The sequence below is a fragment of the Amblyomma mixtum genome, chromosome 3, assembly GCF_055824585.1.
Source record: "Amblyomma mixtum isolate Tamu chromosome 3, ASM5582458v1, whole genome shotgun sequence".
Taxonomy (NCBI): Eukaryota; Metazoa; Arthropoda; class Arachnida; order Ixodida; family Ixodidae; genus Amblyomma; species Amblyomma mixtum.
The window spans coordinates 347,619,067-347,907,424 of record NC_143014.1 but is presented as its reverse complement, the minus strand read 5'-3'; the positions used below and the strand labels follow the sequence as shown (position 1 = coordinate 347,907,424).

Here is a 288,358-nt window from a genome sequence, read left to right as displayed (position 1 = left end):
CGTGCCATACCCTTAACGTGGAACCTAAGTGTCCTCAAATTTTTTTTCATTCGCAGCCATGTTCTCGGTGTGAAAGCTTGCAAGAAGAACTGGCTTCAGTTAAACGAAGAAATGAGGAGCTGGAGGCTGCCCATGGTATGTCATATCATCATGTTGCTGTTAAGGGCTGTGATAATGTTTATTGGTGTGCCTTGAGTTCAACCTGATGGTATAACAGGCTTCATAACTCATCTTTAATATACCTACTGTTAAAACGTCGTATGCTTTTTCGTGATATGCCACTTTGTTGAAGCTTATTCTCAGTTTCCTATGCTTTGAAATGGCTATTGTCTTGCTGATCACTTGCATGTAATTGTCTAATGTACAGCTGCTACTATAAGCAAGTTATAAATCAACTCTTTTAGCAGGCGCACTCACAAAAATTATAATCATGCGGCTCATTCACGCCATTCTTTAGTAGAGCACCATGGTAGATGGCCACACTAGAAAACAGCTGGCAAAATGTGGAGTTATGATGTCACTTCAGTTCTTTATATTTTGGTGAACTGCTCTTTCAGAATCTAAAAAAAACTGAAAAAAATTGTCGATGACTTGAAAAGCATTGACACAAGCTCCACAGTGCGGCCGTACCCCCAGGTAAGTTCTTCCCCTTACAAGCTATTACATCTTCTGGATGGGAACAGGGTTTTACCATACACACTTGTGTAAAGGCTGCTTTCCCGAACTTGACAGCCGATAATTAAAAAAATAAACTTTGGAAAGAGAAATATCTTTCCACTTGTGTATGGTTTTCCTCACGTGGCACGTTCCATGGGGCAATACCGGACGTCAACAGCTGCCTGCAACAAGTGGTATGACTGTGCCGACAATATATTTCATTTAGGCTCCACCTAGAATTGCTGTTAGGTGAAGGCTTTGCCACCATGCAGCAGTATCTCTGTGCTTTTGAACTTGTCTTGCGTAATATGTGTTGGCCCCAGGAAAGATAAAAATGCAAGCATGACTTTTACATCTGACACGAAGGCCAGGGTGAAGTGCACCCAATCTAGCAGAAGTGTCTCCTACAGTGGCATGCTTGCTATCGGTGCATTAGGCAGTGGTGGTCTGTTAGCATGCCACTCACTCGATGTCTCTTTTCCTGGCGTGCTTCACATCAGTGCCATTGTGAGAGGTGCTTTCAAGCTTTATTTTATTTATTTATTTAAATAAATAAATAAATAAAGACCTTTCACAGTGGCTTTGATGAGAAGCACGTCAGGAGGAGAGACACCGAGTGAGTGACATGCTAACAGACCACCATTGCCTAATGCACCGATAGCAAGCATGCCACAGTAAGAGACAGCTAGCTGCCCCTTTGGCAGTGAAGCAAGTGGGTATCCGTTCCAGGTGAGAGCCACCTTGCATTGGTGGGTGTGGGTTACATGCGCGAAGTGTAGCTTCAAACCGTCACCCAAACCACTGCAGTCACTCCAATATAACTAGCATGGATATTAAGAATTGTTGGGCATACTGAACTGCTCCTAGATATTTTGAATATACACAGGCAATTTTACTTCATAGTATATCGAGTGCAGTTTGCCATAAAACTGATGTATCGAACTGTCAAGCACCAAGCTGTTCCCGCATGGGCGACAGGTGGCAGGCTTTGCCTTGCTAAACGAGTAACTGGCGGTGCCGGTGCGGCAAGCAGCACGGTTCACACTTGCACTTTTTAACAGCACCACAAAAGCTTAGTGGCAGGAACTGTGCGCAGCCAGGCGGTCAGCACCATTTTGCGGCTCTCGTACCCATGTATAGTGTCCCAGAACTAGCAGCATGGAATTTTGTTGCCTTCCAGTAGCCATTCTATCTTTACGTCAGCTATCATGGCATTGGCAAAAACTACGATAGTTTTCATTCTGTTGTTTAATTTTTCACACGACACTGCTGTAATGTGGGGTTGCCACACTAACTGGCGTTTGGCATGGTTTGAGACAGTGCTAGAGCTTCGGGATAGGTCTCTCCCAGTTGCCATCCTCTCACTGATGCATTGCACTTCTCCTGCACAAGCTTTAGCGAAATTTTACATTTAGGATATTTAAAGTATTTAATGATTTTTTATCTGTTTGTACATTGCGGTTCGATTGTATTATGGCCCAAAGAAATCTCATTGCTTTTCACACGTGGCGTAGCTTACATTGCATTGATGGGAAGCTAAACAAAGGTTCTACACTATACTGCTTGTCAGAGAATGCCGTTGTAATGAATGTTTTGTATTGTATTGTTTTGTTGTATTAGCCTAAGATAAGTACCAGCCTTGCTATACCGGGTTCTCAATCTTTAGCCTCTGGGAACCCCAAGCAGCTTTTAAAATGTGCTGAGCGACTCGTGTGTTTTGATGTCTATCCCTTCCTGCCTTATCAAAAAAAATAATAATCCCGGGAACCCAATTTGAAAGCCTCTACTTTGTACTAATGCTTTGTCTTGAAAACAGTGACTTTTCTTGCTGACTTTCTTGTGCAGTTTTTGCAGCCCTGCTCCTAGAAATTCTTCCCACAAGCCATACTTGCAATGCATTGCACTTTAGCTTTTAATTTACCTAAAAGAAAAATGTTTGCCTTGTGTCGGCACTTCTGATTTACAGCAGCTAGGCGGTAGCCAGCTTTTTTCAATAGTGCTAAACAGTTGAGGCAACTCGCACCCAGTTAGTGCATTTATACGCGAATGCATCACTTGTGCGAGATTTTTCGATTAAAGGACATCTGGATTATAGGACAGTTTCGCGAGGACCGCCCACTGAAAGTCTTAAAATAGAGTTTCTACTGCATGCAACTACTGAAAGCATTTGTGGTCACCTTCTGGCTGACATGAACGTGATCCTTTTGATACGGGGCCCTAGAAGTCACGTTGACTAGGAAAGCTAGTTTTGTGAGGGGGGGGGGGTGTAATAGGAGGAATAGGGAGTATTCAGTGATGTCTAGTGGCCGCCATTTTGTTTTACATGAAGCATGAGCAAAGGCAGTGTGGCGTGCTTGACTGTGTAGTAGAGAGTTTGATGGAGATCCGTCTGGTCAGGCATGGCAATGAAATGAAGTAGCAGTCACTGACCATAGTCAAAAAGAGGGAAAGAAGTTTCGACGCCCGTACGGCTTTCTTATGCACAATGAGCAGGATGAGAGCGGTGGTGAATTTATAAGCGAAGAATGTGACGTAACGATAGGGCATAGGTGCTTGGCATGGAGTTGGCATTCTTGTTTAGTCGCTTGCATCGTCTGGATGAATGGCGATTCCAGCAGAAGGCACGTCCTCCGGTTCGCTTCTTTCCATCAATCTGATGGCCAGTGTTGTGTGCATGGCCCGCATGCCTGTCGGCAAGCTACGGAATCAAAAATGAACGTAAAAGACCGACTACCAAATGAACAGTTTCCAGGAGTCATTTACAAGATACCATGCCTGAACTGTAATCATGCTTACATCGGTGAGACAGGAAAGTTCTCAAGACTTGCAAAGGAGCATCAACGTGATATGACGAACCACAACCATGCCACAAATGCGCTCACGGGCCATGCACATGACACTGGCCACCAGATTGACTGGAGCAGTGACTCTATCTTATCCAAAGAAAGGAACCTGGTGATGTGCCTTCTGCTGGAATCTCCATTCATCCAGGCGATGCAAGCGACTTTAAACAAAAACGCTGGCCCTATGCCAAGCATCTATGCCCGATTGTTACATCATATTCTTTGGTTATAAATCCGCCACCACTGTTGTTCTGCTCAATGTGAACAGAACTTTTTTCCTTCTTTTGGACTATGGTCAGTGACTGCTGCTTCATTTTATGCTGAACTGTCTTATTGCCACCTACAGCCTGCATTTCTAAACCTATGTGCTATACAAAATGGCAGCCATGATGTTACATGAATACTTCCTGATAGCTTTTTGTCACTTATTCATGTGGGTGAAAAGCCTTCATAAAGTTCCATATTTTCTTCTATATAAGATGTTTCAGCAAACTCTTTCAAAAATTCCCAAAAATAGTCTTTTTGGGGTAAAAATATGGCTTTTGCGGCATAGTATTACCAGTGTTGACGAACACCAGACGTCTTAAGCCGAACTGCTACTTTTAACTACTTTTTAATATTTTAACTAGTACAGTTAGGCACCTAGTTGCAATTGGAGATTTGTAGCTGGTCGTTAATAATAGCCATATCAGTTTCTAGAATTTTAAAAGCTCTATTATCCTTGGTGCTGTGGCTAAAAAAAATTTGGCTTTTTCGGCTAGTTACTTGTTCTGGAGGGGTTGATTTGTCTGTATGCTTTTGATGTATTTTCGCCAAATGCAGCCACAATTTTGTCAAGCTAAAGCAGTGAGGGTAATCACATTTTCGAAATTCTAATAACTGATAAGACTATTACTAACAGCCGGCTACATATCTCTAATTGCAACCAGTCACCTATCCATGATAGTTAAGAGGTTATCAGAAATTGGTTAGCCAGCTTACTACTTATAAAAATACAGAGCCTTTCCGGTGTCCACCGACACTGGTGATATTATGCAGCAAAAGCCATATTTTTATCCTAAAATGCCTATTTTCACAATCTTCCCTGAAACGCCTGGCATAGCAAATGTAACTTGCGTGCATCAGCTTGCATTTTGTAGATTGCCTTTTCATGGCATTAAGCCGTGTTATATATATATATTTCATTGCCAGGTGGACATTGGGGGCGGTGTTTTGGTTGAGGAAACCGCCCTTGAAAGATTGCGGGGCAGCTGCCCAGGAGCCCCTGCAAAGTTCGCGCGAGGGCTGATGCGGCAGCTCTTCACCGTGGAGGAGCTCAAAGGGAAGTCCCTTTTTGGGAAGAAGTCCAATGCACATCCTGAGGCATCCTTGAGGGAGGCCTTGGACCCCGTGAAAGTGGGCGCCGTCATTGGTATGTCATTTCTTTTTTGCTGTCCAAATTCACCACTTGATCATTTATTAGAACTGCTTTTCTTTCGTATCCTCTTCCGTGCACATATGTGAAAAGTCAGCAACATGCATTTTACTGCACATATCTGAGCTTGGGTATGCTTGTATGTGGGCTGACCTTAACTCCCTTCTTTTGAACGTCTGGAAATTAAAGGGGTTGCTGTATACCAGATGTCCCAGCTAAGCGTAACCAAGTTTTTATCGCATTGATTGCATTGGCATCAGTCGCGTTGTGTATTCATGCTATGCAGCCATCAAAAGTGAGTCATGCATTGAATCAATGGCAGAGCTATGATTTTTCAGAGTGCCCCTCAAAACCATGCATGCCAATTAGCTATTGCCATCTCTTGATGGCTGAAAGAAACTGGCTTCGGTAGTGGATCACTGGCAGGTTGTGCCGCACCCAAGAAATTTTGACGATGGCCTACGGGAGACTATCCATAGTCTGTTTTCTTGTTTTCTGCACAAAATGACAAAGGCGACGGCATAGCGTGGCTGGGCCAAATGTGAATTTGGTGCACTAGCACTTCAGTTTTCATTTTCATTCCTGTTCAGGGCTCAGCTTTGCAAAGATCTGTGAACTCAGATTCAAGCTGTTCCTGAAGGGTATGACCTGATAGCGTTAAGGGGAATATCCAAATATATGGAATTGGTTGTTCTCTACTTCTCATTCATACTGTTGGGAGTCCTCGTAGCACTCCTGGCGCAGTGGTCCAGCAGTTGAGCAATGCACCACTGACCTGCGATCTCAGGTGCTACAACTGTTGGGGCTTGCGATACACAGCTTGCTCTTCTCAAGCAACTTGTCGCGATCAGTCATTAATTGAACAGACACCTCCCACGGTGACAATGGTGAAAGCTGCAACTGGGGCTCTAGTGGTAGTGCACTCAAAAACACATGTAAGAGCGTACTTCAAGTCCAGCTGCAACATGGAGTAGACTCCCAAGGACAAAACTGCATTGATCAGCATAACAGAACTGGCTGAAGTGTCAGGTTGTCTTACAGCATATAAGCGCTAAAGTACACCAGTAATGTAATAAACATAAATAAGCATGAACTAATAATTTATTACTGTAATAAATTGTATATTCTTGAAAGTTTGTAATTCATTACTTTTGCTAAATGGCAAGTTCTGGGTATTTCATTTTTTTTAGTATTCGGTACTTTTTTCCAAAAACAAGTAACCAGAGGTACTACTTGGGCAACCTGAACTTGATGGCAAATGCTGGTGCTAGCAGGGGATCTTTCCTTCATGGAACTGGGTGCGGAGAAGCATTGCGCGCAATTCTTCCTGGGCCACGAGCGAGTGATAGTTGTCTCTGGCGGTGCTCATCCTGGAAAATATCACGTGACTGCTCTGTAGGGGCTCCTGGTCCTGTCGGATGGCACCGTTATTTGCCTTCTACTACACCGAGCTTGGCGGCTTCCATGCAGAGCATGAAGGCAGAGATATCATATAGCTCACGAGAGTGTATAAAGCAAGGATTCTATTGAAACCAGCACTACTGCTAGAGTTGTGTATTACTACATTAGCTTTGAAAAACAGCTTTTAAAAATTGAAAAGTGCATGACAACATGTCAAGCAAGCCGCTCTAGTTCATTCTGGTCCAAGTATATTAGCATAATTACAATAAAATTTTGAAGGAAAATAACGCAGTAGTAATAGTTTACCTCTGGGGCTTTAATAGACCACTGAAATAAGTTGCATTCTGTAATGTGTGCAAGACTGGCCATGACTCATAGGGACTAGGACTGAAGATTGCTGCTGCAGTCAGCCCATTAAACACTGAGTGTCCCAGGAAACTGCAGCAAGAGTGCCAGTTGCCACTGGGCCCATTTGGTAAATGTTTGGGATGAAAAGTACTGAAGGGGTCAAGATAGCGCTATCTTCTGCTTGTGTTTTCATATCTTGTGCTATATACAGGGTGTTGAAAGTTAGACTTTACTGATTTTTTTAAGACATGCGAATCGCTGTACGATAATGCCACTTTTGCTCCGTTGTAATGCGGCCTGGCGGACACAAATTGGGGTAATAATTGTCTGCATAAATTCACTAATTAGCTAAAAATCATTAACTTTTTATTGCCTGAAGTTAGCCTGCATATTTATATTGAGAACTTGGAGGCATTTGCTTTTCAGGGCTATTCCATTTGGTACAATTTTAGTAACACGCCTGTGCCCTGAGATACCCATGTCTAAAATTTCATCCCAGTTCATCTAATTTCGCATGCGAGACTGCAGCTCTCGGTATGAAGCACCTCTCTCGTGTGACGCAGCTTTTGCATATGGCAGTCTGCCTTGCAAGAGCGACCGGCGATGCGGGACTTTTCGTGATTCATTGGTTTCGCGCGCCAAGAAGGAAAACGCTGCTGAGAACGAAAAGTCATCTGCGTCGCCGCTCACTCCACACTCTTGCAAGGCAGAGTGCCATACGCAACAGCTGCATCACACGAGGGAGGTGCCTCACGCCGAGGTCTCGCATGCGTAATTAGATGAACTGGGACGAAATTTTAGACATGCTTATCTCAGGGCACAGGCGTGTTACTAAAATTGTACCAATTGGAATAGCCCTGAAAAGCAAATGCCTCCAAGTTCTCAATATAAATATGCAGGCTAACTTCAGGCAATAAAAATTAATCAATGATTTTTAGCTAATTACTGAATTTATGCAGACAATTATTACCCCAATTTGTGTCCAGCAGGCAGCATTACCACGGAGCAAAAACGGCATTATCGTACAGCGATTCGCAAAAAAATCAGTAAAGTCTTAACTTTCAACACCCTGTATAATTATGAGACTAGGCCCCTTAGCACTGTAAAGCATGGGAACAGAAAAGGACATTATCAGGCATTGCCACTTTTTCACTCCCCCCCCCCCTCCAAAAATACAGGAAAGGAAAGATCAGTTCGGATAGTCAAGGTTTTTTCTCATTGCTGTGGTGAAAAAACACGGGCTCCAATGGCCTTTATTCATTTCCACCTTGTCCATTGTCCGGGCAGTGAGCTTCCATATTAACGAGGCATAAATATGATGCAAAAATTTGGTCTCCAGAAGAACTGTCCCTAATTACAGTTGTCCATATTAACAGGGGTCATATTACTTGTGCACGACTGTGCTCAGTTGCATACATCAGGTGCAACGCTCTTAAATCTCGCACTCTTGTTTGCGCTGCCAATATCCACGATAAAAAAGTAGTATATTCCTTGTGGTGTGCAAAAAAAAAAATAAATGTCTTGCCTGCAGGCTTCCTGCACGATACGTCTGTCATGAGCTTGAATAAATGCGCCCTTGTTGCTGACAACCTGTCGCACTCTGTGCAAAGTCTCTCTATGCACTCGCAGACTGTGCACTCGGTCACAGAGCAAGGATGGAGTAACACACCTCCCTGTATTTTTTTTTCCTGCAGACTACTACTGTACATTTCAGTGTTGCACCTGATGTATGAAATGGAGTATAATTCCTATGCGTCGTATCCTACGGGGAGACTGGCCTTAAATTTCCTTGGGTGCAGGATGATTCACCATTAGGCTACCTGTGAGGCCAGCTTCTCTGAGCCTCCAAATGATGACACCAGCAACACGATGTGCATGCTCTATCCCAAACCACCTCTACCCCAAAGCTTCATTGCATGATTCAGGATTCATGGCCACAGAGCTTGCATACAAGACCTTACCACCTGGTGACTCACGACGCAGTGTTAAAGTCAGATGCATCCACATTTTAATGCGAGAAAATGTCGGAAAAGGTTGTCCGGTGTCGATGTTAGCCACCATTTGAAGCTTCACAGCCAAAGACGCCGCTCAAGGTCATGTGACCTTGTGATGTCATCACAATCTGACTGCCAGATTGTGAGCAAACTGACTTCCATGGCAGGTGGAAGTTAAATTTGTTCTTAGTCGGGAGAGGTTGCTTGGAAAGAGCAACCACACCGGTGACAGCACCTGCCATTGGAGGGCACTGGTGCATCACCTAACCGCTGCACCATTACACCAGGAGTGTTGTGAAGGCTCCCAAGGAGATATGAATGTAGAATCAAGAATGCCCAATTCCACATATGGGGGCATTAACCCACCGCAATCACACCATACCCTTAAGGCGGAGCTCAAGTGTACCCTCCAATTTCTTTGTGCATGTTATTCCAATTTGTGATTATCTTTAAGTTTACATCACAAGAAAAGTCACAACAACGGACTCTTTTCTTGCTGCAGAAACTGTGTGGTAGTCAAGACTGTGGGTGGAACTTCACTGCAGATTTAAGTTCTGTCCGACCAGAGTGGCTAACTTTAAGCTCATTGTGTTAAAATTTGTTAGTTATGATGGTGGCAATTAAAACTGTCAAGAGTGTGTGAGCTTTATGTCAAATTACTGATCTACTTGCGTGCTTCTTTGTGCAGGCTTCACTGTCCGGGAATTTAAGGCGGACCCTATCCGCCTAAAGAGCAGCCTGTCCTCCCTGCTCTCTCGGGAAATTAAATAATGAATAAAGTAAGAGGTGCATGAAAAACCTTCTTGTATTTTTGCATGTTTTGCAGCACATATCACATTCACTCACTTTCCCAATCAAGTCTTTGAGACTTCAGTCTATAAACTGTTGTAAAGGAGCTAACGAGTATTTCTACCTACTTCTCCATGTTCCCCTAAGAATGCACTGGTCAATTATAGAGGTTCCGTAACTACACTGTAGGCTGTATTGAGATCTACTGGATCTCCTGAGGGAGTTGCAAAAGACATTCATTAAAGTATTTCTGTAGCAGTGCGTTCTTTGTGTTCCTAAAGAATGCGGTGGTGAATGAATTATTGAAACTCATTCGGTAATACTTATAGAGGTTCAATAACTACACTGTAGGCTCTATTGAGGAAAGCTTAAAGAACTTTTATTGGGTCTCCTTAGAGAGTTGCAAAAGACACTTTAATTAAAGTGTTTCTATAGCATCACCTCATCGCGTTTCTATAACACTACGGTGGCCAGTTAGTTATTGAAACTCACTCGGTAGTACTTATAGACGTTCTGATGTAGAGGTTCAATACCTACACTGTAAGCTCTATTGAGGGAAGCTTAAAGAACTTCTACAGACAGTTGCAAAAAACACTCATTAAAATATTTCTATTGAAACACCATACCCAAATTCTATACAGATTCAAAAGCAGCACGTTACAGTGAGACGAGTGCACTCTAAAGGATTACTAAACAGACTCGTCAAGGAGTTTCTAAAGCAAGTCATTAAAATGTTTCTTTTAAAGGACATTACCCGTGTTCCTATAACAATGCGGTGGCCAATTAGTTATAGAAATACAGTACCCAAATTCTATACAGATTCAAAAGCAGCACGCTACAATGAAACGAGTGCACTCTAAAGGATTACTAAACAGACTCCTCAAGGAGTTTCTAAAGCAAGTCATTAAAGTGTTTCTTTTAAACGACATTACCCGTGTTCCTATAACAATGCGGTGGCCAATTAGTTATAGAAACACAGTACCCAAATTCTATACAGATTCAAAAGCAGCACGCTACAATGAAACGAGTGCACTCAAAAGGATTTCTAAACAGACTCCTCAAGGAGTTTCTAAAGCAAGTCATTAAAGTGTTTCTTTTAAAGGACGTTAGCCGTGTTCCTATAACAATGCGGTGGCCAATTAGTTATTGAAACTATGGACAAAAATTCCATACAGATCTAAAAGAAACACATTACATTCTAATGAGTAAATTTTAAAGATTTTCTAAACAATCACACAAGCAATTTTTGTAAGGGTATGTTTACGAGGCAGTGTTTGTGAAGTCCCTTACTACATCGTCCTTGGCCTTTGTGTGCTGAGAAATTAACTGACTTGATGGGAACCCAAAATGACGGTGTGACAGCTGTGCCTAATACCCGTGCCACACGGGCTGATTTAATGCCATTAGATGTGCACTAGAGAGTATTCTGAGCACGTCTTTTCGGCACGGGAACTCTATCTCCACGCTCCAACCCTTTCTTAGAAAATTTGAATGAATGTCTTCTGCGGCCCATTCCCGTCCCAGATGTCGCCTTTCTTTTTTTCTGAACTCACCTCCGAAAGAGGAAGGAGGCAGCCAACGCGTGGAGTGGAAATAGTGGGAAAATAGGCAAAGGATTGAAAATAAAGTATGAGATGGATTGAAATGTGTTTTGATGAGTGATAATCGAACAAAAAGTTTGATTGACCTGGAATAATTAGTTAATTAATCAGAAGCAAAGGTCTTTGGACGGTCGAATAGGCTTGACGGGGATACAGTAGGTGGACGGGAAACCAGCAATGGCGCCGAAATTGAAAAACCAAAACGCGTGATCGAGATGAAACGGGTGTAATCAAAATGAATGTGATTAATTAAGGTTACTAATTTAAAAAATGTAAAACAAAGTGATTGCAATCGATAACCCCAATCAATGAGGATGATTAATCGATAACAATTGCTACAAATTAAATAGCTAATTAATGTGCTAGTGAAGGCTAATGCGATGGTACTTAAGAGCAAATAGGGGCAAGAGTATCACAAAGATAGGCAAAGGGAGACAACGAGGGCCGTTGAAGCGTCAGTGCTCTCGCATTCTCCCGATGTGGGCTGCAGCAATGATCTCTAACGTTTTTTATTTAGAGGACAACAACTTTTTTTACTTCATATTTGAACAGCATTTCAAAGATATTTGCTCGTTAGTATGTTTACATTCAGGAGAAACTTCTGACCACCTTGCAAGCGTTATCGTCGCTTTCTATAGTGCATGTTTAGCACCAACTCCGGAAATAATAGCACTGACAAACTTAGGCTTTAAACATTTACTGCTTTTCTTGCGTGGAGCGGGCATAGGCCGCAGCTTCCGCAAAAAAGCAGCTCGTTCTTCAAAGGGCGCAAGGCACAAACAGAATTTAGGGCTTAGTGGTATCCCGCGATTATGCACTGCAGCATCTTCACGAATTTGTGCGGTATTAATACGAAAACCGCTACTTGTGGATGACACATAGCGCGTGCACGCACTAGCTTCTAATATTCTGTCTCATTCGGAAAGGCAAATGTCTTCGGCGGCACTGTATCTCAGAAACCGCGCTCTAAACAAAATTGGCAGTGGTTTAACTCTTCTAAATCTAGTTAGACAGTCACGCGGCCTTACGTCACAGCCACGCCTCCGGGGCTCCTCCAGCTGAAGGACCAGCTGCAACACCCGATGACCGTGGAGACACATGGCTTAGTGAAGCTGTCGCTCCAAAAAACACACATAAAGCGCGATTATCCTGCACCGTCTTCTCTTCGGCGGACGCGGTTGTTGCGACGCGCGTCTGTTCTTTCACTCTTTCCCCTCGCATCTTTCAACTCTCCCCTATCTGCACGTGGCAGCGGTTGTGGCTAAGCTCGAGCCAGTCGGCTGGCCCGTGGAATTTCCTTTTCATCCTTCTCTGAGTCGCAACGACAACAAGCCAGCTATCGTTTTTACGTACAGTGCTTCTATTTTGTATTACATCTGATGTAGATGGTGTTCAGATTTCGACTTTAAGGACTTTCATAAACGAAACTAAGTGCAGCGCATGAAAGCTATTTATTACACATTTTATGTGATCAGGCACAGAAAAAGTGAGAACAACTTCAGTCAACCTAACAATTAAATACAAATAATTTTAGTGCTTTCTACCCATCAGAGCTAGTGTGCACGTGTTTACTGGAAACTGAGGCGGTCGCACTGCTAGGCTGCTTCCCCTGACAGAATAATACGGGCGTGTTCCAGAGATACTCCCCACTGGAGTGTCAACTTAATCCAATTTATGACGCCTTGAAGGCAGTGAAGGTTGACGAGAAGCTCTCTATAGTGCAATGAAAAACATCGCTTCCATTTCGTTGGCCTAAAGTCGAAGGGAAACCGTTATCTACTTCCCCGGTCGCTGAGCGCCGTTAGCAGAAGAAACACTATATATGTTCAACCACACCGTCTCCGCATTTTATGTATGATTACGCGGATTCAGTTGAAATTTTCAAGCCTGATTTCTGTGGATGCGCGGGTATTGAAGAATTCTACAAAAACTAATGGTGTAGCAATGCAACCGCGTCTAAGTTTCCAGTACAAACATGCACGTTACGCGCAATGTCTTCGAATTTTCTTCATTAATTCATTCAGTTATTCCCTAACTCAGTGTCTCCTTAATCGAATAACTTCTGTGTAGAAGCAGCTTTCATGTACTGCTCATCGTCTCTTCTTTAAAAAATGCTGCAAGTCGAATTTTAGCACGCTTTACAGTGATGACCATGAGCGAACTCACGGGCAGTTAGCAGTTTCTTAAAGGGCCACTGACCAGGGTCCGGACATTTTTGAAAAACAAGCCCACTGCATAGATGAGGCATCGAAGATAACCTCTGCAAAATATTAGAGCCATGCGCGCCCCGAAAAGCAGCGAAAATTCAAATCAAAGCCCGTTCGTTCTTTCCTTCCTTCAAAAACGGGCCCGGCCCACTACTCTGCACCCCGCTGACGTCAAGGGGGGCTACTTTCGCTAAAGGCACTCCATTGGTGCATCGTTCTGACTGACGGGAGAAGGTTGGGCGTAGCCTTGGCGTCGCGTCGTCTGGACAAGGCTTTCCGCAGCGCCTTCTGTTCTGGCTCATGCCTACAAACCCGCATGAAGGAACAAAAAAAAAAAAAAACTGCGGAGGGAGCGTGCGGCGACAGCCTTGAACCCTAGCCATAAAAAGTAAAAAAATAGTAAAACTGAGGGAGTTGGTTCGCCCCCCCCCCCCCCCGTGATCACGTCACGAGACGCTCTGCGTGCGCGCTCCCTTCTCAGTTTCTTTTCTTCTATGCGAGCCCCCCAAAACAAGGTTTTAATTAGTAGTGCAGCAGAGCCTTTCCCTCGCTCGCCCACATGACCGCTCCGCACACACACCCCTTATCTTTCGTGCATCTTGCGTACGCCTTGACTCCAATGAATGACATATGCTTTGGAGCGGAGAAAAGACACAAACACACAGAACACAAACACGCATGGAGAAAAGCAAACGGGCGATTGCCGGGTCCGCGCTTCGCCGTGTGTTTCGAACACAACCGACTTCCGCCCCTCCGCTCGTGAAACGGTGGGGAGGCCTAAAAGAAAATGAAAAGGTGGCTCGTTAACTGGGAATGACAAACAGATGTATGAAAGGATGCGCTCGCTAACAAGTCTAGGTGGTCGAGCCGATCGCGCCTCTCGATCGTTCAGTGTGCGGAGAAAATGCAAAAACCAAGAAAAGAATTCTATTGAAGGCGGGGCCATGACGTCGCCCTGTGACGCACTCCACAGACACCACGCCTCCGGCTTACACCGGAGAACGAAGGGGTGATTTTGCCTTGCCGAGCCTACTCGACGAGGAGCGGGAGAGAAGAATTTCGAGGAGGGAATGGAAGGAGAGGAGGCTCGCTCAAAGAGAGGTAGAGAGTGTCTGCTGCGCTGGGGTGGGCACAGGCCCTTTAAAGGCACTGTCGGAGACGGAGGGGGCCCTTGGGTTGTCTGACTCCTTCAGCCCCGCAGGTCCCAGCTCCGAAGGACGGTGTCGAACTCCGTTAAGGAGGAAACAGTACAGTAGGTGTGTTTGTACATATTTACAGTCGAGATAGGAGTGTCTCGGTAACAAAGCAACATCCCGTTAAATACCCTTCGTGTTCCCCAGATCCCTGGCTGGGAAAGAAGTTCGGGGAATGATGTCCAATCAGGTGGGAAGTTGTGTAGGCCGGTGGTTCCCCCTACGGCAGTGGGCGGCGCTGATGATCCGGTACTCCGGCTCAGTCCAGTATTATTGGCGTCTTGTAATCTTCCGTAGCCGATGAGTCACTTGCACGAGAAAAAAAAACGACACAAAATATACTTGAATAAGGCTGGCACCAAAGCTATTATAGGCATTTTTAAGCAAATCTTGTCCAGTGTTATCCAACATGGCTGCCCCGCGTTTGGTCCACCTCGAGATGATGGCCGAGAACCGGTAGCGCCGTGAACGTGAAATTACCGTCAGGATGAACCGTTTGGTCACGTTCAGCGAGGAGCAGCTGTAGCGGCCTTTACACGTAGGTTGAGATGGCATAGCTTATCTCGCCGAGCTACCTGGCTCCGAGATCGAGCACCCGAACCGTCGGATATGCGTTCGCAGCACCTAGCTGCTAGTCATGCTGGCTGTGGCATTTTTTGCCTCCGGCTGGTTTTCGGTGACAGCCGGAGATAAGATCGGAGCCCACGAATCAGCGATAAGCCGCACAGTACTGTTGCGACCCGAGTAGCATGGCCGGGGACCGGTGATGGCACGAGAAGGATGGGAGAATGGGTTCGGAGGAAGGTAACGAAAAACTTTATACAGTTATTTACATTATTTACACAGGGTGACTCAGAATGACTCTCAGTAGAAGGGAACTTCTTCGCTAGCAGCAGGCTTTTCTCGGCCACCTCACAGCCGAGTTAAATAGGGTACGGATTCCCCAGATCCCTGGCTGGGGAATAAAGTTCGAAGAGCACTGTCCAATCGGATGGACCGAAGGGGACGCTGGTGTTACCACCCACTGCAGGGGCGGTGCGGGCTCTTCCTCTCTCTCGCAGCTGGGTCGATGGGAAGGGGGAGATGCTGACTAATCAAGCCGAGCAGGTGAATGAACGTGCTTCCCCGCCGGATGTCCAGAACACGAGTCGGGACACAGCCGTCTTCAATTAACAGCCAGCGTGACTGGCGCCGCCACGTCGCTTTCGCTTCCGCTGTGGTTGCCGCTGACAATGCCTCCTGCCTTCGCCGCTGCTGCCGCGGGCCCCTCCGCTCAAGGAGGTCCGCTGCACTAATCCACTTAGGTTCGGAGGGGGGGGGGGGGGGGGGGGCATCCCCAGCACCCCACTGCACCACCGCCGTCGCGAGGTTGTCGGCCTCGTCGATTGTTCACGGTTGCTGCTTGATCGGGCCCACGTGGCCAGAAGTACGGTCACGACAGTACCACGGCCGCTAGATACAAAGCGCAAAGCGAGGTGCGGCCCGCCACGTCGCACAGAAACGGCGTCTTGGGCCTAGTTCTCCGTGCGCCCGCCGCGGCGCCACTGCTCGGGGACAACTGCTCGCAGGGAAAGGCCGCGCCAGCTGCGTCGGTACGCCCGTTGCTCACTGTTTGAGGCGTAAACAGTGCACTTTCTAGTTGCTCATTAAAGACTGCATTTTTAAGTAGTCATTGAAAACGCCGATTATGTCACAATCACCGCAGCAGGTAGGAAGTGTATGCCTGAACGCAGTCCACAACGGCCGCCTATACGATGCACGACCGGGCGAGCGGCTGTACCTCAGGATGTTGCGTTAATGCGCCTGAAGCTTTCGATCTTCTTTTAAGGCGTAAGCCTTTTATGGCTCATGACTCGCCAGCGTGTCCGTCCGTCCATGCGTCCGCGGCAGCTGTCATTAATGGTTACTTGAAAAGTCAGTAACGATAGTTAATGGTGTAGTAGTAGATGTACGAACAGTAATGATGACTAGTTAATGATACCCACTAAACGCGCACACTGCGCATGCACAGTGCCCCATGCGCAATCCTCAGGTGGTTTAACAACGGCGCATGTACACTGACGTCAAAAGTTTGCACAATGGTCGTATCACCCAGAGCTCTCTCAGGTGCTCTCTGAACGTTGATCGAGGAAGGACGCAGCCCGCGCGCGCTCCAATGTCGCTACGCCCGCTACGAAACGCGCTCGCGATGCCGTACGGAAACGTTCAAGAGTCTCCAAACGATCTTCAACAGTTGCCAAGCAGAGGACAGCGACAGAGGCGGTTAAAGGCTTTCGCCTCTTCGCACTTTAGATAGTCAAAGTGCTCCCTGATTTTTATTCACTCCTCGCTACCCCATGTAGACGGTGAATGAGACGGACACGCACAGCTGGTCACACGCAGTAAATTTCCGCTTCGTGTCACGTCAAATTTTGGCTCTTATATACACAAGTTATTGCAATTTATAAAAAACAAAAAAACGATCATTATAGCTGAAGTTGTGGAACTTCATAAGCCCGCCTGCAGCCGAGAAAACCACAAAGTACTTGACACTTTTATTGCATGGTCATACAAGAAAGGAAGGAACCATTCACAGACGAAGAACCTTCCTTGACCTTACTTTTTGTAGACATTCTCTGTAAAATGCAAGGAACATGCCAGAGACCTGTCGCTTGGCGCCCACTTGTTCCTTTCCCTGACAGTCCTTGGCGAGCGAGAGAGAGATTTCGACTCTTTAATGAAATACAGAGAATTTAGCCGGCGTTAAAAAATCGCTGGCATGCTACTCTGCGTAGGGAGGGGAATTTGGGAGATAAATATAGAAGGAGAGCAGCGTGGAAGAGGTAAAAAAACGAAGATAAAATACGGCCATGAAATGGATACTAAGGATGCAATGGCGAGTATTGATGTATGGATTGATAGAGTGCATAGTCCGACAAATGGGCTGACGAAGTTCACAGCCTGAAGAATGCATGAAGGTAACGTGCAAGTGAATTTAAAGCTTATCGAGATGTCCAATGTTTTTTAAATATGTAAATAGAAAGTTCATTGCAAGTCTCTGTTGCCTGAAGCAGGCTAAGGGACCTAAAACTTTGTCCATTGTTAGGGGCACTGGGCAGAGCTTCTGTATGCAATGTTTATAGTACGCACGCTCGTTAGCATACGCAGGGCACTCAAGCAGGATATGTTCCACAGTTTCTATCGAGGCACATATTTTCAGCCACGCTTCTCGACGCTGTAGTTCAGAGGGAAACTCATGATATCTCACAGTTGGCTGTTTTCTGGAGTTTGTGACGGACAGTGGCACACAGTAGATGCGCGGCATCGTGCCCCATACACGTCCCTGACCTCCACACACGCATGCACGAAAAGCCCAAAGCGTGCACGGCAAACACGAGGCAAACATTCATTCACGCGCACACGAAAAGTCCAAATCCAGCACCGCAGACGCGAGGCAAACGTGCTCACTCACGCGCACAGCAGAAAATCCAAAGAAAGCACTGCAGACATGAGGAACGTCAGTAGTAGTAGTAGTGGTTTTTATTTTGCATTGAATATGGGAGGCAAACGCGGTCTTGCACGACGCAAACGCGCTCGAACAAGACGAGGCAAGGAGCGCTTCGGGAGTCCACTCCCGGGACCTGTCCGCGAACAGTGGCGCCCCCACCGAAAACAGCGGCCGCGACTGTAAACTCCGCCAGGACATGCTCACCCATTGTCGGCGGCGCGACGTGGCTGGCCGCACCTCGCTTTGCGCTTTGTATCTAGCGGCCGTGACAGTACTCTGAGTTGCTCTCGTCTGCGTCCGCCGCAGCAGTGATTGGATCCGGTAAGTCACTTGACCTGCGTCTTTCCACCGCTGGTTGTATGTTTTTATCGCCGATTAATTCCCTTCGCTAGGCGGGTTCTCGCGAGCATTGTTCGCACGTACTTGTTTTGCATGTACCGGAGTGCAAGTGAATAGGTTGCATGTGGCCTGAAGGTATCGCTCACCGTCAGTAATGTTTCTAGTCTTGCGCGCTGTTTCCTATTTCGTTCTCTCGAATAGACGCCACGCGTGTCTTTCTGATGATTAGCGTGAGATTAACACATGTACAAACGGTTTGAATACAGAGGAAGCGCGTGCCCGCTCCGCTCCACGAAGCGCCGCGGCTGACAGCCAGATAGAATAGAATAAATGCGCAATAAGCACGGCCAGCGGCTCTTCGTGCGCATGCGTCTGATGCCGCCCATTTTCGCCGTCTGTCAGCGGCAGCGGTGCTCGAAGCGCCGTGGTCACGCGCTCCGTTTGCCTTTAAGCATGAAATAGCCTGTGCATGTGCCTCCTTTAATATGTGATTGTGCGAGTGTGTGCAAGCGCGGGTGTGACATCGGCGTCGAACTAAAGATGGCTACCCTGGTTTTCTTCCTACCTAGCCGTCGCCTAGCGAGCTGCTAGAAGTCAAGGGCGGCTTTTACGCTGTCGCCGGGTTTCCGCGCCTCGCGAGTGCAAACAACGGCACGTTTGTGCGGAAAACGCTCCCGAAAGGCATGGAGAAGCCTACGTCACCCGTTGCTTCTATCGTTCGAGAAAGATGGTGGCTGACAACCGTTGCCGCATCATCGATGTCGCACGGTAACCGCGCGGCAATGACGGATCGGAGATGCTGGCGCACAGTAGCGCGTCCCTTCGCATCGACAGTGGTGTCTGGGGCGGTGCGCTGCTCGAGGACACGGACTACGCATGCAAGCCCTCGCTGATGACGCCGTTCCGGAGTACGCACATGACCGGGAAAAGAAGAGGCAGGACAGCGCTGCACACGGCACAACGAAGACGGTCGTGGAGGGGCAAGTCTTGACGCTCCGGTCGAAAGGAAGCACAGGTGAGCGTAGTTGGTTTCGCACTACAGCATACGCCGTGTCAACACGTGAGCAATTCATCAAAACATCAGGCGCACACAACTCTCAGTATGAGGCTTAGCTCTCGTGCCAGGGTGTCAATACTCGTTAAGTCCACCATGGAGAAACCAATGCGTGTGCATTATTGGTCTTTTTTTTTGTTTACATTCTCATTGTGGTGAGCAAATATAGGAGCATTAAAAGAGACTAAATGAACGTATTCGTTAGCCCGCAGACTACTGAGGTGCGATTATGAGCCGCCCTCAATTTTCGTCTCAATTTTTGAGACTGTGACGTCAAAATGACGACACTGCGAGACGCTGACAGCAGAATCAACCAATTAGCAGCGAGGTTGTGGGGGCTAGTAGCAGGGCTCCGGAGGGGGGGGGGGGGGGGGGGGTCGAACCGATTCACTCAGTTTTACTGTTTTTTACTTTTTATGGCTAGGGTTCAAGGCTGTCGCCGTACGCTCCCTTCGCGGTTGTTCTTTTTTTTTGTTGTTGTTCCTTCATGCGGGTTTGTAGGCATGTGCCAAAACAGAAGGCGCTGCGGAAAGCGTTGTGCAGACGAGGCGACGCCAAGGCTACGCCCAACCTTCTCCCCTCAGTCAGAACGATGCACCAATGGAATGCATTTAGCGAGAGTAACTCCCATGACGTCAAAGGGGTTCAGAGTAGTGGGGCAGGGACATTTTTGTTGAAGGAAAGAACGAGCGGGCTTTGATTTGAATTTTCGCAGCTTTTCGGGGCGCGCATGGCTCGAGTATTTTGCAGAGGTTATATTCGATGCCTCATCTATTCTGTGGGCTTAATTGTTTTTCAAAAATGTCCGGACCTTGGGCAGGTACCCTTTAAAGCGAAAGCTTTTAGAACGAAAGTTTACATACGAAAACATCGTTTGTCTGTTAGTGAGGCTGGGAGAAAAACTATTAACATCTGTGCCCAACAAGGATTTTGGTAGAAAAACTCGTTCAGCTTACCGTGGAGGCTTGGAAGGCAGGACGGAGTTTGGCGTCGTTTAGGCAGCCTCGTCCGCTGTAGCCGACGTGCTCCACCTCAGTGCGGCACTACCTTAGCGGCACTACGAGAGACTGAGAGCATCGTAGAAGAGGAAAATTTTCTGGCGGCTAGGTAAAGGAAGCCACGCGCCGGGCGTCGCCTCATAAGCCGCGTTTACATGAATACGACAGCATGCGCATCGTATTCATGTAAACGGTGATAATGCGCTAGGAAAGCGCATTGCATCAATGCGCCGGATGGGGGTAGATCTAGAATCGACTTCAGGGGTGAATAGAAACAGGTTTGGAAGTGTCCCTCCTCCTTCTTGTCGTGCCTATAGACCTCCTCCATGTTTGCAAACAAGCGAGGTGGCGCTGCAGTCGCTAGCAGGCTCGCTGTAGGCAAGAGGCCAGGGAGTAGCGTCGAGTTGAGGTGGCGCGGCGCCGGTTTTCAAGGCTTGTAGGCGCGTTTTGAGTTTCTGAGAATCATAGCAATGGTTGATGCTTTCAACTTAGTATTCCTCGAAGTACACAAACTCGCATTGGCCATGTACGGCGTATTTCGCCACAGTGTATTGTACCTAGGCATTGAATAAAATGATAAGTTTTTGACACTCTGCACTAGCCAGAATGATTTTACCTCAGGACAGTAGTGAGGTAAGCACTGGCGTTTTTTCGGCAGAGCCGACGTGCGCTCATCATCTGTTGACACACGTGTCGCGCAGTATGAAAAGTGGGGACAGCGTCGATCGTGTCCCGATGTCATATGTCTCGCGTAACCGCTGTTGTTAGCCGTCAGATCAGGCACCAGCCAGGCCGACTTCTCCCCTTCTTAAACTGGTCGATTTAGTGAAAAGTTTGAATTCCTGAAATTATATTCTTTCCTAGCCCTGGATCTTTGGTTTTGTGACGAAAAAATATAGCAAAATATTCAGTAGAAATTCATAAAATTACGGTCTTTAGATCTCTGGTCGTCAAAAATTGTGAGGTAATGCGGTTTCTGATGGTCCTTGCAAGTCGCGAATTCTGCGGGCTTCCGACGACGGAGTACCACAATGGTAGCATCACTACGAAGAGGGATCAGAGGTTTCGTTGATTTCAGTGCCGCATTTCTTTGACCAAAGCGAAAGCGAACAGGCCATAACAAGGGAGTGAACTTAAAGGGTTGTTTTTTGATCTACCACATTTTCAGTGATTGGCATCCCTCCCCCTTTGTAAATTTGTAAATAATGGAAATAGAATGATTCTATTCGTCGCGAACGGTTCCAGATACGTAGAGAAGTGAAATAAATGTCCTGATTTTTTTCCTACAGGAGCAGTAGTATGTTAGTTAATTTTATAACAAAAGTTTTCATGTGACTATGCAAGCATAAGTACTGATAATCTAATAAAAAAAAGAAGTAATACCGCCATCATAGAGAACAGGGCTTTGGGGACATGCTGGCATAAAAGCTTTCCGCACTTTATACTTAATTATTCAAGACCCGGGGTGACTTGACGACGGTGTTAATTGTAATTAGCGAAGAACTGCACCAGGTATAGCTGAAAATAAAACGCATTACTAAAATTACCAGAGCAATTTCATATTTGCCCCAAATTTGGTTACATATATCATGCATCAATAAAGAAAAAACTTTTCATTGCCTCATCCCCTGTAAATCTCGCTACGTGCTCTTTTGGTAGCCCGCCTGCGGTTGCTTCTTTCCAAACAGGCTTCGCGATCATGTACTACTTCATGAAGCAACTTATGACACATCCATGATGCAATGAAAAGGATGTGGTTTTTAGCACACTTAAAGTACGCTGTTCGAAGCATGCCAATGTGACCGCGCAAGATTGTCACAACTTACCAGACTGCTTTCTACTTGAATCAAATGATCATGTCGGTCATGTTAAGAAATAGTTTCAAGAACATATTAAATGTCCTAAAACGCGCCATTATATTTTCGTATAACTTCTACACACGTTAAAACATGCTGTGCTATCAACAAAATAACGCACTCGTTGATGGTGAATGACCTTGCCGGCGCCCGTGCACACCAGCGCAGGGTGATAAGTATGTGCGCCGCTAGATGCTTTTTTTTCCTTGCGCAGTTTTCAGCGTACCATGCTGTTGTTCATTTGAATGAGCGCAAAAATTTCCCCGCTATGAAGTACGTTGACTGGCAGCGCCTGTCGACACCCAGACTTCGCGCTTTTACTACCGCGGCCCATTTCCTAACGCGGTATTTATTTGCGAGAAACCTATTAAGGCTAATCTAATTTTCCGTTTTATGATACTACGTGGATAAACAACGACACAGCTGGTCAGTACATGCTACTTCTGCAGTGCGTAGCCACGATGCAGCCGCCGGTAGCTGCGGCACCTGCGGTAGGCACGGGCAGGCGGAACCTGTTTTGCATACCACGCGAAAGTCGCTACTGACATCAGCGCCACCGCATCTCCGTGACGTCGCGGGGTGAAGGAGGTCTATACAATGACACCCCCCCGCCGGATAACAAAGCAGACTTGGCTCAAGATGGGGGTCACGCTGGACTTGATGCTGTACGTGTACGCATCGGCTCCACGGGATACGCTAGGAAATGCGATGCGCTGCTGTCGCATTCATGTAAAAGCGGCTATAGGTTCGCGTGGCTTGGGTAAGGGCAACGCTGAAGCCCTGTACTGGCCGTGAGATCGAGCAGAGTCGCCACCTTGCGGCGCTGCGACGAACCCTCATTACTGTGGGTGGGTCAGACGACGTTCTTCAGCCAGCAGTGTCCTCATGTATGCGTAGTCCCCATATTCCTGGCGACTGTACTTTGTTTTGCGGTTTGAGTGCGTTCCACTTTTAGCCTCCTTGGGCTTTGTTCACTTGCGCCTCAAAGACAGGGACGACAGCATCGGTTGCCGTGGCGAAGCAAAAGGAAGGGAGTGAAGTTCGCGGTGCTGTGCATTGCACGGGTTCGCGTTAGAGGAATGCCCATTGCGTTCTTTTCTTCTGCCCTTTGCAAAACTGCAGAGAAGGCGGTGAATCCCAATCGCTACCCAGCGGGATAAGGGCCGACCGGATAGCAGAGGATTCCGAGAAAACAGGAAAGGTCAAACCCCCTCCGGGAACGCATACGTCTTGTCGCATCCCGTTGTGCACGTTCTTGCGGCGAGGCGGATCCGCGTCGGGTGGCTTTTGTCCCATGTCTATAGACCAGAATCCAGAGCCGCTCCTGGGCGCGGCCATTTTCCGCCGACTGGTGCGCCGCGGTGCGGGCGTTTCTTTGGGGACTGCGGGGCTGCGGCAGCTCCGCCGCCGCGCCTGCATATAGCCGCGCTTCGGGCGCTAAAAAAACATTGCCGAGCATACTTCCGCAGCGTGGCTGTGTTGCAGGAAGTAGTCACGTTATCAAAGGGAGCACATTGCTGCGTTTTAATGACATTTAGTTTGACATTCACGTGAATTCTGCTGACGCTTAGAACACGCTCGTGCTTATATTGCTACCCTCTTGGTGCTCCACTGCAAAAAAAAAAACTTTTTGTTCAATATCAAGTATTAGGTGTGCGGCTAGCATGCAGTTCCAATTCCCATGCACTCTTAGTCCTTCGGCCATAAAGTACCGCCTACAAACAGGGCTTTCTTGTCGCATGCGTGGTGCGCCAGTTTATCAACAAATTACCGCTGTGAGCTTAACTGAGTCGCAGCGCCAACAAAAAACAAAATTTGTCATGGTTTATGCAACCTGGTGCATAAAAACGTACTTTTGCTCAAATTATCGAAGCTTGAATAGATAGTTTAGAAGAACGTCAATTTGGGCTAGATGGTGCATTATTTGAGACAGAAAAGGAAAATAGCGCTGCAAAAAGACGTACACAAGAGAGACTGACACAGGACTGCGCTAAGTCCTATAGCGCAAGTCCTGTGTCAGTCTCTCTTGTGTACGTCTTTTTGCAGCGCTATTTTCCTTTTCTTGAATAGATATTAGCAGCGAATCCAGCTTTCACGAATTCTGAGGTCCGAGGTCGCGTTCATTTTATTCGGTAGCTCTCGCCGTGTGTGACAACGTTGCGTATGCGCTTGGCTAAGTGGGAATGAATGAATTAAAATCGCGCATATTTTTCTATGATTAAGGTAGATAGCAAAAGCAGGAAGACACTACGGTAAACACTTTACCCCCCCCCCCCCCCCCCCTTGATCCCTACGACATGCATGCGGAAAGAGCAACTGAAATCGGTAGCGGTCGTGCTTACAATCCTGTGCATGAAATGTGTTTAATGGGAACTAGAGCAAGCTCAGCGCAAGGAGGTGATCGAAAACACGCGCTTCGTCGGGACAACCTTCAGTCTGCAGCTCGCCTATCCAGTTACTACACCACTGAATCAAATCAATAAATCCACATTCCTGTGCCTAAAATTATCATAGATGATAGCGCACGTAAAAGACGGCAAAAACGACACGCCAGCGCAGAAATCTACTTAGAAGTGCCGGTTTCCAGTCCGTACGCTACCTGGCCGACTACTCCACGGGAAAAATCCTTGCTGTTTGCAATACTATTCCAGAATTTCCCTGAGCAGCGCCACCGCACCAGCGGCTCGGTGGAGCAGCGTCGCCGCTCCACTGTCAGCGTTTAGAATCCTGAGCCAGCAGAATATTATCATTGAAAAAGGTAGCGCGAAAAACGAGACACAGAAAAGGTGAAGACAGGACACGAGCGCTAATCATCAATATCAATATCATCATGGTGGGCACCATGGAGGAAGGAAAGAACTAAGGAGAGGCCCTGACGTCACTTTTTGTGAAGCCGCCCCGCAACCGGAAGTTGGATCGGCTCTCCTCACTATCTTCTTTCTCCACCGAGCTACGGGGCGGGGATCGCGCGCGGCTCGCAAGCGCTTCGTAAAAGGAAGGTATAAAAAACGCGCCGCTCGCCGCTACACTCCTACACATCCCTCCCCGCAAACACGCACCTAGACACAGACCGGCGCACAGGTGCGGTGAACCTTTTCCGACGCCAGGCGAAGAAAGACGACATTGCGCGCCGCTTATAGCTCAGCTCACCATCCTCCTCGGGCTACCGTACACCCGCCGTGTGGCCTTCGACACGCAGCTCAGCATCGCCGAGAGCGGCTTCCTGTTTCTGTGCTGTTTGGTGAGGTGCGAAAGTTCGCTGATCAAAACAATCAACGCTTCTTCGCGTGTCGAAGCGCGGTTCCGGAGTGCCACCTTTTCGCGAGATTCATTTCAATGCATCGATCGCTCCGCGTAACGACACCAAGTTTGACGAACAAAATATCAAATGAGCGGTTATTTGCTGCATTTAAAAGCAATCTTAGATGCGTGCGAAACCTCACGACGCCAGGCATGCAGACTTTAACACGAAAGGCCGAACGCACCGTGCCGAAAGCCCGTCCGCGGCCACCGAGAAACACTCGGGCCCCTAGCAACAACGACGCTAACGACGCCGTACGCCGTTGCTAGTGGCCCGAGTTTTCTTAGCAACAACAACGTTGCTAGTGGCCCGACTTTTTAAGCCTAACTTTTGACGTCACTTCCGCCACATTCTCGCCAATGCATTGGGAATACGAAGGGCCTCTCCTTAGTTTTCCTTCCTCCATGGTGCCCACCATGGAGGAAGTGGGCACAAACAACGAGACAGACGGGCACTGCCTCGCCGCACTTACATCCAAATGAACGAAAAAAAGACTCGGAGATGTCACGTTAACGACTAACTGCGCGCAAGATAACCGCAGTACTGTCTGGTAGAGGGAAAATATGAGTAGTGACGCACAGCACACACCCTCAAACGTTATGATGAAGCACTACAACGACAGAAGCAAACACGTAAACATGCATTCTACGCGCGGCGCCGGCGCGACCCGCAGTCCATCGGGCCGCGCGCGCCGATAGATGGCGACTGGTGCCGAGAGTAGGGCCGCGCCAGCAGCCTGCGTGCGAGGGTGAAAGAATCTGGTATGAGGCGCGGTCAACAGGACATAGCCACGCTTGCTGCAGGCTTGAAGATAGTTTGTAAGTGACAGCACTGAACAGATGTGTCTTGAGGTGACTGTCCTCGAGCCACTGCACCTTCAGGAAGCGAGAATGTCAGCGAAGCTCACGGGAGGAAGGGAGAATCCTCCGAAATCGCGATGGTGAAAAGTACATATTTGTACAGCGTTTGTCGAGATGAGTTATCCTCTTTCCCCAATCATTTATTGGCTGTGTTGCCCGTTCCCAATTGTTGACTGGTGATGTTTTCCTTTCCCCAATGATTTAATTGGGTTGATGTTCGTGGAGTTACCTGATTGGTTATTGTCCCCACCAAGGGCGGGGACATTGAGTTCAAAACCGGCTGTTCCGGCAGGACCGAGGGCTGGTTTCGTCACGTAACAATACGAGTCAGTCAAATGGAAATAAATTTTCTCCTGGCTTGTATCTTTCTTTGTTTTATTAATTGTTAATAAAAAGTTAACCTCTCCAAAAGTGTCCTCTAGCAACGTGATTAAGCAATATCGAATCTGCAAGACGTCAAGCATCCTTCAATAACCATCAACGCAATTTCCCTCTGCAAGATCGAGAGCGAAACTCAACTTAGGAGGCGCTGCTATCCCTACGGATGAATCAAGCTGCCCAGCGATTGTATATTATAGTCATTTATGTTTCGGGATACGACACACAAATAAACTTGAAGACTGCTGCCAAAAAAGTAGGATATCATGGGCCATTGTGTGGCCTCTAAATGCATGATGAAGTTGTTTTGGATATTTTCTTCGCGCTACTTTAATCGATTTTGAAAGATACGCGCAGCAACAAATGAAAAGCGAACAAGACAACTGAAACGCGAACAGCAAAATGAGAAAATCTTAGCTGTAGGAAGCTTAGTACTGTATAAGCAGGATAATTTCGTTTCGAAGGTGTGAAAACTGTGCTTTAGAAGTGTTAATAAACCTCGTTTGTATTTCATCTCCAAGAGGTGATATGTTACCGATTCTATGCAGTCATCTCAGTTGGCATTTCAATAATTTCTGAATGAAATGAATGAAAGTACGTGTAAGGCGTTTATATTTTTTGCTTTTAAACGCACCGTCACACCACAGAACTGCAAAAACGTCTGATGATTCACATAATGCCCGCATTAAATGTCACCGCATATATGATATGGTCAAACTAAATACATGAATGTGCGCCATTGTGAGCCTGGTAACCTTAAAATTGGAGAAAGTGCTAGTGCCCTCTACCGCGCAAGCCCATTGTTTCTGACAAGTAAAAATTAAAAGAATATGAGCGTCGTACCTGACATCCGTGAGCCTGTATGGCGGAATCTAATAGCAATGAATATCTACGTGCTTAACTACCTGACTAGTGACGTGCTCAACTACCTGAATAGTGTCACTGTATCACACGGAAACGACAGCAACGAAAGTTCTCCAATGCCATTAGCTTCCGGCGCGAGTTCAGAAATCAGTGGCGCCCTCTCGCGAGCGCAAAAGAAAGCTCGCGTGATCGCCTCATCCATATCTACGTCGAAATGACGTAACGGCAAAGCGAGCCGGTTCCAATGCGAACTGTTTCGAGGATTTCGCCCCTTGTAGGAACGTTTGCATAACTCTGCGATTATTAGGGCGAAAACCTTTCTTGGCTCATGAGTGACGTGGATGGAAGTTGTCGACACAGGCTGTCCGCGAACGTGTCCGCACGAACTGTCAATAATAAGTTGTATGGTAATAAAATATCATGTAAAAGTTGATCAAGCAGCAGTTGATATGCAACATATATATGCAATGATAGTAGTGATAGTAAATAGATAGTAAAAAATAGTGGTACATAGTGATAACGATATCTATTATTAGTAACAGTGCTACAGATAGATAGTGGTAGTTATAGGGATCGTAGTGATAGTGATAGCTGCCTACAGTGATAGAGGGTAGAGATAGTGATAGCTTCCTACAGTGATAGAGGGTAGAGATAGGGGCACAGCACCACGACTGCAATGGAGCGCTCACCGATGTTGCTCTTTCAGGTGGCCCTTTTTCTCGGCGCGTCTCTGGAGGCACTATCCGAAAAATCCTGCGCGAGCTCTACCTGGCCTGATAGACGCGAAAATTGGAAGCGGTCGCCACTTCTGGACAGCTGCCACCGCCTCTGCTGGCAACCGGGATAGACCACACGTGTTGACGCTATCGCCACTGGATGCACAGTATATCAACCGCCATTTCACCACCCCCCGCTGGGGCACAGCACCGCGACTACAATGCAGCGCTCACCGTTGTTGCTCTTTCAGGTCAGTTACCTTGACTGCTCCTACTGCCGCGTAAAGAGCGACAATCGTTTTCTTATTGTGGTGTTGTGCCCCAGTGAGTGGTCTGTTGCTTTCATGAACTGTGAGAAGTTTGTAAAAGGCCTGCTGTGTAGAATTTTATTGCTTCTGTCACGGGATGTTGAATCGAATCCTGGCCCGGGAACGGAAGAAGTTCCAGCAACTGTCTTGGAAACTGTGCAAAGAATTGAATTAGGCCAGGATGATACCCGCAACGACCTCCGCGCTTTAAAGAATTGGCAGGCGTCCGTTGATGTCGAACTGAGACCGCTGTCAGCTCGAATTCGGGTGCTAAAGGTGGACACTGCTGCTCTAAAAAACAGTAGTGCTTCACCAGTTCAGGCACCCGAGGTTGCTCTCGAAATCTCGGACAAGTTAATGTCTATTGAATCGCGCTGCGATGACGCCGAAAACCCTCTACGCCGTTCCAATCTCCTTTGCTTCGGCCTACCTGACACCTCTGACGAAACCTGGTCATCCGCTGAGACAAAAGTAATAAACTTATACTCGGAAACCCTCGGTGTAACAGTCGAGCCGTCTCAAATAGAGCACGCACATCGCCTCGGAAAGTACCAGGAAGGCAAATGCAGACCTGTCATTGCTAAATTTGCACTTTTCAAACACAAACAGCACATTTTGGAAAAGGGGCCCAAAGTCAAGAATACAAATTATACTGTACGAGAAGATATTTCGTTAAAAACACGAATATCAAGGAAACACCTACTTGATTTTGCGAAGTCACGAAGCGCCACGTACAAGCTTAGCGTAGACAGACTGCACATCGGTGACGCCACCTTCGTATTTGATGCTGCATCTGGGCGTGTCATTCGATCTACAAGACAGCTCACACGGGAAAAGATAGCTGGTACAATCGATCATTCAAACTCTAAATGTCGTAAACACACGCCGTCACGATTACACTTATCAAAGTTATCATGCACTAATATGCGTAGTTTGCTACCCAAATGTGTTGAACTATGTTCATACCTGGAGAACAGTGAGTTAACTGAAACGTGGCTTAATCCTGATATTTCTGACACTGAGGTACTGCCCGATACCAACGAGTACATAATCTTCCGCAAATATAGAGAAAACAAAAGGGGAGGAAGGTGTCCTAATAGCCTTCAGGAAGCGTATAGCATCTTATCTTGTTAATTTACCCAGTCCCCTTGAGATTATATGGATTTGCATTACGTCATCATTCGTTAATTCAATAATAGGTGCATGTTACAGACCACCAGAGAGCTCGCTGCTTTCATATCTCAGTTGCGCGATAACCTCAGTGCCATAAGGACCAAGTTTCCTAAAGCTAATATATTTCTGATGGGGGACTTCAATTTCCCGGACATTGACTGGTCTAGCCTCACCTCTGACTCTCGCTGTTCTAAAGACTTCATCGACTTAACTTTAGATTTTTCTTTAACTCAGGAAACCAACCTACACGCGGAACGAATATTCTTTACCATGTTCTGACTTCATGCCCCGACAATTCAAGCACAGTCTCTACTAGTGAAGGATTCAGTGACCATCTGCTTCTTAATTTTGCAGTTAGCATCCCATCACATACGCGGCATCTCACGTCTAAGCTCATCTTCAACTATATAAAAGCTGATTGCAATGCTCGTAACGTTGGTCTGCAAGAATTTTGCTCCTCGTACCTTTCCACTTTCTCTTCCCGAACCGTCAATGAAAACTGGACCTTATTTAAAGAAAAGTTGCTGTCATTAATGGTTGCTCACGTACCACAAATTTCATTTCGGGTCAACATTTCTAAGCCATGGTATCATAGGTCACTTCGCACAATTAAGAATAAAATGAAGCGCTTATTTAAAGCAATGAAAAAATCTGGATCCCCCTCTCTGAAACTGCAACAGAAAGACTGCGAAAAACAATACTGCCGTGCCGTTCGTAAAGCGAGACATAAATTTTATTCTCATGATCTTCAATCCCTTATGCGCAACAACCCTAAAAAATTCTGGCGTACAATATCCCCAGCTAACACTCATGCCCAATTCGCTCTACAGGACAATACCGGAAATTTCATTACTGACGAAGAAAGTGCGACTATCTTTAACAATTATTTTACTTCAGTGTTCACCCATGAAGATCTTTCTAACATTCCTGCCACCGCCGAAGTCGACTACAGATATATGACCCCTATTGAATTAAGTGTTGAAGGCATCACGTCCCTAATCAAAAACCTTAAAATGTCCACTAGCTCTGGTGTTGACGGAATCAACGCCAAAATTCTTAAACTCACTATAAACTCGAGCAGCTTAATCTTGTATCGCATTTTACAGCAGTCTATCTACAGGTGAACTTCCGTTTGATTGGAAAATAGGCAAAGCCATCCCCGTGTTCAAATCCGGACACAGAAGTAACATCAGTAACTACCGACCTATATCTTTAACCAGTATTGCATGTAAGCTTCTAGAACATATTATTGCTTCAAATGTTGCGCAGCACCTTGAACAAAACCGCTTTTTTTTTACCCTCATCAGCACTGTTTTAGAAAAGGACTGTCGTGCGATACACAACTCATGGAATTTACGCACGAAATTCTGACTAACATGAATGATAACCAACAGACTGATTGTATTTTCATCGACTTTTCTAAGGCATTTGATCGGGTAGCACATTGTCGTTTTATTGCCAAATTCTCTGCTTTAAATATCGACTCATTAACGCTATCATGGATTAGAAATTTCCTCTCATTTCGCAAACAATTTGCCAGTATAAATAATTGCTCATCCTCTCTCTCCGAAGTATCGTCCGGTGTTCCCCAGGGCAGTGTCCTGTGCCCGTTACTATTTTTAATATATCTTAACGATCTGCCAACAGATATTACCTCTAATATCCGTTTGTTTGCTGACAACTGTATTATTTACCGCAAAATTTCTAATCCAACCGATCATATCGCTTTACAGAAAGGTCTAGACCATATAACAAACTGCTGTTCCATGTGGCTAATGCCGGTCAACACTGATAAGTGTAAATTAATGACTTTCAGCCGTAAACTTTCAAACTCTTCTTTCACCTACTCGCTCAGCAGTAATCATGTGACAACAGCGTCCTCATATAAATATCTCGGCATTCACCTAAATCAAAACCTTTCCTGGTCGACACACATTAATAAAATTACAGCTAAGGCTTCACGAACCCTTGGATACTTAAAGCGTAATCTTCATGGTGCACCATCTGACACTCGAAAACTAGCCTACCAGAAGTTTGTCCGCCCAGAACTAGAATTTGCATCACCCATCTGGTCACCTCACCAAGCGTATCTAACACGTAATCTCGAATCTGTACAGAACCGTGCTGCACGCTTCATCGCTCGCGATTATAACCGGCATTCCAGCGTCACTTAGATCAAGTTGTCGCTATCACTTGAGTCTTTAGAATCACGTGGTACAGTAGCACTTCTTTGCTTATTTCATAAAATGGTTTTCAGTCTTCACAGTCACACATTACCCTTGTCACGGCCATGTCGCACATCTCATCGCCTCCATAATCATAGCAGCTTTAAGCGTTTTTTTGGTCATACAAAAGCATACAACATGTCTGCTCTCCCACATGCCATAAACTATTGGAACAGCCTTCCTGACGATGCCACTAACACCAGAAATAATGCTACGTTTCGTGATAAAATAACCGCAATCCTCGCCTAGTGTCTCAGTTCTCTGAGTTCTTGCGAAAAATCTATTTTATTGCTGCTTAGTATGAACTAACTTGTGCACTTTTTAGCCTCATTGTCAAATCGTGTTCCATTTCCATGTTGCCATATTTTAAAACTTATGTAATTATTGTGTATTGTATTACTTTATTTGTATTCTACTGAGTGCCTCTTGCTAACTATTGTATAACGTTTCTCTTTTGTCTTTTTTTTCGCTGTTCTCTAACTTATATGTACTGCCCCACTCACACAATGCTCCAATGTAAAGGAGTATTAAGATCGACGTCAGCGGGTCTCGTTTGGAACCAGCCAGCACACCTGTTTCTACTGTGCATAGCTGCGAGCAACTTCAGCGTGATTACATTCGGGCCTGCCGCCATGGACCGCACGCACAGAGAGGACCCAGGTGAAAGCTGACTTCAATTACGGAGTTTGCCCGGTCGGAGTACAGGACCAAAACGAAGGGGCTGAGTTTAAGCAAAACCAGGCCCCCTTTCCGAAGTGCCTGCACGTGTAGAACGCCGCCGCCGCCTCGGGGAGACGAACGTTATCTTCCCCATTTGCCGTGGCCATGCCGGGAACAAAGGGCCTCGTTTCCTGTGTCTCTTTGGCGTGCCAGACACCGCGACAAGCCGGCGGGCATCATCTCCGACCCTCGCGAACATCTCTAAGCACGAGGAGCCACTTTCGGCCTTTTCGTGACCTTGCGTTCCGGCCTCGAGCGGTGTTGGGACTGGGGCATCCCACCGCTGTTACCACTGTTGGGTCTCGGGCATCCCACTGTTGTCACCACTGTTGGGACTGGGAGTCCGAGCCAGGAAACTGTCGAGGCGACGGTGAGTAAAAGGACGTTTATGTACAGTATGTACAAGGGCTTTTACATGATACAAGGGCCAAAAGCACCACGGGCTAGCACAAAGAAAAAGAGCGGCCCCGGCGGCGAGCGTAGCTCCGGCGTGATGGCTCTTCTGCTGCCCGTCTGCTGCTCGGGTTCAGCGCGGCTCCGTTTTTATAGCCGCTGGTAACGGTTACGGCAGCCAGCCGTTCAAATCCTCCAATCACTGGCCACCGTTCAAATTAGACCAATGGTCGAGAGCTGGCGAGCGTCGGAGGAGTTCGCACCGACGGAGAGGAGGAGAGGAGGAAGGGTCCGTGTCGGCGCCGCGGCGGCGGGATGAGTCACGCTGCATGTCGCGACTTGTCCGAGAAAGTCTGGGCCTGCTTTGAGCGCCGGCGGGCGCGCAGCGCTGGTTTAGACAGGCCCGCCAGCGAAATGTGGGCGCCGGCACTACAGCACCATCGCCACCAGACAATGCGCCACGAAGACGAGCTACTTCCGCGTGGCTCGGATGCGGGGCGCGCTCGTACGCCGGGCTCCTCCAAGTTCTCGTTCGGTGTTCAGCCGCAGGTAGCTCCAGGCTCCTTTCCGAGAACGGGTCCCGCTCGTCAGGACAGGATCACTGCTCCGCAGCTTAGTCGCCCAGGTGACTGGATCAGCTTCGCTCGGTCCTTCGGAAGAGCTTGCTTCTCAGCATCGGTCGTTGATCGTTCTGCATGTTGCGAAGAACCGACCGACGACAGGCAACACCCAACACGAGCAAGTGCCCTCTGTCACCCGTCAATACACCAGACTTAAAGTCACAAAAGTCTGCTGGCTACATTTCCGTCCCCTTTTTGTTCCCTCTTCCACAAGAGACGCATGAGGGAGACGAGAACTATAAAGTAATAACTGTCAAACATGTCACACACAAAATAAAATGAATGCAAAGTAAATTTGCTCTCCTGAGACCACTCGGCCAGGAAAACACTCAGCTGAGGCCACAAATGAGGACATAAATTTTTCCCCGATCTACGAGCGAGCTTAACAGCTGTTCGCGAAGAGAGAAAATGTAGGTCACGAGGAGGCGAAGGCAGCCTTGCTTAGAACACACGGCTTAGTGCGTCCACGCCAGCGTTTAACTCGGTTAAACGACACCCGCAACCGCGGAAGCTAATGACTCTGCCTCTTTCGCTGTAGCTGCGCTTTTCTCTCTCTCTGTACTTGTCTTTCCAGTTTCTACGGGCGGTACAGTACGAGAATGATTTGTTTTCTCTTACTGAAGACTTATCCCGTTCTTTGCGCTTCGCACGCCAGTCGCGGTGTTCAATTTCCAGTGCGCAACGCTTCCGGTTGGACCGTTGTTTCTTTCTCTCTGTTCGTGGTGGCAAGTCGGGCCTTCCACGAGTCTTGACTTTCTTGCGCACCCTTTTGCCTCTCCGCTCGATGTCAGGTTCACATCTACACGGCCTTTTGATTTTACGCCTACTAAGTGGCGTCATCTCGAATCGCGGCTTTCTATCGCGATAACTGTGCTTGGCCGAGCGCTTAGACGGTTTCTTCTTGGCAATTTTCTTGCCCCTGTCACTGCGGCCTCGTACAATCTTTCGCTCTTTGAGCCGTACACGCTCTTTCCCTCCGCGCGCGTGCCGCTTTCTATGGGAGCGCGGTTTCTCCCGTGACTGCAGCGGAAAGCGAGAGCCCGCATGAGAGCACGTGCCTTTGCGCGTCTTGCTCTCTCCGTGCTGGCGGCAAGATTCACGCTTGTCCCACTGCTTAATTTTCGCCTCCTGGGCAGCGCTCTCTTGTATATCAGTTTCCTCTCTTGAAACTCTGTCCCACGCGAATGCTTAAACGATTTCTTTTTGCAGTTTATATTACTGCCAAGATCTATGTGCCTCGACCCACTTATGCGCTTCGCTTTGCGCGATAGTGATGCCTCACACATTTCTTTAGCTCTGATTCTGACTCTAGTTTCAGGGCTAACAACGTGACTGACTTTACTGAAGTCATTCTGTCGGCGACGCTGGCGCTTCCGATGGTGGCAACCCGTTTTCGCGCGTTTGCCCTTGCTCTCTTTTCGGCAGCGCCCGTCTTTCTTTTGCCTGCCTTTCACCGTCTTTCGGTGACAGCTCTCTCTCTTGAGCTTGCCTTTCCTCTCCTTTCGACGGCAGCACTGTTTGTCTAACACCTTGTGGTGATAGCTCTCTTTTCGGAACTGGCTGTTACTTTCTTTCCGGTTGCAGCTTTCTTTCTTATGCCTTCCTTTCATCTCCTCCTGAGGAAGCACATGCTGCTTCCGTCGCCTAGGTTCCTGTTCCCTGACAATATCACTCTGATTGTCAGCCGATTCATGTGTGCTACCTAGATCAGGCCTGTCTTTGGCGCCTTTACTAGCCTCCTCCAAACTGCGTTCTTCCTTGTCAGCGTCTCTGAGTGCGCATTCGTCCTCATCTTTCTCGGACGGGCTGACGTCTACCGCCCCTATGTCGTCTGGAACGTTCTGTTCTCCACTGTCGTCCAGCACCTTAGTTTCTTCAGGCGCAGACGAACCAGTGTTTTCTACTGGCATTACTGCTGACACGCAGCTCTCGTCATGCTCCTGACGCGTTTCAGCCAATTTCGGATGAGGGTCGGCTCTGCACTCAGTCGCGGTGTTCCCGCTACTGCAGCTGCTTTCTGGAAAGTCGCAAAGCTCAGAGCAGTGCGAAAGCACGGGACTCGTTTCGTATTCCTCGCCAGAGACACTAACGCACAACTCAGCGTCCGCAAACTCTCCATGCGCCTGCTTCCGTGGATCGTAAGTTTCGGGTTTCTGCATCTCTGCCGAACGCGCTGCACAACACGGTGTGCCGTCCTCATCTACTTCGCTTGCGTCGGCGCAAGCGTTTTCACTAATGTCCAGACGGACGTCCTCTCTGTCCTGTTCGGCAACTTCTCCTGCTTTCGACACGCTAGGAGATCCGCTTTCCGGTAACTCCGCCACAATCTCAATGGGCGAGACCTCTGTTAGTGCATCGTCCGATGCTGTGAATACCTTATCCGATGGTGTATAGAGGTTTTCTCAGTTGGCGAATGCGGGGCAATTCCCAATGTTACAGCAGCAGTTACATCTGCCACGTACGGACTACCTTCCTCTGTGCCGCACTGGCAGCTCTGCTCTACAGCTACGCACTCTACCTCTGCGTCACGATCTTCCGACCCTTCAGCATTTTCGAGCCACTCTAAAATGTCGGCTTTAAACTGGTACGGAAAATCGTTAAACGATGGGGTGCTATTCTCTCGCAGGTACCGTTGGCGAAGGTCCAGCGGTGACACGTTATATCTCGCCAGTAAGAAGCTTTTCAGCTCATCGTAGTCCGCCAAGCCGTCGTCCAACAGGCGCTTGACAACGTCATACGCTTCGCTGGAAAGCAGGGCTACCAACTTCTGTGCCCAGCCATTCCGCTCAACGCGCTTTCTCTCGCAGACGCGCTCGAACTCCGCAAGATATTTCGCCATATCTTCGGCGATCACGAAGGGCTGCGGCCTGTCTTTCAGCTGCTGACCGTTGGTCTCATGCAGAGCGAACAATGTTCTATCTCTCTCATAGAAGATCTCGAGTGCTTCAAGCTCCAGGTCCATCAGTTTGTTAGCGCGAGCACGTCGTTTTATCTGAAGCTGCCCCCGTTTTTCTTCCTCTTCGCGCTCAAGCTGCTTCTGTTTTTCTGCTTTTTCGCGCTCAAGCTGCTTCTGTTTTTTAGCCTCTTCGTGCTCACGGCGTTCTGTGACCTCTTCCCAGGCCTCATTGGCTTCCTCAGCCGTTACATTCTCTTTCCGCATGATCTCAAGAATCGCATGCTTTCGTTTAGCGGGGCCCAAATCAATGCCCAACTCTTCACAGATTTCGATGAGTTCCTTCACTTTGAAGTTCTCCATCGCTCACAATAGCCTCTTGTAGCTTGCCCTTTCAGAATTCCCTTGCGGTTCACTACTATAGCGCTACTAGCATGACACGCGCAAGTAATTCTTTCCAAAACGGCTCGTTTACTCCCTCTGCACCAGCTTTCGTTTCAAAGCGCTCCGACTTGGCTCGAAACAGCAAAGCTCTCTCCAGTGCAACACACAGCCCTACTCTAAACTACAATCACGTGTGCTAGAGCAGTCTGGCGAATTGAGGGGAAAACATCAGGCACTCACCGCGCCGAGGTAGCTGACGCCGGTCGATCCCGCAGCTGCCATCCACTGTTGGGACTGGGGCATCCCACCGCTGTTACCACTGTTGGGTCTCGGGCATCCCACTGTTGTCACCACTGTTGAGACTGGGAGTCCGAGCCAGGAAACGGTCGAGGCGACGGTGAGTAAAAGGACGTTTATGTACAGTATGTACAAGGGCTTTTACATGATACAAGGGCCAAGAGCACCACGGGCTAGCACAAAGAAAAAGAGCGGCCCCGGCGGCGAGCGTAGCTCCGGCGTGATGGCTCTTCTGCTGCCCGTCTGCTGCTCGGGTTCAGCGCGGCTCCGTTTTTATAGCCGCTGGTAACGGTTACGGCAGCCAGCCGTTCAAATCCTCCAATCACTGGCCACCGTTCAAATTAGACCAATGGTCGAGAGCCGGCGAGCGTCGGAGGAGTTCGCACCGACGGAGAGGAGGAGAGGAGGAAGGGTCCGTGTCGGCGCCGCGGCGGCGGGATGAGTCACGCTGCATGTCGCGACTTGTCCGAGAAAGTCTAGGCCTGCTTTGAGCGCCGGCGGGCGCGCAGCGCTGGTTTAGACAGGCCCGCCAGCGAAATGTGGGCGCCGGCACTACAGCGGCGACAGCAGATGTCGGTGACCCGCGGGATGGCCGGAAAGCACCACCTACCGCAGTCGGCGCTGCTTCGACGGAAACCTTCTTTCCCTCAGACTCAACATGTGACGGGGGCGTGACCCTAGGTGCAGTGGTGTGTTTGTGCGCACAAGTTTGTGTTGTTTGTGACCTGGGCCCCTCCCACCCGGCGTGGGCGTCCTCAACCTAGGGAATTTAGGGAAGGAGAACAGTGTAAAAGTCGACAACGAGTGCGGCGATGAAACCCATTGACAGTGTGCGTCCGTGGCAGATGGCCACCTGCGATTTGATGGGGCCTTTCCCCAGGAGCAAGCAGGGGTTCATTTACCTGATGGTAGTCGCTGACCACTTTTCCAAATGGGTTGAGTTGTACCCCCTTCGGAAAGTGTCTGCACGAGCGGTGCTGGATAAACTCCAGGAAGTGTTCTGTCGGTTCGGCTTTCCGGAAAGGCTGATCACGGACAATGCGTCCTATTTCACTGCTCGGGTGTTCGGTAACACGTGCCGTTCCCTCGGAATCGAGCACTACACCACTTCACCCTACCATCCCCAGTCCAACTTGACCGAGCGAATCAACCGAACGCTCAAGCCAATGCTGGCGGCCTTTGCCGAGTGTCAAAAGGATTGGGCAGACCATTTGAGTGAGTTCGGGTTCGCCATTCGAACAGCTGAGAATCGCTCAACTGGTTTCTCTCCCGCCTTCCTCAATTTCGGGAGGGAGCTGGCTCGGGGATGAGCAGACGCGGGCAGACTGCTTGGTTGGGACCGGCTTGGTCGGGCTCTCAACAGAGCAAGGCAGAGTTTGGCGGCAGCCAGAGCCCAACAGAAGGCTCAATATGACCGCAAGCACCGCCGCCTGACTTTTCAGGTGGGTGATCTTGTCCTGAAGCGCAACCACGTTCTTAGCGATGCGAGCAAGGGGTTCTCAGCCTCGCTCGCTCCTAAGTGGCTTGGTCCGTACCGAGTGGTCACAGTCTGGTCGCCACTCGCGTACCTGCTGGAGGATCCCCTTTCGGGGAAAACCAGCCGTGTCCACATCGCAGACCTGAAGGCCTACGCGTCACGGTCTGACGAGCTTGCGCCGGTACCCATTGGTATCAAAGGCAAGCGCAAAGGCACAACTGGTGCTGCGGAACGCAAGCGTACGGAGCACCGGTACAATCTGAGGCGACGGTCACCGGTGTGATTGATGCCGGACGGCGGACTTTTCCGCAACCGAAGGCACGCAGCCTCAGCTAGCTGGCGAGCTTTCTCGTCAGGCCCTACCCAGGCGAAGCACGGTGTGTTGTTTTTTTTTTTGCAGCATGCTCAGTTCCAGCCTTGTGTGTTTAATCAGTTTATTTATTTGTTTGCTTGAGTCAGTTTCTAGCCACTTTCGTTTCCCCGCTTGTACGTCTGTTTTCATTCTAACGTACCGAGATGTACATAGGCAAACTTCAGCCCGCTCGTGCTTGCTCTTATCTTCTAGAAGGAATAGATTGGATAAGGTGTCGTTTGCACAGCGCACCTTTTCTCATTTCCGGCCCGACTGTGGGTGGTTGGCTCGTTAAGGAGCCGTGTGTCGCGGTGCGAGTTTTGTGCGGCCTGTATGGAGGGGAAGTTGGCGGGGCGTTTGGGGCGATGGGGGGCGGAAAGTGCACCCTGTGACCCTCGCCGCGGCGCCTCTGGACGCTTCTGATGAGGGGATCGTTGTCGCCGACGTCCGCGCACGTGCTTGTGTACGTGTGTTTGTGTTTGTGGCTGTGTGTGCGCGTAACCATGCGCCAAGGCGACGCCTGTGAGTTGCAGTTGTGGGTTTCTACGTGGACATAGGCCACCACCCACCGCGGGTTCGAGCTTCGCGCGAGCCAAGGGCCCCGATCAGCCGTCACCACACACACACTGGGACACCGATGCAGTGCACTCAACCTCCGCTGGGAGGAGAGCAATTCGCCGCAAAGAAATAAGCCTCCAAGTTCACCAAGGAGACGTTTATTCACGTCGTTCTTCAGCAGTACACACACACTCAATCGTCACCCCGTCCCGGGGGCGCGCGAGGAGCAAGGCTCCGCTGCGCGCACGAAGCGACTCGAGCAATGCGCGCCGCTAGCACGCCGCTGCAGGAGAATGTCCCCGTGGCAGTGCTGTGATTTCCCTCTCGTGTCGACCGTTGGGCCGGTTGCGAGAGAGAGTGGGCAAACAACGCAAGATACGCCTGTCGGAGGTCGCTGGACACCGCTGGACAGGCTCGAGCCGCTGCAGGTCAGAGGACACGTGCGGGCGAGCTCGAGTATATGCACTGGTCCGAACGGCAAAGGCCGGCACGGACAAACAGTAGCGTACGCACCTTACGCTGTCTCCGAGGGATATCTCTCTCTGGGCCCCGCTCGGACGGTCGCGCGGTGCGCGGCCGCCCAAAGCGGGTCCCGAATTCCCTCCAAAAGGCGCCAATGGCAAAGGCGTTGGGAAGCCGGGGCGGAGCTGTGGCCAAATGACAGTGATTAGTCACCTAGCCGCCTCTCCACCGCCTGAGGCGGGAGCAAGGGAAAGAGGAGAAACAACGCGGGAAGTCGGCAACAGCCGCGCAAAGGCAAAGGCGGAAAGCCAGGATTCCCACAAGACTCATCTCAGCTTCACTTCAGTCTCACTTCTAACCATGATGTAAAAATGTAAATAAACCCACTCGTAATCTTCCTACCATCACCCAACTCTTCGCTCAGCGGCACTCCTGTCCTGAACCCTCATACCCAACAGGAGCCTGTGGGTAACTTGAATAAATAAATAAAGTAATAATGATGACTACTGGTAGTGATAATTTCAGCTACCGATGGGGATCAGTGCTAGTGACGATGCTAGCGATAGTGATAGTTGGTGATGGTAATGCTGATGATAGTAATTATTACAATTCGCGATAGTGATAGTTGGTGAGAGCGATGATGACAGTGGTACTAATAGTGGGTATAGCGATGATGATGACAGTGGTGATGATAGTGATATCAAAAAGGTCTAGAGTTCGAGTCATTGAAGGTCACGGGTTCGAATCCCGCAATGCCGAGGGTTCGAAACCCGTGAAGGTCGGGGGTTCGAGTTCCGCGAAGGTCTTTAGGACGTCACGATATCCATGAACGTCGACATAGTTTGCCCGTCTCGGAAACGGGCGTACAATAGTCATGGACGTCGATATAGTTAAGCCTAATCCCCATGACATAAAATTGGTTTGGTTTGGTTTATGGGGTTTAACGTCCCAAAGCGACTGAGGCTATGAGAGACGCCGTAGTGAAGGGCTCCGGAAATTTCGACCGCCTGGGGTTCTTTAACGTGCACTGACATCGCACAGTACACGGGCCTCTAGAATTTCTCCTCCAAAGAAATTCCAGCCGCCGCGGCCGGGATCGAACCCGCGTCTTTCGGGTCAGCAGCCGAGCACCATAACCGCTCAGCCGCCGCGGCGGCCTATAAAATTGAAAAAGAGAGGAATAAAGGGAGGAAAGGGAAAGGCTTCGCATTTCCCCTCTTACTCTGTGAATGCGCTGTAGAAAATAAGCAAAAGTTAGGACCAGCTTCATTCTCTGCGAACTCTGCGTGGATTAATACTTCCCTAAGATTTCTAATCTCCCTTTGCAACAATTGATTAAGAGAGAAATCTTCGTCACCTAGACTCGCCCCTCATCTATGTAGCCCTTCCCGCCTTGGATCTCCTCTATTTTGAACCCCATTTTTGTCTGAGGAAGGCTCACTGCTACCGAAAACAACAGCAAGTATACTTGGGTAAAAGTGCAGGCGGGTTGTCGTGAATGGAGCAGGAGAAATTTAGCTTTCTCAGTGTTGCTGGCATTCAAGTAGTGCATCGTTAGAGAGGGCGTCACTCGTCTCTTTTCACTCAGGGGTTAACAGCATGGGAAGGGCTGCAAGCGGTGATCCCCGTAAAAAGAATATATGAAAGCTGCAGCCAGCACTGCCAAAATACTCAAACAGGCATGTTTTGCCGCAAGGCGCACCCACGATTGCTTCAGATCCTTCCTTTGTCGTCCTTCTGGCTTTTAGTGTACGTTTGTACCAAGCGAACAAGCTTATGCATTTGACGCAATGTTTGAATTATTACGGCTTTCTCTCTTTCGTGTGTTATCTTTCCAGTTAATCGAAAATTCCCTCTGGCTCTAAGGGTGGGTTCACCATGGTCCAGAAATCCGGCGAGCGAACCGGATCATTTGCCGGAAAAACTAGAACCGGTTCTGTTACGCTCGGTCGAGGCGGAACCGCTGCGCAGCTGCTGTTTCTCGCTTTTCGGTTCCCACCGGCGGCATGTGGTTGTTTTTTGTTCTTCTGATTTGCTAATCAATTATCTTTAAGCGGTAACATAATCAGTAATATTCTCTATTGATCAACACCACAAAATAAATAAATGTTAAAAAAATCCCCTGTGTTCCTTGGTTTCTGTGGCTGTTGGCTTCTCTCATATGAGACACTACTTGGAGAAAAACCAGCAGCAACTAAGCGCAAAATCAGTGATTATTGGTACCAGATATACTCATATGCAGGCGATTTTTGGAAACATTGACTGCCCCAGATGAATCTGAATACCACAAACTTTCCGAAGGGCGCCCCGGTGGCTCAGTGGTTATGGCACTCGCCTGCAGACCCAAAAGACGCGTGTTCGATCCCGGCCGCGGCGGTCGAATTTTGATGGAGGCTTGTAAGCGTGGACGCCGGCCGCCGTCCTAGCATGTTTTGGCCTCCTGTCGTTTCGACCATAAAAGAGTGGAATTTTTTGCCATTCTGTGTAGTGGCTTGCCGATTCCATGCTTGGCAATACGTTTTCTCTAATGCTGTTATGTCTTTTCTGTTGCAAACTTCAAGCACACCAAGCCAGGCAGCGCTCGAGCCCTACTGCACGGAGGGCAAGTGTGGCACTGGCTGTGGGCGGAGCTCGAGTTGCCGTTGTCAGAAGGGAAGCGGACTTGGCACCCGAAAGCGCCTTGCAACAGAGCACCCGCGGCACCCCCCCTCCCCCCCCCCCCCCCCCTGCCCTGAACCAAGGAGGAACAGGGGGGCGATTTTTTAGCGCCGCATCGATGCTTGCCGCACCGTGTCCACACCCTCTGGACCATGTGTCCAGGTTTGCAGTGGACTGGCGGTTCGCAAGTGCCGACCGGCGCGCAAGTTTTGGCTCATGTGACAACCGCCGACAAGCGCCAGCCGGACCTTGGCAGAGAGAAAGGCATTGTACGATGCGGATGTCTTTCTTTCCTCCTTTTCCTTTTTCCTAGAAGTGGGCGAAAGCGGGGGCTCGCTCCCTCGGTGGCCATGCACCCTTGTCAAAAAGCCATGCTGATACAGGGGCGGCTTTGCACGTGGGGCTTCCTTCTCTCCACCGAGAACTTTCCCAACTCCTTCCCCTTTGTGTTGGTCTTCGGGGGTGTTGTCTTCGGACGTCTCTCTCTCTCCGCACGCAACCACTTCTTGTCAGCAGTTCTGCGCGGACGGTCGTCCGGTGGTCAGTCCCGCCCGTCGTGATTCGAACGCGCCGTGGCATCGAAGCATCGCTACTCTAGAAGACGACGCGTCGCACTTCTTCCCATTTGCCACACCTCCAAGGTAAGCGAAAACAACTTCCTACCAAAGTGCTTTTTTTTTCTTGTGCAGAGTGATTAAAACGTTTTTTTTTTATGACTAAGAATGCTTATATGTTAGACAGACAGATAACATTCCTGTTTGAGCACGGTTTTCGCCATTTTGTTGTCCACAACCACCGTGGTGGCTCAGTGGTCACGGCTCTAGGCTGCGGACCCGAAATACGCGGGTTCTGTCCCGGCCGCAGGGGACTCATTTCGATGGAGGAGAAATTCTAGAGGTCCGTGTACTGTGCGATGTCAGTGCGCGTTAAAGAACCCCATGTGGTGGAAATTATCACGAGCCCTTCACTACGACGTCCCTCATAGCCTGAGTCACTTTGAGTCGTTAAACCCGATAAACCAAGCAAATCAAATTTTTTTGTCCAGCGCGCAGTATGATCAGTGGATGCCGGAGCAGTAGACGAAGAATCTCTTTACTGGGTCGTTTCGCTTCTTTGTACGTCACTTTCTGCAGGGGTGTGTACTAGAGATATCGCCATGTAATAATAATGTAGCAATAAATTATACGGTGCAGCTCGTATATACATTTTTTTCAGGGGCGAGTACTATTCTGGAGTCGGCAATTAGGGCTATTAGTGCGTAAGCACATAACAAATCCAATCGGTAGCAGCGATTCGAGCAAAATAGTCCGTTGTCTGTTCCCTTTCCTGTTCGCAGCAGACCTAGCGCGAGCTCTCCGTCCCACGGCACAGCCCGCTCTTCGTCGTCTTCTGCTTAGCACAAATCCTTGCTTTCTCACTGATTCCAAGGTGCTAAACACTCACGAGGGTGTTGTTGCTGGCTAGTTGGTTTAAGATTCCTTAAAAAGGAACAGCGTAAAAACAGGACAAAGAGAGGAACGTACAGCACAGGCGCTGACTTACAACTGTAGGTCACAGCCTAGTGCTGTACGTTCCTCTCTTTGTCCTGTGTTTACGCTGTGTCCTTCTAAGCAGTGCTAAACATTATATGTAGATTAGTCCCGAAGACTATGGTGACGAACCTAACACGGTACTAGAAAATATTCTGCTGCTTTTTCGCGCTCAATGAGAGAAAAACCCCGCGAGCCGTCCCTATCAATTGCAAGATTAGACAGCGGGGGAGAAATCAGCTGCAGAAGCTTTATTTTCCGGAGCGGGCGGAAACAATCATTGTTTACTGACCGAACTGATTGGCGCAATGACAGGGCAAGGGTCAACCCCTTTCCTTCGCTAACGGCTTTTCCCCGTAAAAGTATCGCCTGATGGGAATCAGTGTTGTCGGCAGTTTCTCGTGACCCTTTTAGTGTGACAAAGCCGGGAGTGGTAGCTGAAAGGTGATAATCCCTTCCCTCTATGGTCGGCGATAGGCCCGTCTCTACATTGTGGCGCCGCTTACTGTACTGTCAAGCTAGCAGGGTATGAGAATCGGCCGACACCATTGGAAAGAAGGGGATCATTTGACGGCTTTGGCTGCAGTGCCACAGAAAACTGACCCCGACCAGGTGCGACTGATCTGCGCGATGACTCACGTAAAATCGATAGCAACAGTCGGGTTAATAATAAGAGCTTACTATTCCGAGTGTTAAGCAACAACAAGCGTCGCAAGGCCCGCGTGCCTTAATTTCATTTCATTTTTGAGCTATCAACGGTCCCATTTCGTTGGCTATTCTGACAACTTGGATGCTCCTTCCGATGTCCGCACTTGGTTAGCTTCCGGAGATTGTACGTGCACAGCTTGCAGTCGTCATGCCGTTTAGTTCTGGTGTGATAAGATATGGAGCATCGACTGGGTAGAGGAGCGTTGGCTTTGGAGAGGCAACAACTAGCCTTCCGCCGCCAGCCTGCCTCCCGACAACAAGCAACGTATTGCTCCTGCGTTTCTTTTTTTTTAGTATGGAGGGAGGGATGAGAAGGTTCCTGCTTCCTCCAGGTTCCGGGGATTCGGGCTCGTCGACACACAAAAGTCGGGTTAAGTAGGCTGTCGGGCCAAGAACCGGTAGTCGGGCTCATGTATACGCTAGTCGAGCTAAGGGACCGGCGAGTAGAGCTGAGCCAGCTCGACTGCAGGGGGTGGGTTGACTCTGCCGCTTAGCCCCTCCTCTCCTTCTTCTTCTCTTGCCTCCTCTCCGGTCTGGAGATATTTTTTTCCGGCAGCGCAGACCCCCATTGGAAATCAAAGCGAGCCGCTGCCGGCCTCGAAGAGAGCGCGCTCGTAGACGGGCGAACCAACCGACCGGAAAGAGCGGTAGTCGGTCCCTGCATCCCCCTACCCCTTCCCCTGGTCCCCAAGAGTGATGCCACCAACTGGCCAACATACGTCGGGACCAGTATCCCCCCCCCCAAGAATATCCCATAGCAATTCAAGTCAAGTAGTCCGGAAAGGGCTGCGTTGACGGGAGACGGTGCGTTCAGCACAGGGCACAACACGTGACCAACCAACTCATCTGCACACAATTTCAGCAGACTGGGCTTTTGATTTGTTCAGGCAAAACTGCTTGAATTGAAAGGACACGTCATACACGGTGTTTTACCGAAGATTTTAAACAATTTTTAAAAATAAGGTTTTTGAGCCTAACTGTAATAGTTAAAAAGTTCGGTATTCGAAATTAGTTAACCTGACTGCTAGATAGCACGTCTTAGGTGTATTCTGATGTACTATACGGGAGACAACACTATGCCGAAAAAAGCGCTCTTCTAAAAAGCCTATTTTTAAGAATTGTTTAAATTGTTTGGTGAAACACTCCGTCTGTATTTCAAAACAAGGCCACAGCTTTGTGTTGTCACCGCACTTGTTCACGAACATTAGAGGCGTGTAGGCATCGCCACCTGAGAGAAAAAGAAAAGGCACGTGGTTACTAATTTGAAAATAGTCGCATTTACACAGCTACACATAAATGTAATGTAAGCGGCAGCGCGAACTTTTTACCCAACCGCAAGGCGCGGAAAAATATTGCGACAGCAATGAAAGAAGAATGAACGGACTGTTTTGCAAGGGACGATAATCTCCGCCACGTGTTGCATAAATTTTTCGACAGAAACCTCGTCGAACGCATCGTAAATCTATAGATCCACTCAGACGATGCATAACCGTGCCAGAAATGCAGCAAACGTGACGACTTGAGCAGCGCGTCTCACCAGCTGGGGTTGGAATTGTCAGAACCGGGGCGGCAGTTCCCTGTTCCCGTATGGACACCTAACCTTGGTGGCATGTTTAATTCTCTGAATCATGCAGAAGACATTGTTATGCATGACCATGTGGTATTGGCCTAGGACCGCTAAATCATTTATAATTGAATTTTTCTGTCATGCTAGCTGTTTCGGTTTCAACAGCCAAACGATGGCTGTGACGTCAAAGAGTGGTTATACGTCGCATGAGGCAGGGAGAAACATCGATGTAATAGCTGCTTCATCATTTTAATTCGCTACAGTGCGGAAACCAGCCTTCCTCAAGAGCCGGAATGACAGTGACTAGAAGTAGCGATTATATTGCAGCTTTTCGTGCTCACGTGACCACTAACAGCACTTTGACTTCAGTCATCGGTCGGCTGTTGAAACCAAAACAGCGGGAAAAAGAAATGCGTTTATGAATTATTTAGCTTTCGTAGGAGAATACCACGTGGTGATTCACGTATAATAACGCCTTAAAGGGACTTTGCAACGAATTAAAAGTCGCTTGTAAATGTTTTCAAAGCCTAGAATCATGCTCAGAAGCATTCACACCAAGTATGAGTCTTCGGAACTTAGCCGGTAATTTACTATGAATTTTTAAAAACAGTGGTTCTTGAAATTCGCGGGCCGATTGATGTCCTCGTAGTGACCGATTTTGAGAGTAAAATCGTTAAAATAGACGCCGCTAGAGAAGCGTTTGCGGGTAGGTAGGCTGGAAACGCTGATTGGTCGATGGGATGCGCTTCTCCGTGACGTTTTTTGACTTCGCCCTCGTTCTCAACCGGACGTGGCGTCAGCGCGCCTTTCTTGACCTCTCCCAAGACAAGCGTTTGCGGGTAGGTAGGCTGGAAACGCTGATTGGTCAAAAAAATATGACGGCATGCGCGTGACGTCATAGGTCACGTGATATTTAGTGATGTCATGTCCGGTTGAGGACAGGCATGTCTTCCCTAGATTTTTCCCCGCCACCGCTCGTCAGCGGACGGGACTGCCGAGAGGCGAGGAGGCAGCGTGCACTGCAGCGTTGCCTCCTCGGCGTATTCCCGTCATGTCTTTCGACCCGCCGCGGTGGCTCAGTGGCTATGGCGCTCGGCCGCTGATCCGAAAGACGCGGGTTCGATCCCGGTCGGGGTGGTCGAATTTCGATGGAGGCTAAATTCTAGAGGCCCGTGCACTGTACGATGTCAGTGCACGTTAAAGAACCCAGGTGGTCGATACTTCCGGAGCCCTTCACTACGGCGTCCCTCATAAGCTGAGTCGTTTTGCGCGCGCGAGATTAAAAAGCGCACCTGTCGCGCTGCGCTGTCACACTGCATGCCTGCTTCTGTGTATTTCTTGCGGACTCCTTTCAGTCATACTTAGCTATACTATTGACCAAAAGGCTTCTTAAACAGTTATTTCTAGTTTTATTGCTATGTATAAAGAATATGTTTGTAGCAGGTGCGTGAGCCCGAACAAAAGAAAACTGTTTTTATTCCCCTTCAGTATTCCTGCATATCGAGACTTGAGCATTTATATGTGGCAGTACAACTTTTTTCAGGCATCACAACTAATGTTTCGATGTGTTTGGTACATATTCATCTTCAGACATTTCATGTCTGTTGGGTAAAAAAAAATATACGAAATAATACTTGACTGCATCAATTGTGACTGAGGCAACTAGCATCACGTATAGCATGCTCTTCAAATTCTTCTAGCTGTTGCACAGAAGTCTGCAATTGACTTCATTGTAGCTTCATACTTGCACCATTTAAACTCTGCACATAGCTCTTTTTTCACAAAAGGAAATGTGATTAGGTTTCTGAATAGAGCTGTGCACGGGCCGCAATTTCGAACCCGCGCCCGGCCCGGGACCTAACCTACCGACAGGAAGCCCGGCCCGACACTGAAGGACCCTGAGCACGCTCGTGCTCGGCCCGACCTGCAAAGCGGCGACGACACAAAAAGAGAATTTCAGGAAAATGAGTTTATTTCAATGACATTCAAATTTTGACCTCGGATTCCAGATCACAGTTTGGGATTATACACAAGACACAACGCATAAGGGTATAGATTTATCACTCTAAATATGCAAGTTGTTCATTGATGATGGCTTGATCGAAACAAGAGCGGCGCTCCTTCATTACGAATCCTGCGGCGCTGAAATTTTTCTCGCTGCTTGAATTGGTGGCCGCAACGGCTAATACTTTCATAGCAAGAAGAGAAACGCTTGAAGTACGAAGGGGAATGACAGACGTGGTGTCGTAAGCCATGGCGTGCCACGACAGGAAGACTTTTTGACTTGTCAGAGGATAAGCGAGCAAATAAGCGACAGGGCGAATGCCGATGTGGCCGCGACATCCCTGCTTCTACTATTCACGGGAAGGCACGGTGCTGTGTTCATTTCGCTGACAAGCGATTACGGCGATACGCAGCAACCAAGGCTGCGCCAGAATAGTACGAGCTGAGCCGTAGTGGAGGCGCCAGTGACATTCTTCTAATGCCATTCATGTGGTGGGCCCCCCCCCCCCCCCCCCTTCGCTCTCGCCCGCGACTGTTGTCCGTCTCCCCTGCCGGAACGGGAGAGAGTAGCTCCTGCCGGGTAGGCGGACAAGAGAGAAGGCTGCCGGCTCTGCGGTACGCTGCGAGTGGCGAGTGGAAGAATTTAACCTTTTCCCGATGTGCTGCTGCAAGATAGACATCTCGCGCGACTCCGTGACCCCGCGACCTCGCGTGCGTCGTACGCAGCCCTGCCTCCGCTTCCAAGAACCTTCCTTTCTTCTTACAAGGCGCCCAAAACTGGTTGCTTTTCCCCAACTATGGTGCCTAGAATATACTGGCTAGTGTGCCGAGGGCGCGCGCTCGCGTGGCCGCCGTGGTGATGCCTTCCCGAAGCCACCGCAGGGTGGCGCTGCCAGTCGCTAAGGTGCCACCGCGCAGCGTTCGCGGCCTTGGCCCGGCGTTGGAAACTAACCATGCGCTGCGCTTTTCGCTACGCAGCCCATCTTTCTCCGTGCTTTGAGAGCACTTTTGTTCAAAACCTTTCTCAACGGAAGATAAACTCAACGGCCTAACACTGTCCGTAAAAAATCATCAACCGAGATAGCGCCGCGAGACCGACGATGCGTTGTACAAGTACTGTGGTTGTACCGATTTACTATCAGATCCAATCCGTACAATTTTTATTGTTTCCACTGTACACTGAACATGCTGTACACTGTACAGGGTCACTGTACAGAACCCCTGAAGTGAAAATGAAAGGTAAATTAAATGCCGAATTTCCAGCGAGAGGCCCAGCTTACCAACTTGAAACAAACACCGAAGGCTGACAGCTGCGGCCACAGTATCCCCGAAAACTCTCCGATCCGGATTCGTTGCTGATACATGGGAACTTTCGATCACGATTTTACTCGATCCGAATTCAGTAGACTGCGATCCGCGCATCTCAACCGCGACCGTAGGCTGTTGCGCGCACTGCCATGCTCAACCAGCAGTATCCAGGTGGCTGGACCTCGCAGCGGCGACCATTCTTAAATCGCGCTAAAAACATTTTCACCCCAAACGGATCGATAGCGATCGGAAGCGCCCGTGTGACACTGGTATTAGGAAATAGCATCCATAGCTTTTGCAAAGGTTATGACCCAAGGGATTTCAGTTCTACAGTCCAGTGCTACACTTCTGGACATGTTATGCCGGTTTTTTTTTTTTTTGCAGTTCAACCGCTCGTACTGGAATTTTGATATATCAGTCAGACAATATTTAATAGCGTCGTGTATGTGCAAAAAAAGCGCAGGGGCTCGTTCCCAACATTGCATCTGTTTGCGATGATCGTATGTAATGAACACATGCAGCCTGAAGAGGACTCGTTGCATTTCATTTGGAAGTCAGAACTCGCTTTATACAGAAGTAGTTTTTATGCAGGTGTCTGCGGATTTTCGTTCTATCTTTTAAGGGAAGAAGAAAAGGCAAGAACGAAAACAAAAAAGTGATCCTATCAGTGATTCTCTTCTACAAAGGGCTACAATATACTGCAAACTGTAAAAAAAAAAAAACTACAGCCATAATAAACAGGGGAGCCGCAGCGGTGGCTCAGCGGTTATGGTGCTCGGCTGCTGACCCAAAAAGACGCGGGTTCGATCCCGGCCGCGGCGGCTAGAATTTCTTTGGAGGAGAAATTCTAGAGGCCCGTGTACTGTGCGATGTCAGTGCACGTTAAAGAACCCCAGATGGTCGAAATTTCCGGAGCCCTCCACTACGGCGTCTCTCATAGCCTTAGTCGCTTTGGGACGTTAAACCCCATAAACCAAACCATAATAAACAGGTAAAAATAACTGGTCACTGCTAAAAGTTTGTACAAAGTAAGCAAGGCCCTGAATTATTTATTAACTGAACAAAATATCTGAAGTTGGTCGCTGGAGAGACCGTCCATCAACAGTTATAAAGAGAAGCGCCTAGAAACAGTACACAGCCATACCATTTAAGCAAGGCACTATACATATACAGAAAGGAAAACACTGTATTGATATTAGCAAACTAGTTGCAGTGTCTGAACTTCAAGAATTTTTTTCGTTGCCTTTGTGCCTCTCTGTCTTTGTTTAGCCCTTTAACATAAAACGTAATTCTTAGCAAAACATAAAACAACAATCCACAGCCTGGTTGCTGCCTCGTGTTCGGGGCAACCAAGTTTTGGCAAGGCAACTGAACTGAAGCAACTTAAGCACGATTAGTCGCTGCAACTTTCAGTTCATTTGCTCAAACCACAGCGCAAACAAAACCAAAGAAACGCGCAGACGCAAGCTAAACACAGTGCACAACACAAGGCTTGGCTGGGCAACTGCAGCAATCCAGCACCTTTGCGACAGGAAGCGCCCTCTGGCGGCGAAAATTGGAAGGCAGCGCTGGCGCTGCCACCTCCTCCCATGCGGAGACCCCTCCGCTCGTGACACTAGCCAGTATTCTAGGCACTATACCCCAACGTTGGTACTTGCTAGAACCAAAAATGCGTTTCCAGCCCCAGCTAGCTTTTTTTTAGCGTTTTTACTATCATCCCGTCCTTGTACATTCCCTCCTGGATGGTCTAGACACAAATCACTTCCTGCTGTGCATGCAAGACGCCCAGCGCACCACAGCCATATTCGCACTTCCACATATACGAGGTCTGTTAGAAAAGTATCCGACTTTATTTTTTTTTTTACGAGCACCTGATGGATTTGAAACAAGCACGCTTGCACCAGCCTACCTCGAACCTTCGTGCGCATGCACAGATTTTTTCCCGCCTTCCGATAGCGTCAGTCGCTGGGACGCAGCGTTTGAATGAGGCAGTGCGCAGTGCTCTCGTCGGTTTTTTTATTGCAAGGAAAATGGCGGAGCTACAGGAGCAGTGCTACTGCATCAAATTTTGCCAGAAACTGAGCGACAGCGAAGTGGAAACCATTCGGAATATTCAGACGGCTTTCGGTGACAATGCTATGAGCAGCACACAGATTAAGCAGTGGTACAATTGGTTCAAAGACGGCCGCACATCGGTGCAGAGAGAGACACGCTCCGGCCGGCCATCAACATGCCGAAGTGACCAGGTCATTGCCGAAGTGAACGCTGTGGTGACGCGGGACCATCGTGTCACTATCCGCGAAATTGCGGAAGAGGTGGACATCACCAATTTTTCTGCACATTCCATTATCACCGAAAATTTGCCCATGGAGAGAGATGCAGCGAAATTCGTGCCGAAGCTGCTCACGGTGGAGCAAAAGCAGCTTCTTGTTGAAGTCTCACAGGATATGCTGGATTCCACAAACAGTGACCCCGACTTCAACACCATAATCGCTGGTGATGAGTCTTGGGTGTACAGGTACGACCCGGAAACCAAATGCCAGTCGTCACCACGTCACCAAGACCAAAGAAGGCCCGCCAAGTGCGCAGCAATGTCAGAGTGATGCTGACTGCTTTTTTCTACTCTCTCTGTGTGGCACACCACGCGTACGCACTCCACAGGTTAAACATTGACCAAAAGAATATTACAGGGATGTCCTCCGTCGCCTGCGTGGTGCTGTGCGACGCAAGAGGCCGAAGTTGAGGTCAACAGAGAATTGGCGGATCCATCACGACAATGCTCCTGCACATTCCTCTCACTAAATTCGCACTTTTTTCGCGAAAAACTAGACTGCTGTAGTTCAACAGACTCCTTAAGCTCCTGATCTGGCCTCCTGTGACTTCTGGCTGTTTCCCAAAATCAAGAGGCCATTGAAAGGAGCGCGATTTCAGACAAGAGAGGACATAAGGCTGCAACGACAGCTGAGCTCAACTCCATTCCGAAAGGGGCCTTTTCGGAATACTTCTAACAATGGCAGCATCGCTGGGAGAAGTATGTGGAGTCCCAAGAAGACTACTTTGAAGGTGATTATGTTTCCAACGCTCCAGTTACGCCAGTTTTTTTTCTTCGGCAAAAGGTGGGATACTTTTCTAACAGACCTCGTATGATACATGCTTTGCCCAACTTCGAGCCCTGGGCGTTTGGTTGTGAGTAACACCGTATGGCGCGTAATGCATTCCCATCAGGCAGAATTAAAATATGCGAAAATTCATCGCAAGATATATTTCCTTGTATTCTCCAAGTAAATTACTTCTATACTAACTCCTCCCTTCTGAAGTGACCAAAAGATAAAACAACTCAGCGTGTAAAAAAGGTGAATGCAAAAATACACTACTTTTGTGCAAAATTCACAGGAAGTGAACTTAAATTGCTACAAGTGCATGGCCAATTAAGAAAAAAAAAACAAGGGCAAAGGACGGAGACGCACAACAGGAACACAGGACGACGCTGTGTTCTGTGTTCCTGTATTCTGTGTTCCCAGTTCTGTGTCCCCGTCTTTTGCGCTGGTTTTCTTTCTACAATCGTGAACCAATTAACTCGCCCAGCTCTTCACTCTACTGGACCAATAAGGCATCAAGCTTCACAGTGCATTAGTGTTATATCTTACGCTACATATTTTCGAATTGTTTTTGCTGCAAAACAGGTATAAGAGGTCGGCATACACGTCTTTCATTTTCTTAGGAAGAAAGCAGCGCAGTCAAGAAAGTTACTCCCTCCTGCCAGTGAAAATTTAAAAAATGCGGTTTTTTCAGCGCCAGTATAAAATCTGCATGCTGACAGCATGTTGAAATTTTCGTTAATGCACCGTAATAATTATCTCATGAAGCCCCAGCTCTTGTGGCCCAGGACGAAGAGTACGATGATTTATGGCAATATTTGAAGTGCATTTATGAACCAAGTTCTTATTGCTCTAACGTTCTCCTAAGCAAATAAAACTGAAAATTGTGATAATTTTGATAATGCTTTATGGAGCTAACACTACCAGGACGTGGTAAATAAACAAAAAATTAAATTCTTTGATAAAGGCCTGTACGCTGCACTTGTGCTGCTCATTTATTTCATGCTGTCCATTTTCTCAGTGCAGTGTCTCCTTTGATAGGCATATTTCTGGCTCATTACATACTTTGCTTCGGTTCACAATTCTTCTTTTAGCTATATTTCATCCACTGCCATGATCTCTATGCAAACGTAATTTGTGTAATTTTGCTTTGTCCGGGCTCCTGCAATGTTCTAGTATATACGAATGATGTGAAGACCTGTTTCAAGCTGTTGCACTGTAATTCAGTCTAACCTCCTCGATCACGATCACCTAAGCCTTTCCTTATCTGTTGCCATACTTTTTTATGGAAACACTTAAAAACAAAGCACCATGATCTATTTCAGTATTGTTTTATTTGCCGATCTAATTTTTTCGAAGATAACGTGGAATACCAACTCCCCTTTAATGTCCCCGTTCTCGTCTCGAAGTCGCGAATTTTTAGATGTGCGCTCAGTATTGTCGTTAGTGCATTTGTGCTCACAAGGGACTATAACAGCCAACGCGGCGAATACGCTAGATTTAATCCTGACAAATCGATCTGACATAGTCTCACCTATTACATACCTGCCAGGCATCAGCGACCACTTGCTAATGCCCTCTGACATTAATCTAGCCACTCCGAACACTATCAAAAAGAAAAAAATAATACGAGACTACAACGGAGCAAATTTTCAGGCGATAAATAATGAACTATTTTTTTTTATCCATGCTTTCCCATAGCTTTGGTGTCCGCAGCATTCAAACCAACTGGAGCATGTTCACAGCTATAGTCACCCAACTCACAGGACAATACACTCCTGAACGCACTGCTACCACCCACTCAATAGCTCCTTGGTGTAATAATCACATTAAACGTTTATCTAACAAAAAGAAAGCCTCTACCGCATCGTAAAGTTCTCGCCAACTGTGAGTGATCGGACTTCGTATTCAGCGGCTTCCAACATGTATGTTCAGGCGCTCAAAAGCGCTAAAATCACTTCCACTCACATATGTAACCACCAATGTCAAAAATTCTGGCGGGTCAGTAATCCTTCCACCGACGATAGTTTTGCGTTATCTGACCCGTTAGGCGACCCCATCCCTTCCGACGTTTGCGTCACGATTCTTAACCGCGCAATCACTGACAACTTTACACCCATATCTGATGTATACATATGCCTACAACTCACCACTTCAACTATGTTTTCATGCCACCTATAACTGTTGCTCCTACTGGTGTGAATAAGCTTATTGATGGACTCAGTGTTCATTCCGCTCCGGGTTATGACTGCGTTACTTAAAAAGCACGGCAGCTTATTCGCCCATTATACTAACCAAACTTTTCCAGCATTGACTAGTCAACGCTGCTACTGAGTGGAAGATCGGAAAGGTGGTTACAGTCTACAAATCCGGCAGCAAAGCATCCCCTATTAATTATCGGCCCATATCCCTTACCAATACTTGACCCAAAATGTTCAAACATATAATATTCACCAACCTTGTTAACTTCCTTTCATTGAACAACTTTTTTATGTCAGCGCAACATGGTTTTCGAAAACCTTACTCTTGCGAAACACAGTTAATATAGTTTACACATGCATTGCACTGTATTCTAGACCTATCATCACTGACTGTATATTTCTGGATTTTTCAAAGGCTTTCGACGATGTATGTCACAACCTTTTGGCTCACAAACTAAAACATCTGAATATTGACTGTGACTTATTGAAATGGATTGAATATCTACTTAATTGCTCACAATTAGTTTTTGCTAACGGTTATAACACCTGTTTTACAGAGGTGTCTTCTGGAGTTCCACAAGGTTCAGTTCTTGGACCCTAGCTACTGTTCCTGATTTAACATTAATGATCCCCGCTCTCTTATGGATTCTCATTCACCTATTCGCTGATGTTTGCGTCATTTTTAGAGAAATAACCAACACTAACAACCTTACATTACTTCAGTCAGTGGGGGTCACAGAGAGGGGTATTAGGGGGAGCGGAAAGACTGCTTTATATAAAAAAAGAAAAATAGAAACAACGATTTTTTATTTTATTTGCACAAAAATGTTTTTGCGCTTTGTTATTGAAAAATAAATGGCGAAAGGTATAGACGTTATACCATTACTCAATCTTTGAATGTTAACGTTTACGCGAGCAATATTCATTTCGATACCAGGGGAAACGAGTCGTCGTCTGGGATATCCCGCCACGACATGTCCACTAAGGTCAAAGCACCTGCCCGGACATTTCGCCAGTGGGGTTAGCGGCCTTCATTTCTCAGTTCTGGGAAGTGGCTTTGTTCCGCCCTCAGTCCCCTCCTTCAAGGCGGCTGGTCGGCGCTCCTTGTCAAGCCAGAAAGGGATGGTCCCCTCGCTGGCGTCGCTGTGTCCCATGGTGGGATAAAGGCATGAATGAGTGGCTCCCTTCCTCCCCCCCCCCCCCCCCCCCGCCGACGAGGTTGTTGGCCACCGCAACCGCAGGTGAATGGCACCGCCGTCGCAGCCGCGCCGGCGGCATGGCAAGACAACGGTGGCGGCAAGGCAGGAACACGATACCTCGACAATCACAACGAATTGTGCTCGTATAATTATCAACGTGTAGAACGTGGAATTGTGTGAAATAAGACAGCCGCTAACAAGGTGAACGTACAAAGCAGGGGACTACTTGACGAGACCGCCACTGACTTCAGTGCGAAGAATGGTGAATGCAGCTATATATGAACAAATGCAAAGTCATGCGTGTATCTAGAAAAACTTCCGCCCCACCTCACTACTACATCGATAACATTTCGTTGGAATCAGCCTCATCATATAAGTGCATCGGCGTCCACATTACTTATTATCTTAACTGGTCTCTTCATACCGAGAACATAATTGAAAATGCTAATCGCATGCTTTGCTACTTACGTCGCAACTTCTTTAACGTTCCTTCCAATTTGAAACTATTGCTTTATCAAACACTAATACGATAAAAACTCGAGCATGCAACACGTGTATGGCACCCTGCTCATGACAACTTCATTAATGATCTTGAGCTGGTGCAAAATAACTCTGTGCGTTTAATCCTTGTTAACTACAACCGCACAGCGAGTATAACTACTATGAAGTCTAATATCTGCCTCCCATAACTGACATCGCGTAGAAAAGTGTTTCGTATCACCCTGTTCCACAAGCTGTACCATCATCCCGCTCTTCGTGATCACCTCATCCCCCATACAATTTCTGTATCCCGCCGCATTGATCATGATCACAAAGTCGGAAGTATGTCATACAACAGAAAATGCTGCTCGCAGTCATTCCTGCCGCGAACCCCATGCGACTGGAACCACCTTCCCGCAGAAGTTGCCGGCACTGAAAATTATGAGCAGTTCCGCGTAGCACTAGCTAACATTGTATATTCAGGCGCTGTTTAATATCCATGTAATCAACTATTTTTCTTTCAGTTTTCGTATATTTACCATTCCCCCTGTGTAATGCCACTGGCCTTGAGGGGTAACATAAATAAATAAATAAACAAACAGAGTAATATGCAAGCCTCTCACACAACATTCACTAATATTTTTCTTTCTGTAATAACGATTTGTAGACAGCCTAAAGACTCACATTTCACTGACGTGAAGGTTCATTTTTCACAGCCACAGTTCCATACTGTAGAGCGCAGAATAGCGCTTGTGCTGCATCGTTCTTCTTCTGTGTGTGTCACTGTAGGCGCTATTGTTTGTTTTCTCAAGTACTATGCACCATGTACCCCAAACTGAAGTTCTTCTAAATCTTCTTTGATATTATCAGTTGCAAATTCAAGCCTTCTGCAGGATTTGAAGGAGGCCCAAGGAGCCGATGACTAATTTTATGCATATGTAAATGTAAACAGCTAATCTATCTGTACTATTGTAACTTGCATTTTCTTTTTTGCTTTATGTGCTGTTCTTATATTTCGTGCCATAGTGCTGAATGTCGTAATTTTTGTATGTATTATAGGTGGTATGCACTGGCGCACAGCCGCGCCGTGGCGCTGCGGTGCGCCGCCGCCGGCCGCCATGATTGAGGTGCACGTAGCAGACGAACTCCTGCTCCGCAAGCATGTTTCCTTCGGGTGTCGCGTTCAGAACGCCGTTTGGAATCAGCGTGCATCGGAAATGCGGCCGGTAAGTCGCCGAGCGCTAGAGCCGCACGAAAATATGTCGTAAACGAATGCCAATTCGATTGGAAGCTGCGCTTGTTAGCGCTGCTCGAGCCGGCCGAGAAAACAGGCGCAGCGACGAAAGTTGGTCGCATGTTTAGTTCCCCTCGATTCTGGGATAGAAGCTCGAATAGCAGTCAATGGCAGAAGCGCTTTCGTGAAACCGGAGAGCCGCATGTAGCACACTCGCGGGGAAGTGATCGGTGACTTGGCGCCACTCGATAGCTGCGGCATCCGCGGTGCATGAGCACACCGAGTAAATGTCTCACAAAAGGGGCCGGTGTTATATGCCTTGTGTAGGAATCCTCCGCACACAACGCACACGCACATGGCCGGACATCGGAAGCTTTCTTACCACACTGGAGCAGACGTTCTTCTGCGCAAAGGTGGTCATATAGATTGTCACAGCGGCCGCTTATAAGGCAGCAGACTGGGATAAGTTGTTCACTTTTACACTGTGCACGCCATGTTGGCAAAATTCGATACGAGAGTACCTGCTAGGTTCCACTTGAAAGCCCGCGCTTTGTTAGTATCGTGTCTCTTATTCGCGTCAATATCTGACAACACAGCGCACAGTGGAAAATTTTGAGCTGTTTTAGTAAGGATCGGGTTTGCCATGCAGCTCGCAAGCCATGCAGTATCACCCTGACGCAAGCGCAAATTTCACATCGTCCGCGATAGGACGCCGCCTGGGTGGCCACGACTCCATCGAAAAACGAAGCGCATGTCCAAGACCAAAAAAAGCACGAGATCGCATTCTTTCATTCAACATATCTAAGTAAACTTTGGTGGCCGTCCTGCGTTTCTTTAGGATGCACTTCGTCCAAGAATTTTGCAGGTCAACCTAAGATTAAAGTATGAAACGTTATATCACGGTCAGGTATGTAGTGCAGCTCGGAAATCAACGGCGCTGCGCAGATACACAGTCCACCGTTATGCAAGGAGCACCGCAGACGCGCCGCAGCTGTCGAGTGGCGCCGAGTCACCGATCACTTCCCGCGAATGTGCCTGAACTACATGCGGCTCTCCGGTTTCACGGAAGCGCTTCTGCCATTGACTGCTATCCGGGCTTATATCCCGGAATCGAGGGGAACTAAACAGGCGACCAACTTTCGTCGCTGCGCCTGTTTTCTCGGCCGGCTCGAGCAGCGCTAACAAGCGCAGCTTCCCAATCGAATTGGCATTCGTTTACGACGTTGTTTCGTGCGGCTCTAGCGCTCGGCGACTTAGCGGTCGAATTTCCGACGCACGCGGATTCCAAACGGCGTTCTGAACGCGACACCCGAAGTATAGTGCCTAGAATATACTGGCTACTGTGCGCAGCGCGCGTTTCGTACGGGAGGGCGAGGCCCCCGCCGCGATGCCTGCGCGGAGAGGCCGCAAGGGGCGCTGCCGGTCGGGTGGGTGCGCGAAAGCCGCCGAACTCCCGTCGTCTGCTGTCGCGCCGATACCGCAGCCTCGCGCGATTGCTCGTGTGAAATCAATGTTTGACAAGCATCATCTCTTATATTGTGAAGCTGGAAGACGCTAAACGTGAGCAAAAACATCGTGAAATGTTAAAGGCTAAGTGGCAATGCAAAGAGGACGAAGCGGTTATCGGTCTAACGATGAAAAGGCGTCTTTGTTCACTGCACCGGCGGACCCAGCACGGCTTGCTGAATGGGCAAATGAGATCAAGAGGGCAGGCAGAAGGCTGACACCGAAGGCTGTCGGATGCGAAAAACATTTCGAGAACGAATGCATCGAAAGATCTTTTAAGATTACGGTGAACGGCGTCGTGAATGAACTCGCCCGAATGAAGCCACGCCTGAAGCCCGATGCTGTGCCTACAGTATTCGAAAATTATCCACCTCATCTTGTACCTAAAAGGACGGTTTAAAAGGAAGGTGCGAAACATTTGCGACTAAGGACCGGCACCTAAACAACGGAAGCGAAATGTCGAGCTGGTGGATCCCGAGTTGTGCTCTGCAGTCGACGGTGATATGATACGCGGTTTGACTCTCATTGCGTCGCTCGTGGAAGCGCATCAGAGAAACTCCAGAAGCGTACCGATTCCGAGCAGACAGACATTGCTACAGGATCGGTGTGTGATAGCGAAGCGATACTGCAGTGTCCGTGCGCAAGTGATGTTCGGCACCCGTTCGATGGAATGCTGATTCCGATGACATGGATGAAGTTGCCTGCTGCGTCAAATGGCGCTTTAACTTATGCCTGTTGCGAGACCGAAGCTGGTGACTTCTCGAAACTATTCATCGAAAGAATGGTGACTTTTGGAAAGCCTTTGATTGAGCACGGTTCTGTAATTGCCACAATTTACTTCCGAGGAAGAGAAAAGGAAAAGCGCGTGCTTACAGCCCGCCATGAGGCAGAGACATTAATTAAAGAAATGGCTCCGTGGCCTCTGTAATGGATGTGGCATGATTCCTGTTGAAGGCAAGCACACTTCATACAGAAATATGTACTTCGCAGAGAAATGCTTGCTGACCACCGATGGAAAAGGAGAGTCATGCTTCCACTGCAAATATTTACAGAAGCTCTCGCAGAACAACATGTGCAGAAGAAAAAAGACGAAAGATCCTTACAGTGACAAAACAAAACAATTTTTCTCGTGCTTTGAGAAACACAAAGAAAAGCGTGGCCAACGCTCAGCAGCATGTGACTCAAATGAAGGAGCAAAACAATGCACTCAGCGAAGAAGCACTCGAGACAAAAATACAGTCACTCCCAAAGAAGCAGCAGAGCTTGTTTCCTGGCCGCAAGACGAAAGTCTCTGAGAGGCATGCCTTATGAAGATGCCTGGATTGAAGAATGCTTGCTAATGAGGATGCGGAGCCCAAGGCTCTACAAGCACCTTCGGAAGCAGAGCATTGTGATTTTGCCTGGGCGAAAATGCTTGCAAAAATATCTGCAACGATTTAGGAGTGCCTTTGGTCTGAACACGAAGGTTTTTGAGGCTTTAAGCGAAAAGACCAAAAGCATGGACATGTTCAGCCATAATCGTAACAAGTTCTTTTACTTGGAACTTTTAAAATTTATATAAATTATAGGCTGCAATGGATTCATAATAGCGTAGTGTTTTATCTCTTTCCGTACTAATATAATCAAAAGCTGTAAGTTTGATATCCTGCCGCTGTGGCAAATATAAAATGTGCTACTCTATCACACTCAGAGTTAATTTGTGTAGGTGAAGCCTACACAGTGTCTATCTGTTGCTGGCTATCTGTGACAGTGTCTATCTGTTGTCACTACAATAGGGGGTTTACAAAAGTAGGTCTGGCAACAATGATAGGCGCGCTGACCTCGCCTGACCCCGCGGTGGCGGCCATCTTTGGATCTCTTCGTCCGTCCGCTCCGCGTCCGTCCGTCAGTGCCCGCCGTTGTGTCCGTGCTTGTAACGTTGTCGCCAAGTGTACTGTGCGTGGAACGGATTTTCAATGTCAAGCGAAGTCCTTTCGTGGTCTAGGGACCTCTTGTTGTCCCTGACGGTTTCTGCGAGCGACGGCTGGAGGCATATTTTGAGAGCCGAGGCGTGGCGGGGCCCTCCGGCCGTGCTGCCGAGCGCAGTTACAAACTGCTCTGCGAGTCCTACACAGAACCCTCATCGATCCGCGTAGCGTCATCTCTATCCAGGTGCAGTATTCAAAGTTTTATAATTATAAAGTTTTTTTTGTCCGTGTGCTGTTGCTTGGACGCCTATGTGAGACGACCGCGAGTTTGTTTACCTGATTTGCGCATCACCGTCGCTCATCCCAGGCTGGTAGATACTTACTGAAATGAGCGACGATGCATTCTTTGCGACGAAAGAACTGTGCGTAATTTTACACAAGTTGTAATGGCCCTTAGGCGCGAGGCTCATGTGTAAAATCATGCATTTTCGTACGCGGGAGTGCGATACTTAGCCAAAGAACTAGTGTTCTGCAAGAACGGGAGTCCATGGATGTGTTAAATGACGCATAGACAGCTGCTGCTCAAACTGTGGGATTTAGAGTGCCGTAGACTTTTGTGGGCATCAGCGAATAATGGTGCAAAAATCGTCAGTTGCGTGCTAGCTGCGATACTAAACCTGCTGGTTTGCACAGCTCCTCCCGAGTACTGCTACTGGGAGATTGGCAGAATAGCTGTGTTTGCATCTTTAACAGCCAAGCTTGGACATTTTCACTATATTTCACTCCAAAGAGAGCAGAGGCGCATAAAAAATTAGCCGCCAAAACTGGCGCAACTGAAGTGGTAATGAGCGCTCAGCCGTTTGCGTGTCGTTCGATATTTAGCACCCGAAAATTTACAGATGGCAAGACTGAGATGCAGTGAACTTGGAAATGTGTTGTGCAAGTTGCTCGTCTGCTGCAACAGCTCACTTGTAACAGGTGGATGATGGCCACATAGTGGAAAGCAGGCTAACAGTAACTTGTTTTCAGTCATGATTAGTTTTCTTTATGACAGGTATGGCTTTATTTGCATCAGAAGAGCTACTAAAGGGGTTATTTATATCTTTGCAGTTTTTGCAACATATAAGCCAACTTTGCTATTTTTTGCATTCTTTTATGTTTTGTTTATACATAACAATTTCTTTACTATATATGGTGGTTTATATGTGACACTGAAATATGCATTTAGTGTTCAGAAGTTATGCACATAAAGTGGTGTGCAATGAAGTGTCACAGCTTCTTCCAAGTGTCTGATGGGAGGTGTTACCTGAAATGTTTTCATACTTGTGAAACGCCAAAACAGTGTGTGCAACATATTATAATTTGACTCATTGCAGCCCTGGGAACGTTCACTTGAAATGCACCTGCTACAGGAGCCAGAAAAAGTCGTCTCGGCCATATGAGGTAGAGCTGACGTTGCAAGCCTGTGGCTCCATTGCGACGACGAAATGCCAGTGTGCAGCTGGTACAAGTGGTGTTTGCAGCCATACCATGGCAGCTCTCAAACTCCTGGTCCTTCTCAAGAGCAACAGGTACCAGGAGCCACCCCCTGAGCTTGCCTGTACAGAGCTCCCTCAACAGTGGCGACGTCCGCGTAGTACACCGCTTGCCCCACTGCCACTTGAGTTTATCGACTGGAGGCGTGTTCGGGACGGAGGACTTTGTGAGCCCCTCAGGACTCGCTTTTATGAGGCAGCCAAAGAAGATTCCTCCTTCGCGGACGTTGCTTCGAGATTACGCAGACTAGGTGCCCAGCTGTCAGCAGTAGCTCCATCTGCATTAAGTAGGCACCTCCATAATGGCCCACTCGTTCCAGCCGATTCAATGCTTGGGCCCACACCTTTAGGGAGCCCCCTGCAATATTTAAAGCCCCTCGTACCCCATGGCTTTCAAGTCATGTTATCCCCTGACATTCAGTGTGGGCATGGCAAAAGTGAACAACCAACTAGGCCGGAGCTGTTCAAGGACTCAAATGCGTGGGTGCATAGCTCCGTTAGCTGTCCTCCTGAACAGGCGTCTATACTTAAGGTGGGTACATTTTGGCAGTATGGGCTCAATCCATGCAGCAACTAACACTAAAACATAGTAAGCTTCAGCTGCTAAACATTTTATTTTGCTTGAAAATAGTAACTTGGTTTAATTTTGCAGAATATATCACTAGAAGAGGTGTAACCAAAGTTTGCATGGAAGTCAGTGCCCAGCTGTATGCATCAATTCATTGTCCGCACTTGATAGGTTGCAAGTAAAGGCAAGTTTATTTACTGTGAGAACTCACCTGAAGAATGCGCACTATTTGTTAGGCAGTTGTGATGATAGCCACAAATGCTGTAACTATAATATGCATGCAGTTATGGGGAGATAACTTAAGAGGGAACAGCGCAAACACAGCACCTAAGGTGCTGCCAGATAACGTAAAGAGGGTCTGCTAAAGCAACGCTGCTACATGATTCAAAAGAAATGCGTTGGTTCCAACTGAGGCGTTTCCAGGAAATGCTAAATTCTGAATTTTCTGTGCTTTTAGTGTTGGTGGTTCTGCTTTAATAAGTGGAAGGAGACATGACTACTGAGTTCTACACAGCATTGACTGGAAATGTATTTGCGCGTTCAAACCTACATATGTTCATAAAAGAAATTTTCAAACATTGCAAGGAAGCACATCCTAATGTCTATTTTATGCACTCTCCTGGTACAAATTACACGAAAAAAAATGTCATACATACATGAGTGAAAAATTCTGATTTGGCTTACATTAGCGCAGTGCAACATACAGTCACATTAGGCTATAGACACTGGCTACTGATAGTGCTCCAAGCATTCCATTTATAACTTGGCTCGCTAGAACGTACAGAGTACTTGACATATCTAGTTAATGCCTCTGTAGTGTTGAACACCTCACTTCTGTCTACATAAGCCATCGTATTCATATTTCAGTCAAGTGAGCTTTCATTTGAAGAATCCTAATTGTCTTTTTTTTGCAGTATATTTAGCTCTTATTAAACAGTAATATGGTAGTTTTTGCATTATTTCTGAAGCACTATGACTTTTTCTTGTTCCTTAGGCTTTGGAGATTTCCTGCGAGGAAGCTGTAGCTTTGGAGCAGAACACAAGACAGCAGGCTAGTAGTGATGCATGGAAAGCAGCACGCCGTCACCGTGTGACAGCTTCATCATTTGGAGTTGTTGTACAGCGTACAACCTGGACAGAGAAAGGCTTGCACAACTTCACGTCTCAAAAAGACTTGTCACGAGTGCGAGCAGTACAGTAAGTATGCTTCATTATCATTCATTATCTTAATGATAGTACTCGCTGACACTGACATTCAGTCTAATTACCAGTGGAAATTTCATAGATGTAGCAGCTTGTTAGACATTTGGATGCAGCAGCACTAACCGAACCTTCTAGCCAGAAAAAAGTGCGATTCCATGTGAGGTCTATGCTCATATTTCTTTACATCTATTGTGCATTACACTGTTTTGTAAACATTGTGAAATCTGTTAGGTACCGCTGCTATTAGTTTTGGAGTTCTGTCCTGGTCATCTTCACAGGACTTGTTGTAGTTTGTTCCGACTTTCCCAGTACACTTTTAGCACCCCTTCTCCCACTTCCACCCGTGTGTTCAAAGCATAAAAATTATGTGCCAATTTCCAGTTTTGTTAATTTTTTTTCACAGGTACGGAGTTGCCAATGAGCAGCCAGCAGTGCATAGATACATCTACACTATGAGGACAAGAAGCCGCGACATTGAGGCTTTTAGATGTGGACTACTCGTGGACCCATCCTGTCCATGGTTGGGAGCGTCACCTGACCGCTTCATCTTTGATCCGTGTGAAGAACCAAAGCATGGCCTTTTGGAAGTGAAGTGCCCGTACAGCTTAAAGGGCAAGGCACTAGAAGAAATAGGAGACTCACACTACATGAAAAAGGACGAGCAAGGTGTATTCAGGTTGGACCGTAGCCATGAGTACTATTACCAAGTGCTTGGGCAAATGGCTGTGTCAGGACTGCGCTGGACTGATTTTGTTGTATTTTCGGAAAAGTTTATGATTGTGGAGCGTGTCAGATTTTTTGAAGAAGACTGGGCTAATGCGATGGCTAAGATTAACCCCTTCTTTTTTTCCGTACTGTTGCCATATTTGGCTTCAAAACAGCCCAGTTTCTGAGTTTTCTTGTTTATATCCTGTAAGCTATGGTGCCAAAACTAGCAGCTAAGTCTATAGATTTTTTGTTCTGGACAAAGTGACACTATAAGTGATATGCAGTGTTTGATGAAGCATGTGAGGCTAGCAGCTGTTAACATATTTTCGTTCCTGCAGCGAGTGGATTGCTAGGAAAAACGCAGCTAAGGGTTACATTTTTGTTCCTCGCAAAACATTACTATCAGTGATATGCAATATTAAGTGAAGCACTGTTCATGCTGGCATTTGATAATTTTTGTTCCTTGCAAAGTGTCATTACCAGTAATGATGTGCCATATAAATGAAATGTTGCTTATTTTTATTTGCTTATTAAACTTGTTGAAGATTTGCGGGGTCGCAGCGGAGCACCAGAGCAAGATGACCAGCGTGGCAGGCTTCTAGTTCCGAACAGCCCGTGGCGGGAGTGTGCTCCGAGCGCGCGCTGTCCATCTTTATTTTATTCTATCGCGGGAACGCCGATCTCAGCGCCTGCGCTTTATAGCGTCGCCGGGCGCTATAGGGTCCCCCGCCTAGACGTAGCGTCGAAATGTCCGCGCCGACGGGTCAGAGATGGAGTAGCCACGGCAGGCAAGCAGGCAGCTAGAGGAACAGTGTCCCCACGGGGTCGCTACAAGGTCCAGTAAGTTCATGTCAGGGGCCGAGAAGAGCCGTCGGGTGGAGTGCGCGGGCTCAGGTGGACGAGCCTGGCTGCTGCGCAATGGGCGAATGATGCAGGGTGCCGAGCTGACAATGGACATGGGGGCAGGGGAGGCCATGGTCGGGCCGTCACTGACTGCAGTGCTGCCCTTGGACACAAGTGTCGTTGGTGTTGGAACATTGCAGCTGATGTCGATGGGGATCCGACGCGCCGTGTACGCAGTCACAAGCACAGGAGCGGCCGAAACGGCTCCATGGACTGACAGCAGCTGTGATGTGACCGTCGATACAACGGTAACAGCTGTGACGATGCCGGAGGAAGTTGCTGGGCTCAATCCCAGGAGCTTGGGTGAAGCGGGAGTGGCAGTCCGGAGCGACTGGCCAGTGCTGATTGCGTGTGGGCATGGTCGGCGGTGGGTGGCTGCAAGAAGGTTGTGACAGTGACAGGCCGTGCAGCTGAGACTGCTACATCAGACGGCTGGCTGACAGAAAGAGACACAGCTGGTGGATGGACAGTTGTCACACTACTCGGTGGGTGTAGCTCTACCATTCGTTGCTGAAGATGGCTGAAGTCACCAGAGCAGACGCTTGCTGCGGCAGTGTCGACCTGCCAGGGTCAGACTCCGAGAAGCGGTTGACAGTACTGAGGGCTTGGGGTGGGGCCTCTTGGGCAGGCGGTGTGGCCGCCGGGGTAGTGGGGCTGGTATGTGGCATATGCTGCGGTGCCAGCAATCTCACTTCGCCCTTAGCACGATCGCTCAGGTCAGTGACTGATGGCTTTAGCGGAATGAGCGATGAGGCGGCAGGTGAGCGTTCGGCTGGCAGCGATGCTACGCAGTAGGGTACAGAAGTTGGCGGAATGGGGCACTCGTCGAGGAAGAGCTCGACTGACAGCGGCACTATTGCAGATGAGAGAAGTTGCTCACCGGGCTCTGCCGTAGACGCTGTATCGTCCTTATGGGAGGCGGTATGGCCGGAGGCGCTGAACAGGGTGGCGCGAGGCGCATCTGTCGCTGAGTTCGCTGACGTGGCAAACCGCGGTGGGCCAGGCACCTCACCGAGCTGCTGACGGAATGGCTGTGGACTTGAGGCCGTGGAGTCGTCGCACAGTGCTGCTAGCGTGTCCGGAGTAGCAGGATGTGCTGTCGGAAGCGATGCGGCAGCGTCGCGTCTGGTGTGGTCGGTGCTAAAGAAGCCGGGCCGGAGACGCTGGACTGGAGTGGCGGCGAGGGGCTGCTGAGGCGGGCCGGGTTCTGATGAAGGCTGCGTGGGTGCGAGCGAGGCCGGTCCAGGGCCGGAGGCTGGCGGCGGCGAAAACGGGTCCGCTGCGTCGTAGAGTGGCGGCGGAACATAGTAGGCGCTGAAGTCAGCCAAGACGGCCGCACGCAGCTCATCGTATGTCCGGCAGCCGAAGGCAGAGTAGGTGAGCCGACGCAGGAGGTCGGGTGGGAGGATGTCGCAAAGGACTGCGTGTTTAAACGGCTGGATGGTGATGCCGTTCAGGTACATCGCAGCCTCCAGTTGGGCGAACCACCCGCCGACGCCTGCAGGCCGGAACGCTGGGAGCGGCGGGTCGAAACTTGGGTGCTGCCAGTAGGCCATGCTAGGACGCCGCTGGGATAGAAGGCACGGTTCGCCGGGTCACCACTGTTGAAGATTTGCGGGGTCACAGCGGAGCACCAGAGCAAGATGACCAGCGTGGCAGGCTTCTAGTTCCGAACAGCCCGTGGCGGGAGTGCACTCCGAGCACGCGCTGTCCATCTTTATTTTCTTCTATCGCGGGAACGCCGATCTCAGCGCCTGCGCTTTTAGCGTCGCCGGGTGCTATAAACTCAACTGCTTTCCATGTTTGTCAGATGAAAAACTTTGTGTGTTATTCAGTGTATTATTTGCCGACAAAGGTTTCATAAAAATTATATTTTCCTTTAATAAAGTCTATGAACACTGTTGGCCACTTTCATTAAGCATGTGCCTGAGTCTGAGCCTGTGGACTTGTAATGCACATGTCTGGATGGTCGTTTACAGGATCGTCATCATCATGCACAAGTGGAGACTGGAAATTTGTCAGAAGTGTACACACTACCCACATTTCATTTATGACTGGTCCCAGAGAGAGCGGGATTGGCCTGTCAAATATGTGAAAGTTTTTTATGCGCTGGATGCGCCTTTCAACATGTATGCGCAGAGAGGCAATTTCCTGGGTTTCCTGTACCTCCTCTTCACTGAACTGGTTTCTTGTAAGAAAAGGCGGAGTGTTCAGTCCTACCCCAATGTCGACTAGCAAATCGCTGATCCGAAATCCTTTGTCTGCCATGACGACATCACCTCTGTCAAAAGGAAGGTTCAAGAAGCCACTCTGTCGAACACATTCTTTGTCAGAAATAGAGCCTGGGAAAAGGTTGGACACAAAGGTCACTGTGCCGTCTGGTGAGATTCCTATCAGGCCTTTAAATGTGTTCGTCGACTTGTATGTGGAATATGTTGCTGATTGTAGGGCTAGTGAACTAGATGTTTGGCACCTGATTTCTGTAGCATCCAGAATGATTCTTGTGGAACCGTGCTTTGCTTTGAAAACTGAAGGCATCTCCTCTTGGACTTCTGTTTTTGATAGCCACAGAGGCATGCGAGTCAGGTGTATGAAACAGTAACTTGTCCATGTGATGCAGATTCTTGACACTGTGGCGATGGAAATGCAGAACCTGTCAGCTAAATCCTTCTCAAAAAGTCCTAGGCGCAGTCTGACTAGGAATAAAAAAAATTCATTTTCTACAGTGAGGCTTTTAGGCCTGCCCATTCTGGATGGTGTTGATTGCTGTACAGGCCTTGACTGTTGCGCGGACCATGTCCTTATGTTCTCTCCGTTATCACCTGGGTTCAAAAATTCCAAAATTGTTTTAAAAATTGTGTATGATGGCAAGCCTGTATAGAAGCGCATGTCGTCATCATTGTTCATGAACCGTTGGACAGAAAACTGCTTCCCAATTTTTTTCTCTAGCTGCTGGGATTTTTCTCTGGCCAGCTCAAGCTCCCTGCTGACTCGGAACAATGTTTCCTTCACGAGCTTCAGTTCTTTTTCTTGTTCTTTGGCCTGCTGTAGCTGCATTTCAACACTGGCATTTTTTTCTTTTGATGAATTCAGCTCTTCCTGTACTGAAGAGAGTTGCAGCTCAAGCTCGTTGATTTTCTTTTCATACACCTCAGCTTTCCTCTGGCTTACGCAATCAAGGCTGCAGGCAGTCGACCTGTGCTGCGGCGTGCACTCTTCTGTATGAGCAGCACTAAGCGTGTGAGCCCTCTGAGCGCCACTAGGCTCAATAGTGTTTTCAGGGTCATTCTGTGATGCTGTATCACACTGCAAGTCTGGTACATCCGGCTCCACTTGCTCTTCTAAGTGGGTTGTTGAGACCATGGTATGCCGCTCTTTTGGTGCCTTCCTTTGTTTCTTGGCAGCTTTTGCTGGAAAGTTAAATAAACTTGGCACAGCATGCTCCTTTAGCCGTTTCATACCTGATGCATACTTCGGGTAGAAATCATCTTGCTTGAAGTGCTTGGAACACACTTTGGTGTGATGCGTTATAGTGAAGTCTTTCCCCACATCTCTGCGTATCGCAACAATCCACTTCTTTCTCAAAGCCGGGTTGCTTGGGAAACCATGGAAGGAGATCTGCACAAATAATAAACAGGTTTTGTCAACAAGCACCACATTATAGCTGTGGATGCTATACTTTATAGCAATACTGGAAAATCTGATCACACGAACTCTTGCGCGAAGCAGGCATGGCGCGGTGATAGCTGATTTTTAAAATTCCTTATCATTTCAGCACAGTTCCCTTTTCCCGAGGCCGCCCATTTCAGCTCTTGCATATGAGGTTAAAGCTTGAAATGTCTACTAAAAGAGGAAATAAACAAGAAATCGTCATCTTTACAAAACCAACTCACTTTTCGGGTGGCTGTCAACTAAGAAACCATCATGGGATTCGAGAAAACCCACTAGAGTGGAACGCAAGCTTCGTTATTTTGTGGATCGCGCTGGCAAGTATTCATAGGCACAGACTACAAACCTGAGCTGCGCGCTCTGGACTTCGCACGCGTCATCAAGCGATAACATCTTTTGAAACGGGCTGGATGTGAGCATGACGCTACACGTGTGATGCCTCATCTTTTCCTGCTTTACAGGACGCCGCGGCTTTGGCAGGCGCTTTTGTAGCGTGAAACAGGCAGCTTGGGCGCCCTAGGCAACCATTTTGCCATCTGCACAATGCACGGCCATTTGACACAATGGTTTGAAAACTAGCTTCGGTAATCATGCCCTTGTAATAAGTCAAATAGAGAATGGCGAATGCAATCCACGTACAAAAGGCTCCAGCGGATCTATTGCTCCTTCTCCAGTATAATTTTCCATCTCAGCACAAGCTTTCGTGAAGTTCACAAGGCTCCATTGCACGCAAAACAACCTCGCTGTTTCAGGTGATCGCAATCGCGTTCTATGAGCTATCTCCCAGTCAGAGGTACATGCCGTAATGCCTGACATGCTGCAAGTGACACTTGTAAAGCCGATCAAGAATGCAAACGAACGGTCGTATACACACCTTGTTTCCGTGCGCGTCTATGACGCTGCGCTGGCTGCAGAAAGGCACGCAGCAACATGCTGGCATTCCGAATGGAGCTAGGTGCTAGCACCGACTCTTGTGATGCCAACAAATGACGCAATCGCTTGCGGGAATTCCAATGAATGTCGCTGTGCGTGCACGAGTTCCACGAGGGCTCACGTTGGCGCGTACTCTCCGGGTACAGTGAACTGTCGTCCGAGTACTCCGGGAGGCGCGGACGGACTGAACCAAATATGGCCGCCGTGCGCTGTTCATGTTTTTCTCACTAGATGGCGCTAACTTTTGTAAAGGGTCTATTGAATACGCGCTTTTTCGTACTTTTTGTTGGCCAAAAAGCATTACCCCCACTCGCACTTCCCCTTTGATTAAACATGTTGCATTCATTCTATTAAACCGATTGATGTGTTTTGTGAAACGTGTTTTTTTAGTTTGAATTCTATCAACCGCTTACGCTCGCGTGTGCTTACATTTGGTTAGCGTTTGGTTTGGTTATCCCTGTCCAACCCTCAGCGGCGCGACGCGCAGCGACGCGTGCGAGAAACCGGCTCGCCCCGCCGACGCGCGCGCTCACCCTACACCCTCTTAGGGTGCCTGGATGCTCGCCCCCGCTCCGTTCAGGGTGGGGACATTCTTTGAAGGACCTGTTGCCGCCTCGACCGGTTTTCGTAGCCGCCGTCCGCCATTGCCTAGCCCACACTCCGCGGAGCCAGCACGTGTGAACTTCGCGCGGCCGCCTGGCCGTGGTTTTCGGCACGGAATGCCTGGCTGCTGTGTGCCGTTGTGCACCAACCATTTTAGAAATGGTTGGAAGATGTATCACTTTCCGACGGAGCCGAAGAGAAGACTTCTGTGGATCGCAAAAGTCAAGCGTGATAAGTGACAGCCGACGAAGGGATCTGAACAAAATGTTGAGACCCAATCTCGAAACTTGCGAACAGCACAAGGAAGCCGTCCAAGAGATGCTCATCTGAAGCAACGCACGCCTGCGGCTGCGCATACACCTTCGTAAGGTTGGAGCAAGAACAGTCAGTGGAAACGCAAGTAAGACATGTGCAAGGGTAAGCCTGCCGTGCACTCTGAAATTGTCCTGCAGTGCCCTGTACTTCGCCGCAGCATATCCCCATTCATATTACCTTAGTAACAGTGGTATTTGTTTTTGCTCCTTTCTTGAATACCATGTCGTCCTGCATTTTTAATTGTTTTCTGTAGTGTATTACCTTGCATTTTTACGCTGCACAGCTCATTTCCCTCTTCAAACTATAACAGCATCCGAATAAAATCCTTCAAAAGTTTGCTCGGTGTGTTCAATATGCCTGTTTTAAACTGTGTATTCGAAGCTAGTGTGAAATTCGCTGCTTAAATTTATTCCCCAAGTCTGACATAAATACCAGAGTTTTCATTCATTAGGTTACTTCCATTCATTCTTTCAGCAATCGAAGTTCATATCTTAATGTCCCATAATGACAGATTAGAAGAATAAAATTTTGTCAGCCCGCCTTGCCTTGGGAAGGTGCAGCACCTAGAGCTCGCATAGGCTAAAGAGAAGCTCACACCACGCCAGTAAAAATCAGTCAACTGCGGCATCTGTCATACCGCGAGAATAGAGCTATTCACGTCGCATACTTTCTAAGCGAACAATTACTGCACTGTGTTTCGAAGCAAAACACGCTGCATTCGTGAACGATATCATGTCGCAGCATAGGTTGAGCAAAACTGTACCATGAAAAAGTTAGCTTCCTTGGTCTCTTATTTTGTCCTGCCCCCTCAAGTAATTTTATCAGCACGAAACGTGCACGCGGACGAGAAACTAGGGGCATAGTCGTATGCTTGCAGCGCGCTCCCTGAGAGAGGGCTATGCAATGGCGGACGCCGTAGCAGACGACGCGGTTGTCCTCACCCTGAACGGAGCGGGAGCGGGGGCGAGGGCGCGCATCCAGGCACCCTACACCCTCTCGCACCACAGCGCCGCTATGCGGCCGCCGCCGCAGGCATCACCTCGGGTGCCACCGCGCCGCCCGCGCTCAGCACACTAGAGGTATCTTCGATTTGGCTTGCACTGGCTGTGCTAGTTCTGCAGCGGTGCCAAGCGGTCACGTGAGCGTGCAGCGCCAGTTCATCAAGTGCAGATACAGCCCGTACACTAGCGCGCACCGGCCATTGGCAAAACGAAGGCGCAAGTGCAGCCGCGCCATGCTGCACTACTTCCAGCACTACCTTCAGACCGAGTGCAAGGCGGCGAAGAACTCGTGCAGAACCAGGCCTGCACCTTGACAAAACGAGGAGAAAAGTGCAGAGGGCGCGCGCGGCACCGGAAAAACGAGGACGACGGTGCTGCACCCCTTGAACTGGTGCAGCTGGTGCTGCCAAATCGAAGAGACCTCTAACATGCTTGCGGAGCAGGAGTTCGTCTGCTACGTGCATTTCCTCCTTGGCTACGTGCAACGTTTTTAGACGTTGGCTACGTGCACCTCAAACATGGCGGCCGGCGGCGGCGCACCGCAGCGCCGCGGCGCGGCTGCGTGATACTGTATGTCTGCTGTCAAAGTGTTTTCTTTTTCTTTACTGTAATGCGCGATTGTAATGTTTATCTCTTATATTGTTTGGTTGGTTGGTTGGTTTATGGGGTTTAACGTCACAAAGCGACTAAGGCTATGAGAGACGCCGTAGTTGAGGGCTCCGGAAATTTCGACCACCTTTGGTTCTTTAACGTGCACTGACAACGCACAGTACACGGGCCTCTAGAATTTCTCCCCCAAAGAAATTCTAGCCACAGCGGCCGGGATCGAACCCGCGTCTTTTGGGTCAGCAGCCGAGCACCATAACCGCTGAGCCACCGCGGCGGCTCTTATATTGTTTGGTGTACTTTCCATGTTCTTTTAAAGTACCAACTTGTTTTTCCTACGTTCAAAACTGTCATCTAATGGACCCCTGGGCCTTGTCAAGCTGTGTGCACAGCTTTTAGCCCAGGGTGACCAGCCAGATTTTTCTGGTAAATAAAGTGCATTGACTGATTTATTAATTCATTGATATGCAACTTACAAATGATTGGAAATGAAGGGAACATGTGCACAGGGCGGAAAGCGCGTGGTCTGCCAGGAAACACTGAGGTGGCCCCGAGAAGGGCCTTTAGTAAGGACGACATCCGTTTTGTGCCTCTTCACTAAGCAGCGACGACACGGCGTGCGCAGTCCTCGTTTTGCCCGAGCTGTCGAAGCAATCCTTGGTAAAAAAAACACGAGGGAACAAAGTCGTGCTGTGTACGCAGATGCGATCGCCTCGTGGTTCCATTCACGGCGAACAATCATCCGGCAAGCCCGGCTCTTTCGACGGATTCAGGAAACGAGAAAGAACAAAAGTAAGGAGCGAAGAAAGGTGCACTGCTTACAGGTTAGAACACAAAAAAAAACAAAGCTAGGCGCTACACTCGGTTAACCCATTCAACGAGGCGTGGCGTGAGCTTTAAATCCGATTTCGACAAGGCGTGAGAAGTCGCTAAAGAAGCAAAGGCACACTGCACTGGGTGAATGATATAGCTAGACTAAGCGCAAGTCATAACTTCTCTAAAGCCACATTGCACTCGTTTAACCCTGCAACGAGGCCTAGCGCGGGTTCTGATGTCTGGCGCCGATTTCGACAAAGAGAGGGAACACGGCCGCGAGATTGGATGCCCGCAATCTTCCAAGAAGCAATGAAGCGGCCCTGAAAAGGGCCGTTTGGAGCAGCTCTTCAACGCCAACCTACAGCGGCGTGGCGGCGAGCAGTAGGCCCAGGGTCCGCGGCGAACAATGACATCGGTTTCCGAGAAGCATATCCAGGGAACGATGCTGAAAAAAAAAAAGTTTCGTTACAAGCACCGCAATTTGGTGAGTCCTCAATGCACGAGAAAACTTGCGACAATGTAGTTCAGTCCTTACCTCGGGGTTAAGAATGCGCACGCCCGACAAGGGCGTCAGCGTAGCTGTCAAACGGCGGTCCTCAAAGCGCGCCTGATGCGGATCCTTGTAGTGCCGCGGCAAAAACTTTAAATACGAGCACGACACCAGCCACGGGCTCCTGGCGAAACGGCGAAAGCCGCAAGCAAAAACTGCACAGAAATTTCAGCTGACTGTCGCCGACGAGCGCACCACGCACGAACGCCATAGCTGCACACGCCTCGAAACGAGCGCGCCGAGGATCACGAAACGAATGGTTGATTGATTGATTACTTTGGGGTATTCTTGGGAGGGGATACTGGTCCCGACGTATGTTGGCCAGTTGGTGGCATCACTCTTGGGGACCAGGGGAAGGAGTAGGGGGATGTAGTCACCACGCACGCGCGGCGCGGCGGGTGCACCTAGCGATTCCCCAGGCGCTCTAGGCAGAGCTCGAGAAAGGCGCGCTGACGCCACGTCCGGTTGAGAACGAGGGCGAAGTCAAAAAACGTCACGGAGAAGCGCATCACATCGACCAATGAGCGTTTCCAGCCTACCTACCCGCAAACGCTTCTCTCGCAGTGCCTTTGTCGTACTGGGCGTTTACATGAGCCCGACAAAAGTCGGGTTAAAGGCCGGGATACATGCGACATTTTTTTCGACGACATTCGCGCGGCAGAAAACATCGCGGCGGCGCGACGCCCGGCTGGAGATACATGGAGCGTTGAAGCGGCGGCGCGCCGCCGCGTATCCCTCGACGCGAAAGCAAATGTGATCAACAAGTGGCAAACACCACTGTGCAAGGAGGTCTGTGAGAACCGCGACGCTGACCATACTGTTAAAATCAGTAAAGTTTCACTTCGACACCATTGTACAAATTTTACCACGCGCGCTTAAGTACCTATAAAGATTTGCGTGCTCGAATGCATTCCGTCGCGTACCTTTGGACGGCCGCTCAGCCGCGGACACCAGCGGCTGCGGTTTTCTTCAACACATTCGCTTCAGGGAGGGAGCGCAGGCATTCCGATCCAAGATTCGGCCGTGTTCTCCAAAAAAAGCGACATTTCAAGTCTGATGAAGCGTTTATTTTCACAATAACAACATTTCCGTGCTAAAAACACGGCCTAGCTCGACGGCCAAGGCGGCCATGTTGGCGGCGGCAGGCAGAGGACCGGAAGAGCGGGCTCTCTGCGCTGCTATTGGCTCGCTTCAGCCGCCGCTTCCGGTCTCACCGGACGCCGCGCGTCAAAATCAAGCCGGTCCTGATCGGCGGCGGCGGGCGTTTTTCTCGACGCCGGGCGTCAAATCTGCGCCGTCGGGCGAAAATCGACGACTCGCCGCGGTAAAAACGCTCCATGTATTCCGGCCTTAAGGCCGGGATACATGCGACGTTTTTTTCGACGACATTCGCGCGGCAGAAAACATCGCGGCGGCGCGACGCCCGGCTGGAGATACATGAAGCGTTGAAGCGGCGGCGCGCCGCCGCGTATCCCTCGACGCGAAAGCAAATGTGATCAACAAGTGGCAAACACCACTGTGCAAGGAGGTCTGTGAGAACCGCGACGCTGAACATACTGTTAAAATCAGGAAAGTTTCACTTCGACACCATTGTACAAATTTTAGCACGCGCGCTTAAGTATCTATAAAGATTTGCGTGCTCGAATGCATTCCGTCGCGTACCTTTGGACGGCCGCTCAGCCGCGGACACCAGCGGCTGCGGTTTTCTTCAACACATTCGCTTCAGGGAGGGAGCGCAGGCATTCCGATCCAAGATTCGGCCGTGTTCTCCAAAAAAAGCGACATTTCAAGTCTGATGAAGCGTTTATTTTCACAATAACAACATTTCCGTGCTAAAAACACGGCCTAGCTCGACAGAAGCGTTTGCGGGACGGCAGGCTGGAAACGCTGATTGGTCGATGGGATGCGCTTCTCCGTGACGTTTTTTGACTTCGCCCTCGTTCTCAACCGGACGTGGCGTCAGCGCGCCTTTCTCGACCTCTCCCTAGAGCGCCTGGGGAATCGCTAGGTGCACCCGCCGCGCCGCGCGTGCGTGGTGAGCGGGCATGCCGCATTCGTTTCGTGATCCTCGGCGCGCTCGTTTCGAGGCGTGTGCAGCTATGGCGTTCGTGCGTGGTGCGCTCGGCGGCGACAGCCAGCTGAAATTTCTGTGCAGTTTTTGCTTGCGGCTTTCGCCGTTTCCCCAGGAGCACGTGGCTAGTGTCGTGCTCGTATTTAAAGTTTTTGCCGCGGCACTACAAGGATCCGCATCAGGCGCGCTTTGAGGACCGCCGTTTGACAGCTACGCTGACGCGCTTGTCGGGGGTGCGCATTCTCAACCCTGAGGTAAGGACTGAACTACATTGTCGCAAGTTTTCTCGTGCATTGAGGACTCACCAAATTGCGGTGCTTGTAACGAAACTTTTTTTTTTTTTTTTGCAGCGTCGTTCCCTGGATATGCTTCTCGGAAGCCGATGTCATTGTTCGCCGCGGACGCTGGGCCTACTGCTCGCCGCCACGCCGCTGTAGGTTGACGTTGAAGAGCTGCTCCAAACGGCCCTTTTCAGGGCCGCTTCATTACTTCCTGGAAGATTGCGGGCATCAATCTCGCGGCCGTGTTCCCTCTCTGTCGAAATCGGCGCCAGACATCAGAACCCGCGCTAGGCCTCGTTGCAGGGTTAAACGAGTGCAGTGTGGCTTTAGAGAAGTTATGACTTGCGCTTAGTCTATCTATATCATTCATTCAGTGCAGTGTGCCTTTGCTTCTTTAGCGACTTCTCACGCCTTGTCGAAATCGGATTTAAAGCTCACGCCACGCCTCGTTGAATGGGTTAACCGAGTGCAGCGCCTAGCTTTGTTTTTGTGTTCTAACCTGTAAGCAGTGCACCTTTCTTCGCTCCTTACTTTTGTTCTTTTCAGTCGTTTCCTGAATCCGTCGAAAGAGTCAGGCTTGCCGGATGGTTGTTCGCCGTGAATGGAACCACGAGGCGATCGCATGTGCATACACAGCACGACTTTGTTCCCTCGTGTTTTTTTTTACCAAGGATTGCTTCGACAGCTCGTGCAAAACGAGGACTGCGCACGCCGTGTCGTCGCTGCTTAGTGAAGAGGCACAAAACGGATGTCGTCCTTACTAAAGGCCCTTCTCGGGGCCACCTCAGTGTTTCCTGGCAGACCACGCGCTTTCCGCCCTGTGCACATGTTCCCCTCATTTCCAATCATTTGTAAGTTGCATATCAATGAATTAATAAATCAGTCAATGCACTTTATTTACCAGAAAAATCTGGCTGGTCACCCTGGGCTAAAAGCTGTGCACACAGCTTGACAAGGCCCAGGGGACCATTAGATGACAGTTTTGAACGTAGGAAAAACAAGTTGGTACTTTAAAACACCATGGAAAGTACACCAAACAATATAAGAGATAAACATTACAATCGCGCATTACAGTAAAGAAAAAGAAAACACTTTGACAGCAGACATACAGTATCAATTTACACTATAATACATACAAAAATCACGACATTCAGCATAATGGCACGAAATATAAGAACAGCACATAAAGCAAAAAAGAGAATGCAAGTTACAATAGTACAGATAGATTAGCTGTTTACATTTGCATATGCATAAAATTAGTCCTCGTCTCCTTGGGCCTCCTTCAAATCCTGCAGAAGGCTTGAATTTGCAACTGCTAATATCAAAGAAGATTTAGAAGAACTTCAGTTTGGGATACACGGTGCATAGTACTTGAGAAAACAAACAATAGCGCCTACAATGACACACACAGAAGAATAACTATGCAGCACAAGCGCTATCCTGCGCTCTACAGTATGGAACTGTGACTGAAAAATGAACCTTCACGTCAGTGAAATATGAGCCTTTAGGCTGTCTACAAATTGTTATTACAGAAAGAAAGAAATATTAGTGAATGTTGTGTGAGAGGCTTGCATATTACTCTGTTTGTTTATTTATTTATTTACCCCTCAAGGCCAGTGGCATTACACAGATGTTAGGGTGGGCTAGTCTAAAGGAAAGTAAAATAATAGAGCCCGGCCCGCACCGCTTAGAGCACAACGGGCTAGTGGCATTACACAGGGGGAATGGTAAATATACTAAAACTGAGAGAAAAATACAGTTGATTACATGAACATTAAACAGCGCCTGAATGTTAGCTAGTGCTACGCAGAACTGCTCGTAATTTTCAGTGCCGGCAACTTCTGCGGTAAGGTGGTTCCAGTCGCATGAGGTTCGCGGCAGGAATGACTGCGAGCAGCATTTTCTGTTGCATGACATACTTCCAACTTTGTGATCATGATCAATGCGGCGGGATACAGAAATTGTACGGGGGATGAGGTGATCACGAAGAGCGGGATGATGGTACAGCTTGTGGAACAGGGTGATACGAAACACTTTTCTACGCGATGTCAGTTATGGGAGGCAGATATTAGACTTCATAGCTGTGCGGTTGTAGTTAACAAGGATTAAACGCACAGAGTTATTTTGCACCAGCTCAAGATCATTAATGAAGTCATGAGCAGGGTGCCATACACGTGTTGCATGCTCGAGTTTTTATCGTATTAGTGTTTGATAAAGCAGTAGTTTCAAATTGGAAGGAACGTTAAAGAAGTTGCGACGTAAGTAGCAAAGCATGCGATTAGCATTTTCAATTATGTTCTCGGTATGAAGAGACCAGTTAAGATAATAAGTAATGTGGACGCCGATGCACTTATATGATGAGGCTGATTCCAACGAAATGTTATCGATGTAGTAGTGAGGTGGGACGGAAGTTTTTCTAGATACACGCATGACTTTGCATTTGTTCATATATAGCTGCATTCACCATTCTTCGCACTGAAGTCAGTGGCGGTCTCGTCAAGTAGTCCCCTGCTTTGTACGTTCACCTTGTTAGCGGCTGTCTTATTTCACACAATTCCATGTTCTACACGTTGATAGGTATCGTGTTCCTGCCTTGGTGGTAGTGGTTTATTTAAAAAAAAAAGGAAGCAAAAGAGTGTTGCCGGCTGCGGCAATTGCTATCTAATATCTTAAGCACCCGAGCTGCAGCCGGCGGAAACGACAGGGAAAGGGAGAGGATAGTAAGGAGAAGTATAGAGAGAGGGGAGCGACAGCAAGAAAGGACAGGGGAGAGCTTTGTACACTATTTACAAAATACAAAAGTAATCAAGTTCCCGCCACCGTTGTCTTGCCATGCCGCCGGCGCGGCGGCGACGGCGGTGCCATTTACCTGCGGTTGCGGTGGCCAACAACCTCGTCGGCGGGAGGGGGGGGGGGGGGGGAGCCACCCATTCATGTCTTTATCCCACCAGGGACACAGCGACGCAAGCGAGGGGACCATCCCTTTCTGGCTTGACAAGGAGCGCCGACCAGCCGCCTTGGGGACTGAGGGCAGAACAAATTAAGCCACTTCCCAGAACTGATAAATGAAGGCCGCTAACCCCACTGGTGAAATGTCCGGGCAGGTGCTTTGACCTTAGTGGACATGTCGTGGCAATTATCTCAGACGTCGACTCGTTTCCCCTGGTATCGAAATGAATATTGCTCGCGTAAACGTTAACATTCAAAGATTGAGTAATGGTATAACGTCTATACCTTTCGCCATTTATTTTTCAATAACAAAGCGCAAAAAAAAATTTGTGCAAATAAAATGAAAAATTGTTGTTTCTATTTTTTCTTTTTTTATATACAGCAGTCTGTCCGCTCCCCCTAAAACCACTCTCTGTGACCGCCACTGACTGAAGTAATGTAAGGTTGTTAGTGTTGGTTATTTCTCTAAAAATGACGCAAACATCAGCGAATAGGTGAATATGAGAATCCATAAGAGAGCGGGGATCATTAATGTTAGATCAGGAACAGTAGCTAGGGTCCAAGAACTGAACCTTGTGGAACTCCGGAAGACACCTCTGTAAAACAGGTGTTATAACCGTAAGCAATAACTAATTGTGAGCGATTAAGTAGACATTCAATCCATTTCAATAAGTTACAGTCAATATTAAGATGTTTTAGTTTGTGAGCCAAAAGGTTGTGACATGCATCGTCGAAAGCCTTTGAAAAATTCAGAAATATACAGCCAGTTAGTGATGATAGGTCTAGAATACAGTGCAATGCATGTGTAAACTATATTAACTGTGTTTCGCAAGAGTAAAGTTTTCGAAAACAATGTTGCGCTGACATAAAAAGTTGTTCAATGAAAGGAAGTTAACAAGGTTGGTGAATATTATATGTTTGAACATTTTGGGTCAAGTATTGGTAAGGGATATGGGACGATAATTAATAGGGGATGCTTTGCTGCCGGATTTGTAGACTGTAACCACCTTTCCGATCTTCCACTCAGTAGCAGCGTTGACTGGTCAATGCTGGAAAAGTTTGGTTAGTATAATGGGCGAATAAGCTGCAGTGCTTTTTAAGTAACGCAGTCATAACCCGGAGCGGAATGAACACTGAGTCCATCAATAAGCTTATTCACACCAGTAGGAGCAACAGTTATAGGTGGCATGAAAACATAGTTGAAGTGGTGAGTTGTAGGCATATGTATATATCAGATATGGGTGTAAAGTTGTCAGTGATTACGCGGTTAAGAATCGTGACGCGAACGTCGGAAGGGATGAGGTCGCCTAACGGGTCAGATAACGCAAAACTATCGTCGGTGGAAGGATTAATGACCCGCCAGAATTTTTGACATTGGTGGTTACATGTGAGTGGAAGTGCTTTTAGCGCTTTTGAGCGCCTGAACATACATGTTGGAAGCCGCTGAATACGAAGTCCGATCGCTCACTAGTTGGCGAGAACTTTGCGATGCGGTAGAGGCTTTCTTTTTGTTAGATAAACGTTTAATGTGATTATTACACTAGGGAGCTATTGAGTGGGTGGTAGCAGTGCGTTCAGGAGTGTATTGTTCTGTGAGTTGGGTGATTATAGCTGTGAACATGCTCCAGTTGGTTTGAATGCTGCGGACACCAAAGCTATGGGAAAGCATCGATAAAAAAAAATAGTTCATTATTTATCGCCTGAAAATTTGCTCCATTGTAGTCTCGTATTATTATTTTTTTTCTTTTTGTTAGTGTTCGGAGTGGCTAGATTAATGTCATAGTGCATTAGCAAGTGGTCGCTGATGCCTGGCAGGTATGTAATAGGTGAGACTATGTCAGATCGATTTGTCAGGATTAAATCTAGCGTATTAGCCGCGTTGGCTGTTATAGTCCCTTGTGAGCACAAATGCACTAACAAGAATACTGAGCGCACATCTAAAAATTCGCGACTTCGAGACGAGAACGGGGACATTAAAGGGGAGTTGGTATCCCATGTTATCTTCGAAAAAATTAGATCGGCAAATAAAACAATACTGAAATAGATCATGGTGCTTTGTTTTTAAGTGTTTCCATAAAAAAGTATGGCAACAGATAAGGAAAGGCTTAGGTGATCGTGATCGAGGAGGTTAGACTGAATTATAGTGCAACAGCTTGAAACAGGTCTTCACATCATTCATATATGCTAGAACATTGCAGGAGCCCGGACAAAGCAAAATTACACAAATTACGTTTGAATAGAGATTATGGCAGGAAAGTGGATGAAATATAGCTAAAATAAGAATTGTGAACCGAAGCAAAGTATGTAATGAGCCAGAAATATGCATATCAAAGAAGACACTGCACTGAGAAAATGGACAGCATGAAATAAATGAGCAGCACAAGTGCAGCGTACAGGCCTTTATCAAAGAATTTATTTTTTGTTTATTTACCACGTCCTGGTAGTGTTAGCTCCATAAAGCATTATCAAAATTATCACAATTTTCAGTTTTATTTGCTTAGGAGAACGTTAGAGCAATAAGAACTTGGCTCATAAATGCACCTCAAATATTGCCATAAATCATCGTACTCTTCGTCCTGGGCCACAAGAGCTGGGGCTTCATGAGATAATTATTACGGTGCATTAACGAAAATTTCAACATGCCGTCAGCATGCAAAGATTTTATACTGGCGCTGAAAAACCCGCATTTTTTTAATTTTCGCTGGCAGGAGGGAGTAACTTTCTTGACTGCGCTGCTTTCTTCCTAAGCAAATGAAAGACGTGTATGCCGAGCAAAAACAATTCGAAAATATGTAGCGTAAGATATAACACTAATGCACTGTGAAGCTTGATGCCTTATTGGTCCAGTAGAGTGGAGAGCTGGGCGAGTTAATTGGTTCACGATTGTAGAAAGAAAACCAGCGCAAAAGACGGGGACACAGAACTCGGAACACAGAATACAGGAACACAGAACACAGCGTCGTCCTGTGTTCCTGTTGTGCGTCTCCGTCCTTTGCCCTTGTTTTTTTTTCCTTAATTGGCCATGCACTTGTGGCAATTTAAGTGCACTTCCTGTGAATTTTGCACAAAAGTAGTGTATTTTTGCATTCACCTTTTTTACACGCTGAGTTGTTTTATCTTTTGGTCACTTCAGAAGGGAGGAGTTAGTATAGAAGTAATTTACTTGGAGAATACAAGGAAATATATCTTGCGATGAATTTTCTCATATTTTAATTCTGCCTGATGGGAATGCATTACGCGCCATACGGTGTTACTCACAACCAAACGCCCAAGGCTCTAAGTTGGGCAAAGCATGTATCATATATGTGGAAGTGCGAATATGGCTGTGGTGCGCTGGGCGTCTTGCATGCACAGCAGGAAGTGATTTGTGTCTAGACCATCCAGGAGGGCATGTACAAGGACGGGAGGATAGTACAAACGCTAAAAAAAAAAAAGCTAGCTGGGGCTAGAAACGCATTTTTCGTTCTAGCAAGTACCAACGTTGGGGCAAAGCAACCAGTTTTGGGCGCCTTGTAAGAAGAAAGGATGGTTCTGGGAAGCGGAGGCAGGGCTGCGTACGGCGCACTCGAGGTCGCGGGGTCACGGAGTAGCGCTGCAGCAGCACATCGGGAAAAGGTTAAATTCTTCCACTCGCCACTCGCAGCGCACCGCAGAGCCGGCAGCCTTCTCTCTTGTCCGCCTACCCGGCAGGTTCCGGCCGGGGAGACGGACAATAGTCGCGGGCGAGAGCGAAGGAGGGGGGGAGGGGGGGGGCCACCACATGAAAGGCATTAGAAGAATGTCACTGGCGCCTCCACTACGGCTCAGCTTGTACTATTCTGGCGCAGTGCTGCGTTTCGCCGTAATCGCTTGTCAGCAAAGTGAACACAGCACCGTGCCTTCCCGTGAATAGTACAAGCAGGGACGTCGCGGCCACATCGGCATTCGCAGTATAGCGCCGCCCTGTCGCTTATTTGCTCGCTTATCCTCTAACAAGTCAAAAAGTCTTCCTGTTGTGGCACGCCATCCATGGCTTACGACACCACGTCTGTCATTCCCCTTCATACTTCAAGCGTTTCTCTTGCTATGGAAGTATTAGCCGTTGCGGCCACCAATTCAAGCAGCGAGAAAAATTTCAGCGCCGCAGGATTCGTAATGAAAGAGCGCCGCTCTTGTTTCGATCAAGCCATCATCAATGAACAACTTGCATATTTAGAGTGATAAATCTATACCTTTATGCGTTGTGTCTTGTGTATAATCCCAAACTGTGATCTGGAATGCGAGGTCAAAATTTGAATGTCATTGAAATAAACTCATTTTCCTGACTCTTTTTGTGTCGTCGCCGCTTTGCAGGTCGGGCCGAGCACGAGCGTGCTCAGGGTCCTTCAGTGTCGGGCCGGGCTTCCTGTCGGTAGGTTAAGTCCCGGGCCGGGCGCGGGTTCGAAATTGCGGCCCGTGCACAGCTCTATTCAGAAACCTAATCACATTTCCTTTTGTGAAAAATAGCTATGTGCAGAGTTTAAATGGTGCAAGTATGAAGCTACAATGAAGTCAATTACCAAACACATCGAAACATCAGTTGTGATGCCTGAAAAAAGATGTACTGCAACATATAAATACTTAAGTCTCGATAAGCAGGAATACTGAAGGGGAATAAAAACAGTTTTCTTTTGTTCGGGCTCACGCACCTGCTACAAACATATTCTTTATACATAGCAATAAAACTTGAAATAACTGTTTAAGAAGCCTTTTGGTCAAAGTATAGCTAAGTATGACTGAAAGGAGTCCGCAAGAAATGCACGGAAGCAGGCATGCAGTGTGACAGCGCAGCGCGACAGGTGCGCTTTTTAATCTCGCGCGCGCACTGAAGAACATGTGTTTATGGTTTATTGGGGTTTTAACGTCGCAAAACGAGTCAGGCTATGAGGGACGCCGTAGTGAAAGGGGTTCGGAAATTTCGACCACCTGGGGTTCTTTAACGTGCACTGACATCGCACAGTACACGGGCCTCTAGAATTTAGCCTCCATCGAAATTCGACCACCCCGACCGGGATCGAACCCGCGTCTTTCGGATCAGCGGCCGAGCGCCATAGCCACTGAGCCACCGCGGCGGGTCGAAAGACATGACGGGGACACGCCGAGGAGGCAACGCTGCAGTGCACGCTGCCTCCTCGCCTCTCGGCTCCTCGCGAGCAGCCCCGTCCGCTGACGAGCGGTGGCGGGGAAAAATCTAGGGAAAACATGCCTGTCCCCAACCGGACATGACGTCATTAAATATCACGTGACCTATGACGTCACGCGTATGACGTCATATTTTTTTGACCAATCAGCGTTTCCAGCCTGCCGTCCCGCAAACGCTTGTAGCTCGACGGCCAAGGCGGCCATGTTGGCGGCGGCAGGCAGAGGACCGGAAGAGCGGGCTCTCTGCGCTGCTATTGGCTCGCTTCAGCCGCCGCTTCCGGTCTCACCGGACGCCGCGCGTCAAAATCAAGCCGGTCCTGATCGGCGGCGGCGGGCGTTTTTCTCTACGCCGGGCGTCAAATCTGCGCCGTCGGGCGAAAATCGACGACTCGCCGCGGTAAAAACGCTCCATGTATTCCGGCCTTTAAGCAGGCTGTCGGGCCGAGAACCGGTTGTCGGGCTCATGTATACGCACTCGGCGCGCGCGCTCTTTCTTACGGCCTGTGCATGAGGGGCAGCTGCTACCAATCGCCGCAACTCTCCGGGGGCTGGTTCGGTTACTTTGCACATATTGCTGAACGGCTGCTCCGAGTACTGAACAAGAACTTGACAACCATGTCTTATGCAGCCACTGCTATCGGCACGCAAAGCAGGGAAATAGTGGACGGATTTCAGAACATTGAAGTCTGCATGCAATGATGGCGCATAGTATTAGCGGATAGGGCTGTATCATTTGCGACTAGCAGGAATAAAAGTGAGGAAAGATATTACAGGTCGAAGCCACGATTAGGAAAACATTTATTTTCATCTTCAGGCCTGGCACAGTCTCTGTCGATACTTGGCAATGTATGAACAAAACATTCGAAGTATCTGTGCCATCTGTTCTCACTGCGTGAAACACGAGATCAGAAAGATCCTTTGCTCTTTGGAACTCCGATATCGTTTCACATACTTAGAAGGACTGAAAACAATAACAGGCGCTGCTTGTAATGACCTATACAACATTGTCGTGCGGCTCGCAGTTCAAGGGATGCCAGTTACAGCCTTAAATGCTTTCGCGTTGACTTGTGGATGAAACCAGACGGCTTGTCATTTTGGTTTGTCAATTTTTTGCGTAGTTGACGAGAAGAATTCGGAGAAACTTCTCAGAATTGAGGTGTGTTAAGCATTTGGTATGGCTTCTGTCAACCCCTTCCGGGCAGCATAAGACGGGTGAATCTCCTAGATGTGGTTCAACGATTAGTTACAAGACTTCGAGAATTTCGATCGTGGGAGATACTTGACCGCCTTTAAAAAAAAGAAACGCCGAAATCACTAGAAACCCCCGCTTTGGATAGTGGTGTTCACCATGCTTTGTTCTCTCGGCGCCTGCTCAGGCCGTAAAGCTGGAACCGCATGGAGCGTTTTTCGCGAGCGAAAAACGCGACGCGCGGCAAACGCCCGCGTTGCCGCCGACCATGGAGGAAAAAAAACTAAGGAGGGAGCGTGACGTCACGCGGCCAGCGTTCGCAAGCCGAGTTGTTTTGAAGTCGTTTTCTCCCTCAGTTTTTCGCTCTCCGAGGCAGTCCTTTATGTTTTGATTCTGGTATGTTTTAGTGCGCGCGTATGCGCGACCCGCGGCGCGGGCGTCTACAGCAAGGAAGTTGATCTACAGTTAGCCTGCCGCGCTAATCGGCGCATGCGCGCGCTCAGCGGGGCTAGACTTTACCGCACGCTATCACGTGGTGTGATCACGGGGGGACACACTTTCTTTTTTTTGCTATATCTTTACTTGTTTAGACTAGGCTTCAAGGCTGTCGCCGGACGCTCCCTCCTTAGTTTTTTTTCCTCCATGCCGCCGACGCGCGAGCACCCGCAAGAGAAAAAATGAAGCGGCGCTGTCGCGCCGCGTTTTTTTCGGGTTGCCAGACCACGCAACTACCAACGAGGTGAATTATCTGCTACCGCATATATAATATGCCCTTTAAATTACAGGACACTACAATAAAAATAATCTTCATGGAATTATACCTCGTTAAAGGTTGTCTTCTGCATGTTGGCCGAACACTACGAGCGAACGAACACGATGCGTGAACGCACGTGGCTCTTTGCACGTGCTCAACAGTAAAGCCAGCTCCTCCAAGGAAAGAGCAATGTTCCCCCGAAAAGGTGCCGCCGAGATGCGCGGAGAGCAGAGCCATCTGTTGGCAAACCGAAAAACCAAAATGACACGTGCCTGCACGCTGATTGGTGGACGCTGGCCGTGACGTCAGTGGACGCGCAGCGCGAGGCGTTTTTTTCTACACGCGTAGAACCACGCGGCGGCGCGATTTCGTGTTGGATTATGCTGGGATCGCGTCAAAATGACGCGCGCGTCCCACCATCCGCGCGGCAATCGCGCCCAAAAGCGCGCCATGCGGTTCCAGCTTAAGAAGAGAGCGGGAAAGCGCGTGCGTCGAGACCGGCCGTGCTCGGAGATATTTTTTTCCGGCAGCGGAGACACCCATTGGAAATCAAAGCGAGCCGCTGCCGGCCTCGAAGACAGCGCGCACGTGAACGGGCGAACCAACCGACCGGAAAGAGCAGCAGTCGGGGAAGGGAACTTTTCGTCTGGGCGTTCCTCCTCCTCTAGCATGCGTGTGGTTTGCTTGCTCGACGCTAGGGGTAGCGACGATCTCTGCTCTACAGACAACCGGTTCATGTAAACGCGGTAGGGTCGGGCTGGTCAGCCCGACATCTGGCGCACCCCGACCCGACCCGCAACGTCGGGCTCCATGAATACGAGGCTGCAGTGACAAGCAAAGAAATCCGACGCGCGCCGCAATCCAGGAAGGCGAAGAGAGACGCTGCTGCTGGGGTGCTGGGTGCGACAACCGGAAGTCGCAAACCGAACGTCAGCGAATGACGTATTCATGGGCGGGGCTCGTCTCCAGAGCTGTTTTCTTTTTTTCTGGTGGCCCGCGCGTACGAGTTGAGGGGGGAGATTAGGAGCATAATTTTTAATCGTCTATAACCTCGTTGTTATTGATGCTAGCTCAAAAATTCTTGCGCTGGGGTGACGAGTGATGAAATGCCAATCTCTCGTCTGCGTTACGTAACCTCAATTAATTTATTGCATAGTCCCTTTAAGGCTGGCCCACATGCAAGCGACTGAGCGATCGAGCGGCGCGTCCCAGTGAAAATTTCCAACTTGTTGGAACCTCGCCGCTTGTCACAGTGACGACTCAAAACAGGTTTTTCCGACTCGGCGGCCGGATTCGCTAGTATTTTCGCTTGCATGCGAAACAGGCTTTATGGATAATTACAGACAAGAAAGCATGCACCTGAAAGTTGGGTGTGTATACTCCTTTAAGTGTTACTTGAACATAGCAACCTGTCAGTCCGTGTAACTGCACAAACACGGGTATTTTTGTTTCGGTGAATGCTGACAGGAGCAGAGAAGACGAGAATGCGCATTGCTTTCAGCTGATTGGCTTGTTATCGCTCCGTAGTACGAGCCTCCCAAAACCAGCGGCAGGAGGGGAATGCAGAAATGTTTTTCTTTTTTCATTTTCTGTGTGAAATAACTGTTTTTAAAGTAAATATTTATTAACACTGCTTCTGTAGAAAAAAGGAAACATTACACTACAAGAAATGTGATTGGGTAGGTGAAGATGAAGTTCATATTTTCGTATAATCAAAAGGAACCATGTTACTCGTCAAGTGTCACGCCCCACCACTGTAACGGCCCCACGGCGAACAGTATTTGCAATAAATAATAATAAATAAATTTCAATTTCATCAAGCGTACCACTGCGAGCAACCATTGCGCTGCAACATCCAGGAGTGCGCGAAATTCGACATCTTCGAGTATCGAATCGAATACCCTCCAATTCGATAGGCTTAACAAATAAAAAAAATATGTGTTCAGAATTATTCGAAACGAATCGAATGCGTTCTCAAGTGTTTGAATAGTTTTCAAATAATAGACACGCAGTTCAAATGGGGCGCTCAGTATTTTTATTCGACGGCGGTTTCGAAAGCAGGGCCCACTCTGACGTCACAACAGTATGCTACCACGATTGGTGTACGCGTGTAGCACCTCGACGCAGTCCACTGTTGTTGACGCATCCTTTACGATGTTCAGACGTACAGCCTCCATCCAGGACAGAGCTACGTGGCAGGTCAGGTGGAACACGTTCAATTCCGCAGGTGGACGCGAACCTCCTGAGATAGTCACGAGAGGAATGGAAACGCGCATAACTGGCTCCGTTTGTTCAGCGGACACCTCAATCGCGTTTTGAGCTACAAGGCGATAGTGCCAGAGAGATGTGCGCTTCGTGCGTTGGCGTTGACAACGTTGTGAGGGAAACGCGGAGCTGGGGCAGTTGGAGGCCGGCGTCCATTGGGTAAATTGGCATTGACAACAATGCAGACTCCGTTGATTTTGAAGAAACGAAAGGCGCATTAGCTGGCTCTCTGGGTCAGCGGACACCTCAATCGCGCTTTCAGGTACGTGGCGGCGGTGTCCACCTGCAAAAAAACTGCGCTTTCGGGTACTATTTCGTGCTTAGAATTGCTAAACCGCCAGCCATTTTTTTTTAGTAGTTAGTACTGGTCAGTAACTAGTACTGATGTCCCAAAGGCATTTAGCGTGAAGTCTACTAGTCGTAAACTCTGCAAAGAGAAGTAGCAGTATTAATGACGGAAGGCGTATACCTCTGAGACCAACAACAATTCTGGCATTTCCCACGACGCATTCGCTCGGTGGAGGCACGGATGAGCTCCAATCTCTTTTCTTTTGGTTTAGGGGGGTTTAACGTCCCAAAGCGATTAGGGACGCCGCAGTGAAGGGCTCCGGAAATTTCGACCACCTGGGGTTCTTTCGGGCGCGCGAAGGCAATCACGTAATTAAGTAGATAGGTGAAATGAATATGACAGAATAGCAGAGATCAACAAAAAATTCGTTGGAAAGATTATTGCCAAGAACGGTTGTCCACAGTGTGCAAGCTGCCTCTGTGTAAGCGAATCTGAAGCCGGTGCCGATGTTGATTCGTACTTTACTAGCCATTTTGACAACGGGGGCCTCGTGTACCCTAGCCAGAACTTGTCAACTGCCGTAAAGGCTATGGAAGATGCCTTTACTGTGTTTTTTTTAGTAAAAACGAACTCCATGAAGCGAGTTTAGTTGAATTTTTGAGTCAACTACAGGCAGTGTCTCTTCAACTTGGCTGCCCAGAGCATGAAAAGGCAGTTCTAACAGATGTTGTAAAGTTTCATGCTCTCCTGAGGTTTCGGTTTCTTGTCAAAGGGCTCAACAGAGACGGGGAAGCGCAAAGGCTACGGCAAAAGTTGCTTAAACTGCGCCGCTGCCAGTAAGTGCTCCTAGTCTCCATGCAATTCTGCCATTTTCCTGCGTTTGTTGTTCATTGTAAATAAAAATGAGTGTTGCGCAACTTTGTTGCGTGCGTTGTTCACATACACAAGATATGAATAAAACTTAATGTGTTTACTTCTCAGCAAATGTAGAGTACACAGAGAGAACGCATAAATGCAAGCCAATATAACTGCTGCATTTCAAGTTGTTTTTGTATCAAAAAAGAGACCAAATTATGCAATCGCTAGAATACAAATCCCGTGTTTCCTTTATACGCAAGGATGTTTGAAACTCGGTTGCACGCCGAACTTCGTACAAGCTTTCGCAAGATACAACCGTTAAATACGCCGCCTCTTGTCAAATACTGAAAGAAGCCCTAAAACTTGTAGTCAGATGCATCCGTGGCAGCTGCTGCCACGGATGCATCTGTCGGAAACACTGTCGGAAGCTGTCGGAAACACGAGGTCACGCGTTGGAGAGGAGCGCACTCCCGCGGCGCCGGCAGCGAGGAGCTCGCACCGGCTGTGGCGAGGAGGCGATGCACCTGCGGACCTGCGCCTCTCCTGACGTCACGCGGTTCTCGCGCATGCGCATAACAGGCGGCGCACACTCGCGCAAAACTCGGCTCTGACCCGCGTAGTGTGGCTTTACGCTACGAAACAATCCAGCAAAGCAATACGGCGGAAATCTGCTTGGAAGTTCGACAGGGCAAAATCGAGGGAAACGTGCAAACATCGTAGAGATATCGTTCCCTCTCGCGCACACCTCCTGATTGTAAATGTTTAGCAGCGCCACACTCGTTATTTTTTTGAACTGATTATTTAGTACACGCGCATGTGTGTAGATGGCGCTACTTACTACATTTTCGCGGGCAAGACCAGCGTCTCCACGGTGCACCTGCCAAGCGGAGAGCCCATACCGCAGACCTCCGATTACCGCTATCTCGGCGTCACCATTAGTGCCCAAGGAGGCCTATATGCTGCACACGAGGAGCGTGTACGACTCTTCTCCCAGCGCGCCTGCTGCATTCTGTGCAGACTTTGTCTGTGGGGGTGTAGTCGATATGTGATGGTGCGTGAGCTGTGGAAGGCCGTGCACGTCCCGGGCCTAACTTTTGCAAATGCCGTCGTGTGTATGTCGGCCTCCACACGTGCATGGCTAGAGCGCGGACAGCACGAAGTTGGCCGAGTGGCCCTGGGGTGCCATGGTCGAGTCGCCATTGAGGCAATCCAGGGCGACCTCGGCTGGTCGTCCTTCGAAGCTCGAGAGGCCAGCAGCAAAATCGCCTTCGAGGAGCGGCTGCGCATGCTACCCGACACCCGCTGGGCGCGCCGAGTGTTCCGGTACCTATACTTTAAAGGGACCGGAACGCAATGGCGTGCTCGCGTCCTCCGGCTGCGCGGCAAATTCGGTTTCCTTGCTCAGACCACCGAGAGCACCGAAGAAACCGAACGCCAACCGAGCCGCAAAGTAAGGGCCCAGGTGCAGGCTGCGGAAGCCGCCCAATGGCACTCCGACATGCAGAAGAAAACGACGCTTCAGCTGTACCGCGCGCATAAAACGGAAATCGCCCCGGAGCAGCTGTACGACAACAGCGGGGGCAGCGCTCTTCTCTTCGAGGCGCGTGCTGGTGCGCTGCCACGGCCGCTTGATGCAAAGCGCAAAGCGAGGTGCGGCCAGCCACGTCGCGCCGCCGACAATGGGTGAGCATGTCCTGGCGGAGTTTACAGTCGCGGCCGCTGTTTTCGGTGGGGGCGCCACTGTTCAGGTCCCGGGAGTGGACTCCCGAAGCGCTCCTTGCCTCGTCTTGTTCGAGCGCGTTTGCTTCGTGTAAGACCGCGTTTGCCTTCCATATTCAATGCAAAATAAAAACCACTACTACTACTACTACTCACGTTCCTCATGTCTGCAGTGCTTTCTTTGGATTTTCTGCTGTGCGCGTGAGTGAGCACGTTCGCCTCGCGTCTGCGGTGCTGGATTTGGACTTTTCGTGTGCGCGTGAATGAATGTTTGCCTCGTGTTTGCCGTGCACGCTTTGGGCTTTTCGTGCATGCGTGTGTGGAGGTCAGGGACGTGTATGGGGCACGATGCCGCGCATCTACTGCGTGCCACTGTCCGTTACAAACTCCAGAAAACAGCCAACTGTGAGATATCATGAGTTTCCCTCTGAACTACAGCGTCGAGAAGCGTGGCTGAAAATATGTGCCTCGATAGAAACTGTGGAACATATCCTGCTTCAGTTCCCTGCGTATGCTAACGAGCGTGCGTACTATAAACTTTGCATACAGAAGGTCTGCCCAGTGCCACTAACAATGGACAAAGTTTTAGGTCCCTTAGCTTGCTTCAGGCAACAGAGACTTGCAATGAACTTTCTATTTACATATTTAAAAAACATTGGACATCTCGATAAGCTTTAAATTCACTTGCACGTTACCTTCATGCATTCTTCAGGCTGTGAACTTCGTCAGCCCATTTGTCGGACTATGCATTCTATCAATCCATACATCAATACTCGCCATTGCATCCTTAGTACCCATTTCATGGCCGTATTTTATCTTCGTTTTTTTTACCTCTTCCACGCTGCTCTCCTTCTATATTTATCTCCCAAATTCCCCTCCCTACGCAGAGTAGCATGCCAGCGATTTTTTAACGCCGGCTAAATTCTCTGTATTTCATTAAAGAGTCGAAATCTCTCGCTCGCCAAGGACTGTCAGGGAAAGGAACAAGTGGGCACCAAGCGACAGGTCTCTGGCATGTTCCTTGCATTTTACAGAGAATGTCTACAAAAAGTAAGGTCAAGGAAGGTTCTTCGTCTGTGAATGGTTCCTTCCTTTCTTGTATGACCATGCAATAAAAGTGTCAAGTACTTTGTGGTTTTCTCGGCTGCAGGTGGGCTTATGAAGTTCCACAACTTCAGCTATAATGATCGTTTTTTTTTGTTTTTTATAAATTGCAATAACTTGTGTATATAAGAGCCAAAATTTGACGTGACACGAAGCGAAAATTTACTGCGTGTGACCAGCTGTGCGTGTCCGTCTCATTCACCGTCTACATGGGGTAGCGGGAAGTGAATAAAAATCAGGGAGCACTTTGACGATCTAAGGTGCGAAGAGGCGAAAGCCTTTAACCGCCTCTGTCGCTGTCCTCTGCTTGGCAACTGTTGAAGATCGTTTGGAGACTCTTGAACGTTTCCGTACGGCATCGCGAGCGCGTTTCGTAGCGGGCGTAGCGACATTGGAGCGCGCGCGGGCTGCATCCTTCCTCGATCAACGTTCAGAGAGCACCTGAGAGAGCTCTGGGTGATACGACCATTGTGCAAACTTTTGACGTCAGTGCACATGCGCCGTTGTTAAACCACCTGAGGATTGCGCATGGGGAACTGTGCATGCGCAGTGTGCGCGTTTAGTGGGTATCATTGACTAATCATCATTACTGTTCGTACATCTACTACTACACCATTAACTATCATTACTGACTTTTCAAGTAACCATTAATGACAGCTGCCGCGGACGCATGGACGGACGGACACGCTGGCGAGTCATGAGCCATAAAAGGCTTACGCCTTAAAAGAAGATCGAAAGCTTCAGGCGCATTAATGCAACATCCTGAGGTACAGCCGCTCGCCCGGTCGTGCATCGGCCGTTGTGGACTGCGTTCAGGCATACACTTCCTACCTGCTGCGGTGATTGTGACATAATCGGCGTTTTCAATGACTACTTAAAAATACAGTCTTTAATGAGCAACTAGAAAGCGCACTGTTTACGCCTCAAACAGTGAGCAACGGGCGTACCGACGCGGCTGGCGCGGTGTTTCCCTGCGAGCAGTTGTCCCTATAGTTGTCCCCGAGCAGTGGCGCCGCGGCGGGCGCACGGAGAACTAGGCCCAAGACGCCGTTTCTGTGCGACGTGGCGGGCCACACCTCGCTTTGCGCTTTGTATCTAGCGGCCGTGGCGCTGCGCACACTCGTGTACCGCCGCCGCTTCGACCCCTCCGCCAACGTGCAAGCCGCTATCTGCAGGGCCTGCGGAAAGATTGATTGATTGATTACTTTGGGGTATTCTTGGGAGGGGATACTGGTCCCGACGCATGTTGGCCAGTTGGTGGCATCACTCTTGGGGACCAGGGGAAGGGGTAGGGGGATGTAGGGAGGGGAGAAGGGAGGGGGTATGGTCGTCGCCGCGACGGGAGCGGTCCGTGTCCGTGGAGGGGGAGGGATCTTGGAGTAGCGCCGCCGCCGCAACAACAGCTCGCGGGGGGGAAGCCTCGGTGCACTGGGATAGTGTGCAAGCACCGGGCTGGGAGAGGCAGATTCCTAGACTTTCATGTGGCTGGGAGGAGCCGAAGGTCTGGAAGGGTCCAGGTCCGAGGCTGCAGGTCCAGGAAGCCGCAGACCTTGGGCTGCAGGTCCAGGCTCCTCGGGCTACAGAAGGATGTTCAGGCCGGTCTCCTTGAGGTAGGCCAGCAGGAGCCAGCAGGCGGGCAGGGGGTTCCGGGCCGGGAACAGCAGCTGGTCCTCCGTGTCTGCAGGCAGGCCGAGGGCACGGTAGCCTGCAAAGAGACGGCTACGAGGCAGAGCAAAAGTAGGACATGCACCCAACAGGTGACCCAGGGTGCCTGTATCCCCGCACGATGGACAGGCAGGGGAGGAGGCCATACCATGCGGAAAGGAAGAGGAGCTCCCGGAGCACTTCGTGCTTCACTGCGACGGGCTGTCCCCTCCACAGGCAGATGGCGCCACCTTCCCATGGGCGCTGGGATTTGAAGCAGGCGATGGGGAAGAGGAGGGAGAGCGCGGTGCTAATAGGCGCATACCAACGAAAGCCGTGTCCACCACGAAGGCCCGGCTACAACCGGCTACAACGATGGTGGCAGATGACGCAGCGGTGTCCTATTCCGCGAACTGAACCGACACAGAAGTAGTCGCGGTGCACATATGTTGTGACTTCTGGTTGCGTGTGCTTCGTTCTTTTTTTAAGCATGAAATGCTTTTAGCTCCCGTTGTCGGCAGTGTGGTGACGTCACGCCGAGACCGAGAGCCATCATCCGGGCACTGAAATCCACTCATCCGGGCACTGAAATCCACTCATCCGGGCACTGAAATCCAGTCATCCGGGCACTGAAATCCACTCATCCGGGCACTGAAATCCACTCATCCGGGCACTGAATTCCAGTCATCCGGGCTCTGAAACGAGAACATCCGGGCACCGTACGAGACTTAACGAGATTTAACGAGACTCTCTAAGCCCTCCTACGCGACCGGCATGCAAGCGCCGGTTGGTCTCCAAATGAGACAAAAAATAACTGCTGCCAGTGCCTTCTCAATGTTTACCAAGATATCAGTGGAGCTGTGGGTTTGATAATGCACGGAATTATAATTTCCGATTTCTAATAACGCGTGCAAAAAGCACATAAATGCCACGTTACACTTCGTTGTCATACGTGATCCGGGGGAGAAGCGCTGCGTTCAAAGGGCAAGGCATCGCGCCGAACGGGTGGTGGCGTTCCTCCCTTCCTTTACGGTGCGGTTCGGGTGTCCACCGAGCTGGCAGAGAATTACTGAGCCTTTTCCTTTCCTCAAAAAACCTTGCGTTCAAATGGCAAGGCATTGCGCTGAACGGGTGGTGGCGTTCCTCCCTTCCTGTACGGTGCTGTTCGGGTGTCCACCGGGATGACATTAGGCCCGTAAACATTTCATGCTTACTCTACTCTCGTTTACGGGAGAGGCAGAGATTTTTTCTATTCGTTCTTTTTTTATTTCTTTTTTTTCTTCGGCTAGGACACAAATTCTGTGCCCGCCCGCTACAAAGGGCACTGTCACAATATCATCATCATCTACTAATAGAATAGAATAGGAATAGAATTTTGGTCAGTGACCTATATCCGGCCGGGACTATTCGGCCGGCAGGTTTTTTTCAGTGTTTTTTTGTGCGTTATCCTTTAGAGAGATACCTATTTTTTCTAAGTGATCGAACGGTATTTGCGGTAGGCAGAATTTTATTTTATTTGTGCACGTGTTTTCAAGTGTGTTTGTCCTGAGCCTGTAGTTATATCTTAGCATTTGGTGGAAGCAATAATCGAATGTTGCTAAGATGGTTAAGCTACTGAAGGCTTTGTTGTACGGAGTGTGAGGCGTCGGTGAATTTAAAAGAAACGCGGTTCGATTCGGTGGAGGAGGCCGAAGGTGCAGATTTTATGTGCAAATTCTGCGTATTAGGTGCACGCCTGGACAGGGCTGAACAGGCGAACTAGTGCTAAGGATGGATGCTCTAGAAACAGAGTTACAGATAAAGAGGGCAGAGAAGCGCAAGCTTCAAGAACAGCTTTGTCAGTTGGAGTCAAAAACGGCTGACACCGCCATTGGAAGCCACAATGGCGGGCATTCCAGCGCCAGCCACGAGGATGGGGCTTGCACTGGGGTGGACAGCGAGAAGCCAGTAGGTCATGATCAGACATGTTCAGGCAGGAACAGCTACGCACAGGTGGCAGCTGGGAAGTCGAGAGGCGATGCTGAGAGGGGGAACGAGCTAATTCCAGGAAATGAGGTCACAGTCGCTGATAAGAGGCAGCAAGATCCGGAAGTTAGGAGGGAGGGGCAGAGTAAGTACCCTGGTGCTTATCGCTGGTGACTCAAACATGGGGCGCTGCAAAAGAGCTATTCTGGACCGGGTGAAGGGTGATAGGCGGGTAGCAGTCGGGGTGTTTCCAGGAAAGACAATGGACGATGTTCTGAGAGCGACTAAAAGTGAACTTTCCGAGAAGGCTGCAAGGCGTAACTTGGTAGTGGTAGCGGCGGGGCTAAATGATGTCCTGAATGGTAACGCCGCACAATTGAGTAGGGAAAAGATTAGCTGAGGGAGTTGACGGTATAAGGGCGATAGCACAGCAAGCGCAGATCGTGGTGTGTACAGTGCCGGAGGTACAAGGAAGGAATGTAGAGGTTGCTAAAGACGTTGTGAATCTTAATCGAGAGATAGGGCAGTTAGGCCTCGAGAAAGGCTTTGAGGTGGTAGACATAAACAAGGAAGTGTACAGAGCAGGTTCGGGCAGAGACTTTGGACGAGATGGCATCCATTTCAGTGGAAGGGTAGGAGAAGAGATAGGCTGGCGCCTGGGAGGCCGAGCGGTAGCTTTTTTAGGGGGTCCACGGTGGCTCAGGGCGTAGGGGTCGGTAGAAGCGATGTAGTAAATGTAACAATGGCGGCTAAGCCCAACAAAATGGCCACTAGGAGGCCCAGAAAGAAAACTACGAAAAAGAAATTTAACGCCAGGATCAGTTACATAAACATGCAAGGGGGTAGAAAGAGAGCGAAATGGCTAGAAATAGAACAGCAGTTAAAGAACGAAGCAGTAGGTGTGCACGCTCTATGCGAGACACATCTGAGGGATCTAGAAGATCCACCTTTCATCGATGGCTATGTCTGGGAAGGGTGCAACAGAACAAAAACGGAGAAGAAGGGAGGAGGAGTAGGTATGCTGATACATCAAGGAACAAATTGGCAAAGAATAAAATCAACTTGCAAAGAACATGTCTGGGTGTCAGGTGCTGGCAAAAGGACATGGCTAGTTTATTTAGGGACCGGGGACAAATGCAGGCAAGAAAACAAGGATCTAGTTAAGTGCCTCAATGACGATATAAAGCAGATTGGAGACGGTGTCGATATTATTTTGCTTGGAGACATGAACGGCCACATCGAGGATCTGGATGGATACACAGATCGTAACGGGAAGTTAATGCTAGACTTGTGTGAGCGGCACAACCTAGTTATTGTCAACAGAGAAACTAAATGTAAGGGACAAATCACGTGGGAATCCCGTAACAGGCAAACAACCATTGACTACTGTCTAATGTCGCAGGGCATCTATAGCAAGCTCGCAATAATGGAAATAGATGAAGAGGGGAAGTACAGCCTAGGAAGTGATCATAAACGTATTAGTCTACAGTTGGGAGCCCTAGTGAAAAGAGAAATGCAGCGAAGTCAAAAAGATAACGCAAAATTAAACGATGAACAAATAGCGCTAATATCAGCCGAAATAGAAGAAGTAATCGAGAAACGCCCTATGGAAAAGTGAGATTATAATCAGTTGGAACTGCTCATCGCTACAAAAATGAAACAAGTGAAAGGATTAAACCACTGGAGAGGAAAGAGGAAGCCACGAAGCTGGTGGAATATAGAAATTAAGGAGGCCATCGAACAACGACGGGTGGCTTCAAGGGAACACAGAGAAGCAAAGAAGGCGCAGTTATCTGGAGAGGAAATAGGCGAAAAATGGGAATCTTATCGACAAAAGAAACAGCAAGTTCAGGTCCTAGTCCAGGCTAAAATGAAGCAGTCCTCTGATAAATGGATGGCTGAAGTTCGCGAGGCAAATAAAGGGGGGCCAAGAAAATTATGGAACCATATAAGCTGGTTGGGAAAAACAAATAAAAGAACACAGGAACAGATTATAGATGCTGAGGGAAAATGTTTGGAGGGAGACGATGCTGTGAACGACAATGGGGTAATCTTCCCAAGTCAGGCGGCACACAGGACAGCACAATACAGAACAGCTTAGAACTGACTAGTCTTAACTGGGAAAAGGCGGAAGAGAATATTCCTAAAACCACATCCGCAGGGATAGACGAAATTCCAATTAAGCTGATTAATGAACTTGGCCCATGAAGCAAGGAAGCGCTGATAAAAGCATTGGAGACAGTCAAAACAAATCAGCAAATTCCGCACAGCTGGAGACAGAGTAAAGTGAATTTGATTTATAAAGGGAAAGGAGATAAGGTGAACATCAAATCCCACCGTCCGATTACGACAATGTCTATGTACAGGCTGGCAATGCAGGCGGTGAAATTAAAACTACAGGCATGGATAGAAGGTAATCGGATAATAGGAAACTGTAGGTAAAGATGATGGTGATTCTTAATGAGAATTGCCAACACAGTAAACAAAAAAAAATAATAAAGAAAGAAAAGCTGAGCATGGTGGCAATTGCAACCACCCCGTTTCAAAGGGGGAGCTCCTATCCATCCATCCATCCATCGATCATCCATCCATCGATCCATCCATCCATCGATCCATCGATCCATCGATCATCCATCCATCGATCCATCCATCGATCCATCCATCCATCGATCCATCCATCCATCGATCCATCCATCCATCGATCCATCCATCCATCCATCGATCCATCCATCCATCCATCGATCGATCCATCCATCCATCCATCCATCCATCCATCCATCCATCCATCCATCCATCCATCCATCCATCCATCCATCCATCCATCCATCCATCCATCCATCCATCCATCGATCCATCCATCCATCCATCCATCCATCCATCCATCCATCCATCCATCGATCCATCCATCGATCCATCCATCGATCCATCCATCCATCCATCCATCCATCCATCGATCCATCCATCCATCGATCCATCCATCCATCCATCCATCGATCCATCCATCCATCGATCCATCCATCCATCCATCGATCCATCCATCGATCCATCCATCGATCCATCTACATTTATCGCATGTCGCTGCGTTATTGCTATTATTGTTTGTATTCTGAGGACTTTGTTGTTGGCAATCGTTACAAGTTGATTAAAAGAATGAGAGACCGACATTTTAAGAGTATATTTGCCAGAAAAAAAGAAGCCGCGGAGCGTTTCAAGAGCTTGTGCCCTTCATAAGAAGAACAAAAAAGGTAGCTAAAATCAACTAGACATTGCGCATTCCCCAAAAGCCGTAGAGTAAAGGCGATGCTTAGCCGCGTAGAGCGAAGTATTAAGTTTCTTCACGCAAAATCTCAGAACTGCCACGTGCTGGTTACCTGAACAGTATTGCATTCCGTTTTTAACTATTTCGAAAAAACGCTAACTTTGACCAGGAATAACTTTTAAACTAAACGAGGCAGGTGGATTAAATTTTCAGAATGGAAGAGCGATTAGACGATCTCAAACTGTACAAAAAGTCGCTGCAGTGCAATGCATATCCCATAAGATTTTGCAGATTACAGTGTTCTGTTTTCTATGCTTTTCAAACATGCGTGGCTAATAAACTAATCTATACACGCACTTCTAAATGCTTAAATATGCTCACTAGCATCAGATCTCAAAGTATCTCGGAAGATATTTCTCTAGGTGCAAGAGGTTTTTCAGAATTTTGCATTTCCTGAGACAAGTTGAGCTCAGCTGCCAGTTTTCATCTTTGCGTTTTCTTTTACTGTTGAATCAAATTTGCAGCTACCGTTAAACCAAATGCATCTTTTGAAAGCATGCAGAGAAAGCTAGCTTTTCGGAGATATCTGAACCATATTTATGAAGCGAACGAGCGAGGTACAGTCGACGTACAAATATCACCAAAAATGGTTCCCGCTCACCGTCAGAGTGGGACCGCCACCTTAGTAAAATACAGAGAATTTAGCCGGCGTTTAAAAATCGCTGGCATGCTGCTCTGCGTAGGGAGGGGAATTTGGGAGATAAAGACAGAAGGAGAGCAGTGTGGAAGAGGTAAAAAAAACGAAGATAAAATGCGGCCATGAAATGGGTACTAAGGATGCAATGGCGAGTATTGATGTAACCTATGGAATGATGGAGTGCATAGTCCGGCAAATGGGCTGACGAAGTTCACTGCATGAAGAATGCATGAAGGTAACGTGCAAGTGAATTTAAAGCTTATCGAGATGTGCAGATGGGCAGAGCTTCTGCATGCAATGTTCATCAAGCTTTATAAACGGTGATGTTCATAGTACGCACGCTCGTTAGCATGCATACGCAGGGCACTCAAGCAAGATATGTTCCACAGTTTCTATCGAGGCACAGTTGTCACAATGCGGACTGTTCATTTGTCTAAAACGGTATCGTAAGCCGTTTGTATATGCAGCATTCAGACGAAGTCGATGATAGTGTTTCCAGATGTCGAGGAATTCTGGGTGAGAGTCTTGATCTAAGATGTGGGTCGATTGAGTCAAGAAATTGGTACTGATGTGTCGGCAAACTCCAAAGCCGATACGTTTCTTCGGAAGCAAAACTTTTAGCCATTTGGGACGCATCAGATTTCGTGAAAAAAGTTCGAATGTATCTCCGATGTTGATGGCCCTTACGGACCGCTTCATCTGCTTTTTCATTAGCCTGAATGCCGGTAGTGAGCGTTTAATTAAGCGATGCGCCACTTACGTGCGATGGCACGTGCAGCCACCGGCGTGGCTTGTGAGATCCCAGGTGCTCTTCTCGAGCAGCCTGTCGTGACTGTTAATTAATTTAGCTGCCGCGTGCACCAATGGGCAGTTTTCTCACAATCCGGTGGACATGTTGCGATGACGCTACAGGTCACGGGACCTAGGAAGCTCACCTGCAGCCCAGCTCCTCAAGGTCACAGAGGGACTGGGCAAACATCAGCGAAAAAAATTCAGGGGGCACTTTCACTGCTAAAGTGCGTAGAGGCGAAAGCGTTTTCCGCACCACTTTGACTGCCTCTGCGGCACTCGCGACTTCACCACTGGATGACGTCACACATAATCAATAACTAATTACTAAGTCATAACATATTACTAATTAATGGCTAATCACTGATCAATGACTAAATACTAATTCACTGCTAATTAATGACGCTTAAACTTCGCCTTAGGAGTGGAACGCGACAGCGTGTTGTAGCGCTGCAGGGAGTCCACGGAACACCACCACTATAGAGCCTCTAATACCACCACCCGTTCGGCGCGTTGCCTTGCCCTTTGAACGCAACGCTTTATGAGGAAAGGAAATGGGGCAGTTATTCTGTCATCTCGGTGGACACCTGAACCGCACCGTATAGGAAGGGAGGAAGTCGGAGTGAAAGAAGAGGGGCCATAATGAAGAAAATGGAAATTGTATTTGAGGAAAGGTAATTACGCAGTAAGCTGTCTCACATACCTTGGTGGACACCCGTCAAAAGCGGGAAACCTCTGCTGACAGCCTTCTGTCGACAACGATGAGGCATTAAAGGCTTCGCCTTAATAAGCGAGTGGGGTCCTTGTGCTAGCACCCTAAAAACTAGATTGTTTTCATGCTAAACATACTGGATGCGAAGACTGCATACTGTAATTTACGGCGTTTGCTTTCCCGCGCAATATGAATACCGAATGCCTAGAGAAGAGCATAGTACGCAAGGTGCGCACTCTGTCTTAGCAAGTCTGCTTAGATCTAAATTGCGCTGCAGGTATGTTTTTAAAAAAAAAAAAAACGAGAAAAGAGACGTAAGACTCGCAATACTTCTCTTTTTGTTGTGCACCTCACGGGAAGATATTTGGCGCCTTAGCCGAGAATTTCTCATTTTCGGCAGTATTTTGCCGGCTACAAATAAACTTATGGTGAATTCCAATGGCAGATCGGGATCAAGTTTTTCTGCTCGGTTTGGATCAGTCGTATTCCAATGGTAAAATGGGAGCGCGAGTTGTATGTTCCAATGGCAGATCGGGAACAGGCGTAAATCCCGGATCGCTCCGTGGAGCAGCGATTCTTGATCTGCCGAAATCGGCGGATTTGACCGGAACCTCGCGTGACGTTTTCTTTTCCGCCGCGTCTGCTTCCTGTCGCGACCGGCAGCAGCCGCTTCGTTCCTGTCGTCGCTACGTGGTGAGCCGGGCGAGCCGGGACAGACGGGCACTTTCCAGTCAACAGTGGACGGCAATGATCTTGCTTCGAGCCGTGCGGCACTAATTTTGCTTCATAGCCGCCGCGGTGGCTAAGCGGTTATGGTGCTCGGCTGCTAACCCGAAAGACGCGGGTTCGATCCCGGCCGCGGCGGCTAGAATTTCTTTGGAGGAGAAATTCTAGAGGCCCGTGTACTGTGCGATGTCAGTGCACGTTAAAGAACCCCAGGTGGTCGAAATTTCCGGAGCCCTCCACTACGGCGTCTCTCATAGCCTTAGTTGCTTTGGGACGTTAAACCCCATAAACTAAACTAAACTAAACTAATTCTGCTTCATGGAAGTGACAGTTCCGACTCGGGCACTGAAAGCTCAGAGCCCAGCAGTGAAGATTCGTCTGAAACGGACAGCGAGTGTGAAGGTGCCGGCCTGTATATGCCTGCCGCCGGCGTCAGAAAAATGCGCTAATATTCTTTGTTCGCGTTCATAACAAGCCCTGGAGTAGAGGAATGTAAAAAATGAATCATTTTTGAGGATCGTTGGCCAATACCGAGTTGCTGGTAGAAGTGATAACTGCGATACAAGCAAATTTCTTCCTGATGCGCAGTGCGGCTGGCCTGCTGTCTGCTAGCTCCGCTGTTGGAGGCGTCGCAGAAATCGATCATGTCTTTATTTTATTATGAGACGAGGAACACAGTAAAACGGTGACGCGAGTAGCACCTTTACTACAGCGCTGGCCAATTCCGAAGCGCCCTCAGCTGCGGCATCGATGAAAAACAGTTAGGCTTAGCGACGACTACGGCAGCCAGGGAGAAACGTTGGCCGGGGGCAGCGCAGTTCGTCGCTCGGCGTGTCCGCGGGCGGCGTCGTTGCCGAAAGCTCGACTGTCTCGCTGATTGGTTCAGCGGCTTGCGTCTCGCAGTCGCAAGGCTGGAAAATCGAGCAGCGAGCAACTTGCCTGCGCGTCGTCCGCCACTTCTTTCGTGAACGGTAGGGACAGGCTCACCGGCTCTCCGAAGACCGCGGCCGCATACTCGCGTGTTCACGGAGAGTGGACCATCCTTTACATACGCTTTGGTTTTGGTTTTACATTACGGCCTTCGTACTACCTCCTTTTTGTTTCGCCGAGACGGCGTCTGTCAACGCGGAGATCGCGCCTCGCGCAACTCCTGTCGCACTCGAACACGAAGCTAGCAGGGCGTCCGCTCCGGCGACGCGCCTAGTTTCCGCGGTCGCCGCTGCGGCGCTGGCGTCGCGCTCCCACACTGCACATGACACATGTGCAGTTTGTGGTAGATCTGTGGAAACAATTGAACACCTCATAATCAAATGTGATGGTATCCATCCGGATGTCAATGCAGGCACAGTCACTCTTTCTGAGGCCCTAGGGTTTAAAGATAACAATGGTCATGTAAATAAATCTGCAGTGGAAGTCAGCAAAAAGCGATTGGAGGATTGGTGGCTGAAAAGCAGAGATGTGGCATAAGGTTAGAATAGTAGGAAACCGTAGGCAAAGGTGATGGAGAATCTTATGGTGTCTTCGGCTGACGGCACTCGTGGAGTTTTCTACGCACTCGTGCGGTGCCTCACGTTCGGCTGGATGCCACTCGTGCAGTGCCGTACATTCGGGTGGGACGAGCACGACACGCGTGCGCGCCACCGCGCCACCGTGGAGACCGACGGTGGAGCGTGGCGCAATCCCGTCGTGCAGCGCGCGCTAGCAGACGACGCTGTTCACGCTCGTTGGTTGACGCCGCATCGACGAAGAGGAAAAACGGACGAAACGTTACAAGTGGGCACATTTTAAAGAAATGTTAAAATCATAGCAGCTGCAATGCATTTATTCGAGCTGCAATCACGCAGCCACCGGCCGGCGAGCCATGTGCCTTCCGTTATGAGGAAATTATAAAGGTTTGTCAATATTTTTAGTCTTGCAAGTTCTGCCTTACCTCTTGCAGCGAACGGCATATGCTGTTCATCCGCCGCCGCGGTGGCTCAGTGGCTATGGTGCTCGGCTGCTGACCCAAAAGACGCGGGTTCGATCCCGGCCGCGGCGGCTAGAATTTCTTTGGAGGAGAAATTCTTGAGGCCCGTGTACTGTGCGATGTCAGTGCACGTTAAAGAACCCCAGGTGGTCGAAATTTCCGGAGCCCTCCACTACGGCGTCTCTCATAGCCTTAGTCGCTTTGGGACGTTAAAACCCCATAAACCAAACCAAACCAAGCTGTTCATCCGGCATGCGTGCACTTTATAACATCGTACTTTTTGCCAACGTATGCGCAGGTTAAAGGATATCAATAAAGCGACAATGTGGGGCGCTTAATGGATTGAGACTCACTTGCTGATATTTTCGGAAGTTACTCTAGCTGAAGCTCTAAAGACGTATGCATCGCAACCGGCAAGCATAGCGCCTTGGTGTGGCGTCTTACAAACCTGCGCCTCCATAATTAATCGCAGTATCTCACGAGCAGGCTCGTGGGTCCCGCTTTTCCCGCTGATTCTATCAACGCCTGTTACAAGCGCAGTACTGCACTGTTCTGAAGAGGCTGTTAATGCTAATTGTACAAACTTGACTGCGCTCGTTGGCGTCGGCCGCTCGTAGGAATAGCCTCTGAGATCATCGAGAGTCTCGGAGGCTTCGGTTAACAGGCGGTAGAAAAAGCAACGGCACTCTGCGAGTGTTTCGCACGTTCGGCTGATGTGCAAGGAGACGTGCCACTCGTGTAGTATTTGACGTGACGTCCTGCGCACCGGCACGGAGACAGTGCATGTCAGCCGAAGACACCATTAATGAGAATTGCCAACACAGTAAACAAAAAAAATAATAAATAAAGAAAAGCTGAGCATGGTGGCAATTGCCACCACCCCGTTTCAAAGGGGGCGCTCCTATCCATCCATCCATCCGAGGGATCACTGGCATTCCAATCGCAAACTGGGAGGTGGCAAATCTACGCGCTCCGACGCGCTCCGTACGCGATCCGACGGAGCGGTCTCGATCTGCCATTGGAATTCAGCATTAGTGCACTACAGTCAGCAACACGGTTGCTGCTTGTAAAGCCCGTGCAAAAAATTAAGCATTTAAAGGTAGCGGTCATTGCAAAAATTTGTAATCGAAACCGAAACACAAGCAAAAAAAAGCAAAAAGTTATTAAGAAACAAAGCAAATAAATATCAAAGGTTAGTTACTTTTGAAATTCCATTTTTAACTTTAATAGTAAAGAAGAAATTTAGTTATATGGGGTAAATTTAAATATTTTTTCACAGAGGTATTTGCTACATTTGCCCATCGGCCTTGGCAATGGCTTTGTCACCTTGTGTAGCTGCTAGCCAATACAAACCAGAAAGTTTGACGAAAGACGTGTTCGTGGTGTTCGCGATTTCAGATTTCGGCGTGAGCATCTATCTCTATCTTCGATCGTCGTTGGCAATGGACCACGTCCTGATAAAATTGACCATGGAGGAGAAATGAGACGTGTCCCCTGTGCGCGACATGGTAAATACGGCCGTCGGTTCCGTCTGCTGACGGAGCCCGGTGCCATCAGTGATGTGCGGGGCACCATTGAAATGTTTCAATGGGAAGAAGGAGAACCAGCTGCTCCCGCAGAGGTCCTCGATATAGGTAAGTGGTGACAAATTTCCTCATGTTAGCAGCTTTTGAATCGTTCTGCTTGTCATTATTTACTGTTCTGTTTGTTCCAGGCAAAGCCCGCATGCTCGAGGGCAAGCGCGCCCGCCTGGCGTAGCTGGGTTGAACAATGAAGGCTTTTTGAGCGACTTGCCATAGTGCAGCCACGGCCGCTCGATGCAAAGCGCAAAGCGAGGTGCAGCCGCCGCGGTGGCTCAGCGGTTATGGTGCTCGGCTGCTGACCCAAAAGACGCGAGTTCGATCCCGGCCGCGGCGGCTAGAATTTCTTTGGAGAAGTTCTAGAGGCCCGTGTACTGTGCGATGTCAGTGCACGTTAAAGAACCCCAGGTGGTCGAAATTTCCGGAGCCCTCCACTACGGCGTCTCTCATAGCCTTAAGGCCGTTTCACATGATGCGGCGCGCACGAAAAACTTCGGTCCAGTCGCAGTGTCGCAGCGGCGCCAGTCGCGACAGCCTTTTCACATTCTTGCGGCGCCTGCGATTTCTGTTGGTGCGGCACGAGCGGCATCGGCATAATTTACCAATAATGAACGTAGAACACGCTTAAGTTTTACTTTTTTTTATTGAATTAATGTATTTTTATTAAAATATCAAGTACTTTATGCAAAGAAGGTATTCTTAAGTTTTTGCTTTTGCACGTGCTCGTGACATGTTGAGAAATCAACAGACCCGGCAACGCTAAAGTGAAAATACCTCTGGTGCAGTTTCGACAGCTTCTGCTACGTCTTTCCTGTGATGTCACACCTCTGAATTCTATTGGCTGACGGCCGCTTCATTCGCAACGATCGCTGCAACTGTGCGGCGTGCGACCAACTGGTTGGAAGCCTGCCGCAGCCGCTCTGCGACGGTAGCGGCGTGCCCTTTTGTCGCAGTGCAGCTGAAATCGCAGTGCGCTGTGGCAAGAATCGCATCATGTGAAACGGGCATTAGTCGCTTTGGGCCGTTAAACCCCATAAACCAAACCAAACCAACCAAAGCGAGGTGCGGCCTGCCACGTCGCACAGAAACGGCGTCTCGGGCCTAGTTCCCGGCGCGCCCGCCGCGGCGCCACTGCTCGGGGACAACAGCTCGCAGGGAACCGCTGCGACAGCTACGTCGGCACACCCGGTGCTGACTGTTTGAGGGCGCTAACAGTGCGCTTTCTAGTTCCTCATTGCAGACTGCATTTTTAAGTCGTCATTGAAAGCGCCGATTATGTCACAAATCACCGCAGCAGGTGGGAATCCCCCTTCTACTGGATGCCTGATCTTTATCCATGACAGCTGCTTGGTCGATGGACGGCCGGGCGAGCGGCTCTGCCGTAGGATGCTGCGTTAATGTGCTTGAAGGTTTTAATCTGCTTTTATTCACTTCTCGCGAACCCATGTATGCTTCCAGTTGTAGCGGATAAGGACGGTGAACGAGATGGACACACACAGCATTACACAGAGGCAATCTATGTAAGTTAATGCAATTTAGAACAAAAAAATTCAGTATAGCTGAAGTTATGGAGTACTTCTACGTACTCTGCCTGAAATAAACTTTCAACTTCTAAGCAAAACTGCAGCCGAAAAAACCAGAAAGTACTTCAACCAGCAGCTTGACACCTTTATTGCACGGTCATATAAGAAAAGGAAGGAACTGTTCACAGACGGAGAACCTTCCTTGAGAGAGGTTTGTGACAAAGCCTCAAAACTCGCTCCACTGTAGAATTAACATTCCCAGCCCAGTTAGTTGTCAGAGGTCGCAGCAACTTACTTAAAAATATCTTGCAAAGCTCCTCAGTGTGGGCACGGTCGTTGCTTTCACAGATGAGTTGCGGGCACCGTGTAAAGTGTGGAAGCAGTACTGACATCAAGAACTTGCATAGCTTACTGCTTCGCCTGACCTCTGGAAGCTTCATTACTCGGTTAACAAAGATGCACGTGAGTTGGCAAATTTTGACCGCTTCCATTTAGGGTACATCAAGCCTCCACTGTCCATGTTTTTGATTAGCCGGTAAGCTGGTCCAGTCAACTCTGGTGCCTGCAGAAGGGTCTTGCATGACTTGCATGTCACCTGAAAACCAGTGTCAAAATCCCATAAAGCAACAACTTAGCAGTGATAAAAAAAATGCTCCGGCTCAAACTATCATAAGATTATATATAAACAGTTATGCTACACGAAGCGTAATGCACAGTTTTTCTACCAAGACCACTACAACTAGGCAAATTACACAGCTTGTGTCCGCATAGAGGAGACTGTTCATACCTTTTCCTTGCATGCTCTCGCAACGCAGCCAGCCAGAAAAGCAACTGGTGCTACCTCGAGGTCTGTCTCGGAGCATAGCGTTAAGAATCCGAGCTCACTGGACAATTCCCTGGCAGCAAATTCAACGGCAGCTGGCAGGGCAGATGTTTCGGTATCCGGAATTTCCAGCCTCAGAGGTGCCTTCATTTCAAAAGAAGTGGGTGCATTGCCACTTCTTGCGGCTTGGAGGGTACCAATCTGAAAAAAAAGTGAAAAGTGTCAAATATATTTTAGATATTTCTTAAATAACAGTATTTAAAAATTTTTAACTGTACATTTAGCAGTTTCTCCGCTCTAAAAACTGCATTCCTGGCATCCACCCTGTCGTTGCCGCCATTGAACTGCCGAAGGCAGCTAAACAGTGATTCCACAGGGTCGCTGTTTAGGCTGCGTGGCAAGATGTAGCAAAAACTGCAATTAATGAAATTACTTCTGTAACACGTTGATGTAAATAACGGAAAGTAACCTACTTTATGTGGTCAAGGAGACATTCAATCAGTGCCACTGTTGACCTTGTTGTAAGAAGTGTCGCTTCGTAGGTCTCTTTGGTCATTCGTTTCGATCGGCTGCCATTCATTTGGAGATCTTCAAGGTAACAACTGAAATCTAGTTCCAGCCAGGAGAGTCGTTCATCATCCGTGACAAAGAACGGTTCCTCATGCTTTCCCCCCCGTACCTTCACTGCACCGATATGATGAAGGGCATACCATTTCGCAATCATCCTCATAAAACTGATTGTGGCCGAGCTGTCCTTGAACTGGCCTGCATCAGGATGATAGTTTGTGTTCTGAAGAAACTGGAGTGTTGATATTGTTGGCGCAGAAAATATTCGAGTGGCCCTGCACGCTTTCATTTTTTCCAAATTGTTGGGTTCAACGTGTGCACGGGTAAGGAACCTGACTGGCTTGACCAGCAGTTGTGACTGTATTTCAAAGAGCTTCTTAAGTAGAAACCACCTTGGATGAGTGAATCGCCATCTGTCATTTCTCGCTCAAGAAAGTTACTGGGAAGATTCTTTTAAGGTGATTAGGGTCAAAGGACAAGAAAAGTGGGTGGCCTGTCCGCAGAGGGTGAGGCATGGCATGCGCAAGCTAGCCATCTTCTGAGAGGCCTTTGAAAAGAGCCACGTTTGTTTGGTGGTTGTCGGTGACGATTCTTAGTATGCGAAAACCCACATCTTCGACTGCCTTCATGACTTCCATTGTCATTGTGGCAAGCTTGTCGTTCTTGAGGCACCGCGTGAAGAAATAGCCAACCGGTATGACATAGGCTGTCGATAGTCCTTGTAAAACGAAGCACAACAAGCGGTTTGCCACTCGAGGGGCTGTACTTGCTTGATCCTCGGGGCCCATGTCAACAAGACCAAATATCTTGTCCACCTGTCGGTCATACACAACTTTCTGAGCTATAGACATCTCATCGACAATGAGCGAACAGTAGTCTTCCTGCTCCACACCTAGCCCTTCGTGCTCCACATGCAGCCGCTCTCTTATCAATGAAGTCACTCTAACTTCGCCGGTTGAATGTCATACGTAATTTTGGAGCGTAGCACGACATGGGAGGTTCAAAAGCCCTCTGCTTTGAACGTGTTCATACCCTTTGTTTGAGCAGGCTTTCCACAAAACACATTCCCGCAGTATTTCTTCACTGTAGGAAGGCTTTTTCTTACTGAAACTAGCCACTTGGTTGTGGATAAAAACTGCAGCTTTGTCTTCTTTTTCTGCCTCTTTCAACACCTGTTGAAAGGCCTGAATTTCTTTGTTGTCTGTGTAGACTTGGAGGTGCTGTTTTGTGTTGTCAAGGTCAGTTTGTAATTTTTGTAGTTGGTTGCCTTGATGAGCAGCCTTTCTTTTCAGCCGGTTCTCCGCTTTCTTTGCCTCTTCCAAGACATGCAGAAAGTCCAATGAAGTTTGGCAGGCCTGATCAACCGGACAACTGCACGGTTCTATGGCAGCCACTGGATGGAGCGCTTCTACCTCGTTGCTGGGGGAGTGCACAAGACTTTCACTCACATTGGCGCGTTCTCCTGAGTTGCCACTTTCATGGCCTACTTCAACCACTGTGCTATCAGTATAGTTCCTTCGCTGGCATTTTCTTGGGTCTACATTCTCCTTTTGCATGCATTGAGGATATTTGTCAAACACAGTCGGGACGGCAGTTGGAAGCAGAAGCCTGACCTTAGTGTTCTTTTTGTAGTCATTCTCTTGAAAATGGAGTGAACATACCAGAGACCTGTTGCTTGGCTCCCACTTGCTTCCTTTCACTGAAAGTCCTTGGCGAGATATATTTTTTACCCATGCTTCTCGACGTTGTGGCTCGCAGGGGAACTCGTGATACTTAATGGTGGGGTCCGTTCTTGCGTTTGTGGCGCAGAGTAGCACACAGCAGTTGCGCGGCATCGCGCCCCATACACGGCACTGACTGCCACACACACGTGCAAAAAAATCCCAAAGCGTATGCGGCAGACACGAGTCAAACGCTCCTACTCACACGCACAGAAAAAGTTCCAAATCCAGCATTGCAGAGACGAGGCAAATGTGGTCACTCGTGCACACGAAAAAGTCCAGAGAAAGCATTGCAAACATAAGCAGCATGAGGCAAACGTGCTCGGACACGACGAAGCAAGGCACGCTTCAGCGCTTCAGGAGTCCACTCCCGGGAAGCCAGGGGAAAGTTGTCCCTGAACAATGGTGCCCTCACCGAAAACAGTGGTCACGACTGTAAACTCCGTCGAGACACGCTCGCCCATTGCCGGCGGCACGACGTGGCTGGCCGCACTTCGCTTTGCGCTTTGCATCAAGCAACCGTGGTGCAGCACTAATGAAGAGGTTAGTGGCGTGTTGCACTGCCTAGTACTTAGTAAATGAATTGTGTCGATGGCTGTCATCGTATCGAGTACAGCGTTGAGAAAGTCTGGGTTATTGGCGATTTATGGCGCACTTACCCGCGCTGCATGGTTTTTATGGTGCTGTTTTCTGAGGGATGTAAAAACTGGTACTTGCGATGAAATATTCAGTGCCATTTCTGTCTGGAATGTGCATGCGATGCATACTGAGAGTGCACGTGATTTCATTGACAACTGCCTCTGCATGCACATTTGCAGGCAGTGCGTGGGACAGTTGTGGTATGAATGGTTATGGTATGAGATGTCAAGTTTAATCTTTCCTGAGTGACATGGCCATTGAGGGACGCTGTAGTGGAGGGCTCCAGCTTAATTTCGACTTCGTGGTGTTCTTTAACGCGCAGTGATATCGCACAGTACACGGGCACCTTGCTTTTCACTTCCAAATGCCACTGCTGTGGACAGGATTGAACCCGGGTTCAAGAAGGCTTAGTTGGGCTGGTTTGGGCATGTTGATGGAAACAGATTGAACAGCGGTAACAGACAGAACCTAAGAGAATAACACATACAAAAGCGCTCACTAGCAACCAAATGATTTATTGCGTTTAATGTTTTATGCTTTTAGTTTTGTTTGCTAAGTTTCCTTCATATTGCTGCCTTCCCTGTCGTAATAAGGCATCTGGTTTCTAGTCAGTGCTTGTATCTGTGCTGTTCTGTCATGTCTGTTAGCGCTCTCAAATTGGTTTCCATTAACCCAGGTCTTCAGGCTTTCATACTGAAAACTGCGCAAAAAACTGTGGGCAGAAGGTACTTATATAGGCCTCTTCATGTGAATAAAAATTCAGTTGATAGTCTGCGCTCGTGTCGTGCCTTCTCGTTCTGTGTCTTCGTTTTTTGCGCAGTTTTCAGTATGAATTCCTACCAACTAGCCCAGTTCACCGTTCTTATTATCTTCAGGCTTGGCAGCTGAGCACCTTAACCATTGAGGCACCCCGGTGGGACTCGTGGCATTGCCGTGATGTTCGGTGTGTCCTCTTCATATCATCGCTGGCATGTACAGGCAGTGTATCTCATCTTTCGGTCTTGCTCTCTGGTTTGTGATAACTTGAGTGCTGATAATCATACCTTAGTTTACTGCATATACTCTAGTTTATACTTTAGTTTATACTTTAATCATACTTTAGTTTGCTGCATATACTTGATAGGTACAAATATTTCAAGGTAAAAGCTTTACTGGCCTCATTACAAGAAAAGCCGGCGGCATGTGCATTTCTGTGTTACACGCAGAAGGTACAGAAAATCCCAGTGAGGCATGAAAAATAGGGTGATGTTATAAGTGGCCGTATAATGATGGGCTCGGCAAGCTGAGCACAGACATTTCAGACAATCATATGCATCCCGGTCATCTTAAATATCCCCTCCCCCCACACAGGCTGACCTCAATCTGACTCCAGTTTCCCCGACTACATTCATATCAAAATTATGAGCAACTGTTTGTCGTACTGCATTCCGGGTGGTGTTATACGATTTCTCATTGTATATAACTTGCGGAAAGGCTGGCTAGTTGCTCTTGGTATGTAGAACGCATTTTTTTTTTGTCAGTGCAAAAAACACAGATTGAAGAAAGGACAGCGTTTGTCCTGTGTGTATCTCCTTTCTTCGCCGTGTTTTTTGCACTGAAAAAAAAAAATGCGTTCTATGTGCTAGTCAAGTTGGAGGCTAGCTTGCGGCTCGGATTCGAGCCGATGACACATGCAGCTTCAACTGTATGCCTTTCCAGACTTTCTTTCCTTAAGGCGCGGTTGAGGCGTCCACTGAGATGCAAGACAGTTGGTGTGCCATTTCCTTTCTGCAAAATCGAATTTTCGTATTAAAATTGTGATGCAACTGTTTATCGTACACCGTTGCGGTTGGCGTCATACAATTTCTTGTTACATATTACGTTTCTTAGTCAGGTTGGAGGCCAGCTCACTACAGGTATTCGAATTGAGTGTCGGAGTGTTTCACTCGGACCTTTGTGGGTTCAGCGTTCGTTGAATCTGTGTTTGGAGGCACATCTTCGTTTCATTTTTCAGTGTGCAACCTGCACCGCGATCAAGCACTCATGATGACTCACTAATTTATTTATTTATTTATTTGGGAATACTGTAGCCCTCACTTGAGGGCCATAACAGGAGAGGTTTTTATTTTAATTATCGTGGCTTTACAGCACATCAGCGGCCTTAAGTGCCCTCAGATTTTTTTTTTCACCTCGACATAGTACCAACTGTGTGTGATTTAATTGCTTCATTTCGTGCACAATGCAATACATGTGGCATTTGCAACAATAAATTTAAAAAAGCCAACTGCCTGAGCTAACAGCCTCCATTAGTTGATAAGGACACCATCCAACCTTTACTTTTTGACGATGATATTTACTTTAGTATTTTAGATCTCCCCTGCCTTTATGTAATGCCCTAACCTGAAGGACTTAAAGGGGAATGAATGATGTATAATAAGCTTTATAATAGCCTTTATAATAGCTTTATAATAGAAAATACAAAATACATAAAGGATTGAGCAATAGCTTGTGGCTTTCATTCATGTGCAACTAGAGATGCACTGCCATGCTTCAGGAGTATGGTCAAAGAGAAGAATCATGCACCTACATTTGCAGGCCAGAAGATGTGAGGTAAGCTTCCATAATATCAATTGATTTGAGATTTATATTCTGCCAAAACGATTGTCTTTGTGAACACAGTGGCATTTTTTTGCGCTTCACACAATGCATGGCAAGGATCCTTGGGGCTTGTTCTCAGAGTTCACGCGAAGACAAATGCTTTGGTGAAATAATATTCCCAAATCGTGATATTATCGAAGCTTTTGTATGTCTTTAACTCCGCCACCGGAGGCTCCTATAAGCATGATCATGTGAAGGAAAAACAAAGGTGATGGTGCAAGCCCATGCTGTGTGTAAAGAATGCTTGCATAGATTGAGAGCCTTGAGTAAAGCAACTCTGTTTTGAAAGCGTTAACCTTATCTGGATCTCATTAAGATAGTTGTAAGCCTGGCAGTTGGTCATCTGAGCTGCTCGGGCCCAAAAGATTGCCGTGACCAACATATCACGTCAGGATGTGATGCCACATTTAGAAATGTGTATCTTCAATCGCTGCTATGTACACTTGTCAGTACCTAATGTTGCAGCGGGGCTTTATGACACTACGCAACTAAGGCCATAATGCATCAAATCTCAGGTGTATACTATTTCAATATGTGTTGAGGCTTATGACATATACACTAGAACCAGCAAATGGAGTATAGTTTTCTATTCCTCATTTCACGTGTGTATGTGTATTTGTGCGTGTAACGTGCAGGCATGAAGGCACATTTGTAAGCAAGCCAGTAGCACGGTGCACAGAGTGGTATGCAACTGGTAGATCCACATCTGCACAAAGGCTTCTAGTTAGATAACCAATTAGTTATTGAAACTGTGGACAAAAATTCTGTACAGATCTAAAAGAAACACATTACATTCTAATGAGTAAAGTTTAAAGATTTTCTAAATAATGCAAGCAATGTTTGTAAGGGTTTGGACTAGTTTTGAAAGTTACACAATCAGTTTTTTTTTTCTTATGACCTAAGTCAACGCTTTGTTCATTTCAATGCCGACTAGATCTGCCAGTTTCGGCAAATCACACCGTCTTCTGCCCTACCTTCCGCTCTCCCATTCGCTGGCCTTTTGACTTCCTCCATCTTTGTAGGAAGGGAGGGAGAGCGCCCCCGTAACTAGCGACATACCACGGGAAATGAGCGAACAATTTGATTTTTATCTTCGCGAGGCAGTCGATAGCGTGTTCTCCAGTCATGCCAGCAGCTCTCATGAGCTCTCGCTCCCTCTGCGACGTAAGTTACCGTTCCGCGTGAGTGGCACCATCTTGGGACTAGTACACGAAGCGAGAGCTCCCCCACTGTGGGGCGAGCCACGTCATAGGCTATGAAATAAAGGAGGTTTTGCCTGAACAGAGCTCATGACCCAGGGATTTTTATTGACTGCGGTGAGCCCGCTTAGGTAGAAGACCATCTGGAACACGGACCTCGATATCGAGCTCTGCTAGAATTAAGGAAATGACCTGGTATGTATTTATTATGTTTATGGAAAAGGGCGGATTCATGCAATAAAAAATTTATTAGACCGACAGCTAAGGTACATCCAGAATAGTGATAGCGATAAGTGCATAAATGCGAGGTGAAATTTATGGCCAAAGAGAACCAAGAACTTTCCATAAATGTAGTTTACACAGAGAGGATGGCCCCCCTCCACCCCCCCACCATGTGCCACAATGTGTGGAACTGAAAAACTAGAGGCATTTGCACCAGTTTATTAAAACTGATTCTCTGCACCGGAATATTGGCAGCAATTCTGAATAATCTTAGCATGGAGCAGCTTTTTTCGGCTGACAATTCACGTTGGTGCTAAATTGCAGTGCACGTGTGTGGTCACGTGGCTGCTTGACCGTCATGTACATCGTGGACCTCAATGGTGCTCATAACTATATCATGCGATAGTTCTTTCCTTTCGTGTTTTAGCTTGTAACCCTGATTGTCTAAAGCTTCACGTGCCTACTAGCTCGTGTATTCTTATAGGGTGAACACGCGAGTGTGCAGCTACGCTCCCTAGAGAGCCAGTGCAACCAGTGCGGCCACATAACGAAGCAAACTGGTGCATGCATAGTGGGGCATGGATGTGACCCTTGCTGTTGTCTGCCTCGTTCGCTCACATGCTGAGGCGAATGTTGTTGAGTTCTAAAGCAGATAGTCACTGGGTAAGTTTCCAGAGTAGCGCGTTCCTTTTCCCCGTGCCACCGGGCTTGGTAGGAATATGACATCAAACACTATGCTTTGCAAGAAAATCCCGTAGAGCGGTGGGCTTGCAAAGGCTTTGGGCTTTCGTCTAAGATCCGCAAACATCTGCAAGACGTTGCTTCAACGAGTTGGAAAAATAGTTGTTTCCCGTTTGTTCTGAGTGTCCGTTCACGTTACTTCTGAAGTTAGCTGTACCAACTACAGAGAAGTTTAGTTTGTCACTTATAATAACGACGAAGTGAACGCCGATACGCAGGGCACACAGGTGCGATTTGAGTGTCGAGAACGTCAGTCAGGGCCAGCCATGAAGCTTCCAAATCCGGTGGCAGGAAGAGAAGATTATCGGTGCTGTGGAAACTTATCCATAGCAGATGATGCGAGACACCAGCTGGAGGTTGCTGTGCACATGCGCTACTTTGCTTCAACGAGCGGATTTACCGGAAGACTGCGGAGCGCTGCCACGCGCTCGCGTGTTCACATTAAGAATGTACGAGCCTGTCCGTGCACATTTCGATACAAAATGACATATATTAGAAAGGGCGAGAAAAATAAATGCGGGGGGACCTACATTGGTCAAACTGGCCGTTGCCTTAATATACGTTTGCGAGAACACTTTTTGTCCTTGAAAAGGCCGCCTTCTTCCAGTCTTGCTAAACACTGTTCCAAATGTAGTGGTTCAAGCCTTTGCTTGATAAAACCACGATCTTGTTCCGGCACCCAAATCAACTGACTAGATTGGGACGTTAAACCCCATAAACCAAACCAAACCATCAACTGACTAGATGTCTCCGAGGCCTATCATATCCGTAAGAATGAGAACACACGTGTTGCTGACCCAATGGGGGTCCTGCATGAAAAGTAGTTTTCTTACCTAGACGCGCCTGCATTACTCTCAACCTGTGCACCTGCGCGGTGGCCTTTGTTTCTCTTTGTGGTTTTTTCTTTTTCTTTTTTTTCGGCGCTTTTGAAATAAACGCCGAGTTGTGAGTAAGCCCCTGTGTTGTTCAGTGTTCCTTGTCTGTTATCTTGAGTGCGCTATATTTTTTCCGTGAATAATATTGTCCAACCCGCACCACTTAATATACGAAACGACAGCCAGAAGCGGTTCACGCCCCCCTTGTATTGCTCCTCTATCTGTGAGGCGTATCGCGGTTCGTAAAGGTGTTGACGGCTGCAGCATTGCGGCGCTGCCTGCACCTTATGTGGTGCATATCAACCTTGCAGGTCCCCTTCGTCGTCTGCAGGAGCGCATGGATACGAGTTCAAAAAAGTTCCCTTACTTGCCGCCATGCCATTACTCGCGGCCGTTTCCTCCGTTGAAGGAATATGCAAGTTTCAAGAAGCGGCATGAACGGTAGTGAGTATTCACTACGTGTGACGTGTGCTTTCGAGAAGAATTTTGTCATAGCTTTGTATATTTTCCCGCCTACTCGCTTACTTTACTCTTATTCTCAAGTAAGGAGATATTCGTTACTTTATCAGTTATAACCGTGGAATCTAAGAGAAAAGCGTAGAGATACTATAGCTCTATGCTGTCCCATATACCGCGCTTCAAAGGGGCCATTAATTATCCGCGATATCTTTCGTAATCCATCCATTCATGCGTCGCCATCAGTAAGGCGTCTCCTGGCTAAGTTTTAGTTTGACGAAATTATATTTGTCGCTGTCGACATCCGAATTGCGCTGTGTTCCCCGCTGCTTTTTTAACCCAGTATGTACTCGATCTTTGTGTTGGAAATGTGTAACTTGTGGTGAAGCACGACTTTAATTAGAAGGTAACTCTATTAATAAAAAAGATAATTGGAACATGCTTCCGCTACTCACCCATTTTGCAGAATTGCGGTGGCTGACGAAATGGGTTCATCATAAACTGAGGACAACGCAGCAAGCTATGGAAAGGAAAATGATTGGCGTAACTTTAAGGGACAGGAAGAGAGCAGAGTGGATCAAGCGAGAAAAGCGAGTTAATGACACCCTGGCCGAAGTCAAGAAGATATTGGCTTGGGCAGGGTATTTAGTGCGAAGGCAAAATGATCTGATCGATGGTCGTTAAAGGTAACGGACAAAATTCGAAAAGAAAGCAAGCGTAAGAGGCGGCGGCAGAAAGTTAAGTGTGCGGATGATAGGAAGTTTGCGGGGATAGGGTGTCTGCAGATGGCACAGGACCAGGTTAATTGAAAAGAAAAGAGGCGTTTTTTTTTGCGGTGGGCATAGGCTGATGATGATGTCACCACAACAGTCTGTATGATATGCTGACTGCAAGCATGTTTTGAATAACGACGTTTTTGGAAGGGCTGAAGAAGTGAACCGCTTAGCAGTGTTGAACTAATGTGTACATGCTGGAGCCGTTGTGTATTCGTGGCCAAGGAACCCCAAAAAGACAAATTCACCGAGACAACACAAGCACTTTTGTAGGTCAGGCCCGTTATTAGGGAAATTTATTTATTTATTGGGATATCTGAATTGCCTAGACGTGAAACATTACACGAGTGGTGAATTACATCCATAAAAACTAAAAAGAAAATGCGAACCAGCGATGTCGCCCGCAAATGTTTTTGAAACCGCGAAATGATATCTAGCAGCAGTTGTAGAGTTCAGTTATAAATATTAGTCCGGGGTTCTTCGGTCAAGGACAGCAAATTTTCCTTACCGCTCAAGTGACCAGACAAAGTAGGTGTACGAGATTCACTTTTTGTGGTTCCCCAAGGGGAACCATTGAGCGCTGCTACGTTGGCGTCTACGCCTCCCGCGGCAGCCTACCGTTCTACTGCAACTGAAGTTATGGGCTCATGGCTTATGATTTAAGTGCCTATATCGAACGAAACAGAGCAATGATACACAGGTCTTTTCTTTTATGTAAAGAAAGGACCCCAGCCGCTTACCAGCGAAGAGACGAGGCAGGTTTAAGGCGACTGGTCACTTCAGTCACGAGTCGAAAGCGCCCTGTCCGCCGGACTAAACATGCTTTCTCGTCTCATCAACCTTCTCATCGGAAGAGCTTTCCAGGCAATCCGGGGCAAGTTTTTTCATTGCCCGGATGTCTGAGAATTTTCTTCAATGTAATCATCTCATGTACTTGGAATTTCAAGCCTTATTTTATTCCTGGTTTGATTTTTATTTTATTGTATTTAATTATATTTTATTCTTTATTTTATTCCTGATGTGACAAAGGTCATTTGCACGCTGACTGCACTTGCCTTCAGCCTGTTTATCGCGTTTCCCAGGTCTCAGCAATGCGCTGTGACAAAATTACCATATTGAGTTGAGATTTTACTCTAAATGTGACTGTTTTGTTTCCAAATAAAGCTTGTCATTTTTATGACGAAAATTGTCTGTGTCGAAGCATCGTCTCTCTTTCCCTTGCGACGAACAGTTTCCCATGCGCGCCTCCTTCCGTGGGTATATGGACGTCACTGCCGCTGAGGAGCCGGGGCCTGAGGAAAGAAAGCAAAACAAAATTCACAGGAACATGTCCTGCATTTCATTACAAACATTTTGAATATAGGCATGCAAAACATTGTTTTAATTCTTCATCTCTTTCTGGCATCTGCATGTGCACGCAACCGCGTTTCTCGCTCCCCACTCCAATCCATTTCTCGCTGTCCACTCTCCACTCCTATACTCTCCACTCAGTGGCAGCTGGCGTGACGCCCTCTTCCCATTAGCTACAGCTGACGCTGCGCTCCTCCGAACTTACCCGAGCTTCCTCCCATTGGCTGCAGCTTGGGCGGCGCTCCTCCGAACAGAACCCACCTCACCCGAGCTACTCTGAGGCTTCACACAAGATTCTTGATTAGGTTTACCCCCTTAAGAAGTGATTCCGCACTAAACAAATTTCAGGACAACCGGACATCTAATGCGACAATTCTGTGCAGGCAGTTAGATTTACCCTTGATTATTACTGTGATGTTTTTACTCTAATGAATGCCTTTCATTTAAGCCAACTTTTCACACATGGGGCAGATTTTTTCTGGATGATGAAGGTGGACGGACAGGGTGGACCTTCTGGAGGGTTGACTTGCGGTGGGAAGGTGACTGATTGGTGGAGGCTTTACCACGTGAGGCTGCAGACAGACAAATGTTGGCCTTATCGCACTGTGACACTGGTACTGCATTCGCAGTGAAAGAGGAAGTAATTAGACCCCGCTTATTCCCAAAGTAAGATTGCCGAGACTGTTTCTTGGGGTAGAAGGCCACAGTTTTGCTGCAGCGTGAAGGAAACAACTGCAAGGCGACGAGAATAGATGCTCGAAGTATTAATTGCATCGCACTCAACATTCCCATCGTCACTAAACCCGTCTGTCCAAACAAAACCATCACCATGACACCTCCGCTAGTCCTATGAGGCGATCCTGGCCAACCAGAGCCCTGACCTTGACGAGCTCGTGGTGGACCGGTCCCGACCCTTGCGACGCGTCACTGGGGCCCTGTAATTAGGGCATTACCCTTAAAGACGCTAACGGACCTCCGGAGGGGGAAATGGGCTCCATATCTGCACCTCGCACCTCTGGACGGGCGCTCCTCCGGAACTGCATAAACTCATGAACGTGTAGTGCAGTGGGGCTGTGCGGGGACCCTGGGACCTGCATGCCCCAAATTCCTTAGCCAAATAGTTATTTCTCTGCCTATCTCTCTCTCTCCGGCGTCTTTTCTTTTGACCAATGCTCTTGTAACAAGAACTATTGATTTGTTGTTTCTTTTCTTCTCCTTTTCTTACATGACACATACCACGAGAGTGAAGCTGTCTGTGCTTGGCGATCAGTGCCAAACAAACGATAGTAAAGACTTGGATATCGCGTGTTGCGGAAATAAACGCGCCCCGTAAAATGCTTTTTTCAGCTAAACGGGCGCATTGTTCGAGCTCAAATTTCGCATAGAAATGGCATTTGGTCGGCAGAATTGTTTAATACCACATTTGCTTGGGGTACTTACCTGATTCGAACAGAATAAGTCGGATATTCACATCGTCTGCGGCGACGACGAAGGAAATTAAGCTGCTCTGTCAGTTATCGCACCGGTGGCGCCATCTCGTTTGTTGGTCGTGAAGAATCAGCAAAGGAGGGGGGATCGGGGGGGGGGGGGTTGAAGACGCTCTTCCAACTGTTTTTTTTAATGCTAACAGAAAACTTAGCTTGGCAAAACTAAGTTTTCAGCAAGTTGAGTTTTTTGTAAGCATTAAAAAAACAGTTGAAAGAGCGTCTTCAAACCCCCCGAAACACCCTCCTTTACCGATTCTTCACGACCAACAAACGAGATGGCGCCACCGGTGGGATAGCTGACAGAGCAGCTTAATTTCCTTCGTCGTCGCCGCAGACGATGTGAATATCGGACTTATTCTGTTCGAATCAGGTAAGTACCCCAAGCAAACGTGGTATTAAACAATTCTGCCGACCAAATGCCATTTCTATGCGAAATTTGAGCTCGAACAATGCGCCCGTTTAGCTGAAAGAAGCATTTTACGGGGCGCGTTTATTTCCGCAACACGCTATATACTGGAGTATTTTACGCATATAAGCTTGAGGATAAGGTAGAACTGCAAAAAAAAAAAAGCACGAAAAAGAAGCGAGTCTAATGACTATTTTGGCGCTTTTTTTTTCTGCCGCACTTCCCCGTTAGTCATCCACGCCTTTAATGCGGCGTCTGGCCTTGCCTGAAATTTATCAGCGGTGCCGGCACAAGCACAGAAAACTGATAATGAAATCAAAAGAATTAATCTAAAAAAAAGCTATACGACGGAGGTATGAAAGCTATTGATGGGACCGTCGAAGCACTGGTAGATGATTAAACAAATTTGCGGCTATCATCACCAATATCATCATCATCACCGGCTCGCCACACGGCCCGGCGTTCGAAGCGCGTGAAATCCGTTGCACGTGCAGAGGCGTCCGCGCTCTTGCTTTTGGGCTGCGTCTCAGTCGGTACTCCACAGCCCGTCTCCACAAGCTGCCATGAGTTGCGTCCCGCCTGGCTTGCTTTCAGGTGCCCGACCCAGCCTCCGGGAAGACCCCGACTACCAAGCTCAGCGGGCTCAGCATGCCGATGCGAGACGCCCCGAGGTAAAGGAGGCGGAGGTCGGCGAACAGGGGTGCACCCGAACACACACCCGAATCCCGAGGCCGGCGACTCCGCACCAGGTTCGTGAACAGAGCTGTGCCGCTTGTTCGTTCGGTATAGTAGGATATAAGCAGCTCTCTTCTTTGCCTTTACAGCATACGAGCTATGTGTATTCACTGCGGCGACTTGAGTTACATGCCGTATTTACTCGCATAATGATCGCACCCCCGAATTTTGTTGGCAAAATTCAATTTTTTTTAGTCCCCGCGTAATGATCGCACCACAAACTTGCCGCGGCAATTTGTCGACGTTGTCGAGTCTAGCCGACGATGATCGTACTTGCTTATCTGTCTGACAGATGACACGTGCAGATTACCATCTTGCTCTGTCAGCATTGCAGCGGCAGCCGCTTGTTGGTTGACCTGCGGTCACACGGGCAGTCTAAATGCGGTTATGCTTAACCGCGGATACCAAACTTAACTGCGATTATCTCGAATCACGGTTCACCATTGTCGCAAGTCTCGCCACTGTTCTGGGTTGGGGTGCAATGAACGAAGTGACGCGGTGATCCGGCTAAACTTTATTGTTCTCGTAAATAATAAGCCCTGGGATACGGGAACGTCAAAAATGAATCCTCTTTGAGGATCGCGGGCCTGTACCGAGTTGCTGGTAGGAGAAATAACTGCGATATAAGCTAGTTTTACGTTCGCAGCCGCGTAGCAGTTGCCGCGCGAGTAACCCGATCTGCTTGACCAGCTCCGCTGCGAAGGCGTCGCTGAAATCGATCGTATATATTTCTTTTAATATGAAACAATGAGGTTATGAGTAAGGCAGCACCATAAGTAGAACATTCATTATAGCGTTGGTCAATTCAAAAGTGCCGTCCACTGTGGCTTCGATACGAAAGAAGTTAGGCCTAGCGACGACTAGGGAGTACAGAGCGCCGTCGTCCGCCGCGCTCGCGGGCGGCACCATTGCGGTAAGCGTGCGGGATCCAGTGCTCCGAGCGTTGCGAACGTGTCACCTAAGTACTACATCAACGATGCGGCGAGGACCGCATATTTTTCTCGGCGTATCGCCAGTAAAATGCGTAGCTTGAGCGCCGCGGGACGTTGCTGTTGTGCGCTGTTGCCGCGCTATCGGACGAGATCGAAGGCCGCATAAAAGCGCGGTCGCGCAGCACTACACACACTGCCTATTTTGATGCGTTGCTCTTGGAACGTGATTTAGTGCGAAGGAAGTACGTTCTTGAAGTGGGCCAGCTCTTGCTCTTTTCCCACTCTACCTTCTCGGTTTACGACATGAGCCGAGATCGGTTCGCGATAACGCCGAGATCGGTTCGCGATAACCGCTTTTAGCGGCGTAATCGCGGGTAGCGCGCCAGTGTGATAAGGGTTGTCTGCCTTCGACTTGTTTGCGTTTTCGGAGGTAAAAATTTTTTTGTAAAAATTTACCCCGCGTAATGATCGCACCCGTAAATTTGCGTTAATTTTTTGAAAAAAAAAAGTTCGATCATTATGCGAGTAAATACGGTATTCGCGTTCCAGTCAAACTGCTGTTGTCTACAGTCATAGTTCTTGCAGTTTCCTGGAAACTGAAAAAAGGCAGTGGTTCAACTCTGCTGAACCGAGTTCTCAAGCACCGATTGCTGCTGGCTGACTGACAAAGAAGGATGAAAAGGAAAACCGCATAGACCTCCCGACTGGCTGCAGCTGAGCCTCCACCGCTGACACGTGCAGACAGAAGAGAATTGAAAGATATGACAGCGAGAGAGAAAGAAGGAAAAGACACGCGTCGCAGTAACCGCGTCCGCCGAGGCTGAGCAGCACACGCACAGCTCCCATTTAGTACCCCCATAACGTGACGTCACAACTGTGAATTGAATCACGTGACACCACGTGATTACCACGTGGCTTCTTACCACTCTCTAATGACAACTTGAAAGGTCAAGGTCAAAGGTCAGGTGGTGCAGCACCAAGGTAGATCACACATGGTAATTAAGACAAATGGAAAAATATTACTTATCTCAAGGTCATTTCAAGGTCATTCGGAGGCTCACAGGGAATTGTGTGTTAGCTATCCTAGTATAGCTTTCGCTACAAAAAACTGTCACTGCAGGCCGTCGTCACAGCATAATCGGAAGTTCAGGGAACCGTGTTCCGGTTCCCGACTGAGCAGAAAATCCAAAGCTGCGCTTCGTTCAGTTGCAGTGCATGTGTCCTACAAGGCTCTTTCACGCAATCAGAGGCAAACGAACCCTTCAGAAAGTGTGAGCATCGGGAATCAGTGTTGGGAGGATACGTGTGTGCCGCCGTCCGCAGAAAAGACACGCATGCCTGAGGGCATGACTGACTTTTCGTGCCGCTTAGCACCGGATGCCCAAGCGGTTTCTGTGTCCATTGGGAGGCCATGCTCGGGTGTATTTGTGGCGGCTGGTCATCCACCCTGAAATGGTCCCGGTTCCACCGACCAAAGCTTAGTGGCACTAAGGTCAGTCTAAGCCACGCGCTCGTGCATTCGTGTTAGTCTGCTCGCGGCGGCACATCTATACGACATTCTCGTTCGACCTTGCGAGGCGATTTCTTTTCCCTCCAGATCGCATCTTGGCATTCACGGGTGGAGAGCCTCGACGTTTTTTGCCCGATAGTTTACTACGATTTTCACCTCATTTCTCGTGCCTAAGTGCATTGACTAAGCATCCTGAACTGCCTCAAGGTGTTTTCTGTCATGTAATGAACAAGCGCGAATAGCCTTGTCCTGTCTTGATCGATCAACTGTTTTCACTTGCTATATTTGGACTAGTTTTGACAGTTACACAATCAGTTTTTTTTTGTTCTTATACCCTGAGGCAACGCTTTATTGATTTAAATGCCGACCACATCTGCCAGTTTCGCCAAATCACACCGTCTTCTGCCCTACCTTCCGCTCTCCCATTCGCTGGCCTTTTGACTTCCTCCATCTTTGTAGGAAGGGAGGGAGAGCGCCCCCGTAACTAGCGACATACCACGGGAAATGAGCGAACAATTTGATTTTTATCTTCGCAAGGCGGTCGATAGCGCATTTTCCAGTCATGCCAGCAGCTCCCATGAGCTCTCGCTCCCTCTGCGACGTAAGTTACCGTTCCGCGTAAGTGGCGCCATCCCGGGACGAGTATACGAAGCGACAGCTCCCCCACTGTGGGGCGAGCGACGTCACAGGCTATGAAATAAAGGAGGTGTTACCTGAACAGAGCTCATGACCCAGGGATCTTTATAGACTGCGGCGAGCCCGCTTAGGTAGAATGTCATCGGAACACGGACCTCGATATCGAGCTCTGCTAGGAATAAGGAAATGAACTGGTATTTATATATTATTTGTTTATATCAAATGGCGGATTTACGCAATAAAAATTAAGACCGACGGTTAAGGTACATCCAGAATAGTGGTAGAGATATGCGCATAAACACCGAGGTGAAATTTATGGCCAAAGAGCACCAGGAACTTTCCTGAAATGTAGTGGACACGAAGAGGATGGGACCCCCTCATGTGCCACAATTGTGGAACTGAAAAACCTAGAGGCATTTACGTCAGTTTATTAAAACTGATTCACTGCACCGCACTGGAATATTAGCAGCCATTCTGAATAACCTTCCCGTGGAGCATCTTTTTTCGGGTGACAATTCACCTTGGTGCTCAACTGCAGTGCACGTGTGTGGTCACGTGGCTTCTTGACCGTCATGTACCTTGTGGACTTCATAACTATATCATAACAACCTTCATAACTATATAATGAGATAGTTCTTTCCTTTCTTGTTTTAGCTTGTAACCCTGATTGTCGAAAGCTTCACGCGCACAGCGTTCACAAAACTAGTAGCAGATTTTGATGCTAAAAATCAGCAGAAATCAGTAGATTTTCATATATGTTGCAGTCACTTGTTTGGGCGTGTTTTCTCTACGCGGTAAGAGCTATTTATTTAGTACGGTGCCATACGGTGGTAAAAGACAAGTGTCACTATCATAATAACAAAAGCAACGGGGTAGAGAAGGTAGCGATTGTTGCGACATCATGTGCCCCGCCATGGAACTCCCTGCCGCCGGCGCCGCGCAGCATAGCGCAGCCGACGGGAACCACGGTACCTCAGTCAACAGTTCACTACATTCGTATCTCCAGTGAAAGAAAAGTTTTTATTGTCTTACAGAATAACTGTTGTTATCTCATACACTGGTAATAAAATACGAAGTGAACATCGAAAAGATAATGACCACATGCAGTGACTTGTAGAGATTTCTTAATCGGTTCACTGACACCGAACACCACACAATACAGTTAATGATTAAGTTCAGAAAATCAACGTGGAAATTATTCGTTGCCTTCATCTTGGAGGTTTTTGCGCCATGTTTCCATCCTGTTGAGCAGTGGCTTCTCTACACTTCGTGGCTTCGCCCACTTCGAAGTGCCTGTGGCTTCAGGATCAGGTTAAGACGGGATCCTACACTTGACTTCGTGCTAAGCTGTGTTCGTGCACCACACAGGGTAGAGTGAGCAGTTGAACCGGCAGTGGCTAATGCAACCTGGCCATCAGTATCACCATTACTATGTGTCACCTTAAAAATAAGAAAAGTTAGAAATACATACTCTGTGGAACGAAAAAGTAGTAGTTTTTGTTCCCTTGTATAGGAAAAAGGCAAAAATCAGCAGATTTGATGAGGTTATCACTGAATCAGTAAAATTTTTCAAAAATCAGTAGATCTACTGATAAATCAGTAGCAGTGGCAACACTGGCGCCCACAGGCTCGTGTATTCTTACAGGGTGATCACGCGAGCGTGCAGCAGTGCCATGTTTCTCTACCGCAGCGCTCTGTAGAGTGCCAGTGCAACCGGTGCGGCCACATAACGAAGCAAACTGGCGCATGCATAGTGGGGCATGGAGGTGACCCTTGCTGTTGTCTGCCTCGTTTGCTCACGCGCCGAGGCGAGTGCCGTCGAGTTCTAAAGCAGATAGTCACTGAATAAGTTTCCAGAGTAGCGCGTTCCTTTTCCCCGCCCCGCTGGGCTTGGAAGAAATATGCTGACCAATAACTCAAACATTATGCTTTGCAAGAAAATCCCGTAGAGCGGTGGGCTTCCAAAGCCTCTGGGCTAAGGTCCGCACACATGTGCAAGACGTTGCTTCAACGAGTGACGAAAATTGTTGTTTCCAGTTCGTTCTGAGTGTCCGTTCATGTTACTTCCGAGCTTGGCTGTGCCAAACGCGCAAAAGTTTATTTTGTCACTTATAATAACGACGAAGTGAACGCCGATACGCAGGGCACACAGATGCGATTTGAGTGGTGAGAACGTCAGTCAGGGCCAGGCATGAAGCTTCCAAATCCGGTGGCAGGAAGAGAAGATTATCGGTGCTGTGGAAACTTATCCATAGCAGACGATGCGAGACACCAGCTGGATGTTGCTGTGCGCATGCGCTACTTTGGTTTAACGTGCAGATTTACCGGAAGTCTGCGGAAGCGTTGCCACACGCTCGCGTGTTCACATTAAGAATGTACGAGCCTGTCCGTGCACATTTCGATACAAAATGACGTATATTACAAAGGTCGAGAAAAATAAACAAGAATAATTGTGCGCGGACCTACACTGGTCAAACTGGCCGTTGTCTTAATATATGTTTGCAAGAGCACTTTTTGTCCTTGAAAAGGCCGCCTTCTTCCAGTCTTGCTAAACACTGTTCCAAATGTAGTGGTTGTGAGCCTTTGCTTGATAAAACCACGATCTTGTTCCGGCACCCAAATCAACTGACTAGATGTCTATCTAGTCAGACTAGATCTAGACATCTAGACTAGATGTCTAGATGTCTAGAGGCCCATCATATCCGTAAGAATGAGCACTCACGTGTTGCTGACCCAATGGGGGTCCTGCATGAAAAGTAGTTTTCTTACCTAGACGCGCCTGCGTTACTCTCATCCTGTGCACCTGGGTGGTGGCCTTTGTTTCTGTTCGTGGTTTTTTCTTTCTCTCTTTCTTTTCGGCGCTTTTGGAATAAACGCCCAGTTCTGAGTAAGCGCGTGTGTTGTTCAGTGCTCCTTGTCTGTTATCTTGAGTGCGCTATATTTTTTTGGTGAATAATATTGTCCAACCTGCACCACTTAATATACGAAACGACAGCCAGAAGCAGTTCACGCACCCCTTGTATTGCTCCTCTATCATCTGTGAGGCGCATCGCGGTTCGTAAAAGTGTTGACAGCTGCAGCATCACGGCGCTGACTGCTTATGTGGTGCTTATCAACCTTGCAGGTCCCCTTTCTCGAGGAAGCGAGCGGCGTCGACTGCAGAAGGAGCGCATGGATACGAGCCCAAAAGGGACACCGTACTTAGCGCCATGCCGCTGTCCGTGGCCGTTTCCTCCATTTGGAGGATTACTCCAGGAAGCGGCATGGACGCTACTACAAGCGCCTGCGCCGCACAGTAAGTATTAACTACGTGAGGCATGTGCTTTCGAGAAGAATTTTGGCATAGCTTTGCATGTTTTCGCACCTACTCACTTACTTTACTCTTATTGTCAAGTAAGGAAATATTCATTACTTTATTAGTTAGAACCTTGGAATCTAAGAAGAGAAAAGCGTAAAGATACTATAGCTCTGCGGTGTCTCAACTGCCGCGCTTCAAAGCGGCCATTAATTATCCGCGATACCTTTCGTCATCCATCCATTGATGCGTTGCGTTGCTATCAGTGAGGCGTCTCCTGGCAAAGTTTCAATTTGATGAAATTTTATTTATCGCTCTCGACATCCGAATTTCGACGTGTTCCCCCCACCCCCGCTCTTTTTTAACCCAATATGTACTCGTCGTAGTGGAAATGTGTAACTTGTGGTGGAGCACGTCTTTAGGGGGGGACAGGGGTCTTAAAACTTTTTTCTTTATTTTTGGACTAAATGCAATAAAACTTTGCACTGTTAATCAGTTTTTATGCTGATTTCAAATATGTAGTTATTTTTCATATATGTCAATTGGTTGTCAAGATATACATTTTCAGTCCTTTGTTTGCAAGAACAATAGAAAAAAAACCACTGATCAGAAAACAGTTTTTAATGTGTGGCTAGATAGTGTACAGTACAAGCAATACAATATAGGAAGTACTTTTTCGATTAATCCTCTATTAGCTGTTTTACAGCCTCCTGAAGTTCAGTGTAGGGAAGACTGGTTGACGAGCAGTTTTAATTAGTGTGCACAATAAAATTATTGAGCAGAAATTGGGAAATCTGTTCCCAACATTGTATACTTTAATTATTCGTACAAAATTTGACCCGTGGCTGCGACATCGTCCAGAAACTTTCGGTGCCAACGCTGATCTGACAGATTGGCGCCTCGCTTGTGGTCTGGTGCTCCTAGCATACAATATGGGCCAAGATCCACCAATCAGAGGAGCTGATTTTAGTCACGTGGGCTCAGCAACGAATGGAAGCGTGCGCTGTGACTCTGTTTTGGGGCCACATTTCTCATCAACCAATGCACAGAAAGCAGGCAACACGGTGGGAAATTAAAAACGAGAAATCGCTCTTTGATATGAGACCAAGATGGAGTCGCTCATTGCTGCGAAACGGACGCTGCGCTTTTTTTCAAAAACTCCGTTTTTGCACAACTTGATGCACGAATTCAGCTCGATTGCCCCTTGTAAAATGGAATTACAGAAAAAATACTGACTCAGGCAATGAATAAATTCGTAGATATGTAGAAGACGGACTGTAGATTTTGAAATGCTATTTTCAAAAAATAAATTTTTTTTGGGATTTTCGGGCCCTGAAGACCCGTGTCCCCCCTTAATTAGAAAGTATCTTTGGTGGGAGGCTATACTGCCCAGCTCAGACCCGTTGACGCAAGTCCGGGCCACTGAGTGGGCTCACAAGGTCGCCAAGAGCCATGGGCTCGAAGCCACCTAGTATAATGCCCACTTGGGCTCAGTGCTGACAATAAACGTTTTCCAATCCAATCCAATTGTTAATAAAGAAGATAAATGGAACATGCTTCCGCTACTCACCCATTGGGCAGAATTGCGGTGGCTGACGAAATGGGTTCATTTTAAACTGAGGACAGCGCAGCAAGCTATGGAAAGGAAAATGATTGGCGTCACATTAAGGAACAGGAAGAAAGCAGAGTGGATCAAGCAACAAAAGCGAGTTAATGACACCCCGGCCGAAGTCAAGATGAAATTGGCTTGTGCAGGGTATTTAGTGCGAAGGCAAAATGATCTGATCAATGGTCGTTTGAAGTAACGGACAAAATTCCAAAAGCAGGCAAGCGTAACAGGAGGTGGCAGAAAGTTAAGTGTGTGGATGATTTGAAGTCTGCGGGGATAGGGTGGCCACAGATGGCACAGGACAGGTTTATTTGAAAAGTAGGGAGAGGCGTTTTTCCTGCAGTGGGTGTAGGCTGATGATGATGTCAATACAACATGCTTTCTAAAGGTATTGAGAAAATAATGCACACCAGAATTACCTCATATTTTGATGACACTCGCTTATTACTTGACTTCCAGCATGGCTTTAGGAAGCACAGGTCTACTGAAACGGCGCTTCTAACACAGAAAGAAATTATAATAAAGTCTTTCACAGAAAATAAACTCGCCATTGGTATTTATATCGATTTTTCTAAGGCATTTGACCTCATTAATCATAATATTCTTCTTTTTAAATTAAATAGGTATGGTGTACGTGGCATAGTGCTAAATCTATTAGAATCCTACTTATCATACAGAGCTCAGTACGTAGATGTAAACAGAGCAACTTCTTCTACCCTCTCTATAACATGCGGAGTGCCCCAAGGCAGCATACTTGGGCCATTACTGTTTTTAATTTACATAAATGATATTTTCCACTGCACAAGTAGCGCTCATATAGTATCATATGCTGATGACACATCTTTTTTTATCACAGGTACTTCCGAAACAGACATTGAAAAACAAACAAACAGTGCACTTACTCAACTCGGCTTATGGGCAGAAGGAAATTATCTGCGAATAAATCCGATAAAGACAAAACTTATGTTATTCCGTCCTAAGGGAAAGAAAATATCACATCCTATCAAAGCCGTATTCGATAATCAGCCTATTGAACTCGTGAGTCTGTAAAAACACTGGGAGTAACCTTTTCAAGCAATTTATCTTGGAATGCACACATAGATTACATTCCTTCTAAAGTTGCCTCAGCCCTGGGTATACTTGCGCGTTTTAGACACATCTTTCCAACAAAGGTAAAAATCATGCTTTACAATGCGTTAGTACTTTCTCATCTTCAATATTGTAACATAGTTTGGGGCACAACAGGCATAACTAATCTTCGAAAGATACATCTGCTTCAGAAAAAAGCAGTGCGATGTATTGCCAATGTACCATTATTTTCTTCTACCACTAGTCTTTTTGCAAAGTATGAAATTCTTCCCATATTCGCATTTTATACTTACAGACTACTATTAAATTATAAATCTCAATTAAAACACCCCAATAATCTCATCATTTTGCTTGCACAACTCAGAGAAAACACCAGCTGCCGTGACACGAGACATAGAGAAACCTGGTTTGCCCCAACACCAAGAGCCCACTATGTGAATGAATCCGTATGTTATAACCTTCCAACTCTGCTGAACAAATTAATCCAAGAAAATTTTGATATAACCAACAAATCAAAACTTGAAATTCTGGAATATTGCCGGACAAACTGTTTTCCTTGAATTTCAAGTGCCGTTTATTATTTTTATTTAATTTTTATTTGCGGTGTTCTTTTGTGATGATTTATGACATTACCTTTTTTTGTGTGTTCGTTAGTACATTATGTACATAAGTGGTCTGTAAAATGCTGATTTATTTTTTTTTTCAGCAGTGAGTGATGTATTCATCTTGCTGATATATTTTTTTTATATATGTATATACGTATGTATGAGTATAGCCATCGTCTTCCTCCTGTACTGTCGGGAATGTAAAGGAGCCGGGACCCTTTGTCAAGCTGTCACCACAGCTTTTAGTCCCGGCTCCTCCTTCGTAACAAAGGAAATAAACATCAACTTCAACATCAACTTCAACTTCAACAGTCTGTATGATACGCTGACTGCAAGCATGTTTGGAATAATGACGTTTTCGGAAGGCTGAAAAAGTGAACCGCTTAGCAGCGTTCAACTAATGAGTACATGCCTGAGCTCTTGCGTATTGGTAATTTGGTAATTGTTTGGGACGAAAAGTACTGCAGGGGGCAAGATAGCATCTGTCTTCTGCTTGTGTTTTCATATCTTGTGCTATATACAGGGTGTTCAAAGTTAGACTTCACTGATTTTTTTTTTAAATGTGGAATGCCATATGCTAATGCCACTTTTGTTCCTTGGTAATGTGGCCAGGCGGACACAAATTGGGGTAATAATTGTCTGCATAAATTTAGTAATTAGCTTAAAGTCATTAATTACCTTTTTACTGCCTGATGTAAGCGTGCATATTTATATTGAGAACTTGGAGGCATTTGCTTTTCAGGGCTATTCCATTTTGAGAATTTTAGTAACACGCACGTGTGTGGTCACGTGGCTGCTTGACCGTCATGTACATCGTGGACTTCAACGGTGCTCATAACTATATCATGCGATAGTTCTTTCCTTTCTTGTTTTGGCTTGTAACCCTGATTGTCGAAAGCTTCACACGCCTACAGGCTCGTGTATTGTTATAGGGTGAACACGCGAGTGTGTAGCTACGCTGCGTAGAGAGCCAGTGCAACCAGTGCGGCCACATAACGAAGCAAACTGGTGCATGCGTAGTGGGGCATGGATGTGACCCTTGCTGTTGTCTGCCTCGTTCGCTCACATGCTGAGGCGAATGCTGTCGAGTCTAAAGCAGATAGTCACTGGGTAAGTTTCCAGAGTAGCGCGTTCCTTTTGCCCGTGCCACCGGGCTTGGTAGGAATATGACATCAGACACTATGCTTTGCAAGAAAATGCCGTAGAGCAGTGGGCTTGCAAAGCCTCTGGGCTTTCGTCTAAGATCCGTATACATGTGCAAGACGTTGCTTCAACGAGTTGCAAAAATGGTTGTTTCCCGTTTGTTCTGAGTGTCCGTTCACGTTACTTCCGAAGTAAGCTGTGCCAACTACACAGGAGTTTATTTTGCCACCCATAATAACGACGAAGTGAACGCCGATACACAGGGAACAGAGATGCGATTTGAGTGCCGAGAACGTCAGTCAGGGCCAGCCATGAAGCTTCCAAATCTGGTGGCAGGAAGAGAAGATTATCGGTGCTGTGGAAACTTATCCATAGCAGACGATGCGAGACACAGCTGGATGTTGCTGTGCGCATGTGCTACTTTGGTTTAACGTGCAGATTTACCGGAAGTCTGCGGAAGCGTTGCCACACGCTCGCGTGTTCACATTAAGAATGTACGATCCTGTGCGTGCACATTTCGATACAAAACGACGTATATTAGCAAGGGCGAGAAAAATAAGTGCGGGGGGACCTACATTGGTCAAACTGGCCGTTGCCTTAATATACGTTTGCGAGAGCACTCTTTGTCCTTGAAAAGGCCGCCTTCTTCTAGTCTTGCTAAACACTGTTCTAAATGTAGTGGTTGTGAGCCTTTGCTTGATAAAACCACGATCTTGTTCCGGCACCCAAATCAACTGACTAGATGTCTCCGAGGCCTATCATATCCGTCAGAATGAGAACACACGTGTTGCTGACCCAATGGTGGTCCTGCATGAAAAGTAGTTTCCTTACCTAGACGCGCCTGTGTTACTCTCATCCTGTGCACCTGCGTGGTGGCCTTTGTTTCTCTTTGTGGTTTTTTTTTCTTTCTTTTTTTTCGGCGCTTTTGGAATAAACGCCCAGTTGTGAGTAAGCGCCTGTGTTGTTCAGTGTTCCTTGTCTGTTTTCTTGAGTGCGCTATATTTTTTCCGTGAATAATATTGTCCAACCCACGCCGCTTAATATACGAAACGAAAGCCAGAAGCAGTTCACGCCCCCCTTGTATAGCTGCTCTGTCGTCTGTGAGGCGCATCGCGGTTCGTAAAGGTGTTGACGGCTGCAGCATCGCGGCGCTGCCTGCACCTTATGTGGTGCATATCAACCTTACAGGTCCCCTTCGTCGTCTGCAGGAGCGCATGGATACTACCCTTAAGGACACCGTACTTGCCGCCATGCCGTCACACGCGGCCGTTTCCTCCGCTGGAGGAATACGCAAGTAAGGAGATATTCGTTACTTTATCAGTTATAACCGTGGAATCTAAGAGAAAAGCGTAGAGATACTATAGCTCTATGCTGTCCCATATACCGCGCTTCAAAGGGGCCATTAATTATCCGCGATACCTTTCGTCATCCATCCATTCATGCGTAGCGTTGCTATCAGTGAGGCGTCTCCTGGCTAAGTTTCAATTTGATGAAATTTTATTTATCGCTCTCGACATCCGAATTTCGACGTGTTCCCCCCCGCCCTTTTTTAAGGCGGGGGTACCACGGCGGCCATCTTGGACAAGACGTTAGTTCAACCACCAGGGCGGCTCCACTTGTCCGTGGAAGCGAAAAAGCGCTCCTCGAGACGGTCTGGTCCTCCTCTCTGCGTTACCTTGACCTCCTCTCCCTCGCATTGTGGCAGAAGGAGGCGGTTAGTCACGGAGGGGGGATAAACGCCCCGACAATGACGACCGCACTCGTGGCACACTCGTACTGCTTCTTTCGCCGCTACGCACCCCTTGGTGGCCCTGCCATGGTGCCTGGCGATTCTTTTTTAGGAGGCACTATTTCGAATGCGGAAAGTCTCTATATCTTTGACATTTGCAGAAATCATGTTTTGTTTCCATTTTTTCGAGAGTTGTACACGTTGTTTTATAGTTATTCTTTTCTCACGACCCTGAACAAGATTTTGATGACCAGCAGCGGCAGCCACGGCAACCAATATTACAAAATAAAGCTTCGTAGGTTCCACTGGCATCCATAACAAAGGGCCACAAGACATCTATGGGCTATGGCTTTCGTAAAACAATATGGATGATGTCGAAATGGATGCAGCGGACTAGTAGATGACCTCTTGGTTTCAAAGGGCGGTTGCCATGTGTGTTGTCAAAGCCTTTTCTGCCGTCAAAGGCGCGTGACGCTACGCAGCTGCGGGTGTCGCGTGAGACTTTGTGCTGTTGATTCCCGTTCGCCATGCAAATGTTTATTTCGCAATTCCAGGAAAAACACCTGCAGTGAAACATCAACCCGAGATTTCGAATCATGGCGAGTGTTTTTATTGTTTACTCACACACTGCCAGTGTTATGTAGAATTCTAAGAGAAAGCTGATATGGTAACAGTAAATAAGAGAAAATGGGCAGAATAAGGCATATCAGAAAGGTACAAACATATTGCGTTCAAGTCGTTGGGTCAGTAGCTGCGGAGAGGAAAAGAAAGAAAGATCACAGTGTGTTAGCCCCCTTCATCTCCCACCCGTTCCCGATAATAGCTTGGGAGAGGTAAACTCTTTTGTGTTTCAGTCTGTGACGTTGAGATGCGTTGCAAGTAATGCTAAATTTTTTTTTCCGCCCTCGCATCAATGCATGATAACAAAGATCCCGAAAGCGCTTACGGGCGCCACCGGCAACATTCTTTTCGTTCTTTTTTTATTGTCAAATAAACCACTACCACCACCAAGGTTCGAAAAACGAGAAGGAAACACTGGCTGTGAAACTTCGACTGGAGACTGCGGGACATAGCTGGCAAGAGCTAATAAGTACTCATTACAATCGCGTCGAGTTTCTCCCTACTGTGGCCTTCGCATAGCATTTCCATCCATTCATTGGAACTGCATTTTGTTGCTACACAAGGCAACGTTCCTGCTTTTCTGATATCGTTAGTGATCAGCACGAAATTGTGATAGTTCCAACAGTTCTGATTCCCTGCTGTCTTGTGAACACGGATGTGAGCGTGCGGCAGCATCTGTCTAGAAAATAAGCGATCGAATGTGAATATTGCACTACCCCCCCCCCCCCTCCCATCTTTTTGTACTGGCACTGTTTGTGTAGTAAATTTGTATAGTAAAAGGCTCATTTTTTCTCCATTCCGGGGAATGCGGGAAGTCAGAGCTATACGCACCGTGGTAGTCCTCTAGCTGATGTCCGCAAAATCAGTGGACTTTTGCTTTCACGTCACTTTTCAACTGAAATCGCTTCTGCTGCTAGGTTTCGTTATGTTTGCTCTAGCATAAGAAAACATTTTGTGCTCACGCTGAGGTCTGGGGCGAATCGATCCTTGCACAATTAGTGAATTTCGGCGATAGGTAGCGGAAATTCGCAGATCTGGCCTCCCAGTGGTCTGCATTGTCCAGGAGCCGATTCGAAATATTTGGCGGCGTTTCAGGGCAGTGCTTCTCAACCGATGAGCCATAGCGCGAGGCAGGGGTGCAAGATCGTGTCTTCACCCTAGGATAATCATCTCTGGCCGCCTCCTCTCTAGCTACTCACAGTGTTCCCTGTGCTACTTCTAACATGGAGCGCCCGGTAGCTCTCTCGCTGAAAAAAAAATTATCTTTTAGAATAGCTGTGGAAACTGCGCAACTCAAGCGCGTCGGAACCGGTTGTCAGAGCGTCAGCCAACACAGGGCATTCGTCCCGTGGATACATGAGCCCGACAGAAGTCGAGTTGAGTGAGTCCGCATTTTGAGGGAATGTGAAAAAAAAAATCGAGGAAGAGAGTAGAGCAGTCTCGGTTTTCCTTCTCAAAAGTTGCTCTTTTGAAGACTCAGCTCGACCTGCACTCTGATCGCATTTCTTTTGATCGTGATAGTACGTTCAAAAAAGTGCTTGAGTAAGAGGCCTCAAGGGTCCAACTGCAGTCCAACTGCAAATTTTGCAGTAACACTTATTTCGTCTGTCGTGTTCAAAAAAAAAAAGCCCCAAAGAACCTCGCGCGCTGTCTTATTCGCAACTCCTGCCAAGAACCATGATACTGTCAAGCGCCGGCTCACATTTCCACTCTGCGCAGTGAAGAGGTAAATTAGATCCAGTTCCCTTTTCTAGCGATTTTGAGTGCTCCCATGCTGGGAATTTCATATACCACACCAACTGCACAATCCGCAAAGCATTCACCATTCCTCTTTTCGCACTGGTGCTTTTTTCTTTGCCCATTACGTGTGCACAAACCGCTGAGCTGTCTCGTGGCCGAGAAAACAACAGGCACGCCATACCTGGCCGCAATATTTTTCATGGTGTGTAAAAGCAAGGCTTTTCCCTAGTTGTCTAAGCAGGGATAAGATTCCTTATACAGTGCTAGCATGCATCAAGGTGCGGTTAGCTCGTCAACATATCTAAATATTCGCAGGACAGAGCCGTCATCAGCAGAAGGTGCTAAGGCACGGTCAATGGAAGATAAAAATATATTGCATAGCACCGGTGCAACACCAGATCCTACGCAAATGCTATTTTTCTGAACAAACATGTCTGTTCCAAAAGAAACAACAGTGGAGCTAAGCACAACAAGAATCTTTCCACACTAATACCTGCTAAAATTTGAAAGGATGTAGCCCCATTGAAATCAGTACACTCGCGTAGTCTCGAATGCCTTCGCGGAGCTCCGTTGACTTGAATGTATGTCAGCCGAATGCCGTTGAATAGTTCGTGCAGCTGCACAAGGTGACATTCGACTCGAATGACACTCGGTTGGAAGGTATTTGAAACGCCCGTGTAGCAGAGATATTGCTAATCTCAGCTCGTGATGCTTTCTTAGATAACAGCATGCGATCAGACGCGAAAGCAATTACATCTGCTATGAAATATTTTCCAAGTATTTGCGAAAACAAACTAACTTTCACAATGTGCTGCAGCACCGATCGTCACTATCATGATTTCCAAATAGCACCTCTTTTTGCCATGTGACAACGCAATGAAAGTGCCATTCGTTCATGGGGAGTGCACTTCGTGAAAGTATCACTAAAGTTGCCCGTGTGACATGGGTATAAATCCCCCCACGCACGCACACAAACACGTTCAAACACGGAAAATGGTACGGTTTCAAAAATCATCATACACGGTAAACCATTTTTGAAAAGTCACTAAATTGCATTTGAGAACTATCAAAATGTAGCAATTACTACTCAAACATGATGCCACTTCATTTTCAGAAATTATTACTTTTTATCGTCACGTATATACAAGTACGCTGGACGAAGTTCCTACGGTAAACTCAGATTTCTGGATTTCCTGCAGCGCACACAGACCCCCCACCCCGGCGGCGCAACATGTAGGCTCTCAGCCCTCGTTTCTCTTCACTGCTGCCGAAAAAAAAAAATCGACTACACGTCTTTCCGGGTGGACGGTCGCTTTTAGATAATGGGACTCTGTCAGCTAGGGGGATAGGGGAAATTAACAATAATGCCCCTGCACACTGCTTTGTTTTCTTTCTCCACATGGACTCAACAAACGCACTCGCGCAAGGCTCGCAAGGTCTCGCGTATTTGTGTGTGTGTAGCTATTTTCGTCTTGTTATATGTCCGCAGCTGTATCCACGAGCAGGCATACCGGGGAGGCTAATAGCGCAGAGAAAAAAAAAAGCTGCTGTGTTGGTACTATCATGTCAGCAGTTCGGATACTCGAACCTGTACTAACGGCTTACTGTATTGCATTATGCCAAGTTTTCGATTAGCGTACCTTCCTAGCGGCCGCCAGGCGGAGCACGTTTTATGTTAGTGGTTCAACAGCGACACCAGACACTCACAGAGAAAAAGACGACGTACAAGGAGGCTCCTTCTGTGTGTCTCATCTTTCTCTATCAGTGTCTGGCAGGGCTGTTGAACCACTATAGATCAAGTCCACTCAACCCCTATGAATCAACTCCAAGTAGCCCAATCTGCCGTTCTTCAGAAACGCGTTTGCAGAGTTGCCTGAACGCCCTTGAATATTTTCTGCGAAAATGCATTTATAATTGTGGGTTCAGGTGGTCTCCAGAGCAGTAACGGACAGTGCTGGCTTCAATAGCCAAAAATGAAAGGGGTGAGTCATCTGTGGACACGCCTTCCCCGGTGCACTTTATACAAGGCTACGCTGGCGAACCTGACCGCGTCTTGTCGCTTGAGTCTGGTGACTGTCAGGACCATGCATGTAACTGCGAGCGCCTAAAGGCGACTGGCAGCACATTCCCCCCACCCCCCGCAGTTGTTGACCTAGCAAGCGTCGTTCCTGGAAAGAAACGCGCAACGCACCGCTTCACCACGCCGGTGAGAGCAAGGGTTGGGTGCCGCTCTAAAGATTTTTATTACAAACCCCACTGCGCCCAGGGTGGGTGCGCCCTGACAACTTCTACATACTCCCCGCAGCAGAGGCACACAGGTCTGTCTCCTCTTTCTAGCCTGGCCTTGGCTGCAGAAGAAGCTTGGATTGGAACGGCCGCATTTCAATCGCCTTCGCAAAACATCAGCTTCGCAGAACTGTGAAACCCCTCCCTATTGTAAGCAGCGTGACGTCAAAAAGTTGCGGCCCGGTGGGCAAAATTGACAACTTTTGGTTCTGAGCCTGTGTTGTTGGTCCCGAGGGCTCCTTCCCCACCTTTCTACCCCGATTCGAGACGCCCCGCCGGTCCTCACAGGATAGAAGAGGGGAAACGCTTGCGCTGAATGACTTAGGCCGGGTGGCAGGAGCGCGCTCCAGGCGCCAGTGAATCCGGCCGGTGCCTCATAATTGTCCGAATAGGTCTGCTAAGTAGCTGCTAGGGTTGTGGGCTAGGTCTTGAACGAAGCCAGTTTTCTTTGCACGTGTTGGCCTGCCTGCAAATCTGTATGTGCAGTCGCGTTTTTTTTTTCTTTTTCAGGTGAGAAAAATGTACAGCCTAAGATGTGTATCCCAGAAAATAGTGAAAACATTTTTTTTTCTGCCACCTTGAAGGAGCGAAAATTGCTAATTGATCACGTGCACTCAGTGGAGCAGATTGTCAGTGAAAACGCTGTTACCTCAATGGGGAAGTGTGTGTCCTAAGTGAATCAACTTGAAATTCGAGGCCAATACAATGGGGTTTTGTTACGTTTTGTGCTAATAATAATAAACACAATCTTTATGTGAGCATAAAATAAAGTGCCTCTAAACAGATATGCGAAGCTCAAGAGATTACCGCGCATGCGAGCACACTTTATTTGCAGAGCCATCGCTATATGTGCTCATTCATGTGCAAGCAAACATTTTGACTTAGAAGTTACATTCAGCCAGAGCAATGCCTACTCCCGTAATATCTTAGAATTTCATGAAATATTGAGGAAAATAGATGTCTGTGTAAATTATGGCAGATTTTTTTCACGTTTCATGATCATGCACACAAAAGCAAGCGCTGTGGCAAATGCTATTTCAAGGCCGGAATGCGAAGACAATGCAAAGCATGAGGAACCGCCCTGAGCAAGAGGCTGAAGCGTTCGTCAGATCTGGTGAAATGTAGAGTTCCGGCCCCTACCAATTAGGTTTTTTTCGTAACCACGCTAATGAAAATCTGGTCGTAAATGTTTATCAGGTAGACAAGCACCATTTTGAAAATATTTATAGTCTTTCTTGTAATTTGTGAATCCGGATCGACACTAACGTCATTTTATGTCAAAAACCAGGTCAAAAAACAATTTGCGATGTAAAACCTGCTTCCCACATAACCTTGCTGAATTATCCTGAAGTCCTTGATGGTGTTGGTGAGATGGCTTCGAAATCTTCTGAAAAATAGCTCTTAGACGAAATGTTTTCACCAATGTCATCCACAGACCACGCAGCCAAAGGACTTCATACTGGTTTCCAAGAAATTTCACCGGAAGCTCTCGGCCCCTCTTGTTCACGGAACTATCCTGAGTAGTAGTAGTAAGTGGCTTTTATTGTAAATGAAAAGGAAGGTAAAAGGATTCTTGCCAGCCCCGGCATCTGCTATCATGTCTGGAAGCACCTGAGCTGGGGCTGGGGGAAGGAAATGGAAAGCGAGATGAGAGTGAGGGGGAAAACAAAGGGTAGAGAGAGAGGGGAAGAGGAGGGAATACCTTCCCACCTGCTTGTATTTCCATTACGCGAGGCGATACAGCCAGTGGGGAGAACCGCAAAGAGTTTCAGCAGCCTCGCGTTGCCGGCGACCTGACACGTGAGGCGCGCACTAAGGGAGAGGGCGACCGCGCTCTCTCTCTCACACACACACATACACACACACTACGCTCCGCAAGCTCCCCCTCTCACTCGCATGCACTGAGCTGCCCCACACGCCCGCAGCACAATTTTCTCCATTCTTGACCGGAGTGGAATCCATTCCAGCCATGACTAACAATGAGGGACACCACCCCTTTTGACCACCCGCGAGCAGGTTGACACGTGCACATAGAGGAAGTGCCAGTGGTGCGAGCAGCAAGCGTACCATAGCAGACTTCCATATTTATGCAACTCACCTACTCCTATCTAGACACTACACGCGCATTCGTGCAGGGACATTCGCACCAAATGTAGCTGTACTATTGCGGAGCAGCTCTTCCGGAAACCGCGCCATTTACGAGAGCTAGTTTTGAATCATAATACCCTGTAGCCGAGACTGACAACTAATTGCATTTCTAACGATTTCGGTATCCGTGGTTTGCACGCCGCTGAGGGAAGGTACTGGTATTTCATGCAGTGCAAACAATGGCAAGAGATGCTGGCATTGATTTTGCTGCATTGTGCGCACGCATATCACCAGCTACACTCCCATATACCTTTCAAGAATGTTATCCGTACATTCTTTTTTTCTTGCAGTGTGTGATTGACATATAATTTTGGGGGCATGCTTTGCATTCCCTACAATGCTAGTGAAATCACACTGTCCACACATGCACTTTTCCACTGGTAGAGGCAGAAGCGGAAGGCTTCATTCGCTTCCATTGATGTGCATTTTCAAAAGACAAACGCATGTTCCTTATAAAAACAGGACCATTTTATTGCAACATCTGCTAAGCACGTTCAGATGCCTTGCACAACTCCCCCGCACATCATGGTGGCTGCCTGCAAGCAAACAAGTCCATTCCAATGTCATATGCGAGTCTATTTCCAGGAAGTGACAGGAAATGTCAGTGCTCAAAAGCGGGTATTAGCTTGTTCTTTACTGCTCAACCATTGCAGTTACTTTCCATGGACTTAGTGTCAAAAATGTGAGGGCAGTAACGGAAAAGGAAAGAAAATATGTGCATAAACATAGCAAGTGGACTGAAAAGTCCTTACATACATCTAAGTCATTTGCTACCACTGTAACAATGAGAGCAGATAATATGTTAGGATAAAAGCCTGCTGAGCACGATAGAAACATATTCTGCTTACGCCATACAGGGTGATACAAAGCTGCTGGAACAATGAAACACTGCTTGTTTTTCTTCATAACATGGTTGGCATGGTTCTCACTGTGTCAAAGGAAGTACACTGGATAGTGCACAGAGCACAGTTTTCATCTGCGGCACTTGAACATCCATCACTTTCATCACAAGTTTTGCTCTCTGGCCCCTTTTTCAACACTACAGACAATAAAAAATGAGAAGTTGGGCTTCTTCGACATCCCTAAATTGTACTTCACAATTTATTCTTGCAGCGACGTAGGAGAAGAAAAATTTACTTGCGGTGAATACGAAACAGAAGCATGCACTGACTAGCACATTTCTCTAGCCACAGTTATGCAGTGAATTTCACGAGCGCAATTATATTTCTTTGAAAGCACCGGCCTCCTAGCACGAAACTAGAAGATAATCAGCATCATAGGCACGTGCTAGGTGCATGAATGAAGAAAATTGAACCTCCTCAGCAAAAAATTTAAAGTGCTAAGAACTAGTTTATCACCGGTACTAAAGTATCTGCAGTAGCTACGGCTCGCAGTGCGCTTGTACGATTTTTCATCACGCTTTGCCCCTCTCTCATCATAATCTACACATAAGCTGCCAAATGCCACTCGCATAGAAAGGTGTCCATCCCCCCACAACGCAAACTGCCGCTTCCACGCACTGCGAGCTCCTAACGAGCTCAGGAGGAATGCAAAACGCAAACGCGAAATGTTTTGCGCAATGCAGAATCAGCAGGTGATTTTATCGCCCTGATAACCTGTAGTATATTTTTTAGACATGCCAACAGTTTATAGACTTACTTCAGAGCGGAGTGAAGAAAAAAATTCCATCTGCCACATCTGGGATCCAGCCCGCGACGTGCGCATGCTCAGGACGAGAGTCGTCATATACATAAAATATCCCTCAATGCCCTCTGTGACTTTTAAAAGTCATCGCTTATTTCTAAACACAAGCCCCTCAACTCTCCAATTTAGAGCCACTTCTACAGGCCCCCAGCTAAGGAACAAATTATTATGCAGCAGATTTCTGCTCTCGCCTTACGAAATGTCACAGTGCCGTGACACTGGTAATCTTGCACACGCGTTCATGAAAAACCGCACTCGATAACACACACTACGAGGTAGCTCACGCACGCAACACAGGTACAGTTGGGACTTCAATGCACATACTAATAACAAAATTGTGGTCCGAATGGCTCACCTGCGTTTGGCCCTGATATCAGCCATGCGCGCACGAAGCTTTGTCATCGTCTACCTTTTGCGCTGAAGGTATTTCCGCCGATTCCCCATTTGACACTTTTACACAAAAATAAACTGGCAAGATAAAGTGATAAAAAACGGCGCTGCACACAAATACAAAAGCACAGTAAAAAAAACACCAACAAGCAAAACAGCACGATACGCCGATGACAGCCTGCTGAGCAGCCGAAGAAACGACCGAAAGGCAGGAGAGGTTTCAGCGAAGTCAGTCGTCTGTCTCGTAAGTCTTGCTTCAAAATGTTTGACAGCGCCACTGTCGTTGACCGGCGGAACTCCATTGTTGAGTCAAAACGCCTGCGAGATTCAAATGCAGCAGCCCCGTCGACCAACAAAGGGTCGAGTGCGAGCTAACATGAGTCGTTTATCATACCAAAATTTACATCACTGGTAGTATTAAGACCAGCGACTTCAGTTCCTGTGAAAAAAGCCTGGAATATAACAGTGATCTTTCGCGCTGGATGTATTTTGCGGAGGTCACGGCGCACCAAAAAATGGCGCAGTACTACCGTTCTGTTTGTCATAGCGAAATTCTGCCTTGAGAGCATCTGGAATATTTCCTAAATATTTCGTGTGCCGAATTTGTTCCCTATATGACGTTTACTTGTTTCTAAAACTCAGATAAAAAAAAGCGCAGTTTCTAGGTTACGACCAACTTTGAACAATGAAAACTAAAAAATTATGACATGTAACTCAATGAAATTTTCAAGAATTAACAACATGGGTACTATCTACAATCCTGCTAAATATGTTTGTGATTTATGAATTGGACTAGGAGTTATTAATGCGTCATTCTTTTAAATTTCACACTTATTTATGGCACCAGTTCTAAATAACTACCCAATATAACTCAATAACTTGCCTGTGAGGTTCTCGAGTCACACTTCATCTAAAAGCTCCAGAAGCAGTTTTCTTTTCGGAGCAGTAGTTTTCGTAAACAGCAAGGCAAACGCAGGCAAGTCGAGCAAAAATATCGTTTTATGCCCCTCGCTCTTTTGCTCACTGCTATTATACTAACGTGAATAGCTTTTAGCGACACATACCATCGCAAAGAAGATACAATTATCTTTACAATGCGCTCAATATCATTTTTCTAGCGCAAACGGATGAGCCACACCGCTCACACAAACATGACGAAAAACGGCTGCTGACCGCCGCTAGCGTGGTACCACCGCCTTAACCCAATATGTACTCGTTGTAGTGGAAATGTGTAACTTGTGGTGGAGCACGTCTTTAGGGGGGGACAGGGGTCTTAAAAAACTTTTTTCTTTATTTTTGGACTAAATGCAATAAAACTTTGCACTGTTGATCAGTTTTTTATGCTGATTTCAAATATGTAGTTATTTTTCATATATGTCAATTGGTTGTCAAGATATACATTTTCAGTCCTTTGTTTGCAAGAACAATAGAAAAAAAACCACTGATCAGAAAACACTTTTTAATGTGTGGCTAGATAGTCTACAGTACAAGCAATACAATATAGGAAGTACTTTTTCGATTAATCCTCTATTAGCTGTTTTAGAGCCTCCTCAAGTTCAGTGTAGGGAAGACTGGTTGACGAGCAGTTTTATTTAGTGTGCACAATAAAATTATTGAGCAGAAATTGGGAAATCTGTTCCCAACATTGTATACTTTAATTATTCGTACAAAATTTGACCCGTGGCTGCGACATCGTCCAGAAACTTTCGGTGCCAACGCTGATCTGACAGATTGGCGCCTCGCTTGTGGTCTGGTGCTCCTAGCATACGATATGGGCCGAGATCCACCAATCAGAGGAGCTGATTTTAGTCACGTGGGCTCAGCAACGAATGGAAGCGCGCGCTGTGACTCTGTTTTGGGGCCACATTTCTCATCAACCAATGCGCAAAAAGCAGGCAACACGGTGGGAAATTAAAAACGAGAAATCGCTCTTTGATATGAGACCAAGATGGAGTCGCTCACGGCTGCGAAACGGACGCTGCGCTTTTTTTCAAAAACGCCGTTTTTGCACAACTTGATGCACGAATTCAGCTCGATTGCTCTTTGTAAAATGGAATTACAGAAAAAATACTGACTCGGGCAATGAATAAATTCGTAGATATGTAGAAGACCGACTGTAGATTTTGAAATGCTATTTTCAAAAAATAATTTTTTTTTGCGATTTTCGGGCCCTGGAGCCCCCTGTCCCCCCTTAATTAGAAAGTATCTTTGTTAATAAAGAAGATAAATGGAACATGCTTCTGCTACTCACCCATTGGGCAGAATTGCGGTGGCTGACCAAATGGGTTCATTTTAAACTGAGGACAGTGCAGCAAGCTATGGAAAGGAAAATGATTGGCGTCACGTTAAGGAACAGGAAGAAAGCAGAGTGGATCAAGCAACAAAAGCGAGTTAATGACACCCCGGCCGAAGTCAAGATGAAATTGGCTTGGGCAGGGTATTTAGTGCGAAGGCAAAATGATCTGATCAATGGTCGTTTGAAGTAACGGACAAAATTCCAAAAGCAGGCAAGCGTAACAGGAGGCGGCAGAAAGTTAAGTGTGTGGATGATTTGAAGTCTGCGGGGATAGGGTGGCCACAGATGGCACAGGGCAGGTTTATTTGAAAAGTAGGGAGAGGCGTTTTTCCTGCAGTGGGCGTAGGCTGATGATGATGTCAATACAACAGTCTGTATGATACGCTGACTGCAAGCATGTTTGGTATAATGACGTTTTCGGAAGGCTGAAAAAGTGAACCGCTTAGCAGCGTTCAACTAATGAGTACATGCCTGAGCTCTTGCGTATTGGTAATTTGGTAATTGTTTGGGACGAAAAGTACGGCAGGGGGCAAGATAGCATCTGTCTTCTGCTTGTGTTTTCATATCTTGTGCTATATACAGGGTGTTCAAAGTTAGACTTCACTGATTTTTTTTTTTAAATGTGAAATGCCATATGCTAATGCCACTTTTGTTCCTTGGTAATGTGGCCAGGCGGACACAAATTGGGGTAATAATTGTCTGCATAAATTTAGTAATTAGCTTAAAATCATTAATTACCTTTTTACTGCCTGATGTAAGCGTGCATATTTATATTGAGAACTTGGAGGCATTTGCTTTTCAGGGCTATTCCATTTTGAGAATTATAGTAGCACGCACGTGTGTGGTCACGTGGCTGCTTGACCGTCATGTACATCGTGGACTTCAACGGTGCTCATAACTATATCATGCGATAGTTCTTTCCTTTTGTTGTTTTGGCTTGTAACCCTGATTGTCGAAAGCTTCACACGCCTACAGGCTCGTGTATTGTTATAGGGTGAACACGCGAGTGTGTAGCTACGCTGCGTTGAGAGCCAGTGCAACCAGTGCGGCCACATAACGAAGCAAACTGGTGCATGCGTAGTGGGGCATGGATGTGACCCTTGCTGTTGTCTGCCTCGTTCACTCACATGCTGAGGCGAATGCTGTCGAGTCTAAAGCAGATAGTCACTGGGTAAGTTTCCAGAGTAGCGCGTTCCTTTTGCCCGTGCCACCGGGCTTGGTAGGAATATGACATCAGACACTATGCTTTGCAAGAAAATGCCGTAGAGCGGTGGGCTTGCAAAGCCTCTGGGCTTTCGTCTAAGATCCGCATACATGTGCAAGACGTTGCTTCAACGAGTTCCAAAAATGGTTGTTTCCCGTTTGTTCTGAGTGTCCGTTCACGTTACTTCCGAAGTTAGCTGTGCCAACTACACAGGAGTTTATTTTGCCACCCATAATAACGACGAAGTGAACGCCGATACGCAGGGAACAGAGATGCGATTTGAGTGCCGAGAACGTCAGTCAGGGCCAGCCATGAAGTTTCCAAATCTGGTGGCAGGAAGAGAAGATTATCGGTGCTGTGGAAACTTATCCATAGCAGACGATGCGAGACACCAGCTGGAGGTTGCTGTCCACATGCGCTACTTTGCTTCAACGAGCGGATTTACCGGAAGACTGCGGAGCGCTGCCACGCCAGAGCCAGTGCAACCAGTGCGGCCACATAACGAAGCAAACTGGTGCATGCGTAGTGGGGCATGGATGTGACCCTTGCTGTTGTCTGCCTCGTTCGCTCACATGCTGAGGTGAATGCTGTCGAGTCTAAAGCAGATAGTCACTGGGTAAGTTTCCAGAGTAGCGCGTTCCTTTTGCCCGTGCCACCGGGCTTGGTAGGAATATGACATCAGACACTATGCTTTGCAAGAAAATGCCGTAGAGCAGTGGGCTTGCAAAGCCTCTGGGCTTTCGTCTAAGATCCGTATACATGTGCAAGACGTTGCTTCAACGAGTTCCAAAAATGGTTGTTTCCCGTTTGTTCTGAGTGTCCGTTCACGTTACTTCCGAAGTTAGCTGTGCCAACTACACAGGAGTTTATTTTGCCACCCATAATAACGACGAAGTGAACGCCGATACGCAGGGAACAGAGATGCGATTTGAGTGCCGAGAACGTCAGTCAGGGCCAGCCATGAAGCTTCCAAATCTGGTGGCAGGAAGAGAAGATTATCGGTGCTGTGGAAACTTATCCATAGCAGACGATGCGAGACACCAGCTGGAGGTTGCTGTCCACATGCGCTACTTTGCTTCAACGAGCGGATTTACCGGAAGACTGCGGAGCGCTGCCACGCGCTCGCGTGTTCACATTAAGAATGTACGAGCCTGTCCACATACCAAACATGCTTGCAGTCAGCGTATCATACAGACTGTTGTATTGACATCATCATCAGCCTACGCCCACTGCAGGAAAAACGCCTCTCCCTACTTTTCAAATAAACCTGCCCTGTGCCATCTGTGGCCACCCTATCCCCGCAGACTTCAAATCATCCACACACTTAACTTTCTGCCGCCTCCTGTTACGCTTGCCTGCTTTTGGAATTTTGTCCGTTACTTCAAACGACCATTGATCAGATCATTTTGCCTTCGCACTAAATACCCTGCCCAAGCCAATTTCATCTTGACTTCGGCCGGGGGGACCTACATTGGTCAAACTGGCCGTTGCCTTAATATACGTTTGCGAGAGCACTCTTTGTCCTTGAAAAGGCCGCCTTCTTCCAGTCTTGCTAAACACTGTTCTAAATGTAGTGGTTGTGAGCCTTTGCTTGATAATACCACGATCTTGTTCCGGCACCCAAATCAACTGACTAGATGTCTCCGAGGCCTATCATATCCGTCAGAATGAGAACACACGTGTTGCTGACCCAATGGTGGTTCTTCATGAAAAGTAGTTTCCTTACCTAGACGCGCCTGTGTTACTCTCATCCTGTGCACCTGCGTGGTGGCCTTTGTTTCTCTTTGTGGTTTTTTTTTCTTTCTTTTTTTTCGGCGCTTTTGGAATAAACGCTCAGTTGTGAGTAAGCGCCTGTGTTGTTCAGTGTTCCTTGTCTGTTTTCTTGAGTGCGCTATATTTTTTCCGTGAATAATATTGTCCAACCCACGCCGCTTAATATACGAAACGAAAGCCAGAAGCAGTTCACGCCCCCCTTGTATAGCTGCTCTGTCGTCTGTGAGGCGCATCGCGGTTCGTAAAGGTGTTGACGGCTGCAGCATCGCGGCGCTGCCTGCACCTTATGTGGTGCATATCAACCTTACAGGTCCCCTTCGCCGTCTGCAGGAGCGCATGGATACTACCCTTAACTCTTTCGCTACCGCGCCATAGGCGATCGTTCACATATGATCGATTCAAATCGCCCGGGCAAAAAGGCTCATTTTGGAGCGTTGTGGACGTGCTCCGCCATCTAGTTAGCGAGCTCAACAACTGCTCTTTCGATTGCGGCCTTGGTTTTAGTGTTTTGACATGAGGGGGCGCCGTGAAAAATAAAACTTTGAACGGCCGCAGCAGCGTCCGCCGGAGAAAATGGCGTCCGCGTCGCCGCGCGCTCCTCGAAAGCCAAAGCTGACACCGAGCACGTCGGCCGGTTTCGGTTTCGTTTTTTGCGACGAAAGCAGCGGTTATTAGTCGGGCAACAATGTACAAACGTCGGATTTCGGTTTCGGCAGCGAGACTTCGCCTCCGGAGCCTGGAACGTCAGCGCGTACTTGCATGTAAGTTCTGTTTTCGTTCGCTGTGTGTTTTCTGCGGTGCATACGGTTTGTAATTGATGACAGTGGTTTATTTTTGTGCTTCAGAGTCTTGACAACGCATGGCGAAGACAGTTTGCCAAATGCTCAAGGTCGCGTCGCGTTTTTCAACCAAGATGATAGCTAGGTGTCCATATCGGCACATCGCTGCGGAGCGGTGCTCGGAGATTCTCTCGACTTCTCAACTTTTTTTTTATGCTCTTCACGGCGGAGATGATGAAGATCGTGTGCAGAAACACTAATAAGTATGCATGGATGAATATTTTCAGCAAATTCGGCGTGACGGCTCATGGGAAGACGTGAATCTGTTGGAGATTTTAATGTTCATTGGAATCATCATATACATTGGAATTGTTGACCTGCCACGACTGTATCTCTACTGAAATACCAGAATAATCTATTCTGGCCCTCTGCCATCAAAAATCATTCCTCAAAAATGGTTTTTCGCTTTTTTTGTTTGTTTTTTGCACGTAACGGACCCGGATGATTCAGTGGCGGCAGCTTCTATTGGCAACACTTGAAAAGTGTCCTTCCTGGCTTTTGAACCACATTGATAAAACTTATTTCATCGATCCTGATGTTTTAGAGCTTGCCTAAAATGCCAAATTTTATCAGCTGGCTTTCAGGGAGCTGCTCATTCAAGAAATATTCGGGTATGATGAGGGAAAAGAAGTCCACGCCCCCAATCCTCTCATAGAATCTATTCAACACCAACCGAAAAGAATGAAAAAAAGAAGAAACTACAAGCTCGGCTATCAGAGAACAAGGGAGGAACAAAGATAAAACCTTATGTGAAGCACTTATTAGTCTACCTCTGCTTCACATCTTCACCTCGGATTGCTCTTCACAGTGGCACCACAGTCATGACCCCTCACTTGACAAGCCATGGAAAGTGCAGTAAATTTTTCTCATAACTGAAACTGTGAATAATGACAGCTATAAACATGCGCAACAGTTTGTATATTCCAGTTTTCCTCTAATCAAGTCCGGGCTTAGTGCAGCCGCTAATTTTTGTTTTTGCTATATACTTTTTTTGTGTTTTTAGCAAATTTCACAAATAAATGTTCATTTACTTTTGCACACACAACTCTGGTGTTTGTTTCATTCAGAAGTGTAACTAATAAGCTACAATTTCATGCATTGCAATATGTGCTGGGTGTATTAGTTCTTGAGAAAAAAAATTTTCTTTCAGTACGCTCCAAATCGTGCATTTTTCCGCGGTAGCGAAAGAGTTAAGGACACCGTACTTGCCGCCATGCCGTCACACGCGGCCGTTTCCTCCACTGGAGGAATACGCAAGTAAGGAGATATTCGTTACTTTATCAGTTATAACGGTGGAATCTAAGAGAAAAGCGTAGAGATACTATAGCTCTATGCTGTCCCATATACCGCGCTTCAAAGGGGCCATTAATTATCCGCGATACCTTTCGTCATCCATCCATTCATGCGTAGCGTTGCTATCAGTGAGGCGTCTCCTGGCTAAGTTTCAATTTGATGAAATTTTATTTATCGCTCTCGACATCCGAGTTTCGACGTGGTCCCCCCCGCTCTTTTTTAACCCAATATGTACTCGTTGTAGTGGAAATGTGTAACTTGTGGTGGAGCACGTCTTTAGGGGGGGACAGGGGTCTTAAAACTTTTTTCTTTATTTTTGGACTAAATGCAATAAAACTTTGCACTGTTAATCAGTTTTTATGCTGATTTCAAATATGTAGTTATTTTTCATATATGTCAATTGGTTGTCAAGATATACATTTTCAGTCCTTTGTTTGCAAGAACAATAGAAAAAAAACCACTGATCAGAAAACAGTTTTTAATGTGTGGCTAGATAGTCTACAGTACAAGCAATACAATATAGGAAGTACTTTTTCGATTAATCCTCTATTGGCTGTTTTACAGCCTCCTCAAGTTCAGTGTAGGGAAGACTGGTTGACGAGCAGTTTTATTTAGTGTGCACAATAAAATTATTGAGCAGAAATTGGGAAATCTGTTCCCAACATTGTATACTTTAATTATTCGTTCAAAATTTGACCCGTGGCTGCGACATCGTCCAGAAACTTTCGGTGCCAACGCTGATCTGACAGATTGGCGCCTCGCTTGTGGTCTGGTGCTCCTAGCATACAATATGGGCCGAGATCCACCAATCAGAGGAGCTGATTTTAGTCACGTGGGCTCAGCAACAAATGGAAGCGCGCGCTCTGACTCTGTTTTGGGGCCACATTTCTCATCAACCAATGCGCAAAAAGCAGGCAACACGGTGGGAAATTAAAAACGAGAAATCGCTCTTTGATATGAGACCAAGATGGAGTCGCTCACGGCTGCGAAACGGACGCTGCGCTTTTTTTCAAAAACGCCGTTTTTGCACAACTTGATGCACGAATTCAGCTCGATTGCTCTTTGTAAAATGGAATTACAGAAAAATACTGACTCAGGCAACGAATAAATTCGTAGGTATGTAGAAGACCGACTGTAGATTTTGAAATGCTATTTTCAAAAAATAATTTTTTTTCGCGATTTTCGGGCCCTGGAGCCCCCTGTCCCCCCTTAATTAGAAAGTATTTTTGGTAATAAAGAAGATAAATGGAACATGCTTCCGCTACTCACCCATTGGGCAGAATTGCGGTGGCTGACGAAATGGGTTCATTTTAAACTGAGGACAGTGCAGCAAGCTATGGAAAGGAAAATGATTGGCGTCACGTTAAGGAACAGGAAGAAAGCAGAGTGGATCAAGCAACAAAAGCGAGTTAATGACACCCCGGCCGAAATCAAGATGAAATTGGCTTGTGCAGGGTATTTAGTGCGAAGGCAAAATGATCTGATCAATGGTCGTTTGAAGTAACGGACAAAATTCCAAAAGCAGGCAAGCGTAACAGGAGGCGGCAGAAAGTTAAGTGTGTGGATGATTTGAAGTCTGCGGGGATAGGGTGGCCACAGATGGCACAGGGCAGGTTTATTTGAAAAGTAGGGAGAGGCGTTTTTCCTGCAGTGGGCGTAGGCTGATGATGATGTCAATACAACAGTCTGTATGATACGCTGACTGCAAGCATGTTTGGTATAATGACGTTTTCGGAAGGCTGAAAAAGTGAACCGCTTAGCAGCGTTCAACTAATGAGTACATGCCTGAGCTCTTGCGTATTGGTAATTTGGTAATTGTTTGGGACGAAAAGTACGGCAGGGGGCAAGATAGCATCTGTCTTCTGCTTGTGTTTTCATATCTTGTGCTATATACAGGGTGTTCAAAGTTAGACTTCACTGATTTTTTTTTTTAAATGTGAAATGCCATATGCTAATGCCACTTTTGTTCCTTGGTAATGTGGCCAGGCGGACACAATTTGGGGTAATAATTGTCTGCATAAATTTAGTAATTAGCTTAAAATCATTAATTACCTTTTTACTGCCTGATGTAAGCGTGCATATTTATATTGAGAACTTGGAGGCATTTGCTTTTCAGGGCTATTCCATTTTGAGAATTTTAGTAACACGCACGTGTGTGGTCACGTGGCTGCTTGACCGTCATGTACATCGTGGACTTCAACGGTGCTCATAACTATATCATGCGATAGTTCTTTCCTTTCTTGTTTTGGCTTGTAACCCTGATTGTCGAAAGCTTCACACGCCTACAGGCTCGTGTATTGTTATAGGGTGAACACGCGAGTGTGTAGCTACGCTGCGTAGAGAGCCAGTGCAACCAGTGCGGCCACATAACGAAGCAAACTGGTGCATGCGTAGTGGGGCATGGATGTGACCCTTGCTGTTGTCTGCCTCGTTCGCTCACATGCTGAGGTGAATGCTGTCGAGTCTAAAGCAGATAGTCACTGGGTAAGTTTCCAGAGTAGCGCGTTCCTTTTGCCCGTGCCACCGGGCTTGGTAGGAATATGACATCAGACACTATGCTTTGCAAGAAAATGCCGTAGAGCAGTGGGCTTGCAAAGCCTCTGGGCTTTCGTCTAAGATCCGTATACATGTGCAAGACGTTGCTTCAACGAGTTCCAAAAATGGTTGTTTCCCGTTTGTTCCGAGTGTCCGTTCACGTTACTTCCGAAGTTAGCTGTGCCAACTACACAGGAGTTTATTTTGCCACCCATAATAACGACGAAGTGAACGCCGATACGCAGGGAACAGAGATGCGATTTGAGTGCCGAGAACGTCAGTCAGGGCCAGCCATGAAGCTTCCAAATCTGGTGGCAGGAAGAGAAGATTATCGGTGCTGTGGAAACTTATCCATAGCAGACGATGCGAGACACCAGCTGGAGGTTGCTGTCCACATGCGCTACTTTGCTTCAACGAGCAGATTTACCGGAAGACTGCGGAGCGCTGCCACGCGCTCGCGTGTTCACATTAAGAATGTACGAGCCTGTCCGTGCACATTTCGATACAAAACAACGTATATTAGCAAGGGCGAGAAAAATAAGTGCGGGGGGACCTACATTGCTCCTCTGTCGTCTGTGAGGCGCATCGTGGTTCGTAAAGGTGTTGACGGCTGCAGCATCGCGGCGCTGCCTGCACCTTATGTGGTGCATATCAACCTTGCAGGTCCCATTCGTCGACTGCAGAAGATGGATACGAGCTCAAGCAAGTTCCCTTACTTGCCGCCATGCCGTTACACGTGGCCGTTTCCTCCACTGGAGGAATACGCAAGTAAGGAGATATTCGTTACTTTATCAGTTATAACCGTGGAATCTAAGAGAAAAGCGTAGAGATACTATAGCTCTATGCTGTCCCATATACCGCGCTTCAAAGGGGCCATTAATTATCCGCGATACCTTTCGTCATCCATCCATTCATGCGTAGCGTTGCTATCAGTGAGGCGTCTCCTGGCTAAGTTTCAATTTGATGAAATTTTATTTATCGCTCTCGACATCCGAATTTCGACGTGTTCCCCCCCGCTCTTTTTTAACCCAATATGTACTCGTTGTAGTGGAAATGTGTAACTTGTGGTGGAGCACGTCTTTAGGGGGGGACAGGGGTCTTAAAACTTTTTTCTTTATTTTTGGACTAAATGCAATAAAACTTTGCACTGTTAATCAGTTTTTTATGCTGATTTCAAACATGTAGTTATTTTTCATATATGTCAATTGGTTGTCAAGATATACATTTTCAGTCCTTTGTTTGCAAGAACAATAGAAAAAAAAACACTGATCAGAAAACAGTCTTTAATGTGTGGCTAGATAGTCTACAGTACAAGCAATACAATATAGGAAGTACTTTTTCGATTAATCCTCTATTGGCTGTTTTACAGCCTCCTCAAGTTCAGTGTAGGGAAGACTGGTTGACGAGCAGTTTTATTTAGTGTGCACAATAAAATTATTGAGCAGAAATTGGGAAATCTGTTCCCAACATTGTATACTTTAATTATTCGTTCAAAATTTGACCCGTGGCTGCGACATCGTCCAGAAACTTTCGGTGCCAACGCTGATCTGACAGATTGGCGCCTCGCTTGTGGTCTGGTGCTCCTAGCATACGATATGGGCCGAGATCCACCAATCAGAGGAGCTGATTTTAGTCACGTGGGCTCAGCAACGAATGGAAGCACGCGCTGTGACTCTGTTTTGGGGCCACATTTTTCATCAACCAATGCGCAAAAAGCAGGCAACACGGTGGGAAATTAAAAACGAGAAATCGCTCTTTGATATGAGACCAAGATGGAGTCGCTCACGGCTGCGAAACGGACGCTGCGCTTTTTTTCAAAAACGCCGTTTTTGCACAACTTGATGCACGAATTCAGTTCGATTGCTCTTTGTAAAATGGAATTACAGAAAAAATACTGACTCAGGCAATGAATAAATTCGTAGATATGTAGAAGACCGACTGTAGATTTTGAAATGCTATTTTCAAAAAATAATTTTTTTTCGCGATTTTCGGGCCCTGGAGCCCCCTGTCCCCCCTTAATTAGAAAGTATTTTTGGTAATAAAGAAGATAAATGGAACATGCTTCCGCTACTCACCCATTGGGCAGAATTGCGGTGGCTGACGAAATGGGTTCATTTTAAACTGAGGACAGTGCAGCAAGCTATGGAAAGGAAAATGATTGGCGTCACGTTAAGGAACAGGAAGAAAGCAGAGTGGATCAAGCAACAAAAGCGAGTTAATGACACCCCGGCCGAAGTCAAGATGAAATTGGCTTGTGCAGGGTATTTAGTGCGAAGGCAAAATGATCTGATCAATGGTCGTTTGAAGTAACGGACAAAATTCCAAAAGCAGGCAAGCGTAACAGGAGGCGGCAGAAAGTTAAGTGTGTGGATGATTTGAAGTCTGCGGGGATAGGGTGGCCACAGATGGCACAGGGCAGGTTTATTTTAAAAGTAGGGAGAGGCGTTTTTCCTGCAGTGGGCGTAGGCTGATGATGATGTCAATACAACAGTCTGTATGACTGTATGATACGCTGACTGCAAGCATGTTTGGTATAATGACGTTTTCGGAAGGCTGAAAAAGTGAACCGCTTAGCAGCGTTCAACTAATGAGTACATGCCTGAGCTCTTGCGTATTGGTAATTTGGTAATTGTTTGGGACGAAAAGTACGGCAGGGGGCAAGATAGCATCTGTCTTCTGCTTGTGTTTTCATATCTTGTGCTATATACAGGGTGTTCAAAGTTAGACTTCACTGATTTTTTTTTTTAAATGTGAAATGCCATATGCTAATGCCACTTTTGTTCCTTGGTAATGTGGCCAGGCGGACACAATTTGGGGTAATAATTGTCTGCATAAATTTAGTAATTAGCTTAAAATCATTAATTACCTTTTTACTGCCTGATGTAAGCGTGCATATTTATATTGAGAACTTGGAGGCATTTGCTTTTCAGGGCTATTCCATTTTGAGAATTTTAGTAACACGCACGTGTGTGGTCACGTGGCTGCTTGACCGTCATGTACATCGTGGACTTCAACGGTGCTCATAACTATATCATGCGATAGTTCTTTCCTTTCTTGTTTTGGCTTGTAACCCTGATTGTCGAAAGCTTCACACGCCTACAGGCTCGTGTATTGTTATAGGGTGAACACGCGAGTGTGTAGCTACGCTGCGTAGAGAGCCAGTGCAACCAGTGCGGCCACATAACGAAGCAAACTGGTGCATGCGTAGTGGGGCATGGATGTGACCCTTGCTGTTGTCTGCCTCGTTCGCTCACATGCTGAGGTGAATGCTGTCGAGTCTAAAGCAGATAGTCACTGGGTAAGTTTCCAGAGTAGCGCGTTCCTTTTGCCCGTGCCACCGGGCTTGGTAGGAATATGACATCAGACACTATGCTTTGCAAGAAAATGCCGTAGAGCAGTGGGCTTGCAAAGCCTCTGGGCTTTCGTCTAAGATCCGTATACATGTGCAAGACGTTGCTTCAACGAGTTCCAAAAATGGTTGTTTCCCGTTTGTTCTGAGTGTCCGTTCACGTTACTTCCGAAGTTAGCTGTGCCAACTACACAGGAGTTTATTTTGCCACCCATAATAACGACGAAGTGAACGCCGATACGCAGGGAACAGAGATGCGATTTGAGTGCCGAGAACGTCAGTCAGGGCCAGCCATGAAGCTTCCAAATCTGGTGGCAGGAAGAGAAGATTATCGGTGCTGTGGAAACTTATCCATAGCAGACGATGCGAGACACCAGCTGGAGGTTGCTGTCCACATGCGCTACTTTGCTTCAACGAGCGGATTTACCGGAAGACTGCGGAGCGCTGCCACGCGCTCGCGTGTTCACATTAAGAATGTACGAGCCTGTCCGTGCACATTTCGATACAAAACAACGTATATTAGCAAGGGCGAGAAAAATAAGTGCGGGGGGACCTACATTGCTCCTCTGTCGTCTGTGAGGCGCATCGTGGTTCGTAAAGGTGTTGACGGCTGCAGCATCGCGGCGCTGCCTGCACCTTATGTGGTGCATATCAACCTTGCAGGTCCCATTCGTCGACTGCAGAAGATGGATACGAGCTCAAGCAAGTTCCCTTACTTGCCGCCATGCCGTTACACGTGGCCGTTTCCTCCACTGGAGGAATACGCAAGTAAGGAGATATTCGTTACTTTATCAGTTATAACCGTGGAATCTAAGAGAAAAGCGTAGAGATACTATAGCTCTATGCTGTCCCATATACCGCGCTTCAAAGGGGCCATTAATTATCCGCGATACCTTTCGTCATCCATCCATTCATGCGTAGCGTTGCTATCAGTGAGGCGTCTCCTGGCTAAGTTTCAATTTGATGAAATTTTATTTATCGCTCTCGACATCCGAATTTCGACGTGTTCCCCCCCGCTCTTTTTTAACCCAATATGTACTCGTTGTAGTGGAAATGTGTAACTTGTGGTGGAGCACGTCTTTAGGGGGGGACAGGGGTCTTAAAACTTTTTTCTTTATTTTTGGACTAAATGCAATAAAACTTTGCACTGTTAATCAGTTTTTTATGCTGATTTCAAACATGTAGTTATTTTTCATATATGTCAATTGGTTGTCAAGATATACATTTTCAGTCCTTTGTTTGCAAGAACAATAGAAAAAAAAACACTGATCAGAAAACAGTTTTTAATGTGTGGCTAGATAGTCTACAGTACAAGCAATACAATATAGGAAGTACTTTTTCGATTAATCCTCTATTGGCTGTTTTACAGCCTCCTCAAGTTCAGTGTAGGGAAGACTGGTTGACGAGCAGTTTTATTTAGTGTGCACAATAAAATTATTGAGCAGAAATTGGGAAATCTGTTCCCAACATTGTATACTTTAATTATTCGTTCAAAATTTGACCCGTGGCTGCGACATCGTCCAGAAACTTTCGGTGCCAACGCTGATCTGACAGATTGGCGCCTCGCTTGTGGTCTGGTGCTCCTAGCATACGATATGGGCCGAGATCCACCAATCAGAGGAGCTGATTTTAGTCACGTGGGCTCAGCAACGAATGGAAGCGCGCGCTGTGACTCTGTTTTGGGGCCACATTTCTCATCAACCAATGCGCAAAAAGCAGGCAACACGGTGGGAAATTAAAAACGAGAAATCGCTCTTTGATATGAGACCAAGATGGAGTCGCTCACGGCTGCGAAACGGACGCTGCGCTTTTTTTCAAAAATGCCGTTTTTGCACAACTTGATGCACGAATTCAGCTCGATTGCTCTTTGTAAAATGGAATTACAGAAAAATACTGACTCAGGCAACGAATAAATTCGTAGGTATGTAGAAGACCGACTGTAGATTTTGAAATGCTATTTTCAAAAAATAATTTTTTTTCGTGATTTTCGGGCCCTGGAGCCCCCTGTCCCCCCTTAATTAGAAAGTATTTTTGGTAATAAAGAAGATAAATGGAACATGCTTCCGCTACTCACCCATTGGGCAGAATTGCGGTGGCTGACGAAATGGGTTCATTTTAAACTGAGGACAGTGCAGCAAGCTATGGAAAGGAAAATGATTGGCGTCACGTTAAGGAACAGGAAGAAAGCAGAGTGGATCAAGCAACAAAAGCGAGTTAATGACACCCCGGCCGAAGTCAAGATGAAATTGGCTTGTGCAGGGTATTTAGTGCGAAGGCAAAATGATCTGATCAATGGTCGTTTGAAGTAACGGACAAAATTCCAAAAGCAGGCAAGCGTAACAGGAGGCGGCAGAAAGTTAAGTGTGTGGATGATTTGAAGTCTGCGGGGATAGGGTGGCCACAGATGGCACAGGGCAGGTTTATTTGAAAAGTAGGGAGAGGCGTTTTTCCTGCAGTGGGCGTAGGCTGATGATGATGTCAATACAACAGTCTGTATGATACGCTGACTGCAAGCATGTTTGGTATAATGACGTTTTCGGAAGGCTGAAAAAGTGAACCGCTTAGCAGCGTTCAACTAATGAGTACATGCCTGAGCTCTTGCGTATTGGTAATTTGGTAATTGTTTGGGACGAAAAGTACGGCAGGGGGCAAGATAGCATCTGTCTTCTGCTTGTGTTTTCATATCTTGTGCTATATACAGGGTGTTCAAAGTTAGACTTCACTGATTTTTTTTTTAAAATGTGAAATGCCATATGCTAATGCCACTTTTGTTCCTTGGTAATGTGGCCAGGCGGACACAATTTGGGGTAATAATTGTCTGCATAAATTTAGTAATTAGCTTAAAATCATTAATTACCTTTTTACTGCCTGATGTAAGCGTGCATATTTATATTGAGAACTTGGAGGCATTTGCTTTTCAGGGCTATTCCATTTTGAGAATTTTAGTAACACGCACGTGTGTGGTCACGTGGCTGCTTGACCGTCATGTACATCGTGGACTTCAACGGTGCTCATAACTATATCATGCGATAGTTCTTTCCTTTCTTGTTTTGGCTTGTAACCCTGATTGTCGAAAGCTTCACACGCCTACAGGCTCGTGTATTGTTATAGGGTGAACACGCGAGTGTGTAGCTACGCTGCGTAGAGAGCCAGTGCAACCAGTGCGGCCACATAACGAAGCAAACTGGTGCATGCGTAGTGGGGCATGGATGTGACCCTTGCTGTTGTCTGCCTCGTTCGCTCACATGCTGAGGTGAATGCTGTCGAGTCTAAAGCAGATAGTCACTGGGTAAGTTTCCAGAGTAGCGCGTTCCTTTTGCCCGTGCCACCGGGCTTGGTAGGAATATGACATCAGACACTATGCTTTGCAAGAAAATGCCGTAGAGCAGTGGGCTTGCAAAGCCTCTGGGCTTTCGTCTAAGATCCGTATACATGTGCAAGACGTTGCTTCAACGAGTTCCAAAAATGGTTGTTTCCCGTTTGTTCCGAGTGTCCGTTCACGTTACTTCCGAAGTTAGCTGTGCCAACTACACAGGAGTTTATTTTGCCACCCATAATAACGACGAAGTGAACGCCGATACAGAGGGAACAGAGATGCGATTTGAGTGCCGAGAACGTCAGTCAGGGCCAGCCATGAAGCTTCCAAATCTGGTGGCAGGAAGAGAAGATTATCGGTGCTGTGGAAACTTATCCATAGCAGACGATGCGAGACACCAGCTGGAGGTTGCTGTCCACATGCGCTACTTTGCTTCAACGAGCGGATTTACCGGAAGACTGCGGAGCGCTGCCACGCGCTCGCGTGTTCACATTAAGAATGTACGAGCCTGTCCGTGCACATTTCGATACAAAACAACGTATATTAGCAAGGGCGAGAAAAATAAGTGCGGGGGGACCTACATTGCTCCTCTGTCGTCTGTGAGGCGCATCGTGGTTCGTAAAGGTGTTGACGGCTGCAGCATCGCGGCGCTGCCTGCACCTTATGTGGTGCATATCAACCTTGCAGGTCCCATTCGTCGACTGCAGAAGATGGATACGAGCTCAAGCAAGTTCCCTTACTTGCCGCCATGCCGTTACACGTGGCCGTTTCCTCCACTGGAGGAATACGCAAGTAAGGAGATATTCGTTACTTTATCAGTTATAACCGTGGAATCTAAGAGAAAAGCGTAGAGATACTATAGCTCTATGCTGTCCCATATACCGCGCTTCAAAGGGGCCATTAATTATCCGCGATACCTTTCGTCATCCATCCATTCATGCGTAGCGTTGCTATCAGTGAGGCGTCTCCTGGCTAAGTTTCAATTTGATGAAATTTTATTTATCGCTCTCGACATCCGAATTTCGACGTGTTCCCCCCCGCTCTTTTTTAACCCAATATGTACTCGTTGTAGTGGAAATGTGTAACTTGTGGTGGAGCACGTCTTTAGGGGGGGACAGGGGTCTTAAAACTTTTTTCTTTATTTTTGGACTAAATGCAATAAAACTTTGCACTGTTAATCAGTTTTTTATGCTGATTTCAAACATGTAGTTATTTTTCATATATGTCAATTGGTTGTCAAGATATACATTTTCAGTCCTTTGTTTGCAAGAACAATAGAAAAAAAAACACTGATCAGAAAACAGTTTTTAATGTGTGGCTAGATAGTCTACAGTACAAGCAATACAATATAGGAAGTACTTTTTCGATTAATCCTCTATTGGCTGTTTTACAGCCTCCTCAAGTTCAGTGTAGGGAAGACTGGTTGACGAGCAGTTTTATTTAGTGTGCACAATAAAATTATTGAGCAGAAATTGGGAAATCTGTTCCCAACATTGTATACTTTAATTATTCGTTCAAAATTTGACCCGTGGCTGCGACATCGTCCAGAAACTTTCGGTGCCAACGCTGATCTGACAGATTGGCGCCTCGCTTGTGGTCTGGTGCTCCTAGCATACGATATGGGCCGAGATCCACCAATCAGAGGAGCTGATTTTAGTCACGTGGGCTCAGCAACGAATGGAAGCACGCGCTGTGACTCTGTTTTGGGGCCACATTTCTCATCAACCAATGCGCAAAAAGCAGGCAACACGGTGGGAAATTAAAAACGAGAAATCGCTCTTTGATATGAGACCAAGATGGAGTCGCTCACGGCTGCGAAACGGACGCTGCGCTTTTTTTCAAAAACGCCGTTTTTGCACAACTTGATGCACGAATTCAGTTCGATTGCTCTTTGTAAAATGGAATTACAGAAAAAATACTGACTCAGGCAAGGAATAAATTCGTAGATATGTAGAAGACCGACTGTAGATTTTGAAATGCTATTTTCAAAAAATAATTTTTTTTCGCGATTTTCGGGCCCTGGAGCCCCCTGTCCCCCCTTAATTAGAAAGTATTTTTGGTAATAAAGAAGATAAATGGAACATGCTTCCGCTACTCACCCATTGGGGAGAATTGCGGTGGCTGACGAAATGGGTTCATTTTAAACAGGACAGTGCAGCAAGCTATGGAAAGGAAAATGATTGGCGTCACGTTAAGGAACAGGAAGAAAGCAGAGTGGATCAAGCAACAAAAGCGAGTTGATGACACCCCGGCCGAAGTCAAGATGAAATTGGCTTGGGCAGGGTATTTAGTGCGAAGGCAAAATGATCTGATCAATGGTCGTTTGAAGTAACGGACAAAATTCCAAAAGCAGGCAAGCGTAACAGGAGGCGGCAGAAAGTTAAGTGTGTGGATGATTTGAAGTCTGCGGGGATAGGGTGGCCACAGATGGCACAGGGCAGGTTTATTTGAAAAGTAGGGAGAGGCGTTTTTCCTGCAGTGGGCGTAGGCTGATGATGATGTCAATACAACAGTCTGTATGATACGCTGACTGCAAGCATGTTTGGAATAATGACGTTTTCGGAAGGCTGAAAAAGTGAACCGCTTAGCAGCGTTCAACTAATGAGTACATGCCTGAGCTCTTGCGTATTGGTAATTTGGTAATTGTTTGGGACGAAAAGTACTGCAGGGGGCAAGATAGCATCTGTCTTCTGCTTGTGTTTTCATATCTTGTGCTATATACAGGGTGTTCAAAGTTAGACTTCACTGATTTTTTTTTTTAAATGTGAAATGCCATATGCTAATGCCACTTTTGTTCCTTGGTAATGTGGTCAGGCGGACACAAATTGGGGTAATAATTGTCTGCATAAATTTAGTAATTAGCTTAAAATCATTAATTACCTTTTTACTGCCTGATGTAAGCGTGCATATTTATATTGAGAACTTGGAGGCATTTGCTTTTCAGGGCTATTCCATTTTGAGAATTTTAGTAACACGCACGTGTGTGGTCACGTGGCTGCTTGACCGTCATGTACATCGTGGACTTCAACGGTGCTCATAACTATATCATGCGATAGTTCTTTCCTTTCTTGTTTTGGCTTGTAACCCTGATTGTCGAAAGCTTCACACGCCTACAGGCTCGTGTATTGTTATAGGGTGAACACGCGAGTGTGTAGCTACGCTGCGTAGAGAGCCAGTGCAACCAGTGCGGCCACATAACGAAGCAAACTGGTGCATGCGTAGTGGGGCATGGATGTGACCCTTGCTGTTGTCTGCCTCGTTCGCTCACATGCTGAGGTGAATGCTGTCGAGTCTAAAGCAGATAGTCACTGGGTAAGTTTCCAGAGTAGCGCGTTCCTTTTGCCCGTGCCACCGGGCTTGGTAGGAATATGACATCAGACACTATGCTTTGCAAGAAAATGCCGTAGAGCAGTGGGCTTGCAAAGCCTCTGGGCTTTCGTCTAAGATCCGTATACATGTGCAAGACGTTGCTTCAACGAGTTCCAAAAATGGTTGTTTCCCGTTTGTTCTGAGTGTCCGTTCACGTTACTTCCGAAGTTAGCTGTGCCAACTACACAGGAGTTTATTTTGCCACCCATAATAACGACGAAGTGAACGCCGATACGCAGGGAACAGAGATGCGATTTGAGTGCCGAGAACGTCAGTCAGGGCCAGCCATGAAGCTTCCAAATCTGGTGGCAGGAAGAGAAGATTATCGGTGCTGTGGAAACTTATCCATAGCAGACGATGCGAGACACCAGCTGGAGGTTGCTGTCCACATGCGCTACTTTGCTTCAACGAGCGGATTTACCGGAAGACTGCGGAGCGCTGCCACGCGCTCGCGTGTTCACATTAAGAATGTACGAGCCTGTCCGTGCACATTTCGATACAAAACAACGTATATTAGCAAGGGCGAGAAAAATAAGTGCGGGGGGACCTACATTGCTCCTCTGTCGTCTGTGAGGCGCATCGTGGTTCGTAAAGGTGTTGACGGCTGCAGCATCGCGGCGCTGCCTGCACCTTATGTGGTGCATATCAACCTTGCAGGTCCCATTCGTCGACTGCAGAAGATGGATACGAGCTCAAGCAAGTTCCCTTACTTGCCGCCATGCCGTTACACGTGGCCGTTTCCTCCACTGGAGGAATACGCAAGTAAGGAGATATTCGTTACTTTATCAGTTATAACCGTGGAATCTAAGAGAAAAGCGTAGAGATACTATAGCTCTATGCTGTCCCATATACCGCGCTTCAAAGGGGCCATTAATTATCCGCGATACCTTTCGTCATCCATCCATTCATGCGTAGCGTTGCTATCAGTGAGGCGTCTCCTGGCTAAGTTTCAATTTGATGAAATTTTATTTATCGCTCTCGACATCCGAATTTCGACGTGTTCCCCCCCGCTCTTTTTTAACCCAATATGTACTCGTTGTAGTGGAAATGTGTAACTTGTGGTGGAGCACGTCTTTAGGGGGGGACAGGGGTCTTAAAACTTTTTTCTTTATTTTTGGACTAAATGCAATAAAACTTTGCACTGTTAATCAGTTTTTTATGCTGATTTCAAACATGTAGTTATTTTTCATATATGTCAATTGGTTGTCAAGATATACATTTTCAGTCCTTTGTTTGCAAGAACAATAGAAAAAAAAACACTGATCAGAAAACAGTTTTTAATGTGTGGCTAGATAGTCTACAGTACAAGCAATACAATATAGGAAGTACTTTTTCGATTAATCCTCTATTGGCTGTTTTACAGCCTCCTCAAGTTCAGTGTAGGGAAGACTGGTTGACGAGCAGTTTTATTTAGTGTGCACAATAAAATTATTGAGCAGAAATTGGGAAATCTGTTCCCAACATTGTATACTTTAATTATTCGTTCAAAATTTGACCCGTGGCTGCGACATCGTCCAGAAACTTTCGGTGCCAACGCTGATCTGACAGATTGGCGCCTCGCTTGTGGTCTGGTGCTCCTAGCATACGATATGGGCCGAGATCCACCAATCAGAGGAGCTGATTTTAGTCACGTGGGCTCAGCAACGAATGGAAGCACGCGCTGTGACTCTGTTTTGGGGCCACATTTCTCATCAACCAATGCGCAAAAAGCAGGCAACACGGTGGGAAATTAAAAACGAGAAATCGCTCTTTGATATGAGACCAAGATGGAGTCGCTCACGGCTGCGAAACGGACGCTGCGCTTTTTTTCAAAAACGCCGTTTTTGCACAACTTGATGCACGAATTCAGTTCGATTGCTCTTTGTAAAATGGAATTACAGAAAAAATACTGACTCAGGCAATGAATAAATTCGTAGATATGTAGAAGACCGACTGTAGATTTTGAAATGCTATTTTCAAAAAATAATTTTTTTCGCGATTTTCGGGCCCTGGAGCCCCCTGTCCCCCCTTAATTAGAAAGTATTTTTGGTAATAAAGAAGATAAATGGAACATGCTTCCGCTACTCACCCATTGGGCAGAATTGCGGTGGCTGACGAAATGGGTTCATTTTAAACTGAGGACAGTGCAGCAAGCTATGGAAAGGAAAATGATTGGCGTCACGTTAAGGAACAGGAAGAAAGCAGAGTGGATCAAGCAACAAAAGCGAGTTGATGACACCCCGGCCGAAGTCAAGATGAAATTGGCTTGGGCAGGGTATTTAGTGCGAAGGCAAAATGATCTGATCAATGGTCGTTTGAAGTAACGGACAAAATTCCAAAAGCAGGCAAGCGTAACAGGAGGCGGCAGAAAGTTAAGTGTGTGGATGATTTGAAGTCTGCGGGGATAGGGTGGCCACAGATGGCACAGGGCAGGTTTATTTGAAAAGTAGGGAGAGGCGTTTTTCCTGCAGTGGGCGTAGGCTGATGATGATGTCAATACAACAGTCTGTATGATACGCTGACTGCAAGCATGTTTGGAATAATGACGTTTTCGGAAGGCTGAAAAAGTGAACCGCTTAGCAGCGTTCAACTAATGAGTACATGCCTGAGCTCTTGCGTATTGGTAATTTGGTAATTGTTTGGGACGAAAAGTACTGCAGGGGGCAAGATAGCATCTGTCTTCTGCTTGTGTTTTCATATCTTGTGCTATATACAGGGTGTTCAAAGTTAGACTTCACTGATTTTTTTTTTTAAATGTGAAATGCCATATGCTAATGCCACTTTTGTTCCTTGGTAATGTGGTCAGGCGGACACAAATTGGGGTAATAATTGTCTGCATAAATTTAGTAATTAGCTTAAAATCATTAATTACCTTTTTACTGCCTGATGTAAGCGTGCATATTTATATTGAGAACTTGGAGGCATTTGCTTTTCAGGGCTATTCCATTTTGAGAATTTTAGTAACACGCACGTGTGTGGTCACGTGGCTGCTTGACCGTCATGTACATCGTGGACTTCAACGGTGCTCATAACTATATCATGCGATAGTTCTTTCCTTTCTTGTTTTGGCTTGTAACCCTGATTGTCGAAAGCTTCACACGCCTACAGGCTCGTGTATTGTTATAGGGTGAACACGCGAGTGTGTAGCTACGCTGCGTAGAGAGCCAGTGCAACCAGTGCGGCCACATAACGAAGCAAACTGGTGCATGCGTAGTGGGGCATGGATGTGACCCTTGCTGTTGTCTGCCTCGTTCGCTCACATGCTGAGGTGAATGCTGTCGAGTCTAAAGCAGATAGTCACTGGGTAAGTTTCCAGAGTAGCGCGTTCCTTTTGCCCGTGCCACCGGGCTTGGTAGGAATATGACATCAGACACTATGCTTTGCAAGAAAATGCCGTAGAGCAGTGGGCTTGCAAAGCCTCTGGGCTTTCGTCTAAGATCCGTATACATGTGCAAGACGTTGCTTCAACGAGTTCCAAAAATGGTTGTTTCCCGTTTGTTCTGAGTGTCCGTTCACGTTACTTCCGAAGTTAGCTGTGCCAACTACACAGGAGTTTATTTTGCCACCCATAATAACGACGAAGTGAACGCCGATACGCAGGGAACAGAGATGCGATTTGAGTGCCGAGAACGTCAGTCAGGGCCAGCCATGAAGCTTCCAAATCTGGTGGCAGGAAGAGAAGATTATCGGTGCTGTGGAAACTTATCCATAGCAGACGATGCGAGACACCAGCTGGAGGTTGCTGTCCACATGCGCTACTTTGCTTCAACGAGCGGATTTACCGGAAGACTGCGGAGCGCTGCCACGCGCTCGCGTGTTCACATTAAGAATGTACGAGCCTGTCCGTGCACATTTCGATACAAAACAACGTATATTAGCAAGGGCGAGAAAAATAAGTGCGGGGGGACCTACATTGCTCCTCTGTCGTCTGTGAGGCGCATCGTGGTTCGTAAAGGTGTTGACGGCTGCAGCATCGCGGCGCTGCCTGCACCTTATGTGGTGCATATCAACCTTGCAGGTCCCATTCGTCGACTGCAGAAGATGGATACGAGCTCAAGCAAGTTCCCTTACTTGCCGCCATGCCGTTACACGTGGCCGTTTCCTCCACTGGAGGAATACGCAAGTAAGGAGATATTCGTTACTTTATCAGTTATAACCGTGGAATCTAAGAGAAAAGCGTAGAGATACTATAGCTCTATGCTGTCCCATATACCGCGCTTCAAAGGGGCCATTAATTATCCGCGATACCTTTCGTCATCCATCCATTCATGCGTAGCGTTGCTATCAGTGAGGCGTCTCCTGGCTAAGTTTCAATTTGATGAAATTTTATTTATCGCTCTCGACATCCGAATTTCGACGTGTTCCCCCCCGCTCTTTTTTAACCCAATATGTACTCGTTGTAGTGGAAATGTGTAACTTGTGGTGGAGCACGTCTTTAGGGGGGGACAGGGGTCTTAAAACTTTTTTCTTTATTTTTGGACTAAATGCAATAAAACTTTGCACTGTTAATCAGTTTTTTATGCTGATTTCAAACATGTAGTTATTTTTCATATATGTCAATTGGTTGTCAAGATATACATTTTCAGTCCTTTGTTTGCAAGAACAATAGAAAAAAAAACACTGATCAGAAAACAGTTTTTAATGTGTGGCTAGATAGTCTACAGTACAAGCAATACAATATAGGAAGTACTTTTTCGATTAATCCTCTATTGGCTGTTTTACAGCCTCCTCAAGTTCAGTGTAGGGAAGACTGGTTGACGAGCAGTTTTATTTAGTGTGCACAATAAAATTATTGAGCAGAAATTGGGAAATCTGTTCCCAACATTGTATACTTTAATTATTCGTTCAAAATTTGACCCGTGGCTGCGACATCGTCCAGAAACTTTCGGTGCCAACGCTGATCTGACAGATTGGCGCCTCGCTTGTGGTCTGGTGCTCCTAGCATACGATATGGGCCGAGATCCACCAATCAGAGGAGCTGATTTTAGTCACGTGGGCTCAGCAACGAATGGAAGCACGCGCTGTGACTCTGTTTTGGGGCCACATTTCTCATCAACCAATGCGCAAAAAGCAGGCAACACGGTGGGAAATTAAAAACGAGAAATCGCTCTTTGATATGAGACCAAGATGGAGTCGCTCACGGCTGCGAAACGGACGCTGCGCTTTTTTTCAAAAACGCCGTTTTTCCACAACTTGATGCACGAATTCAGTTCGATTGCTCTTTGTAAAATGGAATTACAGAAAAAATACTGACTCAGGCAATGAATAAATTCGTAGATATGTAGAAGACCGACTGTAGATTTTGAAATGCTATTTTCAAAAAATAATTTTTTTCGCGATTTTCGGGCCCTGGAGCCCCCTGTCCCCCCTTAATTAGAAAGTATTTTTGGTAATAAAGAAGATAAATGGAACATGCTTCCGCTACTCACCCATTGGGCAGAATTGCGGTGGCTGACGAAATGGGTTCATTTTAAACTGAGGACAGTGCAGCATGCTATGGAAAGGAAAATGATTGGCGTCACGTTAAGGAACAGGAAGAAAGCAGAGTGGATCAAGCAACAAAAGCGAGTTGATGACACCCCGGCCGAAGTCAAGATGAAATTGGCTTGGGCAGGGTATTTAGTGCGAAGGCAAAATGATCTGATCAATGGTCGTTTGAAGTAACGGACAAAATTCCAAAAGCAGGCAAGCGTAACAGGAGGCGGCAGAAAGTTAAGTGTGTGGATGATTTGAAGTCTGCGGGGATAGGGTGGCCACAGATGGCACAGGGCAGGTTTATTTGAAAAGTAGGGAGAGGCGTTTTTCCTGCAGTGGGCGTAGGCTGATGATGATGTCAATACAACAGTCTGTATGATACGCTGACTGCAAGCATGTTTGGAATAATGACGTTTTCGGAAGGCTGAAAAAGTGAACCGCTTAGCAGCGTTCAACTAATGAGTACATGCCTGAGCTCTTGCGTATTGGTAATTTGGTAATTGTTTGGGACGAAAAGTACTGCAGGGGGCAAGATAGCATCTGTCTTCTGCTTGTGTTTTCATATCTTGTGCTATATACAGGGTGTTCAAAGTTAGACTTCACTGATTTTTTTTTTTAAATGTGAAATGCCATATGCTAATGCCACTTTTGTTCCTTGGTAATGTGGTCAGGCGGACACAAATTGGGGTAATAATTGTCTGCATAAATTTAGTAATTAGCTTAAAATCATTAATTACCTTTTTACTGCCTGATGTAAGCGTGCATATTTATATTGAGAACTTGGAGGCATTTGCTTTTCAGGGCTATTCCATTTTGAGAATTTTAGTAACACGCACGTGTGTGGTCACGTGGCTGCTTGACCGTCATGTACATCGTGGACTTCAACGGTGCTCATAACTATATCATGCGATAGTTCTTTCCTTTCTTGTTTTGGCTTGTAACCCTGATTGTCGAAAGCTTCACACGCCTACAGGCTCGTGTATTGTTATAGGGTGAACACGCGAGTGTGTAGCTACGCTGCGTAGAGAGCCAGTGCAACCAGTGCGGCCACATAACGAAGCAAACTGGTGCATGCGTAGTGGGGCATGGATGTGACCCTTGCTGTTGTCTGCCTCGTTCGCTCACATGCTGAGGTGAATGCTGTCGAGTCTAAAGCAGATAGTCACTTGGTAAGTTTCCAGAGTAGCGCGTTCCTTTTGCCCGTGCCACCGGGCTTGGTAGGAATATGACATCAGACACTATGCTTTGCAAGAAAATGCCGTAGAGCAGTGGGCTTGCAAAGCCTCTGGGCTTTCGTCTAAGATCCGTATACATGTGCAAGACGTTGCTTCAACGAGTTCCAAAAATGGTTGTTTCCCGTTTGTTCGGAGTGTCCGTTCACGTTACTTCCGAAGTTAGCTGTGCCAACTACACAGGAGTTTATTTTGCCACCCATAATAACGACGAAGTGAACGCCGATACGCAGGGAACAGAGATGCGATTTGAGTGCCGAGAACGTCAGTCAGGGCCAGCCATGAAGCTTCCAAATCTGGTGGCAGGAAGAGAAGATTATCGGTGCTGTGGAAACTTATCCATAGCAGACGATGCGAGACACCAGCTGGAGGTTGCTGTCCACATGCGCTACTTTGCTTCAACGAGCGGATTTACCGGAAGACTGCGGAGCGCTGCCACGCGCTCGCGTGTTCACATTAAGAATGTACGAGCCTGTCCGTGCACATTTCGATACAAAACAACGTATATTAGCAAGGGCGAGAAAAATAAGTGCGGGGGGACCTACATTGCTCCTCTGTCGTCTGTGAGGCGCATCGTGGTTCGTAAAGGTGTTGACGGCTGCAGCATCGCGGCGCTGCCTGCACCTTATGTGGTGCATATCAACCTTGCAGGTCCCATTCGTCGACTGCAGAAGATGGATACGAGCTCAAGCAAGTTCCCTTACTTGCCGCCATGCCGTTACACGTGGCCGTTTCCTCCACTGGAGGAATACGCAAGTAAGGAGATATTCGTTACTTTATCAGTTATAACCGTGGAATCTAAGAGAAAAGCGTAGAGATACTATAGCTCTATGCTGTCCCATATACCGCGCTTCAAAGGGGCCATTAATTATCCGCGATACCTTTCGTCATCCATCCATTCATGCGTAGCGTTGCTATCAGTGAGGCGTCTCCTGGCTAAGTTTCAATTTGATGAAATTTTATTTATCGCTCTCGACATCCGAATTTCGACGTGTTCCCCCCCGCTCTTTTTTAACCCAATATGTACTCGTTGTAGTGGAAATGTGTAACTTGTGGTGGAGCACGTCTTTAGGGGGGGACAGGGGTCTTAAAACTTTTTTCTTTATTTTTGGACTAAATGCAATAAAACTTTGCACTGTTAATCAGTTTTTTATGCTGATTTCAAACATGTAGTTATTTTTCATATATGTCAATTGGTTGTCAAGATGTACATTTTCAGTCCTTTGTTTGCAAGAACAATAGAAAAAAAAACACTGATCAGAAAACAGTTTTTAATGTGTGGCTAGATAGTCTACAGTACAAGCAATACAATATAGGAAGTACTTTTTCGATTAATCCTCTATTGGCTGTTTTACAGCCTCCTCAAGTTCAGTGTAGGGTAGACTGGTTGACGAGCAGTTTTATTTAGTGTGCACAATAAAATTATTGAGCAGAAATTGGGAAATCTGTTCCCAACATTGTATACTTTAATTATTCGTTCAAAATTTGACCCGTGGCTGCGACATCGTCCAGAAACTTTCGGTGCCAACGCTGATCTGACAGATTGGCGCCTCGCTTGTGGTCTGGTGCTCCTAGCATACGATATGGGCCGAGATCCACCAATCAGAGGAGCTGATTTTAGTCACGTGGGCTCAGCAACGAATGGAAGCGCGCGCTGTGACTCTGTTTTGGGGCCACATTTCTCATCAACCAATGCGCAAAAAGCAGGCAACACGGTGGGAAATTAAAAACGAGAAATCGCTCTTTGATATGAGACCAAGATGGAGTCGCTCACGGCTGCGAAACGGACGCTGCGCTTTTTTTCAAAAACGCCGTTTTTGCACAACTTGATGCACGAATTCAGTTCGATTGCTCTTTGTAAAATGGAATTACAGAAAAAATACTGACTCAGGCAACGAATAAATTCGTAGATATGTAGAAGACCGACTGTAGATTTTGAAATGCTATTTTCAAAAAATAATTTTTTTCGCGATTTTCGGGCCCTGGAGCCCCCTGTCCCCCCTTAATTAGAAAGTATTTTTGGTAATAAAGAAGATAAATGGAACATGCTTCCGCTACTCACCCATTGGGCAGAATTGCGGTGGCTGACGAAATGGGTTCATTTTAAACTGAGGACAGTGCAGCAAGCTATGGAAAGGAAAATGATTGGCGTCACGTTAAGGAACAGGAAGAAAGCAGAGTGGATCAAGCAACAAAAGCGAGTTGATGACACCCCGGCCGAAGTCAAGATGAAATTGGCTTGGGCAGGGTATATAGTGCGAAGGCAAAATGATCTGATCAATGGTCGTTTGAAGTAACGGACAAAATTCCAAAAGCAGGCAAGCGTAACAGGAGGCGGCAGAAAGTTAAGTGTGTGGATGATTTGAAGTCTGCGGGGATAGGGTGGCCACAGATGGCACAGGGCAGGTTTATTTGAAAAGTAGGGAGAGGCGTTTTTCCTGCAGTGGGCGTAGGCTGATGATGATGTCAATACAACAGTCTGTATGATACGCTGACTGCAAGCATGTTTGGAATAATGACGTTTTCGGAAGGCTGAAAAAGTGAACCGCTTAGCAGCGTTCAACTAATGAGTGCATGCCTGAGCTCTTGCGTATTGGTAATTTGGTAATTGTTTGGGACGAAAAGTACTGCAGGGGGCAAGATAGCATCTGTCTTCTGCTTGTGTTTTCATATCTTGTGCTATATACAGGGTGTTCAAAGTTAGACTTCACTGATTTTTTTTTTTAAATGTGAAATGCCATATGCTAATGCCACTTTTGTTCCTTGGTAATGTGGTCAGGCGGACACAAATTGGGGTAATAATTGTCTGCATAAATTTAGTAATTAGCTTAAAATCATTAATTACCTTTTTACTGCCTGATGTAAGCGTGCATATTTATATTGAGAACTTGGAGGCATTTGCTTTTCAGGGCTATTCCATTTTGAGAATTTTAGTAACACGCACGTGTGTGGTCACGTGGCTGCTTGACCGTCATGTACATCGTGGACTTCAACGGTGCTCATAACTATATCATGCGATAGTTCTTTCCTTTCTTGTTTTGGCTTGTAACCCTGATTGTCGAAAGCTTCACACGCCTACAGGCTCGTGTATTGTTATAGGGTGAACACGCGAGTGTGTAGCTACGCTGCGTAGAGAGCCAGTGCAACCAGTGCGGCCACATAACGAAGCAAACTGGTGCATGCGTAGTGGGGCATGGATGTGACCCTTGCTGTTGTCTGCCTCGTTCGCTCACATGCTGAGGTGAATGCTGTCGAGTCTAAAGCAGATAGTCACTGGGTAAGTTTCCAGAGTAGCGCGTTCCTTTTGCCCGTGCCACCGGGCTTGGTAGGAATATGACATCAGACACTATGCTTTGCAAGAAAATGCCGTAGAGCAGTGGGCTTGCAAAGCCTCTGGGCTTTCGTCTAAGATCCGTATACATGTGCAAGACGTTGCTTCAACGAGTTCCAAAAATGGTTGTTTCCCGTTTGTTCTGAGTGTCCGTTCACGTTACTTCCGAAGTTAGCTGTGCCAACTACACAGGAGTTTATTTTGCCACCCATAATAACGACGAAGTGAACGCCGATACGCAGGGAACAGAGATGCGATTTGAGTGCCGAGAACGTCAGTCAGGGCCAGCCATGAAGCTTCCAAATCTGGTGGCAGGAAGAGAAGATTATCGGTGCTGTGGAAACTTATCCATAGCAGACGATGCGAGACACCAGCTGGAGGTTGCTGTCCACATGCGCTACTTTGCTTCAACGAGCGGATTTACCGGAAGACTGCGGAGCGCTGCCACGCGCTCGCGTGTTCACATTAAGAATGTACGAGCCTGTCCGTGCACATTTCGATACAAAACAACGTATATTAGCAAGGGCGAGAAAAATAAGTGCGGGGGGACCTACATTGCTCCTCTGTCGTCTGTGAGGCGCATCGTGGTTCGTAAAGGTGTTGACGGCTGCAGCATCGCGGCGCTGCCTGCACCTTATGTGGTGCATATCAACCTTGCAGGTCCCATTCGTCGACTGCAGAAGATGGATACGAGCTCAAGCAAGTTCCCTTACTTGCCGCCATGCCGTTACACGTGGCCGTTTCCTCCGCTGGAGGAATACGCAAGTAAGGAGATATTCGTTACTTTATCAGTTATAACCGTGGAATCTAAGAGAAAAGCGTAGAGATACTATAGCTCTATGCTGTCCCATATACCGCGCTTCAAAGGGGCCATAAATTATCCGCGATACCTTTCGTCATCCATCCATTCATGCGTAGCGTTGCTATCAGTGAGGCGTCTCCTGGCTAAGTTTCAATTTGATGAAATTTTATTTATCGCTCTCGACATCCGAATTTCGACGTGTTCCCCCCCGCTCTTTTTTAACCCAATATGTACTCGTTGTAGTGGAAATGTGTAACTTGTGGTGGAGCACGTCTTTAGGGGGGGACAGGGGTCTTAAAACTTTTTTCTTTATTTTTGGACTAAATGCAATAAAACTTTGCACTGTTAATCAGTTTTTTATGCTGATTTCAAACATGTAGTTATTTTTCATATATGTCAATTGGTTGTCAAGATATACATTTTCAGTCCTTTGTTTGCAAGAACAATAGAAAAAAAACCACTGATCAGAAAACAGTTTTTAATGTGTGGCTAGATAGTCTACAGTACAAGCAATACAATATAGGAAGTACTTTTTCGATTAATCCTCTATTGGCTGTTTTACAGCCTCCTCAAGTTCAGTGTAGGGAAGACTGGTTGACGAGCAGTTTTATTTAGTGTGCACAATAAAATTATTGAGCAGAAATTGGGAAATCTGTTCCCAACATTGTATACTTTAATTATTCGTTCAAAATTTGACCCGTGGCTGCGACATCGTCCAGAAACTTTCGGTGCCAACGCTGATCTGACAGATTGGCGCCTCGCTTGTGGTCTGGTGCTCCTAGCATACGATATGGGCCGAGATCCACCAATCAGAGGAGCTGATTTTAGTCACGTGGGCTCAGCAACGAATGGAAGCGCGCGCTGTGACTCTGTTTTGGGGCCACATTTCTCATCAACCAATGCGCAAAAAGCAGGCAACACGGTGGGAAATTAAAAACGAGAAATCGCTCTTTGATATGAGACCAAGATGGAGTCGCTCACGGCTGCGAAACGGACGCTGCGCTTTTTTTCAAAAACGCCGTTTTTGCACAACTTGATGCACGAATTCAGTTCGATTGCTCTTTGTAAAATGGAATTACAGAAAAAATACTGACTCAGGCAACGAATAAATTCGTAGATATGTAGAAGACCGACTGTAGATTTTGAAATGCTATTTTCAAAAAATAATTTTTTTCGCGATTTTCGGGCCCTGGAGCCCCCTGTCCCCCCTTAATTAGAAAGTATTTTTGGTAATAAAGAAGATAAATGGAACATGCTTCCGCTACTCACCCATTGGGCAGAATTGCGGTGGCTGACGAAATGGGTTCATTTTAAACTGAGGACAGTGCAGCAAGCTATGGAAAGGAAAATGATTGGCGTCACGTTAAGGAACAGGAAGAAAGCAGAGTGGATCAAGCAACAAAAGCGAGTTGATGACACCCCGGCCGAAGTCAAGATGAAATTGGCTTGGGCAGGGTATATAGTGCGAAGGCAAAATGATCTGATCAATGGTCGTTTGAAGTAACGGACAAAATTCCAAAAGCAGGCAAGCGTAACAGGAGGCGGCAGAAAGTTAAGTGTGTGGATGATTTGAAGTCTGCGGGGATAGGGTGGCCACAGATGGCACAGGGCAGGTTTATTTGAAAAGTAGGGAGAGGCGTTTTTCCTGCAGTGGGCGTAGGCTGATGATGATGTCAATACAACAGTCTGTATGATACGCTGACTGCAAGCATGTTTGGAATAATGACGTTTTCGGAAGGCTGAAAAAGTGAACCGCTTAGCAGCGTTCAACTAATGAGTGCATGCCTGAGCTCTTGCGTATTGGTAATTTGGTAATTGTTTGGGACGAAAAGTACTGCAGGGGGCAAGATAGCATCTGTCTTCTGCTTGTGTTTTCATATCTTGTGCTATATACAGGGTGTTCAAAGTTAGACTTCACTGATTTTTTTTTTTAAATGTGAAATGCCATATGCTAATGCCACTTTTGTTCCTTGGTAATGTGGTCAGGCGGACACAAATTGGGGTAATAATTGTCTGCATAAATTTAGTAATTAGCTTAAAATCATTAATTACCTTTTTACTGCCTGATGTAAGCGTGCATATTTATATTGAGAACTTGGAGGCATTTGCTTTTCAGGGCTATTCCATTTTGAGAATTTTAGTAACACGCACGTGTGTGGTCACGTGGCTGCTTGACCGTCATGTACATCGTGGACTTCAACGGTGCTCATAACTATATCATGCGATAGTTCTTTCCTTTCTTGTTTTGGCTTGTAACCCTGATTGTCGAAAGCTTCACACGCCTACAGGCTCGTGTATTGTTATAGGGTGAACACGCGAGTGTGTAGCTACGCTGCGTAGAGAGCCAGTGCAACCAGTGCGGCCACATAACGAAGCAAACTGGTGCATGCGTAGTGGGGCATGGATGTGACCCTTGCTGTTGTCTGCCTCGTTCGCTCACATGCTGAGGTGAATGCTGTCGAGTCTAAAGCAGATAGTCACTGGGTAAGTTTCCAGAGTAGCGCGTTCCTTTTGCCCGTGCCACCGGGCTTGGTAGGAATATGACATCAGACACTATGCTTTGCAAGAAAATGCCGTAGAGCAGTGGGCTTGCAAAGCCTCTGGGCTTTCGTCTAAGATCCGTATACATGTGCAAGACGTTGCTTCAACGAGTTCCAAAAATGGTTGTTTCCCGTTTGTTCTGAGTGTCCGTTCACGTTACTTCCGAAGTTAGCTGTGCCAACTACACAGGAGTTTATTTTGCCACCCATAATAACGACGAAGTGAACGCCGATACGCAGGGAACAGAGATGCGATTTGAGTGCCGAGAACGTCAGTCAGGGCCAGCCATGAAGCTTCCAAATCTGGTGGCAGGAAGAGAAGATTATCGGTGCTGTGGAAACTTATCCATAGCAGACGATGCGAGACACCAGCTGGAGGTTGCTGTCCACATGCGCTACTTTGCTTCAACGAGCGGATTTACCGGAAGACTGCGGAGCGCTGCCACGCGCTCGCGTGTTCACATTAAGAATGTACGAGCCTGTCCGTGCACATTTCGATACAAAACAACGTATATTAGCAAGGGCGAGAAAAATAAGTGCGGGGGGACCTACATTGCTCCTCTGTCGTCTGTGAGGCGCATCGTGGTTCGTAAAGGTGTTGACGGCTGCAGCATCGCGGCGCTGCCTGCACCTTATGTGGTGCATATCAACCTTGCAGGTCCCATTCGTCGACTGCAGAAGATGGATACGAGCTCAAGCAAGTTCCCTTACTTGCCGCCATGCCGTTACACGTGGCCGTTTCCTCCGCTGGAGGAATACGCAAGTAAGGAGATATTCGTTACTTTATCAGTTATAACCGTGGAATCTAAGAGAAAAGCGTAGAGATACTATAGCTCTATGCTGTCCCATATACCGCGCTTCAAAGGGGCCATTAATTATCCGCGATACCTTTCGTCATCCATCCATTCATGCGTAGCGTTGCTATCAGTGAGGCGTCTCCTGGCTAAGTTTCAATTTGATGAAATTTTATTTATCGCTCTCGACATCCGAATTTCGACGTGTTCCCCCCCGCTCTTTTTTAACCCAATATGTACTCGTTGTAGTGGAAATGTGTAACTTGTGGTGGAGCACGTCTTTAGGGGGGGACAGGGGTCTTAAAACTTTTTTCTTTATTTTTGGACTAAATGCAATAAAACTTTGCACTGTTAATCAGTTTTTTATGCTGATTTCAAACATGTAGTTATTTTTCATATATGTCAATTGGTTGTCAAGATATACATTTTCAGTCCTTTGTTTGCAAGAACAATAGAAAAAAAACCACTGATCAGAAAACAGTTTTTAATGTGTGGCTAGATAGTCTACAGTACAAGCAATACAATATAGGAAGTACTTTTTCGATTAATCCTCTATTGGCTGTTTTACAGCCTCCTCAAGTTCAGTGTAGGGAAGACTGGTTGACGAGCAGTTTTATTTAGTGTGCACAATAAAATTATTGAGCAGAAATTGGGAAATCTGTTCCCAACATTGTATACTTTAATTATTCGTTCAAAATTTGACCCGTGGCTGCGACATCGTCCAGAAACTTTCGGTGCCAACGCTGATCTGACAGATTGGCGCCTCGCTTGTGGTCTGGTGCTCCTAGCATACGATATGGGCCGAGATCCACCAATCAGAGGAGCTGATTTTAGTCACGTGGGCTCAGCAACGAATGGAAGCGCGCGCTGTGACTCTGTTTTGGGGCCACATTTCTCATCAACCAATGCGCAAAAAGCAGGCAACACGGTGGGAAATTAAAAACGAGAAATCGCTCTTTGATATGAGACCAAGATGGAGTCGCTCACGGCTGCGAAACGGACGCTGCGCTTTTTTTCAAAAATGCCGTTTTTGCACAACTTGATGCACGAATTCAGCTCGATTGCTCTTTGTAAAATGGAATTACAGAAAAATACTGACTCAGGCAACGAATAAATTCGTAGGTATGTAGAAGACCGACTGTAGATTTTGAAATGCTATTTTCAAAAAATAATTTTTTTTCGCGATTTTCGGGCCCTGGAGCCCCCTGTCCCCCCTTAATTAGAAAGTATTTTTGGTAATAAAGAAGATAAATGGAACATGCTTCCGCTACTCACCCATTGGGCAGAATTGCGGTGGCTGACGAAATGGGTTCATTTTAAACTGAGGACAGTGCAGCAAGCTATGGAAAGGAAAATGATTGGCGTCACGTTAAGGAACAGGAAGAAAGCAGAGTGGATCAAGCAACAAAAGCGAGTTAATGACACCCCGGCCGAAGTCAAGATGAAATTGGCTTGTGCAGGGTATTTAGTGCGAAGGCAAAATGATCTGATCAATGGTCGTTTGAAGTAACGGACAAAATTCCAAAAGCAGGCAAGCGTAACAGGAGGCGGCAGAAAGTTAAGTGTGTGGATGATTTGAAGTCTGCGGGGATAGGGTGGCCACAGATGGCACAGGGCAGGTTTATTTTAAAAGTAGGGAGAGGCGTTTTTCCTGCAGTGGGCGTAGGCTGATGATGATGTCAATACAACAGTCTGTATGACTGTATGATACGCTGACTGCAAGCATGTTTGGTATAATGACGTTTTCGGAAGGCTGAAAAAGTGAACCGCTTAGCAGCGTTCAACTAATGAGTACATGCCTGAGCTCTTGCGTATTGGTAATTTGGTAATTGTTTGGGACGAAAAGTACGGCAGGGGGCAAGATAGCATCTGTCTTCTGCTTGTGTTTTCATATCTTGTGCTATATACAGGGTGTTCAAAGTTAGACTTCACTGATTTTTTTTTTTAAATGTGAAATGCCATATGCTAATGCCACTTTTGTTCCTTGGTAATGTGGCCAGGCGGACACAATTTGGGGTAATAATTGTCTGCATAAATTTAGTAATTAGCTTAAAATCATTAATTACCTTTTTACTGCCTGATGTAAGCGTGCATATTTATATTGAGAACTTGGAGGCATTTGCTTTTCAGGGCTATTCCATTTTGAGAATTTTAGTAACACGCACGTGTGTGGTCACGTGGCTGCTTGACCGTCATGTACATCGTGGACTTCAACGGTGCTCATAACTATATCATGCGATAGTTCTTTCCTTTCTTGTTTTGGCTTGTAACCCTGATTGTCGAAAGCTTCACACGCCTACAGGCTCGTGTATTGTTACAGTCGAACCCGGATATATCGAATTCGAAGGGGATCGGAAAATAGTTCGATATAGCGAAAATTCGATATACAGATATAGGCTAAAACTGCACTCCCGATCATAACAAATTGTGGCTTACCGTTTGGAACAGCCGCGAATCACATAGTATGGGCACGCAATGTGAAAGCGCTTTATTTCGCGGAAAAAAAATCACTAATTTTGGGCTGCTTTTTCCCCTGGGAAACGAAGTTCAAAACACTGGCCTCGATCTTCTCGAGACTGTCCAGGTGCGAGAGCACAGTGCCTTCCATTTCGCCGCAACAGCGCCGAATCAGGCTAACGCTGACGGCAGCTCAGTGGCTGCGCACGGACGCGTTTCTTCGACAACACAGTTGCCCTCGTCGTCGCTGGAGTCGGCGTCTTGAACGCCAGCTACCGCTTGAAGTTCGCTGTCAGCGTTAAAGTCCTCAACAGTCACTTCGGACGGAACGGCGCCGAGAAAATTGGACAAGTCGCGAAACGCGTCGTCCAAGCACTCATCGTCATTTAAATCTTCCGGGCATTCATCTCCGGCCACTTCAAGGCCTGCCTTGCCAAAACAGTTGGCTACTGGGGCCTGCTTCACGTCGCGCATTGAAACACAGGCACACACACAAAAAAAAAACACGCGCGGCGCAGATGGAGCGATAAGAGCGAAGCCTATGCGAGCGGCAGTCAACGTGACTGCGAAGGAACGACAGAGGGAAAAGAAAGATCAGGGAGAAAGATAGGCGCTCTGGGCTTCGTTTTTTTTTTTTTTTTTTTTTCTGAGCTCTCTCTTTTCCCCAGACCCACGATGTGCCCACGAGCGACCGTTTTCTCTCTCTCTCTCTTTCCCCAATAAGCGTGGCTTAGAACCTTCGCCGCGCGTCTCGAGGGTGTTGCTCCATGCCGCACTCTCTCTTCGCTGAGCTCCAATGACCTTGACGGAGCTAACGGAGCACATGCCGGCGGTACAGGAGGAGGGGGAAAGCTCGCGCCGGTGGGGCGCAAAAACGGGGAACAAAAAAAAACGGGGGCCCTGCGCCTGCTGACTGACTGCGGAAATGTTCTCCGCTGAGGCGGCTGAGGACCGGACAGGAATGTCTTTGGGGAAAGCGCGCCTGCCAGGGGCGCGGCGCGGCGTTCGATATATCCAATGTCCGGCGAAAATGGAATTCGATATACAACGCAACTGTCCTATACTTTTACATAGTATTTTCAAGGGGGTAATCTGTGTGTTCGATATAGCCAATAATTCGAAATATGCGGGTTCGATATATCCGGGTTCGACTGTATAGGGTGAACACGCGAGTGTGTAGCTACGCTGCGTAGAGAGCCAGTGCAACCAGTGCGGCCACATAACGAAGCAAACTGGTGCATGCGTAGTGGGGCATGGATGTGACCCTTGCTGTTGTCTGCCTCGTTCGCTCACATGCTGAGGTGAATGCTGTCGAGTCTAAAGCAGATAGTCACTGGGTAAGTTTCCAGAGTAGCGCGTTCCTTTTGCCCGTGCCACCGGGCTTGGTAGGAATATGACATCAGACACTATGCTTTGCAAGAAAATGCCGTAGAGCAGTGGGCTTGCAAAGCCTCTGGGCTTTCGTCTAAGATCCGTATACATGTGCAAGACGTTGCTTCAACGAGTTCCAAAAATGGTTGTTTCCCGTTTGTTCTGAGTGTCCGTTCACGTTACTTCCGAAGTTAGCTGTGCCAACTACACAGGAGTTTATTTTGCCACCCATAATAACGACGAAGTGAACGCCGATACGCAGGGAACAGAGATGCGATTTGAGTGCCGAGAACGTCAGTCAGGGCCAGCCATGAAGCTTCCAAATCTGGTGGCAGGAAGAGAAGATTATCGGTGCTGTGGAAACTTATCCATAGCAGACGATGCGAGACACCAGCTGGAGGTTGCTGTCCACATGCGCTACTTTGCTTCAACGAGCGGATTTACCGGAAGACTGCGGAGCGCTGCCACGCGCTCGCGTGTTCACATTAAGAATGTACGAGCCTGTCCGTGCACATTTCGATACAAAACAACGTATATTAGCAAGGGCGAGAAAAATAAGTGCGGGGGGACCTACATTGCTCCTCTGTCGTCTGTGAGGCGCATCGTGGTTCGTAAAGGTGTTGACGGCTGCAGCATCGCGGCGCTGCCTGCACCTTATGTGGTGCATATCAACCTTGCAGGTCCCATTCGTCGACTGCAGAAGATGGATACGAGCTCAAGCAAGTTCCCTTACTTGCCGCCATGCCGTTACACGTGGCCGTTTCCTCCACTGGAGGAATACGCAAGTAAGGAGATATTCGTTACTTTATCAGTTATAACCGTGGAATCTAAGAGAAAAGCGTAGAGATACTATAGCTCTATGCTGTCCCATATACCGCGCTTCAAAGGGGCCATTAATTATCCGCGATACCTTTCGTCATCCATCCATTCATGCGTAGCGTTGCTATCAGTGAGGCGTCTCCTGGCTAAGTTTCAATTTGATGAAATTTTATTTATCGCTCTCGACATCCGAATTTCGACGTGTTCCCCCCCGCTCTTTTTTAACCCAATATGTACTCGTTGTAGTGGAAATGTGTAACTTGTGGTGGAGCACGTCTTTAGGGGGGGGACAGGGGTCTTAAAACTTTTTTCTTTATTTTTGGACTAAATGCAATAAAACTTTGCACTGTTAATCAGTTTTTTATGCTGATTTCAAACATGTAGTTATTTTTCATATATGTCAATTGGTTGTCAAGATATACATTTTCAGTCCTTTGTTTGCAAGAACAATAGAAAAAAAACCACTGATCAGAAAACAGTTTTTAATGTGTGGCTAGATAGTCTACAGTACAAGCAATACAATATAGGAAGTACTTTTTCGATTAATCCTCTATTGGCTGTTTTACAGCCTCCTCAAGTTCAGTGTAGGGACGACTGGTTGACGAGCAGTTTTATTTAGTGTGCACAATAAAATTATTGAGCAGAAATTGGGAAATCTGTTCCCAACATTGTATACTTTAATTATTCGTTCAAAATTTGACCCGTGGCTGCGACATCGTCCAGAAACTTTCGGTGCCAACGCTGATCTGACAGATTGGCGCCTCGCTTGTGGTCTGGTGCTCCTAGCATACGATATGGGCCGAGATCCACCAATCAGAGGAGCTGATTTTAGTCACGTGGGCTCAGCAACGAATGGAAGCGCGCGCTGTGACTCTGTTTTGGGGCCACATTTCTCATCAAACAATGCGCAAAAAGCAGGCAACACGGTGGGAAATTAAAAACGAGAAATCGCTCTTTGATATGAGACCAAGATGGAGTCGCTCACGGCTGCGAAACGGACGCTGCGCTTTTTTTCAAAAATGCCGTTTTTGCACAACTTGATGCACGAATTCAGCTCGATTGCTCTTTGTAAAATGGAATTACAGAAAAATACTGACTCAGGCAACGAATAAATTCGTAGGTATGTAGAAGACCGACTGTAGATTTTGAAATGCTATTTTCAAAAAATAATTTTTTTTCGCGATTTTCGGGCCCTGGAGCCCCCTGTCCCCCCTTAATTAGAAAGTATTTTTGGTAATAAAGAAGATAAATGGAACATGCTTCCGCTACTCACCCATTGGGCAGAATTGCGGTGGCTGACGAAATGGGTTCATTTTAAACTGAGGACAGTGCAGCAAGCTATGGAAAGGAAAATGATTGGCGTCACGTTAAGGAACAGGAAGAAAGCAGAGTGGATCAAGCAACAAAAGCGAGTTGATGACACCCCGGCCGAAGTCAAGATGAAATTGGCTTGGGCAGGGTATTTAGTGCGAAGGCAAAATGATCTGATCAATGGTCGTTTGAAGTAACGGACAAAATTCCAAAAGCAGGCAAGCGTAACAGGAGGCGGCAGAAAGTTAAGTGTGTGGATGATTTGAAGTCTGCGGGGATAGGGTGGCCACACATGGCACAGGGCAGGTTTATTTGAAAAGTAGGGAGAGGCGTTTTTCCTGCAGTGGGCGTAGGCTGATGATGATGTCAATACAACAGTCTGTATGATACGCTGACTGCAAGCATGTTTGGTATAATGACGTTTTCGGAAGGCTGAAAAAGTGAACCGCTTAGCAGCGTTCAACTAATGAGTACATGCCTGAGCTCTTGCGTATTGGTAATTTGGTAATTGTTTGGGACGAAAAGTACGGCAGGGGGCAAGATAGCATCTGTCTTCTGCTTGTGTTTTCATATCTTGTGCTATATACAGGGTGTTCAAAGTTAGACTTCACTGATTTTTTTTTTTAAATGTGAAATGCCATATGCTAATGCCACTTTTGTTCCTTGGTAATGTGGCCAGGCGGACACAATTTGGGGTAATAATTGTCTGCATAAATTTAGTAATTAGCTTAAAATCATTAATTACCTTTTTACTGCCTGATGTAAGCGTGCATATTTATATTGAGAACTTGGAGGCATTTGCTTTTCAGGGCTATTCCATTTTGAGAATTTTAGTAACACGCACGTGTGTGGTCACGTGGCTGCTTGACCGTCATGTACATCGTGGACTTCAACGGTGCTCATAACTATATCATGCGATAGTTCTTTCCTTTCTTGTTTTGGCTTGTAACCCTGATTGTCGAAAGCTTCACACGCCTACAGGCTCGTGTATTGTTATAGGGTGAACACACGAGTGTGTAGCTACGCTGCGTAGAGAGCCAGTGCAACCAGTGCGGCCACATAACGAAGCAAACTGGTGCATGCGTAGTGGGGCATGGATGTGACCCTTGCTGTTGTCTGCCTCGTTCGCTCACATGCTGAGGTGAATGCTGTCGAGTCTAAAGCAGATAGTCACTGGGTAAGTTTCCAGAGTAGCGCGTTCCTTTTGCCCGTGCCACCGGGCTTGGTAGGAATATGACATCAGACACTATGCTTTGCAAGAAAATGCCGTAGAGCAGTGGGCTTGCAAAGCCTCTGGGCTTTCGTCTAAGATCCGTATACATGTGCAAGACGTTGCTTCAACGAGTTCCAAAAATGGTTGTTTCCCGTTTGTTCTGAGTGTCCGTTCACGTTACTTCCGAAGTTAGCTGTGCCAACTACACAGGAGTTTATTTTGCCACCCATAATAACGACGAAGTGAACGCCGATACGCAGGGAACAGAGATGCGATTTGAGTGCCGAGAACGTCAGTCAGGGCCAGCCATGAAGCTTCCAAATCTGGTGGCAGGAAGAGAAGATTATCGGTGCTGTGGAAACTTATCCATAGCAGACGATGCGAGACACCAGCTGGAGGTTGCTGTCCACATGCGCTACTTTGCTTCAACGAGCGGATTTACCGGAAGACTGCGGAGCGCTGCCACGCGCTCGCGTGTTCACATTAAGAATGTACGAGCCTGTCCGTGCACATTTCGATACAAAACAACGTATATTAGCAAGGGCGAGAAAAATAAGTGCGGGGGGACCTACATTGCTCCTCTGTCGTCTGTGAGGCGCATCGTGGTTCGTAAAGGTGTTGACGGCTGCAGCATCGCGGCGCTGCCTGCACCTTATGTGGTGCATATCAACCTTGCAGGTCCCATTCGTCGACTGCAGAAGATGGATACGAGCTCAAGCAAGTTCCCTTACTTGCCGCCATGCCGTTACACGTGGCCGTTTCCTCCACTGGAGGAATACGCAAGTAAGGAGATATTCGTTACTTTATCAGTTATAACCGTGGAATCTAAGAGAAAAGCGTAGAGATACTATAGCTCTATGCTGTCCCATATACCGCGCTTCAAAGGGGCCATTAATTATCCGCGATACCTTTCGTCATCCATCCATTCATGCGTAGCGTTGCTATCAGTGAGGCGTCTCCTGGCTAAGTTTCAATTTGATGAAATTTTATTTATCGCTCTCGACATCCGAATTTCGACGTGTTCCCCCCCGCTCTTTTTTAACCCAATATGTACTCGTCGTAGTGGAAATGTGTAACTTGTGGTGGAGCACGTCTTTAGGGGGGGACAGGGGTCTTAAAACTTTTTTCTTTATTTTTGGACTAAATGCAATAAAACTTTGCACTGTTAATCAGTTTTTTATGCTGATTTCAAACATGTAGTTATTTTTCATATATGTCAATTGTTTGTCAAGATATACATTTTCAGTCCTGTGTTTGCAAGAACAATAGAAAAAAAACCACTGATCAGAAAACAGTTTTTAATGTGTGGCTAGATAGTCTACAGTACGAGCAATACAATATAGGAAGTACTTTTTCGATTAATCCTCTATTGGCTGTTTTACAGCCTCCTCAAGTTCAGTGTAGGGAAGACTGGTTGACGAGCAGTTTTATTTAGTGTGCACAATAAAATTATTGAGCAGAAATTGGGAAATCTGTTCCCAACATTGTATACTTTAATTATTCGTTCAAAATTTGACCCGTGGCTGCGACATCGTCCAGAAACTTTCGGTGCCAACGCTGATCTGACAGATTGGCGCCTCGCTTGTGGTCTGGTGCTCCTAGCATACGATATGGGCCGAGATCCACCAATCAGAGGAGCTGATTTTAGTCACGTGGGCTCAGCAACGAATGGAAGCGCGCGCTGTGACTCTGTTTTGGGGCCACATTTCTCATCAAACAATGCGCAAAAAGCAGGCAACACGGTGGGAAATTAAAAACGAGAAATCGCTCTTTGATATGAGACCAAGATGGAGTCGCTCACGGCTGCAAAACGGACGCTGCGCTTTTTTTCAAAAATGCCGTTTTTGCACAACTTGATGCACGAATTCAGCTCGATTGCTCTTTGTAAAATGGAATTACAGAAAAATACTGACTCAGGCAACGAATAAATTCGTAGGTATGTAGAAGACCGACTGTAGATTTTGAAATGCTATTTTCAAAAAATAATTTTTTTTCGCGATTTTCGGGCCCTGGAGCCCCCTGTCCCCCCTTAATTAGAAAGTATTTTTGGTAATAAAGAAGATAAATGGAACATGCTTCCGCTACTCACCCATTGGGCAGAATTGCGGTGGCTGACGAAATGGGTTCATTTTAAACTGAGGACAGTGCAGCAAGCTATGGAAAGGAAAATGATTGGCGTCACGTTAAGGAACAGGAAGAAAGCAGAGTGGATCAAGCAACAAAAGCGAGTTAATGACACCCCGGCCGAAGTCAAGATGAAATTGGCTTGTGCAGGGTATTTAGTGCGAAGGCAAAATGATCTGATCAATGGTCGTTTGAAGTAACGGACAAAATTCCAAAAGCAGGCAAGCGTAACAGGAGGCGGCAGAAAGTTAAGTGTGTGGATGATTTGAAGTCTGCGGGGATAGGGTGGCCACAGATGGCACAGGGCAGGTTTATTTTAAAAGTAGGGAGAGGCGTTTTTCCTGCAGTGGGCGTAGGCTGATGATGATGTCAATACAACAGTCTGTATGACTGTATGATACGCTGACTGCAAGCATGTTTGGTATAATGACGTTTTCGGAAGGCTGAAAAAGTGAACCGCTTAGCAGCGTTCAACTAATGAGTACATGCCTGAGCTCTTGCGTATTGGTAATTTGGTAATTGTTTGGGACGAAAAGTACGGCAGGGGGCAAGGTAGCATCTGTCTTCTGCTTGTGTTTTCATATCTTGTGCTATATACAGGGTGTTCAAAGTTAGACTTCACTGATTTTTTTTTTAAAATGTGAAATGCCATATGCTAATGCCACTTTTGTTCCTTGGTAATGTGGCCAGGCGGACACAATTTGGGGTAATAATTGTCTGCATAAATTTAGTAATTAGCTTAAAATCATTAATTACCTTTTTACTGCCTGATGTAAGCGTGCATATTTATATTGAGAACTTGGAGGCATTTGCTTTTCAGGGCTATTCCATTTTGAGAATTTTAGTAACACGCACGTGTGTGGTCACGTGGCTGCTTGACCGTCATGTACATCGTGGACTTCAACGGTGCTCATAACTATATCATGCGATAGTTCTTTCCTTTCTTGTTTTGGCTTGTAACCCTGATTGTCGAAAGCTTCACACGCTTACAGGCTCGTGTATTGTTATAGGGTGAACACGCGAGTGTGTAGCTACGCTGCGTAGAGAGCCAGTGCAACCAGTGCGGCCACATAACGAAGCAAACTGGTGCATGCGTAGTGGGGCATGGATGTGACCCTTGCTGTTGTCTGCCTCGTTCGCTCACATGCTGAGGTGAATGCTGTCGAGTCTAAAGCAGATAGTCACTGGGTAAGTTTCCAGAGTAGCGCGTTCCTTTTGCCCGTGCCACCGGGCTTGGTAGGAATATGACATCAGACACTATGCTTTGCAAGAAAATGCCGTAGAGCAGTGGGCTTGCAAAGCCTCTGGGCTTTCGTCTAAGATCCGTATACATGTGCAAGACGTTGCTTCAACGAGTTCCAAAAATGGTTGTTTCCCGTTTGTTCTGAGTGTCCGTTCACGTTACTTCCGAAGTTAGCTGTGCCAACTACACAGGAGTTTATTTTGCCACCCATAATAACGACGAAGTGAACGCCGATACGCAGGGAACAGAGATGCGATTTGAGTGCCGAGAACGTCAGTCAGGGCCAGCCATGAAGCTTCCAAATCTGGTGGCAGGAAGAGAAGATTATCGGTGCTGTGGAAACTTATCCATAGCAGACGATGCGAGACACCAGCTGGAGGTTGCTGTCCACATGCGCTACTTTGCTTCAACGAGCGGATTTACCGGAAGACTGCGGAGCGCTGCCACGCGCTCGCGTGTTCACATTAAGAATGTACGAGCCTGTCCGTGCACATTTCGATACAAAACAACGTATATTGGCAAGGGCGAGAAAAATAAGTGCGGGGGGACCTACATTGCTCCTCTGTCGTCTGTGAGGCGCATCGTGGTTCGTAAAGGTGTTGTCGGCTGCAGCATCGCGGCGCTGCCTGCACCTTATGTGGTGCATATCAACCTTGCAGGTCCCATTCGTCGACTGCAGAAGATGGATACGAGCTCAAGCAAGTTCCCTTACTTGCCGCCATGCCGTTACACGTGGCCGTTTCCTCCACTGGAGGAATACGCAAGTAAGGAGATATTCGTTACTTTATCAGTTATAACCGTGGAATCTAAGAGAAAAGCGTAGAGATACTATAGCTCTATGCTGTCCCATATACCGCGCTTCAAAGGGGCCATTAATTATCCGCGATACCTTTCGTCATCCATCCATTCATGCGTAGCGTTGCTATCAGTGAGGCGTCTCCTGGCTAAGTTTCAATTTGATGAAATTTTATTTATTGCTCTCGACATCCGAATTTCGACGTGTTCCCCCCCGCTCTTTTTTAACCCAATATGTACTCGTTGTAGTGGAAATGTGTAACTTGTGGTGGAGCACGTCTTTAGGGGGGGACAGGGGTCTTAAAACTTTTTTCTTTATTTTTGGACTAAATGCAATAAAACTTTGCACTGTTAATCAGTTTTTTATGCTGATTTCAAACATGTACAGTCGAACCCGGATATATCGAATTCGAAGGGGATCGGAAAATAGTTCGATATAGCGAAAATTCGATATACAGATATAGGCTAAAACTGCACTCCCGATCATAACAAATTGTGGCTTACCGTTTGGAACAGCCGCGAATAACATAGTATGGGCGCGCAATGTGAAAGCGCTTTATTTCGCGGGGAAAAAAAAATCACTAATTTTGGGCTGTTTTTCCCCTGGGAAACGAAGTTCAAAACACTGGCCTCTATCTTCTCGAGACTGTCCAGGTGCGAGAGCACAGTGCCTTCCATTTCGCCGCAACAGCGCCGAATCAGGCTAACGCTGACGCCAGTTCAGTGGCTGCGCACGGACGCGTTTCTTCGACAACACAGTTGCCCTCGTCGTCGCTGGAGTCGGCGTCTTGAACGCCAGCTACCGCTTGAACTTCGCTGTCAGCGTTAAAGTCCTCAACAGTCACTTCGGACGGAACGGCGCCGAGAAAATTGGACAAGTCGCGAAACGCGTCGTCCAAGCACTCATCGTCATCTAAATCTTCCGGACATTCATCTCCGGCCACTTCAAGGCCTGCCTTGCCAAAACAGTTGGCTACTGAGGCCTGCTTCACATCGCGCGTTGAAACACAGGCACACACACAAAAAAAACACGCGAGGCGCAGATGGAGCGATAAGAGCGAAGCCTATGCGAGCGGCAGTCAACCCGGCTGCGAAGGAACGACAGAGGGAAAAGAAAGAGCAGGGAGAAAGATCGGCGCTCTGGGCTTCGGTTTTTTGTTTTTTGTTTTTCTGAGCTCTCTCTTTTCCCCAGACCCACGATGTGCCCACGAGCGACCGTTTTCTCTCTCTCTCTTTTCCCAAGAAGCGTGGTCGCCGCGCGCTCTCTCTTCGCGGATCTCCAATGACCTTGACGGAGCACACGCCGGCGGTACAGGAGGAGAGGAGGAGCGGGAAAGCTCGCGCCGGTGGGGCGCAAAAACGGGGAACAAAAAAAAAAAAGGGGCCCTGCGCCTGCTGACTGCGGAAATGCTCTCCGCTGAGGCGGCTGAGGACCGGACAGGAATGTCTTTGGGGAAAGCGCACCTTCCAGGGGCGCGGCGCGGCGTTCGATATATCCAATGTCCGGCGAAAATGGAATTCGATATACAACGCAACTGTCCTATACTTTTACATAGTATTTTCAAGGGGGTAATCTGTGTGTTCGATATAGCCAATAATTCGAAATATGCGGGTTCGATATATCCGGGTTCGACTGTAGTTATTTTTCATATATGTCAATTGGTTGTCAAGATATACATTTTCAGTCCTTTGTTTGCAAGAACAATAGAAAAAAAAACACTGATCAGAAAACAGTTTTTAATGTGTGGCTAGATAGTCTACAGTACAAGCAATACAATATAGGAAGTACTTTTTCGATTAATCCTCTATTAGCTGTTTTACAGCCTCCTCAAGTTCAGTGTAGGGAAGACTGGTTGACGAGCAGTTTTATTTAGTGTGCACAATAAAATTATTGAGCAGAAATTGGGAAATCTGTTCCCAACATTGTATACTTTAATTATTCGTTCAAAATTTGACCCGTGGCTGCGACATCGTCCAGAAACTTTCGGTGCCAACGCTGATCTGACAGATTGGCGCCTCGCTTGTGGTCTGGTGCTCCTAGCATACGATATGGGCCGAGATCCACCAATCAGAGGAGCTGATTTTAGTCACGTGGGCTCAGCAACGAATGGAAGCACGCGCTGTGACTCTGTTTTGGGGCCACATTTCTCATCAACCAATGCGCAAAAAGCAGGCAATATGGTGGAAAATTAAAAACGAGAAATCGCTCTTTGATATGAGACCAAGATGGAGTCGCTCACGGCTGCGAAACGGACGCTGCGCTTTTTTTCAAAAACGCCGTTTTTGCACAACTTGATGCACGAATTCAGTTCGATTGCTCTTTGTAAAATGGAATTACAGAAAAAATACTGACTCAGGCAATGAATATATTCGTAGATATGTAGAAGACCGACTGTAGATTTTGAAATGCTATTTTCAAAAAATAATTTTTTTTCGCGATTTTCGGGCCCTGGAGCCCCCTGTCCCCCCTTAATTAGAAAGTATTTTTGGTAATAAAGAAGATAAATGGAACATGCTTCCGCTACTCACCCATTGGGCAGAATTGCGGTGGCTGACGAAATGGGTTCATTTTAAACTGAGGACAGTGCAGCAAGCTATGGAAAGGAAAATGATTGGCGTCACGTTAAGGAACAGGAAGAAAGCAGAGTGGATCAAGCAACAAAAGCGAGTTGATGACACCCCGGCCGAAGTCAAGATGAAATTGGCTTGGGCAGGGTATTTAGTGCGAAGGCAAAATGATCTGATCAATGGTCGTTTGAAGTAACGGACAAAATTCCAAAAGCAGGCAAGCGTAACAGGAGGCGGCAGAAAGTTAAGTGTGTGGATGATTTGAAGTCTGCGGGGATAGGGTGGCCACAGATGGCACAGGGCAGGTTTATTTGAAAAGTAGGGAGAGGCGTTTTTCCTGCAGTGGGCGTAGGCTGATGATGATGTCAATACAACAGTCTGTATGATACGCTGACTGCAAGCATGTTTGGAATAATGACGTTTTCGGAAGGCTGAAAAAGTGAACCGCTTAGCAGCGTTCAACTAATGAGTACATGCCTGAGCTCTTGCGTATTGGTAATTTGGTAATTGTTTGGGACGAAAAGTACTGCAGGGGGCAAGATAGCATCTGTCTTCTGCTTGTGTTTTCATATCTTGTGCTATATACAGGGTGTTCAAAGTTAGACTTCACTGATTTTTTTTTTAAATGTGGAATGCCATATGCTAATGCCACTTTTGTTCCTTGGTAATGTGGCCAGGCGGACACAAATTGGGGTAATAATTGTCTGCATAAATTTAGTAATTAGCTTAAAGTCATTAATTACCTTTTTACTGCCTGATGTAAGCGTGCATATTTATATTGAGAACTTGGAGGCATTTGCTTTTCAGGGCTATTCCATTTTGAGAATTTTAGTAACACGCACGTGTGTGGTCACGTGGCTGCTTGACCGTCATGTACATCGTGGACTTCAACGGTGCTCATAACTATATCATGCGATAGTTCTTTCCTTTCTTGTTTTGGCTTGTAACCCTGATTGTCGAAAGCTTCACACGCCTACAGGCTCGTGTATTGTTATAGGGTGAACACGCGAGTGTGTAGCTACGCTGCGTAGAGAGCCAGTGCAACCAGTGCGGCCACATAACGAAGCAAACTGGTGCATGCGTAGTGGGGCATGGATGTGACCCTTGCTGTTGTCTGCCTCGTTCGCTCACATGCTGAGGCGAATGCTGTCGAGTCTAAAGCAGATACTCACTGGGTAAGTTTCCAGAGTAGCGCGTTCCTTTTGCCCGTGCCACCGGGCTTGGTAGGAATATGACATCAGACACTATGCTTTGCAAGAAAATGCCGTAGAGCAGTGGGCTTGCAAAGCCTCTGGGCTTTCGTCTAAGATCCGTATACATGTGCAAGACGTTGCTTCAACGAGTTGCAAAAATAGTTGTTTCCCGTTTGTTCTGAGTGTCCTTTCACGTTACTTCCGAAGTTAGCTGTGCCAACTACACAGGAGTTTATTTTGCCACCCATAATAACGACGAAGTGAACGCCGATACGCAGGGAACAGAGATGCGATTTGAGTGCCGAGAACGTCAGTCAGGGCCAGCCATGAAGCTTCCAAATCTGGTGGCAGGAAGAGAAGATTATCGGTGCTGTGGAAACTTATCCATAGCAGACGATGCGAGACACCAGCTGGAGGTTGCTGTGCACATGAGCTACTTTGCTTCAACGAGCGGATTTACCGGAAGACTGCGGAGCGCTGCCACGCGCTCGCGTGTTCACATTAAGAATGTACGAGCCTGTCCATGCACATTTCGATACAAAACGACGTATATTAGAAAGGGCGAGAAAAATAAGTGCGGGGGGACCTACATTGGTCAAACTGGCCGTTGCCTTAATATACGTTTGCGAGAGCACTCTTTGTCCTTGAAAAGGCCGCCTTCTTCCAGTCTTGCTAAACACTGTTCTAAATGTAGTGGTTGTGAGCCTTTGCTTGATAAAACCACGATCTTGTTCCGGCACCCAAATCAACTGACTAGATGTCTCCGAGGCCTATCATATCCGTCAGAATGAGAACACACGTGTTGCTGACCCAATGGTGGTCCTGCATGAAAAGTAGTTTCCTTACCTAGACGCGCCTGCGTTACTCTCATCCTGTGCACCTGCGTGGTGGCCTTTGTTTCTCTTTGTGGTTTTTCTTTCTTTCTCTCTTTTTTTTTTCGGCGCTTTTGGAATAAACGCCCAGTTGTGAGTAAGCGCCTGTGTTGTTCAGTGTTACTTGTCTGTTATCTTGAGTGCGCTATATTTTTTCCGTGATTAATATGTCCAACCCGCACCACTTAATATACGAAACGACAGCCAGAAGCGGTTCACGCCCCCCTTGTATTGCTCCTCTGTCGTCTGTGAGGCGCATCGTGGTTCGTAAAGGTGTTGACGGCTGCAGCATCGCGGCGCTGCCTGCACCTTATGTGGTGCATATCAACCTTGCAGGTCCCATTCGTCGACTGCAGAAGATGGATACGAGCTCAAGCAAGTTCCCTTACTTGCCGCCATGCCGTTACACGTGGCCGTTTCCTCCACTGGAGGAATACGCAACCTTCAAGAAGCAGCATGAACGGTACTATAAGCGCCTTCGCCGCACAGTGAGTATTCACTACGTGTGACGTGTGCTTTCGAGAAGAATTTCGGCATAGCTTTGCATATTTTCTCGCCTACTCGCTTACTTTACTCTTATTCTCAAGTAAGGAGATATTCGTAACTTTATCAGTTATAGCCGTCGAATCTAAGAGAAAAGCGTACAGATACTGTAGCTCTATGCTGTCCCAACTACCGCACTTCAAAGGGGCCATTAATTATCCACGATATCTTTCGTAATCCATCCATTCATGCGTCGCCATCAGTAAGGCATCTCCTGGCTAAGTTTTAGTTTGACGAAATTGTATTTGTCGCTCTCAACATCCGAATTTCGCTGTGTTCCCCGCTGCTTTTTTAACCCAGTATGTACTTGATCGTTGTGTTGGAAATGTGTAACTTGTCGTGAAGCTTGACTTTAGTTAGAAAGTATGTCTATTAATAAAAAAGATAAATGGAACATGCTTCCGCTACTCACCTATGGGGCAGAATTGCGGTGGCTGACGAAATGGGTTCATCATAAACTGAGGACAGCGCAGCAAGCTATGGAAAGGAAAATGATTGGCGTCACGTTAAGGAACAGGAAGAAAGCAGAGTGGATCAAGCAACAAAAGCGAGTTAATGACACCCCGGCCGAAGTCAAGATGAAATTGGCTTGGGCAGGGTATTTAGTGCGAAGGCAAAATGAAGTTAAAGGTAACGGTCAAAATTCAAATAGAAGGCAAGCGTAAGAGGAGGCGGCAGAAAGTTAAGTGTGCGGATGATGTGAAGTCTGCGGGGAGAGGGTGGCCACAGATGGCACAGGACAGGGTTAGTTGGAAAGATATGGGAGAGGCGTTTTTCCTGCAGTGGGCGTAGGCAGATGATGATGTCAATACAACAGTCTGTATGATACGCTGACTGCAAGCATGTTTGGAATAACGACGTTTTTGGAACTCTGAAGAAGTGAACCACTTAGCAACGTTGAACTAATGAGTACATGCAGGAGCTATTGCGTATTCGTGGCCAAGAAACGCCAAAAAGACAAATTCACCGAGACGACAGTAGTGCTTCTGTAGGCCAGGCCCGTTAATAGGGAAATTTGTTTATTGAGATTTCTGAATTCCCTACACATGAAGCATTACACGAGTGGCAAAGTACATCCATAAAAACTAAAAAAAATGCACAGAACATAACTAGCGAAAACCTTTTATAATAGGACACTTATAATGGGTAATTACAGAATATTGTTGACCCTTCATGAGCGTCATTGGTAGAATTAAGCACTTGTAGCAGGTGAAGAAGTGACGCAAGAAATGTAATGGCACAAAAACGATCGGGACAGAATTCTAGAGGACTTTCACGGTACTATCCTCCCAGGGCGGGGCAGCTGGTCAGTGTGTGGTGAATCTTTTCTGGTAAAACAGTGGGCGAAATATGTTACAGCTATCAACATACGGACGTCCCATGGGGGTAATCTCGATAACTCAAAACAACCACGGCTCGTACGAAGCTAACAATGGTGACAAAGTAATGGGTGTGCGTTGTGCGGGGGAAGGGAGTTTGAAAGAGCAGTTTACCACATGTTACTCCTGTCATTTGGGCGAAGTGTGGCATTTCTTCTGTTTCCGCCGTAAAATTACCGCAGTATTTATCACGGCCCCTTTGCGTAACGATAGCACGGTGTCTTTCGGTGCTACTGAAATATTTGTCGTGAAAACAGCAGAAAAGCAGTGCGACAGAAATTACTGCGTGTTTGGCCAGACCATATCGTCATAACTACAATTCCACAGCACCACGCATAATATCAACAGTGTCAACACAATCAGCGGAGCGCGAAGCACAGGATGCAGGATGATGGAGTGCTGTAAAAGGACGCTAAAATATCTTCCTGACAATGGCTATGGAATGTCTGCAGAATATGAACGTGCACAGGATTGGAAATGTTTCAACCATGGAAAGAATTTCAGCATTGAAAAACTCCTTTATCAGAGACACTTCTGATACCTGCAGTGGCATTTAGCAAGGATGCTCGAAATCAAATCGTTTTGCCTCTTTCAAGGTCTAAATAAGGTGAAGGTCAGAGCGACCACATTTCACAGGGGTGGTAAAAAAAACAAGCTTTTTTAATTTATTTATTTATACATACTGCAGCCCTATTGGGCTATTGCAGGGGGGGTTTGTGAACAAAACAATGTCGAGAAACATGTAGCACAGCAATGGCAAAGAGCCGAAACAATATGAGTGAAATAGAAGAAAAACGACAAAACTATTCAATAGCCGCTAAAAACAGCTCTAAAGGAAGAGAGTGGGTAGAACCAGGTAAAGAATTCCAACATTTGATTACAGGCGGAAAGAAACTGTATTTAAAAGTGTCCTTGTGGGCAAAATAATGCGTGATGTTTACGCTGTGGTGACTTCTAGTTTTAGATGGTATAGCAGGGATTAGGTAATCATTTGCAGAGGTGCAGCAGGAAGAGTTAATAATGCGATACGGAAATTTTAAAGACTCAGTCCTTCGGCGGTGGCCCAGTGGTTATGGTGCTCGGCTGCTGACCCGAAAGACGCGGGCTCGATCCCGGCCGCGGCGGTTGAATTTCTTTGGAGGAGAAATTCTAGAGGCCCGTGTACTGTGCGATGTCAGTGCACGTTAAAGAACCCCAGGTGGTCGAAATTTCTGGAGCCCTCCACTACGGCGTCTCTCATAGCCTTAGTCGCTTTGGGACGTTAAACCCCAGAAATCAATCAATCAATCAATCCTTCGTCGAGATGAGAGTGGTTACAGGTCCAGTGATGAAAGTGCTGTGGAAGGCGAAAAATCTCTAGCAAACCTGTGGCATATGAAGCGAACGGCTTTCTTCTGCGCTGCCTCAATTTGGTTAATTTCGCGTTGTTTGTGCGAATTCCAGACAGGGGGGCGTATTCAAGTAGCGGATGGATTAGTGGTTTATACATTGGCAGTTTCGTATCTCTAGGAGCAGCTTTTATTGTGCGACAGAGGTATCCTAACTTTTTAAGTGCCTTTGAGGTTATGAAATCTATGTGTTTGGACCATAACATATTGGGTGTGAAAATATGAGCAAGGTATTTGTATTGACTCACACTCTGGATGGGGGTATTTCTAAATTTGTAAGTAAACGCGGAAGGTGCCGTTCTATCAGTGAAAGTCATAACGGTTTTGCGGATGTTAATAGTCATTTGCCATGTAGCACACCAAGAGCTAAATTCTGAGAATGATTTCTGAAGTTGGAAGTGATCATCAAGGCAGGAAGATTTCTGATATAACACGCAGTCATCAGCATACAAACGTAGGTAGGTAAGTCATTTATAAAACTCAAGAAAAGCAATGGGCCCAATACAGAGCCCTGTGGAACTCCTGAATGCACGACTGCTACCCTAGAATTAGTTCTGTTGAAGGACACAAATTGAGAATGGTTAGAAAGAAAACTTGAAATCCAATTGAGAGGCGAGGGTTGTTGAGGATCATATCAAGTTTATACATACCATATTTACTTGCGTGATGAACGCACTCGCATAATGAACACACCCCCAACTTTAGTCCTCAAAATTCACATTTTTTTTTCTCCCGCGTAATAAACGCACCCCCAACTTTCGTCCCTTGCAGTCCCGCGAACGGCTTCCCCAGTTCACTCGAGCCGCCTGTTGTCATGGCAACAGAAGCAGCAGCCGCGCTGCGCCTCCTCGCCCTAGCACTGTATACCCCCCTTCTCCCGTCCCTCCCTCCGGAGCCAGCGGCAACCGTCGCGACAGCACGGCGAAGGGGGCGCGCGGAGACGGCCAATCAAAACAATGCATGACGACGCTAGACAGAGGCGCAGTTGTAGCCCTTCTTTCTTAGAGCCCTCGCCGCTTCGCGACAGCGTTGTCAGTTGCTCCGACTTGCTCGTGTTCCTGTGCCTTGTGTGTTTTGTGTATTGTGTTTTGCCGTGGGCGATGGACCGCAATGTAAGCTACACGGCCGGCTTCAAGTTACAGGCTGTGGAATACGCAGTTCAGCACGGGAATCGTGCAGCCGGTAGGCATTTCGGAATCGACGAAGTACGCGTGCGTTACTGGTGGAAGCAGCACGACAAGCTGTGCGCTACGAACCGCGAGCAGCGTGCCTTCAGGGGGCCGAAGACGGGACAGTTTCCAGGCGTGGAAGAGCAGGTCCTAGAGTATGTCGAAAGGAAGCAGGGCATCGAAAGGAAGGCTGTGTCGTTTCGCACGAAATGATCAGGATGCACGCACGAGCCACAGCCAGGAAGCAGGGCATCGCGACCAACTCTTTCCAAGCGAGCAATGGTTGGACGACACGCTTCATGCGGCGTAACGGACTGCTTGAGGAGGCGCACATCACTTTGCCAGCGACTGCCTCCTTGCTATGAAGAGAAGGTAGTGGACTTCCACAAGTTTGTGATAGGCCTGCGGCGGGACCGACAATTTCTCGTCTCGCAAATTGGAAACGCCGACCAGACACCCATCAATTTCGACATGCCGATGAGCCGGACGGTGAATGAAAGAGGAGCCCGCAGCGTGCTTGTCAAAATACAGGCGCCGAGAAGCAGCGTTTCACAGTAATGCTGGCTATTACGGCAGACGGCAGGAAGTTGCCATCCTATGCTATCTTTAGAAGAAAAACTTTGCCGAAAGCCAAGTTCCCAGCCGGCATACACATACGAGTCCACGAGAAAGGATGGATGTCGGCCGACCTAATGGCTGATTGGGTCCGGACTGTCTGGGGACGGCGACCTGGTGCCCTGCTTCTGCTGTCTCTCCTCGTGCTCGACAGTTTTTGCGGCCACCTGGGTGAGAACGTACGCCGGGAGCTAAAGGAGTTGCGCACGGAGATCGCCATCATTCCGGGTGGACTCACTTCGGTGCTGCAGCCCCTTGATGTTAGCGTCAATAAGCCATTTAAAGACAGTGTTCGCCGCTTGTACACTGATTGGATGGCCCAGGGAGGGCACGCCCTGACGCCGACTGGCAAGAATAAGAGGCCATCCGTCGAGCTGGTATGCTCCTGGATATTGGATGCGTGGCGCTTGCTACCAGCTGACCTGATTTCAAAAAGCTTTAAAAAGACTGGAATCACAAACGCGCTAGATGGCAGCAAGGATGACCAGTTGTGGGAGAACGATGTGGAAGTGGCCAGCGATCTGGATGACGACGGGTCTTGCGATTCTGATGAAGAGTGAATTGTAATAATAAAAAAGCTGTTTGCATATAGTGCACGCTTAATTAACTGCGAAAGGTAAGCTGTCAATGCATTTTTTTGCATTACCACATTTTTTGCTCATCCTGAAAAAGTTTTTGTAAAATTTACCCCACATAATAAACGCACCCCCCAATTCTGCTTCGGTTTTTCGGGAAAAAAAGTGCGTTCATTACGCGAGTAAATACGGTAAGTTTCGAGTGAATCACTGTATCGAATGCTTTCGAAAAATCAATGAATATTGCGTCTATCTGATTGCCTGCATCAAGGTTACTGCAAATGTCGTGAGTAAATTCATTAAGTTTTGTCAAAGTGCTGAAACCGCATCTGAAGCAGCGCTGTACATTTGTTAATAAATGTGATTTGAGGTATTCCATGATGTGTTTGTAAATAATGTGCTCTAAAATTTTACGTGCATGAGAGGTTAAAGAGATTGGTCTATAATTGTTTATAGTTTGCTTGTCACTGCTTCTGAATAAAGGGACGACTTGAGCCATTTTCCAGGATGAAGGAAGTGTACAGGAAGCAAGAGACTCTCGAAATATGACAGCAAGGTAGCGACAGGTCCCTAATGAGTAGTGTACCAAAAACAAGTTCGGGATACCATCAGGTCCAGAAGTTGCAATCGTCTGGCCCACTTGCTTGCAACCTGGAAGTCTTCATCGACTTCGTGTATTCAAATTTGGCTCTCATGTGCGCACAGAATGGAAACACATTTTGTTTTCTTTAGGCCTGATGCAGTGAGAATAACTGGAAAATGAATTGCGCCAACCTCTTCCAGCCTACCTCCATTTGTCAGCACTGGAATGGAATGGATTGTCTGCAAAATAAAATTAAATGTGTCACAGCGACTATGACGAAAGATGGTGCCACTGGCTCTGCGGTTTTAGAGTTACTGCAGTGACTCAATGCAGTTGCGGATATCGTAGCTCGCTGCTTTTTTGGTGTAACGAACAATGTTGTGTTTTTCATGTTCGGAATAAGAGTGGTATTGGGATGCATTCCAGCTCTGAATGCAAACAGGGCCGCTTTATCTGCCTAATTCAGAGACTGAACGGGGTCCTTCTATGTCACCAGAAACGACAGTGCAAGGTTGCTTACCAGTGATGTCGCCCGCCAATGTTTTTGAAACCGCGAAAGGCTATCTAGCAGCATTTAAAGAGTTCAGTTATAAAGATTAGTCCGGGGTTTTCGGTCAAGGACAGGAATTTTTCCTTACTGTTCAAGTGACCACTGTACGAGAGTCACTGTTTGCGGTTCCCGAAGGGGAACTATGGAGCGCCGCTACATTGGTGTCTACGTCTCTTGCGGCAGCCTACCCTTCTACTGCAACTGAAGTTATGGGCTCATGGCTCATTACTTAAGTGCCTATATCGAACGAAACAGAGCAATGACATGTCTTTGTTTTATGTAGGGAAAGGACCCCAGCCGCTTACCAGCGAAGAGCCCTGGGAGGTTCAAGGCGATGCGTCACTTCAGTCAGCTGTCAAAAGCGCTCTGTCCGCTGGACTGTGTGCTGTCTCGTCTCATCAACCTTCTCATCGGAAGAGCTTTCCAGGCAATCCGCAACAAGTTCTTTCATTGCACGGGTGTCTGAGAATTTTCTTATAGAATAATAATAATAATTATATAATCATGTCATGTACTTATAACTTTTAGCCTTATTTTATTCGACGTTTGATTTTTATTTTAATTTTGTTACTTTTATTTTATTCCTGATGTGACAATCAAAGGTCATTTGCGCGCTGACTGCAGTTGTCTTCAGCGTGCTTATCGCGTTTGCCAGGTCCCTGCGATGCGCTTTGACAGAATTACCGTATTGAGTTAAGATTCTACTCTAAATGTGACATTGTTTTGTTTCCGAATAAAGCGTGGAATTTTTATGACGAAAATTGTCTGTGTCGAACCATTGCCTGTTTTTCCCTTGCGACGAACAGTTTCCCATGCACACCTCCTTCTGTGGGTGCATCGACATCACTGCTGCCAAGGAGCTGGGGCCTGAGGGGAAAAAAAAGCAAAACTAAGTTCACAAGAACATGTTCAACATTGTTGGGAAAACATTTTGAATATTGGAAAACTAATTAGGTACTGCTGCAGAAATATTGAATGTAATGGTCCATTCTTCCGATATATGTAGCAAAATCTTTCTAAATACAGCGTTTCCATCGCTCGCATCGAGCAGTTTAGACTGCATGCCATAGAGAAGCAATGCGGGCCGCTTTTGACGATAGCAAAAACTTTAATAGTAAACAAAATTCAAGCATGCCGACGGGAGATCTGCGGATATATCGATTGTTATAGTGAAACCTTACAGAAATTGTATATATTTCAGAAAATTTTCAAAAATTTTCAAAAATAGGAATTTTGAGGTAAACATTGGCAAATTGGTTTTTGAAGAAAGGAAATGGAGCAGTGTATCTGACTCGCACATCTCGGTGGACACCTGAAGCGTGCTGTAAGGGAAGGGAGGAAGGTGGGCGTGTAAGAAGAGAGACAGAAGTGACGTCGTGGAGGTCTCCGGAATAATTTCGACCACCTGGGGATCTTTAAAGGGGCCCAGGAACACAATCTTAGTTGATTGTTTTGCCTGTTGATCGCATACAGTGAGTTACAACCCAAAAGCGAGGAAGCCGAGCACGCTGCACTCTAGCAAAGGTCTGGGGAGCATCGGCAAAAGCGTCTGGATCCGCGGGGCCGAGCGCCCGGTGGTTAGGCCTCGGGCTAGTCGGTCGACCCCTTCGTTTCCAGATCGAGTTTCCCGCGTGGGCGGGTACCCAGAATAGGTTGATCTTATGGTCGGGATGTGCAGCCGCGATGGATGCGCGCATTGGGGTGGCAGATAAAACCTGCCGCGTACCTCAGTCAGCAATGGCGGTTTCTGCCGCCGTGGTGGGGGAGCGGCCTATGGCGGTGGTGACGAGAGTGGATTGTGGCGTGGTTGGACTAGCAACGTATATGGTTGCATTTTGCCGTGCCGCGTCCACGTATATATTGCGTGCTCGTCAGCAAGGTATGTGCCAACCAGTACTTGCGCCATGCTACGTGGCCACGTAGCATGTTTTTGAGGATTGGTTTTATGACAAGGCGGCAACAGATCCCTATCAGTAGGAGGGCCGTCGGGTAGACGTCGCCTATGGGCTGACGCTCAGGAAGTCGCTCCCACCTGGGAGCCAAACCAGTGCCACCTGCCCTAAATCTCGACATTCTACGGCAGTAAAGTTATTTCCCTCTCCCTCTGCACTCTAGCAGGGCAGACTGCCAGTTATTATAGCAAGCCTAGCTCTGGCCGACAACTCGCAGCGAAACAGTCAAGCGACAGTTGCGTGCCCAGGGAGTACATGTTACGAATACACTCGCAGCGCTGCGTCGTTAGCACGTTTAGTGTAACACACGCAGACCGCGCAGACATTGTCTCAGTCCTGTGCAAGTCATGGTTTGGAAGGAATTGCTTCTTTGCGAAAACTTTTTCAAAATACACATAGCTGAATGCGAGCTTTGGCTAGTGTGTTTCGGTAAGCACTATATATAGAAATATGAAAAACTGGACAGACCGCTGACTGCGGCAGCTACATGGCTGAAAGCTGCCGACAGGCATATTCTATAACGCGCAGTGGTGCACAGTTTCACTGATAAATTTTGTGGACGAACGTAGTTTACTTGCATGAAAGGGTTCATGTGGAATCAAAAGTCGCATTAAATGTAAGCGTTTCTGATACCTTATATTAATGCTGTAACCCAGCTTGCACACATTTTACTTTAAAGTAGTTGTAGATCGAGGTTTTACAACATCGATAGTAGTCTTTGAGGAAAGGAAATGGCGCAGTAACCGTCTCGCTACTCGGTGAAGACCTCAACCACGCCGTAAGGGAAGCGAGGGAGGTTCAAGTAGAGAGGAAGAGGTGCCATAGTGGATGGCTCCGGGATAATTTCAGCGGCTAGCTGCAGACGTCGCATAGCACACGGCCACCTTTTTCGTTTCGCCTCCATTGAAACGCGGACCCCGCGGCCGGTTTCGAACCCGATCAGCCAGTCCAACCTTACTCGCAGTCTAGACCTCCCGCTGGAAAGGAAAGACGCATAGCTGGCACACTTTGCCGGTGAACGCCTCAACGGCGCCGTGAGAGAGAAAAAAACGAGCGCCCCCTTAAAGTAGTAGTAGTAAAACTTTATTTTCTGAGAGAATTCGAGGCACGCAGTCCCCCTAGGTCTCCGCACGACCCCTCTCACTCTAAATGTTCATGTGGCGTTGGTCCATGATATATGCGGTCCTGCTGACGGCGATCTTTTGTCTGGCTAGGTCCGCTGACCGCAGTCAGGTCCCCCAGGTTCGGAGGGGCACTGGCCCAGCGGGGGCAGGGTACGCCGGGCAGGATAGAAGAATGTGGGTGGGTGGCCTTAAATTTAGGAAGATGGGCTGGTGCAGGCAGCGTTCGCGTCTGCAGGTGACACCAGATTGACTGCTATCTGGTAGTGAGGGATGGGTGGGGTGACGGGTAGATGCGCTCAGCGCGGGAGTTTGTGGTGAGCTCAGCAAACAAGGACATACGCTCCTTCGAGAAATCCCCCACTATGTCCGCCTGTGCCTGGCTTCTAGACCCCCGGGGTACGGAGTTGGCGGCCTCGTTGCCAGGATTTCCCGAGTGGGCAGTCACCCAGATGAACTCAGCTCGTCGGGGGCGGGGGGTCACGTGCGTGCAGAGGGGTGAATCCTTTTTGATTCACTAATGATATAACTGGCATCTGTGTATATCAGAGCAGTAGCTATGGCGGTCTCGTCAGCTTCCTCCCCACAAAACACAAACGTCTTATAAACGTCCTGAAACAGCTCGAAGTAATTATCTATACGCGTCTTGCACGAGATTGAAACGTCTCACGGACGTCGGCGAGAAGTTTTGCAGAAACTTCTCAAAGACATCTGCGGTAAGACGTTTCTTCAGACAGGTTTCTAAAACGTCTAACTCAGTATCACATTCAGAAGACACGCCTATAAGTTCAGGCAACTGGCATAAAGTTGCCGCCGTGGACTAAGGATGATGCAGATCACGACAAGCGTTTTCAATCTTCACATTTTTTTATTCCAGCCACTGAGTGAAACTTGCAAGTAAGCCATATAAACTATTAGTTGGCTCTCAATTACTACTGTGTTTGCACTTGACTTTTTGAAGAGCAGGCGCACCAGTGCAAAGACCGCGTTTTGTCTTACGTACGCAGTCCGAAATCACGGTCCACATCGCGTACAGCTAGCCCACCACTCGTAAAGCTGAACTTGGGCAGCACGAGGATCCTCAAAGCTGACGGTATTACGCGAATGATGAAATTGGTTTCCTGTTGCAGACGCCTCTTCGTTCCGGCTCGGCTCTGGAGGTCAGGCGCAGGTCGCCGCCTTCGCCCAGTTGGCGCGATCCGCTTGCGCGCTTTCTTCATGCGTGCTGCTAAACGTTTTTTAGATAGGGTCAATTCGAAAACTTGCTCCGGAGAGACGGCTCGTTCTGTCGCCGTTTTAATCTCAGAGACGCGAGCGCTATCTCTCGGGTGGTGACAATACCGCATTTGTTTTCTTGGTTTTCTTTTTGCCGCCGCGACGCCCATTGCCTGCGATTGGTCACGTGGTCAGTTTGCTGCTTAACTGGTCTATGCTGGTTCACGCCTCGCATCGTTTGCGCCGCGTGCGGCTGCTTATAACCAAGCATCTCTATTGATGTTCACGCACTGCTTGATTTTGTCTACGTATTGCAAAGTTCGCGTGCGCACTACGCCTGTGGTATGAGAGAGCAGGATGATCGGGGTGATTTGGGCCGAAACTGAACGCCATTTTTCCCGTGGTTCCACGAGGTAAAAATCGAAGACACATGACGTGCCACTTGCCCTTCTGTAGTTTGGTTTGATAAAATTATTCCCGTGGGTAATATACGGCTGAGCATAGTAGTCTGCTAGTCTGCAGGTCCGTTTCGTCAGCCTTCTCTTTTCCGCGGCGGCGCGCGCACCTGCTGGGATGTAAAGCCCCTCGATAATTTGAAAGTAGCGTCTTTCTGTGAACTATGCCGCTGCGCCGCGCACCCTCGCCGATCCTCCTCTCTCACCTCTCCCATCGGCGCCTTTCTCAACGGTGATTGGCTCTGCGGGCGGTCTCCGGGAAAAGCGCGCGGAAAGTTCGCTCTTTTTGTGTTTTCATTTTTCGTCAACGCCATTTTTTAGCCAGCCGCCGCTGCTACGACCGAGACCCTGGCATTGCGCGCTTGCACTTCGCGTTATTCGCGCTCTTTTTAGTGCAGCACTATGCCGAGTTGCTGCGCATTTCAGTGCACAAGCCGGCGTGAAAAAGCCTTTGTTCTTTTCGCGATTCCGAGCGGCAAGAAACACAGCATTAGAAGAAAAAAGCGGCTGCACAACATCGGCCGCAAGAACTTTACCCCGACGAAGACTGCCCACCTCTGCGAGCAACTGTGCATTTCTTCCAAGCGACTGTGTATACTGAAACTGCATGCATGCGCATCACAAAGCCAACAACCTCACTTAATTCACTGATCATTTTGCGTCGTTATGCGTGTTATTGTTGTCACTTCATGGTTCCGCTCAACGTGCTATAATAGCGGCGGCTGATGCATACAATGTGTGTGTATGTGTTAGCAAGTGTGGAAGCAAAAGTGTTAGTATGCGTGCAGCGGTATCCGCGGTGCGGTAAATTATTTTTCGAACCTCTGGTAATGGTGCACATCGCAGTAATGCGGCGCATGTCCCGAGCGAGATTTAACTTAAATTTTTTTTATGAATGCAACTTGTCTAACGATCTACGCTTATTTGTTGTTTTGCTGAACCGTTACGCTTCTACCAGGTGAGATTATCACTGCCACATTTTCGGAAAAGACCTCATATTGCATTCACATAAATAATTCATTTTTTAATCACTTCAGTGCTTCCATTCTTGCCTGAATGTACTCAAGTATTGGTAATATCCAATGCATGCCATTTTTGTATGTTCATTGCTACAGTTTGTGATAATTTGCTTTAGTTGAGCATGGTCGCGTAGCCTTTTGTTGAAAACATCATCCGCTCAAAAACTATAGGCCTACATCTGAGCTGTTTCATTTCCCTAATCATGTTTTGTTTTCTGTGTTTTGTTTTGAGGACTGCACCCAACGGGTGCATAATGTAACGTGCATAACGTCCCAGTAACTTCATAAGCTGTACTTCCGCAATAATTAGTTTGAAGTGAATCGACATTTAACTAAACATTGGTATGCTGAAAATATTCCGGAATGTTCAAATATATTGCAAATATTATGCATCATATACTATGCCTTGTTGAGACAGACGGTATTGAAAAGTCAAAAAGAATGTGAGATGTATGCAGCAAGTGGTTTTGTTCGTGCCGCAAGCGCTCGTAATTGGCACTTTCATGGCGCGAACGAGACGCTAATTTATGTGGATCGTTGTAGTCACGCGTGTCGCATGTCTTTGTCGTGTTTTTATTCAATAACAGAGCGTGGAAAAAGCGCGAACTTAAGAGCGCGCGCATGTGCCAGCCAACTGCCCGGACGGCGAGCGAGCGATGGCCAAAAAAGCGTGCCGTGTGCAGCGCGCGCAGCCGGCGGGCGAGGATATTCGAGGAGGAAAACGCCGGAGTGGAGGAGAGTGTCGCTACTTTCAAATTATCGAGGGGCTTTACTAGGATGCTTCTATCCACCCCCTCCCCTCTGCGCGCGCGGCGTACGTGACTGCCGTCTCCACTCCCCCTCTCCGCAGCAGCTGGCACGCGCGGCGTACGTGTCTAGAGGCACGTGTGGCTCTTTAGAGGTCAAATTGCAGAGCCAGAGGTCATAGGCTGAAACTCGCCCGGGGCAGGTCATGATAGGAGTAGAACTATCCCTCTAAAAAAAAAACACATCCACTATGCTCCTTGATTTCGGTGACTGTTGGCTTCCGCCATGTATGCCATAGTGAGCACCTCTTTCAATTCCCTTGTCTCCTGAATAGCTCACCGAGGGCCTCGAATCTGGCAGTCTTGATGCCATAGGTAACATAAGAGGGTTCTCGCACAGCTTCTACCCTCCCGGTGCGGCCACGTTCCTACGTGGCGCTCGCGGTAATGCAGGACGTACTATGTCCGCCACTATAGACGAGGGTGACGCTGGTGAACACTCTCCAGATTCGATTAACTACACATAAATACCCTCGAAAGCAGAAGACTGGACAGCCGTCGCCTTAGCGTAGTTGTTAGAGCAACGGACGTGAAATTCGGAGGTCGTGAGATCGCATCCGTCCGGCGGCATGTGCTTTATTTTCTTCTGCTTTTATTAACAACCACTGATGAAAACCCCAACTTAAAAAAAAACCACATCCCCTACGCTCCTTGGTTTCTGTGACTGTTAGCTTCCCTCATGTATGTCAAACGATCACCTCTTTACATGCCGTTGTCTGCTCTAAGTACTGAGTTTTATGTAAAAGTATGAGATGCAGTTTATTGACTGTTTTTATGATGTTGCTTTGTTTGTTTTTAATTTCAAATATTTAGTATCTGATTTGGCCATTTGGCGTTGCAGTCGCTAGCGGTTGCTTGCTATGCGCGCAAACTGAATTCACGCACTGACATTTCTATGTGCTCTTTGTTTCACGATCATCGGCGCTGCACATTGTTGCTGGCAGTTTGCCCGCGGCGTCGTTTATTACCAGCGATGCGCTGAAATGTGAACCTCGTTTTCACAAAAGTAAGTCACCTCCCATTTCTCTTGTGTGGTGAAAGCATCAACCTTACTGCGGCTAAGCCGCTAATGCGCCTGATTGAACCGTCGGCTGGTGAATCACACCTATGGTTTTCAAATCACAAAGCACTAACAGTCAGTGTTATACATGCCAATGTATAACATTGCATGTTTTAAAACAGTGCGTTAGCATGTATTTGAGCTTTCGTTAAATGAGTACAAGTCAGCCTCACATATTTAGCGTCCTCTATAACCTGCTTATTTACGAAGGCTGCCAATAAGTTTGGGCCCTAGTAAAATCAAGCGTCATCATTAGCGCTGGCAGTGTGCCATAGCTTTAAAGCGACCATGCAGCTTTGTTTAAACACCGGTAGGAAAGCGCGAATTTTTTTATACATATCGTTTGAAGTTTGCTCGACTGCATTGTGCAGTATTTTATTCTTGCCAACAACTCTCCTAGTGAGTGTTCCAATTCAACATGCTGCGATTGCTGTTTAAGAAGGCGTTGGTTATGCCCACAATTGCGGAATGGAATTTGCAGTATTCATTACCATGAAATGATAACGGATGCGTTCGGCTGCCGATTCCTAGGTCGTGGGTAATTCGATGCCGGGTGCGGCGGCCTCGATAGAGTCGATATATAAAGAGAGCAGTTCTATGCACTGATCTCCACTTGGGGGTTCTATGGGCATCCTACGGTGACCGCAGCTACTTCCAGTTTTCGTGCGCAAAGCGTGCACATAGCCTGCGCGCATTTAAAATATACTATGGGCACAAACCCATTCTGCACATTAGCGTTACCTGGCGACAGAAGGAATCAAACCCAACTTAATGTTTTAACGAAGTTTCTGGCGACAGAGTTTGCAACTAACACCAAAATAAATGTGACGTCAATATGCGACGGGATGCATAACGTTAGCATCTTTTTTTTTTTGCAACGGTTTTGAGGGGGCAGTGTCTGATTGCGCTGCTGTAGTCTGCTGCAGCTTGCTATCGAGCTATTCGTGCTTCTTGATGCAGCTCACGGTAAAGCTGGCACATTTGATTGTCAAGCGAAGCAGCTGCTATGGGATCTCCTAAAAGCGTTGCCATCGAAGCGCCGCTTGCAAACGGCGATCGAGGGCACTTCTGCACCGTGATGAAATTGCAAAAGAATTTTTATTTTTTATCTCAACTCTGCCCTGTTCAGCCCATTCAATGGTAGACAGTGCGACGTGAGACGACGAAAGCTCTACGCATTGCCTCTTTACTTGGCACGCATCTTTGCCATACGTGTAACGCATTCCGGGTGTTTTTGAAGTTGCTAGAAATGTGAAGTAAATGACCTGCTGTATTTTCTACAGGTCTTGTTAAAATCAAATATGTAGGAAACATTGCAATCACACGTGAGCTCTGTTGCACTTTTTTTTGTTTATGGCTTATGGATGTTTAACGTCCCAAAGCGACACTTTCTATGAGAGACGCGGTAGTGAAGGTCTTCGGAAATTTCGACCACCTGGGGTTCTTTAACGTGCACTGACATCGCACAGTGCACGAGCCTCTAGAATTTCGCCTCCATCGAAATTTGACTCCCGCGGCCGTATCGAACCCGCGTCTTTCGGGTTAGCAGCCCAGCACCATAACCACTGAGCCACCGCGGCGGCTGCACTTGTAATGGGTTCCTACGTATGATAAACAGCACATGAATGCTACTTAAATCCTCATGCATTGAAGCACAGCAGCAGGGCAGCCGAAGTAGTCTGCAGACCTTTCAATCAAAGCGGCAGAAGCTACAGCGAAAGCAGCTGACTTCAACCCCGCTGAACATATACCTAAGGAAACTGCGTGGTATGATTGGTAAAGAAACAGAACTTTCCATTACCACGTCCCGAGGCTCGCGAAAACATTCAGTAACCCACTAGTGGTGACGTTCCATCTGGCGACGGTAAGGGTAAGGATCTCAGGCTGAGGATCTTTAGCTGAGGCCGTCAGGCTAAGGACCTCGAAGCTGTACCGTCGGTTACAACTTGTATTTGGGAAAAAGTTACTGACCAGTAATCAGTTACAGAAAATGCAATTGAATTACCAGGAGCCTTACCATTTGAAAAAAAAAATTCATTATAAAATGACCGGACAATATAAATTGTTTACTTGTAATGCGTTACGTACAACTCTGCAATAAATGGTCGATCGCAACATGCTACGACTCCAATGAACAAACACACTACACACGTCCGAACATCAGCTGCAAGATGAAAGATCGGTGCGACTCCTACGCAAGCCCTGCATGACACTCTCGCTGGCATTCTGCGCGGAGCTTATAAGATGGTATTAAGCCCCCATTTTATAGGAATGCAGTCGCTGCGCAGTGTTTTTGCCCTTAAGATTGCAGTCTGCCAACCTCTAGAATCTGAAAGAGGAGCGAATTTGCAGAAGGGACTCGAGCCCTGGTAGTATCGCTGCGTCGCCAATCTGACCAAAATATGCGCTTCTCAGCGGTCACGCGTTTTCATAAGACCACGCAGAACGGGTGTTGAGAGCTGCACATATCGCTGTGTCATTTAAAGACTTCAGAGGCGATCTCAGTTACCGTTTACAAGCGGGTCGCACAAATGTGCAACAGCTGTGCGCGGCTAAGCTTCGTATTTTAAAGCGGAAGCCTTTAATGCCTCATCGTTGTAAGCAGGAGTTGTCGACAGAATTGTCACAATTTTCAGTTGGCCGAAATGGTCGTGACGTCACAGTGCGCGAATTTCAAACGAGGTCAATTGTACTTTTGCTTGTAACCATGCAACCAATGAAAGGGATGGTATAGCGATGCTATAAGTGGGACTGAGTTTAGGTAATTAGGTAATTAACGAATTAGCCTAATTTCTAGTCAGACCAGATAAATAAATAAAACCGAGTAGGAAATTGGTCGAGTTGGGGAATCGAACCAGGGTCTCCGGCGTGCGAGACGAGCACGCTACCACCCCGCCATGCCAGCTCGATGGTTTGGAATGAACAAAGGGTGTCTAGTGAATACGGTGTCTTCGTTCCCTCCCATCTTCCTTCCTTCCCTTACGGTAAGGTTCAGGTCTCCACCGAGATATGCGAGACAGATACATATCCTTTCCTCAGAAACCAGTTTACCGACGAACAAGGCGTAGAGCCGAACGGGCGATGGCGTTCTGTGGGCTCCCTTTATCACCTACTTCGTCTGAATGCTGCATATACAAACGGCTTGCGATACCGTTTTGGACAAATGAACAGTCCGCATTGTGACAACTGTGCCTCGATAGAAACTGTGGAACATATCCTGCTTGAGTGCCCTGCGTATGCTAACGAGCGTGCGTACTATGAACGTTGCATGCAGAAGCTCTGCCCAGTGCCCCTAACAATGGACAAAGTTTTAGGTCCCTTAGCCTGCCTTAGGCAACAGAGACTCGCAATGAACTTTCTATTTACATATTTAAAAGACATTGGACATCTCGATAAGCTTTAAATTCACTTGCACGTTACCTTCGTGCATTCTTCATGCAGTGAACTTCGTCAGCCCATTTGTCGGACTATGCACTCCATCATTCCATAGGTTACATCAATACTCGCCGTTACATCCTTAGTACCCATTTCATGGCCGCATTTTATTTTAGTTTTTTTTTTACCTCTTCCACACTGCTCTCCTTCTGTCTTTATCTCCCAAATCCTCCCCCCCCCCCTACGCAGAGTAGTATGCCAGCGATTTTTAAACGCCGGCTAAATTCTTTGTATTTCATTAAAGAGTCTCTCTCTCTCTCCTGGCAGCGTTGCTAGACGCTGTCGCGTTCCACTCTCAGAGGCAAAGCTTAACATCTTAACCACACATCAGTGACACAAGCAGCAACACCGCACTAAAGGCATTCGCCTCACCACACTTTAGGTCAACAAAGTGCCCCCCTAAATTTTTTTTAAATATGGCGGGTGTGTTACGGAGACAAAGAAGCTATCTCGACACAGCTTGTCAGCGTAAAGCAAAATGTATTTCCCAATTTTGGCCGTTCCCATGAACATGCACAAAGGATTTTGCAGCCTTGGGTCTAAAAGTTCTTTATATATAACGTTTCTCCATGCTCGGCGCTAGGTATTTCTCTGCTTTGAAAAAAATGCAACAGCGCCTTGTGGCGAATATCTTAAGTAAGTCATACGCGGCGGCATACGCACTCAAATAAAAATTACAAACGATTTTGTGGGGAAGCCCGTGAAACTTGCGAGCTATTTCTCCGCGGTTCGGCCGTTGGAAGCAGGATTCTGGTTTAGACAGAGCCACGAACTTGTAAGTAGGCTGGAGAGAGCGCCCTTATTGCTGCAGAGTTCTTCAAATGTTTACTTCCTAGGAACGCAGCGAATGCTTTCGGACTTTCAACATCACTTGAGCTGCAGAACTGGTGCCCTTTTTGTCAAGCGTTCTGAAAGACAAATGTCCTGCCCCTCAGCGCACTTGGACCAGCCAGGCTCATTATAAACAGACCGTCATTTCTGGCTGGTGACGAGTACAGCTTATCGTGGGCTTTCTGGCAATCTGTATCCAGTTTAAAGCGAATACGATTCGTCGAATCGAAAGCATTCTTTGGTTTAGCGAAAGATGGCAGCACAGGTACTAAATGACCATTTTGGTGCCAGTTTTGAATAAAAATGTGTCCGTTAGGGGGTCAAAATGTGGGCCAGAACAGCAGATTTGGCTTGTTGGTTTTCCATCCTCAAGTAGCAGCACAGAACGTAGACGGGAGCACGGGACGAGAAGTCGATCGACACAACGAGCGCTGACTTTCAACAACGTTAATTTTGAGACACACACCACTTCTATACCCTTGCATAAAGTCGCCACATATGCCACAGACACGTGACTTGCGCGCCATGCGGCGCACGCACTTCTTCTGCACACTCATGAAAATCATTGGACCTTTGAACAACTGCAGTTCTTTTTTTGTTAGCAGTAGGGACGGTGTGCAGACGCATTGTTCTCATAGTCTGACGATGTCAGCTGCCTTGTTGTGTCAGCAGCGCTCGTTGTGTCGCCTTCTCGTCTTGTGCTCCTGTCTACGTCCTGCGCGGATACTTGAGGATGAAAATGTGGGCATTTCTTAACGAGGATGTACACAAGAAAGTGAGGACAGTAAATTACGCACGCAACTCCATCTTTATTACATCTTCCTCTCGATAGGTCGGCAGTACTTTGAATGGCAGGCGGGAATGTGCGGAAGCAGGTTTTCCAGGAGTAAAAAATGTGAGATAAATGCGTCCACTGACCGTCGTCGTCAGCAACGGCTTTCGGCTTTGTGAGGCTTCACTGTCGCGCAGCCCTACCTAGGACAATGGTTGTAAGCGTTAGACGGTTCACTGTTCGAGGAACAGAAGCAGACTTTGGCATACGCTGTGGGACCCGTATGATACTACTGGTGTATAGGCTTTTGCCGACTGAGAGACCTGCCCTCCAGATTTCTTTCAACTTTAGATGACCCAGATCGCTACAGATGTCTGGCTGTTGGCAGTTTCGGTCGCGTGTGCAATGGGCTCGTTGTGACTGACAAGGCAACATGCCCGGTTTGAGTACTGTCCTACAGCTATACCTTCGCCAGTCGAAGTAGTTCACAGCGCCGTATTATTTAGCAGTGCATTGCCGCACATTGTTAGATCCGCATGCACAGGCTTGATAACAGGAAATAAATATGCTCAGTTCCCTCAGAGTCACAACGCTCTCGTAACGTTGACTCCGTGACACCCGTTCGGCCCATGGAATACGGCAACGTGAAGAGGTATTGACTCATTATAAAGACGGGAGCCCATTCGTACGAAGCACCTCATGTACTGCTGGTATAATACGCGGCTTATGTCTGCTTGACTTGTTAAGAAACAGCATGCAAGCTAACTGGGGAGGTTAACATAACCTTACAACGTATATATTTTGGTTCACAATATAAAGCCCAAAAACGATATGTGACCTAGGCCTGGTGAAAAAAAAAAGAGCACTTTAGAAACTGTTATCCGCGGTCCTGAAGTGAGGTGTTCTGCCACTAGCCATAGGGCAACTCTAAGCCCCTAGAAAGCTCCTTGCACATTCCGATTGAATTATCCTGTGTGTAGCGTTCATTCCTACAAGCGTGGAGAGCCGCTGGTTGCGCTTGAGATGGCTGGTGAGTGCGTGATGTGGGACTTTGCTGACTTACTTAAAATGATGTCGCGTGATATGACTGTAGCTGACGGCGCGGCTTTCTTAACGACAAAAATGATCTTGACGAGTGGAAGTCACCGTTCCCTGTGCGCTTTTCGCGAAGGTTGCTGTGACCCATAGGCCGTGGCCAGAAAGATGACCGTTACCGCAGCGTACGACAAACGGGCAGAGTTGGTACAAGCACATCCAGCACTCTGCTGTCGACGGTGCTTGTAGGCTGAGTTTCCGCGATAAGTCTCTTGTGCGAGGCACCATCTCATTCGCCCACGACGTCAGGGCCTTCCTAGAGTGCAGTTTGTGACCGCTGCGTACGTCTGCGTGTAGATCAGGTCGCAGACTGCCGCGTTGTTATCGTAGCTTATCTCAGCCAGCTTGAAATCTGGGTTGATGGACACCTGCGTCATGGCAAAAGAAAACTTGGTTGGCGCCTTGTAAGCAACCACATAGTGGATTAGCGTTCTCTATTCGTTACATACGAAAGTGGCCTTCGAGGCAGTCTTGAGCACTCATTTAGTATGATGAGTTTTCGCTCAAATCCAAAGTTACCAAAGGCTTCTGGAAAGTGTATCGAATGGCCTCCTGTGAGACCAGTTTTCTCCTCCATTGCTGACTGGAAATCGAAAGGAAGTTTAGCACTGTTCTGATATGTCCCAACAAAAATCTCAAATGACGAGACAGTGAATCTCAGCGGTTTAGCACAATAGCCAAAAAATGATTTTTTTTACTACACCGATAAAAAAACCTGGAACGTCAAAGCATTGTTAATGGAATATCAGCATTAAAAATCTGTCGGGGTTATTGGGGCTGCTGTAGTATTGAGGGAAAGGATTTTCGCAGGGAACACATTTTCTACTGTTTTTAGTCCGTATTTTATCTCAGTCGGAGTACAATGAAAGAATTTGTGGGCGTGGTCATATTTCTATTTTGTTGGATATTGTGGCTCACCCTAAACATCGATCGTAAGTGGGGAAGTATAACCGACCGACCGACCGACCGACCCATCGCGCTCTATCAGTGGCTCGGGCGTTCGGCTACTGAACGTAAGTTCCTGGGATCGAATGAAGCGGCGGCCGGATTTCGATGTAAGCGAAATGCAAAAACACTCGTTTGTGTTATGTCAGAGCACGTTAAAGAGCTCTATACAAAGCCATTCAATAAGGCCTTCTTCATAGCCAACGTACAGCTTTGAGATGTTTAATCCCATCTACCTCATCCCGCGAATTAATTATTACTCGATTAATTAATTAATGAGCTTCAGCGAAGTCATCTCTACATATGTTTATGCTGCGAGCGTGCAAGAGTTGCTATCGTGCCATAGAATTCCCCACGCTCGCGGTTTTACTTGCGTGATGAAGTGGACAGGCAAGTATATGGACTGAACTTGTGCTGCCTCTGAAAACGTCACTCGTGAAAGTCGATGATATTATTGTACGTTTAGAGATTAAACAACAAGCTCAACTGCCACAACTGCTATAACGCTGACCGCAGCGACGGCCTAGTCATTTGAGTATACGTCTCGAGAGAGATTTAGCAAACCGGAGACGTAATAGCGGGTACGTATACTGGGTTTACGTATACGCCTGTTGTGCACGCGCAGTGGCCCTACTCAGCCACGCGCTTGCCACTGCCCATGCGCAGCACCCGTACGTAAAACCAGTACACGTACCCGCTATTACGTCTCCGGTAGGCTAAATCTGCCTATTGATAGATTTAGCATACCGGAGACGTACTAGCGTAGACATATGCCTGTTTACCGGACGCCGCCTGGCCGTACCCATGTCAAAGGGAAGCGTCCAGTTAACCGGTATAAGTCTTCATTAGTAGGTCTCCGGTATGCTCAAAACGCTTGCTTTTAGTTGGTCCTACGCGGTGAGCTTGCGTATACAGAGTCGTTCACACGTGTCTAGAGTGCTGGGACGGTGTGCTGGAGAGCAAATGAACTGAAATCTTTTCGCTGCTACTTTGCTAGCGGTAAGGCGCTGGTGCCTGTGCGTTGACGTCTTTATACAGCTGCTCTCTAGAGCAAGCATTATCAATGAGTCAATACCTGCTTCACAATTTCTCTTCATTCCCCCCGAACGGCACCCATCCAGCGCTATAGACAAGTGTGATCGACTCTGTACGTAGCGACCGTGCGGGTACTCGTAACCATAGTGATTATCACTTATCAAAACAGATTTCAATCCATTTAAAACTTTATTTTCACTCCTTTGCCTATTTTTCCACTATTTTGCAACGGTTGTTTTCCTGACCTCTCATTATATCGACGTCCGCGCTGTTTCGACGGTCTTTGTACATTTTTGGACTTATTTAACTAATCATGCTACTGACATCAAATTTTTTTTGCGCATCGCCCTCACATCATCCTCTATTGACTACAACCATTTGTTCGATCCTACCTCTTCTGAGAACGCAACTGCTGCTGTCACATTTTGATTACATGGCCCCGCCGACATAGCCGAGTAATGGTTTCGCGTTAATAAAAAAAAGATATAATAGGCGATACCGTCACGCAGCGCAATTCAATAAATTCGCTGTGGGAACAAATTGTCGCTTAATATGAAGATGAACATTGGTTGCTATTTTGTAAAAAGCCTGACATTGTCATCGCACCAATGTGGTGTGCAAATTTTAGTTCGGTAAAAATACTTATATTCTAAAAACTGGAATCTCATATCTTTTTGATCACTACTGCACAAGCCCGTACCTTGAGCGTGTAGTGGCCGTGCGGCACGTCCGTCATGTCCACCCACTGGCAGTCGATGTTGTGCGCGTAGGTGTCGGTGCAGCCCACCGATATGCCCTGGTCGCCGTAGTTGGCGCAGTTGTAGCGCTTGTCCACGCCGGGCTGACACACGTTGTCCTCGAGGCAGAAGCTCGCCTTGTGGCCCTCAGCCACTCGCCGGCCCTCCGCGTCCAGCACGTTGTAATGCGCGAACACCTCCATGGAGTGGTAGTGCCTGCGCACAGCAGGAGAGGCGATCTCCGCAAGGGACTTTCGCTCCGAGGGAAGGCGCAGCGGATGAGTTCTTAAGAACAATTTGTAAGTCTCGATTGCTGGCCGCGCGGCGTAAAAATTTTTGTTCCTAACGACGAGAGGAGGCTTCTGAGATGGGTTCTGTCTTTTTTTTTTAATCGCATGTTATTCCTACTACACGTTACGCTACCGTTGTGTCGCTTCTGCGCATATGCAAAGCGCCAATAAGTTTCTGTGTCTGTCGAGTTTCTTTGGATTCCGAAAATGCATGAAAGAGTTTCTTGCGGTACATTTATTGCGGCACTATTAAGTAAAGGCATGTTGGGAATGCCTTTCGAAGCAGTATAGCTTGACCGATATTTAATTACTTTTTCCAGAATCGCCGGAATCCTGCTAAGCCAGAGTGCAGCGCACTCCCTCCGCAAGAGTGGATGTACTTTTTCTCTAACGAAACCTTGATAAAGATAAAAGGTGCAGCCGAGCAGGCAGTCGAACCGCTGAACTTGCATATTGGAGCTGATGAGTTGCAGCAGGTTGACGCAATCTCATACTTAGGAGTGATCTTGGATAAAGATTTCAACTGGCACCAGCACATTGATGCCCTGTGTAAAAAGTTGTCGTGTTCTTGCTATACATTGGCGAAATTCTACAGGCTCGTGTACTGTGCGATGTCAGTGCACGTTGAAGAACCCCAGGTGGTCGAAATTTGCGGAGCCCTTCTCTACGGCGTCCCTCATAGCCTGAGTCGCTTTGGGATGTTAAACCCTAATAAACCGAACTAATAAACCAATTAGCGAAAGCATCTAAATATTTTCAGACTAATACGCTAAAAACATTATATTTCAGTCTGTTTCAGACGCAGCTTGCATACTGTATTGAGGGCCTTACATACCCATCGTATACAGTCGAACCCGGATATATCGAACCCGCATATTTCGAATTATTGGCTATATCGAACACACAGATTACCCCCTTGAAAATACTATGTAAAAGTATAGGACAGTTGCGTTGTATATCGAATTCCATTTTCGCCGGACATTGGATATATCGAACGCCGCGCCGCGCCCCTGGAAGGTGCGCTTTCCCCAAAGACATTCCTGTCCGGTCCTCAGCCGCCTCAGCGGAGAACATTTCCGCAGTCAGCAGGCGCAGGGCCCTTTTTTTTTTTTTTTTGTTCCCCGTTTTTGCGACCCACCGGCGCGAGCTTTCCCACTCCTCCTCTCCTCCTGTACCGCCCGCGTGTGCTCCGTCAAGGTCATTGGAGATCAGCGAAGAGAGAGCGCCGCATGGAGACGCGCGGCGACCACGCTTCTTGGGGAAAGAGAGAGAGAGAAAACGGTCGCTCGTGGGCACATCGTGGGTCTGGGGAAAAGAGAGAGCTCAGAAAAAAAAAAAAAAAAAACGAAGCCCAGAGCGCCGATCTTTCTCCCTGCTCTTTCTTTTCCCTCTGTCGTTCCTTCGCAGCCGCGTTGACTGCCGCTCGCATAGGCTTCGCTCTTATCGCTCCATCTGCGCCTCGCGTGTTTTTTTTTGTGTGTGTGCCTGTGTTTCAACGCGCGACGTGAAGCAGGCCCCAGTAGCCAATTGTTTTGGCAAGGCAGGCCTTGAAGTGGCCGGAGATTAATGTCCGGAAGATTTAGATGACGATGAGTGCTTGGACGACGCGTTTCGCGACTTGTCCAATTTTCTCGGCGCCGTTCCGTCCGAAGTGACTGTTGAGGACTGTTGGGTTTGGGATGCCCCCCCCCCCCCCCCCCCCCTCTTGCCTGGGTGGATTAAGGCAGCTCGCGGTCCCCTCCTGCCTAAGTGGATTAAGGCAGCGAACTTCCAGGACCGTGGGACCATGGTGGCAGCGGCGAAGGTCAAAGACCGCCGAAGGCCGAAGATGCGGCGACGATGGCGGCGTTCCGTGGCCGAGTCGACGTTCGGGTCAACGAACAGAGTGGTGGTGTGCTGAGTGGAAGACAGCAGTGTTTAATTACTGAGCCTCTACCCTCTCCCATCAACCGAGCTGCGGGAGAGCCCCACGGCCCAGCGCCGCTCTGCCGTGGGCGGTATCAACAGTATCCACAACGGTCCGTCTGATTGGACACGTCATTGTTCGAACTATTTCCCCAGACAGGGATCTGGGGAATCCGTACGTTATTTAACGGGTGTTGTTTTGAGGACTCCAGGGCACTCCTGTTGACTCCTGAAGAAGTTCTCCCTTTCACTGAGAATCTCTCTCAGTTACCCTTTTTGTAAATAATGTAAATATTCCTGTATAAAGTCCTCTCCTTCCTTGTTTTCTTCTTCGTAACCCCGTCTCCCGCCTTCCTCGTCCCTTCTCCGGCCCGACCACGCTCACCCGATCCTAATAACTGGTTGCCAGCGGTGGGATGGAAACTACGTCCGAAGAATTGAATTGCTCGAGATGCCCAAGTCAAATCACCGGCTCCAACGGACCCCGGCAGCTACGTGATTGACGGCATCAGCTACGCTTCCGAAGACCGAGAGATGGACGCGTCAGGTCACCGGCTCCAACGGACCCCGGCAGCAACGGGACTGACGGCGTCAGCTATATCTCGGCAGGGTGAGTGCCCGATGTTTGCCATTCGTTTCGCCAGACCGCACTAGCACAGGCAGATGTTAGTAGTGGGATTTTGGATTTCTGGGGAATGAAAATTTGGCAGTTTTGTGTTTTGTTCGCCTCAAGCTAAGGCTTGTGTTTTAGCGGGGATCAGCGGCACGAGGTGCGTTCCGCGATGGAGAAGTTCAAGGTAGAGGACCTCCTTGAAATTTTGGAAGAACTGGGCATATCAGTAGGCCCCGCTAAAACGAGAGAGGCGATTTTGGGTGTGATACGGGTGGAGGAGGTGACAGTCGAGGAGGCAGACGAGACGTGGGAGACGATTGTGGAGCGAAAATCGGAGCGAGAAACGCGAAGGCTTCTCCAGGAGAGAGAGAAGCGAAAGGAGCAGGAAAAGCGAGAGCTCCGAGAGGAGAAAGAAAGAGAGTGGCAGGAGCAGCGTCGTAAGAGACGCGCTGAGCTCGAAGCACTACGTGAGCGAGAGCAGCAGGAGCTCATGCGTAAGATTCAGCTTCTCAAATGGCGAAGGGCTCGAGATCGCTTGAGGACTTTCAGACGAGGCGATAACTTCAGAGCTTTCCTCGAAAACTTCGAGCGAATTTGTAGTGAGGAGGAGCTTGACCAGGGTGAATGGTCGATGATGTTGGTGGCCATTCTCCCTGGTGACGTCGGCGGTGTATTAGCGCGCCTTTCCGACGAGGAGATCGACAGTTATGCAATAGCGAAAAGCGCCCTCTTTCGCTTCTTCGGCATAAAGGTAGAAGTCGACTCCAAAGGTCGAAGCGATGGCAGTGGACAAAGCTCCCCTCAGTGTGTCAGCGACCAGCCAACGAACCCCGCTTGGTTCGCTACGCACAAAATAGTTGCTCAGAAGAGCAGTGACAAAGCCAGTTCTAGCCCCGAGATAGATAGCGCTTTGACAGATAAAGCAGAAGTTCCGCTCCAGAAAGTCTGCAGTGAGGTTTTGAGTCAGCGCAATGACAAAACTAAAGAAGGTCCTCCGCTGGTGCAGCCAGCGAACAGTGGCAGTCAGGACGTTGAGGCGATGATCTGCGGCACCGAGCGTGGCGGTGCGTCACCTGACAGCAACTTTGAAGCGCCAGGCAAGAGCGCAGCATTAGCTTTAAAAAGCGATGCCACACGGATGGTTGCTGCGACCCAGAAAGGTGAAGGTGCGGCGCCCAAATACGGACCGCAGGAGTGCGAGCCCTTGTGTTCAGCAGAGGTCATGGGAGCGAGCGATTGTGCAAGTGAGCCGTCGCCCGTCACTCTGAGCAAAGCGCCAGCGGCTTTGCTACGCGACAAAAATGGCAAAAGCGATGAGCCTTTGAAAACTGATGGGTCGAAGGCAAGGGCCGGCAGCTTAGCACCTGTTGGCCGCGCGCGAGCTTTTGACAGGCAGCGAGGGTTAACAGGCGAGGTTTCCGGAAGACGGCCACGCGTGAAGACAGCCGATCGGAACACCTCTGCGAGAAAGCAAAAAGCGCGGGTCAAGCTTCTGCATTTGAAGAGGCCGCGTAATGGGAGCGAGCGATTGTGCAAGTGAGCCGTCGCCCGTCACTCTGAGCAAAGCGCCAGCGGCTTTGCTACGCGACAAAAATGGCAAAAGCGATGAGCCTTTGAAAACTGATGGGTCGAAGGCAAGGGCCGGCAGCTTAGCACCTGTTGGCCGCGCGCGAGCTTTTGACAGGCAGCGAGGGTTAACAGGCGAGGTTTCCGGAAGACGGCCACGCGTGAAGACAGCCGATCGGAACACCTCTGCGAGAAAGCAAAAAGCGCGGGTCAAGCTTCTGCATTTGAAGAGGCCGCGTAATTTCTCGAAATTGCCCCCGCGGCGCTCAATAGTTCGCAGGCGTTGCAGAAAAACCCGGCCGACTAATCATGCGCAGTCTGGACGTAAACGACCTGCTCCATCGAGAGACAGCAAAGGGGATTACAAGGCATGTGACGCGGGCGGCGTGCTAAGGAGATGGGTACAGGGTCGCCACACTAAAGGGCGCCGCAGAGCGCACGCGAGTCGGAGGGGGACGCAGCATGCAGGGAGCCAAGAAAAGGGGAAGCGCCGTTCTAGCACAGGCGAAACAATCAGCCTCGCGACTTTTTGGAAACCTCATCTGGTAGCCCCGCCGTCCGACCGCGACCGCGCAGGGCGCGACTGAAGAACAGGAAGCAGTGGATTCCTGAATCACAAGACGGCTTCAAGGTGCACTAAGCACTTTTTTGTATTTACTTTTGGTTTTCCTTGTATCCATTTACTGAACTGTAAAAAGAAAGGTCAAGAGAAACCAAGTATTTAGGTTGATGCTTGAGTGGAATTTTGTACCTTTCGATAACTTTCGCTGTAATTATGTAACTTTTGTATAGCGCAGTTCACTGTAGCGCGAACGATTTCCTTGTAATCTCAACCGTTCTATTATCTATGTTTTGTTCTTTGACAGCATCATTTAATTGAGATTTGATGCGAATTGCCGTGCAGCAGGCACTTGTATATAGGTTTAGCTGCGCTGCGAATTGTGAGTGTGCCCGCTGAGGCACGAAGGTACAGCGAAGTAACTCATGGGCGAATGTGGCGCAGTCCCTCGCGTGGGTGCTGCGAGATTACTTCGAGCTGTAATTTTGTTGGGTCGGTTTCGTGGTTTGGCACGTGAGCTTAAACTGCTCCGATTATTGCGTGCTAGTGTCCGCTGACACTCAAGGACGAGCGAGGCCACTTTTGGCCATCATAGCTTAGGTAGCTCGTGTAAGCTTCCAGAGATGCTACCGTTTAAGCCGAATTGAGTTTTGCACAACGTATTACTTCGACAGTGTTTGTTGTGCGATTTTGCAAGTAGCGTTACCTGCAGTATTTGTTACACGCTAGTGTCCGCTGACGCAGAGGCGCGAGCGAAGCCTCTCTTGGACATTGTAGCGTACATAGCTCGTGTGAGCTCTTAGAGGTACTACTTTGTGTAGCCGTATAAAGTTGCGCAGAATGTTTCTTCTGCGAGGTTTGTTGTGCAAGTTTCGCACATTTATGTCGTGTCTGCTGCCATGCAGAACGAAAGGAAGACGACATGGGAAATTGTCGTACTTAAGAATAGCAAGTAGCTTGGGGCAAAATTAAAGCCTCTGTCTCACCTCTCGGTTGATTCCTCCCTGCCCGGATGACATCGAGAATCGTTTCAATTTGTCCGACCGATTCTAGACCCATTCTAAGTTTCCCTCTGTTTCTTGAAGTGTCATGCATTATGACAACACTTTGAAGAGGTCCAACACCTGAACCGTGCATCGGCTACGCACTTCGTGTTCCTTCAGGAAAATTTTGTTTCATTTTAATTTTTACTTAGAGTACTTAGAGGGAAGTCTGAGTAATCCGTTTTCTTTGGTTTTGGTCTGGTGGGGCGAGTGGGCAGCAGACGGCACTTGCTTTTGCTGTGTGTGGCTTGGCGTTTGTGGTTCCGTTTGACTCGCCTTCCAGAGAAATTCCGAGAGCTGGACATCGACAGCCGATGAAGAGAGGCCTGGAGAAGTGCGGAACGAGAGCCCCTTCTCGCACGTCCTGTCAGCCGAGCTGCGTAGGAGCGGCTCATCTTCCGGACGCATTGTCTGGTGGCGGGGGTGCTGTTGGGTTTGGGATGCCCCCCCCCCCCCTCTTGCCTGGGTGGATTAAGGCAGCTCGCGGTCCCCTCCTGCCTAAGTGGATTAAGGCAGCGAACTTCCAGGACCGTGGGACCATGGTGGCAGCGGCGAAGGTCAAAGACCGCCGAAGGCCGAAGATGCGGCGACGATGGCGGCGTTCCGTGGCCGAGTCGACGTTCGGGTCAACGAACAGAGTGGTGGTGTGCTGAGTGGAAGACAGCATTGTTTAATTACTGAGCCTCTACCCTCTCCCATCAACCGAGCTGCGGGAGAGCCCCACGGCCCAGCGCCGCTCTGCCGTGGGCGGTATCAACAGTATCCACAACGGTCCGTCTGATTGGACACGTCATTGTTCGAACTATTTCCCCAGACAGGGATCTGGGGAATCCGTACGTTATTTAACGGGTGTTGTTTTGAGGACTCCAGGGCACTCCTGTTGACTCCTGAAGAAATTCTCCCTTTCACTGAGAATCTCTCTCAGTTACCCTTTTTGTAAATAATGTAAATATTCCTGTATAAAGTCCTCTCCTTCCTTGTTTTCTTCTTCGTAACCCCGTCTCCCGCCTTCCTCGTCCCTTCTCCGGCCCGACCACGCTCACCCGATCCTAATAGGGGACCGCAGCTTCGCAGGGGGGCGCTGCGGATGTCAGTGAAAAGCGCCCTCTCCGACCGACTCCGTATTTTTGTCCGGGCAAACCGGTCACCCCTCCCATTGAGTAGCTGCGCGAGCAGCGCGCTTTCCCCTGAAAAAAAGCCAGTTCTGCACGTACTTTGCACGTGTTGGCCAGCCTGCAAATCTCTTTGTGCAGTCCCGAGCTTTTTCCCTCGTGCTTGAACGCTGGCGAGCTTCAGAGGATTAGCAAAATGTACAGGGGCGCTAGAAAAAAATGCGAACAGCACGGCGCCCACGCGCTGCGCAGTCGGAATTTATCTTCAATGCGTTTTTATCTCGGTAGTACCAAAAAGACGCTAGAGTGGTACATTATTGTATCACGGATGTCTCTAGCGTATTTGTGTTGCGAGCCAAGTATAAGCGTGACGAAAACAAATTCCAACAGCGGAAAGCCTAGGCACTCCGCTGTTCGCATTTCTTTCGGTCGCGGCAGTACGCTCTGAGATGTAGGTTAAAAAAAATAGTGGACAGTGAATTTTTTTTTTTCGCTGCGAACTTGAAAAAAGAACTGCCAGTGGATCAGGCCCACTACGTGAAGCAGATTGTTGACGAAAAAGCCGGTACCGTAACGGCGAAATGTGTATCGCAAGTAAATGACGAGATCATTTAAGACGTGGAATTCGAGGTAAATACCATTTTTTTTTTGGCGCGGCCATCTTCGCAAGATGCTTAATTTCGTTGGGTGACTGAGCACTTCGGTGCATGCAGGTTTGTTGGCCAAATAATAAGGATTTTGTTACGTGTTTCGATGAATAATGATGGAAATAATTTTTATTTTAACTTAAAATAAAGTGGCCTTAAGGCGACGCGCAAGGCTGAGGAGAAAAACGAAAACACGCATGAAATGCGCCTACCAGCTGCTTGCTATATACGGCTAAGAGAAAAAATGCTCTAGTTTGTCAATCGCTACAACGGAGATAAGCGGTTCGTATATTTATTTTAATTCCGATTACAGCGCACGCGCATCCCCAAAACAATTATTTGCACAGCCATCGCTCATATGCAAACGCTCATTCATGTGCAAGCAAACATTTTGATTATTTTTATTTTTTGAAATTTTTTACATGTAAAGCAACTTCGAAAATTCAGCCCAGCGTCACAAGTCGGAACATTCAGGCGATCACTGACCTTGCCTTACACGCGTCTGCATAATGCCGCTAGCTGCAGTCAGTCTCCAAAATAAGAAACGGCAAAAAAAAATGAGTTTCGTTAGCGCGAGCTTTACTAAACACTGCATGCTTAGTGAATTACAGCAAAAACTGCGGAGAAATAATATTACGCGTGCGACATACCAAACGTGTTTAGTAACAGGAAAAAGCTTACTTCACCCTGCCCATAGCAGTTATCGAGGCCTGCCGTTTCTCGTTCTCATCCATTTCATACGCAACAATTCCGGACAAAAACATTTTTGAATAGTAAAAAATGTATGACCGCATTTTTTTTCATATACTGGAAGATTTGACTATAGCAATCTCCCATCGATAGGCTTGCATTTTTTTTTTCGTATTAACGTTTTTCCTATCGTCAACTGCTCGATACGAGCGATGAAAAATATTTAAGATTTTGCTGCATATAGAAAGGGTGGACCATTACCTTCAATATTTCCGTTACTGTACGTTACAATTTTCAAATATTAAATTTTTTTTTCCCCAAGAATGTAGGACATCACCAGGAAATCTGTACAATTACACGGGCATTCCTTGGTCGTTGATGTTCAGAGAACTATTGTGACAGCCGCACACACAACCAGTTTCTCCACTCTTAGAACGTCGCGGAATTCACAGCGAGCGGCAACACCACTTTTGTGCGCCCGCGAGCAGGACGGCGCGTGCTCACAATGAAAGAGAGAGTGCCAGCTGCGCGAGCAGCACGCGCGTACCAGCCGACAGGCTGCTGGCTCAATGCGCTCCGCCGGCGACGTGCCCGGACAGCAACGCCAAAATGACCGGCAGGGGAGAAGTGGCGCTGGTGCAGTGGGAGCAAACTTCAGGTGCGCTTCCCTATAGGACTTTAACGCTGACAGCGAAGTTCAAGCGGTAGCTGGCGTTCAAGACGCCGACTCCAGCGACGACGAGGGCAACTGTGTTGTCGAAGAAACGCGTCCGTGCGCAGCCACTGAACTGGCGTCAGCGTTAGCCTGATTCGGCGCTGTTGCGGCGAAATGGAAGGCACTGTGCTCTCGCACCTGGACAGTCTCGAGAAGATCGAGGCCAGTGTTTTGAACTTCGTTTCCCAGGGGAAAAAGCAGCCCAAAATTAGTGATTTTTTTTTCCGCGAAATAAAGCGCTTTCACATTGCGCGCCCATACTATGTGATTCGCGGCTGTTCCAAACGGTAAGCCACAATTTGTTATGATCGGGAGTGCAGTTTTAGCCTATATCTGTATATCGAATTTTCGCTATATCGAACTATTTTCCGATCCCCTTCGAATTCGATATATCCGGGTTCGACTGTATTGATCCCGTGGTAAGGCTGCAAAAAAGGGCTCTTAGACTGAACGATTTTGTGTCACATAGAACTCCATTGCGGCCTTCATTTAAACAAAATAACATTATGCCACTAACTAACCTAAGAGACTATCATTTGGCAATTTTTGTAAACAAAGTTATTTGCAACCCTAACACCTTTCCTTTAGTTTCATACAAGTCCCCTCCGTCCAGTTCTCGTTCAGCCGCTCATGGAAAGTTCTTGCTTCCAATATCTAACAATCATTATGGTCATCGATGTCTCCATTTTTGTGGTGTCAAAATTTGGAATGCTATCCCATGCTCAGTCATATCTTCACCTAATACTACATTTAGAGCATTGAAGAATTTTTTCCTTCACACAGAAGTGTCTCAATAAAGCGACACTATATGCGTCTGTGGCGTGGCATCTGTTAATCTATTGAACGTGGCAGCCTGAATGTAGAATGACCTTTCTTTTTTCTTTGGTACTATGTCATACGATAGTGTTTCAGTTTGTATAATGTGATTTTGTATTGCGATTGTTTCATTCTACACTGACACATATGTATGTCTTTTTTTTCTCCTGAATCATCACTAGACTTATTTGTATTCATTTCGGGATCCACGACTAGCCTCTGGCTAAGGATCCTTGAGTGTCTTTATGTAATTACATGTGTGCTTTGAAATAAAGAAAAGAAAGAAGGAAGAAAGAACATGTTCAGTGACATACGAGGTGTCCGCGGAATAAGCGCGTGTTACTCATCTCACGCTTGCCATGGCGCTCATCCCATTGGCCTTCGACATCGCGAGGCGAGGTTCGCACAGTTTGAGCTTTTGAGCTTTTGTGATCATGCTGTAATATGGTGCTCCTTACGGGGTAACTCACTCTTCTTTCAGCGCGCGGAGAGAACTTTGAAATACAGTTTCAGAAAATCCGGCAGTTGTGGTTTGTCTCTTCACCTGCGACTATTTATTCCAAACTGTTGGCCGCTCCTGAGAGGTTTGAAAATCTGAAAACTGATTTCAGGCAATTATTTAACCTAAAACAGGGCAGGCGACACTTTTAAAACTATTGGCCGCTCCTGAGAGGTTTAGAAATCTGACAACTGATTTCAGGCAATTACTTAGCCTAACACAGGGAAGGGGGCACTTTCAAAACTGCTTTCCGCTCCTGAGAGGTGTAAAAATCTGACAACTGATTTCAGGCAATTATTTAGCGTAACATAGGGCAAGGGACACTTTCAAAACTGTTGGCTGCCCCTGATAGGTTTTAAATGTGACACTTGATTTCAGGCAATTATTTAGCCTAACATAGGGCAGGAGACACTTTCAAAACTGTCGGACGCTCCTGAGAGGTGTAAAAATCTGAAAACTGATTTCAAGCAATTATTTAGCCTGACACAAGGCAGGGGACACTTTCAAACTGTTAGCCGCTCCTGAGAGGTTTGAAAATCTGACAACTGATTTCAGGCAATTATTTAGCCCAACGTAGGGTAGGGGACAATTTAAAACTGTTGGCCGCTCCTGAGAGGTTTACAAATCTGACAACCGATTTCAGGCAGTTATTTAGCCTAACATACGGCTGGGGACACCCATTATATGTGTTTAATCTCCAATCATGTAAGACGTACCGCGGTCGGCATAATATAACGGTCCTGCAACCGATCAAGTTGCAGTTTTGCACTTGCCGGCCCTGGTCATTGGCTGAAGCTACGCCACAGCTCACGTTCGCTCATCGTCAGTGGCTAGAATGCCAAGCGATAAACAGGGCGTGGCATCACTTTAGCACCAAGGATAGGAAATACAAAACTGCAACGGAATGGTGTTATGCGTCGGTCCAGGTTTCTGAAACTTGACCATCTTATGGGGCACTCGCTGCATGTGCGCAGTCCTATTTACTCCACAGACCTTACGAGAGTAAAAATGGCCCAGGAACTTTGAGCAATACATGGTGACATCAAAACCATTGCCGCTTCCCCGCGTTCCCCGCCAATCTGAGCGGAAGGCGATGGGGAAGTGGTGCTCACATGTGGCAGGAGTGCCAGATCCAGGCATGCTTGGGCAGGAAGGGCATGAATTCGGCCGTGCCCACGTTCGCCACGCGTGCCGTGAAACGCAGCAGGCGACGGCTCTCGTACAGCCAGCCTGCAAGACCACACGCGAGGAGCACATGCGCATCACCTCCGTGTTCCGTTACCAATACTCTCCCTGAGATGAATGACAGTGCACCATTGAAAAAGCGCTGGCCAAGGGACCTCCAGTTGTTGTGTTCTATTCAGGTCCGAAGGCTACGGGGCAGTTTTCGTGCAGGAAAATGGACATCATGATCGGACGGTAGGCAACTGAGTGCGCTGTGGCTTGGGGCCAAAGTTCCCAACACTAGGGAATGGCCACTAAGGCAAGGAAAGTTGTAATTTTTGTCAGAGCGAGCGGTAAGGCATTGTTTTCGCCTTTGCCTGGAAAGTAATCCATGCTTAGTTCCAAAATCATTGCCACGACGCGCTTGTTTTTGCCCTCGTTGTTTTCCGCTTTGTTAGTGCCAAACAGGGTGACGGTATAATACAACGATCCTATTTTAAGTCTGTTCATTGTTGACCCTTCGACAGCCGTCGATACACTGCCATTATCACTGGGGTCAGACAGTCAGCGAAGCGGATAAGGGCCCAATAGAACCTTTTTCATTATGTCATTATGCAACAGTTAAGATCCCATTGCTATGACTTTTTTGTGCTTTCTCGTAGTTTTACTGCAGCACTTTGCCAAACTAGTCACTGGTCACTAGTCACAAGTCACTGGTCGCTAGTCACTAGTCATTGCGTAGCACAGTGGTCTTTTCTATAATTTCAAACAGCACATTGCATCGGTCAATTTTTAACGCGATACCGTTAAAGGGCGACTGCATAGGTTTTAGAAATCGAGAGCTTAAAAAGATCGAATGCGTGAAACTTCCAGGTAAAGTATGCGAAGTCCTTTTGGTCTAGCATTTGAAACAGTGACGTAATCACCAATTAAAATTGGGACGGCCTTCAAGCTTCTCCGCAGCGCACAACGCTAAGTGGGAAACGCATTATGACGTCATCGAAAGTATCGGTACATTTCCAACGAATAAACGCCTGCTTTGAAGGAAAAAAGCCAACTCCACCGAGGGCAAAGCCCGCCGAACGTTGTTTGGCAGCGTTCAACGAGGCACGGCAGGGCGTGGCTGACGGCAGCGGTAATTTGAAATCATACCTTCCGTGACGTCACACTAAACTTCCCCGCACTCCTGCGGTGCTTTGAGGGGAAGTACAAAATTCAATCGTCGGTTACTTCACTATTTTAAACGGTAGTGCAAAAAAACTTTGCATGCTTTACCTAGAGCCTATATAGATTTGAATCCTTGAGCATCGTGAAATTCTCTAAAAGTGGCGTAGTTGCCCTTTAAGGGGCTCGTCTCGCAGAAAATCCGACGTCGTCGTTGACCGTGGGTGAAAAATCCGCGCAAAATCTCCAGAGGAGCAACCTAGGAGGCAGGTGGGCCACCTAGTTGACGTCACCTTGTGACGTTATCACAACCTGACCACCGGATTGTGAGCAAACTGCGCATCGCGGCAGATAAATTAATGATTGGCTGCGGGAGGCTGCTCGGTAAAAGCAACCTGAGTCGCGCAAGACCCACCGCTGGAGCACCTGCCATCGCAGGGCAGTGACGCATCCCTTAACCGCTGCACCACGGCGCCAGGAGTGGTGTGAGGACTCATAGGGATCTATGAATGTTAGGTAGAGAATGACGAATTCTGCATATATGGGCATTAATCCATTAAAACTATCGCGCCGTACCCTCAAGGAGGACTCATAGGGATCTATGAATGTTAGGTCGAGAATTACGAATTCTGCATATATGGGCATTAATCCATTAAAACTATCGCGCCGTACCCTCAAGGCAGAGCTTAAGTGTTTAGAAGGGTTGTTTTGTAGGCCAGTTGGTGATCCATACTTCAAGAAATGCTTCGGCGCGGCACACAAGGACAAAATGCAGAAAACACACCACAGAGAGCCAACTAACAACTGATTTTATTGAAACCCGCGTCAACGAATGTATGCTTTGCGCTCATCAGCGACAAAAAAAAAGAAAGATAACATGCAGTGAAGGGAGCACTACGTACAAAATGAACTGGAGCAAAATCGCTTGTCCTTGTCCTTCTTTCTCTGTTCTTGTTCCTAGTCGCAGCGCTGGTGAAATTTTGTTGATTTTGTACAAAATGATTCCCACCCATGGCGCGTGTGACACAAGCGAACATCGTCATGCCCCAAATCTAATCATTCTGATAGGAATTCTAATTCTCTCTTGAGAAACGTCACAGATGGATTGCTCACGCTTTTGTTTGTCCCCGAACGAAGAATGACTGCTGCTTCAAAAATTTCTCTTTGAAGCTGGTCTTTTCTGCGGCCTAAAATAACTGTACCGCTGAAGAGCGGGAAACAGCCGCATTCTTAGCAGTGCGCCGGCAGGTTCTCCCCAGTGCTGTTCTTTCCCGCTTTTCAGCGGTATAGTTATTTTAGGCCGCAGAAAAGACCAGCTTCAAAGAGAAATTTTGAAGCAGCAGTAGTTCTTCGTTCGGGACAAACACATGCGCGAGCAATCCATCTGTGACGCTTCTCAAGAGAGAATTAGAATTTCTGTCAAAATGATTAGATTTGGGGCATGACGATGTTCGCTTGTGTCACACGTGCCATGGGTGCTAATCATTTTGTACGTAGTGCTCTCTTCACTGCATGTTATTTTTTGTTTTCTTTTTGTCGTTGATGAGCGCAAAGCATACATTTGTTGACGCGGGTTTCAATAAAATCAGTTGTTAGTTGGCGCTGTGTGGTGTGTTTTCTACGTTTTGTCCTTGTCTGCCACGCCGAGGCATTTCTTGAAGCTTAGGTGTCCTTTCCAATTTTTTTTAAGTATTAGTTTTTTTCAGTGTTTGCCTCTCGGGTCTTGTTGTCCCATGTATTTAAGAAGGGCGCATTACAGCAGTTTTTTGTATTCTGTGACGACATGCTCAAGCTAAAACATTCGAACAAAACCCCCTCGCTTCATGTGCTTCCTCAAACATGTGCGTGTGTGCGTGCGTGCGTGTTAGGTGTGAAAACGCTGACAGCTTTCGTTTTTCACAAATTTTATGAAAGCTTTTGCAGTCAACATGAAACGGCCCGGGAAGTGATCGGGCATTGCTTTAGGCTTACGCTTCTTTTTGAGTATAAAGATAACGAACGTAGTTTCGATGTGAAAGTGACTGATCGCTGAATTAATCTTTGTACCTCAAGCGGACACATCTTGCGCCTATCGTATGATACAAAATTGTCTGATGTGGTTCGTCAGTGGCATAAGTGAGTGTCATGTTTCCGCCATCATTAAAGCGGCGATGATTGAGTGATCGATATGGCAACTCTAATGTGTTCCACCAAAAGTCACGCGCACGCGCTCCAAGCAACGTGTGTGCTATTGGCGTGAAAAGTGCCGAGGACGTGCCAGCGGCAACCGAGGCCAAATGCTTCGTTATTAGCCAGTGGCTCGAGTCCACACTTGTGGAGGTCAAAGGTTGACTGCCGTGCTCTAATCTGTTGTAGTGAAATGAAGTGATCGTCGACAGGCCTCGCATATATTTGTCTAAATCGCTTTTTTCTCGTCATGGAGTCTTTGTCCCTGATAGTACATTAAAAAAAATGGGAGACATTGAAGCTCTGGCTTAAATTAGGATATGACCACGAAAGCGCAAATGGGTCCTACCAAGGGTTTCTCTTGCCCACGCGAACACGGACACTGTTTCTTCTTTGACAATCGCAATCGTTATGTGAAACACCGTATGGCATAAAGCCCAGCTTTATCCAAGCCGTACGAACGTGGCTACGTGGCTTATCGATAGCGTGTCAGACTTGCAACCCAGGAGTTCGATTCCCGACTACTTAATCCAATTTCCTTTTCAGTGCAGTTGATTTACTTTGTATACTCACATGTCCTAATAAAATTCTAATATCGTAATGAAATAAATGATGTATTGAAATCCAGAAGAGTGCCGTGGGGGGCTAGTTGGTGCGACATATACTACAAACATAAAAACTGACCCCAACAACCAATGCGTTCTCACCCGGGTCCGCCTTGAGCGCGTACGCAGAGGCGGAGACGCAGTGCTCCTCCATGGCGCACTGCAGGTACAGCAGCTGCCGATCCTCCAGGTATGCCGATCGCTCCACCTCGTGCTCGTCGATCACCAGGTCCGCTTGTTCTGCAGCCGAGCGGAGCAGGGCATTACTCACACGCGGCGCACTCGGAGCAGCCCAGCCGGTGCGACAGCGAGTGAAAAGCCGCACTGGGTGTCACAAAATTCGGCGCACATTCGAATAACTTTGCATTTGTTTGCTTTCCCGGTCTCCTTTTCTTCGGTCTCGTAACGTTACACCTATCATTTTCCTTTCCATAATCGTCTGCACCGCCCTGAATATTAAGTTCACGCCTTTTCGTTAGCCTCCAAGTTTCCGTTGATATGTGAATACTGGCCAGATACAACTACCGCATACTTTTTTCTCGAGGGATATTGGTAAGTTGCCACGCTATATATCTGCTAAATATTCAGGGGGGCACTTTGTTGACCTAAAGTGCGGTGAGGCGAAAGCCTTAAGCGCGGTATTGCTGCTTGTGTCGCTGATGTGTTGTTAAGATGTTAAGCTTCGCCTCTAAGAATGGAACGCGGCAGCCTCTTGCAACGCTGCCAGGGAGTCCACAGAACGCCATCGCCCGTTCGGCTCTACGCCTTGCTCGTCGGTAAACTGGTTTTTGAGGAAAGAAAATGTATCTGTCTCGCATACCTCGGTAGACACCTGAACCTCGCCGTAACGGGAAGGGAGGAAGATGGGAGTCAACGAAGACACCGTATTCACTAGGCGCGCCTTTTTTCATTCCAAACCATCGAGCAGGCATGGCGGAGTGGTTAGCATGCTCGTCTCGCACTCCGGAGACCGGGGTTCGATTCCCGAACTCGACCAATATCCTACTCGGTTTTATTTATTTATGTGGCCTGATTAGAAAGGTTAATTAGGCTAATTGGGTGATTAAGCCCTGGAGCTTGAAGCATCACTATACGATCCCTTTAAGTGGTGTTGCATGGTGACTAGCCAAAGTACAATTGGCCCTGTTTGAAATTCGCGCACTCTGACGTCACGACCGTTTCGATCAACTGGAAAGCGTGACATTTCTGTCGACAACTCCTGCTTACAACGATGAGGCATTAAAGGCTTCCGCCTTCAAAACCGGCGCCGCGCGAAACCAATCTCGCCAGCGCGGGCCGTTAAAACAGGGAGAACCCCCCGAGAGCGCCTAACCTTGTGTGTGTTACTGCCCTCTCCACATCACTTGCCGCGCGACGCCAAGAGAATTATGTCAGCGCGCATCGTCGATTGTTCCAGAATGTTGGAGTAATTTCTGCTCAATGCTGACGGAGAGGGCGTAGCCTTGAGCGTGCTAAGTGATAACCTCTCCCCTTCACTCTTGCGCCGGCGACGGCGCAGCGCAAGAAGAATCTGGAAGCTTCTCGAAGCCAGTCTCCGCGCCTGACCAATGGGGACGCGCGCCCGGCGCAAGAAGGAAATTGCACAGCTGATACTGTGTGTATGTGCGCGCCTGCAGTGCCTTGGCGCGGAGAACGAACAGACGCGGAGCTCGACTATAAATGAAAGGCATTGACCGCTGTCTGTCAGCCCGAGCCGCCGTTCAAGCTTCAGAGAAGCGCGCCCGCTCGATTCCCGGGACAACACCACTCGCCCAGCAGCGTGCGTCAACCTGCGGGACGGCATCGTCGTGAAACTGGTCGTCGGACTGTCGCGGTGTCCGGTGAACAAACTGTTATGTTTGTTTGCCTATCTCTTATGTTAGTGCACTTCAGGTGCAATATTTCTTTTGTATTGTAATCTCTCTCAAAGGTTACTTTGCACGACTTGCATTGTATTGCAAATCACTTCGTATGTGCTTGTACGAGTGATTGTGAAATCCTCTGTATCGCCTCTTTGCTGTATGCAGTTTGTTTTGTCTGTGAACCTTTGGCTCCGACCCATTCTCTGGCTTGCGACCGGCGAAAGCTGGCCACCAAGCGACCAATCGTAGCTAATATGTGGCTGAGCTTGCCACGCTGAGTCGGGGGCATCTCCTTTATGACCGAGAACCCCTACCCGCCCCCCCCCCCCCCCCTCCACGCTCTAAGGGTGTCGGGAACGCACGCTTAAGTGCGCGAAGTGGTGACAATAGGTCTGGTGCACGAATTTATGCCGCCAGTGCTTCGCTGCGCTCACAAGCGTACTCTCATCTATAGCTGAGGGAGTGATAGAAAAGAAACGTTAACACGCGGCTTCCTGCGAAGGCCAGCTGAATCCAAGAGAGCGCTGTGCGGTGGTTGTGGAATCTGCTGCACTTGTGAGTTTCGAGCGTCGTGGTCGACATCTGTGATCGAGAGACAGGTTTGTTTTGAACTGTGAAAATTTCCGAAACGATCAAGGCATTGGCCGCGAAAGCAGCAAAAGCCTGCTAGATGAATCCAGCCGATCCGGTGACTTGAGCGACCCTTTTCATCAGGGTCACGTTACCGCACGGTTGTCACTCCGACCATTTAAGCGCACCGACCTTGGTACATTGTACATTAGATTCAAGGAGAGCTTTTTTACCAATACGATCTCAGGGTATGAGACAGACTTCGTTCAATGTGGTTTCTTGATTTCCTTCGTGATCCTTGCTCGAACGCGTGGCAGCTTGAAGCCCTGTCCGCGCAAGAGGGAAGCTACCAAATCATCAAGCCTTCTCCTTGCAGCACTGGCTCACAGCTCGAATCGTAGACACGTAGTACCGCAGCACATTTCTTTTACCAGCGTGTGTAACAATGTCGCAAGTAGCACATAGGTTCCAGCTAAAGAGTTGTTAGAAGGAAACGTACCACACAAATACCACCTTTAACTGTGGTTCCTCCCCACCCCACACACGCACACATTCCAAAATGCCTGTGTGGTAATAAATAATTGTAGCTCGGGCTTTTGCAGCCACGTTATTTTCCCCATTTGTCCGCGTTTTTTTTTTCGTGTCAGGAATGTCCTCATATGCTCTTCAGACATGAGCAAAAGTTGTACTTGTTAGAATTAATCAAAGTATGCATATTTTTTCCAGCCTGGGTGTTCACAGGAACACCCATACCGTGAATACACAGGAGCATCATTTCTCTATGAGCTTTCTCCATGCGCTGTTTCATTGGCCTCTGCGCATTCACAAGCATGGAACAGTGCCTTAAATTGCATATATAGTTAAATGCACACACAGCGGAATACACATTTAAATCACAATTACAAATATTCTCATGGTGAAGCGCAAAAATTTGAAGTTATTTCACTTGTGGGAGCAGGAACCTGATTTAGACAAAGCAGCCAACTTGGAGGCTGCTGAGAGCTCCTCTATGCTGCGACACGACGTTTGAAAAGGGGTGCACGCTACACTATAGTGTGCCCTCTCTGTATTCCAGTACCACTCAAAACACAAAGCTCAGATTTTACAAACGCGGTAAATCACAGAGACATTATAATGTACGCCGGGTCTGACGCGGCTATATTAGAACTGCAGAACATCTCTCCGTGATGGTTCCAAGTATTCGACAGATTCCAAATATTTTTCTCAAGAAGACCAAATTAGTTTTAATACTCAACAACGACACCCTTCTGACTCGAAAAACTGTTACTGTAGCTTTACGCAGTTGGGCAAATTAATTTAGCCCCACGGCAAGCACGGCGGTGGAAAGCCCTCTAAAGTAGATCACTTTAGATGCCCTTCGGAGGATCATTAGTAAAGATGAGAAAGATCGTTGTCGTTAAGGTTCCTTTGATGAAACAAAATAAATACAGGCAAAATGAGTATAAGTAGGTAGGAATCGGTGTTGGTGAACTGCATGTTTAAAATGCTTCTACTTGCTTGAGAAGATGTCCGACAACAGTTCGTTAATTTTTCAGACCGTACCGCTTTTACTTTAATTCCTCCCGTTTTACACGATGGCGAGGCAAAATAACGCAGACTTCGGGTTTTTCGCAATATCTCAGAGCTTGGCTCAATGAAACGCCTTGCGTATAGGAAATATTTGGCCCCTTGTTGCGGGGCCCTTCAACTAATACCCGCAGCGTTCACGGTCAGAAAAGGAGCAAAAAGGAGGTGGGAGGGGTTGTTTGTGTCCTCGATGCCCGTGACCCGTGACTAGCAAATGCACGTCGTACCCGTGACAGAAGTTGGAGAGCATTTTATCTCATCAGGATTTAAAAGGTTTGGCAGCAAGTTTGCGGGATTTGTACAGCGTAGCCTGTCCCTTTTTACGCCCCCAGCACCTACCCCTTACGCAGACAACGCCGGCGATGCTGTCTCCCAGCCCCGGGCAACTGACGGCGCCTGCGCCCAGCTGGTCGTGCAGGCAGTCGGCCAGGTTCTTCTCAAGACCCGTGCACTGGACCCCGCTCAGCAGCATGGTCTCGTTGACGCCGCCGAAGTAGTCACCCTGCGTTAACAGACCGGACTGCATCCTCGCTTGCACAGTGTCGGCCCTGAGGTGGAAGCTACAGCGAGTTGAAGCACACGATGTGGAGAAAGTGCACGGCTGCTCTCCCGTTGGAACTAGACCTTTGGTAGCATATACAGTAACTCTAGTTGGAACGATACGTGACTGGCCAACGTATTTGCGGTCACACGCCCTGCTATCACTATTGCCCTTGTGGTTGGCATGAGCCAATTACGAACTCTTCTTACGTGCCACTGCTCTGAGAATTACGCCTTCAGTTCCAGCAGATATTGATACAGAGTAAAGACGCTCTGCGCCGTTGCTTGTCCAGAACAGGAGGTACCCATGAGCTTCAAGGCTGTCCATAAACCAGTAGTTCCTTGCGCCAAGAGCTGAACTGAGCAAACACGTGTCCTGATACGCGCATTGTCACGGACGCCCAATTCGCGCCCTACTGTCGTGTCAATGAAACTCTGGGACGCATTCTTTGTGGCTATGGGGTTATCGGTTCGTTCACCACCGTGACCTGGGAAGAGTTGAATATCGTCAGTGAGAGAATATTCTGAAACATTTTAGCGCCCTGCCATCGTGAGCGTTGCTTATCCACTGTCGGCTGAAATGAAGGTCATAATAATATCAGTTTCTATTTCAGCTCCCCGACTTCGTGCTAATATATGCCCTGAGATCGCTACTGTTTCGATGAACAGAAGGCTGTATTCAACGCGGTTTATATCGAAAATGACTGCTACCTGCATTGGTCGTGTAGTTGGTATTATTTGCATGAATGTCGTGTACAAGTCTGATTTAGAACAGCGCCAATAGATATGTAAGCGAAACAACTTTCCACTCCATGTAAAGAGGCCGCTGCTTGGAAGTCCGCTTATTCCAAAGCAGTATTCATTCTTCCTGCTTGATGTCATTCGACCAGAAAACTGCGGAATGTTTCCAAAAGACTTGTCTCCATTGTCCGGTTAGGCCTCGGTTTCCAGGCGATGGATGTTCGCCTTAGTTTGCAGAGATGAAAACATCTTAAGGTTTCGAAAACTAGATTTGTCCTCTTACGGGCTGACGTATCTCTGAGCAGCCTGTAGCTTGGCAGCTCTGCTGAGGTGGCGATCAGCCTCTCGGCTGCATGGGTGTCGGGGTTATGCGCTGCTATCCGAACTTATTTGCAGTGTTGCTGGCTGGGGTAGCAGTACCTCTATACTTGGACCATTATGTCCGCCTCTTTAACATGGTCCCGCTTACCTCTTGAATGATGAACAGCGCAACAAAGACGGGGCAAGAACAAGAAGCGCTGTTCATCCTTCGACGGTGTCGTGACTAGCACTGTGAGGATTCTTGCTATTGAAGAATTCATGGGAACATTCACCCACGGATGAGGAACAAAAGAAAACATAGTGATAGGCATTGTCATAGGCAGGAACACGCAACAAGAGCGCCGGAGTTTATAGTAGTTGCTGGAATGACGAGGATTGGAATTGAAAAAGAAAATGTGCCAGCGTTGTATCCATACCGCTGCCAAGAGAATAAATGGCCTGCTTGGATGCGGTGCGGCTTTGAATGATGTGAATCGTATTTACTTTTTTTTTGCTTTTCCTTTTCTTTTTCTAATTTTTGCGCGTTTTTTTTAAGATTCCTGAATTGAGTCGTTGTGATCGTTGTGATAACACCTGGAACGCACTTCATGCTTTCCACTTTTTTTTTTCATTAAGAAACCTTGTGCGACCAAAAAAGTTGGGGGACACTTAAGTTAACCTTAACAGAATGACGAGACCCTTTACCGTCGCTTGGGCGTCCCCTGGCGCACCCTTTTGCAGAGATCGATGCGCTTGTTGCCATCACATGCTGCTTTAGTACACATCATCATCGGTGCTAATTAGTGACGCTAATAAGTGGCCCTAATGAAGTAAATGTTTCTGCAATGTAATTCGCCTACTGTGCGGTGTGAACGAACTAAACGAACGTTTCTCAGCGGTGTAGGGATAGCTTGCACGGTTCCCGACCCCAAGGACAGCGGTTCAGTTCTGTTTGGCCACCTTTCTTCCTTTCAGCGATACTGCTTTTACACGTCACTACCATCTGGGCCAATCAGGATTTTCCAGTCATGCCGACATCGCGTTTTCCGCCAAGCGGGACCTTTACGCTATCGCGTTAATGAAGCGTTTAGTGGATTTTAGCTCTTGCGTACTGTTTCCTTCATTCCTTCGTCCGTGTGCATTCTTTAGCGCTATGAATATTGACATGTACTCAGTACCTCAACAGCGCTAGCTTTTGCAGCCTACCTGTATCGCGGCATCGGCGTACCCAAATCCCAGCTGCCGGCAGACGGTGGCCGCCTCGAGCAGACCCCAGCCATCTCCGCAGACGATTCCCCATCCACGCTTTGGTAGGTACACTTCGACTCGGCCCTCCGTGCGGGTTCTGCCGCCGACCAGCCGCAACTTCACGCTGCCCCGGCTGCGACCCTGCAAGGCGCGGAGCGGCCTCTGTCATGGCCATACAGCTCTCTCGGAGGATAGGCCTAAATCGTTTCTTATGAAAAAAATAAATAAATACAAGGGGCACTTAAGATTGCTTACGTGATGTGAAGGCGAAAGCATAAGTGTGTCATCGTGAGCGTTCGACCTCGACGCAGGTTGTGTACTGCGAAATGAAACAAAGACGCACCTCCTAACCTCCTAAACACTGAATCCACAAAGGTCCGAGTGAAGCACTCGGCCAGTCGGTTCGTGTACTTGTAGCAAGCTAGCCTTAACCTTGACTAGCAGATGTATGCTATGTGAGACCGGAACTCGCGTGACACCAACCGGAACGCTGTAGGACAGATGGTTGCTTCGCAGTTTTGGTACTTTTGAGGAAAGAAATGGCGCAGTAAGTGTCTCACATCTCGGTGGACACCTCAACTGCTGCTTTAGGGAAGAGCTAAAGGGTATGGGTAGACATCAGATTGAAGGTGCATATGTCGTCGGTTCGAATCCCTGTTGGAGCTAGCCTGCAACTTGACTAGCACATGCAAGCTATATGCAACGAGATATCGTATGACACCACCCGGAGCGCTGTACGACAAACGGTAGCGTCACAATTTTGTTACGAATGTAGTCGGGAAAACTGGTGCCACAGTGAGGTCCGCCGGTTATGCCGTACGAGGAAATGGCGCGTCGTAGGCGATGGGGGGGGGGGGGGGGGGGGGGGGGGGGGGGGGGCTTTCTGTTGTGCCTGCCATCGTCGCACTGCGCATGTGCTTGAAAGATCAGAACTTTGAGTTCAGTAGTTTTGGTTTGTATTTTTGTTGACATTAGAAAAAAAAATAAACTTCTCTTTCCACGCCGCTTCGGTCGCCAGGCGACACCTGTTGCGACACCATATTTTTAGAACCATCTCTCGGCCTCAACACCTGTCGCCGACGGAATTTCGTCTAATGGGGCTTGTAAGGCTTTCGCATCTAAACACAAAGGTAAAAAAAAAACAGACGGGGCGGGACATAACAACAAAGCGCATTGTCTATTGACGCTGTTGACGGGGATGCCGTGACTTTTGCGGTTTAACGCTTCTTTGGAAACTCAGAAGGATTTTAATGCGAAAGCATTACTAGTGCCAGTGTGAGAAAAAGCTAGCGGCGTGTCTGTGTACTCGCAGATGGTACAGGAAATCCCAGCGGTAGCAAGAAAAATAGGATGACGTCATCAAGTGGCCGTAAGACGCACAGAGCACGCCGAGCACCGCCACTTGAGGCACTCATACACATGTACTCCCCCCTGGCGTATCTCAAGAATTTCTCAGAAATTTACAAGTGAGCCACGCAGGAGGCAGCACTGGTGAAAGTACTGAGGTCCGGCGAGGTGAGGATGCGATTTACCATCATCTAGACAAGAGAACGCTGACGATGCACAGCCAGCTACGATGCATGGCCCATAAGCAAATCCGCCGGGCTGCATATTTTTCATAAAGGCTTCACTTACGTAAGAATAATGAAACTGCATCAATTGTTGAACATTCAAGAAGTTCTCCGCAGTCGCAGAGCGAGAAAAAGAAGTAAGAAAGAACGGGTGACAAACAGAATTCAAGGGGTTTCCAGAAAGGGAGCAACCACGGTGAAAGCAAGAGTCACGCTGTCCTTACACGTATTTTCTTCTTGACCCTGACGGCAGAGGGCGTGTCGGCGGTTGTTGGCGGTGGTGGCAGGTAGCACTCCACGCCTGCGGCCTCGTCTCTGCCGCAGTCGTGAACCCCCCAGCCGTCGAAGGGGCACTCCGCGATGTGCAACTCCTGGCCCGTGCAGTACAGGTTGTCCATCAAGATCGGCCCTGCGTTAGAACAGGGGCGTTGTGGTGAGAGCCGATAGAGAGTCTTGCGATTTCAGAGATGTAACGTCACAGAAAATTTGCCGTTTTCCCCACCGCCTGGAGCTTGGATTCCCCTATATATATATCCCCTATATATATATAGGGAATTTTTTTTAATTAATTTATTTATTTTGTGGTGTTAATCAATTTAAAATATTACTGAATATGTTATCGCTTAAAGCTAATTGATTCGAAAAGCAGAAGAAAAAACAACGACATGCCGCCGGTGGGATCCGAACCCACGACCTCCGAATTACGCGTCCGGTGCTCTACCGCTGAGCTACGGCGACGGCTGTCAAATCTTCTGCTTTCGGGGGTACTTATATTTACAAATAACCTAACCTTGAGAGTGTTCATCAGCGCCACCCACGTTCTTAAGCGGCGGACGTAGCACGTCCTGAGTTACCGCTGATGTGACGTAGAACATCATCGAACGGCGAGGGTGGAAGCTGTGTGAGAACCCTCTTATGCTTCCTATGGCGTCAAGGCTGCCAGAACCGAGGCCCTTGCTAAGCAATTAAGCAAACAAGAGAAGGGGACTGAGGGGCTCGTTATAAATATGAGAGAAGCCAACAGCCACAGAAACCAAGGGACAGAGGGGATTTTTAATTAATTTATTGATTTTGTGCTATTGTTCGATTTAGAATATTACTGAATATGTTATCGCTTAAAGCTAATTGATTCGAAAAGCAGAAAAAAAACAACCACACGCCGCCGGTGGGATCCGACACCCCGACCTCCGAATTACGCGTCTGGTGCTCTACCGCTGAGCTGTATATATATATATATATATATATATATATATATATATATATATATATATATGAGAGAAGCCAACAGCCACAGAAACCAAGGAGCACTGGGGATTTTTTTTAATTATTTTTTTGTGTGTGGTGTTGATCAAGTAAGAATATTACTGAATATGTTGTCGCTTAAAGCTAATTGATTAGAAAAGCAGAAGAAAAAACTCAAGGTTAGGTTAGGTTAGGTTATGAACACTCTCAAGGTTAGGTTATTTGTAAACATAAATACCCCCGAAAGCAGAACGTTTGACAGCCGTCGCCGTAGCTCAGATGTAGAGCACCGGACGCGTAATTCGGAGGTCGTGGGTTCAGATCCCACCGGCGGCATGTGGTTGTTTTTCCTTCTGCTTTTCTAATCAGTTAGCTTTAAGCGACAACATATGCAGTAATATGCTTACTTGATCAACACCACACACACAAAAAAATAATTAATTAAAAAAATCCCCAGTGCTCCTTGGTTTCTGTGGCTGTTGGCTTCTCTCATATTTATAACGAGCCCCTCATTCCCCCTCCCCTTGTTTGCTTATATATATGAACACTCTCATATATATATATTGTCACGACCAGAGGAGCCGTGAAGGTAGACGTCGGGAAGAACCCAAGACCGGGAGCCTTCTTTTAATTATGGAGCCAGCTTCCATGACACAGAACAGAACAGCGCGCCCCGAGAGCCCACCGCCACCTCGTCGTCGTCTTCGACTCAGCGCGGAGGCCGCGCGGCGCGTTAGGCGCGTGGCAATATATATATATATATATATATAAGATAAAGTCACCAGAAATTGAAAAACATAAGAAGATTTAATTCACGACGTTTCGGCTGGAGGACCAGCCTTTTTCGAGGACACTCGAAAAAAGGCTGGTCCTCCAGCCGAAACATCATGAATTAAATCTTATGTTTTTCAATTTTTGGTGAGTTTATCTTATATTAATTAATTAATTAATCAGCTGCCAAGAAATAATTTTTGATATATATATATATACGAGGTCTGTTAGAAAAGTATCCGACCTTTGGCCGAATAAAAAAACTGGCATAACTGGAGCGTTAGAAACCTAATAACCTTCAAAGTAGTCTCCTTGGGGCTCCATATGCATCTCCCAGCGTTGCTGCCATTGTTGGAAGTATTCCGAAAAGACCCTTTTCGGAATGGAATTTAGCTCTGCTGTCGTTGCAGCCATAATGTCCTTTCTTTTCTGAAATCGCGCTCCTTTCAATGACCTCTTGATTTTAGGGAACAGCCAGAAGTCGTAGGGGGACATATCAGGAGAGTAAGGAGCCTGTTGAACTACAGGAGTCTGGTTTTTCGCTAGAAAAGTCTGAATCAAATGCGAGGAATGTGCAGGAGCAATGCCGCGAGGGATGCGCCAATTTCTTGTTGACCTTAATTCCGGTCTCTTGCGCCGCACAGCACCACGTAGGCGATGGAGGACATCCCTGTAGTACTGTTTAGCCATTCTTTGACCCTGTGGGGTGCGTACTCGTGGTGTGCCACACAGAGGGAGTCAAAAAAGCAGTCAGCATCACTTTGACATTGATGCGCACTTGTCGGGCCTTCTTTGGTCTTGGTGACGTGGAATGCGTCCTCTGTGACGACTGGGATTTGGTTTCCGGGTCGTACCCGTACACCCAAGACTCGTCACTAGTGATTACGGCGTCGGTGAAGTCAGGGTAACTGTTTGTGGAATCCAGCATCTCCTGTGAGACTTCAACACGAAGCTGCTTTTTCTCCACCGTCAGCAGCTTCGGCACGAATTTCGCCGCAACTCTCTCCATGGCCAAATCTTCGGTGATAATGGAATGTGCAGAAAAATTGCTGATGTCCACCTCTTCCGCAATTTCTCGGATAGTCACACAACAGTCCCGCATCACCACAGCGTTCACTTCGGCAATTACCTGGTCATTTTGGCATGTTGATGGCCGGCCGGAGCGTGGCTCTCTCTCCACGGATGTGCGGCCGTCTTTAAACCAGTTGCACCACTGCTTAATCTGTGTGCTGCTCATAGCATCATCACCGAAAACCCCCTGAACATTTCGAATAATTTCCACTTGGCTATCGCCAAGTTTCTGGCAAAACTTGAGGTAGTAGCGCTGCTCCTCTCGCTCCGCCATTTTCCTTGCAACAAAAAACCGACGAGAGCACTGCGCACTCCCTCACTCAAACGCTGCTTACCAGCGACTGACGCTATCGGCAGGCGGGAAAAAATTCGTGCATGCGCACGAGGGTTCAAGGTCGGCTGCTGTAAGCGCGCTTGTTTCATATCCATCAGGTGTTCGCAAAAAAAAAAATAAAGTCGGTTACTTTTCTAACAGACCTCGTATATATATATATATATATATATATATATATATATATATATATATATATATATATATATATATATATATACATTTAACGCTTTCAAAGCCTACAGTTAACGCTTACAAGAATCTTGGTATATGGATAAATGATCGGAGAGAGTACATGTGAGACCAATGGGAAGAAGTAGTAAAGAAAGCGGAAAGAAACGCAGCTGTCATGAAGCACACGACACTCTGGGGATATAACAAATATGAAGTGATCCGGAGAATCTGGAATGACGCCGTTGTACTGTGCTTGAAGTTTGCAATCGCTGTGCTGTCTGTCTGTCTGTCTGTCCGTCCGTCCGTCCGTCCGTCCGTCCGTCCGTCCGTCCGTCCGTCCGTCCGTCCGTCCGTCCGTCCGTCCGTCCGTCCGTCCGTCCGTCCGTCCGTCCGTCTGTCTGTCTGTCTGTCTGTCTGTCTGTCTGTCTGTCTGTCTGTCTGTTCGTCAGTATGTCTTAAAGGTGGCTGGGTTTGCAACCGGAGTTACGCATTTGCATGCTTAGCGATGCCTGGAAGCCCGCACTCACTGAGGGCCTTGCCAAAGTGTGCGCTGACGGTGGCGCGCGCCGAGGCGTTTTCGTGGCCCAGCATGCGGCAGATGACCTGTGCCTCGCGGGTGTCCCACTCGTCGTCGCACATTGCGCCCCAGCGGTCGGAGTGGAAGAGCTCCACGTTGCCGCGGCCCTCGTGCGTTGTCACCCGGGCGCCGATGACGAGCCGCAGGCTGCCTTCTTCCTCGCCGCCAGCGCCTGGGGCGCGGCAGGCCACCAGCACGGCCGCCAGCAGGAGGAGCGCCGCCTTCCGCCTGCGCACGGGGAAAACGTACAGTGTCCGCCGCACAGAGAAAGCTACCGCCGCTTCCGGGTACAGACTTCTCATCTGTTTTGGTAAGAGGGACATCGTCTTTCTGCACAAACCCAGTTTGGGATAGTCGGTGCAGTTTAATTTTAAATCGGGCCAGGTGGAACAAAGAATAAAAAAAAGGCAATGCACGCAGAAGTCGACGATACAGGTTATTGAACTTCATTCTGCCCAACCATTCGCATGGTCTAAGCGCTGAGCCTGTAACTAGTCTACCGTCATGGGGAGTCACTTTACCATTCAGCTGTTCGAAGCTAATAAAAAGGCACCGTCAACATCATGCTAGGCTATACTGGTAGATTATTAATGCGGTAGAATTAGAGGTCCCATTCTCGAGAAAAGCCGGCGTACGTCCGTCGGTCTGTGTCACGAAAAGAAAGGAGACCCCCGCTCCCCCTCTCTTCCATCGCCAACGGTTCTTTGAGGAGAAACCTGAAATTTGATCATCGATTGTGGCACCATTTGAAATGCTCGCGCAAAAAGTTTTGTCATGCTTTACGTATAGCCTATATACATTTCAATCTTTGAATATGGCGGAGTTCCTAAAAAGTGGTGCGACGTCCTTTAAAGTAGAGTAGGTATCAGTCAAAGAAGAATGCGACTACAAAATAAGGCTACTGAAAGAAAAGATGGAAACACTTTGATAAAGATGCGCAGATTTCCTTTGTAGCCGCCCCCCTGAACCAAGGTGAACGATGATGAGCGATTACGCTCATGATTGAAATCTTCTATGCCTTGAAATATTTCCCGAAAATAAATTGGTCGAACATGTGGTGGTACTGTTGTTTACTTATCCCGAAAATGACCTTACTCCATGTCTATGTTTTCCTATGGTATGATGCTGCTCAGAAGATGTTCTTGCAAGCCACGGCATCCAGTATAGTTTCCTCCCGCTGTCGCTTTTCACGCCGTAGTAAAGATTTGTATTTCATAACAAGGAATGCGCCTATCGTATATTTTATATGCTGTATAGTGCGCATTGCTTTTATTCGCTTGAATTCTTCTTTTCCAATTGTGCCGCAGCACTTTAGTGTCCTTTTTATTATTAAAAAAAAGACTAGTCACCTTTAGATAGAAATGTTTTTTTTTTTTGCAGCACCTCCTTAGTTGGCTAAAGTTGATAACGATATTGTGAGTGGAGGCGGTGGAGCAGAAAGTGAGGGAAAAGAAGAAACAAAGGCCTTCTGTCTCATTTCCAGCGCCATGGCGACATTTGAAGTGTACCAGCTGTAAGCCTGAATTATCGAAATGACTCCATTGGCTGCCTGTGCCTCACCAATCCAGCGACGAATTATTTTAGAATATGAGTTTCCTATTCTGAAAGCACCAATGTCAAATAAACGGTTAAAGGGGGAGGAGTGGTTGCTTCAAGGTGAAAAAATTTGACCGGCGATTCGGTTTGAATTAAATTACCGAGGATTCAAGAATGTACGGTATTTTCACGCTGTTTTTAAAGCAGCCTATCAATAACTTTTGAACATCGTTAATGAACTTGTCCAGGCGTTAGATCATGCTGTCATGAACAGCTCTGCTAAATATTGCTCCTCCACAGGCTACAGTGAACGCGGAATCGTGTTGGAAAGTTGCCTAAGTTGCCTTTCTCTTTATTTTGAGTTTCTAATACAAGCGTCCTCTTCGTATAACGCTTCAACATGCACAGGTTTCTAAACAACTTTTCGTCATGTACTTCACGCGTCACATCAACGTGGCACAGGAACTTCAGTTCATTTAATTTGTCACCTAAATGCCCGGAGGCACTGCATAAAGGGGATGGGAGGTGCATATAGGTTTTTGGACAGTGACAGAACGAAAGGAAAAGACACATGAAAAAAAGGCACACAATAATTTACACCCCCCGTCCAAAGTATACAGCCCAAGGGGTTTGCTTCTAAGCTGTTTAGCGCGGATATAGCCTATATATCAGTCCAAAGCTTGGGAGGGTTGAGGACGCGAAGCGATTCTCCTTTCGAGAGATTAGGGTCACTGATGATGCATAATGAGGCGCGCTGCTGACCTCGCAAGCAAACCCCTAGGGCTGTATACTTTGACGGGGGCTGTACATCCAAACTGCAAAAATACAGAACAATGCAAAAGCAGCCTTTATAAAATTCAGAACAGCTAGGGTACTGTTGACTCTTCAACGTCGCAGTATGGTTTTAACAAGTCTGAATTATACACCAATGCACGGTGACGAAGAATAGACCGCTGACGTTGCGAAAAGTTGCTACAGACACAACTTAAAGATATAACAGTTGCTAACACAGCTCACGGTCCGCAGCATCCTGTGCTACTCCGCTGACCTATTACCACACGAAAAGAAATCAACTTCTTTAACGTTTGACTGTATCAAACAAGCTAGAGGCATCAAAATTATGACCTTATAATTTCGCCTCGTGAGTAGCTTCTTGCTCGGGTAAAGAAAAAAACTTTAAAAACGGTCTTTTTGTCGAGGAGGAATTCTGTTCGGCGGTCCTGAATATGGGCAGAGCTTCACTGCAGACTTTAGTTGTATTCGAGGATAGCTTGTTTATCGCGGAATGGTGGCGGTCAGAACACGGGATTATTGCAGTCAGAGGGTAAATTTTCAGAGTATCGAGTACCTTTCCCTCGCGTCGCCGGGCTTTGAAGAAATACGGCTGCCGCGGCGCAGTGCTGCCGGAACAGCAAGCACCGTGTTCCCTGCGAAGGAACATTTCGCAGTCGCCTACCTCTTCGTTTAGCGACTGTCTGTTTGTACCAAATACAGCATTTTTGGAGCCCAATTTTATTTGTTAGGCAGCAGTGAGATACTGTGAGATAGTATTACGGAAATATTGATGGTGATGGCCCAATCTGTGGAAGTGAAAAAAAAAAATTCTTTTAAAGTTTGTCCTTCGCTCGCTTCGAGTAGTTAAGGGTGCAAAAGAAAAGCAATGCGGAATGTTTTCGAGTACAGCAAAATCTCTGGCAGCAAAAAACTACAAGCCTGCCGAGGAGAGATCTGCGGATATATTGAATGTTGTAGTGGAATTTTACGATACAAGAAAAAATTTCGTTCATAAACAATTTCCCGTTGAAAATACGCTTGTCCAGAATTTGTGGGTATGAACTGTATCTGCATCTATGACTTCAATAAAACTGCACCTGATGGCGTTCAGGCAGAACACTACGTGTATTCGTGAAAGGTTGTTTATTAGTGATGATGAAAGGCGGCAGCGCGGCGGAATCGGCTCAAACCGTTCCGCATCGTGTGATTTAGCTTCATATGTTGTACTGTGGAAAAAAAGGAGCTTCAAATTACCAGCATACCAAGCAGCACGCGAAGCCAGGAGTAGGGAACTTCCTATAACGGGTGTTTCATTGATGTTGTGCAATTATCTAGGCTCTCTCCTATCTCTTATACAGTCTACACCTTTCACTCTGAGCCGGGGCACTCTGCAAGAAGTTGTCCTCTCTTCGACCTTATTCAATCGAGGCGTGTGCAGCCTAGCACAGCAACTCGCGAGTGTACTCAACGTGCACCATACATTCTATGCGGACAACATCCCTCTCTGGTGTACCTCAGGCTGGCCGGGAGAAATCGAGACCACTCTTTAGCAGGGCATCGACATTGTTTCCACCTTTCTTTCCAAGGCCGACGTGAGTCCCGCACCAAAGAAATCTGAACTCCTCCTTCTCGGCCACTCTAAATACCATGGCACGCACAATAGCTTTATCTCTCTTACTTTCAATTCACATCCTGTCCCCGCTGTCTCATGTTGTCGTGTTTTATGCACGGCAATCCCTTTACACAAAAGCCTACTGGCTCTCAACCAAACTTTTTCTACCTGCCACATGGTCACCAACCTTGTCCGTCGTGTAGTCAAACGACACTGCGGCCTCCATGAGGCTCAGACCTGTCGTCTTATCCAAGCCCTCGAACTCAACAAATCCTTTTACTACGTTCCTTATTTCCGTCTTACACAAACCCAACTAAAAAAATGAGATCTGCAGTGCACACTCTATAAAACGGCCCTCCCACGCTCAGTAAAAACTTCTACTCATCGTCTTTACGATACCGGCTTATTTCTACCTATACGTTCCCTCCCTAATCTTTACTGCGATAGTCAACTTGCTCGCGTATCCTCCACACAGCAAGGCAGACGGATCCTTTCCCAGGCTCTCATCGATGCCATGCTCATTGCCCTTCAGGTCCTTGGCCTCCCACATGTTTCCAACCTCCGTATCGCACCCATATCTACCGCAATATGCTCTCGATCCTCCTTTCGGGACGCAGGCAGGCCCAAGCTGCCGTCACACCCCGCCTCTACACAGTCGCACTGTTGCATACACCGACGTCTCTACACGTGGATGTCTCGGTGCTGCAGCCCAGCTCATAGACCCCTTTTAAGGCGGAAGCCTTTAATGCCTCATCGTTGTAAGCAGGAGCTGTCGACAGAAAATGTCACGCTTTTCAATTGGTCGAGACGGTCGTGACGTCACAGTGCGAGAATTTCAAACGGAGCCAATTGTACTTTGGCTACTAACCACGCAACCAATTCAAGGGATCGTATAGTGATGCTCCAAGTAAGTTTCACGGAGTTTAGTTAATTGCTTACTTAACCAATTAGTCTAATCAACCTTTCTAGTCAGACCAGATAAATAAATAAAACCGAGTAAGAAATTGGCCGAGCTTGGGAATCGAACCCCGGTCTCCGGAGTGCGAGTCGAGCACGCTTCCACTCCGCCATGCCAGTTCGATGGTTTGGAATGAACAAAGGTGCGTCTAGTGAATACGATGTCTTCGTCCACTCCCATCTTCCTCCCTTCCCGTTACAGCGAGGTTCAGGTGTCCACCGAGATGTGAGAGACATACATTTCCTTTCCTCAAAAACCAATTTACCGACGAGCAAGGCGTATTTGTCCGTGTTTCAGATTGGTCCAAATTGTCGTGACGTCACCGCGCGCGAATTTTGACGGGTGTCCACCGAAATATGTGAGACAGTTACTGCGCAACATCCTTTCCTCAAATACAATTTTCGACTAGTGTCTCCTGAGATATGTGAGACAGTTAATGCGTAACTTCCTTTCCTCAAATACAATTTTCATTTTCTTCATTACATCCCCTCTTTCTTCTTTAACTCACACTTCCTCCCTTCCTGTACGGTGTGGCTCAGGAGTCCACCGAGATGACAGAGAATTACAGCCCCATTTCCTTTCCTCTAAAAGCGTTGCGTTCAAAGGGCTACGCATCGCGCCGAACGGGTGGTGGCGTTCCTTGGAGTCCCTGGCAGCGCTGCAACACGCTGCCGCGTTCCACTCCTAAAGGCGAAGCTCAGGCGTCATTAATTGGCAGTTAATTAATACACCAACAAAATGTGCAGTGAACAATCGCGCAGCAGAATGCAGCTCTCAGGCTTTCGCCTTTCACAACTTTAGCCGCTAAAGTTCCTCGTAATTTTTTCTTCCCTCGACCCTCTCCCTTCTACCAGCGGTCCCTACCAGACCCACTAGACAGTGCTACCTCTCGATTTTATATGTTTTCTAGGAATTCGCTCTTCCCTCCTAGCCAACAGTGCGTCGTGTACACTGACTCCCAAGCCACCCTCCTTAAAGGGAAGCTGAAGAGTTTTTCGAATTCATTGAAATGCTCACGTGTGAATGTGGGAACTTTATAAATCATGCGGGTGAAATTTTTTTACAGATTCATAACTTAAGAGCGACGTAATCGCCGTTTAAAATTACGCGGTAGCTCCGCCCCCCGCGGTCCGCCGAGCGCTGCTGATGACCCTGACGATGCGAGCCAAAACCGGAAACCGCGGAGTGGTGACGTAAACACCGGTGATCCGTCGCTTCACAGCCTCCGCGGCCGTGCTTGTTTCTGCGTGCGTGCCACCATAAGCTGCTTCGAGCTGCTGTGTGTTTATTTATTTGTGCGTTTTTATGTTTGTGGTGAGGTAAAAAAAGGTGTGCAGCATCGAATGAAGCGGTGGACCGATCATGCCGGCGTTCTGCGCAGCCCTCGGCTGCACGAACATCCGCGGCCGCGACGATGTGATCTTTCATTATTACCCTCAAAAAAAAGAAGCTCTCCACGAAGCGAATCGCTGCTGTGAAGCGAAGTGATTTCAAGCCGTCAAAGGCAACAGTGCTATGCTCTGGCCACTTTCGTGATTAGAACTATCACCAGAGCCTGTCGACAATGCATTCACTGCGCCTGTCAACAGTTAGCTCGACTGAAACCCGGTGAAATACCGTCTGTTTTCTGATAATTTTATTAATTTCTTGGCAGCATCAGCAGTCTTCTTCATTCCCCTCAGGAATGCAGCGGACGGAGGAACACCTGTTCTGGAAGAAGAATGTTTACAATGACATCACTCAACTGCCAGGAATACATTTCTAATAACGCATGTAGTCGTAAAGAATTGCCGACGGCCGCATGGCTTCATACATTAATAATAATATTATATAATTGTGCGCCAAGTGTGCTACAGCCAGCCTTGCGATTCGTCCTGCTCGGTTGCAGCACGAGTCCATTTAGTTAGTGAAAAAATTTCTGGCCGCTAGATCTGAGAACAAGCACGATAAAGGCGGCGCAAACGGATGAAAGTACTCTTACAAGGACTTGTAACATGAACCAACTCGCCTAAACAAGGATTTTAATTTACTGCTAGCTCCCATCTTGGCACGCAAAACGGAAGGCGCGCGTTTGTCACCTAGACGAGTTTTGTCGCAAAGCGCTGCGAACTTGTATGTTATGAATCGAGCCGGCATGCAGCTACTATGAAGTGGTGCAAGCATATAATTTGCGTGCAAAAAGAGCCGGATAACTTCTTGCGCATGCCAATGATCTTTGTGGATTACAAGCAGATTTGCGGCAGCACTAACAAGCGGCAAGACAAAAATACCGACGATCGCATCCCGCTTACATTGTATTAGGAAAATTACGTCGGGCAGTGCTATACTGCATTTGCTCGCCTCAAAATTCATCCATTGTATCTCTGAATGTAGTTTGGTAAGAAACGTATACTTACCAAAGTAATTTCCAACACGTGGAGATGCTGACACTTCGCTTTCGTTCGAGTCAGAATCACATCTTGCGCCACCATCGTTTCTTCCTTGGAGAGGTTTGCTCTTTGCAATCGGTTCTAACATGTAGGGGATGACGCCACGATACTCCGGGTAATCTTCGATGTGTTCCATCGTCGTATAAACAAAATAACAACCTCTTACCCCTGAGCGCCGCGGTTCATGTGCAGCGGCGGCGGCCGAGCCGACCGAGCCAGCACCATTGTTGACGTCACGAGGCGCCCAACCAATCACAGGTGGCAACGAGGCGCGCGAGCTCGCCCGAGGCTGCCGCTGCACTTCTCGCCAAAATAAAGTAGGTTTGCGCTTTCCTTTGCCTAATTTCGACGAGAAATTCGAATTCCGAGGGTGGAAAACTGTAAAGTGCATCTCTCCACTCAATTTTTCTGGGAAACCTTTCAGCATCCCTTTAAATACGGATATGATTCACTCACTACAGACATGTCTTCATGCTGTTCTAATCGATAGCTACTGACTAAAGTGAAACATCCTCTATTCTCTGCAGCAGCCGTCATGTCCATCAGACAGTGCGAAAAATCATGCTTGCAATGACGGTAAACACTCCCCGATCATTTTCTTCTTAACCTCCGCAGTTGCCCAGAAGGGAATAAAGTCCAAAAATCTTCCTGGTTAGGTTCACTGGTAGGGCGAGTGGCCCGGACAGGCGCTGGTTTCGTGCTCAAGCTTCGGACTAGGAAGAATTCTTTCACCAGCTGCGAGAGTTCTGAGGCCACCGCGTAGCTTTTCTTTGTAGCCGTATGGCTGCTCACTGCTGCGGTGCGGCGTCAGGCGGTTGCGGGGAGGCGTGACGCGTCGAAGCGTGTTGTCAGGCTGATGATTGTCGGTGCGTCGTAGAAGCGGTCGGTCATGTCTGTGCAGCCATGGAGGATCTTGGACGTGTCGCCGGTGAGCAACCTTCCCCCAAATGGTTGCCGCTTCTAGTTTTCCCGAAGGGGACTAGGAGACCTTCCGCGCAAAATGTCTGCGGAAGAATGTCGCGGAGACGAGAAACGACGTGGGGACGACGACCGTTCATAGTAGTGAGGTGCTTCGGGTGCCTCGGCCAGGTAATTGCTTATTATTTCATGCGTATTGCTGCGTATTCTTTCATGAAGCTATTGACCACGGTGTGATCGGGGCGCATCGGCAATGTATCCCTGCAGTTCCATACGTCGGTAACGACAGTTGCGGTAGACATGACCGGGCCCGCCGCAGTGATAGCACAGAGGGCGATGACCGGCAGTACGCCAGCCGTCGCTCTTCCGAGGGGACGCCTGAGAAGGTGAGGAAGGAGTGGTTGGCAGCGAATGTAGACAGGTGTATCTGGGCGACTTGGAGGCGGTGGTGGACGGCGAACGGCTGCGGCGTATGCAATCATCTGGGGTGTTGTGTTCGGTTGAAGAGGGCCTGGAGGCGTGAGAGCGTGTTCGACCTCTTCACGAATAATGTCCGAAATTGAAGAACCCTGCGGCGACTGCGGTGCGGGAAAGGGCTTTTGAAGCTCTTCGCGTACGACGGTCGGGATGGTCTCCCGAAGTATGTCGTGGCTTGACGCATCGATACCGCTGGTAGCCATCAGTGACGGCGAACGCTCGTACTGTCTGGACCGCATGTCGAGCATCTTCTCCATCGTAGTGGCTTCGGAAACAAATTCGGCGACTGTTCTGGGCGGGCTTCGAACTAACCCAGCGAAGATCTGCTCCTTGATGCCCCTCATAAGATAACGCAGCTTCTTCTCTTCGGACTTGTTCGGATCAGCCTGGTGGAAGAGCTTCTCCATGTCCTCGGAGTAAACGAGGACAGTCTCGATTGGTAATCGGACGCGCGCCTGGAGGAGCAGTTCGGAACTTTCTTTCGGGAGGACGGTAGTAAAAGCTTGCAAAAACTGAGTCTTGAAAGAACCCCACGTTGTTAGTGTGGCCTCTCGGTTGTCAAACCAAGTACGAGCTGCACCCTCCAGCGAAAAAAAACACGTGCTGCAGCTACGAATCGTCAGCCCACCTGTTGTATTGGGCTACGCGCTCGAACTTCTCGAGCCAGTCCTCCTGGTCCTCGCCTGGAGAACACTGAAATGTCGACGGCTCGCGAGGCTGCTGCAGCACGACGGACGGCGAAGGGATGGCTTCCGGCTTGGTGATGGGAGTTTGCGTGGACACTGATGGTCGCGCTGAATGGGAGGTCAGTGTCCTCACGGTCGGACGACATTCCAGAGGCCCGAACTCTGGTTGCAGTCCTTGCAGCAGCTGGCTACCTTGGTGGGTAGGCGTAACTTCGACTTTAAAGGATTGAGGCGGGCTGGAGTCCCGGCTTCTTGGAGGGGTCCTGGGCATGGGTTGCACCACCCAGCACCTCCACCAAGATGTCACGCGTGAATGAGGGAGATCACAGATCACAAGAAACAGCGGCGGGCTACGACGAACGTCTTGACTACAGCTCCAGATTGCTGTCGCTTTCACTTCCTCTTCTTTGAGGCGGCGCCTGCTTCACGTCAGCGCCAGGCGAACATGCGGAATGCAATGTGTCCCTAATGTTATGTGACGGCAAGCCCGATGAAGACAGGAGTACATGACTGATGACGATGGAATGATTTTTAATGGCGGTCGGCCTAGCGCGAGCGCTCCGTGCCGCGCCACTACCCACTTTGCTGTCTTCTAGTCCGTTACACTACCCGGGGCTGCCGAGCGATCGTCCCGATCTTGAAGAACAGTGACGATGAAACGAAAGACGCGACGATGGCCGTGACAGGAGGGATGAACAAAGAAAAGTAGAAGATGTAGAGATTGCCGTCAAGATGAAGGAGATGAGCAGATGATCAGATGAGTGCTGGTCCACAAAGCTCCCGGCACATGGGTCACCCTGAGCCGACGGCCGAGGTCCGTGGGCGCACCAAACGGCATGGGCAGGGGGCGGTGTGCTCACGGGTCTCGGATCGGTCGGGTCGCTTAGGGGCTGGTCTATAGGATCGTCATGTCTTGTGGTCGGGGCAGGGGAGAAAGGCGAGGTCGGTTCTGGTCAGGCGGGCTGGGACACAGCAGGGTGGCGCGGACCAGGAACACAAGGCCGACGACCACGGCAGACGAAGCTCCAGGACCAGCATGGCGGTGATCACGCCGCACCTCACACCAAATGTTACATGACGGCAAGCCCGATGAAGACAGGAGTACATAACCGATGGCGATGGAATGATTTTTAATGGCGGAGGGACTAGCGCGAGCGCTACGCGCCGCGCCATTTTCCACTTTGTCGTCTGCTAGTATATATGAGAAGCCAACAGCCACAGAAACCAAGGGACAAAGGGGATTTTAATTTATTTATTTAGTTGTGTTGATCAATTTAGAATATTACTGAATATGTTATCGCTTAAAGCTAATTGATTCGAAAAGCAGAAGAAACAAAAAATTGCTGAGGCTCAGCTTGGCTAAGCCTGGGGAATGCGAAGCATATTAGTGGCTAGGCTTGGTAATACATGGCTTTCCTTGGTTGAATACTTGGTCATTTTAATACAACCACTAGAAGCCTTCGTCGTGGGGGAAGACAACGGCATGGCTACAGCGGAACGCCGACTAACCCCGAGACGCGCGTTGGGTGAGCGGCTGGATTGCCACGGAAGCCGCGTCTGCCTGCCCGGTGGAGCGAGCGTTTCACCCACACCGAGTGTGAACGCGCGTTCGAAATGCGCGGGAATGCGCGGGTGTGACGGCTAGGGGTCCCACGGCGACGGCGCGAGGTGGAGGCCGGCTCTCTCATCCGATGTCACGTGGTGTGACGTCACGGTGTCACGTGGCGTGACGGCTAGGGGTCCCACGGCGACGGCGCGAGGTGGACGCCGGCTCTCTCATCCGATGTCACGTGGTGTGACGTCACGGTGTCACGTGGGGGTCCCACGGCGACGGCGTGAGTGGTAGCTCTAGCAATATGCTTCGCGTAAAAACAACCACATGCCGCCCGTGGGGACCGAACCCACGACCTCCGAATTACGCGTCCGGTGCTCTACCAACTGAGCTACGGCGGCGGCTGTGAACTCTTCTGCTTTCGGGGGTATTTATGTTTACAAGTGACCTAACCTTGAGAGTGTTAATCAACGCCACCTACGTTCATAAGCGGCGGACGTAGTACGTCCTGAGTTACTGCTGGTGTGACGTGGAACGTCATCGAACGACGAGGGTAGAAGCTGTGTGAGAACCCTCTTATGCTTCCTATGGCGTCAAGGCTGCCAAATCCGAGGCCCTCGCTAAGCAATTAAGCAAACAAGGGAAGGGGAATGAGGGGCTCGTTGAAGTATGAGAGAAGCCAACAGCCACAGAAACCAAGGGACACGGGGAATTTTAATTAATTTATTTTGTGGTGTTGATCAATTTAGAATATTACTGAATATGTTATCGCTGAAAGCTAATTGATTAGAAAAGCAGAAGAAAAAGGTCGTGGGTTCGGCTATATATATAGGTCGCGAGAGCATGAAGTGCTTGACTGCTTACAACGCTGTACGAGTACATATAGCGAAGTATGCGCTTCGTTAAAAGACACATATTTATTCGACTCGACGTTTCGATCGGAGGACCGATCTTTTTCATATATATACATATATATATATATATATATATATATATATATATATATATATATATATATATATATATTCTAAAAACTGACATGGCTATTGAAAATGACAGGCCACAAATCTCTAATTAAAACTAGGCGCCTAACTATAATAGATAAAAAGTTAATCATTAAAATTAGTTAACCATCTTACTACTTAGAAGGATTTGCCTGTTTTCTGATGTCCGCCAACACAGGTAATTCTGTGCAGAAAAAGCCACATTTTTACTTCAACAAACCTATTTTTGAGAATTACCTAGCCTTCCCTGAAACACCTGGTGCAAAATTATATACATGTATCACTCTGATCACTCTGACGAAGGCCAGACCCTGGTCGAAACGTTAGAAGACAGTTGTTTTTCCACCGTGCGGAAAATCAATTATATCAGGTGTTTCAGGGAAGGTGATCAGTAATTTTTAAAAATAGGATTTTTGAGGGAAAGGGAAGCTATTGCGGCATAGTAATTGTGGCATCATAATTCGCTGATGACATTGCCTTGCTAAGCCACTCAGGACATGAACTGCAAAGCATGATCAATGAGACAGGCAGAGCAGAACTGTGGGGCTAAAAATTAACATGCAGAAAAGTAATGTAATGTTCAACAGCCTAACAAGGGAACAGCAGTTCGCAATTGGTAGGGAGGTGCTAGAAGTAGTAAGAGAATATGTCTACTTAGGGCGGGTAGTAACCGCTGATCCGGATCATGAGAGAGAAATAACTGGAAGAATAAGAATGGGGTGGAGCGCATATGGCAGGTTCTCTCAGATCATGAATGGCAGTTTGCCAATATCCCTCAAGAGAAAAGTCTACAACAGCTGTATCTTACCGGTACTCACCTATGGGGCAGAAACGTGGAGGCTAACAAAGAGCGTTCAGCTTAACTTAAGGACAACGCAGGGAGCTATAGAAAGAAAAATGATAGATGTGACGTTAAGACATCGGAAGCGGGCGGAGTGGGTGAGGGAACAAACGAGGGTTAGTGACATCCAAGTTGTAATCTGCAACAGATACCAGCGCACCGACTCACCCACGCAGATGCTGACCGAGATTGGGCTTCATACACTAACCAGCCGTGCGCTGCTACAACGTCTGAAATTTTTGTACCTTATCTTGCATAACATGATTAGAGTAAATCCTGATACCTACATTTCTTTCAATACTTGCAGAGAAACCCGTCATAAGCATCAATTCACACTCCAAGAATATTTTTGTGCCAATAATACCTTCAGTTTTTCGTTTTTCCCGCGAGCTGTGCGTGAGTGGAATTCTTTAGATCAGAGTGTGGTCTCGCAGTCTTCAATTGACAAATTTGTTGAACTTGCTAGCATTTCTGTACTGTCAACAACGCGGATGTGATGTCATCACTTATGTGTCTTCGTTTTGCTTTTTATGTATAAATGTAAATCTGTGATAACGTCAGTGCATGAATGACGGTATCCTAAGTGTTTTCTTTTATGTGCTTGCCTCTTTTTTGTTGCAGTGTCTTCGCATACTCTTGTGAACAAACGTGTGTATGGTTCTATGAGCAAATGTATACGGGCACTTAATCCACTCCTGTAAAAATCCCTAAAAGGATTGACAGTATCTCCAAATAAATAAAAAAAAGAGGAAGAAATGGGCATGGGCAAGGCATGTAATGCGAAGGCAATGTAACCGCTGGTCCTTAAAGGGGCCCAGAAACACAATCTCAGTTAACTGTTTTGCCTGTTGATTGCATACAGTGAGTTATAATGGTGCTATTAGCGTCGGTAATACCGCGTATATTCCGTTTTTTAATATTTTAATATCCTCCCAAAAACAACTTCATGGCTCTGATGGTGTCGCCACACAGTGGCGGGTTTTTAGCAGCGGATATGACATCACCTGGCGCGAGCTTGATCGGACAAACAGTAAATATACTGCAAATTGTGTGAATACATAGAGACACATTTTGTCACCTGTCTGCGTTTTATATTAGACCAACAAAAACAACTTGTTTGTCTTAGATAAGAGCCCTGCAAAGCAAGTAAAATAAAAATACACCACCAGGGGCGCTCTGGCATGGAAACGACGCTGCCAGTCTCAGCAAGAACGAGTTACAGAGAGCAGGCAACCATGGGGTACAAACTTCCGCGACGTGCTCTGGCTGGGTGTTTTGATTGGTTGCTCCAGGTGCCGTCATTGGGAGAGCGAAATAGGAGTGGGAAGCCCCGCCAAAATTGAGTTGAGGGCAGCGTTTTGTTTGCTTGTATTTTCAAATTTCTTCACTGAATAACTCCCGTTCCTGTGCATCGATTCCTGTAATTCGTTTTAAGTCAGCATCTGTGTGACATAAAGAACCCACCTGAAGTATAGCCGGTATCCCCCCAAGCAGTGTTTCGCAGCCCCTTTAATGGTAACGGAGTGGATTCCAAGAGAAGGCAAACGTAGCGGGGGGGCGGCAGAAAGTTAGCTGGGCGGATGAGATTAAGAAGTTCATGGGGATAGAGTGGCGGCAACTGACAAAGGACAGGGTTAATTGGAGAGACATGGGAGAGGCCTTTGCCCTGCAGTGGGCGTAGTCAGGCTGATGATGATTAATTGCAGGCCTGCCGGACGTCAAAAACAGGCGAATCATGTTAACTAGTAAAGTTTTTAATTCAATGAGAATAGTTAGCTTTTTAACTATTGTCGATAGGGGGCCGCTTGCAATTAGTGATTTGTAGCCTACCGTTAGTAATAACCATATCCGTTTTTAGAATTTCGAAAATGCGAATCTGTTTGTCGCTACGCGACAAGATGTTCTGGGTCTTCGCGGCGCGTGAAATCGAAACCGCGTGGCCTATGCGGGCATACAGCCACACCCACAAGCTCGCGTAACTCAAGGGAGCAGTCACTTGGCTTACTGTGCCCCGCCCGCCTCCTGCTGCCTAGCTTTCTAAGCGAAGCTGAGTCGCTGGAAGCCGCACTTGGCGAACGAGTTTCTTGGCCTGAATGCACGGGCCTGCGGCTTGGACTAGTTATAGTGCTGAACTGTTTGGATCTTGCGATTTTTGTTTATCTGTTTTATCCTGCCCATTCCAACATACCAAGAGCATGAACTGGTACCACCGACTTTTTTGCTAGGAAAGCACCAGCAGGTCAAGTTCTCGTTCCGGCAGATGTAAAATGAAGTTACGCGCGTACTATTCTTTTTTTTTTTCATTTTTGCTGTGCAGGGGATTTTGAGGCAAGAAATGCGCGCTCAACGGTTGTTTTCCTTGCTTTGTCACTTTTCACGCTTTAATTATCCGCATATTCTTCCGCTCCAGGCGACGTTTCGCTTTTTTTTTTGTGTCGAAAGGTTGTTCTTGGAACATTTGCCTTTCGTCGCCTTCGCTCTGCTTTCCCGTATATACTTTGAATTTTATAATAGTTTTTCACAGGGTTTGAAATTTGTTAAAGGCTCCGCCAAAATTCCTCGATAACTATAGCCTTCACAACAATAGCATGAGTATGTAAGGACGTAAGCAGGGTTAATTGGTTTTACTGTGTAATTAACAAGGCAGTGACTCATTCATATTCGATAACGCGTGAGTCAGCAAACGGCACGTATAAAGTCTTTTGTACTGATCTCTTTTTCCAAGCGATCGTTTGTAAAATAAAAGGAAAAGAAAACAGAGGACCTAACAGTATGCCGACATGAGTTTATGTATTCTGCTTCCAAGCTACGCAGGTCACCTTTACAAGGCTGAAGTGCAATAACATGTGTTAATGACATTTAGGCGGACGGTAAAGACGCTCAAGCGGACTAAATTATCCTTGAAGTTCTAGAAACAGTGTCCGAAATATTCGACAGTGCAACTATGAGGAATAAAAATCTAACTATAAGCATCTATTTATTACAGGGCAGAAAATTTGCGCGTGTGGAAGAAAAAAATGTGTGTGTGTCTCAGTCAGCAATTACGCTGTGTGTATTATCGCGATGGAAAGAAACGCGAACAACGCGACGCCTACGCTCTCCGCGGTTCGAATTTCTTTTCATGGCGCGTTTACCTGGGTTGTAAGGAAAAGACCTTAGAGGTCTCCTAGAATGCATCACGGAAGAATATAGCGTATTTCTGCTACCACCGAAGTAAAAGCGCGATGAAAAGAAATACGAATAACGAAGCGCCTAGGCTCTGCATTGTTCGCATTTCTTTCCATCGCCCCTGTACAATACAAGAGCATTACAGCACGTGCTCGAAAAGCTGTCTTTCCATGGCAATGCACTGCAAAAAACGATCTTTCATCGCGCGGACAGAGCGCTCAATCATGTCCTGCGGAATGCTTGTGAAGGCCAAAGTAATTCCATGCTTCAGGTCATCAACGCTGGAGGGCTGCGTCGTATAAACCTTATTCTTCACATATCCCCAGATAAAAAAGTCCAGGGGAGGTAAGTCTGGTGATCTCGGAGGCCAAGCAGTCGGTCCACCGCGCCCAATCCACTGCCCGGGAAAGTTCGTGTCCAAAACGTCCACAGCATGATAGAATGCGTATGGCGGAGCTCCGTCATGCTGAAACCATATCAATTTCAGCTCGTTAAGCGGAAGTTCTGAGGCGAAGTTCGTCACCCCAACATTTTGGATGCGCTCGGCGTAGTTCCTGCCGGTCAGGTTCCCGTCAATAAAGTAGGGGCCTACAATGCGTCCTTCAAATATCCCGCGCCATACATTTGCGGACCATCCAACCTGATGTCATTGTCCACGTACCCAATATGGGTTGACGGCCGACCAATAATGGGCGTTGAGCAGATTTACCGTTTAATTTCTCAAGAAGTGCGCTTCATCGGTCCACATCACGTTGTCTAAAAATTCAGGGCTGTCCTCGCATTTGATTAGGCATCAGTTACAGAAGTCGAGCCACCGCTGAAAATCAGACCCTCCCAGTGCTTGGTGCAGGCATACCTTGTACGGATACATGTATTGCTTTTTGAGAACTCTCCAAACAGAAGAGGAACTGCATTCCAATGCATCCCCGATTTCTCTCACGCTTTCCTGTGGGTTGACGTTCACATAGGCCAAGACGCCCGTTTCAAACTCTTCGCTCAAAACTGAGCCACTTCTTTGACGCTGAGGTTGCACCGACGCTGTTCTCGCAAAACGGCTGAAGACTCTTGTGAAAGTGCAGCGAGAGGGCACACGGCAACCAGGATGCGCATCTCCGTACAACCGTGCCGCTAAAGTGGCATTCTTCAGCGCGCGCACGTACGCGGTAACAATGCCAACCATTTCAGTGGTCGAAAAGCGGCATCCAACAGTTGCGGCCATGTCAGCGCTCAACTGACGAGAAGACAGTCTGCTCACAAGATGTCCACTTCAAGACATTAGCTGCCTCCGCTGCTTTCATTGTTGTTTTATTTCTGAATACTTTGCGCCGCTTTATGCTACGTTGCATGTGCTGTCGTCATTCCTAGGTTATCGCTCTTGCCATGCATCAGCAAAGCATATGCTCGCCGCGGGTGCCATCGGAGCACCTTATCACTTTTCATCGGCGCAGCACCAGCCGAAGCGCGCATTGTCACGATGTTCCAGCCTGGGCGGGACAGTGCAGACCACGTGCAAAGTGACGTGTTTGATTGACGTCGCTTTTAGCCCTGCCACCGGCGCGTGGTTTTCGAATGGTGCCAGAAATGGCCCAAAATAGTTGAGCCACAGCGGCGAGGGTAATCGCGTTTTCGAATTTCTAAAAAAGGATATGGTTATTACTAACGGTCGGCTACAAATCACTAATTGGAAGCGGCCGCCTATTGACAATAGTTAAAAATTTAACTATCAATTTAATTAAAAACATAACTAGTTAACATGATTCGCCTGTTTTTTGACGTCCGTCAACACTGATATTACTATGCCTCAAAAAACTTCTCTTTACATCAAAAACCCTAGTTTTAAAAATTACTGATCACCTTCCCTGAAGCACCTAATGTATATAAGCACACAAGAGAAGGTAAATGAGGGGCTCGTTGTACATATGACAGAAGCCGACAGCCACAGAATTTTTTAATTTGTGCTGTTGATGAATGGATATTATTAGTGAATATTTTATCGCTTAAAGATAATTGCTTAGGGAAGCAGAAGAAAAAGCATCCACATGCATTAGAGGGTTCTCACATAGCTTCCTCCCTCGCCATTCGATGACGTTCCATGTCACGCCAGTAGAAATATAGGACGCACTACATCTAGATCCGCCGCTTATGGACGAGGGTGGCGTTGCTGAACACTCTCAAGGTTAGGTCACGCGTAAAATTTAAATACCCCCGAAAGCAAATCATCGGACAGCCGTCGGCGTAGCTCAGTCGGTAGAGCACCGGACGCGTAATTCGGAGGTCGTTTGTTCGATTCCCACAACCGGCATGTGGATGGTTGTTCTTATACCTTCTTAATCAATTACCTTTAACCGATGAAATAATCGCTAAAAATATTTATTGATGAACACCACAAATTAGAAAAACAAGAAAAAGTCCCCAATGCTCTTTGGTTTCTGTGGGTTTCTGTCATAAGTTATGTGTATATACACATATATATTGTGGCCATTTGAGTGGGCGTACATTTGCTTCAAATTTCTATGAACAGATGTACGATAAAGCTTTGGGAAGCTGCATCGAAGTTCCGCGTAGCCATTGAGGTGATCAGTAGGCAATGTGCCAAACGGCAATGGATGGGAGGCCCGGGGGATAGTTCTGACTCCTTTCCGAAATGTCTCATTACCCAACTGAAATATTTCAAATAACGCAAATAATGATATCTTTCCGACGTGACATCTTGATTCGGTAGCTCTTCAAACAAAAGCGTTGGCAGCTGTTATGAACAGCACGACAGACGCGGACCGTGGGGCACCACGTACGATTGGCAATAGTGAGTTGGGGAGCATTACAAGGAAAGTTTGTGTATAGAGCGCGAGTTTGGTGCGTCATGCTTCCATTAGCTCGCATGAATCCTAGTTCTTTTTTCCATGAATGGGCATTAATAAGCTGGTTACTTTGCCCTTAACGCTTCCCCGTCTACGGCCGCTCTTTTTCATACACCCGCGCATTCAAAACGACTTTATTTGCAGTATTCTTTCTCTGCGTAAGGAATCACACTTTTGAAGCGTTAGTTACGCAGACAGGCTGAGCGGAGAAGAGCCGCTAAATGGTGATGTGCCACAGAAGTAGCAGCGCTGCACTGGGGCTCGGCTTCGTTGCAATTTACTTGCCTTTTGAAGCGATAGTTAGCAGTCTTTATTACGGATATATTCCAGACAGACATGAACAGTCAGCCCCTGGGAGCTAATGACCCGTGAAAATCGCTGTAGCACTCCTGTAGCCAATCGTCGACACGGCGGCTACTAAGACTCAGGAAAAATGTCAATGGGTCGCGGAGTGATTTGCGTTGCTCATGCCGCCACTCATTGACCATCATTCTTTCGCATAGCAGTGCTTAACGTAAAAGTCACGCTCTTTGTTCAATATGTACAATGCTCTTGGCCGACAGTCGAGCAATATCACGGCTACAAATAACCCCAAACTGCTCCAGCAGCGTGGACCCTGTCACCGCCCTGAGCTTGCGGGGGCAACGCGGGCGCTCACCTCGTGTCGATGCCGTGCACAGCAGCCATGCTCGTTCCGGTGGGCTCCCCAGCAGCAGCCGCCACTCGTCCGCACAGTGCGCCTCTCTGCTTCGCGCCTCGGGACGGTCTGTCGCTCGGACCGCGGGGAGGACGGGGGGGGGGGGGTCGTGAGCGGCGGCCGCAGCTGTCTTGTGTCTCGCGGCCAGACGGGACGGCGGCGGCGTCTCCCGAGTCGCCAAGAGTGCCAGAGTGCGTCACTCGTGCATCTGGAGGGCGCGATGCGAGCCACAGCGTAGAGGGCGGGGGCCCCCCTCGAGAGCCACGTGCGCCCGACGCTCGTCCAGGGGGCGGGGCCCTCTCCCGCTGACAGCCACCTTCTGCTTGAGGCGGGTGCGTGCGGCCGATACCCGGGCCTATGATGCGAATCTCTGCAGGCAGGCGTCGTCAGCGTTGCCGCTGGTATCAAGAAACGAAGAGCAAAGCAGGCTGGATTGCATTTCAGTACGCACAGAGGCTAAGCAACCCAACGCAACCGTCGTTAGCCGGGTCGTGCGCTTGTTGACTGCGGTTCGTTGTACAAGTGCAGCGCCCTCGTACGGGTGAGGGGTGAGGGATTCCCTCAGTGCATTGGAAACCAGAAGTTTATTTCGCCTGTCGCGCCGCCCCTGCCACCCATCCATGCTCAATGCAAGAATGTGGTCGTTCTTGATGGACTGAGAAAAAAAGATGCGAATCGGCCTGGCATACGATGAAGAACTCCATGTGCTATCTATGTGTGATCCATGAAACCCTATAAGTAGGGTTTGGACTTATCGGTTTAAACCGAAGAAACAAAACGATAGAAGTACTCCGAACTAAGTTCGCGAAATTCTGTTTTAACCGAGAAAGGACACTGTTCTTGGCATGCACGCCGCATCTAGCTGCCTGTCGAGTAGGAGTTGCATCCAAAGGGGAAAATTAAGGAAGCTCGGGAGCCAATGGCGTGGTTAGATGCTGCAACGATGGGTTAAATAGCGCAGCTGTACATTTTCAAGTATCGCTTCGTTCCCTTATATGCATCTGCACGTTCAGAGGCTCCACCTCGTCGCCACACGTCGTCTGCTAGCGTAGCGCTGTTCACTGGCATCCCCCCCCCTCCCCCCTTCTTAATCTGGTGTCTCCTTTGCATGCGAATACACTCGAAACCATGCATAACTGTCAAGGAAAAGTATCATGCACTGCCTATATTTACGATGGTTCAGCGGCAGTTCCATCGCTGCTGTCAGCCCGCAAAGCACGTGATATCCTGCCCTGTCACTCAAGGTAGCACAAGCACCCCCTGACACGCCAACTGACCTTTTATAAATTAATGTTAAGTCGTATTTTTGTTCAACTGTCCATTATTTACCTTCAGCGCCATTTTTATTGGTAATAACATTTCGTTCTGCAAGCAGGGCAATAAGCGCTTTAAGAGTAGTTATTAACGACCATTTGGGTGTTACAACCAGAGAAATTGAATGCTGATGATGATAGAAAGCCAAGGTGAAATTTAAGAGATCTTCTGCCGCGCATGGATTGCGCATTATATGCCTTCACCCCCCCCCCCCCCCCAAAAAAAAAAACAAGAAAAAAACAGCTAGTTCATTCGTGGACAATAATAGCCACGGAAAAAGGACGAAAAACCATGTTCTAAAATAAACACCCAAAAATGTCCGCCGAATTTTCAAGCAAACAAAAAAAAACGAACGTAAATTACAACCCCTACTCATACTTTGGCGCTCATCAAGGAACCTTTTGGAAGCCACCATTTTTTGGGCGCACTCAGAAAAAATTACAGATGTGCACAAACCAATACGTTTGTTACTGATGTACTGTCACATTTCGGTTCTGTTTGAAAACAGTGCCAGAAGTGTGGCCCAAAACAGAACGCAACAATCAATGATATCGGAGCTGATGCCGGGGGGCAGAATCTACAGCTTCATTTTTCCGGAAACTAATGCATTTGAGAGGGAGAATGAAAATATGTTCACTACGGTGCTGCTACCGTCTAGTTGGTTTGGCACGACAGAAAGAAACTGCGCGCACACAGGGCAATGAAGGTGATTGACACAGGCGCTGGACTCTGAGTGGTTAAACTGGCTATAAGCAGGGTGGCCGTCCGTGACGGAGCCCATCTGATGTATGCTGCGTCATTTTTCCCTCCAAAACGCCGCAGTGTCTCCTCATACACCAGGTGTTTAAGCAAAGCCCGCCACTAATTTTTTTAAAAACAGGCTTTTTGAGATGACTGTTTGTTTTTGCAGCATAGCAATGCCAGACCTGGCGGACACCATAAAACCGGCGAAACGCTTTAGCTAGTTTGCTGGCTAACTAAATTCTAATAGTTTAGTTTTTGACAGAGCTGGGCGGCTCGTTGTAAATACAGGTTTGTAGCTGGCTGTTAGTAAAGGCTATACCAGTCTGGAATATCAAAAAACAACCTTCGGCCGTTTCTCGCGCAATTAGAAAATCCCGCGACCGTGGTGAGCACCCAGCGGAGTCCATCAGATCGCGTCACTCCACTGACGCGATTTGATTGAGAGCCCAGGAGTGGCCACGCCTCGAGTGGGACCGTAAGTACAGTCGAGGGCTCTATGAAAGGGAACGCGGGAGTGCGTGACAGATAGTCTGGAACGCCACTTGCGGCGATACGGGGCGGCTGCGTTTCGCAATGTGGTGAAAGTGTTCTGCGGCCTCGCCTGCTTCTCACAATGTCGGACCGCACCTCCCTTTACGATTCGTTTTTGAAAGTGACCACCGCTATATCGCCACAGGCAGGGTTCGAGAATATCTTCCACACGCTCGCGTGTTCCCTTTCATAGAGCTGACGATAGCACGTTAGCCCGGACGGCCTCCATCGACTCCCAACGCTCCTTCTGCTTGCTCAAAGAAATCAGGCGACGTGCGAATGAGAACATTGTGTTATCCGTTCACGACGAACTATGTAAGGGGACAGGAAAAGAGAAAAAGGTGGTGTAGAGACATTACTGTTAAAAGAGAAAAAGTAGAGAAAAAAAACGAGAAAAGGATAATTGAAGAATAGAAGTAATTTAAGAAAACCGGAAGAGAAAAGACGCAACACACACACACACACACACACACACACACACACACACGCGCGCACGCACGCACACGCACACACGGACGCGCACGCACGCACGCACGCACACACACACATGCAGAGGGAGAGAAGGGACAGAGACCGACGGAACATTGTTGAGATATGTTGCGCGAGAAATACATTTTCTTATTTGTGACTAAATATGTTATGCACCTAAGATGTTATGCAATTTTTAAAAACAGGCTTTTTGACGTAGAAGAGCGCTTGGTATCCTTTCGCACGATAATTTATTTAGGCAGCTTGTCCTGGCCAGTTTTGGAAGGACGACCGGTGGTAAAAAGCTGTTAAAGACACGCCTTTAAGGAAAACTCGTCGCGACATTTTACGAAGAATTCATACTTATTACGAAAATGCAATACGTTCATGCTGAATTCCAGCAATTGTTTATGAGCTAGCTATTGATGTATTGCTTCTTGACTTCTAGAAGTCAGTCACTTACTGCAGCCGTTATGCACCTTGATCGCTGCTGAGTAATAACAATATATGTATACTAATTTCCCTGGGAAATTTCACTTATGCCAATGAACTATACATTTGTTAACAATTTCATGACGTTGCACCCATCTTTAATGTGAATTATCGTTCCTGCGTGTCCAATTACCGCCCGATATCTTTTATTTCAACCAGGTGCAAAATCTTCGAGCATGTGATCTGCCGATCCCTGAGTTCTTAGAAGCGACCGATTTCTTATCTGATGTGCAACATGGCTTTAGACGCGGTTTATCACTAGTCTCGTAGTTGATTACTTCTTGTCATGACTTTTTCTTAGCAGTTAAGATAGACAGCAAATGGATGTAGTATTTGTGGACTTCGCAAAAGCCTTTGATAAGGTTCCTCACAATAAACTCATGTAAACGTTTTGCTTAGCCGGAATCAATTCTAATATTATTGACCTTATTCGAGCATATCTAGATAACAGATTTCAAAACGCCCACATCGACAACCATTGTTTCGATGCGCTTCCTGTCACTTCTGGTGTCTCGCAGGGATCAGTGCTGGAGTCTATCCTATTTTTAATCTATATAAATGACACTGTGAATGTGGTAGATCCTGAAGTAAAAATTAAATTTTTGCAGTCGACTGCGTTCTGTATACAACAGTGAACTCCACAGCAGATCAAGTTAAGTTGAACAGCGATCTGCGCAAAATATTGATCTGGTGCTCTGAATGGAGCATATTTCTTAACCCTCAGAAGTGCTTGTTCCTTCGGATATGTAAAAAGAAAAGGGTTCTGCAGCACCCGTACACTATAGGTGGAGAGACACTCAGAGAATCCTCAGTTGTTAAATACCTTGCAGTTCAAATCACTAATGCTTTGAACTGGGATACTCATATGGACACTATCTGCGCGAGTGCCGTGAAGTCCCTTTGGTGCTTTGTACGCAAGCTGCCCAAAGCTCCATTACAGGTGAAGTTGGCGGCGTATAAGGCTTTGTTGCGGTCTCGCCTCGAGTACGCGTCTTGTTTATGGGATCCATACAGAGCAAAAACATAGCTACAGAAGCTATAGCTCTATTTGCAATAACTACAGAAGAACTCACAGCGTAGCAAATATGATAAACATTCTTGGCGTAGAATCACTGCAGGCGATGAGCACAGAGGCCAGTCTGAAGTTACTGTATGTGATATTAATAACTTAATCAAAATCAATACTCATCCGTAAATTACCCATGTTTCCCGCGCAAGTACACGTCATAACAATGAAAAAATGATTCAAGAATCTCCAGCTCATAGCAATACATTTAAATACTCATTTTTTGTGAACACACTTGCCAACTGGAACAAACTGCCAAACTGCCTAGTAGTTAGCCTGTGAAAATATTTCTTGCCAATTTGAGAGCCTTCAGTGTGTGAACTTTGCAATGCGTTCGTTTGATATGTATGTTTGGTTTATTGGGGTTTTACGTCCCAAAGCGACTCAGGCTATGAGGGAAGCCGTAGTGAAGGGCTCCGGCAATTTCGACCACCTGGGGTTCTTTAACTTGCACTGACATCGCACAGTATATGGGCCTCAAGAATTTCGCCTCCATCGAAATTCGACCGCCGCGGCCGGGATCGAACCCGCGTCTTTGGGGCGAGCAGCCGAGCGCCGTAACCACTGAGCCACCGCGGCGGGGCGTTTGATATGGATGTGTATACTGTAATACGCACACATCGTATTATGTGTCTGTGTATGCAAGAGCATTTGTACTTTATGTTATTTCTTTGTGATATTTTGCGCTCACCCCTGCTTGGAGTCAAAGCGGCTCTGCAGTATGAATAAACAAACAAACAAACAAACAAACAAACAAACATCCTGTCTTTCTTGCGCGCTGGCACAAACCAGCAATTGGCTTAGGCATACCTGCTTCTGTGTCTTTCGGACTGAACTGAAAAATAACGAGCGAAATATGCGAAGGTACACAGTCCTTACATTAAAGAGATGGCTGTCATTCATATGAATACCCCGAAATCCCATGACCTGAGGCGTCTTCCAGCATGTGAATAATATGTTTTCCGCATTGGCTTTTACAGGGAACACCGGCATCAATTGGCTGTTCACTGGAAGAGTACGACTAGGGCACCGATGTCATTGACATCATGCTGACCAAAGGTGAAATGCCTGAGCTGGAAGAAGCACTGACTGAAATACACTGGAAAAAAGCTGCTTGCATGTCACGAGTATCATTACGCGAAAATACCAGCAGGTTCTTGCGCAAAAGAAGCGCCTTTATCTGGTGCCTCATTTGCATAGATCACAAGAATAAAGGCTTTTTGGTTTGTCTTGTTTTGGGGTCAAAGTACAAGGCTACTGGTCTTTAAACGATGCGCTAGATGCAGCGGTGTCGCTGATGGCAGTGGCTGCGAATAAGTTGCAGGAAAAAGTGAAAACGATAACGGAGATTTTCGTCTGTACAGCAAGAAATTAGTGTCACGGTACAAAGGCACAGTGGTCAGCACCGATATAAGCAGCGCTCGCTTCATCGCTTCATTGGGATGAACGTAAGCGCCCTACCTTTGTACGCCTTAAAAGTGGAACGAAAAATGACAAAAAGAGTCAGAGGCAAAAGTGCAAAAGAAGAATGTGCATGCTTGTGCTATTTTGTCCGTGCTTAATTTCTCGCTGTTCCTGTCAACATGTGCTATACCTTCTAGCCGTGCTGTCGGCAGTCTTCAATAATTACGTGTCCTTTCCTGTAAGCCCAACATGACCCTGTCTGGCAGAGGAATTTCGGTGGCAGAATTCAGCGTGTAGCACGCTCTTTGAGCGCCAGTTTAGGAAGTAGGAACAATACCTGGCTCAAATATACTTAATGCACCGAAAGAGGTATCAACAGCTACTACACAGCGCCGTCAAGATTCCCAAGATCGGCCTCACCCACCAGAGAAAGCCTGCGAGTAGCATAAGCACATAGTTTGCTGGAAGCGTGAAACTTCCGCTGAAAATTATGTATTGGATAAAAAAGCCTGGGCAGTGCGAATAGTTTTTTTTTTTAAAACCGAATCGAAAACGAAAGCTATGTGGAATACGAATGGAATAATGAAAGCACCGAATGGAATACGATCGAATAATAGTGCAGATATTCAGCACATGCACGAATATTCGTACGAAACGAATATTCGTGCTAAATGGCTAAGCACTATGCTGCGGTACGGCACTACAGCTCATATCTGCCAAAAGACGCAACACTGATCTTTACTAGGGGCTACGCAGCACGAGTTAAGTATAATAACTATATTTAATTTTATCTCAATCTGACCTGAATAGCGAAAAAGCTAGCGCCGCATCACAGTAGAAGTGATGCGATGGTTCAAAAGAAAAGGGTTCAAAAGAAGGCTGCTCGATACATATATAACAACTACCGATATACATCAGTTACACATCTTTTAATCAAAGCTGGCCTGCCGACAATAATTGAGCGAAATCGTTCTGCACGGCTTAAATTCATGTACCAAATTATTAAAGGGCACTACAGAAACGAACTCGCCGATTTGCTTGTTTTGTCATCTGGATATACCACCCGGCAACAACATGAGCTGAGTTTAACTCCTTTTCGCGTCTGCAATAACTGCTTTAAATACTCGTTCGTTTCACGAACTATTTCCGATCGGAATAACCTCACTAACAATGAAGTGTTGCAACAACCGTTACTGAACTGAAGTTGTTCTCGCAGCATATTGCAATTGTTGATTTGAACACACTTATCGTTTAATGTTATATATATATATATATATATATATATGTTTCTATTTGACACTGTGTTTCAGAGCTGCAACTTGCACTGTTATTACTTGTTTACATCTGCCTGTTTCGTTAAACTGCTTAGTTTTCTTTACCCACCGTGCAAAAACCCCGACACCGGGATTGCAGTATCAATAAATAAATAACAAATAAGTAAATGATCGGTGGGGATGCTATGGGCCATGTCCTCTGAGACTGGGCAGCTAGGCAGAGTTTGCTGAACGTGCCCTACCGCGTCGCCCAATCTCGGAGGCCATGCATGGGCTTACCAACGCCTCGATACGAATCGGACCGCGTCGCTACTCTCAACCTGAGCAGTCTGACCGCAGCAGCGTGCTGCGGGCTGTCATTGAAACAGTCATCGGTGAAGACTGCGGATGCCTTATTCGAAATTCGTACCAGTTATTCAAAAACTGTCCGAAAAATTGATAAAATATTCAGTTAATTTCAAATAATATTTCATACGCATTACTTTATTCGTTGAGCGAATCTAATAGGAAGAGATATGGTTCACTATTCGAAAATTTCGAATATTCGCACACCCCTTAAGAAGGTACCTGCAGCGAATTCCAGCTTCACTTTTCAAGGGCAAAAATTGGGGAGCTCCCGATCAGCGCTGTGGAGTAGTGAATTCAGAGATCAAGTAGTGATACAAATTTCGTACGCAGAATTCCAGATAGTGGGGAGATTTTTTTACTATGATTTGGTTTTTTTGCTTGTAGCTTCACTTTTAACCACAACGTTTGACTTCTATTTTGTAGTTGCAATATTGTTTTTCTTCTCCCTCAGGTTTTTTGGCTGAGAATATTGCAGAATATTGAATACAAAGGCATTCAAAATGGATTGGCATGCAGTAGCAAATTTTTTATTCGCAGGAAGTTCAAATGCAAATGACGAGCTTTGACATTGGGCAGTCGGCATTGAATTCATTTCAAAGTCAAAAACTGGACACACAGAGATCGTTCACATGATTCAGACTTCTCCACTGATATCACGCCGAGACTGATCGATGCCATTACACAAAAGAGGTGCATCTGCTTTTTGTGCGCTGAATTTGCGCATAAAAATTGTCAGAATGGCGTAAAACTTTAGCTTGCTATTTTTGTTTTCTACACGGTTGTCTTCGTTCGTATTTAAGCGAACACAAAAATGGGGACGTCTCTGCATTCAAGCGTGAAAATTCACTGAGAGTAATGCGGCGCTCAATATGACAGAAATGTCCGTGATTAAGAGTGAAACAAGCACTATGTAATTAGAAAATAAGAGCAAGAAAATTGCGCAGGGTAACTGCTCTGCTGCTACATTCTGTAATACGCCTTCGGCAGTATACGTTTGGTACTGGAAGAAATTTTACAGCACATGGGGCGCCCTGATATGTATGAGATACTCTGTTGGGTCTCTCACTCGCTTTTGCTATTCAGCATTACTCTGATGGGGCATAACCTCCGCCATTCGACCTGACGGAGTTGTATTTCGGCCGTAATGCGAGAAACGTGGTTGATAATACCTTCGGTCGCGTGTCTATCGGAATGCGCGTCGTTCCTCTAGGAGCATTGCAAACTAAGGGGCCGTCTTCTTTTCTGCTTACGAGTGCTTAGAAGGACGCTCACCCACAAAGGCAAGATGTGCCTTTAGCGTCGTGGCGAAACCTAACTCACTGGAACCATACGCTAACAGAGCCGACCTCCCCCCCCCCCCCCCCCCCCTATCACCTGCAACGTACACGTGTACATTACAGGTCATACCGCAGCGGGGGCCACGTGGTTTGAGCAGGGAGGTGCAGGGTTCAAACCCCAGCGCCTCCAGGTACCCACCCATTATACAATGGGTACAAGCTTACTTCTGGCCTGCAGCTCGGCATATTTGGGGCGAAAAGCTTGGAAAATGCATCTAATTAGCCCCACTTTGAGTATTAGTAAATGCTTTGTGCCATGGAGCTTCGAAAGCTGCCCTTGCGCCATACGAATTCATTATCATCATGGCCTGTAACGGTTTGCCCAAACACACCACACATCGCGATTTGCTCCCCCAGCATCCTGGAACAATGCTCCCATTTGTGACCTCAGTCATAAGTAATAGCCGATGCGGAAAATGTCGAGCCAGTTTTCAGCCGTCATAGCACCACTTTCGACGTGATGCAGAAACAGTATTCATTTGGGGCCAACTTCGCGCGACGACACAAATCTCGGAGCCCCTTCCTAAGCGGCTAGCCAGCAAGCGCCGGAACTTGTGGCGGCCCTGATTACGCAGCGCGTCGTGACGGAGGTGGCGCAACAGCGTGCGTCTCAAACATCCATCTGAGGCGTTGAGTTGCATAACGCACGCCAGTCTGGAGTCGTTCTCGTTGGCCAAGGCCTTGAGCGCGGAATGTGGGTCAGCGGAAAGTTCAGACGGGAGTTCCCGTTCGGAGGGCTGGAAACATTCCGGACGCAGCTCTAATTTTGGGCCGTGAATTTGATCCGCTAGCCGTGGCATTGCAGTAGCAAGGTCGTTCTTGTTAATCAGCTCCTCGAGTTCGCCGTTTCGACCTACGTAACTGCCCCGGATTAGGGGAAGTGACAATAAAAGTTTTTCACCACAACCGACCATTGGCAACTGGACTTGGACGGCGCCTGGGTGCCCTCAGTACATGGCTTACGTTTAGTTAGAACTCAGTGTGCCTTTTTAGCGCTTAAAAGATGTCTTTACTAAAAAAAAATAAAGCTGTGTAATAAGCAAATGAAAAACCGTGCAGTGAACTGGGTTGCTATCCGGCGGGGCGAAAAGAGATCCGTGTCTGGAAACACTATCTGCGCCCTGTCGCACGATTGCGTTAGACGTGCTAAGCTGACGCCGTTTTTCTCTTGACGCCACAAACGAGGGCAGCTGACTAGGTGAAGGTCTTGCCCAAGACGCTGTTGAAACACAGATGAAAGGGCATTCAGAGAAAGCGAACCGCAGTACTAAGGGAACGAAGGAAAAGTTGGGTCACCCACATGACCTTGTTTTGCCAGGGCGCGCGACGCACAAAGTCGATTGGAGTATTATTCTCGAGACAGTTGGCCGAGGCGCGGGGAAAAAGCACTCCAACGAGAGGTTGGATGGCGGCAGAGTAACTACGACCAGCTCCTCATTAACTATACTCAAGCGCACTCGCATTGTAGGCGGTTGGATACAATCCGAAGTGAGATGTCATTATTTTCTTTCTCCTCACCACACCCCGCAACGCCCGCATCGATGACGCAATACCACTAACAGAGAACTGCGCACTTGCTGGCCTATTCTCGCAGCATGTGCAGTCGCAGTTGAAATTTTCGTCTACCTCGTCGTCGAGCGTTGGAGAAAGCATGAAATGCTTTGCTGGAAAAGGCGTCATGTATTCTGGGTCTACTCATAGATCGTGGCTCGGACTTTTGGCACATGCCACCGCACTCGCCCACTTCGGTTCTAAAAGCGGTACATACCCTTTCTGTCGATTTCTTATAGACTGTAATGACTGTCCATGCAGCCGCGGTGGCTCAGTGGTTAAGGTGGTCGGCTGCTGACCCGAAGGACGAGGGTTGGATCCCTGCCCCGGCGGTCGCATTTAGATACAGGCAGAATGGTAGAGGACTGTTTACAATACGATGTTAGCGCCTATCAAAGGACCCCAGGTGGTCGAAATATCTGAAGCCCTCCACTACGTCGCCCCTCATAGCCTGAGTCGCTTTGGGCCGTTAAACCGAATAAACCCATTTATTGCCTTCCTATGAATATTTAGTTTTGTCTAGTCATAGTCTATAGACTGCCCATGGACCAAATTGTACTATAAGTGTATGGCCATAAATCTACAGATTGTCTGCAGACCATCTATAGGCTTTTTATTATCTATAGACTAGTGTATAGGATTTGTCTGTAGAAAGCATATAAACTTTATTCACAAAAGTTTATGGACAGTGTATAGGCTACCTAAAGAAGTTTTTTCAAGGGTTGTTTATTTCGAGCAGGGCAGAGCGCTTGGTTTTCGTGGTTGCTTTCGAGGCTTCAGGAGCTGCCACATCAGCTGTTTCTCTTTCAAGCTAACAGCGGGATCGGCGTCCCTCACCGCCGCTTTTGCTGCTTTACGTGCCACCGCATTCACCTGATCCTCTTTTCCCTTCTGGGCAGCACACTCACCCTCCCTCTCTGCTCTCGCTGCTTGACGCGCCGTAGCGTCCGCCCGCTGTTCTACGGATTTATCAACAAGTTCGGCCGTTTTCACCGCCCTTTAAACCTTCGTGAGCGGTTGCATATTTGGGGCGTAGGCCACACTGGGGATCCTCCAAATCTCCTGACGCATCCGGCCACACTGCACGCGGCCTCTGCTACAGCACCACTGCCGCCGAGCATTAGCAAGAGCATGCAGAACGAAAGGATGAAAGATGACGACGACGATTCTGGAGCAAGCAGGGGGCTATATAACACATAACAACGCACAGCGCGAGGCGATAAACCGGGTCAAGAGTTTTTGTTTGCAGTATTTTTCCATGCATTCGGGATGTCGACTCTGCGTTCGGTGGCAGCGCGAGATTGAGGTCCCGAAGGACTTGCCTGCCGGCGCTGGTCACCGACAGCCTGGCAATTTGTCTTGTTCTGTGGGCCTCAATCAGCTCGAGTTGTGGACACCAAGTTGGAGCAGGCACTCCGTAGACGCTTTGGCAGGGAGTCCTAGCGCCTCTTTAACCGTCGCCCGAATCATCGCGTCGAGGTTTCCGCGGTCGCTCTTCCTCAGCTTGAGGTAGTGCGCCGCATACAACACACGACTGGCGATGAACGCCTGAACCAGGCGAATGGTTTCTTTTTCGAGAAGTCCACCATGCTTGCCGCATATCCTGAAAATCATCCTACTAACTTGTTCGCAGGTGGACTTTATTTTTTGCAAGGCCTTCGCATTGTTACACCGGTTATTAATTTTGCAATCCCAATACCCGAAGCGTCTCCACCACTGATATCTGGGTGTCGTTAACGTAAGTTTGCATGTTCTCACCTAGGTTTTCATCCTTTTCAATGTGCAGGAGTTCTGATTTGTTCGGAGCGCATTCCAGACCACACTCCCGAGCGTAATCTTGCACTACCGAGGAGGCCTCTTGGAGGGCTCCCTCCATCTGCCCCACGCTGCCCCGGGACGACCAGAGAGTAATGTCGTCTACGTAGGTGGCGTGGCATACGCCATCCACGGCACTGAGCCGCTCGGAGAGGCCCATGAGGGCAACGTTAAAAAGCAGTGGAGATATAACTGCTTCTTGAGGCGTGCGTCGGTTTCCCAGAATGATGGGCCCGAATTTTTCATTGCCAAATCTGATATAAGCTTTCCTATTTTCTGAAAAGTTTTGTATACATCTGAATGTTACCTCGCCGCAATTGGTGGCGTTCAAATTCTCTAGAATTTTACTATGTTTAAAGAGCCCCTTCAGGTCCAGAGCCGAAATAGCCCTGTCTGCCGGATTCCCGAAAGGGGGGGGGGGGGGGGGGTCGATGACTTCCCATCATTATACTTTATTTACCCTTAAGCCCCCCTCCTCCCCCACTCCCTCCCTGTTGGGGCATTGCATAAGCAGGGGAGAACAAGACATATATAGTGTAAACTGACGCACTGCTTGCAAATACAGTACTCTGCAATACACTGAAATGAGGTACAATCAATTACAGTCTAAAACTATACAATACAATGCAATGCACATCAATAAAGACTTCATTAGCCACTCGGAGGCGATGCAAAAAGGTCACTGAAATGTGGTCCTACATTTATTCCTCTCCTTCCTGATCAAGCATAGGTTAAAACAGTAGGGTGAAAAAGAAATTTTGTATTGTCTTGTACCTTAAGTTGATCGATGGGAAGCGTAAGCAGGCTAAGAGAGAGAGAGAGAGAGAGTTTTCACGCCGTAAAAGACAAAAACGCTGCGGCGACAGCCGAGTGGTCCGAGTCACCGGAGAACTTAGGAGCTGCATGGCAATGGGATGGAAGTTTTTTTTCGCTCTGGCTAGCATTTAAACGAATAGTTTTGCGATGCTTGAGAAACGTTCTACGCAGCTTCGGCGTGGGCAATGTTCGCCACCGTTTGCTGAAGATGTTGGCGAAGAGCATTTAATGGTAAAAAAAGAAAAAAGCTAGCGCAGATGACCAAAGTCCGGAGCGGCAAAACCGCAACTCCGAGCGCAGCAGTTAGCAAACGCGTTGAAAGCGAAGGGCGAGGATTCCACCGTAGCACACTAGGAGAGGCCGACAGAATGCAGCCGTTCCTGCTGGAAGCGTTCGAAACCAGATTTGTTGTTTTAATGGGCACTGGTTGTCTATGCGTGAGTGTGTACAATGTTCTTCGTGTTTCTTCCGTGGGTATGAGCACCGATACCTTCATTTTCATTGTGTTTTCTATTCATAAGCTGGGATCGGTGCGGGCTGCAACCATAGAGTTTCTAAATATTACCTACAGGGAAAGCTGGCGTCACTGTCTATGCGAGTTTCTTAAAGAACACTTCATCCACCACGGGAATGGTGGGAAGAGAGGTTTCGTGTTTGGCTTGGCTATAATGTTAGGCTGAAAGCGTGGACTGAACCTCGAAATTGGTATTTGCGCCGCGAGGCACTCTTCTATGCGCAGATTAGATTATTTCAGTACTGCGCTTTTCGCTTGTTCAGTAGATTTAACGTATATGAAAGTTCAGTGTTAGGCCGGTATGGAAGCTTTCACAGCATTTTTTCGAGGCTTGCCTAGAGAAGAGCCGTATTTTTACTGATGAATCCTCGTTTTGTGCCTTACGATAGCAAGCCAAGTAGGAAACCTGGACTTCCCGGCATTTCTCCGCCTCTCCATGGTGGATGAAGTGTAGCGCCGCCAGCTTTCCCTCTAGTTATATCAAGAAATTCTATAGTCGCAACCAATGTTTTCGGATAGGGTGAGTTTGCAAAAGCGCTTTCGCCCATGCCTCATAATCTTCAGTGTTGTGCCCCTTTTTCTTGCACTCCCTGACTTTATCTAAATTTGTAACTATCGCGGTCACCCTCTTCCTGTTGCTCGTGTTATGCTCCACCGTCGTCTGCAGAATAAAGTGACCGCTTCCGAAGTTTTCATTCAAATTTTCCCAGGCTGCATGTCTTACATTCTTTCCTTGTTGTCAGATCTGGACTTGTGTCCTTACAGACACTATTCTCCCTTGTGGTAGGCTTTCTCGGGTACGTTAAAGGGACTATGCAATGAATTAAAAGTCACTTGTAAATGTTTTCAATACTTAGAAATGATGCTAAGAAGCATTCACACCAAGTATGAGTCTTCGGAACTGAGCCGGCAATTTATTATGAACTTTTAAAAACCGCGTTTTTTAAAATTCGCGGGCCGGTTGGTGTCTTCGTAGGGATCGACTTTGAAACTAAAATCGGGAAAATAGACGTCACTAATCCCGTGACGTCGGCAGGCCACCACAAGTTGTCATTCGCAGGAGCCACGGCAGCCAGACGTCACGGGTACGCTTCCGGTAGCCGTGAAAATCGTCTGCCCGAGCCGCCGCGCGGCCCCCTCGGGCAAGCGCGAGCCAGGGCATTGCCTTCACGCATATGTTTTCAGTTTACCTCTACCGCCTCTTTCTGTCGTGAGTTCGGGAACCACTCGCAGTGCCTTCGTCGCAGTGACAAGCAAAGAAATCCGACGTGCGCCGCGATCCAGGAAGGCGAAGAGAGACCGGAGAGACGCGGCTGCTGGGGTGCTGGGTGCGACAACCGGAAGTCGCAAACCGAACGTCAGCGAATGACGTATTCATGGGCGGGGCGCAGTCCCAGAGCTGTTTTCTTTATTTTTTTCTTGGTGCTCCGCGCGTATGAGTTGAGGGGGAAGAGGAGGAGCGTGATTTTTAATCGCCTATAACTTCGTTATTATTGATGCTAGCTCAAAAATTCTTGCGCTGGGGTGACGAGTGATGGAATGCCTATCTCTCATCTGCTTTACGTAATTGCAATTAATTTACTGTATAGTCCCTTTAATATAGTTAGCGCTTCATTTGTGATTGTGTCTGCTAAGCGTTTTCCTTTCGCAAACTCACAGGGGCAGCCCCATAGGTAGCTTGCCACGTTGAAGTCCCATACAATTAGCAGTGAACTCAGTAGCAGCAATCTTCACTTCTCTAATGAGCCTAATTTCCTCTAACCAGTCCCTCATATCCTTCAGCCTGTTATAGATACTTACGATCTAATTAATCTTGCTATTTCGGTTTGGTTTATTGGTTGGGTTATTGGGGTTTAACGTCCCAAAACGACTCAGGCTATGAGGGACGCAGAAGTGAAGGACTCCGTAAATTTCGACCACCTGGAGTTGTTTAACGTGCACTGACATCGCACAGTACACGGGCCTCTAGAATTTCGCCTCCACCAAAATTCGACCGCCGCAGTAGGGATCGAATCCACGTCTTTCGAGTCAGTAGCCGAGCACCGTAACCACTGAGCCACCACGGCGGCTGTCTTGCTATTCCTTTCCCTTCGAAGTGGCAGCATTTATATGCGAGTATATTCTACCCTCTCCAGTCACAGATGACCTATTTGTGCAGCGTATTCTTTGCGTACTAATATGCATGTGCATGCGTGGAGATGGAAGTTCTTGTATTCCGTTAGGTTTGCGTCCGCATCGGCCTCCTGCAGCGCTATTGCCGCGAGTTGTTGATCAACTTTATTTACATATTGCTGGGATGCGGCCTGCTTTCTTTTAAAATATCTGCAGTTCCATTGAGAAATCATTAAATTATTCTTTTGGTAATGACTGTCCATTTTGTTCAGGGAACTTCATCTTGATCTTACGGGCCGCGATTTCACTTTGTTTATGCCTACCATCTGTTGGAGCTGATATTAGTTGATGTGTAACTGCTGGATAGTAGTCGCATTTTCTCCAGGCTAGAACGCACCTGCAAACTTTCTTCTCTAAATTCTGCCTTCATCTGTACGAGCGCTGACTGACGGTAGTCTGCACTCGTCGTGTCTTCTGTCTTCTTCTTTATCACATGTGTCGCTATAAGCGTCGAGACGTTCGAGGGTTTGTTTTCTCACCAGAAATCAGGGCCTATGTTGATTTTCTAAAATTGTAACCCGATTGTTTAGTTTTCCACTCATTTCGAAGAGGGCGCTGGCTCCGCACCATGAGCCGCCATGTTTTGAACATATGGGCATCTGTGGAAGTTACGCTACCACTCTACATCTCCATTCAGCCACCTTCTGATTTTCTTCATAAAGCTCATTCTTAAGCCACGAAAACGGTATCTCATTTTCTTCGTCTGTCAAAGCAGTTTTTCCATAACCAGTTTTAGATTCTCGTTTTGGTATGCATTTTTTCACCACTTAGGGCACTATTTCCCCCCTATTTCTCTTTTGTTCCCAGGATCATTCGTTATGATACTCGACGGCTGACCCGAAAGACGCGGGTTGGATCCGGGCCGTGGTGGTCGAATTTCCCTTGAGGCGAAATGTTAGAAACCTATGTACTGTGCGAATTCGGAGCAAGTCAAAAAACCACAAGTGTCGAAATTATCCGGAGCCCTCCACTATAGGGCGTCCCTCATAGCCTGAGTCGCTTTGGGACGTTAAATATCGTAAACTATCGACCATCTCTCAATGCGACAGTGTTAAGGCTTCCATTGAGCACAAAACCCGGCGTCGTTCCACCTGCGTTGTTGTGTCGAAAAACGCACGTCACGCGTGTATGTCTGGAATGAAAGTAATTGAAGAGAGGACTTGGTTTAACGTCCCAAGGAGATTCAAGCAATGAGCGACGCCGTAGTGAAGGGCTCCGGAAATTTCAACCACCTGAGGTCCTTTAACGTGCACTGACATCGTACAGCACACGGGCCTCTAGAATTTCGCCTCCTTCGAAATCGAACCCGCGCCTTTCGGGTCAGCAGCCAGTGTCGTAACCACTGAGCGACCGCGGCGGCTTGAAGAGGGGACTTTTAATGTCAATTAAAGGTGTGCGCATGCCTCAGACTACTTACCTTTATACAGTAATCGATTCTACGTAAAGAAAAATTTCCATAACTTGTCGGGATTCGAAACCGCGACCCTTCGGTCAACAGCCAGGCACGGTACTGGTTAGGCCACGTAGGGGCGTAAAGTAGCAGAAGAACTTGCTTTGGGGCTAGTTGGTTCATGATTGAAGTTCAGAATGGCGCAAAAGACACACACACAGGAAAAATAGCGGATGACACAAAGAGGGCCTACACAAGGATGACACAAGGCGCTCTTTGTGTCATCCCCTATTTTTCCTGTGTGTGTGTCTTTTGCACCATTCTGAACTTCAAGCGTAAAGTAGGCTGATCTATTAGGGGGGGGGGGGGGGTGATGTGTGTGTGGTGTTGGCTTAGTATGAAGCTATGAATATGGCTATTAGTGGAGTGAACGAGAGACGTGGAAAGTAGCGATACTAATGAGAGCAACATTATGTTCATAAAATGCGGTGTGGAAGAGTTCAAAGACCTAATTGTGGATATTGTGTTGTCATAATTGTGGGAACGTGAACAAAGAACAGTGACTTCGTATTACGAGAAACCGCTAAAGGGAGCCATAAACGCTGTTGAGTCATGCCCTTAAAATGGGAACTCAAGTGTCTCCCTCATTTTTGTTTTCTGGGTTGGAAACTTTGCAAATGGTGCAGGAGCTGTGTCTGCCTGGTGTACAGTTTGGTGAATATTCTCGATTTTGTCACGACTAGGAGCCTCTAGCGTGAGTTTGCTCGCTGTAGGTCGAACAGCTGCCTTAACATCCAGGACTTGGTTTTACACCATGAACCTCGAAGCCGTTTCTCCTTCAGTACAGCTCTACTTTCTCCACGGCCGTTCCTAACCAAAAAAGTTGAGCAGTTTTTTCGAGTGGCGGATTCCAAGTCAACTGTATTTCTCTTCAGATCCGTTACATCTTTTTTCGTCCGTACTTAGGATTTCAATACATAATCATACTTGGACGAAACAAGTGCACTGAATTTTGCAAGATCTCCATTGTTTCCCTTCGGTTTTAGGGCTACTCTGCGCCAACTTACGTTTTGCAAGTTGCTTCTCCCGGCTTTGTTTTAATTTGTCTGGGCGAAGAAGCAAATCATCAAAAAGCTTTGCCATGAAGTCCGCCAGGGGTGGCTCCGTAGAGCCTTCCGATGGATGACCGGTCATAGGCTCGGCGCTCTCCTGGCCACTTGTAAACCGAGATTAGCAAAAATGCAATTGTGATAGGTCCATTGTTGTAGCTCATCATGTGGCGGGGCGCCACCAGCGCCACCGTGATCGGCTGTGCGCACACCGAGCTCCAGCAAAATCACGTCTACGTCCAGGTTCCTGACCTCGGATCGCCACCAACCGGTCTACAGGAGCGCTACTTCATCGCCTGTACGCCTGGTAATCAAAATTCCAAGCGTTCTGCGCCGTTTTTTGGCACATCAGCATCTGGCTGGCCGCCCACGCCGGGCGCGCTAAGCCAAGCCTACATCTGTACCGCCGGGGCAACGCCCCCCGTGCTCGCCAGCATGCTCGCAGCCGGAACGGCGGGGAGCTCGCCTAGCCAGTCAGCAGCCCAGGCGCTGAATCACAAGCACTGTGCTCCCGCGGCGCCCCGGCAAGCCACCGCAGCCACGATCGTCATGAAATTTGCGAACCACCTCAACCTCGGCAACACTTTATTCCCTGTGCTCTGTCGGTCCGTCATGGATTCCGCCCGCCTAACCAAGACTGAACGTGACAATACCTACATCAAACTCCGCACCTCGCAAAACATCCTGGCCATCGATACCCACCGCCCAGCCGCTGCTGACAAGCTGCTCCAACTCAAGCAAGTTTCACTGAACAACACACAGTACGAAGTCACCTCGTACGTAGCTAACGACCCCCTTAACGCCTGTGGTGTTATACACGGCATCACCATGGACTTTACCGAAGATGACTTTGCCGCTAACCTTCGTGTTGACGGCACCCGACTCCTAAGCGCCCGCCGTCTCGGACGTACCAACACACTTCTGCTCACCGTCGAAGGGCCCCGTCTACCACGCTATGCCGTCTTCTACAGCGGAGTGTACCGCGTCTACCCGCAAAAGCCCCACAGCAAACAATGCACGCATTGTCACGCCATAGGACACCGTGCCGACGTCTGTCCTAACAAGCCTAGCCTTGTTCGGTGCTCGATTTGCAGCCAACAGTTTCCTCCTGACCAAGACCCAACGACTACCCCACACGAATGTGAACCACACTGCTGGAACTGCAAGGGCGACCACACACCGTCTCATCCTGAATGCCCCGCAAGGAAAGACGCCGACGCTGCAGTCCTAAAGTGGCACCGCGCCCAACGACGCCATCGCGCCCGCGCCGCCCCTCCACCCCCTAAAGCCGACGCGACCATCTGGCCGCCCCTGCCTACCTCGAACCGCTACGAGGCCCTTCAGCTCTCCTGCAGCAGCAGCAGCAGCAACAGCCCGGGGCACGAGACCGCGCAAAGAAGTCAATCTCGAACCAAGCCCTCTGCCAAGCTGCCACCGTCCACCACTTCTGGTGCGGCAACCAGCACCTCCACCTCCTCTACTAAACCGCAAGCTTCTGTGATGCAGTCACAGACTCCACCAAGTCACCAGGTGAGCGGTCCATCTCCCACATCCATCGCACCCCCTCCCCCGTCCTTCCAACACCGGTTTTACTCACGTCCCTCCACACCTACTCCACTTTCATCCCTCCCTACCGACAACGCTATTGCTCTCATACAGCAATCCCTTGCTCCCGTCCTATTGGCCTTACAACAACTGACGGCTCGCGTCGAGCAATTAGAGCACCATCTCCTCTCCCTCGCGTCCTCTGCCCCATGCTCTCCCGACACAGACTCCAATGCTCCCCCTCGAAAGCGCGCAAGCGCCCCTCCAGTGCCTAACCTCGACACAATGGAGGAAGACCCGCATGATGAGTGATATCATGCGACACACATCCCCACCCCAAAACCCTCTAATTATTTGGCAGTGGAACTGCCGCGATTTTCGTCGCAAGAAAAATGCCCTCTTGCAACACATGCGGATTACTGGCGTTAACCCAGACGTCATCGCACTGCAGGAAACGCACGGTGCCTTTTCTCTGCCAGGTTACGACCATTTTACTCAGCCAAGTATAGTCATGAAGAGAAAAGGACATCAAACGCCCCCTCCTCCACCGATTTTGACGGTTACATACATACGGCGCACGATACCCACCATTCAGGAAGATACATCCCACCTCAACTCCGGGACGAAAGAGCATGTCCTGACACACTCCACTTATCAGGGTCACCGTATCACGATTTTAAACTGCTACTGGACTCCCTCCGACTCCAAAACCAGCATCCCACCTTTGCATACGGCCCTTCCTGCCTCTAATGTCCCTACTACTTTCGTCCTTCTTGGTGACTTCAACTGCCCACACCCTGCATGGGGATACGACCGTACTTCAGCCTCCGGACGAAAACTCGACCGCTTCGCCAGTATTCATCACCTCACCCTCCTGAATGACACGTTCATGCCTACACGTCTAGGATGTCGAGCACAATCCGACACAAACCCCGACCTTGCATGTATTCGCAGCGATATCCGCGCTTCTTGGAGTAATACGGGTGACACGATGGGGAGTGATCACTGTATTCTTCAGATAACGCTCACGTCCCAGTGACCCTCCAGACCACCCGGAACACATATACCTCCCACTATGCTCGTAGACTGGCCAAAGGCTCGGCCGGCCCTCGACTCCTTATCAGTCTCACTCGAGGACCCCGAAAAATGGTGTAGCGCCATTATGGAGACCGTCTCCCAACACACCAAACATATCCACCGATCTCCCGACTATCCATACATTGACACACACCTACTTGGGCTATGGAAACAACGTCGCCGGGCCATAAAAGCTTGGCGCAACTGTAGATCTAGCCACGCATTGAAAAGAAAAGTTGCTGAACTAACGCAAGCTGCCCAAGAATACGCTGACCAACTAGCCACGAACAACTGGCTTCAGCTCTGTGATGACATGGTCGAGAGACTCCACACTCCAAAAGTCTGGCACATTATGCGCACCCTACTTGGACAGGGTAAACCTCGTAACACACTTCAAAAGCTACAGTTGGCCCTCTCCGTCTCACAAGAAGAGCTGGTTGAGCAAATCCGAAATCAATTTTACCCTTCCTCTACTTCTCCTGCCAGCTCCCCGTCATACCCTTACACCGAAGAAGAAGCAGACGAGCAAGGAATGAATTCCGACTTCACATTCGCCGAACTTCAGGCTGCTCTACACTCCCTTAAGCGAAACACAGCACCCGGCCCAGATAAAATTACCTATGGTATACTCCGTAACCTCCCCGATTCAAAACTAGACGAACTTATTCAGATTATTAATACTGTTTGGCGCTCCGGGAAAATTCCCGCTGCATGGAAAGAGGCACACGTAATTATGATTCCGAAACCAGGAAAATCATCTGCGCTCATCGCTAACCTCCGACCTATATCCATGACTTCTTGCCTATAGGGAAGCTGATGGAGAAGATGGCCCTTACCCGCCTCGAATGGCACCTGCATACCAATCGCTGTCTTGCTCCCACTATGGTCGGATTCCGCGCCCCCGTATGCACACAAGACATTGGACGGCAAATCTATGAGGATTTGTACGCCTTCCCAAGCAGCGCACAGCTTCGAGTTTTGACCGGCGTGGATATCAAAAAGGCTTTTTATAATGTCGCCCACTCCGCAATTCTCACCAACCTGGCAGACACTCGCCCTGGGGTCCGCATGTTCAACTACGTCAAAGACTTTCTTACAGACAGGACCCTCCGAATCATTGGCCCCGACGGCACACCTTCCGCCCCCTTTCCCCTCACCGCAGGTACACCACAGGGATCCATTCTTTCACCTATGCTTTTCAACTTGGCAATGAAAGAACTGCCCCGAAAACTCGCTGAAATTCCTGGCCTACGCCACGCTATATATGCGGATGATATCTCTCTCTGGTCTACCACAGGAAACGCCGGGGAACTAGAATCCACTTTGCAGCAAGGCCTCGACGTCGTTCAGGAGTATGCACGCCGCATAGGTATGAGTTGTTCCGCCGAAAAGTCGGAATACGTCGTGGTTTCTAACGCTCCTCAAAAAACCGCTTCTTCCTACCGCGAACTCATTCAGCTCTCTCTAGCGCAAACCCCTATTCCCCGACGGAGCCACATCAAGATCCTTGGCTTCACTTTTCAACAAGATGGCAAGTGCAACGTGTGGCTTAGACAACTCCTGCAACAACTGAACCAAATTCGCCACATGCTGTCCCGCATATCTCGTCAAAAGCATGGACTCAGAGAACACGAACTCCGTCGAGTTATAGAAGCACTCGTTTACTCGAGGGTCATGTACGCCTACCCCTATCAACGCCTCACATCCTCTCAAGTAAGCAAACTGGAAGCCTCTCTGCGTCGCTTCACTCGATTAGCCATGGGAGTTCCCATCTACGCCGCAAATGCTCTGATCGCAGACGCCGCCATTTTCAACTCCCTCGAAGAACGC

At 47.5% G+C, this 288,358-nt stretch overlaps 4 protein-coding genes, 1 non-coding gene and 2 pseudogenes across 16 annotated transcripts; 3 read left to right on the top strand and 4 right to left on the bottom strand.

Annotated features, from left to right (window-relative positions):
• The window catches only part of LOC149356286 (uncharacterized), a 9,435-nt pseudogene extending 7 nt beyond the window's left edge, over nt 1–9,428 (top strand).
• Nucleotides 9,429–61,429: 52,001 nt separating this feature from the next.
• LOC149356285 (uncharacterized) lies at nt 61,430–66,125 on the top strand. Of its 3 annotated transcripts, XM_089584166.1 has the most exons (4): nt 61,430–61,805; nt 62,938–63,132; nt 64,659–64,861; nt 65,271–66,125. In XM_089584166.1, exons 2-4 carry the CDS (start codon nt 63,049–63,051, stop codon nt 65,758–65,760), a joined length of 777 nt encoding a protein of 258 aa, XP_089440292.1. In that variant the 5' UTR covers nt 61,430–61,805; nt 62,938–63,048; the 3' UTR covers nt 65,761–66,125. The 3 variants fall into 3 exon arrangements, with proteins under 3 accessions (XP_089440292.1, XP_089440291.1, XP_089440290.1); XM_089584165.1 differs by lacking the exon at nt 61,430–61,805 and having other exon boundaries at nt 62,855–63,132; XM_089584164.1 differs by lacking the exon at nt 61,430–61,805 and having other exon boundaries at nt 62,855–63,628.
• Nucleotides 66,126–67,855: 1,730 nt separating this feature from the next.
• LOC149356284 (uncharacterized) lies at nt 67,856–69,031 on the bottom strand. Its single transcript, XM_089584163.1, has one exon. It carries the CDS (start codon nt 69,014–69,016, stop codon nt 68,393–68,395), a length of 624 nt encoding a protein of 207 aa, XP_089440289.1. The 5' UTR covers nt 69,017–69,031; the 3' UTR covers nt 67,856–68,392.
• A 37,702-nt stretch (nt 69,032–106,733) lies between these two features.
• On the top strand, nt 106,734–211,279 carry LOC149356282 (uncharacterized). 10 transcript variants are annotated; one of them, XM_089584151.1, is made up of 20 exons: nt 106,734–107,002; nt 118,207–118,336; nt 122,962–123,116; nt 129,305–129,475; nt 135,110–135,215; nt 150,143–150,165; nt 151,846–151,908; nt 155,143–155,247; nt 158,492–158,596; nt 161,832–161,936; nt 165,171–165,275; nt 168,511–168,615; nt 171,851–171,955; nt 175,191–175,295; nt 178,531–178,635; nt 183,175–183,279; nt 186,516–186,620; nt 189,864–189,968; nt 194,969–195,120; nt 201,718–202,943. In XM_089584151.1, exons 1-20 carry the CDS (start codon nt 106,849–106,851, stop codon nt 201,898–201,900), a joined length of 2,292 nt encoding a protein of 763 aa, XP_089440277.1. In that variant the 5' UTR covers nt 106,734–106,848; the 3' UTR covers nt 201,901–202,943. The 10 variants fall into 10 exon arrangements, with proteins under 10 accessions (XP_089440277.1, XP_089440278.1, XP_089440282.1 ...); XM_089584152.1 differs by lacking the exon at nt 194,969–195,120 and having other exon boundaries at nt 201,718–211,279; XM_089584157.1 differs by lacking the exon at nt 118,207–118,336 and having other exon boundaries at nt 106,738–107,002; nt 201,718–202,941.
• Nucleotides 109,253–110,281, bottom strand: LOC149356283 (uncharacterized; annotated as a pseudogene).
• Nucleotides 211,280–214,117: 2,838 nt separating the features above from the next.
• On the bottom strand, nt 214,118–265,654 carry LOC149356280 (lysyl oxidase homolog 2-like). Its single transcript, XM_089584162.1, has 9 exons — nt 265,523–265,654; nt 246,002–246,279; nt 242,110–242,294; nt 240,273–240,455; nt 237,825–237,987; nt 233,569–233,706; nt 229,480–229,597; nt 217,876–218,128; nt 214,118–215,563 (listed from the first exon to the last, which is right to left on the bottom strand). The coding sequence occupies exons 1-9, from the start codon at nt 265,549–265,551 to the stop codon at nt 215,441–215,443; spliced, it is 1,470 nt and encodes a 489-aa protein (XP_089440288.1). The 5' UTR covers nt 265,552–265,654; the 3' UTR covers nt 214,118–215,440.
• Nucleotides 257,322–257,394, bottom strand: TRNAT-CGU (transfer RNA threonine (anticodon CGU)). Its single transcript has one exon. It is a non-coding gene; the product is annotated as a tRNA-Thr (tRNA).
• Nucleotides 265,655–288,358: the final 22,704 nt, after the last annotated feature.

What these genes read in the sequence shown, in the direction of transcription:
- LOC149356285 (XM_089584164.1), top strand. Translation starts at nt 63,092, where the DNA reads ATGGCAGCTCTCAAACTCCTGGTCCTTCTCAAGAGCAACAGGTACCAG. An exon ending in AACAGGCGTCTATACTTAAG is followed by an intron (nt 63,629 to 64,658) that starts GTGGGTACATTT and finishes CTTGTTCCTTAG; the next exon opens with GCTTTGGAGATTTCCTGCGA. An exon ending in TCACGAGTGCGAGCAGTACA is followed by an intron (nt 64,862 to 65,270) that starts GTAAGTATGCTT and finishes TTTTTTTCACAG; the next exon opens with GTACGGAGTTGCCAATGAGC.
- LOC149356282 (XM_089584151.1), top strand. Translation starts at nt 106,849, where the DNA reads ATGAGACGTGTCCCCTGTGCGCGACATGGTAAATACGGCCGTCGGTTC. An exon ending in ACAAGCGCCTGCGCCGCACA is followed by an intron (nt 129,476 to 135,109) that starts GTAAGTATTAAC and finishes TCAACCTTACAG; the next exon opens with GTCCCCTTCGTCGTCTGCAG. An exon ending in TCCACTGGAGGAATACGCAA is followed by an intron (nt 161,937 to 165,170) that starts GTAAGGAGATAT and finishes TCAACCTTGCAG; the next exon opens with GTCCCATTCGTCGACTGCAG.
- LOC149356284 (XM_089584163.1), bottom strand. Translation starts at nt 69,016, where the DNA reads ATGCCTTCAGTTTTCAAAGCAAAGCACGGTTCCACAAGAATCATTCTG.
- LOC149356280 (XM_089584162.1), bottom strand. Translation starts at nt 265,551, where the DNA reads ATGGCTGCTGTGCACGGCATCGACACGAG. An exon ending in CGGCGTTGTCTGCGTAAGGG is followed by an intron (nt 233,707 to 237,824) that starts GTAGGTGCTGGG and finishes GCTCGGCTGCAG; the next exon opens with AACAAGCGGACCTGGTGATC. An exon ending in CGCGCTCAAGGCGGACCCGG is followed by an intron (nt 229,598 to 233,568) that starts GTGAGAACGCAT and finishes GTGGTCTTGCAG; the next exon opens with GCTGGCTGTACGAGAGCCGT.